Raw genomic sequence first — 282,863 nt, forward strand, 5'->3', positions numbered from 1 at the left:
GTATTGATACAATATACCAACAAAGGCAGAACACTGGATTTGATATTGATCTCAGCCATTACAGAAATTCCTTTGTTTCTGTGCCTCAACAAGAATAGCTGTGTATGTCATTTGAAGAATATCTATTTTATTTATTTCCCATCTCCTCGTCCCCATTCTCCATTTTTATAGATCTATTGGCATAGAAGTTGGATGCTTCAGCAAATGAGGTTAACCTCTGACCATAAATTACTGCTCCCTCAGGAGGAAGTGGTAATAAAAAAGGAAACTGCCACAACTACAGCGGAGGACAGCAAAAGCAGACAGACCAAGGGTTGTACAAATTACAAAACCACCAGCCCCTGAAACCCATACCAGGACTATCCATGCAAATAATAAAGTGTGACATAAACACACACAAAGCTGGACTCAGTTTGGCCAGAACAATCACTCCTATGCCAAGAAAAATAAGCAGCTTCCCCATTTTCCCTGGAGTTTCCTTTATAATGGCTCTCAGGGCCTCTGTCATCTCAGATACAACACGTGGCAATAGACCGCGGGCAGCTGAAAAGAGAAATGATCTAAGCATCTGTAGCATTGCTTTTAACTATCATGTCATGCAAGAATAGAGGACAAGATAGCCCTTGGTGGCAGTGGTGTGTCCGGGATAAATCAGAGTGAATGCATAGTTGAGTGCACTATCAGATGCCCGTCGTGATTTCTGTATCAAGGTTGTGGGCTCATCCCCGTCTGCGGCTGGGATTTACCAGTGTGAATTTACACGCTCATCTTGAGACTTTTTGAAAGAATGAGACAGAGATAAACATCATCTTTATGATTAACTCTCCTCTAAGGCACCTCAGGCTGAGCTTCTGAGCATGGAGGGACCTAAAGCCACTGTCATTTGTGGGAAAGTTACACAGGTCAGTTGTAAGAAGGGAAAGGAAAGAGAAAATTAAATTCTGCAGGGCAGTGGCTAGGGAAGATGGTGTTTCTGAATGAGGGGTTTATGGTCTTCATTTGCGGGTGTTGTGCATGGGTGGCTTCTTAAAGCATTCTGGTAAGAACCCAGAACAAAGTGTGAGCGTGGGTGAAAACAAAACCTGAACTAAGCACAGAAATAAACAGACTCAGACACTTGGGAAATTTGTCTCAGAAAGGCTCCCTATATTTCCCAAATAGTTTCTAGAGTGCTTTCTGCTTTGCTTCTCTTTTTTTCTTGGCTGATGGGAAACTCTCTACAATTCCCCTAGAATATATTATGGGTTTATGGGGGCCAAAAGCTTCCCCACCTCAACTGACTCCTATTTCTGCAGAATTCACCTGCTCCATCACTTCTTGGGGCTACTTGTTCCGTAGGTGCAGAGGAAGTTATTGCTTCTTCTATTAGCATCAAGATAGAGACAGATCTCCATTGAAAAAGTTAAAAAAAAATAAGGTGATATGGAACAGCTTCAATGCCAGGACTGGCTAAGAAAACTAGGAGTTTCCAGTCTGGAAAACAGGTAACTGAGGGAGGGAGGGAACGAATGATCTAGGTCTATAAAATCATGGGAGTGGCATGGGGGAGGTGAAGAGGCAACAAGGTCTGCACTGAGAAATTTGGGGAGCAGTAAATGAAACTAGTAGGTGGCACGCTGAAAAAAAGCCAAAGGAGATGTTTCTGTGTGCACCTTGCAGGCAGGCTTTGGATAACCTTGCTGTGGATATTAAAAGCATACATGGCCTCAAAAAGAGAGTGGTTAAGGTCATAGCAGACAAAGACACCAGGAGTAATTAAGCAAGAAGACACCACCTCTCGGTCAGCATGTGCCCAGATGGTTGCAGGCTGAGAAACTAACCCTGGAAAAATCTATTTCCTTGCTGCCTTGTTAAATGCCTCCAATTTGAGCCACTGTCAGACAGGATGATGGAGTAGATGAATCTTTGATATGATATACTATGCATGGTCTTATGTTCTTTAATGTTTTTGTGCTAAATGGAGAACATTACAAGAAGTTGCTTCTCCCCAACCTATTCTTTTGTGCTGTTCCAAACTGAGTCTTATTTCTTACCAGCATCCTTAGATATGCACTGCCTCTCTGTAAGCATCCCACAGGTCTTAAACCTGCCTCTCATCCTCCTCCTCTCCCAAAAGCAGAAGGAATACACAGAAAAGATTTGCTGCCTTTGTGCTCAGAGCAGCATCGTCTTTGCAGCCATGGCAGCAGCCCCACGCTGTGGTGTGCAGGCCGGCTGCTGGAGGCACACGGGGAGCTGGCTGCTCCCGTGCTGTTGGCTCTCCTCCTGATTTCCAGCTGCTAAATTGCATTAAAAGAAGGTAGGACTGTAACTGAATAATATGACTTTTCAGTGTAAGCAACTACTATAGTTGCCAGAGGGATGTGGCCCATGGAAAGGAGGAAGTCGAGAGAGTCACCCAGGGGAAGGGAAGTGTTCAGTGGACACTCACTATTAAAATGAGATCCATGCTTTCTCTCCTCTTCTAGACCATCCCCATCTTGCTTTTTGTTTGGAGGGGGTGGGGTGACATCAACATTGCTATGAGATGGAAGCAGTAAATAATTCTTTATCACCATAACATCGCAAACTATTGCAAAATCTCTATTGCTGTCCGGGCCAACACATGTAATAAGCTACTGCCAAACAGGATGGCGAAAAGCAAGTATTAGCAGCTGACCCTGGAACATTTTCCTTGTCATTCAGGGGCACTGCTTTCTTGACTGAAGGAAGAGGACAAAGAACAGTCAAATCACACAGAATTGAGTTAATATCAGAGCTGTAAAAATGTCATGACATTACTTCAGCTCGGGTTTCCGGGGCTAGGAGAAGGGATTTGAAGGATGCTATTATTCAGCCATCAAGCTGTAGCATTATTTTGATGTTCATGGGACTAAAAGAAAAACTCTTCTAGAAGAATGTTATACGCTTTAACATAGGCTAAACACTTCAGTCTACAATTCGTGACTGCACTCCAATGATCTATGGCAGACTACTCATTTGCTACTCAATTATATGGCACAGAACGACAGACCGTGTCTAGCACCATAGCTCTAATTTTTTGCCAATATACACTAACAGAAGATGCAGCTTATATATTTTTAAACAATTCCTATAAAACAGTGTTAGATTTCTACAGAACTTTGGTGGTTTCATGCCTATTAAATTTTAATACAATGCATAAAATTGGCAGAAAGTACCTTCTAAAACGCTCTTTGTTACATCTCTCTATCAGTTTCCATCTGCCCGATTCTGCTACCTTCCTGCATTTTGAATAGTCTCTTACTCCTGAAATAGTCCCACTGAAAGTGATGGGTTTTCTGAGACCACTGCAATGTACCTCGAATGGAGTAACAAAAAAAAAAAAAAAAAACCAACGCTGAAATGGGGTAATAAAGCCAACATAGCTAGGGAATAGAAAGATGTGCTGAATCCTACCCCCACAGGTACACCTCCAATACGATTATGTGTCTCCTTGGAAAGGAGACACGTTGCAATTTTCAAATCCTGCACCTTGCTTCTTTCCACACGAACTATCATCACTACTTCATCAAGGAAAGTGAGAAAGATATTATTAAGAGGCACGTTCTCTCCAGTTTGCCCTGGGTCAAACCTGGTACACCCTGGAGCAGGGTATTGCAGAACATGTCAAACACAGAATAACACAATGGCTTTAGCTTGTTTGGGATGAAACCCAAGGAGCACAGAGCAATAGTGGCACTGTGCGGGGACACACAGTGTCAGGGACACATGTTGTCAGGAGCAACACAGTAGCTAGGCATAATTGAATTGTTCAAACAAACAAGGAGGGTGAAAGTACAGCATTACCAGCAACACCATGAGAAAGGCTGACAGGGTAGGCCAGGCTGGAGCAGGAAAGCAGCAGAGAAGCTGTTGGGGTGGGGTGTGCACAGGCTGGTGACAAAGGGGGAGCAGAAGGGTCACTGTGAGAGGCCAGCGTGGCTCAAAAAGAGCTGGGAGGACATGAAGGGCTTCATCAGGCAAAAGTGGATGAAGGAAGACAAAATGAGATGGCTGAATGAGCTGCGGGAGAGGGGAGGAGAAGATCTGCAAACATGTGATGGGGAGCTGTGGGAGAAATGAGAATTAGAAAGTCTTTTTGCCTTTGCCTGACGTGAAGGCAACACTCAAATCTTTCTAAAGAGGCTCTGCTGTCAGCGTCGGTGTTCAAGCCAGTTGGCTCCAGCACGCAGCATTCGGCAGGTGGAAATAGGAAGCTTGGTTACGAATCCTGAAGGAAAGACTGAAAGGACAACTGCTTTCCTTAGTGCTCTGGGATAATGCTGGGAAGGAAGAGGCAGCTCTCGGCCTTGCAACACCCCCTTCAACCCATTGGTGCTGGCAGCATACCTCAATGGCTCATTTCCCAAGGCTTCCTCTTCCTTCAAAAGAAGCTGCTAGTTTAATCCTTCTGCAGGCTAAAGATGTCACCAGTAAAAGCCCCATTTCACCTGCACAGTGTCAGTTTATGGACTGTGAGTAAGTCAGTGAAGTTCGCTCCTTTAAAAGTAATTTATGATCCCGTAGGAATGTTCTATGAGTGCACAACGGCATGGAGTAAGGGTGACACACTGTGTGGACAGAGAGAAGTGCAATTCCTCCCCTCCTTCCCGACTTTCTTTTTGAGAGATTTGGTCCTTTTTCTTGAAGTCTGGGTTTGGACCGAGGCGAACCCAAAGCAGTCCCAGTTCAGCAATCATTTGGTCCTTTCCTGCACAATGGCTGAAGCCTCCCAGGTGAGCCCTTCCACGCAGTATCGCTGCTGCTGCAGCAGCACAACCTGCCTTCACGCCAAGCCCTCCCACCTTGGATTAAGCCAGTAGCAAGGGATGATAAATCTGAGGATGTCCCTGGACTCTGGAGAAGAAGAGGAAGTTTTCTGTGACCTACTAACTATTGCCACAAACCTAGGAGTGACAAGAGACACACGGCACATGTGCAGTTAGCTGCAGATGGCAATTTCTCCAGCAGTCAGTGTGGACTCCGCGCTGAGTGGAGAAATGGAGCAAATCTGGTTCAAGGAGCTTAAAGCTAAGAGAAAAAAAGATTAAGCAGCAGTTTCATGTTTTGGTTGCATTTTGAAAGCAGACTGTGAGTTTAACCCTCATCTGAAGAAAGTGCTACCTTATACACAACTAAAAAGGTTGCTGTGATTAGAGATCTTGATCCTAACTGCCAAACACACCAGCCAAGAGACTAAAAGACAAATACTTGTACAGAGAAATGACAGAAGAAGCAGAGATGAGAAAAGCACAAGTCAGTCTTCAGGGCCCACCTTGCTGATTTTTAAATCCTTGTTTTTCCTGTTGAAAGCCCTTGCTATTCCCACCTCTGTTATTTAGTGTATGAAATCCCTGCAGTATTTTTCATTCTTCCTGATGCCCAGAAGAACCTCTGCACGAAAGAGCCTTGTGGCATTGCTAGGGATATTAAGGCTTTTTAAAAATAACTGCTTTGTTCTTTTAATGTTGCTAAGCAGGATGTCAGATGGCAGGTGCGTGGCCTCCAGAAAATGCAAAGATTTGGGGTTTTTTTAAAAATGAGGAGCAGCATTTTTTTTTTTTTTTTCTCTCATGAGCTTCACTTGTTACTGAACATTATGGGCAGAAACAAGCAGAACTCGCGGGCCATGGGATACAGACTTCACTGTGCCGCAGTTTCTATTCAGCTTGCCAGGACCAGTCTCATCCCCGTGCCACGGCACCACGGGAGGCTGTAGTGACATCCTTCTCCTATTTAACCCCGAAGCACATTTTCACCTTGCTAGCAGATCTAGTATCTTGCCAGGCTGAGACTCCTTGTTCAGGATAACGATGGTAACTCGATAGCTGGTGTTACCACAGAGAGTGGAGCACAGCTTTTATGAGGCCCCTGTATCTCTGGGATATATGCTTAACCCAGCTTTACAGATGAGGAACAGGAGGACAGAGAGATCAAGTGACTTCTCCAGGTGGGCTTTGGTGGAGCAGCAGTTTGAATCATGCTATTGAACTGGAGGCTAACGCCCTGACAACTAGATCATTCCTCTCATCTAATGTCTGACATCCCACTGAGTTTAAGAGACAGCTAATGGAGAAACTTGGAGAAGGAAGAGCACCAAGCAGGAAGAACATATCTGACTTCATTTACAGGCTAAATAGCAAAGTGCGGTCGCTGAGAACAGCAAGGTCTTGCTAGCTTTTTTTTTTTTTTTTTTTTTTTTACAGGAAACAGCATCCAAGAAGTGTATACTTTAGCTCTGAAATTCATGGCACAGACTGTGCTGAAACAAGGGCCTGAGCAGGGCTCCCTGGCCGGGGCGGTGACTCCCGGGAGACAAAGGGGAGCCTGTTGTCTCCAGCTCCACACAGCCGCTCAGACGTGCTGGTCCTGAGCGCTATTCCTGGCCTTGTGCTGACTCACTCAGTGACCTTGCTGAGAAAGACTCTTAGATCCAAGTCTGCCTGCCTGTAAAAGCCATCATGGTCTCCTAAGATTGGATTCTATTTGGAGCATAGACGATGAACAAATATGAAATACTTCTTCTGCTTTCCTTTTAACACCCACCCCTGGGGTGAGCAGGAACTGCACAGATAGATGAAACCCTCCTGCTGTCCTCCTATAAAGTCTCTCTGCAACTCCTTCCTTAATTTTACAATTAACTCTGACAATGAGTCTTGTTTTTGCAGCGCCCCAGGGTGACACCAAGTCCTTCTGTCTTAAGAAGGACACACCATAGCCTTCAGGCAGGTGCTTACTCTCCTGAAACGCTTTCTGTTTATATTCTTGGCTGTTCATAGTTGCCCTCTGTCCTCTTCAGCGTGACACCTCGTCCTTCCCAGGTCGTGGTGGTTGGCCTTGGTGAGAGGACGCCAAAGCTGGCAGCATGCTGGCTGGGGGAAGAGAGGCTCTCTGCTAGGGGAGCCAGGACAGGTTTGGGTTTTCTGCTTTGAGATTCCAGCCTGACGGCTGCTGCTGCTGACCTATGCAAGGGCAACACGTGAAGCTTGGATTTGTTATTCAATGTGGGACGTGGCCACCTTTTGAAAAAAACTGCATTGTAAACAGTTTCCCTTTGTCCTTTTACTAATACCGCTCTGTTCTGTTAAAGGTGAAAGGATTTTTAGAATCTAGTTTGTTCATTCGTAGTTACGTTTCTTCATCTAGGTTCAGAGCCAAAACTCATTAAAGGCAGTGGGAATCTTCCCATTCACTTCTATTCACTTCTGTTGGCTTTAGCTCAAGCTTTTATTCAGTCCCTCTTGGCTTGGACAATGAAGATCAGTGATGGCAGTTTCACTATCAGTGCCTTTGTGCCACCATGTCTCGTTTCTAAAATCTTCAGCACAATGTCCATTTGTCTTTAGCAACTGCTTCCTTTCAGATTTCAAAAATAAATAAGTCCATGGAAGAAACATTTCTTTTGGCTCTGCATTGGCTGAAAGCTCATTTGCAGACATTTTAATTCTGGTAGACAGTGACTCTTTGATTCTCTCCATCAACTCAGCACACCAGCCTGCTATTTTTGCCTCACAGGCTTGGCTGCACTGAGTCATGTAGCTCTCTCTGGTTTACTTTGGAGCTAGTGTAATAGTGGAGTGCTAGCGATAATCTCAATGCTCGTGCTATGGAGTCAAGAAGCATTTACTTGTGAAATCTAACACAAAGATGGCAGCTCAATGAAAGGAGCGCTGAGTATAGTCTTCTAACATATGCAACAGGACGAAAAAATGGTCATAATTAATGACCTCCACATCACTGCAAGATTATCACACGCTCTCCAGCTGATGGCTGGATTGCTGGGTGGCCTCCCTGGTGAGTGGGACATCTGGGGCTGTCCTGGCCTCTCCACACTGGCCTTCCAGGTCAGTGCTGGAGGGAACATCTCACAGTACTCCAGATGCTGCTCTACGGCTACTGCAATCACTAGAGGTAGCAAACGGGGTGAGAAAATAGGCCAGTACAGGCTGATCCAAAACTCCCACTGCAGTGTGCAGTAGGCAGCGTGAGGAGGGGAAGGCTGGAGTGCGGTGTAGCATTTATAACACAGCCTTTAAAAATCTTTGGACTAAGCATCAGTACGTGTTAGGACTTAACTGATAAACTGGGGCACAGTGCCTCTCCGGTACCAAGTCAAAAAGCTCAGAGGATAGCGCTCCAGTCTTGTACCATCAGTTGAATTAACCCTAACACTTTCGTGATCGATGTGGCTACTGTCTTGATTAATGTGAGTGCTCTGGAATCACTAGTGTTTTTCTGTCTTGCCACTGTCAAGGCATCTCTGTGCTTTTCTTCCTCTAAGGCTTCTCTCCCTCCTCTCCAGTTACTTGAATCAGACAGTTCTAATTGGTGATCGTGTTCTGAAGACGTGAGCAGAAACCTTTGTTGTAAAGGGAATGTCTGCAGACTACCATGGACGTGAACCATATTTCTCATTCTCAGTCTTAGTGGTAAGAAAATCCTGCTTTATCCCCAAAGAGAGAGAAAGAGTAAGAGGGAATTAGAATCCAAAGAAAAATAAATAAAATGAGCATTCTTGGTCGCTCACTCTGAGATGTACAGCTGGATGAAACCCATTTTTCTCACACTTTGAAGTTCATATTCTGGCGAAGGAAAACCTTTCACATGAAATCTGGCCTCTGACTGAGGAAGGTCACTGCAGAGAGAAGATCTGGATGAAGGTACCTCAAAGGGATGGAATATTTTTCTTACCTCAGATGTTGTATATGGATGAAACCTGGCTCATGAATTTCTTCCTCACTAGGTAGATGCCTTTGTCTTTCTGCCACAGACTCTAGCAGAACAAAAATCAAACCCTGTGCCTGTCTCCTTTTGTTGCTGGGTATTTATTTTCCTTAACATTTCTCTTGTTTTGTACTCTTGGCTCAGAAGTCTGTCTACTGCTCCAAACCAGTTAATTCTTCCTAAGAGCCGTATGGGCCCAAGGCCTAGATTATATTTATATGCTGTAAGGATCTCCCCAGGCAGACTCAGTTATAAAGGATTCAAGTCAAACAGCTACAAGGAGATGCTCAAAAACAACCCCAGAGAGAAAACACAAAGAGATGGAACATCACACATTTCCTCCATGTTAAAGTTTAAAAAAACAGACTGCAGTTCAAAGCGCTGTATAATGGGAGGTAAGTAATCTTTATCCTTTAGGCTCCCATGTTTCCAGCAAAAGGACGAAATATTCTGCTTTCGTCTGGTGTGTGAATACATGTGTGTAAGAAGTTTTCCAGGCAGGTCCCCATGTCTTTGCATCAGACCAAGTGCAGGAAAGATTGCGTGGGGGAAGAGCAGCCGGGCAGGCTGGGGCTGGGCCTCGGATGGCAGTGGATGCAAGCAGCAACAAGCCTCAACTGGACAGTGAGAGAAGAGCCTGCCAGGATGCTAGGCAAGGATGGATAAGAAGTCACACCAGAGGAAAACTCCCCATTTTTCATAGTTTTTAAACAAAAATAATATTGCTCCCAGTGTATTACTTTACTTTTGCTTTGTTATTGTTAAAAGTGATTGACAGGCCTCTTCCAGCTTTGCTTTGTGGCTTTGGATGATTCATTAAACCCTTCTTTGCCTTGTTTTCCCTTCTTGTATAAAGCAGAAAGTTCCACAGAAACTCCGTTAATGGCTGTGTGTGCTTCCTGCCCTTCCCTCTGAAGCTGCCATCCCACAGAGGAGCAGCAAGTCAACAGAAACGTGCCCATGGCTCTGCTGGCCCCACATCTCTTGCTATGAGGCTTCCAATCGCCTCTGTATTACTGTGTGTTTGAACAAGGCTGTGCAGGAAATGTTTTTTCCCAGCTAGAGAAACATTTTGTTCCCATTCTGTGTTTGAGCCAAATGGGGTTTTCTTGAGGCCTTTTTGCTGGCTTTTTCAAAACAAAGGAATAAGTAAGCAAACATGTCTGCAAGAAGCTGAGCGAAACAGCCAAAGGACAGCCAGTGGACTTGTTGAACAGAGGACTCCTGCAAGACATGACAGTGCAGTTTTCTGACCTAATTCAGGCTAGCATCTTAAAACCAGACCTTGCACACACAGGAGATGACCAAGTTGCAGGCAAGGCTGGGATGGTGCTCTCTGTCCCTAGAAACTGCATCCCTAGCAGAAGTTATTCCAAACTGAGACATCTCACAGCAGGTTTCTGTTTTGATAACATGCCATCCTGCAGTAAAAAAATATTTTCATCACAAAGTACCCCGCCCTGTTTTCTCACAGACTGCCAGCGTTAACTTGTCTTTAGATTCCCAAGGTACTGGAGGATGTGTGTCCCTAAAATACAGCCTGACCAGATTGTGGAGGGAAGCACACCCAGTGATGGCTTTGCAGCTCTCCTCAGGATTAAGCCAATGCTACCATCTGTGTGAGGGGATGTGGGACTGGGGATGGACTACGTACTCCAGGAAGTGATGGTTTTAATTCTTTTTACTGGCTTAGGGACCCACATGTAGCCAGCACCTTGACTGTCTTGGAGGTCAGCATATGCCTCCAAGGCACCCTGTACATCAAATAATAGCTGAATTCATGGGATGTGCACTGTTTTATCCCAGAATAATGCAGTAAACTGCAAGGCACATTTGCAATGTCCTGCCTGTTTCCATCACCTCTTCTGAGAGCTTGGACTTGCAGGACGTGGAAAGCTGTCCATCCAAAAAGTGCTCTAGGTCCTCTCAGGAAAATGATAAAGAACTCCTTGATACAGCACACTGCAATGAAAATCTATTGGCCTGCCAACTCACTGTCCTTAAATGTAGTCACTACCCTTCCCCTATCCTACCAAAGATCACTAACACAGAAAAGCATCTTTCAATCCATTGTCATGTTCTGCTTGCTTCTCTTTCTGCAGGCAAAGCTCAGCTCTGGAAGTCCAAGCCAGCGCTCACCAGCATAGCACACAGCTGTGAACACCAGCTCTCTCCAACTGAAAGGGCAAGAGCTGCTCTGGAGAACATCTCCATTTTGCAGAACATGCCTCTGCTCAGGACCCTTTCCCTCAAGCAATAGGAAAAGCTGTCTTTGTGTCGAAGTGCCTCCACCTGAAGACACAGGGCAGAATTAGCCATCTCAGATTTAGGCTTACAGGCTAAACTTGTCTCTTCCCTCTGCTTTTGTTGAGGGAGGCAAACTGGCACCTGCCTGTGAAGGTTTGTAAAACAGAGGTTCGCACGGAGGGGATGAGTCAGAAGAGCCTATCTCTGCAGTCACTAAGCAGGGCAGCCTAGATAACTAGCCCAGATCAGACACCTACCGTTCGCCCAGCTGTGTTTAGGTTAGACACCTTTTACCTTTGGCTAAGGCTAAACCCAGCACGCAGTGGAGGACGCAATTCCAGGCCCCCGCTCTGCTCAACAGCCATTCCCTCTGCTGCGCTTCCTAGGTATGTGCTTACTTCTAACGGGCACCAACAGAGGAGCAAGACAAAGTGAAGGAGCACCCAGTTCTGGTATCGACCCCCTCCATGTTGATAAAAGGGAATAATTCATGTAATCCTCTAAGTCAGGCCGATGCCGTAAAGGATGGGAGATACTCCAAGGGACAGCCGGGAAAGTCCCTAGGTCAGTCTCTGGTTAATGCAGGTCTCACAGACTGCACTGCCTTGGTCCTATAAAACACACAGTGCTTCACGGTGCACGAGGCCATAGCTCTGGTATGCTGGTCAGCTTCTTACAGGTTATTGCTTTCCATCCCAGTTGTCTAGTATTTCCACCAGACACATCTTCACTTCCTTATTATTATTTTATTTAGTTATGGTCATACTGATACAACTGCCAGGAGCCTTTGCAAAGCTAAAAGCATTTTGTTAGGAAGTGAAATTACCTTTTCTAGCCCTACTTCAATTCCCATGAATATTGTGAGGCTAAGATATTTGGAAGTATTAATAGGGTGCTTTGAGTTCCTCGGATGGAATAACTGTGACGGCAAAACAAGTTGCACTATTACAAAGAGGTTCTAGTCCAGTTAGCAAATCCCTTTTCCCATCTGTCCGAACAGAACATGCAGTTGTCTTAGGGAAGTCTGCTATGTGTTGGAAAAGCTCTAACAGGTTTCTACAGGCATATGAAGATGCTGAGGAACAAAATGTGACATTCTCACAACCGTATTTTTGATTTTTAATATTCTGAGGATAAAATATATATAAAAATAAAGAACTAAAAATAGTTCCCAAGACCATTTGGCCAGGTTCTCACACTGAATTCCTTGTGAAACTACATAATATAGGCATTTAATCTCTATTGAAAGATCAATTAAGTTTATCAACCAATAAAATATTATCTGGGTCATTACACAAATACAACATGATTGGCTAGTAGCTGGTCAGTAACCTCCAATGAATTGTCAAACACTTCCCTGTAAATGAAAAATAAACTACAGTTTTATTATTAAGTTAGATTTTTCATTCTTCAGTTAATCTTCCTATAAGAATGGTCTTTACTATTATCCAAAACTATTTAGAAGTCCACTACTACAACACTGATCTAGAGGAAGGTGTATGTTGTAAAAATTAATTTTAGGCACAGAAAATGCATCTGTCATCTTAAGAATGATCTGGGCATTTATATGAAAATTTAAAAAGCAGTAACTGGTGACATCATGTGATGCTGAGAAGAGTGTTCCTGATTTGACAGTGCATGAGAAATGATGCTTCTTGTTCATAAAACTGGAAATATCTGGGGCTATTCTGTGTTCAATTTATTGTTTGAATTTGGGACATTTCTATGCCAGGCATCAATTCTGATCTTTTGATGTGCCCATTTTCCTTGCAGGGTACCATATGGATTTGTAACTCACAGAACCGTACTTATGTCTCACTTTGCTCCAGGGCATTTTAACATAGCTTACATAGTTGTTTCATGCATTAAGAATTTAGAAGTATTCTAAAAAGAGGCGTGAAAAACTTCATAATACCCTGACCACAGTTCAGCTGCACTAAACCCCTCGATATACATACAGTGTAAGGACTAATGCACCTGCTATCTTTCTCCTTTTGAAAACAAACTGAGCAAGAGTAACAAAAAAATGCAAACAAACCCCATCGTTTGGCCATGGGGACTGACAGTGCTGTACTGTAAGGCAGTAAGAGGTCATTTAACCCCAGTGTCTCATTTGTGGCAGTATTGGGAATGACAATCTGTGCAGGCGGCTGTAGAGCTTCCCCTCCACTCTCTCATTATCAGTATAGTGCAATGGTTTGTGTATGTTAAAAGCCATACAACTGCTGTGTGCATTGCAATAGCACAGAATATCCCCCTCCCTCTCACCTGAGTGCCGGCTTCATTTCCAGAAGTGCCCCTTACATGCACCGGGACATTTCCCAGGACACCTGGCACTAGCTAAGCACAGTTTCTAACGCTCACAGCTGAGGCTGCACTGGCCCAGGAGCCACCTGTGGCTGAAGGAGCAGCACTGAACCAGGAGAAGACTGTGCTCTTCCAGGGAGGAAGCAAAAGGGGAAGCTATCTGCACGTCCCCTGCCAAAACCACGCTGTCCCCCACCCTCTCAGGACTCCTCACCCCTGCTGAAATCCTGCCTGGCACGGCAAGAGCAAGGGCGTGCGGACAGGCTGGAAGCCTCAATGCGTGGGTGCATCTGTCTACACCCAAGAGCCTGGAGATAATGCTCAGGTGACACAGAAGCAGCTGCTATGAGAAACCCACGAGAGATCAGGGAGGCAGCTGTGCTGTATAAATAATACCACCATTAGGGTTGACTGAAATATCCTATTCAAACAAGAAACTTTCTCCGTGCACCAAGAACAAGGGATGCATAGCAGTGGCTGCTGCAAGAAGGGAGGCAGCAGGGCAGGGAGGATGGAGATGGCATTCCAGCAGGATACGCTGAGCAGCATAAAGAGAAACCCAAACTGCTAAATAAGGAAGGAAAAGGGGGTAAAGACAGTGCTCCTGCAAGAGAGCCTGTTTCTCAGACTGTATCCCTCTGTGCTCCCCTTCCCTGTGCCCCGGAGCCGGGAGGGAGATGCCCACACTCTTGCCACCCTTCTGCCTTTGGGGGAAGCGGGGACAGGACTGGGGGAAGTTGTTGCCACCTGATGATGCTCATGCAGCTCCGGCTTTGCAGGGACAAGCGATGCTGGGAGGCAGCGGGGGACAACTCATCTCATTTCTTTGCCCCATCTCAGGCAGCAGCAGCAGCAACAGGAAATCCAGGAGCTCTGTGAAATGACAGGGAGGGAGAGAGAGAGAGTGAAGTCCCTTGCCTCGGCTAGTGACGTCTCTCCTTCCTCCTTTTTTTTTTTTTCCCTGTCCCTATAAAGAATCTCGGGCTTGAATCAAACTTCCCAGTGAAAGCAAACCAAACTGAGGGGTGGGGGAAAAGGGAGAGAGAAACACCCAAGGCGGGATCTGGCCATGCCCAAGCCCAGCTGCCTGCCGGCTGCTCACGCCGGGTGCTGTGGGGTGCCCCCCGGCAGGTAGCCAGGCGGGGGGACCTGCAAGCTCCCTCTCCTCCTGCCTCCCAAAACTCGCTGAAGTTGAGAGATTTGTTCTTCCTCCTGATCTCTGCAGCACCTGCACCTCTCTGGATAAATACATCTAAGAGGAGGCTTTTCGGTTCATCCACCTTATCCCAAACTCCAGGCAAAGGACTGCTCGGAGCAGCGACTGACTGACTGGAGGAAACTTTTTGCCAAACTTTTCTGGTGCTTTGCTCTGCTCTTTTAACCCCTTGAGTTACTTTGCATCACACAGGAGGGCTGGGGAGCCTTCTCTTGGGCAGAGTAACGCTCCCTTCCAGGCACCGCCTGAATCGGAAAAGCAGGAGGGAAAGAGGAATAAAGTTATTGTGAAAAGGAGGAGGGGGGGGAAATCCCCAAAAGCTTGCACCTCAAGAAGAAAGGAAGGACAACAAAACCTGCAGCCCAAGGATGAAGCAGTGAATGGAAAGAACACTTTAACTGGGATCAACAAGTGGGAATTTCTGCACGCCACGCTCGTCCCCTCCCCTCCCGCTCCAGCCCGGCGGGCTGTCAGAAACTTGTGGCTGGCAAGAAAACTTGTCCCCGTTGGCGGAACCTCTCCTCCCGCGCCTCTCAAGGGATATAGCAGTGACCGCACCGGCGATGGTCCCCAGGCCGAGCGCCGCCCTGGCTCTCTACGCCCTTCAGGGGCTGCTCCTGATGCACGGTAAGACCCGCTCACACCTGGGTTTGCTCCTTCTCCTCCCCCGGGGCTCAGTAACGGGAGGGCGGCGGGACCCGCCGTTCTCCCACCTGCGCCACCCCCGCGAGCCGCGCTGCCGGTCCCGCCGTGCCTCGGGTGGGTCCCGCCGGGTCCCTGTGGGCCGGTCCCGGTCCCTTGAGGCCGGTCCGGCCGGGTCCTTTTGGGCCGGTCCCGGTCCTCTCAGGCCGGTCCCGCCGGGTCCCTGTGGGCCGGTCCCGGTCCCCTCAGGCCGGTCCCGGTCCCCTCAGGCCGGTCCGGCCGGGTCCCTGTGGGCCGGTCCCGGTCCTCTCAGGCCGGTCCCGCCGGGTCCCTGTGGGCCGGTCCCGGTCCCCTCAGGCCGGTCCGGCCGGGTCCCTGTGGGCCGGTCCCGGTCCCCTCAGGCCGGTCCGGCCGGGTCCCTGTGGGCCGGTCCCGGTCCTCTCAGGCCGGTCCCGCCGGGTCCCTGTGGGCCGGTCCCGGTCCCCTCAGGCCGGTCCGGCCGGGTCCCTGTGGGCCGGTCCCGGTCCCCTCAGGCCGGTCCGGCCGGGTCCCTGTGGGCCGGTCCCGGTCCCCTCAGGCCGGTCCGGCCGGGTCCCTGTGGGCCGGTCCCGGTCCCCTCAGGCCGGTCCCGCCGGGTCCCCTCAGGCCGGTCCCGCCGGGTCCCTTTGGGCCGGTCCCGGTCCCCTCAGGCCGGTCCCGCCGCGGTACCTCAGGCGAGGGCGCGCGGCGGGCGCTAGGTGGCGCCAGGCGCGGGGAGCGCGGCCGCCCCAACCCCCCCCCCCCCCCCCCCCCCCTCAGCTCTCGGGGTGCGGCGCGGGGTCCCCCCGGGGGTTCGACCCGCCTCTGCCCCGGGCACCCAGCGGGAAGGTGCCGCTTTTTTTTTTTTTTTTTTTTTTGGCTGCAAACTCGCCGACGTTTCGAGGCAGCTCTGGTTTTACACCTCCAAGGGGGCAGGGCTTCATGAAAAGAGGCTGGGAAATAAAGGAGGGGTTGTGTTGCGCTTAAAGGACGTGGAGCACCTCCCCTGTCCTGAGAGTTGGGGTGCTCAGGGGAGCCCTTCGAGCGGCCTCCCAGGGCTTAAAGGGGGGACAGGAAAGGTGGGGAGGGACTCTGGGTCAGGGGATGGGGATGGGATGAGGGGTGATGGGTGTTTAAACTGAAAGAGGATAGATTTAGATTAAATATAAGGCAGAAATTGTTCCCTGTGCGGGGGGTGAGGCGCTGGCCCAGGGTGCCCAGAGCAGCTGTGGCTGCCCCCTCCCTGGAAGGGTTCAAGGCCAGGTTGGACGGGGCTGGGAGCCCCCTGGGCTGGGGGAAGGGGGCCCTGCCCGGGGCAGGGGGGGGCACTGGGGGGGCTTTAGGGTCCCTTCCCACCCAAACCCTTCTATGATGACATTATTTTTTTAGCCCCTTGAGGCTTCAGCACTTGGTTAAAAATATCAGGCCCTTGCGTCATTTGGCCGCTCTGTCCCCAACACGGGAGTGTTTCGACCCTCCTTTGATCGTTTGAAGCGGACCTGAGGGAAAAAAAACGCTTCAAAACCAGGAGCTGTGGCATGTCAGGGAGTGCGGGGCACGATCTCACTTTCCTCGGGAGGGAACAGCGCTCATCTCAGAGCTCTGTGGGTACAGACATTGCGGGCAAACTCCTACCTTCTCTTGGATATTTCACTTCTTACTCATGTGATGTTTCTCCACTGTGTTCCCCCTCTCAGCCCAGATGCTAAGTTCAGTTCCCCATTTTCCAGCACTCATTTTACTCTGCTGCAAACGCACTCTCCTCCCTGGAGTTACTCCTGATTTTCACCAATATCAGAAAAGCCAAGAGGCAGGTTAATGAGATTTAGAAGAGCATTTCCATCTGCTGTATGACTTTTCATTATCTCATTAAGGATAAGGATTTGACTGGATTACCATGCTATTCATTCATGACACTGCAAATTGTTCAAGGGAGATGGTCTGTTATTTACTGGGGAATTCCTTCTGACAGTAATGAAGATTTTTTTTTGTGTGATAGTGAATGTATTTCATAGCACAGGACCATTGCTTCTTTAGCATAATCTTTTCCTAGTTTAATATCAAGAGGATAGCTTCTGGAATTGCTATGGCGCGTCACTGTCCTTGATTTTCTTGGATTCATTCAGGGATTTAATGTATTCCTTCTGCAGAAAGGAATTGATTGGCGAACACTAGCCCCAGTGAATCTCACATATCCCTTACAGCACCTTCCCCACAGTTACCTACAGAATAAACAGCTAAACCTGACATTCTATTCCAAAGGGCTTGTCCAACTTTCCCAAAAAAAACCTGAAGCAGCAAACCTTGTGGGTGAAAAGGAGCCCTTCCACCACAGAAACCCTAGCGATGGGCGGTAGCGGCGCCCAAGTTAACCCTGGGGAAGGCAGTCCCGCAGCACGCCGGCCCCGGCACCCACCCCCTGAGCTGCACCTGGAGCGGTGGAGGAAGCTCCTGCAGCCCTCGGAGAATTCCCGTAACGTGCTCCATCTGGCCGACACGTGCACGAGCAGCCAGCTGCACGCTACGTTAGCTTTAACGTCTGAATAATCTGGAAAAGCTGCCCGTAGAAGGGGAAGAAACCCAGTGTGAATTTCCCAAAGGCATAAATCACCACAGGCTTTCATGGATCAGAGGGAGTATTAGTGAGAAGGGAGAAAACGTGTCTTGCCACAAGTGTTCCTGAGGCTCCAGGATGAAGAGGAGCGTAGTGCAATTGTTACTGAGCAGGTGGGTGAACAGTCCAGTTAGAGATGCTACCCAGATTTCAGGGCTGACTTGAGTCTTTACTTATGAGGTTACTTTCCTAAGAATTTTGGTCCTAATGACTTTGGAATTTGGTCCAGATTCACTTTCCCATCAGTGCCAGGCAGAGAGAACGCAATGTCCGCATCCCGTGACAAAGGCAGGCAGGCACATTGCTAACAGTCCCTGTGGGCAAAGGCTGATGATGGAGCAGCATTATGGATGTCAGACCTTTGTCCATCATTAGGAAAAGATAATATGTTAGCACAGTCTCTGTGTGCCCTAATTAGGCTGGAAGCCAAACTGAAACAGGGCCAGGAGGTTGGAGGATTCTGGATAGCACTGATGTTATTGAGGTATTAGCTTCTCAGCCACCTTTCCCGTCAAGTTCATCTCCAGCAATGAATTCAGTGAAACTTTGGTTGATCTCCCAAGGCACAAGAGGCACAGATCTATTCCGGCGGCTGTAGGTTAAACCTTCTCTGTGATCAAAATTAGGCAGAGCTGCCCTGAAGAGGCTGACTCCGATTCAAATCCAAACAATTTCATCTGCAATGCAGATAGAAGATGTTACAACTGTGAAAGACATTCAGCACCTGAGGTGCTGAGTGAGGGCAGCGCAGGTGCCCAGCCGAGCGATACCTCCCGGCTCAGGACTTCCCAGGTGCCCCAGTGAAGAGAAGGTCTCTCGGCTCACACCGACCCTTAAAGAGGACTCTGAGCATCCTCTCCTTCTCTGCAACCGCCGTGTCATTGCCTCCTGCATGCTGCTCAGCAGCTGGCCAAGGCTGCCTAGGTGTGCCGTGGGCGCAAAAGGACAGAAAACTGTTAAATTCATCCAGATCAAAGGATGGTCTCCTTTCGAGAACTCTTAATTTATTTGGCGTTTTCAGTCCTTGTCGGTGCTTAGCAGGGGAAGAGGCCATGCAAACATCATCCCAATGAATTCCTGACTTATTATAAGCTTCAAAATATTTTTACATGTCTTTAAACTTCCTAAGACAGTTCTATAAGTATCATTAAATTTACACTTTCTTTTTGCTTATTACACAGCTTATGTTCAACTCCTTAGAGTACTAGTTAAGGTCTTCCTGCTCAGAACTTTTGATGTAGTAATTATTGTGGAAATGCCAACAGCTGGCACATGTTTTGGGTAACGAGTGGGTTGGTTAAAAAACAGACCTTTAAAAAACAATCTGCAAAGAATTTTTTACACTAGCAACACCTTATAACTTGCATGAAATTTTAGTATCTTTTACCTTCTGACATTATCATCAAAGTTTTTAGTATATGAGCTATCCAAATAACTTTTCATGTTTTGGAATAAACTCAGTAATTTAATACTGGAAAGCTAACAAGATTCAAGAATACAAATTAGGTCCTGCCTGATCACTTTGAAATTAAAGCAAGTTTGAAACAGAATTTTTTTTTTTTTGTCTCATTTTCCAACCTCTTCTACAAATAGAATATACTAGGATGGGCAATTTAGCTTGCCAACATATACATTTCAGTTATACCACGTAGCAGTAGCTAAGTCAAAAGCTTCAGGAGCTCAGACTCCTCCTGGTTTGCTGCCTAGGATGCTCCCGGCATAGGGCTGGGAAGACTGGGCTCAGTGGTGCACTGCTGCAAAGTCAGCGGCGTTAAGGATATGCTTTTGCCTTTCTCTGAGGCAGTGAGTGCTGGAAAGCTGAGGATTGGATAGCTGGCAATATGGGCTGTTGATCAATTCTAGTAAACCAAAAATGTGTCTCTTAATTGGTGTTATTCCTAACCATTTGCTTTACTGTGGGAAAATGTTATAAAAAGCAGAGAAGACTTTTTTAAGATTGTGATATATGAGCCTCCTGCCTGAAGCTGCCACATTCAAAACGAACTGGAAATCTCTTTACACTAATTCATCCATTTAAGGCAAGGAAAAAAATGTAAAGTATTTCTGAATACTCCCTGAACTTCTGAAAAACAGCATCATACCCAAAAGAGTACTGAGAATACAAACCAGATTGTTTGTTCAAGGTTTCTGTTACAAGAACTTACAATATTTTATTTAAAAATTTTAAAAAAATATTTATCTGTGCACATTTCCCCATTGGTCCACTAATACATATCAATCTAAATAAGAACAACGAGGTACATCGGAGTTATCTCTCGTTTCATACATTCTCTGAATTGTTCATTTTATGATGAAGTATTTATACAAAGCAATAGCTCAATCTACTTCAGTTTGAAGTAATATAAAAAGTTGGGCTGAATTTATAATGTTTATATTGCTAGTAGGTTTGTGCACAAGGGCAAAAGATTTCCAACCACAAGAGGAGATTTCTTAGGTAGGTGATCTGTGTTTTTCATAAGTTTGTCTTCCAAACTGCCAGGCACAGTTTGAAGGAGGGTGGAAATCTGCCCTATGCTGAGTACATTCAGAGATGAAACACATCTTTTGCTTCCAAAGACATTTGCAAAGTATATGCAGGAAGGGTCACTTGATCATCAGCAAAGGACAGGATGAACAAAGAAGCTGCTTTCAGTTTACATTGCAAAACAGTTTTGGGGGCAGCAACAGCAACCTGCATTTTTTAAAACTACACAGGAAATTTCCAGGAGGCAGCGTTTGACTTTCAAAGTGAGTATGAGGACACTGAAGCTTAGCCCTACCGAGGTTCGCATGCTTAGTCTGATATTTCCTCTGATCAGCCTTGCTCCACCTTTCCTTTTTTTCTCTAAACCAGCCTGATGTCACTCGAATGGGAATCACAAGTGGAAGTAATTAAAAGGTGTTTGGAATAGCTAAACAACAGCTAGGAACAAAATAGATCTGTCCCTAGTGTTTTCCTTCAGAAACCGGCTCAGATGACTGACAGGACGCGAAGGCGTCTGAGTGCCGATCAAGACACTTCTGTTCCTCCAGTCCTCACCTTTGGGCAGAGCATCTAGCTGTACTCAGTCACCACGACCAAGGGAAAATTGGCTACCTAAGTAAGCTGGCATAAAATGCATGTAATAGAGAACTAATCTCCTCACCAACTTAGGCACTTCTTTAATTTTTCTTTTTAAGGCCACAGAGAAAGTAGTAGAAGCTGCCAAAATCAACCAGCCAAGGCTATTATCTGGAAATGGCATTTAATATAAGTGCAAGCCTGAAGCTTGCCCCAGGGAGCAAATCTTTAGCAGCAGAGAGCTTGCAGTCATCAGAAGCAAGGCAAGATTAAAACAAATCATGTGAAGCAAGGTTTTCTGTCTGAGAGATGTGACCTTAGAGACTTGTCCATGAGCCCCTTCCTCAAGTGGGGAAGGAGGAAGGTTCCGAGAAGGTAGGGAGTCTGATCTCATGAGGCTGTGATGAGCAAAACTGACGGCTGCCCATTTTGTGCAAATTGCTTGCTGCCCGAGTCCTGAACACACTTGTGTGGGGAAGCCCAGCTTACCTGAAACCAGGTATTAACATAAATTCAGAACTGAACACGGAAAATCTTGTGACTGCTTTTACAAGCCGATCATGTCTCCTGCATTTGCCAATAATTAGAATACAAAACAGGAAAGAATCTCTTGGATCAAGCCCAGTCCCCACTTCACAGAGCTGAAGGTGGTGTGATGGTGCTTTTCTTTGCCATAGCTGAGACAGGGCTCCCAGCACATCCAGCCATCGCTGGCATTAATCTGTACATACCCAAGTGACTGTCTCAGCTCTGTGCTTTCAAAGGCTTTGGAAATGTAAGCAGTGAATTCACAGATACTGCTCTATGCAAATGTTGTTAACTTTTGTATTAGGCTGTTACTAGCAGTGTAATACAGCTTTGCGCTCTGATGGATAGTGAGTAAGTCTGTGGACTGCTTTTGAGGCAGTCCAATACCCTCGTCTCCAAGGCCTTGGATTAGTCTGTCTTTACAGCACATACTTTTTGTCCTCCTTACATCCTACATCCCTCTCCTGCTCTCCCCCTCTTTCCTGGATGTCTCCTAAGCTCCCCTCAGGGCTCAGGATTCCTTGAATTTTTACATTAGAAAAAGCCAAGAGGAATTTCTCAGCCTTTCCATAACAGGAGTCTGCACAGCCTCTCTTCCCCGTATCAAAATGAATTTTGCCTTTCAAATTGTGCCTGGTGCAGAGATTTTAGCAAACCAGAGTGGGATTGCCTGAGACCTGCAGCTGAATCTCTTGCTTTCTGCAAGGAGACGCACTGAGTCTTCCTGCTGTAGCAAATTTTACAAGAAACAATTTTTGCAAGCCTTCCCCCCTAATATCTTGGAATGCAGGAGTCACAGCTGGCGTGTGGTGTGTGTGTAACCAGTGTTCAGGGCTTTTGTTGCAGCTTGAAGCAGTAAAGCTTTTAGCACTGAGGAGTCCTTGACATTACTGAGCAAGAAGAAACCAACCTCACCTAACCCTTTGAATGATGAAAGGAAGAACAAGCCAGTTTTCCTTTGTGCCCTGTAGGGAATGGCAAAAGCATATGGTCCCCGATTTCAAAATTCAGCCAAAAACTAAACTCAGACCCAGAATGTAAAGGAAATATAGGGACCAGCCTTCTATTTTCAGATCACTTGCCTTTGTCTTCTGCATTTCCACATAGGTTTCCTTAGATCTTCCTGTGTTTTTCTGAACTGTGGGAACATGATTGCCAAGGAAGTAGAGAGGGGAGTTTTCAGCCCTGCTGGGATTGTTCTTGATTTGAGGGTCAAGGAAGCTTGACCTAGTCATTACCTGTTCCATTTTTTACAAAATCGCCGTGAATCTAAAACACCTCAGCCAAAAATGTTTGCTTCCTTAGAGCCCGCAGCTCAGAAGTTGCACACCTCAAATTCTTCCGTACAGATCCATTAAGGTCAGTTTGCAGGAAAAGCACCAACCACCATGGGGCTATTTTGCCTATTCCTCTATAGCTGTGAGTAAAATGGGACTGCTCATAAGGATACTCCACACATAGTCTGTAAGGCATTCATCCTGTTTACCACTAGCTCATATCTCGTTAACTGAAATCAGTGCTGAATACAATAATTTAGGAGTTAGAGCAATTTCCTCCCTGTCCCCCAGAAACCTGCAGTGGGTGATGTGAGCACGGGGCCTCCCAGAATCCCAGTCCTGACCCTCGATTCCCTCACAGCTACTGAGAAGGGCTCGCTTTGGCCCTTTGTAGCCATAGGGATCCTCCCTGAAAGCTGATCCTGAGCCTGGACTTCCCCAGCTTTCGGGTTGGGTTGCGCAGGGGTTGGTGTTTCAGACCTTCAATGTGCAGATGCCTACTACAGTGCGTCCTCCAGGAGTTATAAAATGTGTTTTTCCCCTCTGCTTCTTCACTTGTTCTTACAGCTGCCTGAAGCCGGCTCCCTGTGGGGCCATAACACATACCCACACAGTAGCATTTGGAAACCCTTCTTGTGGGCAATTCTAATTACAATACGCCTTCATACAGGAAATAGCTGTTGGAAGAGACTGCCCAGAAACCTTAACAGGAAGACGCACGCGACTCTGAAAGGAGGGAAGTAAAGCACTGTGGATTATCAGTTGCAAACCTCAAGGTCTCTGTCTTTCCTTGCAGAAAAAGAAATCCCACAGGTGCCGTGTTGTCCAGCACTGGGTCACTAGGTACATCCCCCCGCCTTCACGTAGGGAAGTGCCATTCACTCCTGAATTAACAGTACCATTGCTAATTTGAAAAGATAAGGGAAAGGACTTCACGAGCATCCACTACTCAAAAGCACAGGTATTACTTTGCTCCTTAACCCATAAGGAATATCAGAAGAAATAATAATGCAGCGCCCAGGTGTGGGAAGAAATGCTTTTCCCAGATCTCTTTCTGGATGTATATGAGGCAAGGAAGTTGTATCAGCTCTTGGTGCATGACACAGCAGGACAGAGCTAAACAGCAAATTTAGCTGGTTAAAAGGGTTTTGTACTCTTACAATTAAAGGATGATTCAAGTCAATCTAAACAATGATGTCACCCTGAGAACCTTTTAAACACAACTTAAGCTGTTACATGGTGTGAAGCAGAGAGAACCGGCTAACCTTTTGGTCTGCCACATTTTTTTCTCTACAAATGGATGATGTCTGGATTATTCTCATTTCAGGTTCATGAACTTGGGACAAGCTTTGCTCTCAGTTACACAGGTTTAAAGCTGTAGCTTGGCTGAAGACAATAGTCTGTCTTTGAACTTGCCTTTGTGTGACTGAGAACATTTATTTTATTATGGTTGTATATACATTTTGTGGTAGAATCTGAGTGAGAAAAGAACTGACCAAAAGCTCCTCTCTCACTGCATGCTTTATAAAGGTAGAGATTTTATTGATCTTGATGGAAAATCCTGATTTGTTTTGGAAGTGAAAATTCCCTGTGAGAAAGCTAAATAACCTGCTTACTTTCCTATGATGAAGGAAAGCCAGTGTGTGGCCTCTGCATCAAGACTGCAACAGCATCCAGTTGTGTGAGGCAGCACAACAACCCCTCCTGCTACTCATGAACGCTCCAGTGTACGCTCTCACTTCACATTTATTTTGGCTTTAAAGATCCCATTCTGCTAAGCCTCTTGGAGGCTCTCAGGCTTAAAACAACTTTCCTTCAGTCTTGGCAAATTTTCTGTTGAGTAAGGATGGAGCAACAGCTAAGGCAAGAGAACAGGGTTTGGCCCAGCAGGAATTACCAGAGAGAGTAATTAATCCCCAGAATCCTCTGTCAGCATGAACGGAGTGGAGCATGCAACGGGGAGGGATTCCCCGGGGCAGAGCCTCCTCTGGCCCTGATCTCAATGCAGTTGGCCCATCGCACTTCGAAAGAGCTGTGTGTTTCTCACAGCTCATCATCCCACTCAGTGATGACTTTTCCAAATATAATGATACTGTGGGTCTCTGGGAAAGTAAGGCCCAGTTGTTACCACGAAGCCGCTAATGATCCCGTTAACAGTTTTATTACTTAATCCACTAATACATCAGGTTCTGACTTTATCCAGAAAGGAGATAAACCACGTCTTCAGTGTGATGTATTTATAGGTTTGGAATTGCTCGGGGGTTTCTAGGCTGTGCTCGCATTTGGACTGTTTTCTCATAGCTTTCTCACCAAGTCAAATAAACATGGATAGCTTCATTCCCTGGGTCAGTTTGGGCAATATCACCCTGCCCTAATGAAAGAGAAGGGCGGGTCAAAACAAAAGACCCAGTATGGCACGCCTCCTGGGATGAAGGAACAGTCTGGGCAAGGTGAATTCAGGAAGGCAGCAGGCTGCTGAGCAGGGTGTGCCAAAGGTTCCCCCACCCGGCTCCAGACAGTGCTGTACACGGCAATCCCCATCAGGAAATTTTGTCATTACATTTGAAAGAGGATGTATACAAGGCTGATTTCTTCTTCTTAGTATTATGGGGACATGAGATTATTCTGATCTATAGACTTTTCAAACAGAAAGACCCGTAGGGTTGGTTGCTTATATGCTATGGTTTATATCAGAAGAGCACTGTTAGACTAGAAAGAGGAGCTGGACAGACCCCTAAAAGAAATTTGGGGTTTCACAATATAGCAATTGGACTGTGATCTTTATATCAAGGAAAAAAATATTTGGTATAATTTAGTCATGTACTTTGCCTTTTTTATTGTTGTCTACTTTGCATTTGAAATGTAATGTTCAAACCTACATGGTGAAATGCTATTATTAATTTAATTTAATAAATCATTAAATAGTGTGACTTCTGGATACTAAAGTTGATCTCTATTGAATTTTGTGCATAAATATGGTTGTTAGTTATTAAAAATAAATTACTAACCTTCTTTTCCTAATGTACTATCCAGCATGTCAGAGCTGGTGTACAATATCGTATAGGGCAGGCAGCCACAAACAGGCACTACAACATCCCACAAGTCTACAAGCACAGACTAATGCTCCCAAGAGAAAGGCTCTCCTTTTCCCATCCCAAGAAAATGTGCACAATTTGTTTTAACATTCTTCATGACAATATCTTCAGCTTTCTGGAGAGTTTCTGGCAGAAAGACAAAAGAAGAGGAAAGGAGGCAGTTTTGTCTGGGTATAAATCTCAGTTTTCATTTGCCAAACCTGTCCTGCACTTTTGAGAGAATCAGGGCAGTAAAACTGAAAATTCTCTGCTCAAAGTGGGATTAGTGGAAAAGCTGAAACTGAGCTAGTTTTGATTTCCATGGAGCAGAGTTTGCATAGCTGCCGCTCAAGACCATTTGCCCTTCCACTGCACAATATCACAGTATCACTGTACTTTAAAACATTAACGTAGACTTTTAAATACTACATGGATTTGTGTCTGGCATTGAGCAATGCAACTCTGACATTCTGCCTTTCTGTCTACCTATGCCTGGGACATCCTTTGGTCCAAGCACTTGACCTAAAAATGTTGGTCTCAACATCTTCCTGATTTAGCTGAAATTTTTATATAGAAATCTTGTTTTCAAGATAGTTTACATTAAAAAGATGTCTTTCAGAAACAGGCAGTTATTGCTTGGGAAGACAGGAATAACCACTGTAAGATACATGATTGGGTAGAATTGGTTTGGCCAGAACTACGAGACACAAAGCTGACAGCATGAATCTCTTCCCAGCACAAATCAGATCCATTTGTGAACACAACTGGTTGGTCCAGGGCCTGCAAGTGCCCTGGGTAGCTCACATCACCTGCCCAGTGCTGCAGGATGTCTTTAGGAACAAGTTTGTTGCATTAAAAAAGCCACTGAGGATTTTCTCCTTGTGCAGAGAGGGGATAGAGGGGCGTGTGTTCAAATAGCACCGGTGCTGTCACTACCCCTTCTCCTCAGGTGGCTGCTGCTTCTTTCCTGGGTCACACCTAGTGCGACTTTAAGTGTATTTTATGTAGTTTTAATGAACAAGCCCTTCTCCTGAACAAAAGGCCAAGTGTAATCTCTGTTCCAGGGTCCAATGCTTGACAATCTGTATGAGGGAAATACTGAAGGCTTTCTGCTACAACTCTGGGATTGCTGTTACAGGTTCTGGACATTTCTGATACAGTGGTTGAACGCTTTCTGTGCATTTCTTTTGCACCCTGGGAGCAGCAATGATAGTTAATATTGACACCATTAAAGCCATCACCATTATGGTTCAGGAGAAACACTTCACCTTGATGAATCGGGTAGCTAACGCTTTGCAGAGCCATTGTTTTTGGCTGCTGATTCTTTAATTCCCAGACTAAACCAATATACCTGGTCTTGTCTGGTATCATCATACAGAGTCTCCTTAAATTTAGAGCTAGGCTAAGCAGACTTCAAAAGAGACAGTAGAAGTGGTTAAAGAGCATCATTAGGAGAGCGCAGAACAGCCTAATTCCTTTAGTCATCTTTCCTGTTTTAAAATCTTCCTGCTTATCTTGGTTCTGGTCTTGACATCTGCTAGTAGTGAAAGCTAAGCAGTGACTCTTGGGCGTGGTGGGATGTAAGGAGGATATCTCATACACTGATCTTCTTGCAATGTATATAAAGAAATTGAGAGGAATTCTCAGCATACGTAGGGCAAAGGTCCCTCTCTTGTGCTCTTTCATTTAACGGTTGAAGTGATGTCCTTTAGTGTGTATTGTACTGCCAGCCTTTGAAAGGCTGCCTTTTTGTTTTCATTCTATATTGTTCTAAGTTAAATAGTAGGAAAAGAGAAATATATGCCACCATAACATTCTCTTATAGGTCTATTCATTATAGATCCCCAGAGGAAACTGAGAGTTCCCCTGGACAATGGCCTGATATACAAACGAGCATACATTAACTTTCTGTGGTTGTATAGTTCATTTTGGCTGCATTTCCTTTACATTCTTAGGAACATGAATTCAGGCATAATTTGGTTTGATGTCTTCCTCTGCCTTGAACTGCTGTCTTGTTAGACATACTGCGCGTCAAGTGGCTTCTCTGCAGCAGGGGCCTGAAGTGCCTCAAGCAGATGTGGAGGTGCACTGGGGGGTGTTTTTGGAGAGAGCGGGAGGGCCAGGAGCAGAGGAGACCGGGCCAGGTCTGCGGGGTTTCAGTTCGGCTGGATGGGGGATGCTGGGGTGGCTGTTGGCCAGATGCAAAGCTCCAAACCAACAAGGATGCCAGGTGGGTTGGACGTAAGCCATGATGTTTAAGTAACTCTCCTTCGGTCCCTTGTCCTGTAACAAACACCTCGAGGGAGCTCACTTGGGGCACATCTGCAATGGCTTTGGCAGCAGTAACTCCAGAACAGGGGCTGCAGCAGGGGGTGATACAGAAACACCCAGAATCTCTGGATAGGAAATGGGTGATGCAATTATAGCTGTGTTCACTGCACTAATTAGCATGGGCCCTTTGCTCAGGACCACAGCTCAGTTGCTGCATGGACTGTACTCTTCAGTTTGTAGATACCACTCAGACCTCTAGTGCTTTGGGCACTTTGGCATTGCAGTCCTCTCTGCAGCACAGGGATGTTTTCTGGTTTTGTGCCTCTGCTCTTCTGTAAATCAGGGAGATTAGCACTTCCCTTCCTCCCTGGAGGGATGGGGCGATAAATGCTTTGAAGAGAAAAAGCAGCTTGGGAACGGCAGTCGATTTACTTCATCTTTCACTTCCATCACCAGAGAAAAAGCCATCTGAAGCTACAAAGATATTGAGGCATTTAAGGTTGTAAGGATTAGGACTGGGATTCCATGATAGGCTTGGCCTGAGCTGTCAGAAATGAATCTCTCTCCTGTTCCCCAGACAGACTCCTATAGAACTTGGGTTTGGCTGTTGCTCTTTTGCACTGACATGTCGTGTTCTCACTTTGCTTGGGAACAGAGCCAAGCAGATGAAAATGATTAAAGACTAGATCAGTCATTGTTACCCTGCCTTCTGTAAACAGCTTTGCACAGTCTGAAGAGTGTGAAGCCTGCTCCTGAAATGCTGCCTGTCCCACCCAAAAAGGTGTGTTTAACACCCCACTCCCCGCCAATTCTGGTTTGCAGAGCCTTCATACACGTCCTGGGTACCACCAGGTGCATGGCAGTGATGCACAGGGTTTGCAAGGTGACAGTTTCTTGAATTTCTTTTAATACAGGACCTCCCTCAGCATCTTGGCTCACACATATGCAGTGGGTTGCTGGTTTCCTCAGAGCAATAATGAAGTGTGTGCACACACACACACATATGCATAGGTGGAAACAGCTGCAGTGTCACTCAAATTGCAACTATCTCCCAAAAACCCTCTTCGTTTTCATTCTGACTGTGTCTTCTGGCACAGAGAAATTTGCAAAGCTAATTTTCAGCTCCCGTCTAATGGATCCCCCCCCTCCTGAGTGTCTGTTACAGTTAAAGGATTCCAGATTGAGAGTTTGTTCTAGTCTCCCCTGTGCCCATCTATGTTGGAGGTACTTCTCAGAGAGCTGGTTAATGAGCCTGGAGTGCAACTGAGTGTTTGTGTTGACGTTCAGCAGGAGTTTCCCCTCCTCCTCCTCGGAAGGTAGCCCTCACACCTGCGTGGCTCATTTTTCTTACTGCTTTCACCCCAGTAGAAATAAGGTGATTATAGGTATCAGGCTGCGCAAGGGAATGTTGGATTTATCAAAGCTGAGAAGCAAAAGGAGAAATCCCCCTCTCTAAGAGCTCACTTGTTCTGGAACTTGCGCGCTTTTGGGGAGGAGGAAAGAGCTGCAGTTGAGCAGCGTGGGTTCAAAATATTTGCACTCTATTTCCTCCTTGCCCCGTGCGCTTGCCCCACCGGCCGCCCTCAGAGGAGAGGGCACTGCCGTCCACACCAGATATTCGCTAGTGGCAGCTCCTGCCAGCTCCGGTGGAAACCAAAGAGAGCCTTTCCCTGGGTGATCCTGCAGCTCAGCACAGGACTGGGAGTCAATTTACTTGAGCTCTAATTCCTGCCCGCTGCAGGCTTCCTGTATGACCTTAGGTAAAATACTTATCTGTCTTCAGTTTCCAGCAGTACATAACAGCAATTACCTACCAGCCTCACAAACATGTTGCAAGGTTAAATCCCTTTGTAAGCCATCTCACAACTAATCTTAGAAATGCAGACTGTTACGATTATTATTATTGCCACTGTGTTTTCTCAGCCAGGGATGTTTGGCTATGACATCTGCACCTACCCAAACCTACAGCTAAGGCTTAAGTATTAGTTTCCACAAAAGATTCTCTCATTTTTGGGCACAGTATATTGGATCTTCACCCCCAAAAGAAAATAAAAGATGAATGGGGCGCACACATACAAATAAGACATCTCATTTCACGCATCTTCTCTTCTCATACCTGGATACCAAACCCCTAATGCTTATTTTAATATTTGTTAAGATTTTGTCTTGAGGAAGGGTGGGAAGAAGGACAAAAATAGACATTGCTCCTCTTTGGAAAGCGTTTTGTTTTTCCCAAGCAGCCGACTGGACAGACCTTTAAGTATTTATTTTAAGTATACGTTTCTGTCTCCAGCAGGTACAAAGACATCTCTGCTGGGGCATCTTGGTAGGACAGAAACCAACGGGACAAAAGGAGCCCAAGTGGGGTCAGTGTTGGATCTGGGCACTGTGCAGGGTTAGGATTAGGGTCAGGGTTAGGATTGGGGCTCGGAGAGAGAAGGACACTGCCTGAGTGGAAGTGGGGTTACGCAGGGGATGCCGAAGGAACAAGGGGGCTGCAAGTTTCTGGCGATGAAGTGAGCAGGAGGCAGCAGAGACAGAAGCCTACAGTGCAGAAAGATGCCCCAGGAACCAAAACATACCGCTGAAGCTCTGTGTGATGGTTTCTGGAGCGTGAGGGAGGTATCAAGGCGTGCTGGCCATGCCTAGCTGGTGAAGAAGTTGGCCTCCCAGAATCATGGTCACTGACAGCTCTCAGTGCCGAAAGGCCAGGGACCAGCTGGGTTTATGGATGATGCTTGTCATGAATCCTCACTTACAAAGTACGCTTGTGAAGCCAGCCCGGAAAGGCTACTAAACACTTAGCACTCCCTCAGCCACTGCTTTGGATGTACCCGACCAATAATCTGTTTCTTTTTCACGTGTAGTTAAGCTATCTAAAAAAGATCAAATTATTGAAGAGGTAGTGAGTTGATCTTTACCTCCAGGCTAAGCTAGAATTACAATTACTAAATCTTTTACCAGGCAGTTTCTCTCACTTAAAAAGGAACAGCATAAATAAGTTTTCACTGGAATATGTTATCCTGGCATTTTAATTAAGACGAAAATATATAGGTGAAACAAAATACCTGGGCATTATCAGTTCTCATGGCTATTATTCTATTTGTCAGCCTGGGCAATCCATTTGCTGTGTGAGCTGCAGTGCTCAGGGTATGGTATCTTTGTGCTCGAGAGCAATGTATTCCCAAGCATGTTGTCTTTGGCATGTCCAATATTTTATCTGCCAGAGCCAATGTTAATGAAAAATTCCTGAAAAATTCCACATTTCAACACAGCAACACTCAGATGGGAATAACAATCTCTTTTGACCTCGTTCAAAAGCAGATATCGGGCAGGATACAAAACAGGGAGGTGTTCCTGAACCCCCCTACCCAGGACTTGGGTACTTTGTGCTGTTTGTGATGTTTGCCTGACTTTATAAGCGATATCAACACTGTCAAGTTGTGTACTCCCCATAGTACCTGCATCCAAAATCAGCATTTCTCAGAACAGACATGCATGCAGTCAGGAACACTGGGTTGGTAAAAATATGAACCGCCTTCTAGTTTTGTTGCACAACAGTCTAATTTCTTTGAAACAGTGATGCAGCAAGTTTATAATGAGAACATGTCTATATAGAAGCGGGTTTTGCCTTCTGGGACAATGTTGGTGAAGTCATGAGTCTTTTTGACATGGGAGGTAGGAATATTTGTGATCCATTACAGTCAACATTACCCTAGATGATTTGTAATATATGGGATCATCTGCACATTGCATCGGACAGTCTGGAAAACTAAGGTCAAACAAATAAAGCTGTGAAATAAAAGCCCAGTCATGATTAAGGTGGCCTTAAATCACTGTCACTGACTGCAAAGTGACAGTGCAGGGAAATGGAAGGGACTAGTACTTTGATTTGCATTAATTGAATTCACACACCTAGCCATTTCCCTTGGGAGTTCAGAGCATCATGTACTGTTGTAAGCGGGATAGTACTAGAGGTTAAGTGGCATATGGGCTGTGCCACAATGAAATCACTGACTTGAACAAGAGAAGAGCCGCCCTGAATTTCTCCTTCAGTCCCTTCGCTTGAGCCTTGCACAGCCAGACCATCCTTCCTGCTCTGAAAAGGCTTCTTGCCAAGGCAGTGCCTATGATGTGGGCAGGACAGGCAAGCTGGAGCTGTGGGAGTTGTGGGAGATCCCAACATAGGAAAGAGAGGTTCTTCTCAGGAGACCTTGCAACGAAGTTGAGAGAGACCTGCTGGATTTATTCACGTAGTGTAGGCCACTCAGTAAGTGGAGAAATAAGTGAGCTTGTCAAGCAAGGAAAAGTCCATGCATACAGCCTGTCCACACACTGACCTACAACCAAAACCTTTGTGTTATATGCACATGTTGTGGACCAGAGCACAGAAAGCAAAGGAAAATCAAGACTTATAGCCAACAGGCATCCAAAGTCAGCTTATTACACAGACATCCACAGTCAGCTTATTACAGAGACATCCACACCTGGTGAAAGGCAGGGCAAGCAATGTCATTTATTCCTCACCTGTTGTCAAGAGTTCATGATAGTGTCTACTATCAACAGCTGTCTGTCACGCCCTAGAGACAGGAGCAAGCCTGACAGTGCACAGATAAGAGCAGGTGCTAATTCGATGCTGTGGTCCAGCACATAGACACAATGCTGTGTAAATGCTCTGCTTTCAGCCCCAGGAAGGTCCTCTCTTGCCAAATTCTCCCCTCCTTTGGAGTCTTTCTAAATGGCAGTTGCTCAGCTGGCGGTGAGAGCACACCGCGTTCCTCCTGTGTAGACAAGATCTTTGATGCGCTCACGCACTGAGCTGCTACCTTTATTTCAGTTTTAAAGGGGATGCAAAGGGAGGGACAGGTTCTTGTCACTCACAGACTTGCCTAAATATTTATCTCTGCTAAAAACAGTTTAGGTTCTGGATTTATCCCAGGGCTGATTCTGATGAGAGACATCAAACACAATATACATGAATCAGGGACAGCACATCTGGCATTGCCTGTGTGCTGTAGGAATATAAATAAAAGAGCCAGTAAACTCCAGCTGGTGAGTTATTTGTACTGCAACAAGGCTGTCAGCTTTCTAATATCACCACCCAGTGAGAAGAGGGTGCCATGAATCACTCGGGGCTGCTCGGTGGTCCCCCGTTGGCACGTGTCATTCTTTTTGCATGAGAGGACTTAAAAGCAAAGGATCATAAACACTTTTTTGAAAATGATTTGCAAGAGTGCCGAAAAGAGTGGCGGGCCAAGCCAGCAGTGCTGCCAATATTTAGAACACGATGATATTTTATTTTTGGAAGTATCTGATACAAATGTTCTTTTCCTGGAAAGATTCCCTCTCCTGCCTGCCTCCCCCGCCTCCCTCAGGTTTCTGGTGCCAATATTCCTCTTGCAACTTCCTTGCTCCCAGCCCTTTCCTACTATAGATTTCCCTCTCCTCTCTCCTGGAGCTGATGGTCCAGGTTGCACCCTGCATTGTTCTGCTGGGCTGGAAGGAGGCAAATGTCAGCACCCGACTCAGCTGCCTACGCAGAGGCACCCAGCGCTGCCGGGGACGTCGGCGGGTAACCCTGCAGGCTTCTGGCTCGTACTGTGGAAGGGGACAAGCATCACAGAGATGCCCTGTAGCTTCCAGCCCTGGGAGGATGTCTCAGCCTTGATATTCTTGGTTATAGTGGGAGCAGAACACATTCCAGCGCTGCAAGGGCCGGTGGGCGCAGGGAACAGCCAGAGCTCTGGTCCCACGTGCATGGGGGGCGCTTAAGAACATGCTGTGTCTCACTCCCTTCCATCCTCTCACCCAAGGGAAGCACTGCCCTCAGAATTGGTCGTGTCCATCAGTGCCTTTTACTCCGTTGCAAACTGATAAGTATGACCTTTAGTTGGGCAAAATTTGGCATGGAGACATAAACAGAAGCCTTGGAGCTGGGGGTTAAAAAAGTTGCCCAAAGAGTCATTTTGATCACTCTAAACAAAATCATCATGAAGAGCAGCCATGGAGAGAGACTTATCACATTACTTCCCTGATTAGCCCAGGACACCAATTTTAGTTACTGTAAAAACAGTGGAGGTCAAATTTACTATGGAGGGCAAAGACCAGTGATTCATTTTTCCTTATTCTTCATAGTCACTTTTCACCTTGAAGAACAAAAGGGCCTAAAGTCAGAGAATGTTTGTTCTTGAGTCTTGCCAAAGCCTTTTTTTTTTTTTTTTTTTTTTTTAATAAACCATCATTAAAATCTGGGCCCATTGCCTTGACAAAAGAAAAGAATATATTTGTGTATACTTAAGAGACGGGAAAGAGACTGTGAGCCAGGCCTAGTCACAGATAAAGGAATTCCGGACATTATTCCTTGTGCTCCTAGGGGTTGTGACATGGGATTTCCTTTCAAAGTGGTAAATAGCCCCACAGTTGTTGTACGACAGGGTGGGGTGATCACTGGTTTCTTTAAAACAGGGAGAGATGAAAGCATGGTATGAGGCGAAAGACAGGCTGGATAGATGTGCACAGTGAACCCCTGTGAAGGGGGTGAGGGGTGCAAATTCACCCCCCCCCCCCCCCCCCAAAGCACCAGCTCAACGCTTTGCCCTCAGAAGCTTCCCATGGTTTAGAGGCATCACCAGCTGATCTCTGCTTTGGGAAGAGTAGCTCATGTCACAGCAAAATAGATTTAACTCTTCAAAGGGAGGGAAAATCTCAGGGCTTGTCATGTGTTCCTCCTAGATCTGCGGGAGATAGATGGAACTTGTGGGGAAACAGGTTTATCTTGGGGTGACTCCTGATGTTTCTTGCCTTCTCTGAAAGCCAGACAGCCTCTCACTGCGGGACACTGACCTCCTGGCCCGGGTGAGGTGCCATGGCTGTGAGCTTCAGGAGGAGCCTCACCATGTTTTGGAACAAGAATCATACAGTTTAGGTCTTCTATAACTGAAAGCACCTTTCTCTCTTTTGCTGAACCCTGCGCAGGATTGGGGTGAGCAGTCTTCTCTTTTAAGAAAACAGAAGAGCTAACGCTGCACATTTTATCCTGTTTGCATTTTAAATAGAAAGACAGTCAACTTTGTACTTGGATTAATTTTCTATTGGACTTTGAAGCAAGGACTCACCAAAGTGCACTGATTTTGCTGTGTCGGGGGAAATCAGAAGCGGGGAGGAACGTGAATTGCTTGATGAGGGAGAAAAGAACATCAAGCTGATTTTATATTTGGATCTGAATACAAAACAATTTCCTTTCCTCCTTCTTCCTGTGGCTGTTCTGGAGGGTCAGCAAAGACTGCAGATCCTAAACCTCACAGTTAAAGCAGGGCTTAATGAGAAGGGAAAAATTTGCACGTTACTATACTCCAAATCCTCAGTATTCAGGTCTCCAGTAATAAATGTTCTTTTAAGGAATCATCAGTGGAACAGAGAAGTTAGCATATTAAAGAGGTTTGCAAATGGAAGGTTCCTACATGAGCTTTCTTACTGTCTTCTATTTTATAGCTAGATATCTGAATTACAGCTCTCTAATCCTTCTGTGTAACAACATGTAACAACACACCTGCATATTTATTTTCCCTTAAAACTACAATGAGATCTCATGTCAGTATAGGGAGGCACATAATAAAATTGTAAAAAACAGCTTGCAAACTTCATGCAAAGTGAGAAATGTCGAAGAGGTTGAACTGCTGCTTCCAGTGCAAGAGTCAGTTTGAACCTGCTGCAAAGGATCTTGTTCCACTAGTGAAGAAGGTGCCCAGGTAGGGCTAGAGAGATTGAAGCCATAGCTGCATTCGGTCCCTACTGCAGCTCATCAGCTCAAGAGATTGCGTCAAGAGGGTCTAAGTCCATACAGGACACATGGAGGATTCTAACCAAGTTCAGAATGGGAGGCTTCAAAGGAAAAATGACAAATTTTCCTTCTTTCTCTTTGACCCTTTCCTAACATCCCACATTATTCTGAATACCGGGGAAAAGAGAAAGTTCCCGTGTTCACTGCAACAATAAAATAACACGTCTTCTAAAATAACTGGCTCGTCTAAGGAACAACAAAGACAGCTAAATGAATCATACAATCACTCATACACAGGCACTTTCAAACAGCAAACAGGTCATGCTTAGCATTGTTAACTCACGAGCATGCCAGGCTGTACAGCCCACACTGCTGCTCGTGTGTATTGTGGAGATCAGGAGAAAATCAGCTGGTGCACAGCGATAACGCTGATCTGAACCAGGCCCTGGGAGTGCACGCAAACATCAGCACTTCTGCTGTGTGGATACGTGGGGCTGGATGGCAGTCACACGCCAGGAGAGTGCTGTTACACTTGTATGAATTGGATCTCGTTTTCTGAGCCCCGCAACAGACTACTGAATCATGCTTTCTTGATATCCTGGTACAATCACATTAAATCTCTTAAGATTAATTATATTTTCATGGTGAAAAGCCAAACAAACAAAACTCTCTGAAATGTAAACAGAGAGAACTCTTTTAGAAGGATTTTTAAAAAACTAAACAGATCTAATACTTGGTTTAGGGACTTGTCATTTCAAAAATAGCTCTAATAAATCAAGAATCCCAAAACTGATCTGCTGTCCTTCTTCCCAGTGGTGATGTGAGCACATGAGAGTTTCTGTTTCCTTGCAGTGGAAACTGCTCAGTGTCACGATCTCTTTATCTTAGACTGCAAGGTGGAGTCAACCTGGGCTCAGAGGACTATTCCCACTGGACAAATGTTCGTATCAACCCAACAGCTCTTGTGAATAAAGTTTGCAGGATTGCTGCTTGACATACAGTTCTTCTTACTCTCAAACAATATTTACTTTTCTCCCAAAGCTGCTTACATCCTATGACCTTGCACTAGAGCCCAAATGAAATGCCTCACAATTTTCCTAAATTCTGTCTTTATTCTTATGGCTCCTGTATGAACCGCTGCTATGCAGTTAATGCTGTGCAGTTGTTTCTAGCCTAAGACCCTTTAGCCAAGGGTTTACAATTTGGCATCTGAGGTCTCAGCCTGAAAATTCATCTTTGTTTTTGTACTCTCCCCAAGAGTCTGTTTTAAATTGGTATAAATATTTCAATAGCTTAAGAGTGCAACAAAATGGTCAGCCTCCCTTTCCAGCTGGAAAACAAGCAAGTTTCTTTGAGTCAAAGTATTGCATGTCGTTGGCTAGACTAGCGGCTGGTCTCATCTTGGCTTGGTCATGCAGATCCAGGCATCTGTGTAACCTTATGGCACATCCAGAAAAAAAAAATTACTTGACCGTGCAATACTTGCTTTTTCAATGTATCTGTTTCTCTGTAGTGGGTGTTGCTTCCTCCTCTTCCCCTGATATATATCATGCACAAACACCACCACACTCCACCATACTCAGCAAGAGACACTAGGAACCTGCTGATTTTCTTCAGCATGTGGAGAAATCCCTCAGTAACGTAGTTCACATCTGCCAGACCAAAATTCCTATGCCGTACTAAAGACTGTACTGACTAATCAAGACAAAACGAACAGACCTCTGAAAGAAGGAAGTAAGGACCCCAGCAAATTCTTGCTCTACCTTGATAAGCTGTTCACTTTCTGCAGTGTCTCAGATCTGGATTTCATTATTGGGATTAGTTCTCTGAAATCGTAGTGCAGCAAATCAAGGCTGTATGTGTGGATTCAGGATGGAAAGGAACCTTACTAATTGCCTGCATGCATTTACATTATTCTTTCATCTCCCACCTTGGTACTTTTCCCCTCCTGAATCCAAATGATGATATTTTTCTTTCTTGGTGACATAAAGTTTTCACTTTGCTTTCATTCAGTGCTCACTTAACTTTCATGATTCCCTTTTCTCTTACTCATTTTCATATAGCTCTGTATTTCTTACCAGGGCTTCTGAAACTCTGCAAGAGGTAGTCAGGAGAGAGCTCCAAAAACAGGAGCTGCTTTCCTCATTTTACTTTTAGAATCATATTTGTTGATTTTGTAAACTCTCTAGCACAAGAACTAATTTTATTGTTCAAAGGGCAACTGCGCATTTTGTCTGTCTATGGGAACTGCAATACACTCTTGGGTGGAAGAGGTGAGATATTTAGGAAAAGAAAACCGTGGTGTGCTCGTTTCTGCTCTGTTTGAAATCAATAGTAGAAATAAAACCAGTTAGGGTTTTTATAACAAAATGGCTTTTCATTAGAAAATTACACCGTGGCAAAATTCTGTGTAGGATCTCCAGCCAGGATGGTGTTTCTGGTCACAACCCAGCGATGCCATGACCTTGTCATTGAGTTGCATGCTTAGGATGCTGGAGACACCACGTTCCTTGGTGGAATCAAGCCTCTGAATCTGTGTCTCCCACTACCGGGGGCTGCCCTAAATAACTGGCTATTTTTAGAGGAATCTTTTTCTGTTGCTGCTTTTCATAATAAGAAAGACCTTTGAAGGATTTGTGTTTTATCCCTCTGCACAACAGGAATTAAAATAAATAAACAGATCTTAAATATTTAGACATGAAGAGAGAAGAATTTCCTGCCCAGCTTTTCCTAAGAGGCGTAGGTGGCTTTAATGCAAACTGGGTCTGATTCCGGGTACCTGGCAAGGTTTTCTTTTCTTGGAAGTGACTGTGGTAAAACACCTTTAAAAGCAGGATCCCACAAAGCAAATCTGCTGTTTCAAAGGTCACTGTGCAATCATCTCCCCCGTGCCATAGTTATTCCAAATAATGAAACGATCTGCTGCAACCTAACCAACCTGTTAGAGAAGGGATTGCTCTGGCTAAGGGGCTGCAGCGGCACGGAGGATATAGCCAGCACCAGGGCAGCAAGGCGAAGGAGTCCTGTAAGCGTCTGACCCCCCCCACAAAGCCCCTCAAAGTCAACCCAAAAGTCAGGAGCTGGCACTAAAGAAGCAGGCTTAGCTCTGAGCATCATCCCTGGTGGATCACCCAGCCGCTGCCCCTCCCGTGGGCTTGCGGGAGCCTGTGCCCAGACACCAGCAATCGCTCTTCCTCTGAACCTTCGCAGGTCGAGTGAGCTAATCTGGAAACCTGCGCGGGATAGAAGAAGGGACTTTTGTCAACAGGCAGCCATACTATGTAGACTTGATAAATATGTGCAGTGCTAATTCGAAGCAGATTCCTGCTTTGCCACAAGCAGAATTCCTCCAAACCCTGCCATCAAAAACATTATGTCACAGCTGCGGAGAAGCCTAACAAACAGGGGAGAAGTTGGGGTCATGTCAGGGTAACAGTGCGGTGGAGGCTGTAAGGAAGCGATTGAAGCCCTGTTCCACGGGCCTGATGGAGTTTGTCATTAAGAAGGATTTCACAAATGATTTGCAGCCAATTCCCTGGGTCTGATTGGTACTTTCCAGCTTAATGCAAACCAGTGAGGAAACCAGCTTCCAGTCCTAGTTAGGCCAAGCTACCCAGGGAGGTTGCAGGCAAGAGATAACATAACATCGCCTAGGGCCACGGAAATGTAACTGAAACTGGGATCGGTTTTTAAGGAGATGGTTAGATTCTCTCTCCCCATCTCAAGAAAACAGCTTTTATCTTGTCTCCCAAAATAGCAACCTCCCATCCTTCAAAACAAATCAAAAAAAAAAAAAAAAAAAAGAAAAAAAGGAAAATCTCTTGAGACAAAGCCGACAGAAGTGGAACACAGAGCTGATCGAAAACAGATTCCAGCGTCAAGTCCAAAGTTGGTTTCAGCCCATTTCTTCTTAATGGGCAAAGTTAAGAAACTGAGAAAACAAAGTAATTACCCATCAAGCAGATTTCACTGACACTAAGCAGTTACACATTTCTGACACATATGATCCCTGCGGTTTGATCAAATCCATCTCTGTTTAGTGTGGTGTATCAATTGAGCTGATCTCGGGAGGCTGCGGCTCATTTGCTTCTGGATTTATAGCTCGAGGAAAAATGATACAACAATGCTAACTGGGGTGGGCTTTTGTTCTGCTTCACTCTGACCATCCACTTTCCCCATTCTGATTTCAACTCCATCCCTCTCGTGGCCTTCCCTTGGCCTGCTCCTGCAGGTCAGTGATTCATCACACAGGAGGACGCAGATGTTCTTTACAAAGAAGTGTTTCTATGCAAGCTGATATTTTTCCTAGAAAAGAGGGCTGGAGATGAGGAATGAGATGGGAAGGAGGAATTTGCCAATGTGTATTGCCCAGTTTCTACCAGAGTTTGTATGATGCTGCCTGTGAGACCCACCGGCACCCCGAGGGAGCAGGGCTGACTGCCGGATTCACGCCGGCAAGGATCCAAGTAGGAAACCTTGGGGCATGTGGCCTGAGAAAAGAGGTGGTCTCTGTGAGCAGCTAATCCATATGTACTTGGTGGTCAGTGGACAGTCATCTTGCTTGATGGCTCTACTAGGATCTAGCTATGGAGCGTGGTCAGAGGTTGTTTTGCAAGCCACCTGCTTGTCATTCAGCAGAACGTCACCCCCCATTCCTCTCTCAGCTCTTGCATTTCTTAGGAAACAGCCATAGTCCTCTTTCGAGGCCGGGTTTGTGGACACATTTGAGTCCAAAGCTGAGAACGCCCACTCTGCCTTTGAATCTCAGCAGTGCTGAGGTAGCACCAAAGAAGTTTGGAAAGGGAAGAGACCCATACCCCAGGTCAGGCCCTGGTAGGCCATCTCAGCAGAACATCATGGCCCTAATACTGCCTAAATGTGGCAGCTGAAGCTCTTAGAGATTACTTCATGTAGGTCAGCAGCAAATGTTTTCTGAAGGACATCTCCTAGCACTTTCTCTCATCTAATTTTAAATATTCCTAAAGATAGGGCTGGCATCATTGCTTCCTTTGGGAGATGAATTACACAGGCTGATATAACTCAACCTTGGGAAGATTTTCTTTTCTCTCCCCAGACTCTTACCAGTTGCAACAGAAAAAGCAGATAAATATCTGCCCTTGGTATCAGATCTCCCATGATTCCAACCACTCCTGTTAAGCACTCTGATTTACAAAAATTTTATTATTGTAGCATCTAAAAGCCCCATCACAGTGTGCTTTGCAAGTATCAAATCTATCAAAAGGGCTCTCGGTCTTCAGGTTAAATAATGTGGCAAATAACCAGATTAGCAGGAAAAGGGGTGTGGGTTTAAACCATGCCGACATTTTGCTTGAGAAATGGAAAACTGGCAGAACGCTCACGTGATATTAAGTCAAAATTGTCTGTATAAACATCCTTGACACCTGAGATGTCAGAGTCAAGGTACAAAACTGAGATCTGGTTGCATGTATATCGTATCTTAACTGTTCCCTTCCTTAGAGTTGAGCTACTGATTGTTGACTGCATATCAAAGAACACAGAGGAAATGATACTCTAAAATAATAACTTGCATCATTCAAGTAAACTCATGCTTTCTTTTAAAAGCAAACATCTCTGTGGTACTGAATAGTTCTGTCTTCAGTGGAGTTGAGACACCAGCTAAGATGTAGGGACAAGTTTCCTTATTCTTCCTTACGAGAAAGAACAGTATGTTCTTACGAGGCCAGGCTGAGAGAGTTGGGGGGGTTCAGCCTGGAGAAGAGAAGGCTCCGGGGAGCCCTTCGAGCGGCCTCCCAGGGCTTAAAGGGGGGGCAGGAGAGGGGGGGAGGGACTCTGGGTCAGGGGGTGGGGGTAGGATGAGGGGTGATGGTTTTAAACTGGCAGAGGGGAGATTTAGGTGAGATGTAAGGCAGAAATTGTTCCCTGTGCGGGGGGTAAGGCGCTGGCCCAGGGTGCCCAGAGCAGCTGTGGCTGCCCCCTCCCTGGAAGGGTTCAAGGCCAGGTTGGACGGGGCTGGGAGCCCCCTGGGCTGGGGGAAGGGGGCCCTGCCCGGGGCAGGGGGTGGCACTGGGGGGGATTTAGGGTCCCTTCCCACCCAAACCCTTCTATGATTCTATGATTCTTTGGCTTGCAAGCTACTAAACAGGTTTCCTTACTGAACTCCGCATGCATTGAAGACCCATGCTAGTATGTTTAGGAATGTGTCGGTCTCATCTAGACAGTTTGCACCAAACCAAAACAAGTGAAGGGCTGTGTTAGTCTTCCTCTTAAGCCTCATTGTCTCTACTGACTCAAATCACTGCGAAGAAATAATTGCCGTGTACAAAGATTTCCGGAAGGAAAGACAGGACTCAGAGCGGATCCACATGGCATATCCTGATAATTCCCATCAGCTGGGCTTAAAACAGCTTTTCATCAGATCTTATAAAGGTCATTCTGTACTGTACAGTGCTTAAGGATATGGTACAGCTAGTTTGGAGGTTTTCCCAACAGTCTCATGCACAAGTGGCTGATGAAACAAGAAGAGAGACTTGGGAGTCACTGATGTAGTCTGCAGATGGTAGATGAGGGACATGAATGAGCATCCTTCTCTCTTTTGATACGTACAGGCAGAGGCTGAATGCTGGCAGAAAACATACAACGCTTTCAAAGAAACATGCTTTTTGCTAAACCAGAATTTCGGGGATTTTGTAACTTCTCTCTCTTCTTCTCTGGCCATTTTAATGTCTCTCTAGGGTAGCCATCTTATACTTTTCCAAAGTCTTTTACTTAGGATGAATTATCATCATAGTTTATTGTCACAGAGTAAGCTGACATACAGTACAATAGTTTAATTGACTCAGTAGTTTGAAATACCATGTCGCTTGTTAATATTACCTTATGTTACATGCAAAATTTCTCTGTTAATGCATGTTCTGGCTAAGAACTTAAATAGCCAGGCTAGGTGAATTTCAAAGTTATCATCCCTCAACAGCTATGTAAATATATGCATATATGGCAAGTGGGGTTTTATTTTGGGTTAATAATACTGGCCAGTGCTTTCATTTGTGTGGTGTGGCCAAGTGAAACTTAACTTACCAACCTCTTTAACTTGAGGAACTTTCATTTTCATCTGTTGCCTTTCAATTTATGTGAGTGTTATTTTCCAAGCCCCCATGGTACCAAAGCTGTCATTCAGAAACAAGTCTGACAGCTCTAAATTATGACTGAAAGTTGTTTCATGATTATACTTTAAAGATGTTGCAGACTAGATTAGGTCTATGGCTCTAGCAGTACGCTCTGGGTGCCTGTACAGCCAGATATCAGAACAGATTTTTAACACGTATGAAACCAGCACTGGTTTACTTAATTCTGGCAAAAATTTCATTTCGCCAGTGATGGTCGCTCCTGATAGCAATTTGTGGAAACCGAAGGGAAATCCCTCCTGAATATTTTATGTTCCCAGTTTAAAGTCTGACCTCTACTGGCAGTCGAGATGAATTATAAACTGATGCATTTACGGGTTATTGCATTGCCTCCCAAACACTGAACTAAAGCACCTTCTTGCCTTCAGAAAAATAAACTCCACTTCATTCTACCTGTCTCCTGCCTTGGGAACAGACTGACCTGCTCATGGTTTAACACTGCCTTCGTGCACCATTTTCCCCCCACAGGAAGTGCCACCATAGTATCAGAATTACTATATGCATATAGAAGTGTAAAAAAAAAAAAAATAAAAATTACCATATCTTATTCACACAGAAAAGAAAATCATTGGGGTTTTTTGGTTGTTTTTGTTTTTTAATCTGATGGCTATTTTCAGTTCAATAGAAACAGATGAGATAAGTATAAAACTGTATAGAATAGAAGACCTATTGAAAACTTTTCTATTACTGGTCTAATGTGAAAAAACTCCATTCTCTTTAACAAGAAGCCTGAGAGCTTTATTCTTATCCTGAGCATAGGCAACCCCTTTATTCCAGGTTAAAAGTCCAGTATAAATGTTAAAACTGGGTAGGAACAAGAGAGAAATCACTGCTTGCATCAATAGAGACCTACTACTTGTTTTTTCATGAGAGGTCCTGGCTTGTATCAGGATAGATTTCAATAGTGACTGATTCCTTCTGCGCACATGAACAGGTTGGGGAATAGTTTTTGGAATAGAGTCAGCACAACAATTGCTTTCATTATTTGCAGCTGTACAAAACAAATAAGTTTGAAAGAAATACAGAGAGGTGCCAAATTCAATCCCATTGATGTGTGAGTGAACACAGCGTTTAGTGCTGTGCAGTGACACACATGAAGTCCATGAATTACTGCTGTTGACTTTTCAGCCTCACACGTCACCTTTGATAAATGAGCTAATCTGCTGATAGCTACTCAAAATAATAAAGTAATTTGGTTAAAAGACTTTTAAAACATTCCTTCCTTAGAATCTGAAAGTTTCTAGGTAACTACTCGCTGCGTACAAATGACCCTGAGCAATTCTGATTAGATTAAAAGGAACTGAATGTAGGGTTTTGACAAGCTGGAATCATAACTTGATCCATGGTTTACTGTCTGCAGCTATGAGGAACTCTTGGGCTGACATGCAGTAAAAGTATCCAGCTATCTATCCACCAATTCACAGATAAGCTCCCAGGAGTTCACTTGTGGTGACAATTCTGAGTTGACACAGGGGCACAGGGAAGGTTCGAGAGGACCCAGTGGAGGCAGGTCTAGATGGCCTTCTACCTTCCCATTTTCCTACCCAGTGCTCTGGAAGAAGAGGAGAAATCTTGGCTAGATTCACTTCCAGATAAATGCTATATTAGATCTCATGACTGAGTAGCAGTAGGTCCTCATCTGTCGAGCCCTCTGGGAGGAGGTGAAGGGCAGGCAGAACACGTGCTGTGGTGGGGAGCACCGAGAGTGGAGGGTGGACCTGGGGCCAAAGCCACCAGCAGAGAGGTATGGCAGGCTCTGGCAGCGGCTGCTCCCCATGGTGGTTCAGCCTGGAGACCACTGGGTGCCCTTGTTCCTCCTCTCACCCACAGCCCTGTCTGAAGAACATGCCCTCTTCCTCAGGATGGTCAAGTCAAGGAGGAATGAAAGCTATGTCTGGAGCGCCTATGAAGTAATCCTGTCTGGGAATCATTGGAAACACTTGCATCTGCAACCCTAAAGCTTTTCTCAGGAGACCACGTTGGGGGAGAGGCAAAGACTGTTTCATACCTCACATTTTTTGATTTTTTTTCCCCCCCCTAAAGTCCTTAGCACATAGCCCGGTCTCTTTTTTTTGTATGTCTTGTTCCCACTGGGTCTGCATATTTGCTAATCATGGACATGTGCCAGGTCTTCTCTTTCCCAGAGGAATTGCCGTAATTTGGATCAAGAAATAACAACATTCCCAGCCTTTTTTCCATTGACATGAGATTACTGCATTTCCTAAATACTTTAAACTGTGCTTGAGTGCATGGCAGATGATCGCAGATGTTGCCACCTCCTTTCCCAGATTTCATGTTTATTTTATGGCTGTAGATCTGAGTTCTCAACTTGTCATCCAGTTACAAAGAAAGGACATGCCCCCTCACTACATAACTCAACATAAGCACATGGTGGTGATATCTCTGTCATTCTTTAGGACTCTACACTCTGCAGTGTCAGAGGGAAAACAATGGCTCTGATTAATGAGCTGCTGCCACCAAAGACCAAACAATTTTGACCTAGAGTTGCTTCCTGTGACCTCTTTCCATAAATCTGCAACTGATACAGCGATCCATATCATGGACAGCCAAAAAAGCACATGGCATTGTATGGTCAAGGGAGTTGCCTCTGGGCAGGTGTAGTCGAACTCCAAAGGTTATGTTTTGATTGCAGAAAAACAGAGAAAAGTTCCTGTTAATTGCCACAGGGGTTTTTAAGCGTCAGCACACAAAGCAATAAGGTGGCCTTGCTGAGGAGTTTCTGCTGATTACAGAAGGAAACCAGAGTGACCCTGTACCACTTCATCAGGAAATGCTGATGCATCTGTGGGTGAGGAAAAGCCTTGTAGGAGCAAATCCCAAGAGCAGGGCCAGTGTCTTATCTTATCGTTAAACACTTGCTCTGCTTAGCAGTTGTTTTTACTGTGCTGTTGTTGATGTCTCCTCCGCTTGAGACTAATGGTTTAATTTTTTGTTGTTATCACTAGGAACATTTACACCCAAACTACTGTCTCTGGCTGAGCTACACAAAATTTCTACTTGTAGTGGGCAGAGAAGGAGAATGGGTGTGAACTACTCCCCTTTCTCATGAGTCAGTTTAACAAATACTAGCTTCTCTGGCTTGGAAAATCAGGGAAAACATGAAGCCTGTTGCTTTGCCAGCAGAAACTCTTGGGTTAACACTAGCACTTGAAGATCCTGAAAGAATCTTAGCCATCTCTCCTGATGAATTTATGATTGCTAATTTAATTTTGGATGAACTTCTCCGGCTTCTGTAGGAATGGAAGCTCTGGCTCTGGCCTACAAGTTGCTAGTTCTGTGCCCACAAACAGCATTTCTGTTGCAGGACCACTCTGGGGGATTCCTGGTTATTTCTAGGTGGAAAACAATAGGAAGATAGACTTCTTTTAACCATTCCCCTTAAACAAACAAAGAAAACAGAGAATCTTTGAAAGTTGCTGAACCATCTTCCTTAAAAATAATTCTACTTGAATAGCAGCAGTGCAGGCAAGGGAAAAAATTTTGGCAAAAGATAGTGAAGGGTATTCAAGGGAACCTTGGGCCCACTTTGCTTTTCTCACCTGGATGATGTGTTGAACAGAACCCTGTGCTCTGCTCGTGCCCCTGTCACCGAGCCTGGGGGTTGGGGCAGTGGGGGCACTTGCAGCATTCAGCAGTCCCCTGGGTGGGTTTCCCAGCGGGCAGGAAAGAGGGTAAAAGTACTTTCCTGGTGGATCTGCAGCCTATTTCCCATGCACTTTCCAGGGACAGGCTTTTTGGGGAGATTATTTTTTCCCATTATAGTCAAGCCTGCTTCTTGCATCCATTAATCATCTGCTTTCTTTGTGTTTCACCCTCCAATTGCGAGATTTGTCACACGTCTATGGTTTGGATTCCTCAGCAAAGGTGGTGGAGCTCTCTTCTTTTAATTTGCCCACTGCTTTGGGGTAAGCTTTCTTGATTTTACAATTATCTTGGAAGTATCATGCAACAGAGATATCCAGGCTGGCCATGCAGAGAACAGCTTGGCTTCCAGCCTCCAGCACACGGAGCCCTTGTTAAAGTGGCATTCCTACCTCGTGAGAGACTAGGGCCGAGACAGGGTCCAAACCCCGACTCATCTCCTCCTCTAGGAAAAGTAGTTGAGCAGGGAATAAACCAGTAACCCACAGGGGTTTGGCCTGTGTCAGCACCTGATGAAGAAGTCACAGTCCCCCCACCTCTTTAAGTGCTGTAGAGATGCGTAGGAAAAGATGACGGGTTTAATTCTTTATGGACAAGTTCAATTATTATCCTTGACATACACATGGAGAGTTGAGGCTTAGAGAAAATAACGTGATCAAAACCAACTCCCTGAGCAAATCAGGAGAGAAATGAAATGGGGGAGAGGCAATCAAACCCCATTAGGTCTAGAGGGTAAGTTACCCTCAAACAACCCTTCCTGACCTACACATTCCCCCTCTGCAGCCCATCACAGGGGCCTTTGGCCTCTGTATTGACTTGGTACTCATCAGGTGGCCTGACATAGAACTCACTAGCTGGCAGAAAAGAAGTAAATTGAGGGGTTTGTTCCTGACTTACAGCCCAGATCTTCACCACAAGAGTGTCCCTTCTTCTTTGCTGGGAAAGTCAATGCTAGCATTAATATTTAATTTAGAAAATTTTGCATTTTTAATAGACAGCATAAGACATTTTATTAATGTCAATGCATGAGGCTAGCAGATCAAAAATTGTATGTCCTTCTCCCACACAAATTCACAATAAAAAGGGGGGAGGTGGGTCTTTTAGTTATTTGCTACTGTCATTTTAAGTCTTTAAAGAAACAAAAAATTACTCTAACAAGTGAAAGCTGATTCCAGGAGCTGAATACTTAACAAACACACCAAATATTGCAAGGCTTGTGACACAATAATACTGGCAGTACTGTCATGTCTTCTCTTTTCAAAGGCGGTAAGCTTGAAATAAATCCTGAAATGATTACAGGCCATTGGTTTAAACACACACAGATTTTCAATGAAACCTTGAGCTTTCTAAATCCAGTGAAAACAGGATTTATTTGGGGGTATAGTCATGAAAATACCCTTTAAAATGGGTACCTATTCGTTTTTCAGATGTCTTCACACTGTGTGCTTGTGATGCGGTACCCTGGCATCTCAGAGGAAAGCACGTTGTCTCTCCTTTGTGTCATTTACTGCTGCAGACACAAAGTCGCTCGGAGAGGCTGAGCTTCACCAGTTTTTTCATGTCAGTCAGCATAGGTAACAGCTCTTCATCTGCACGATCCATATTATTGGGGAGCACCTTGTTACTGGTGACCAGGGCCAAGCACGCTGCTCATACAGCCCCCCTTGATTCCAGAGTGTTTGCAGAGCACAGATTATGCTCCCAACCCAGGCTCTGACTCAGAAATGCTTTAAAGTAAGCATGGCTCACAAAAATATCCCCAATCTATTGCCAGCAATGAATAAACCAGTTTTAAAACGTTGTGTATATGCCTCTCCCCCATCCCTCACTAAAATCAGCTCTAAAACTCTGACTTCCAGTCCCTTCTAATGGGACCTGATGTGTCCTAGAGCCCAGATCTATGCACAAGAGTGACTTTACACACATGAATAGTCCCTGGAGTTCAACCATGTGCAAAAAGCTATTTGTGTGCCCAGGTCCTTGTGGAATCCAGGCCTTAGTCTAACCTGCTTCATTTAGCTGTCAACACAGTAGTCTCCGGTTTGCCTAGCAATTATTTCTTTGTCATCTGATGAGAGGTTAGGTGCTCTTTGATACTGTTGGTTCAGCTTTCCCTTCCTTTATGTGCTGCAGTGCCCAAAAGGGATATGTGGATCTCTTAATCAGATATCACATTGATGTTAGCTGTCACTATGTACAATACCTAGATACGTTCAACCTTACAAGCATTTGTGAGTGCTCCTTTGGGGACAGTTACGGGGTAGTTACAGTGCCTAGAGGATGCTTGAAGGAAGGCTGTTAGTGAGAAACAGGGATTAAGAATAGTTTTTATCCATGCTCACCGATGGTCCTAGCACAAACAATCAGGCATTCGCTTAGTGTGGGAGGGATCTCCCTCAGCCAAGTGAGATGGAGTTAGAAACCATCTGACAGAGGTGAGGGAGGTCACACATTACCCTCTGCCTGGGGATCCTCCCGTGTTTAATGTTGGCTGTGCTGCAAAATCAGATTATCCCAGAAAAAACAGTTTTCATTATACTGTTCTTCCCTGGATAATGTATCAGTCAACATTTCACATTTCATCCCCAAGGATTTGTGTGCTTGTGCTATGTTCGGGGTTTTCACCGTCAAGAGCAGAATGTTAAAGTCTAAACTGAAGGTAGGAATAAACCCTCAGAATTAGAAATGCTGCACTGAGGCTCTGGACAGAAGGTCTGTCCTGACTCAGGGCTCTTTCTAGTGACTCTCTATAGCTTGGTGACGCTAGGCTCTTGAGTCTTGCTGTAGTCAACTTGCGTTGGAACAGGTAATTGAGGGCAGGAACCTAACATCAGATGCAACACGTCACTTCCCAGGAGGAGCCTGTCTTTCTCCCTAGGTTTAGAGAGGGGATGTTGTGCTAAGACCTATTTGTAGCTCTGCAGGAGGCAACAGGCACTCGGCTATTTCTGGGGTATTATCACTGTAGCATCTTATCCCAAACCATGGCAGAGGATCTAAGGAAGGATGCTGCACCAGGTTCCTCACCTCAACCAGGCAGCAGTGTTAACTTCACAAAGAAAATGGCAGGGACAGCCACGGTACCGGCGGTTTCCTGGGTCTTTATACCTCATTCTGCAGAACAGAGCCTGCCAAGCTGGTTGTTCATCTGGAGAGCTTTGCTATGGGAAGGACATGGTTGGCACAAGTACTTGTTTTTAATTGTATGACCCTTGTAGACCTAGAGCAGGACCAAAGTTATTTAGCAAAGAAGAGGGGAATGTTATTATAGGCCTGGACACTGTAATTTGAGCTGTGCAATCAGAGCACATTAGCTTCAGCAGGACTTGGTCCATCACCATGGGTCTCCCACCCCACCCTGGACAGGTTGTAGGCTCTGTTTTTATAGTGTACCACAGAGTACTACCTCAGAGGGATGCTCTTCAAGTCTGAGAGTTTTTATATAAGGTGCAGAGTAGCTGCGAAAAACTTTTTTTGAGAAGTGTGAGACATTTATTGATTCAAGTCATAAAACTGAAATGAAATACATTCAAATGGTGAGCATTCACATTCATTCTAAGGAGAGAAAAGCACTGCAACTAAGCTACATGGCATATTTAAATAATATTTTTCTATGGGATGCCAACATCAGGTTAACTTTGCCCTTCCCAGAACCAGACCCCACCTGCCTGCGTTTCACAACTCCTTCAGTCGAAAGCCTACCAGCAAATAAGAGACCTGCACACAACACCCCAGAAGACTCAGTCTTTGTACAAGCTAACCAGTATCTACCTCCACCCCAGTTCCCTTGGCTCCACTGACCGGGCTGAATGGGAACCCGAAGCTAAGCAAACGTGAGGGTGCAGGGCTGTGAGCAGCGAGGTGTGCGGTGCCGAGCGTGGTGCAGCCTACGTGCCCGCAGCATCCTAACGCCTTCTCAAAGCCACCAGTCTCTGCAAATATATAAAGCAAATATGAAAGTGGAGTAGGTCCCTTTCTTCTCATCCAGCACACCCAGGGGCTGTCCCCAGCTTTGCCTCCGAAAAATGAAGTCTAGCTCTAAAGGGACCACGGGAGGTTAAAAATTTGTGAGGCATCATCCTGCCAGTTATGGCATTTAGGCGTCCTGACGTAGCACAGCCTAACCTTCTCCCCCACTACTCTCAGTATTGCCCTCAAACTTCTTTTTTCTAGTCCACTTAGCTTTGGCTCTGGTGTGCCACAAAGGGCACACGCTGTGTTTATATAAACCCTCTGTCACCTGGCAGCAGTGATCAAATATGTGTGTGGCAGAGGAATTTCTCCTCCTGTCCTCCATGGGGTAGAAAAGCACTGAAATTACACTTTGCTTATTCTTTTCTTCAGCTCCTGAAGCCAAAATAAACTTTAGGAATGAAGTAGCTCAGAAGTATAAACAGAATAATTGAAAAATACTTGTCTTTCTTTTAGCAAAAACAGTCTCAAATATTATAAAAGCCCAAGGGCTGCATTGCTGTCTGGTCACAACAGCAGCTGGGGTCTAATGCCAGCTGCCTGGCACTGCATTCCAGACCCCTCTGACAGTGTCACACTTGCTCAAGAGAGGTAAAATTCAGGCCTATTCAAAAAGCCAGCTCGAGACATCAGCTAAGCCCCACTAAGCCCTAAGGACAACTGAAGGCACAAGAGGAAAGAAATAAAGGATTATTTCAAACCCCAGGATTTTCTAAGTCAAAGCAGCCCCTGGCTGGAGTCACAGCATAAACAGCCCAGAGCAGATGACGGTGGTAGCTGTGTCCTGGGAGAGCTACACAGGACCCAGGCAACCCTCAGCTAGCAAATTAAATGACACTTGACAAACATATTCAAAGCTGTCGGCCGTTTTTTGGATTGTTTTTGCAAAGCTCAGCACGCGGTCTTTGAAGACTGCAATACCTCAGCACCATGAAATAACACGTGCCAAAGCTCGGCCCATGCTCAGTGTGAACTGATTGTTTCTAGAAACCGGAGGGAACTGGGAGTCAAGTGCAAGGGTGTGCTCGCCTGGTAGTGTCTCCTCTTGCAGACTTTGAGGCTTTTCTGTTCATTCTTTGCTAAATGTGATGCTGCACCCGGCACGTGTCATCCCGAATGTGTATAGGAATAATGGTCCTTCTTGAAAGAAACAGAGGAACTGCAGGGCTGGAACCCACTGGCTCTTTTGCTTCTGCAGCATCACGTGTAATAGAAGTTTTTAGGTAAGGCCATGCTAATAATGTCACACCGATGCACTGGACGGAGTTTGTGCTGGCCAGACTCCAATTTCTTATTCTGCAAAGGACTTTGGAGATAGAACTCTAGTGTCAACAGTTATGCAAAACTGGGGAGGGGGCGGATATCTTTGATGCTGAAGCAATGGCCAGGACTAGGTTAAAGTCCCAGCTAGAGGTCTGTAGGAAGGGTCAGTATGACTTCGAAGGGAGCCCAGAACATGCTGTCTGGGCAGGATCCCCTCGGGGAAGGATTCTGTGGTGCCGTGACATTAGCTGGCCTCTGCTGAGTTACAGATGGGAATTCACATGGCTCATGGAAGAAGCCAGACCCTCCAAAGCGGGAGTGATTCACTCTCCACACTAAGAGCATATGCCAGGCTAAGAGCGTTTTACTCAAATCCAGCAAAAAATAGATGAGAGCTGGGAGGTGGGAGGCAAGAAAATCACTGTTTCATCCAGTTGAAAAGTTAAACCCTAATGTTTTTCTTTTTGCTAGATATGTTGTCTTCACTATTCTGCTGAGAATAATGCTTCTCTTATAAGCCCAGCTAAAGATTTCTGGCTTATCAAGTTCAAGGCAAAGGAGAAGATAGAGATTTGAAGAGCAGGAGGGAAAAGAAAACATGCGGCTTTAATGTCAGAGCTTTGGAAGTTGAGATGCTTATCTAAGTCTGTTTTCTTCTTTCCTTGATTATGTTACTTTGAATTTGGACAAGGAAACCAGCCTGGCCAACCTCACTTCTGTTTCTTCTCAGTTTCACTTTTTGAAAACTCTATTGTCATAGATGTACACTCAGATATGCATCTCACTGAGGACAGTTTCATATTCACAAGACATTTCCTGAGCCAGGAGATGATGATGAGAGAGACCTTTATCGCTACTATCATTAAAGACCGTTGTCACCAGAGACCTGACAAATCTTGTCACACTAGCACTGATGATGGTGTGCCAGGCACCACTGCAAATTTGCCGTGAAGCCTTTACACCAGCACTCAGCCACGATGCCCACAAAGCAAGCAGCTCGCTATTTACTTCAACTGCATTTTTTGTGAATGGTGCTTTGGAAAATAGCAGGCTTTTGATTTGATTTTAATATAGCAGATGCTTCACAGTTGTGAATCAAGGAGTCGCTCCCTAGAATTATCGTTTTCTCCCATTGATTAAAATGTAACATATGAGTTCACACGTCAAATTATTTCCCAAAGACCTGACTCTTTCCATTTTTATAGGTGTGCAAAATCCTTTTGAAACAAATCTATTCTCCTAAATCTGCAATAATTCAGTAATAAAGCTAGCTCTAAATAAAAGGAAAGAAAGACTCTTAGCAGAAATGCAGGTGCTCGATGTTAGAAAAGAAAGAGATGAATAAAGGAAACTACAAACAAACTAAGGGGATCTCACTACCAACTCCACGCTCAACTGAATTGCATCAGTTTAAATGTAAGCACTGTGTGGGCTCCTAAATTAGGAACTATTTACAAAACAAAAAGCTTGCCTCTACTGTATTGTGCCTGTTCTAACCATATTGAATAGCCTGCCTAATGATGATTTCTTCTTTATTTGGGTCAGGTCTTGCTGAGGAAGAATTTTTTGAGAAACCAACGCTAAGCACTGACAAAGAGGACATTGTCATCTTACCGGGAGAGACCCTAAAAATAAAATGCAGGTAAGGATTGCTCCAGCAGTGCTGGATTGCCTTGGTTGTATTGATTACCTTGGCACAGCACAGCTCCTGGGTAGGATAGAGCAAAGCCTGCTGCCCAGCCAGCTGGGAAGCAGTGCTGTTCATCCTCACATGCATTTCTGCTTGAGGAGAATTTAACGGGCTGTAATAGAGCAGGGAGGAAAGTCTCAGGTCAGCATTCAGCTTGGCCAGATTTTTTACGTTGTGAAGGGGCCCAAGGAAAATCCTGAGTCAGCACATGGGAAAGTTTATGGGAGGGGGGATGTACCATGCTTAAGGACATGGCTGGAAAATCTTCATCTGAAAATAAGTTCAGATTCAGCTCCTCTGCAGCTAAAATCACACATTTGCTCCCTGCCCATAAGTAAACAACAGATAAGATCACCAGGGCATGTCATTAGCTCTTTACTTTATATATATACATATTATATATATATATATAAGCTTAACTTCATAAGCTCCAATACCATCTAGCCTGTAAGGTGACAGTTAAATAAACAGCAGTTAGTATGTGTACATTAAAAGACCTGACCTGTTTAAATATAAATATATCATATTCTTTAAATCAGAGATAACCAGGTCTCATAAAAACCCCAAGCTGCTGATACTGTAAATTATGGCAGCTCTTCAGTTCTTGGCACAATTTGTGAAAACTAGCCATGCACGAAACAAGCAAAAATCTTGGTGGGTTTACATGGAGATGAGCCTCTGGAAACGGGGGGATAGAGCGCTTGGTCACAGCCGACTGGCACGCAACTCAGTAGCAAATACAAAGAGTCAGAGCGCTTTCTGCTGTGTCAGAACATATATGGGCTTGTTCAGTCACACAAAAGGCCTCAGACTGAGATGTACGTGGGTGTTGCTTGTTCTGAGTGTGATTCATACACCAAGTTACTGTGAGAGGTTGTTTTTTAATTTTTTCTGAGAGCGTTGTAGGAGAGAAGGCTTAAGGTAACACAGACCATCACAGTTTCTCTCTCTCACACACACATTATTTTTACACCTTCTTGCAAATTCTCCTTGACTGTAGCCACTGCATGGATGGTTTCTTGCAACAGAAGTTACTGGAAACAGTAAGAAAAAGCAGTGGGAAGGTGAATCTAAGTTGTAGTTTATGGTGACACATGTCCCTTCTGACTTTTGTCCTAGTCTATTTAATTAATTGTTACAGTGAAAGGTAAATTGGCTCATACTGTGTAAATTTGTGGTGTCTTCTGGAGTGTAAGGCAGGTTTTTTTTCCAAATACCTCCAGCAAGCTGTGTGGCTTATGAGGTCAAAGCAACCTTAGAGTGGTATTTTTAGCTTGGCGAGCAGCAAGCACGATGGCAATAAAGTTTAAATAGCCCTTTAAAATCTAGATGCAGTGCTTCATAAAACACGTCATGCGGACATGAGCTCGGTGTAGTCCTCCAGGCCAATCAAATCAATACTTTTCAACAGTTCTCCATCCACTGCCTCTTTAATCTGCAGGAACATCTTATTTTTCTCGTATCACCAGGTGAATAAATAGATGAAGAAATTATCAGCACTTCAGTCGCAAATTATTTTATGGATGCAGAGCAATAAATCCACACAATAGGTCTGAGAAATAGAAAAGTATGGTAGCTAGCTGCCATGCTAGCATGGGAACAGAGGCCCGGAGCACTTCAGCTCCTTGACTCAGGTCACGCAAGAGCTGGAAATAGAAGCTGGAAGTGTGATTTCTGCACTTCGAGTGTGAGATTCCCTGTATCGGGTCCTCTGAGCGTGTCTGTCATCCTGACTCTGACACACCAGCATCTGCACACTCACAAATTAGCTCTGGACTGGCCCAAAGAGAGCTCTGAAGTCCTTCGTACTTCCTGAGGAAGCACAGCACGAGGCAGCAGACTGAGCAGGTAGCTGCTGAACACGGCGGTAACTCTGTGTGAACATCACTTTTCCCTTAAACTCCACTCATCTGAGGTTCTTGGCCAGGATTTCCTGATTTTTGGCAGCCTGCCCAAAGCTACTGCTGCAACTCCCCTTTGCCAGATGTGTGAAAATCCCTCCAAAATTGCCAAAATCTTCATCTTCCACCAGGATAAAATATGCAGGAGGAAAAAGTGGGTACATGTAAGGAAGCAGAAGCATGTGAAATCACTGACCGGCTCTGCAGGGCCACTGTTGCAGATTTCCAGCCCTGACGGACACCAGACTGGGTGATGGTATAAGGGCAGGGACATAATGACATGCTGGGAGCTGAGTGTCTGAATGTGATGTGGCATTTTCCATATTCCGGGCCAGGAGTCCCACTTCTTGTCAGAGGTGGTCATTACGTCATCAATGACGTTAATAAGGTAGAGAAAGAGCACTGGGTAGGGACCTCTGTGTCAAAAAATAAGTCAGAGCTCTGAAGTACAGGAAGATGAGGTGGGGTTGTCCAAGTCAAGAGTGCTTCCAAAAATGGGGGTGAGGCTGTTCACCAGAGAGGATATTCACACTTTTCCCAGTGCTCTCATTCAGCAATGTGCTGGGAATAACCTCAGGATTTCAGCTCCATGTCTGCATCATCTTCAGGAAGGCGACAAAAGGACGGGCAGAAACGGGGGCCAAGAGGATGTTTGTTTAAGTGTCACTGGATTTGCTGGCAAACGCGCTCCCTTATTGTACCTACTGCACCACGACAGAGCCACTGGCACAGAAAGAGTACCTAGAGCTATTAGCTAACTGGGAACTTCACACAGCTTGCCTGTTAGATACGTTTGGTATTAGCATCTCTATACTGAGCCGACGTGTCTAGACCGGATTTCTCCCTGGCAACACTCAGTTGGGGAAATCCAGAGGTTCTTACTCCTTCCTCAGCTCAGCAAATGCCATTGGGTCAATGAGAATTCACTGAGTGAGGACTGAGTCAACCTCCTGTTCTTTTGAAGAGTGGCTTCTCTCTGCAAACACCGACAGATCTGCCTCCCTCTAATACTAACTTCTCCCCCAGAAGAATCTAGACGACTACCCCTATACCCCACCAGGTTCCACACCGATCATCAAAAACCAGTCTGCTACAGAAAGACCATAATATTCACCTCATAAGCATATATCATGTGTACTAATACATCACCAGAGCCCTCAAAGCTCAGCCCAAGCAGAAGAGAGCTCCAAGAGCTCCTGCTGCCATGGTGTGGCCTGATGTTTCCACCACAACAGGAGCACTATGACCAGCGCCTGTTACTGAGCTAACTTAGACCAGTTGAAAACTCTCCAAATCCTGCAACAGGTTATAAAAAAGACCTTGCTTTTTGTCAGTGAGCTATGCAGAATTGCATTTGGCATTAGCTGTGAGCATAGATGAGACAACGAACAGGTCAGGTGGGTGAAATGGTCTATCATCTGTTCTGACTGCCATGACAAGGTGAACTGAAAAAAAAAAAAAAATGTGTCTTGAGCAGATATTCTAAGATTTTTAATCTGATTAGTTCCAGATCCTTCACAAAAATCAACGTCGAGTCACTGCTGGTTAAGCAAGAAAGGTGATGCAAAGTTACATAAATGTTCTCATCTCTTCATACAGCCTTAGTATAAGAAAATATAAGTTAATTTAGCTGTTAAAATATGCAAAGTCCTCAGCTTGGAAGAAACATATAATTTTATCTGGTACCTTCTCATGTTTGAAGTGGCTAAAATACAGTGTTATAAAAACAAAGTCACGTTCAGGAGGTCTGTTAAGATAAAAATTAAACTTTCCTCCAGGACTTAGCTTGCTACAGTTCCCACAGACTATTTCAGGAATCTCCCCTGCTCTGGGGAAGAGTGTGGGGCGATCCACCCTAACTCCTTGTGGGTGGAAGCACAAGCACCCAGCAACCTTTATCATTAATTTCCAAATGACAAGAGTAAGAACATTGGGAACATTGATAGCAGTTGCCAGAAGGAAGCCCAAATTTTGTCTGAAGTCACGACTCTATCTTTACTTTTGGTGTGTTGTGTTGACAGGGGAGCACCTTCTGTAAGCTGGCTTCTGAGGGGAGACCAGAAGGATGACCCCCGGGTGCACGTCACCAACTGTCGCAATAACACAAGGCAAAGCTGCAGCATGCTTGTCATCAGGAAAGTCATCGCTAATGACACCGGTTACTACACCTGCATTCATGATAACTCCCCATCTAAAGAGGACCTCATGGCAAAGATTTATGTGTTTGTTAAAGGTAAGAATTTCACTTCTGTTGTTATGGGGGTTTGGTAATGTAAGTTTTTTTCAGCTGTGGGATCTGTGCTAGGGAGAGCAAGCAATCCCACCTCCCCACTGGGCCAGCGCTGGAACAAGCACCAGCTTTGACATCTTGGAAGGGCTGGACATATTTGGATTTTCATGCCAGCTGAATTCATGGGGACACAGATGTGAAAACCAGAATTTGCCTATCTTGTTCAGTTCCAGGACTTGAAAACTAGATTGTCCCATCTAGTTTTGTGTTCCAAATAACCGATACACTGATTTCTTTAAACCTCTTTTCTTTTTCTTTTAAGACTAAATTCTTCAATCCTAAAGGGTTTTGCTATCACAGTGTTTTTTCTAAGATTCCTCCTGAATACCCAAGTCCTCTCTCTTCCCCTTCCCTCCCCAGGCATGAAACTCCCTGACAGCATTCTTTGTAATTCCTCTCTCTCCTACACATTTTCGTACTGCTTTGTCCTTCACATCTGTGAGACATACTCAGCAAAGCTGGATGACTGTATTATACATATTTTATTGTAAAAAATGGCCCATTGCTCATTTTTGTCCTCTTTGAGCTGCCTCTCCCCCATGTGTCAGAATCATTGAGTTCAGATCCAATAATAAATGGAAGCAGAAACTTTAGAGGAGTGTGATCCTCTGTGATTAAGTGAATATAACATACTGAACTACCAACTTTTGCTAGAAGAGCAATCCCAAAAAATGCTGATATTTTTTTTTCAATTCTACTTGATAAATACATTAATAAACCACTGAATCATTCTGGATCTTCCAAGCTGAGATTGTGAGTAGTCAGAAGCTGACTTTTAGTGGCTTCAGTATGGGATGACATGAACTTCACTGGTGGTGAATAGTCTTACTATTCAGTCTCCCACAAGTACTCATGAAAATTAATTAATATAATTTTTCAAGTAAATGCTAAGATGTGACTCTTTGAATCCTCTTACTAAAACAAATGCTAGAAAGGCAATGAGTTTGATATTATTTGAATAGTTCAGCAAACTTATACTTACAGAAAACACAAGTACTTGCTGGACAGCTCTGGCAGCCTCACGGTATCGCTAATGATGGTGAAACCGTCACGAGGCGTGACTTCCAGCCCAGGGGGATTGTGATATGCCCACACAGCTTAATTCAACTTTTGCTCTACTAGGTGAACACACCTGTTTGCTTCATGTGGATGACATTTTCCTGTCTCTTTATGTCTGTTGAAAATAGTCCCTTTCTAGCCTTATCCTGCTTTCCCAGCAAGTCTTCCTCTTATAGCAAAGTAGCTCTTTGGTGTTACTTGTTAGTTCCTGCAGTCATTTTTTTTCTCCCTTTCTATTTCCTTTTTTTAATTTTTCCATGTTACTCTAAGCCCTGGTTGCTTTATCCACCCTAGTTCTTGTGCTGAGCTGTTTCCTTCTCTCATTACACATTGCTCAGATGCCCCTCACCTAATGTTGTTAACCCAGCCCAATGCCTACGCTTCAGGAAATAGTGCAATGAAAACTCAATTCTCTATCCTGATTCAGTGTCCTGGCTGGCTACCCAAGCCTTCGTTACTCTATGGCAGGAGCACGTGCAGGAAATGTTATGGATCTTTTGGGACTGCTTGAGCATTTTCCTTAAGAAAATATCTCAAGTTAAGAAATGCTTGCCAGCAATGCACTTGGAACAGTGCTAATCTAAAAAAATTGCAGGATGTCCTTTTGGTTGCCTGAGACTGCTGTGCCAAGGTTCCCCTGAAAAACAGCGCTGGATGGCTGTTTTATCTAAATCACCCTCCAAGATTGTCCTCTCTCAGTTTAATTGTGCCATACGCCCTCCCTGCTCTAAAAGCTCTTACTCAGACTCCTGTGCTTTAAAAGTTATTGAAAGAAAAGTGGGTAGAAAATGAACCAGCTTGTCCTATGTGCTCCGTGGGTGAAGTAGTGAGAAAGGCAAGTCAGTGGGGATCCCTCTGGTCCATGTCCTAGCGAGCCAGTGGCTCCTCCAGCCCAAAGCAGAGCTCTGTTCAGTCTATAAGCTTGCAAATGCCTGCTGGGATCTGGCCTGTCGGTCTGAGGAAGCTGCTTGGCCCCAGTGAAATGAAGCTATTTATACCTCAGCATGGATGCTGTCCTCGGGGCATGCTCTTCCTCCCATTCAATTCCTGTGTATATTTGTTGAAAGCCAGCAGGCTGTTCTGGGGACAAGAAAGCTGTTCTTCAGTGAGGGCTCTACAAATTGTGGAGTTAAGGAAGGCATTCAGAGTGTCCCTATGATTTTCTTCAATATTTAAACGTGTCTTTTTAAGGAAATTGGTCCGACAGTGCCTGGGCATCACTGAGAAGCCCATCAGTTGTCTCCAAGTGAAAAAACTCAGTTCCCTGTGAGTGCCAGACAGGGGTGAGGTCCAAAAGACACCTCTCCAGACATTTTGTGGAGGGAGCAAGTGCTCAGCAGGGTGTTTATGAGACTGAGCCAGGTGGAGTGAGAAAACGTTGAGCCAGGCCCTGAAGGCTAGAGATTCCTCTGAGGTTACAGGCCATTATTGCCAAATAAGGAAGGGGAATGGTATTTTTTCCCTTCATTCCTGGCCTGCTGCTTGACACCGAAATGAGAACATCATTGTATCGGAAGCCCTGCTTATTGGCTATTATTTCCTGTGCTTGCTTCTGTTTTTACAGCCTCCCTGGTGGAGTTTCTAAGCTCTGTCAGAATCTGGCATTCAGCAGCTCTCCCCCCCCCGGTGCAATTGAGCTGTGACCCTTGCACATCAGTCAGATCATAAGGGACCCGAAGGCGGCAAGGTCAGCCGCCATGCCTCAGCTGCACACTGACAGTCTGGAGGGAGGGAGGAATCGGGATCTTAATCCCAAATAATTGTTCCCGAGGCCTTTTCTGCTTCCCGCTGCAGCTGCAAGTCCCAAGGATCGTAATTATAAAGCAAGACAACTCCCTTCTCCTGTTGCCCATCTCCTTGTTGAAAATACATCGTAGCTCAGGGCTGGAACAGAAATATTTGGGCGGTTTTTAATGGTGGTGTTTAACTTCCTTGCAACTCTGAGGCATAATCTCAGTGGTGAAATGCAGCGCCTGGCTGACCACGGCGCTGCGGTGCTGCATGGGAAGAGCAGCCGAGCAAGCTTCTCGCGGCTGCTGGCAGAGAGCAGGGCGGATGGGGGAAGCCCACCCTCAGCCCCCAGAACAGGCCGTCTCCGCTGAGCCACCTCTCGAGAGCAGGAGCAGTAAAGACGAGTCTTCACTGCCAACGAGCTGCCCACGTAGGAGCCCACGTCAGAAAGTCGCACGTGGGTGGCATTTCCACTGCAAATGCTGCCAAAGCCAGCTAGCCAACGTCATTTGCTTCTATCTCCCCCAATTACCCTTCCCAACCAAACGGATACTTCCCTGTGAGGAACATATGCATTTATTTCATCCTTTGGGATCCCTGGGCCAAAGGGAAGGGCAGGCTGTCTATTTTGTGTTAAAATACAGAAAGCCCCCTCCACAGTGTTTCCTAGGGCACCGATAAAATTTAACATGGCTTAGAGAAGGAGGAAAACCAGACAAATCAAGTAAAGATTAGTTCCACCTTCCCAAAGGGCTATCGCAGGCCCTAGCCTAGACAGAAGTCAGGACTTGCAGCTCTCAGCTATTTGAAATACTGTCACTGTCAGCAAAGCAACTGTCTCAAAGTAAGTTAGTCCTCAGGGCATCAGCTGGAAGAGCTCTCTGTCTCATCTGAAACGCTGCCTCAGCTTTTGCAGTGATTTCTCCTTGCAGCTCTCAGCTCTATGTAGCAGTAAGGGATTTGCTACACCTTTTTGTACCACTCAGTCAATGCATCAGTAGGAAGGAGCAGGAACTCAACTCTGTTTTGCTTCCCTCCATCAGTGACTCGTCTGACATTATTACTGTGGTAGCTGGAACTGGTCACATCTTGCCAAACAGTGTCTAGGAAAGTTCATCCAAGTTTCCAAGCTGTGCTTTGATTCCTGTCCACACACACCAGTTGCACTGCTTTGCTGGAACTGTAGGGCTAAAGGAGGCAATCTCCCCATCGCAGACACAGGGCGAGCGGGCCAGCGACAGACATCCGCTATTATCTTTTATGCAAAGCAGGGCTGTTATTCTGTTTCTTGAAATAATTATGGCCATGATAGGGCTGGTTCTCAAGTAACTACTTCAGAAAGACATGAGTCCCAGCTCCTTTGACCAAGATACTGTAATTGGCACAGAATGATGTGTGTGAGCCCAATACATCAGTGTTGGCTGTTGCACAAGGGTCCAAGTACACGGGGGTAGAATCACCAATTCCTGTTTGGGCCTAGTGTGGTTCACTCTTTGAACACACAGATCGGTGGACATTTTAACAGTGTCTTCCCACCCAGAGCTATTCAGCTGCTGGTGTTTCACCACCTCAGTGTTACCATGAGTTAGGAACATGGCAGGATTGAAGGAGTAATTTGTTTCCATACATTTGGGTTTCAGCACTGATGTTCGCAGGAACACAGTGTCACTAGAAGATACCCCCTGCAGACAATTTGAGTTCTGCCTCCTTTTAAAATTTATATGGACACCATGAAGCACTAGCACTGCAGGCTTGAGCCTTCCAGGAGTGCAGAGAACAAGAATTGGAAATCAAATTTGAAGCAAGACAGACTTTTATATGGGAGCACGAGTCTTGTTAAGGCCATGATGAAGAAAAGAGAAGGATGCATCCAAGCAGCTTGTCCTGTCAGAGCATGCATCTCACTGCTTGTCAGCTCCAGCAGCCAGGCATCCCCAAGGAAGGGTATGAGCTCTCCCTTGCTATTGCAAAGAATGAAGAGGAGAGGTGGTACAAGTCCTGCATCAGGGTAGAGTGTCACATCAACCACAACCTCTTCTTTATCAAACAGTACAGTCCAGAGATGTGAAGTCCCATCTTCTTGATCCCTTCCCCACCAAGAGAAATCTAAAGAGGATGGAAGTGCATGAAAGCACTCCTCACATGAGATCATATTTTGGTTCTGATGTTCTTTGAAGCTGATTTCTGCCTCCTTAAATTCTCTTGACACTTCACAGAGATAATCCAAATGTGAGAAGCAGAAATGCAGGGCCAGGGTGACAGCCCTGACTTGGGCTTTGGCTTGCTTTCCAGAAGATATTACCAGTGAGAACAGAGTTGGAGCTACATTTCTTCTCTCCTTCACACTGGAGACACCGAGACAGCTACACTTGCTGCCAGACACTCGGCAAGCTGAGATAGGCAAATGCTGTCCTGTCTGCTCAGCGTGGAGCCCAGCAGATAAGCTGGCTGTCTCGCACAGACTGGTGGAAGAGTTTGGCACCATATCCTCGTTAACAGTGCTTAAGGCCCCATGATGTGGGAATATAGGCTGTGTCACTGTGCAGGACCCTCTCTGTTGTTCCTCAAGTATTACTGGATCCAAGGGAAAAGTAAGATGCTCTCCATTCTGAATTAAGACCTTCTAGGTCTTCAAATCATATCCTAAAGTGTCACTTTAACTTGGAGGAGCCTCGTAAGATATGATGGTGATCAAGCAGCATAAATTCCTGGCACTAAGTCAGTGTCAGCACTTGACATCCCAGCAGGACGAGGTAACGATCCCCTCCTCCTCACTGATAAAGAATTTCTAAATGAAGGCCTGACAGACAAAATCACACACACTTTTCACCCACTTCTTCCTTCCCATTTCTTACCTTCTCAGTAATTGCTCATTGCTGAACTTTACCTCAGGTCTGTGGCTGGCAGCAGCTAACATAGGAGACCTGTTCTTAATGATGGGACTTCAGGTAAAGCTGGAATACAGAGTCTATGCCTGCCTAAAATCTAGTGTTATGTGAGTTAGAATTTATAAATTCTTCCGATGCCTGAAACATAATTTCAGCCAAAGTATGGAGCCTTGTTTTTTAAAAAACATAAAGCTTTCCATGTTGGCTTTTATTTGTTTGGCAATGAGAAGCATTTTGCTTCCACAATTTTTGAAGTAACACTTTTTAAAGTAATATTTCCCTCTACAAATATTCCTGTGTTTGTATCAGTAATCTCCAGGGGAAGAATGTATTTCATTTGACCAAAACAGAATGCTTCATGTTGACTCAGAATGTCTTCTGGGGGTTTTGCAGTCCCTTTTGTTTTGCCTAAAGATAAAATATTCTGTTTTCTGTTTAATCTAAACATTCCACCACCAATTCTTTTCATTGGCCTGCCAACCTAAGAAGTCCTTTATTTTCAAAGATCCAGTTTCAAAACAAGTGACTTTATAGAAGTTACTCCTGTACCTAGAAGAAGCTTTGATGGGTTACCAGGAGGAATACAGCAGACCAGGCAATTGCCTTGTACAGCCTTCCAAAATACTCCGACCAAAGTGTCACTTAACTGCTAATGATCCTATTAACATAAAGAACAGATTATAAACCTCCTCTCAGTGTTTTTGACCTTGATGAAGACAAACTTCATAGAGATTATGTCAAAACATGAATTTAAAGAACCTGTGAAACTCTGCCCAGGCTTTCCAGCCAAAGTATGACAGAATGAAGAAAATAAATAGTGAGGGTGAGAGGATTATCTTTACAAGGAACAAAGTGAGAAGCAAAATGAGAATGTTCAGGAATTTCACAGCCGTGGATGACTGTCCTCAAAGGCCTTTAGTGCTTAGCATCTCTGTGTGCTGATGGATAGTATCTGAAGGGAGAGGTGATGTTATCTCCACAGCTTTAGATATGATACAAATGTCGTGAGACAAATTGCCAGCACGGTGTGTGAAGCATGAACAGAAATCAAAAGCACCCAAAATCCTGTACCAAATCCTCCCTGTGTGTCTCAGGAGGATGTTTCTAACACACAGGCAGCTGATGCAATGCTGAAAAGTAAAGAGCTGTAGGAGACAGCCAGAGTCTACAACATGCTGAGCTCCTGGGGTGCAAGGCTTAGGGCTTTTAAGTCTCTTGGCTTCATCAGCTGGCAGAACAGGGCTCCTGAGCGACTCTGGGGAGCGGGAGTCAAATGGCAAGTGAGCATGACATAATTACAGACCTCCACCACTTCCTGGTAGATAGTCACCTACACTACAGATAACACTAAACAAAAGAACAGATGTCACCACGAGGCGAAGGAGTCCCATATCTGTGTTCGCATGCTGTCACTGCAGAGGCTTGAAGAGAGAACTGCACATTCCCCAGGCGATTGCCGTTACGCTGCTGGGTTAAAAGGGACCCTCCCTAAACTCATCTCAGGCAGCAATTAATCTCTACCTAGACAGAACCAGAATTTAAACATGAAGGGCTTCACTGCCTCAAGGTAAACAATGTTCTTGTAGGCACTTGACCTTTGAGTTGCTTTTGTGTGTGGCAGGCTTGATTCTTCTGCCTGGCTCTGTCCCCGTGCCTGGGCTGCCGGCCCCTTCCCCTCCACTGTCCCGCTGCCTCTGCTTCCTTCACTTTGCTGTTTTTGTTCCCTCTTGAGCCGTGCTGGGTAAACAGTAACACCCTGGCCTGGCTGCAGTTTCCTGCAAACTTCCACTGACCTGGAGAGCTAGACAGCCAGTCTGAGACCAAAGGGAAGGGGCCTTTCCCTCGCCTAGGGGCTGGTGCTGCAGCTGATAAGTCCCTAACGTGCTTCAGCTCTTGTCTTTCTTCACATATAATGAGCTTTGCAGCCCACGGTAAATTATTCTTTTTAATTATCCTGTGGGAATTGATGGGTATTTCTTTATGGGTAAGATTCACAGGGCATATTACCTTCCCAACTCAGGAAGAACAGATGTGCCAAGCTACAGGGAAATACCCAATTTCCATAAAGTGTTTCTTTGCTGAGAATTCTTTCCCTCACAGTTCAGTGCTGGTAAGTGCAGCGGGGACGACACCTGCATTTCCCATGCCACAGCTCTCCAAATTGAAACAGTTGAGTGCAATTGATTTACACCATCTGGAATTAGAGATCTTCCTGGAGGCTAAGGTTATCAATTTTAAAGAAAAGTGACCCTGTCCCTTTTGTTTCAAGAAGTTGTGTCTCTGAGAGACTTTTTTACAAGGAGTTAACTGATTGCTGATTGACTTAAGGTGGTGAGCACGTTTGTAAAGCTGGCAGTGACACTCCCAATGTTCTAGCAGATCATTTTTCCACGCCACAGTCAGTCTGAACTACTTAGGAGTTTCATGAAGGATTCAGTTTTTTGTCTGCACAAACCATAACAAAGGTATCAGCTGGCAGTTGATTAGTTCCCTATTCAGTATTTATTCTTTGTCATTTTGTTAAGATCCAAAGCTGAGCCACTTTATATTTGCTTATCTGTTAAGTGAACAGTCCAGCTGCCCGGAAAGTGCTCTTGCTCAGAGCATCTCCCTCCCCATGCAAGTGGGGTCGGCTTGCTCCTGCTTCTGTGGGGTTTAAGAGCAGCTGGAGAGAAGCACAAGCAGGCTGCAAGACGCACGGAGGTTTGCTTTGTTGCTCTGTGTGCTGGTATTCTTTAGCACTAGATGATAATGGGTTTTCTTTTGCAGAGAGTTCCACAGTTAGAGAGAAAAAAAAAGCCTCCCTGGCCTCGCTGACATACCCAGGGTTATTTAGTGATTGCTTGACCTTCACCTGCAACTGCCTTTTCCTTTCATTCCAGTCACTCTCCACTGATGGCCAAAGTGTAGCCCTAACCTCATGTTTAAGCTCTCATGTCAAAGCTGTAGTGGTTTAGCTCTGCAAGTAGCTGCCACATTTGCATCTTCACTTTAGGAGCTGCTCCACGAACTCACACAGGTATCCCACCCTGTTTAGGAGCTCCGATACTGCAGGCTGAAACAGGGAGGAAAAGAGGCCTTTGGTAGACAGAGAACTCTCTTTAGACTACGGCTATAAACTGGATAAAGCACTGAGATAACACAAATTATAGCCATCTGCTTATTGCACAGGGCTCTAGGAAACCTCACTTACTGTAGGAAAGAGAATGACTCATAAAATATAAATCCTTTTTTTTTTTCAAAACAGAGTGAGAATAATGCCCACAAGACCTGACATACACTAGAGATTAACAATCAATTGCAGCTCAAGCCATCCTCTCCTTTCCCAACCCAATCTTTACAACCCAGAAACTGCATTTTGCTGTTGTTAATCGTGCACTGATTTCAAAACGCTATCTACATTTCAAATACTGATGGTAGAAGGCTAGATTTATATATTTTGGCTTCCAGTTCAGATTGTAGCTTATGATCTGGGATAGTGTAATTCTAGCTACTGGTTAGACATATGGCAATTCAGGTGCAGGCTGCTATTAAAAATCAGTTAGGAATGAAGTAGAGCTTCTGTTATATACACTGTAAATTCATGCTTCCTGCTTAGGTGTTCTTCTGTAGTTTAGTACCACCATGATGAGTATCTGTGCTTATTTACAGCTGCAAAAAGATTATTTTTAGGTCTGTTGTGAATCTGAAAATTTGGTAGAGGTTGGTCTCGGAGGTAGGGAGAGATGATGGAGGAGGATGGGGTTAAATAATTATTTTTTTTTCCTGAACAGGAAATATTTTTGAGAAATTTTATTCTGTTTTGACTAAGATATTTCAGTCATTGCATAATTCAATATTTTCTGGCATTTTAGGATTATTTAACTTTTGCTTAACTGCCTTCTTTTGATTTATGTTACTTTTTAAATAAACAGTGTTATTCTGAAATTCCCTCTAAAAATACTGGCACAAATATTTTTAAATTCAGTCTTCCCATCTTTTCAGTCAAAACAGTCAAAATTTGATCCAGACTTGTGAATAGTTTGGTATCAAGAAGCTCCTTTTTTTCACAGCAAGTTTCCTCTTGCCCTATATTCTTATCCTATTCCCCTGTCATGTGGCACATCAGTTGTTCTCTCTTTTTATCCATAGGACTAGAAAGGGATATGAATATAATTCCCCTGACACTTTTTTGCACTCCCAGTGTTTGTTGCAAATACACAAAAACCTACTTTCTCTGCTTTTTCCTATAACAAATAATCTAGGGATCCTCTAATAATCCAGGGTCTTCTTTTAAGTAGAAGGGCTTTCACCATTTGCACAAACTTTAAAATTGGCTATAAAAAGATCATCACATTTGATACCTTCAAATCTGGTTTAGCTGGAGAGCAAGACTGCAGAGGTATTAAGCAGCACTAATGCTCAGGGACAAACACTAAATACATTTTCCTAATGTGACTTAGTAGAATAATTTAGCAGACCTGTTCGAAAAAGGCACTGGATTTGGCATAAGTATTTCCCATTAGTTTTAGGGATTGGAACAAACTACAGAGTTGTGGTCCAGAGATCAGGTTTCTCAGCTAAAGTCTTGATTAGAACCAGTGCCTACCTAAGCAGAAAGTTCAGATGTGTATCTGAAACTTCCTACATGTGGGGAGATTACAGGTCTAATTTTTTAATTAATCTCTCTCACATAATGTTTCTTGCAATGCCCTTACTCCAAAGTACATGCTCTTTTGTAGACCAACCCAGCCAGAATAAATCAGTGGCACAGAATAAAAGCTGGCATGAGAAGGCTACTAGAAATCATAGACATCATCCAGATTCCTGGTTTTTATCTTCTGTTCTGCTGCCTCACGTTCAGTGCTACCGATCAGCTCCTCATCACAGCTCCACACATTAAGCACACATCTCCTGTACCTGCACAGTGACCCAAGTGCCTTTCATAAAACATCATCATGACACGTGTCCCCTTTCTGATACGCACAACGAGCTCCAACCAACATTTGTTCTCGTTGTGATGAAGCACACAGTACATTTTGTCTGCTAAGAATCCCATTTTCAGTTCTCAGGGATAAAATTAAGCTATCAAAAATACAAAAGGCAACGGTCCCACTTTCCTGTCTCAGTCTCTGCCTTTCACCCTTCATATTTTTGTGAGTGAAACTGGTTTGGGTTGCGGAGCAAAGGAACTCCTGCTCTGCACTGAGCTAATTTTTTGAAGAGTAATTCCAAGTGGCAGCACTTATGTATTTCCATTACATTCCTTAAGCAGGCAGTTGTCATTAGCCAGAAAAGGAGCACTGATAGCCTGAGATGAATGACCTGTTCTCAGATGAGTTACCAGTCATGGGGAAATAAAGACAGTGAGTGAGATAAACCAACTCCGTGTTTTCCTTTGTCAGTGGAGCTGTGGAATAGCAAATCCAAATCTCATGCTTCATGTTCAAACTATTGTTCAGGTCACCAATAAGCATAGTTACATCACTTACATGTAGAACACTTGTTACCCAGAAAAATTCAACATAAATAAGCACTTCAGCTACTGTCTAATTACAGATCCTCCAGCATGGAATACACAACTCCCTGCTAGGGTCCCAAGGCTGAACATTTATTTTAAACTGAAAAATGGATTCCCACTGATTCGAATCAAAAGACTGTTTGCCAGGGATTATGTAGTGGGAAAGGAGAAATTCTGGAGGGTTTCACAGTTTTAGACTCTTTGTTAAGAGTAGGCAAAATGGCCAACAGCCAGAAAGGGATACTTTGTATTTCTAAAACCATGTACAGGATTTTTTTCCGCACTAACTAAAAAAGTTAGAGAAATATTTTACCATCTTTTCATGAAGATTTTAGAACATTCCCAATTTTTTCCAGAGATGAAGGAGGGAGAGCAGCCTGATACAGTAATGCAAGGATTAATGGGATGAATAGATAGTGTTATTCCAACACACTTCAACTGGAGCTTTCTTCAGTCACAGAGCAGCTGACACAACAGCCTTAGATGTAAAATGAGAGCGTAGGTGAAGGGATCGGGGCCAGCTGGCCTGACACATTGATGCTAAACCAAGATGATCACACCCTTCAGGCTCTTAAACACAGCCTGTGGCTTTGAGGCATCTGATCACAGATGAGGGTATACGCAGCCTTTACTGGAGATACTCACCCTGTGCTGCAGAGTCAGACCAACACATGCTAAACAGAGGGGCTGTAAGACAGGAAAGGTGCTGGCTGCTGCCGTGGCAGCTTTTACCCTGGCAGAGGTGCAGATCACAGAATCATGGAATCATTTGGGTTGGAAGGGACTTTAAAGATCATCTACCTGCCCCGGGCAGGGCCCCCTTCCCCCAGCCCAGGGGGCTCCCAGCCCCGTCCAACTTGGCCTTGAACCCTTCCAGGGAGGGGGCAGCCACAGCTGCTCTGGGCACCCTGGGCCAGCGCCTCACCCCCCGCACAGGGAACAATTTCTGCCTTACATCTCACCTAAATCTCCCCTCTGTCAGTTTAAAACCATCACCCCTCGTCCCATCCCCACCCCCTGATCCAGAGTCCCTCCCCACCTCTCCTGTCCCCCCTTTAGCCCTGGGAGGCCGCTCGAAGGGCTCCCCGGAGCCTTCTCTTCTCCAGGCTGAACCCCCCCAACTCTCTCAGCCCGGCCCCCCAGGGGAGCTGCTCCAGCCCCCCCAGCATCTCCGTGGCCTCCTCTGGCCCCGCTCGAGCAGCTCCGTGTCCTGCTGTTGGGGGCCCCCGAGCTGGCCCCAGCACTGCAGGGGGGGCTCCCCAGAGCAGAGGGGGAGAATCCCCTCCCTGGCCCTGCTGCCCCCCTGCTCTGGCTGCAGCCCAGGGCACGGGTGGGTTCTGGGCTGCGGGCGCACGGGGCTGGCTCACGGTCATTTTCCCCCCACCAACCCCCCCAGCCCCTCTCCTTGGGGCTGCTCTCCAGCCGCTCCTCGAGGGCCCAGCCTGGGTTTGTGCTGGGGTTTGCCCCGACCCACGGGCAGGACCTTGCCCTTGGCCTTGCTGAACCCCAGGAGGTTTGCCCGGCCCCCCCTCTCCAGCCTGCCCAGGTCCCTCGGGATGCCATCCCCGCCCTCAGCGTGTCCCCCACCACACAGCTCGGGGTCCTGGGTGAATTTGCTGAGGGTGTGCTCAGTCCCACTGTCCGTGTCACCGGCACAGACGACCAAGAGCGCTGGGGGCAGTACGGGACGGGGGGGGGCGCGGCCCCGCCGGGGAACTGTCCAGCACAGCGCGGCTGAACGGCGGCGGCTCGCAGGCCACCCCCGGCTCGGCTCGGCCCGCCCAGCTCTGCTGCTGGCCTCTGGGCTGCGGAGAGCAGGAGGGCTCCCCAAGAGCTAGAAGTAGCCTTGCTGTCTTGATTTGGTAGGGTGTGGAGTTTTTCATGTATTTTCACAGAGATGTGCCGTTCTGGGCAATTTCTGAAGGAACAGTGGGGTTAGATCCACCAAGCAAGAAGTAATTGATTTTCTTCTCTATAAAAAATTTACATCAGAAATTAGAAAGGAAACATGACATGAGGATAGAAGGCTAGTTCAGGAAGTACTGTAATGATCTTCATCAAGAAGGACACTTTTTCTCATTATACAAAATCAGAGAACTGGTTGCCTACACTATAGGTGTTTCCCTTTTCCAAAGCCATAAAGTGTTTGGCCATTGTTGAAGGCCTCCTACTGATCCATAGTGATGGATATGTCAGCCCCAGCTGAATGCATTCGTTACTAATTTAACCCATTTTGGAATAGTCAGCATTCTTTTGAAAACTCATTTTTATGTCCTCATACTACATCGTTTTTAAAAATATCATCGGAATACTGTAGAGCACAATTTTGCAAGCTACATTGTTCGCAAACCTTTCCTGTCAGCTATTTCCCATGCTTTAGGTGAAGCCATTTCCAAAATATAGTTAAGTGTGTGGAGGCAGATCCCATGCCAAGGATAAGCAGGTTGAGGTTATGCACATCCTTTCCTGTCAACAGTATAATCCAAACCAAACGTGGTTTACTGCCTACACTGTGTGGTGTAGTTGGTATTGCATTAGCTGAATGGTATTTGAAACTTTATACCATAAGAATATGAAGTCAAAGAATACTTTTCAGAAAAATCTTGAAAGTTTTAGGACTTCACAAATGTTATTTTAATCTTCTGATGGCCATCACTGTATTCATACAAAGAAAAATCACTGAATGAGACTCAGAAGCTTTATTGACTTAAACTACCTCAAATTTTTAGTTTATTTCTCTTGTATATGTATATCCAGTCTGATTTATTGTGGCAGATGTATAGAAAATCCCACAGTTCCCCAAAAGTGTGACCAATTTACTTCACTTTCAGGTTAAACAGACTATTCATGCCTGGCTTTGAATATCGTGGGTCTACATTCCCTTTTTCATGTTTTCTGCACTGTTCTAGAGAATCTCATTTACAGAAAGAAGCTTTTTTCTTTCAGTAGATTTACCTTAACTGCTGTAAACCTTTTGTAACACTTAACTGCTGTGGAATTCAGGAGTGCTGAGGTGTAGTATCACCCTTGAAAGAAATTCAGAGCACTGGGGAAAGAACTAACTCCAGTGCCATGGAGACCTGTGGAGCTGATTTAACTTCATTTTCACAGATGGAGAATAGATAAGAAAAGGAGTTTTAACAAGATTACTCTTCAAACTGGTAAAATAGGGTTAGAAATGGGGTATTCTGATTCTTGGTCATGGCTATAATCCCTAGATGACACCGGCATTTGCAAACAAGCAAGATGTGACTGGATGTCTTGTCACACGCTACAGTGAACCTTCTATGGGCAGTTAGCTGCTCAGATTACAGTGCCCTTCTGGTCACTGATCAGTAAAGAAGCAGTTTTGCAAATCAATGTTATTTTCCCTGCAGACTACAGAAATCCATTTGTGGAGATTCACCCGGAACATCCCGAAATAATCTACATTTTAGATGCTAACAGAACGGTTGTTATCCCTTGCCGAGTTACCTTGCCAGATATCAAACCTAAGCTTACCCAGGTAAGTGACTGTTTCAGAGAAACTCAATTAATTCATAGGTCTGGGCTGCCAACAGAATGAGGAAAAATACAAAGTAAAATGTCCAAAGCTAGGTAAGTTTCAGGAAAAAAATAGCAAAGATACTGAATATCCAGAAGCACAGTCCTCCTCTGGCAGTGTATTACTATTGAACTGTGTACCAGGGTGTTTTGGGGATTAGGCTGAGTTTATCACGTATTTTTCTCATCTTGTGGCTTGATGTTCCTCCATAAATTGGCAAATATAGATGACAAGGCCTATTTTTCTTCAAAATTCTTTGTATAACACCTGGCTATTAGCTATCTTCTTGAAAGCTTATCACTTTTATACCTTGAACCTCCTCAGAACAGTTGCCCATTTTTCCTTGGTTTCATAAATTTAAAACAAGTTTCAGCCTTGGGAATAAATAGCCACAGCATCCATCCCTTTGGCAGCAGTTACATCTGAATGTCAAGGTTACAGGACCGCCTGTGGAGGCCAAGGCCATTTTGTATAATAAAAATGGAAATTTAAGGTCTGGGGTCTCCTCAGTCGATGGCGATCTAGTCACTCACATAAAGGGTTTTCGAATTGCTCTATAAAGAAGCTTATCACAGGGTGAGGAACAGAACACAGGTCTCCCAGATCCTATCCTGCCTTTTACCTAATAGGTTATGTGCCTTTCCACTCCCCTGCTAGGCTGCCTGCTTGAGCTGTCCTGATGGGGACAAGAGCTCATCCTCTGCCTCGGCCCCTTTTCCACAGCCTCTTCTGGAGGGGCTGTGAGAGATGAGGGTGTTCTGCTGGACCCAGTGTGATAGCAAAGCAGACGCAGATAGGCTGATGCTGTGCTGGGAGAGGGGTCTGAGGAGCTCTGCTCCTCTTAGCTGTTAGATGTCTCAGTTGTTAGATGCCTCCTCCTCCTGGGAGACAGGACATGAAATCACGGAGGCCTGAGACAGCGCCCCGGCTCCTGCTGAGACCAATGGCAAATTTCCAGTGGACGTGCAGAGGGACAGCACTGGCCTTATTGCTTTAGCAGATCTCTATTTTTAAGTTTTGTCAGCAGGGATTAAAAGCAGGGGAATAAGTCTCCTCTCCAGTCATAGCTTATCACTTTAGCCTGGATAAGTGTTATCGCCTTCTCCTCCTTGGCTATAAAAATGAAACATCGCATCTTATTTTAGCCTACTTCAACCAAATTCATTGCTGGAGTACTGCTGATGACTTCGGCACAGTCACATGAGCCTAAATGTGGCCTTGGAACCTCGACTGAGCAAAGCTCCACATTTATCCCCTTATTTATAGGCAGCCCTGCTCTCCCTGCTTGCCAGATAAATTTTCTCCCGGTAATTTCTTCAAACACAAACTGCAGTCCTTTGCCTTGCTGCAAGCTGCTGCTGGGATGCAGTCTCCGCTGAAATCTCCCTTGTGAATTGCAAAGAAAATTATCCCCCCCAAAAGATTTTTCCCCTTCAAGGGAGAGCAGCTGGACTGCGGGGCAGGGATGTAGACGTTGAGCGCGGCTCCCCAGAGGAACCCCTCTGAGGCCGGGAGCTGGAGAGATGTTGCTGCTCGAGGGGATGCGCTTTGGGAGGCGTGTGTTGGCTTCGGGAGCCACCAGCCCCGGGCTCCATCTACGGAAAGTCACCGCTTGTTTTGCCCTGTCTGGGAATTTGAGAGCGCCGTGCGGAGCCGAGGTGGCGGCTTCCCGTGCGAAGAGGAAGCGGGCGGGAGAGGGGTGGAGGTAAGGATGGGGGAGGAGAGGTGAATAAGGCGATCGGACAAATTTAGAACATCCTCTTCTTCCAAATTTAATCTCCAATAGACAACGAACTTCAAAGGGAGGAAAGCCACTGTGATTTCCTTCAAGCAGCATTGACGCTTTTGGTTTGATTGTTTAAATATATATTTTTGAATATTTTATGAAGATGTTTAATATGTGTGTGGTGTTGAAAAGGGCCTCCTGAGTAGGGTTATTTTTTCTTTCCCCTTCCCCTGGCCATCAGGGAGCAGAGCTGCCAAACCATGAAGTTCAGCTTTATCACATTTTATTATTCTTGTAGAAAATGTACTTTTTTCCACTGTAAATTAAGTTCCTTATGTTACCATTATACTTTAAAATCATTGCACTCTCTGGCCTTTAAATATGTATGGAGAAAGGTACCTCTTGCTAATACTAAACAGATCCCAGCTAACTCTACATATCATCTTTGTTATTAATAAACCCATGCTAAGACACACAATTCAAACTTCTAATTTTGCTTAATATGATTTTAATTCTGGGCAAAAAAAAAAACATTTTCAGTCATGTCACTGATGTGGTTCAGTGTGTGTTTGCCATTTTCAGCTTTGACCTTCATGGGTGCTGAAGCATGAAGCCTTTCAGGTCTCAGATCTCCTTCTGTAATTTTCCTGAATTTTCCTAATGGTTGTGAACAGAGATGCCACGGCTTGATTACTTCTAAAGTATCTACATGAAATCCATGTTTCCTACTACTGTCAGAAGAGAACTGCTGTTCCAAAAGAAAGCAACTGTCTTGCTATGCCTCCTTCCCCACAGTAACATCACCAGTCACTGCCCCACAGTCATAATTCCCTTGTCTTTGGTCTGTGCCGAAAAATGTAATAACAAGCGACCTAAACCGATGCCAACCTGATGAATTGTGTATTCGTATGAGAGGTGTGAGCATCAGCTCTCAAAGCCCGAAGCTGAAATTTCTTTGGAACAGGAGTATTATTTAAACTGAATCTTATTTGAACCACACTGCCATACAAGACTACTGTTTGTTTGGAGATAGAAAAATAAATTGCATGCTGCATAACAACAAGAATAAGAGCAAAACTATTGGGGAAGTTCCCACTTGCAGTCTCTAGTGTAGCTCTTCCCTTGGTTAGATCCAAAAGCTAAAACAGGATAGCTCTGAAAAGAAAAACATTAACTTGCCTCATCTTTGAGAAGCCAGTATCTGATAAGAAGGAGGGAGAAGCATTGTGGAAATAAAGTTAGTTATCATATGGCAACTGCAGGCACACTGAGGTTTCCCCAAACCCTTCATTTTTCAGCCAAAAGTGACCTCAAAACTCCTGCAGCACATCCTCTGTCCTAAAGAGCCTTCCTGTGTCTTGCTGGAAGAGTCAGACCTGCAGCCTGGGCCCCCATTCACCTGCCTGCAAACGGGCTGAAACGGGTGACTTTCAGGCATCTGCTCTTTTACAGACTCCTGAGCTATTTGTTTGCATTTAATTTCACGTCTTGCTTTTCTACATTATTATCCAGGATTTCCAAAATGATTGGAAAGTAAATTGCATTTTCTCTGGCAAATAGAGGATTTCCCTTTGTGATAACAATAATAATAATAAACTAATTATTCCCACCAACAAAAGCTAACCTGCTTGACATTGGTGCTGTCCAAGGGTATACAGAGGGTTCATTCTTATTAAATGAATTTTTGTTCTAGTTTATTTTTCACATTTGCCTTTCATATCCTCACTTTTTCCTCATAAACATGACTTATAGATACTGTTTCTTCAAGAATCTCAAAACATTACATTTATGAATTTAGGACAAAAAATGTCTATGTTACTGAGTCCCCTTATTTCTGCCATCCTATGATTTACTATCTTAAGTCATCCAAGATGCTTTCGTGCTTAGTGGAAATCAATAGTCTGCTTTGGAAGTGTCTCATCCCTTTCTGTAATATAGAGAGAATCTGATGTCTAGCCATAGACCATAGCTTATAGATGACTGCTATCAGGTGAGTTACTGACATGAATAATTCTGATTTTTTGGAGACTAACTTCATACATATTTTTAAAGTTCTGTGAAATCTCTGGAAAACATGTGGTAGCTACGTGTAGCATTAGGAGAAGCAAATTTTGCTCTTAAACACTTCCAACAAGATAACCCTACAAAATTCATATAAGACAGGCATAATTATTTCCAGTAAAGAGATGAGAGAAATAGGACCTACACTGGGTGGCATGATATCTTGCCTAAGATCTGAGAGGACTGGGGCTACTGCATCAAAAGCCCCAGTTATGATGTCCAAGTTTTGGATTTCAAAGACAGTCATTCCTTAGGGAGCGCTTTTCTATTTGCTTATGTTGATGTTGCTTAAGATATGTGTGGAATGAGACCACCAGTCACTCTGAAAGGTCAAATATCTACCCTGCCTCTAAAGCAGAACCGCCTTGGCTGGTTGCCTCTACGGTCTGAGGGGAAAGGGCCTATCTCACAAGCCTCCTTTCTGTCTGTTCTCTTTCAGTATCCTCAGTCTGTAGAGATGAACTTCGAGAGGATGGTGTGGGACCCAAGAAGAGGATTTATCATCCCCTGTCATGCTTTTGTTTACTCTGGAGTACTCACATGCACCGTAAATGTCAACGGGAGTGTGTTCACCTCCTATTACCTAACACAGAGATTGGGTGAGTGACTGCTGTGTGCCAAGGAATGACCACAATGTTTCTATTTCATAGCTAAGCCTCTGGGTATTATTTCTTGGTTAGCCTCAATTATATTTGATATATCTAATTGGTATGTATCTGTAGCAAGTCCAAGCTGGAACGCTAAAAGCAAATTCATTCTTCCCCTTTTTTCCTGTTGAATAGAACTTGGATTTGATCCACTCCTGATTTTGAAAAATTACCAAGTGTTGAGGTGGTACAAAATAGGAGTATTTTCTTCAAACTCCCCCAAGGCTTTGTTTGCTTGGATTGAGCTGTATTTACATTAAAACAACTGCTGGTTTAGGATAAACCAAACAGTAGCTTTCTTTTTGCTTCTGGTCATTAAACACACAAGATCTTGGTATACAAATCTCAATAAACCGCTAATTCAAATCTTTGCTTTTTTATATAGTTTCTCTTGGTGATTTACTATACTCTTTCCCTTGTATTTACAGTTGAGCTTCAGCTCAGAATTAAAATCTGAATTTGAAGCAACTAAACATTACATTTTTGAGTGCTGGGGATTTATATGAAGCCAATTAGATTTTATTTTTCCTTTGTTTTCAGTGTATGTTCTTTGTCTCCTCATATATTTTTGACAGAGGAGAGTTTATTGTGACTTCATTCCCATTAGATCATGGCATCCTTCTATACAATTAGCACTCAGCTTTAAACAACAGGGTTGTAAATTTGTATGGCAGCCAAATAAAAGTCCTGTAAATCTCTCTCTCTTTTTCTTCAATGTTGGTGTAATTATTTTTTACTGAATCATGAACGCGAGGCTGAAAAACCCATTAGGTCATCCCTCTCTGGCCCAAAAGACGAAGGCAATACCCTACTCTATGATGTGTTTCTGTACAGTGGTCAGATGTGTGTTTGGCATGGGGCACCATAAACGTGATGCAGGCTTCTTTCTGAGTTTTAAGGCATCAATAAATATATAAGACCAGGATTTGGGGATCCCATTCAGAAAAGAAAAGTAGCTGGTCATCAGAGGGCAGGAGAAACATGTTTCATGTTTTACAGAAACGAATCCTCTTGAAGATATGCAAATGTTGAGGCACACAAGAGGATGAGTCACTTTTGAAAAGTTTTTCTGAGAATGGCTGTGGAGCTGATGAGCGAGGGCTGGAGCCAAACACGTCAAATGCAAAAAAAGCAATTCATAAATTACTGTGTCGACATGCAATCAGTTAGATTGATCAGCTGATGTTTGGGCATTTATACAACTGACCTAATGTTTCCATTGTGTGGGAATTTCCAACAATTTCCATAGAAATGACAGAAGAAGGTGAGGCGTTTGTTTTGGAAAGGGTGAAAGAAGCGGATATTGGAGAGGTGGATTCCAGCCTAAATGTCACTGATGTAAAGAGTGCTGCGTGGTTATACCTTCGCTTTTTTTTCATTTCAGAGGTCAGAGCACAGAACCTGTCTCTGAAGGCAACTCCCAAAAAACTGCTGGTTGGAGAAACTCTCTATTTGGAATGCAGAGCAGAAACCTTCATCAACGGGCGCATTGAGCTCATATGGACATGCCCTAATGGGAGAGTGAGTTGATGCAAATTCAGTATTCTGCTTTCATGCAGCCTCCCCCTACCCAAAAGAAAGATCTGTTCACAGGACTGAGTAAACCCTAACTACAACTTACTCTGAAATACAGCCAACCATTTGTAAGCCTACGATTGATCATATTTTTAGTTTGGATGAACCTAAAACTTATCTGACCATCCTGAACCTGCAAATTAAACTGCAAATCTCAGGCTAAATGTATGTTTGTAAGAAAAGCCAGGACAGTATGTTTCTTGTTGGGAAGAATAGCTGTCTCATTTCTTCTGGCCTGGTTGCTGATCCTGGCTCACAGTGGCAAGTCTCAAAGGCAGCCATGAAGGTTGCAATTTGTCAACCTGCTCATCCAGCTTGGCATTTGTTAAGTAGGAAAAAGTGAAACAAAAGCCAATTGTATCTGCTGAAATCCCCACCAAAGAATAAAATTTAAATTCTGAGTGTAGGTTCTTGAGCTTTCTGTGGAATGTAATACAGAAATGCCAGATTTGAAGTAGAAACATGTAAGAGACTGAGCATTTTCTTTGATGTACAAAAACTTTTCAGTTCTCAGGAAAAACGGAGGGAAGAAGGGGTATTTTCCAAATCAGTTCATTTATTTGAGATACTACTCATGGTTCTATTTGATGCTCAGAATTAAAATGATTGCTTTTTTTTCTTTTTAATTCAGCAAAATATACATTTCAAAGAAGCATCTATGCCTCTTGGAAAAGTGTAAAATGTGATTCATAAAAATTGGTTATTTTTTACTTATTTTGATTCCTTAAAGAAAGAACATCTGATTTTGTTTTGGTGAAGAAACTACGGAAAATATAACACAGAATTTATAGAAGTGCAAGCAATATGGTGTTACAGAATTTTGTTTCTTGAACCCCATATGATGGAAGACAGCTGTTTTTCTATGAACCCTCCTTAGATTTCTAACATCATAAATGCAAAATGTCTTGGCCAAATCTCTGGAATCAAAAATCCTATCAGAAGCAATAATACTTTCTAAAACTCCTCAGGAATTTGCATTGGCACTTGGCTATCATAATATATTATATTTCTATGATAATATATTTCTTTTAGAAAGTAAGAGTTTTTCAAGACAGAAAAACATTGACTGTGACCAACAACAACAACAAAAAAAAAAACCAAACCAAAACCCAAAGCACAACTCTGATCCTACAGATGCCGACAGCAGTTTTGCACTGAGATCCCTGGGATTTGGTCCCTGAGAAGGGCTGATCTGTGATGCATCCCCTGATTTACCTGCCTGCCCAGATTTCAGTAGAGAAGCACCACAGTTCCACTCTGCTTCTCTCTCTTATTAGACTTGATAATGAAACCTCACACAAGAGCTTTTCCTGCTGATTTGTCTTTTATATTATTTATTTCAGTGACAGGGAGATATGATAATTTTGATATGAATCACTGCGTTTCTTTACTGGCAGACTTTGAAAGGATGAACAAAATAATCCAGTTTATGCTGCTTTTTGACCCCTTTTTTTTCTGATTTCCAGCACCCTTATCCTAAAAGAACAATAGACCAGAGTGACACGGTGTATAAAGTTGGCAGTAGCCTGAAAATTGAAAATGTCACCATGCAGGACGGAGGCCTGTATGTATGCAAAACATTCAACGTAACAAGGCTGGAGGCCAATGTCACAGTTACAGTGTATGGTGAGTTCTGTAGCTAAACCAGAATACCCAATAAACAAGATTGTTAAGCTTAAAGGATAATGCCACATTATTACATCTGTTGATATGCAGATGGCATTAGGAAGAATGTCAAGTAGTTAAAACAACCATTAATCATCTACGACCTCTAATCAATCTATGAGAGAGTCAGCACCCAGCACTATGTTTTCAAAGAAACTTTAGAGAGTTCGAGGCTAAGACATGTCGGAGGACATGGATCAACTGGGAGCTGAACTGTTTTGAAAAAGCTGGCGCTAAGTGTTGCTGTTAGCCTGGAAAATCTGGCATTCACATGGACGAGAGATACCCCAGGCATTTTCACACACTGCTCCAGGGGCAACGCAGATGCATATCCTCTGCTTTCAATATAAAGTCCTTCATTTGGAGATAGACCTTCCTGGCGGTGGCTGAGCTTTGCAGGGCAACTGTGGGAACAGCTTGTCATTCCATTTGGTTGTCTGCAGCTTCTGCAGATCGATATTGTAGAAAATCCAGGGCAAACACAATGCAATTCAAAGATGTGGGCACCGTACTGTGGCAGATCTGCCATTACTTATCTTCCTGTTCATTTCTCTTTCCAGACAAACCTTTCATTAAGGTTTCGCATAAGAAAGGGTCTTACTATGAGATTATATCAGGACACAAGTCACTGAAACTAGCTGCGAAGGTGGACGCCTTTCCTCGTCCAAGCGTCACTTGGTGAGTACCATCACCTTGAGCAAAATCAGGCATATGTGCCCTTCTTTTGGGCTCCTGCCTAGAATAGGTTTTCACCATTCCTTACCACACAGATAAAAAAAAAAAGATGGGAGCTGGGAATGCTCAGAGCTCTGCTCTCACAGTTCAGCTAAGGAGATGTGAATCCTTTCTGTGCTGACATGCGCTCCGTGAAGCTGGGCAAGCCATACATCTTTCCCATGCTATTTTTCTCTCCTAGTCATGCAGAAAAGGTCCTGCAGGAAAAAATGGGGGTTCCATTTACCCTGGACACAGAACGGTTTGGAATATTTAAGTAGAAAGCTATTGGGGAAGACTTGCCAGTTTACTACCGTTAGTGGTGGTCAGTCTGCAAGGAGGAAGTGCAAAATAGAAGTCTGCAGGACACATTCTCGACATGAGAAATTGTTTCTCTTCATAACTTTTCAATAATTTTCTCCAATGATGTACCACCAGCAACAGATCCTTATAGATAAAGCAGTGAATCCTCCCAAGCAAACTAAAAGCTCCACTGGAGCTGTAATGGATCAGCTTACTAGAAGGAGCAACATGTCAGCAACTCCTGGAGATGTCCACTTCTCTCTTTACTCTTTCATCGCTTGTCCTCTCTCTTGCTATTTTTTCTATGCTACATTCTACAGGGGGTTTTTAACAACCCCATCCAACACTTTATACATCCTTAACTCTATGAAATCCTGTGCAACAGCAGCCGTGGGTTTGCCTGTCCTGGCAGAGAAGGTGGCTTGGGTGAGCTGGCACCTGCACAATGCGCTTTTCCTTGGCCAGCTGAGTGCCACGCAGGGGGGGCTGGCAGTCAGCGAAAGGTGTTGGTCAGGAACGGGCTTGCTGCATTTTCTCCACAGTGAAATAACATGAAATGGTCTAATATTCGGTCAAATCAGTGAAATCAGTGCTGCCAAGAGGTATTTTTAATTGTTGCTGTTATTTAGGAGATGGAAATGTTTTTGTGAGTTGAAGTGGGGACCGTCCCCCTTTTCTCTGCCAAGGCTTTGTTCTCGGGGCTCAGTGTGGAGCTGCTTGGTAGCTGCCTGGGACCACCAGAGCTGCAGCCCTGCCTGTTCGAAGCTACAGCTGTTGATGTTGGAGGTCTCTCAGTACAGTTGTTTAAACGACTGTAAAGGAGGTTTCCAGCATTCTCAGGCAGTAGGACGCATGACCCAGCTTCTCCTTCCACCTAGCCTAAAGCTCTGTGTGTGGTGAAGTCTGGCCTATTTCATAATCATAACCCAAATCTGCATATTGGAGTAGCAGTGAGGAGGAGGCTGCTCATGCAGACTCTGCTATCCTACTCTCAGCTAGTGAGGATTCCAGACTGTGAATTCTTCACTGACCTTCCTATTGACTGCAAATTCCCCAGGTCACAGACTTTAGCTTTTTCAGAAAGAGTACAGGGTCATATATAAGTACTGAAAGACAATTGTGTTTAATTAATATCTTGTTTTAAAACTGATGACATAAATTTTGACTAACCCACGACTTCTTGCACTTAGTATTGTGCACATCCAGCATAATCTGGGGGCATCTAGATGTACATTTCTGATTGGAGTTGAGCATGCGAGAGGCACTGTTCATTCAGATTCATTAAAATGTATTTTTCCTGTTTGTTGACATCTCAAGCACTGCAGATGCTACTCAGTTTTAGTGTGGAAGGATGAAAGGAATAGATGTCCAATTCAAGCAGTGATTATAGATCTGTGTTTCCCTTGCTGTTTCCGAAGGATGAGTCTTTACCCACCCTAATTTGGGTAACAGTTTGGTTTTCTGAGAGCTAACATGCATGCATGCACATGATAAGCTTTGATGGTACTTTCAAAACAGGTACAAAGACGGCAAACTGATCAAGGATAACCACACCTGCTATGACCCGGATCCAATGAAGTACAGACTGGGCATAAGAGATGTGAGACCAAAGCATGCTGGAAACTATACCATCGTCTTGAGCAATGCAGAATATGGCCTGTACAAGAACCTCACCATGCAGCTGGTAGTGAGAGGTAAGGACTTGATGTTTCTAATGACTTCTACTGGGCTCTTTCTCATTCTTTGTGTGACCCCACTTTACGAGTCAGGACGAATGGGTGACATTTCCCCATGTTTAGCTGATATGAGCTGATACAGCGCTGTGCATAGATTACCACCTTACTTAGGAACCACTGAAGGTTCACCTCATTTCACCACATGTTAAATTGAAGCAACAGATGGAGAGCTGGTATGAGGACTTAGTCTGAAACTAGGTCATCTAAAGTCCCTTCTCACTGAGATGTTGCATCTCAGAAACAGTCTGCAGCGCCTTTGTGTTGAGACAGTGTCTCCGCAGAGGGAAGCAGAAATGGCTTGAAAGTGAACAAACTTAACGTGATGTAAATTTTAATAGCAGTTTGGGAGCACATCTAGTAGTGAGGTCTTAGAGCTAGGGGCACAGTTTCCCAAGAGAAGTGATGGAAGTTTTATCCCTTGAGATTAAAACCTAGCTGGGGCAAAGCACTGGAGAACATCTGTGGGACAGGAAAAGTCCCAATAGGGCTGACGGAAGGAACTAGATAAGCTACCCTGTCTTTTGTGTCTCTCCATCATCCTGCTACAAAAGACTTTCTCAGTCTGTATTTTATGTATTGTCATTTATCTGCTGGGAGCACTTGAGAGACAGGTTCATTTTCAGGGGAATCTGGAGAAAACTGAAGTAAATGGTGGTGTGCACTGGAGCAGGTTCACTTGACATAGAGGGAAAATAGATATTGGAATCACATTTATTAATCTCCCTTGGTGGGATAATGGAAGACAGAGCCACGTTGTCTCTTTGCACATCCACTGCCTCTTTTAATCCATTGAATTTGGCAACAGCAATTGAATCATGACGCCGAGTAGGAGTTCAGCAAAACTTAGTTCTGCTTCCCTTTGTATTTCCCAAGGTTCACTCAGGCAGTGAGATAAAGTTATTGAGATAGGTTTGCTTTCTTTTCTGTGGTGAATTCTTTTCCCCTTACCCTCTTTACACCTGAAAATATTCTGTTGTCCTGTTTTGTATGCTTATGTACTGTTGCGCCATGTAACTTCCAGCATTTGTGTTTTTCTCATTTCACCTTTCACCTTTCAGAAAGGAATAATGGCTAGCAAACAGAGAACTTGTCACTTAGGCACATTTGGCCTATTAAAAATGCTAAATAAGCTACTGTAGCTTAAACTGCCTTAAATGATACATAAACTAATGTGTGATTTAGGAGTGGAGAGAGCTAAGAACGTGCTTATGGTCAGGTACTGCAGCTCAGCTGATGAGAAGGAATGTGTTAAGCTGCAGTAATTTGTTCACTCTAGATTGTTTATCCATACAATGGTTGTGCCGTCTTGTTAAGAGAACAGAAACATTCAAAGGAAGAGAAAATTAAGAATGATAATAAACTATCTTGTCAAGGTAAATATCGGTGTTTGCATGCAAAAGAGAATGTTTACTTGAAGAGCAGCCATTCCCCAAATAGGCATATAAAAAACAAACAGACCTTGTTTGTATCAGCAAGATGCTATTTCAGGATTAAACCATCCCATGCTCTTAACTGCAGTAGAAGCCTTTCATCTTTACTGTATGTACAAGTATGTGGTATTCCGTCTCTCACACAGTGCATGCCTAGCATGGTGCTCATTGTTAGCCTTTCTGAGAGATTGGCCCAACAAAGACTTCAATCACAAATAATTATTTAATTGCAAACCCAACATTTCTCAAGAGTCTGCAAAGTCCAGCAGCTGCAGGAATGTTACTGACTGGAGAAGGTGTAGCATGGTGAAGCACAGGAAAAATGAACAGCAAGCGTGCGTTTTCTGGAAAAAGAAAGTCATGCCAGAAACGAGAGCAGGCAAAGGAAAATATCTGCCAGAGCCTGCCACTGGCTTTAAGCTAAAGGCTGCAAACAATGAAGATATTTGCCTTGACTGTGGACAGGACTTGCACAAAGCACCTAGGAAATCTCAGCTTTGCCAGGCTCTTCTCTGCACCACTAACTTGACATGCAGTATGTGAAGCACTCAGCCCAGGGAGAGGGTCATCATGATGATGTATGTGGGTAGAGACTAAAAAAGGCAAATTTTGCTCTTGAAATTTATCCAACAGCATCAAACTGCCTTTTTTCTTGTGCTTTCAGTTAGAGTAAAGGGACTGCATTTTCAGATCTGGGCATCATTTGCTTTACTTCCCCAAAAAATTCCGAAGCTCCAAACTGAAGCAGATTGGAATCATTCCCTTAATTCCCCAACAAATAACTTGACACTTTATCTCCAGTCATCACGACTGATACCCTGGTATCGCACCTGAATAGATTAAATTGCTTGGAGTTTCAGTAGACACTTACACACGGAGAAAGAAAGCAAAACACACTTTCTAGCCATTTTATGAAGGGATTACCTTGCCCACCACTGAAACACAACCACCTCTGAGCTGGAAGGGGTGATTAATGTCTCTGCTTAGAACCATAGGCAATCTGCAATTACTGAAGCTGGAATTTGAACACAGGAATTAGCAGACTTGATGGAAAAATCCTCTTGGGCTTGCAAGCGAACACAGTGGTAGGAGCATCAGATTTGTATCATGTCTAAGATGTGGACCCTGCAGCAATTCAGCACCCGATAAGCCTCATGCTGAGTACATAACCATGCACCAGCTCCCTATTACAGAGCAGTAACATTTCTTTCTGAGTAACAGCATTGCTCCCCAAAAGCCAGGGCCAGTCTTCTAAATTTCAGAGCCCCATCTGTGAAAGTGAGTGAGTTCTGATCTATACTATTAAATAGAAGATGGAAAATTATTTAAATAGACTTTTGAATGAGAAGACAAATGTGATTTGAATATGTTTACTTTTGCTGCAAGGGGACACTGCATTGAAGAAATAAGTAAGCATACAGCCCCCTCTCCTGTGAGTGTCTTCAAAATAATACATTGCTAATGTTCCTGAGCATCACAGATAGTAAAACTGGCAGTCAGCATGCTGTGACAAACCCCTCAACTGTGAATTTGAACTAGGTGTGGAGGAATTTTAAAGTTAACGGTGTTGTGAATTGTTGTTCACAAAGGAAGTATAAATGGCAGCAGGACTCATTCATCAAATTACACTATATTAATTTTTGCAGTTTATTGTATTCAGTAATAATGGCTGCTGAATAGAACTCTTTAAGCAGGATGAGAACAGGATAAGAACCCATCTGCTTGAGCCCTGCAGGGCAGGAGCTTATATGCAGTGCATTGCCTGACCTGCTGGAAGACCTGCTGCAGGCTTTCCTTGGGGTCACCTCCCCCGTACTGAATTGGTAGCAATCACAGTAGTTCTGACATAAAGTGTACACTGCATGTGGAAGGTATTTCACTCCATGGTAATTAGTAAAATATTAAGAGCTATTTTCTCCGAAAGCTTGATATGGCCGTAAAACTGATGAGTATCTGTGGAGTGCAGAGATATCAATAGTCTCGGCTCCACAGAAGTAAGAAGGAGAGAAACGGGCAAATAGTTGCAGAGCAGCAGGGTGGGAACTGATAGCAATGCCGGCCCGAGGCGAGGACCCAGTTGACAATATGCAGGAAGGAGCATGCTGCCTGGTCTGGAGGAGAATCATGCTGCTATTCAAAAAATGTCTCTTTAAGAAGTGGCTTAGCTCTGCCTCTGGTCACCCGTGCTCCCACTGCAGCTGGAATTTAATCTTGCAGGAGCACATATCTCCCTTGTGGAGTCACCTTGGCTCATTGTAGGACTCAAGTCCCCAGGAGGGAGCTGACTGCATTTTCAAAACACTCCTTCTTTACATATTTACACATCAAACACTGTCCAAAAAGCGGCGGGTTGCTGTGTTTTTGTTTTGTTTGATTAAATTCTTATTGAGAAAAGCTTCAAGAAAATAATGTCCTGAAGAATTTGGAGGGGAGGGAGCAAGGAGAAGGAACAATCCTAGCAAACAGCTGGTGGCTGCACATCTGAGCCAGCCAAGAAGGAGAAATGTGGGAGAAACGAGTTATTCCAGGCTGGAGTACAAAGCAGTTTCAGAACAAAACATAAACAAACCCCCTCAAATCTATTTATGGGCAAGCAGGCTGCATTTCATTCTCACCCTTGTACAAGTCATGTATCAGGGTTCTTGCTGAGCCCTTATGGAGCAGTCAGCACGCTCTGACCACCATGTTGTGAGTGAAGATTGTACTGAAGCATAAGTTAATTCAAAAATGGGCTGAATAATCACCTTCACCACTTTGCTTTTCTTCTTTATCCCAAAGTTTCTCTCCTGTGCTCCCTCAAGGCTCTTCCAACAAATATTGCTTTGGGTTCCAGCTGCTCTAGTCAATTGAAATTACACTCCCTCGTAGAGTCCTTGATCCCCCAAGCTCTTGTGTTGTATCTATAAGAAATGCAGGATTAAGTGCTAGAAATAGCCTGTACCATAAGCAGTAGTAATTCACAGGCTCCTCATGAATTCCCTCTCTCCTGGACAAGGACTGGAATAAAACGGGTGCCCGGAGAACTCACGTGTACATTGCCATGTGCTCCTTGTTATGTCAGCGAGGTGACTGGCTATACCTCGATTTGTTATTAGGGAGAATTAGCTCCAGAGCACTTAACGATGCATATGTTGCCCTACTCTGTAGTCAGGCCAGCTCTTCATATTTGGTTTAAAATCAAAGGCAAAAGGAGTTCTGTGCCTGACCTGCTTTGGCTCGCAGGGGATGAGTTGACATCAAAGGAGTCCCCAGTGATCTCTATAAAAGTTAATAAATACGCGGTGATCCATGTGAACAATACCCCGTCACCTCAACCAGACCCAGAAAGAGTCTGAAGAGGGAAATGAGCCTTTAGGATGAGGTTCATAGATTTGGGCTATGCTAGTTCAGAGAAAAAGAGCTCAATTAAAGCCACCTGAAGACAGAGCGGAGACTCCCACGGTCTGCTGTGCATGGAAGGGCCACTGAAATCTCTAAGTTGGACACCGTTGCACTGTGAGAAACATTGATTTCTTTGGATTATTACTGCAACCTAACTGATGTTTAGGTCAAAGGACTGAGCCAGATGCTAGAAACGAGAAACGGGGCTGCATAAAATGATCTCCCTTCACCCTGCCTGCGTGCTTCGGTATCCTGCCAGGACTGGTTTTCCTTTGTGTATCATCTCCATCTCCCGTGCAGCCCCTTGAAGGATGAGCCATTCAGGAAAAGTCAAAATTGCAAATCTAATTTTCCACCTCCTGGGCCAGCCGAGCAAACTAGAACCCCCCAAATCAAGCACAGCCTGTCTCCATCCAACTGCTGTTCCAAGGTGTTCCTCCCCAAGGCCATCGCTTTGCTTTCCTCCCAGGTACCGGCAGTGATGGCTGGGGCAGTGCTTTGGGTGGGCAGGACGCTCAGCTGAGAAGAGCAAGGGCAAAGAGATACAATGCTCCAGTCTATCTTTCAAGTCTCATTTATCAGACACGGGCAGGAGAGAAACAATGGACTTTTTCTGGGAGATATGTGAAAGAAAAGAAAAAATGTAGTAGCACAAACAGACTGCAGTGGGCCTTCCCGGCACTAATTATTAGCAAATTATGAAGAATTTTCTCACTGACAGCAAACCCTGCACACTTGCAGCTCTGCAGTCCAGCCTCCACTCAGCCTCTGTGTGCTCCCAGGAGAGCCCCTAATGAAAAAGTCAGATGAGCTATTTTCATTTTGTTGGAAGTAGCCAAAGCAATTTTAGGAAGACGAAGGTGGGGGCCCGTTGGAGTTTGCCAGAAAAAATCTGAAGAATTCAACTCACGTCTTTGCAGCAGCAATCTCTCTCTGACAGCCCCTAAAAACCAGCGTGGTGGGGGGAAGTCGAAAAGTGGCAGCATGTGGTTTCCATGCCGTCTTTCAGCCAAGCCTACAGGTATTTTAACGGTTGTTTTTCTCTTTTGAAAAGCAGGCAAAGGGGGCAGAGACAAAGATCCTAGAAAACTGCCTGCTCCGCTAAAAATGAAGCAGTTCATCACCACACATTTGCTTTTGAACTCTGTTTAGCCACAAAAGATAAAATGGGAAGAGACAGACAAGGGGAGACCTTTTTTGTCCCCTCCAAAGCTTGGCTACATTGGGGTTGAATGACAGATCTGGGAAAGGTGGTACAGGACTGGAAAAGACAGCTTTCTTCCCGCTAGAAGAAGATAGATACATTCAAAAGTGACCATGCAAGGTCAGAAAAAAAACAAAACCAAGCTGCACTGTCATTTTAACAACAAAATTCCCTGTAGGGTAGGTCAAGTGCCCTGTCATTTTTCTTAATATCTGTTCATACAGTACCCAACTGCATGGTTTCTCTTCCATTTGCTTCCACCCTGCTGGTATTCCCAGCCCATAACAGTGAGTTACAGTGGAGCAGCAGGGAGTATGTGCTGGAGATTAGGCAGGCGACCGATAATCGGTGACCCTAATTCTATTCCTGGCCGTGGTATTGATTCACAGAGAGATTTTGGCCACTTGTTTCATCTTGGCATCTGCTTCCTCAGAAGTACCGTGGGGACAATGCTGTGCACCCATTTCACTGCAGCCTTGTGTGTAGTGCTGCGGAAAATAAAACAAAAAAGCAAACAGAACGAAACAAAGAAACCCACCCAGACAAAATCAGCTGGGGTCAAACAATGTTCTGTTCAGCCTGAAACAAAAGTTTTGTTTTCAGGTCATTTAGCTCATTTTTTTCTTTCTTTCCTTTTAACAAAAAAAGAAAAGAGAAAAAAAAAAAAAAAAAAACAAAACTAAAACAAACAAACAAAACCAAACCACTGAGATCACTTGTAAGTTGAAAACAAAGTGTTTTTACACTGGGGGAAACTTCATCCTCTTTTCCCCATACTGTCTGACCAGTCCAAACTTGCATTACTGAGTTTTCTACCTACTTTACAGAATATTCACCTAGCTCGACTTGCAGAGCTTATATTTCCACTAAGTACTATACAAACATCAGATGGAAGACTCTAAAGTGCAAATTATTTTTGCATTTGGGAAACAGAAGTGACAAATAGAAAACAAGTTGCCACTCTATCAGTATTTTTAATGAAGCCTCATGTCTGGTAAAGTACATGAGGTTGAGACTAAATGCTTCACTGGACCACTGTATGTTTGATGATGTACTTAATGTGAAAAGATTTTCTGAAACCCAGTTGAAAGGGTAGTGGGGAAGGTACGCAAACAGCAGTTCAGTCAGAGGGCACTGAAAGTAAAGGCAATGATTCTCTAAAAAAGGCAGGGAAACTTTCTATGTGCTGTCCTCTATATTTGGATGCTCCTTTGGGTGACAAGTGCACAACCCTATAATAACATCTGCAATGAATTTAGAGGTAGAAGAGTCCCTTGTAGAAGGGGTAATTCCAGCAGGTTAATGTCCTAATCCTTGTACATATTATTTGCTCCTAATGCCACAAACGAAAGAGAACGCTTGAAAATAAGGTGAGATTTACATAATGCTGATTGCATTTCACAGTGCAGCAGCAGCAAAGTCTTTAGTTATTCAGGTCAGCTCTCACACCAGCAACTGCACCTCTGCAAAGCAAGTTGGGGATACAATCACACTATAAGCCAGAGAGGATGAAAACCCATTTATTTTGATACATTTAAAGCTCTCCCAACATTGTGCATTCCAAATGCAGCCAGAGACGAGAAAGCTTTTAAGGTTTGTTTGGCTTCTGCTTGAGAAAACTCAGCCTGGGGAGGGCAATGACCAAGGGATGGGAGGCAGAGGCTGAAAGTAAGCAGGGAGCAAGTGAAGTAAGTAAAGGGAGTGGGAAGCAAGAAGTGGGATAGCGAGGGATACTTCAGGTCAGGAATGAAGTGTATTGAAAGATCTCCTCTTGCAGTTCAGCACTGCTGTAGCCGGCGGGACTGCTGGCAGGGAGCAAGGCTCTACAGGAAGGTGGTCAGTGAGCCCAAGGTTAGGATAGCAGTGGGTGCTGTGGGTCAGGCGCTCGGCACAGCTGGAGAGCTTCGGGGAGAAAGGAGTACTCTGCTCTGCACTTGCTGGAGGAGGCAGGGTGCACTGCAGGGTCTGTGCAGAGGCAGCTTGCTCGTTTACTCAACTTTTGTGCTGCCATTGGTCCAATGCCTGCTTAAGCTCTCCATTCCTAACAGCTTTTTTTTTTTTTTTTTTGCATACTTAAAAACCAGAAATACTCATGCAAATGTACGTGTGTTGATGAAAGCCACACTTTAGATGCATAATTTAAGGTGCAATCAGAAATATACTTCGATTTTGGCAGTGCTTACAAATGGATTCGTACCCTAAGCTTTACCTCACACTGAAAATGGGCGAAGAGAAATAAGAGTTTGTGCATAATCCACCATGCTGCTTAGTAAGCAAACAGGAAAGACAACGCAAAACACTGTTTGGGGAAAGGAGAGAGTTATCTGAGAAATACACTATTAGGTGTACCTTAGATAATTACTGGTGTTAGACTAAAAACTCCTCTTCACACTGATGCAGAGAGCCTTTTCACAGGTGAGACTGCCAGCCCACCGAGCCAACTATCTAGATAGAGTCAGAGCAAATCTGAAAAGCCAGTACCCACCACAGAAGCCAGTTGTTTCCATCCCTGATGATGAGGGAGCAACTTCTGTAAATAGTATTTGACCCAGTAGCCAGTGAAGTGAATGGAGAAGCTTCAGTTGCCTTCAGAGGACACAGTAAGGGGTAAAACAGCCATGACGGCGTGCAGACGTTCAGAAAGTTTTTGGCCCAAGAAATATCCCCCATATGAGTACCTCAAATTCCACACCACAAGCTGCAGTGTGCTGGGCCACCCTCACAAGCACAACGGCAGAGTGTTCGAAATGGTGGAAGGGCCTTGCCCGCACTGCGGGAGTGCTGCAGTTCAGAGTCATGTGCAGAATGACACCTACCATCATTACAACCTTTGCAGGGGAAAAAAAAGAGAGACACTTATTAAAATTGCTTCCATTTCTGAGTGTCGTGCCCATAATTAGCTACAACTCCACACTGACTATGCTATAAGGCACTGTGAAAGAAATTATGGGAAGGCAGTTTTTAGTCAGCCCCTCGAGTTTTAAGAAAATAATTGCTTAAGGTTCATAAATAATAATTATTTCAATTGATGAATCATTTTGACTCATTTTAGGTTTCAAGTAATATTTAATAATGCCATGCAGTAAAGTAATTGTGGAATTAAGAATCCATTCATCAGTCATGTATGTTCTTATTTGAATTAGATCAAGTTAAAATTACCATTTCTTTTTTAGAAGGAGAATTTAAATGACAGTCGATGTGTTCATTTCACCAAGAGTATAGAAAAATCTAATGTTAAAAGACTGTAATCAAACCTTGTCCCCCTATATTCTTTCACACACACAAACCCACACAAACATACTGTCTCCCTCTCCAAGTGTGTAAAACTTTGTTCTTACAGCCCAGAAAACATTACACTTGAGTAACCTTTCACATAACATTTGAGTAACCTTTCACACTGAACTGAGAGTCTCTTTCTCCAAGTGAAAATCATGCTTTTGAGGTCAGTCCAGGCATGTCAAACACAGGATTTGAGACTGAAAAGAAAAATGTCCAAGATAATGAAAAATGTGCTTCTCTCTCCCGGGAGTTTTACAAAATTATTTTTATGATCAGAAATAATTTACTGATGGGAAATGAGATGCCAGTTACAAGGAAATTCAACATTAGTCCCAACAGTTTGTCCTGTGAATTGCTCACAAATCTCAAAGCACTTGATCAGTGATACATTCCATAACCCAGGGTGATGTGGTGCAGGAAACCCTGCGTCCACGTTACAGATGAGGATGTGAGTTTGAGAGACCCTAACCACAGTCTGAAGTGCTCTCTCATCTGTTCCTTTCTTCATCTTCTTCGCGAGAAGACAATCCCTCTCCCTGTCAGAAGGGACAAAGGAGTGTGGAGTGGATTTTTGGAGCCTGATAGAACATCATCTGCAGGCAGATGGGGAAACAAGACTCAACCAAGGGGGGATCAGAAAAGCAAAAGGGAATACTAGAGCAAAAGCTGTCATTTGGGTTTTTCAAGTGAAATGTTAATCAGGACCTAGTGAAGGTTCTTTAAAGCAGCTAATGTCTCACCATGGCATGGGAGCCAGGATAGGGCTGAACCAACCACAGTCAATACTCCTTTCATGGGGTGGAGAAGGAAGTGCTGATGTATTTTCAGGCAGTGATGAGGTCAGAAGATCTTTCAGAGTCTGACCTGGCAGCCATGAGAAATGGAAAGTGAGGATCCCACCAAGGCACGGGATCAGCCTGGTCAGTCCTCTTGTAAGAGTAGAGGGCTAGAAGAGAAAAAAAGCTACTTAAAAAAAAAGAAGGAAAGGGCTCAAGATTGATGAGGTGGGCAGTAGCTCATATTTACATATCTGGGGCCTCCTTGACAGCAGAAAAAATAAGTTAACCCAAAAAATAGAAATCTAATCTACATTCACTTCCCAACTTGTCAAAAGCCCTCAGTGTAAAGCAGCCACACTTGGCTGCACAGAGGTGTTCCACAGAGGGACCCCGACCAATAAATCTGTTTGATTTCCTGTTATGAGAAGCAGACAAAGAGATATGGCTAGGGATGGGCAGAGCTGTCTGCATAAGGGAAGAGCCTGTGCTTTCACCCCAAACTCAAACCTACTCTCTCCGAGGTTAGGAAAAGTTCAGTTCACTTTGGGGATTTTTTAGCATTATTTCTCATTTTCACATCTTCCCGTGGGAGCTGGAAGTAGATGGGACAAAGCATTTCTTTCCTGCTGGCAACAAGCAGCCCTGAAAGTGTCACACAGAAGTTTGTTCTTGAGATTTCCAGTCCAAGGGTGTGATCTTGCAACCCCTCCAGATGTGAATAACGCAGCGGCATTTTTAATGGTTTTGCTGTTGGTGAGAATTTCTTGGCATTACTCTGCAAGTGTTTTCTCCCCACCACTTCTTCCTTGCTTTCTTCGCCCCTTCATCCAGTGCATGTTACACATAAACAGAAAAGGAAAACAAAGTTTTCAGATCGAAAAGACTTTTTTTTTTTTTTCCCAAAACCCTGGGGAGAACCTGCACAATGGTAACAATATTGCAGAGCAGCAGCTGTTTGATAAGGTTCCTCTCAGGAGGTGACATCAGACGTCAAATGCTATTTTGCCCACAGTACATAGACTAACAGCCCGATCCTGCAGTCCCTGACCAATAGACGTTTCATGGCATAAAGTTCCCAGAAAGTATAGCAGGCCCACGACAACATTTGAAAGCAATTAGGATGAACATGGTAGCAGTTCAATGTATTTTCTGAAACACCATAACTAATACCCAGTGTTTCTGCAAATGTATGCTTTCAGTGCTGCTGGTAATTTCCTTACCACTTCAGTAGCCTCACTAAATCATCACTTAGCGATCACAGCGAAAAGTTTCAAAACCTTTGGCAGAAACAGCACCATGACCATTTGCTCATTTGCATTTATTTTGTTGTTTTTCTTTCTTCAGAGAGACCCAAAATCTATGAAAAGGAAACTGATTTTGATAAGATCGTGCGGGTGGAATTAAGAAGCAAACACAAAATTCAGTGCACTGCAAGCGGGAATCCTGACCCGAAGATTGAGTGGAAGTGGCAGCCCTGCAGCCCCACAGGCACACTGTAAGTGGACATTCCTACAGATGAATATGCTGTTAAATAGTTTGGTAGTTTCAAGTCAGTTTTTCTTTCCAGTACATCTTATTTATCCTGGTTAAGAATCACAAGCAGTGATTCCCCACCTAAAGATCTCAAGGGTTATGAACCCAGAAGACATCTAGTTGTGTATGATCTTTTTGGAGTTACAAGCAAAATTGTGTCAAGTAAGTTTAAAGCGACTAAACATCAGGCTTGAATTTTCTTTAACTTGACCAGCAATGTCCCTCTGACTTACCAAGGTCTTTTCTTACACCTCTTGGGTGCAGCCTACATAGTTGACAAAGAAAAAACAGGTAGTTGCTTTCTGTGTAGAGGTAACACACTTTTTTTTTCCCTGTAAGAGCTATTGTCAGGGAAACCTGCTAAAGGCTTGGCTTCATTTAGTTGCCATATGGAATTTATGCCACTTCCTAAGGGCTGTCTTCTCTAGTGCACACTGAGCCTGGGCTCCTGTGGCAGCATCTGTGTTCCAGAAGCTGGAAAAGGTAGCCAAGCCTCCATGCCTTACTGAGGGCCCTTCTTTGCTAAAGTCTGGAGGCAGCCTCAGGTGTGAAGACACAGAAGCAAGTCACTGGGTCAGAACTGTCAGGAAGGAACGAAGCAACTTAAAACATAAGATGCCTTTTGAGATTCACCTTATACAAGTAGACAATTTCTTTGCTCCTGCCATTATATGAGCACAGTGATCTAGAGAAAGAGGTCTTGGCTGAGGTCTGAATACTTCCCCTGGTAGCCCCAGGGGAGATACGGGAGCCATGTATAACATTTCTGACTGCTGAAGGCAGGTTTTCCATCCATAGAAAAATTAAGGCATGCCTAGGAAGCAAGAGAGAAAATTACTGGACAGTTCATTATTTCCTCACCATTCCAATGTTTTTCCAAATATGCATGGCAAGCCATGAAACAGGGAAAAATCACAGAGAGAAGCTCCTTTCCCAGGTTCTCCGATGCAGCAGTTGCAGTGCTGTTGGATAATCTAGTCTCAGGATGGGTCTAAAAAGTGACCTTGTGTCCCTCCACAAGGGAAGTAGCCCATTGCCTCATTTAGGTAGTTACACTGCTCCTGCAGGAATAAAACGGCTGAGATTTGTAGGCTTAGGTAGGGCTGTTGGCATAGCGGGTCAGCAGAAGGCACCTAAGACGCTGTTCAACAAGAGCAGAATGGAAACTCCATAAGGAAACAGGTTATGCATTCTGTAGGAAAGCCACAGAGATGACCTGAAATCTTTTCCAGACCTTTCTGTCTAGGGAGAGAGACTGGGTCATGAACGCCGAATTAAGCCAGATTCGAACCAGTGACCTGGTGGCAAAAGACCTCGTATAACCCTTGTTCCAGCTCTCTGACTCTCTGATCTTATCAAATTAAATACAATTGCAGAGTGGCGTCTACCTCTTCTGGCCTCCGGGGCAGCCTTATCTTTTTCCAGCAGAAGCTGTAGGAGGATTCCTGTGGGAAATGACACAGACCCCATTTCCTTCTGTTGTCTCACTTCCTCTCTCTCTCTCTTTCTCTCCCCCCTCCTCACTAGTGCACTTTGAATCCCAAAACACTATCATTGTTCCTTATAGCTGTGATGTGATTTGCTTCCTTTGATTTTTTTCCCTTCATCCTCAAGACAGAATTGTGCCTTGCAGGAAGACACTCAAGACATCTTCTAATTAGGCTCTTTTGAGAGCTATAAACCCTCCCTTGACCCAGGGTGTTACCTATGCATCTTGTGAGGGTTTGGCAAGGGCACGGCTGGTTTATGGATTAGTTTTCTGCAGCATTGACACTTAGTCACCACCTATAGAAGTCCGTATTCATTTTACCTCCTATAATCCTAATCTGCTACGGTGGGCTCAGGGGCTGCTGGGATGGGCCATGGGAAGCACGGTGCTGAGGCAGAGGAGGCAACACGGACGCTTTCCTGTGCCCTCAGCCAGGATGCCTGGAGCTCCAGTCTTGCTAAAGCCTTTGCATTCCTAAGCATGAGACAGCCCGGGTCTCCGCTCATTTATTCCAAGGACTGTAGTTAAAGAAGATAAAAAAGCCTTTTGCCTTGGATGGTGCAGATACAACTTTCTGCGTTATGTGCTACACACGCTGCTCTTTGCCCGTAATTCAAAAATGAAGATCGATAACCAACAGATATGGTTATCTTCTGGGGAATATGCCATATTAAAGGAGCCTTCTGCTACTGTTATCCCAGTATTTATCCATTCTACTCCCTCAGCCCACACTTCATGTTGGAAAGCTGAGCGGACAGACAGACACATGCACCTCCCCACAGTTTTGAACGACTAACATTTTGAATTTTGAAATCCACTGCAAGTGCTAAAGGAGCACTTACAAAGCCACAACTGCATTGAGTTGGAGTATAACTCATATTAGTCAGATTAAACTCACATGATTTAATTAGTTGTCCGGTATTTTATGTTTTCAATCTTCAGAAAGTTTGGGGGGTTTCCTTGCCAGTCATACACTGATCTTTGTCTACCTCTGTCAAGGTGCTTCCTAAATAATTTTGAAACATTGTGGTGAAGAAATACCATAGTTTCAGAAAAAGGTAACAATGTCCAGCAGCAATAGTTTTTAGGAGCTTTTAAGACCTAAGACTATTGTCTAAGAATGACATTCTCTCTCTTTAATAATGCCTCCCTGGGTTATCTGCAGAGTCAGGTTCTTGAACACCACCTTTGCTTTTCTACCTCCAGATGCAACCCTGATGGGGAAAAAATCGTGGTTCAGGAGAACACGTTCATAGGCAACAAGATCCGAAGCATTGAAAACATAACCATGAAGCATGGGGATAAAAAAAAGGTATGTGTCCGACGAAAATCTGAGCAATGATGTCATGGAATAGCAGTGGGTTTTACGGAGGGGACGCTGCGCTCACACGGAGCTCTCTCCTCGCGGTTCCCAAGCTGCCGCGGGTTGTTAGCATGCTTTAAATTCCACAGCTCTGGGATCATTTTCAGATCTCTGCTGTTTATAAATGCTGGGATTCTGGCAATGATGTCACATACCCTGTTTAAAACTCTCCAAAGACTTTTGGGTCAAAAACCTGTCTGTCTCCCTCAGTCTTGAGAAAATGTAAGACTGGTTCAGTGCGAGAGGGGTCCTGTGAAGCGCACACAACTGATAAGGACTCTAAGTTCATTAAAGTGCTTAGCACTTAGAGAGCACTTTGTACTGCCCAACCCTGCCTACTCTCCCAGTAGCAGGAGTTAAACAGCTGTGTCATTTAAAAGGCCTACGGTGGCCAGAGATAGCTGGCCTGATTTTCAGTGTGTAAGTGCCTGCAGTCCCTGCCTGTTTTGGCTGGAGTTTTCAACATCTCTTTACCCATTTGGGCTGCCAATCGTGTTACTGAGCCAATGAAGGTGGGAAGACCTCCTTCCTTCTACACTTCCCTGCTTGCTTCCCCTTCCAAGCAGCACCGGGAGCACACTTCCTGCGTGAACTGCAAAGGTCCCAGCCGTGAATTATCTGTTTGATGCCTCCCGGGTACCTGTGATGATACTGAGCGATGCTGTTTACACACATCCGTGCTAATCCTTGGGAAATTGCTGCAGCTGCTCTGCTGTAGATTCACAGACTTCTGGCAATGCCTTGCAGAAGATGCTGTGCTTTGGCTCAGACAGTTGTTTTACCCCTATTGGACTCATAAAGGTTTGGGGCTTTAGGAGTGGTTTTGCAGCTACAGGTTTTGAGGTGGATGGTCCAGATAGTTTAGTGCCTAATCCTGCAAGGTGCTGAATGCTGCAGTTCGTATCCTGGTACACCTTTAAGCATATGATAATTCTTGGGCTACTCCCATGCTTAAAGTTAAGCACAGAGCTAAAGTGCTCTTCTGGATTGGGTCCAGACTAAATCAGCATCTGGCAGGATCAGTGCCGTCGCCATCTGCTCTTTCTCATGGAGACTTTCCAGCTCTAAACATAATCTAAAACAGAGCTCTGAAAACATGGAGGTTGGTCTGGAAAGGAGAAAATCAGTGTTCACATTTCATTCCTGAGTTTTCCCCTTGCTGGAAGATATTTATAAATTGGATTTATTTAGGTGACCCTTTAAGCTCTTTTAATGTATTCTCTAAGAATTTTAGATCTTAGGTAAAAGCAACTTCCTACAAAGTGCTAACTACTTGTAAAAAATGGAGGTTGGTGACATGTACCTACAAAGTTTCTTCCTTTTCTCAGACTTTCTAGTTGCTGCATGGTCTGACGAGAGTTTTGCAGCTCTCTTGGCTACTGGTTCTCTCCATATATACAGTCTGTCTAAATATATGATCTGGTGTCCAAGAGCCTAGTTTACATCTGACGATCGGTCTTAAAGTTATGTTAGTCCCCATATTAAAGTGAAGGGTTTCACAACTGCTGTAACTCAAAAAATATCTGTTGGTTGCTGAATTGTCCCTCGTGCTGGGATAGTGAGACACCTCAGCAACACAAAATTAGAAATTTTTTTTGTTTGTTTTATGTATATGTACACCACTCCCATTTCTTCTTTTACTAACTTTGCTGAGGCAAATATGCAGCTGGGTGAAATTTTAGTCTGCTAGTGCACTTAAGATGGGATTTAGCTGCAGCCTCTGAGTGAGGTGGTTTAGGAGTGCCACAGAGCTCCTGGATCCAGCGGGGCACTGCAAACACATCCTCAGTCTATGTTGGTGCATGATGAGGGACCTCTCAGCTTTCCCCTATCCCCTAGTTTCCCCAGAAAGAAAAGGTGCAGTGATTTCCAGGTACAGCAATCAGAGGAGAAACAGTGCTCCGTGCCCACAGAGGACATCAGAACACCCACCCACAGTCAGTCTTGAAAGCACCATGTGCCTGAGTTTCCTGCCTGTAGAACATGGTGGACACCGTTGTGCTAGAAGGGAGGCACACCTGGGGAGATGCTTTGTGGAAATGAGGACCCTAAGGGAACCTCAGTCCAAGGACCCCACCCAGTCCTCAGGACTCCTCTTGTTCCCGAAGAGCTTTGCTGCTGCTCACACCTTGAGTACCACAAAGAGCCCCAAGGCTGCTCCTCGCTCTGCCCTGCGCAGCCGCCTCTGCTCTCTCTATAGACTCCAGGCATCCTGAAGCATTTGTTGTTTACACATGTTCAAAAGCTCAGCCCACAACCCTCTGACTTAAGATTTTACATATTTCATTATTGAAGTTTCATAAAGATACTTCTTTACAAGTTACATAATTTTACAATTTATAGTATATTCATTATTTTCATCTCCTGCTGATACACTGGTTGAAAACACATTCTGAGGTGTTTGCTAGTAATTTTTATGTCCTGATTAAGATTTATTCAAATTAATGAAACTAGTTTTTATGAATCTCAGGTTTCAGCACTTTGTCTCCCTTCTTACATTAGCAGACAATTCCTCTCCCTCCCCCTTTCTGAAGTCCAAGGCTATCTGTGTTAAGTGGAGTCTTTAGATAATAGAATATAATTCAAAAAAAGACACTGATGAAAACTCATAGCCTTCAGAATTTTCATTGGTTTTTATCAGTCATTATTCCCACCAGAAATGGAATAGACAGGAAACAGCCCAATCCATTCCCACCATGTCCTAGCAAGTAATTCATCTGCATTGACTAGCCAGATGAAATAATAAAGATGTTGGAGTCTGACTGAGCGTGGCTTTTATTACCTGTGTTATGAAGCTGGGATTAGCTGAGATTGGTTATTTTTCCTGTGTGATTTGAGCCTGTCCAATGATAGCTGGAGTCTCAGAGCAGAAGGTGGAATTTACCTAGTCTCTAAGATTTCTCAACATCCCTAGAGTTTACCCTGGAAGAACCATAGCAATACATGCTGGTTCCACGACACATGAAAAACTGCATTAACTTTTAAAAGCTGCTAAGAATGTGAGAACAAAACCCTAGAAATTACCAGATCCAGAATCTTGCTCAAAAGCTAGCTAGCTTGCAGGGCAGCAAGCAAGGGTTTTGCAGCAGACCTCTGATGCTTGATGTGATCTTTGATTACATTAAGATCTTTAGACATCTATTTGACAAAAGTGGCGTGTAAAACTGAGGTCTCTTGTCATCTTTGTCGTAATGATTAGTCCATTATTTTTCCACAGATAGAAGAGTGAATTTCACCCCCTCCTGTATTCTAAAGGTTGAGTCTCATTCCTAAAAAAAACACGTGGTTATCGTTAACATGATGTACTTCAGTGAAGTTTTGGTCAAATAGTGGTTGCGGCAATTGCATCATGCTAGTTTAATTTTCCCAGTGGTTTTGAATCTGTATTGAACTTTTCACTTTGTGATTTAAACTACTTTGTAGCTGCCTCTGAAGACTGCTTTTTAACACGAGGTGAAACACCCATGATTGCATGAATTGCCTGAATTTCCTCTCGAAGTTGCAAGGAGCTAGGTTGCTATTTTATTTTCTTTCCTGTTAGCAAACTGAACATACTGGTATGAGCTTGGGACAACAGGACATAGCAGAAAAGAATAGCAAGTTCCATACATAATTCAGTCCTCATTGGGGGTTTATTTTCACCTCTTTTCTCCCTTTCATGTGTATGTAAGAGAGTGGCCTGGCCACATGGATGTTTCTGCAATGAAACTTGTACATCCCTTTTGCTGGTGAAATTCATAACCACTCAAGAAAACTGACCCCCAAATGCCAGGTTTAAACCTCTTGCAAGAACAAAAAGACTACATTAGTAGGAGGATGCGTTTGGACAAAAGCATGTGAGCAACTCAGTAGAGCTGTTTAAATCTGTCACCCTGTGTGGGTGCCCGTTTCAGTGGGCTCCCACAAGCCTCGTCACCTTAGCCTCTGGCAGGAGAAGGTGAACAGCCAAGCGGCTGGGTTTTTGAACAAAGCATCCACTCTCTGGGAGACAAGCCCCGATGTTTCAGGCACTACCCAAGCACAGGAGCTCGTGGAACACTACACTGTCCTTGGCAGGTCTTCTTGAGAGAGCCTGGCTAGCAGCAGGGACATAAGAAATCACTCTCTGTCTTCCCTGCCCTTTTAATTTCATTAGCTGAAATCACTGGGTGCGAGGAAGAAGCATGAGGGTGGTAATTGCTCGTGACTAGCCAGCACCTGCCCTAGGGCCAGCGAGTGATCGGTCCATACATACTAGAAATGTATACTAGTTCCTCCAGAGGTGCCTCAAACCTCTGGCTTTCCCCAGTTTCCTGCCCTGTCCAGCACCTTTGCTGATCCCAGGGTGCTACCATCAGCTCTGCCACACTCTGTGAGGAAGGAATGATTGTTCTCATTTCACAGGGAGAGGAACGCCCACTGCCAGAGATGAGAGCAAACCCTAGAAGTTCTCAGTTAACTCAGAGACTTTTATCACTTGTCCTCAGTCCATCCTTTAACATGTTTTGAATGAATGAACGAAAATCATGGATTAGAATGGTTAGGCTATAAAAATAAGTGTGATTCTGTGCCATTCAGGTAGATGGATTGGGAGCTAGCTGAATATTTTCTTGCGGGGTCTCTGGTGAAGTTCCTATAATTTCATCTCCCTCTAGCCACCTCCACCCCAGCTCTGCCAGATTTAGACAGCTGAGAAGTTTTCCACCCACTTTTTCTACTCCTCATCCTCGCCCACATAGAGCTAACGAAGTGAAAGAGAGAAGAATTGTTAACTAAAGCTGTTGGAGGGAAGGATTAGACAAAGGAAAGAGAAAGCAAGGAATAACAAGATATATTAATTCATGCTGGCTCCAGCTTAAAAAAAGGTCTTGCTGCTCTGTCCTTACTACAAGATGTCTCAAAACACTCATAGTATATGGCTATGGAATGTTATTTGGCTGCTTCTAAAATAGCTTGGTTTTATCAGTTCAGGAACATTACAGTGCAAGACATACGGACTTGATTGAACTATTCCATTATGAGTTTTCCCAGCAGTAATGTCTATTTACTTGTCATAGCTGTTCTTCAGAGATCAGTCATCTCATTTCTTTTCTTATTGAGTTTTAAACTTAGTTTATTCTTTTATAGTAATTATTTATTAGCTAATAATCCCTTCTTTGGGCTCGCAGTAGTGGGTGGCCTTTAGGTTAAGCAATAGGAAATGGAGCCCCTTACTTCCAAATTCAACACAGGCAATCAAAGCTGGTCCAAAGGATGTTTGGTGTTTGGTATGCAGTGAACTCACAGGATCTCAGTCCAGCTCCCACTAGGAAGATGTCTAGACATTAAATGCCAATAATTTGTTATTAATTACCATTGGTTCCAGAAGAGTCTGCACAGAAGCTAAGGACTGAACAGCCACATAGCTTGTGCTCCCACTTGTAGCTGGAGTACATTGTCAAGGGTTAACGTGTCATTTAGTCTGAACTGCTCTTGATTAGGACATCCAGTGGAAGGCAAACTAAAAAGTGCAAACTTCCAGGCTGTAAAGAGTTCATGAATAGTAATTTTGTTGAAGAGAGACAATGTTTCGAGGCAACTGCAGATTTCACATCAGCATCACTATTTAGGCTTCACAGAAAGTGCTGTGCTCTGTCCGGGAGCAGAGTTTTCTGAGCAAAAGGCATGAGAAACAGCTTTGATGTGAGCCCTGCTTTGAGTAAGAGGTTGCATAGGAGATCACCAGTGGTCCCACACAGCTACAGTCATGAGTCTAGATGCAGCAAATGCCAACATGTCTCAGACTTTTCTACCCTGGCTCTGATTCCAGGAATGGAAAATACTTTGCCAGGTGCACGAACGAAGCACACAAAGTAGATTATCCCCTCAGAATTTTTTCCACTCTATACTAAAGGTCCCCAAATGTTGGGAGTGTGCCACTCCACTGACAGAGAGAGAAGTCTGCTAACAGCTTTCACTGTTAATGGTGGGTAAAGATTCCTATGTTTGGTTGATCAAGTTCAAACCACTTTCCATTCAACGATTTTTTTTTTGCAGACTTTCATTGAAATAGTTGCATTGAAAAGTATAGGGCTGGCATTCAGAAGAACAAAATCCTTATCCCTACCTGCCACTATGACCAAGTACAGACAAATTTCAAATTTTCAAGTTTGTTCAACTTGGGTTGCCTACAGTAACAGGTGATAAACAACTGCCAACACATGAACGCTATGGGGCTTCACATCTGGGTTGATAGGAATTACTTTTCAATGGAAGCTCCTTGATTGATTTCAAGGAAACATCCTTGATCTACAGATACTTCAAAAAGCAGATACCACTGCTGACTTCCTAAATGTTTCTTTCAGGTTTCTTTTGGTAAAAGACAAACCTATGTGGTCATATAAAGGGAAGGAGGATTTGGATGCTTGGATGCCCTTTGGTATAGCATGTTGGTGTTCCAAAGCATCATTCTGTTGAGGACTAAACCAATATTAGGTTGCTTTGGCAACTGAGATCTTTATTTAAGATGCTGGACAGATAATTGGACTCCCAATCTCAGGGATTTACCTGGGAGCATACACCTAGACTGAAAAGCTGGTGCATAATGATTTCAAGGGATTCATCTTATGACAAGAAAATTACTCAAAATCCTTCATTTCCAGCTCTGAAATCACATATATTTCTCTGCTGGATGCTGCTGCTTTAAAAGTCACATGTTGGAGGACTTTGGAGGTGCTAGTTCTAAGATAAGACAGTAAAGTGCGCTCTCTCTTGTGCTCAGGTGTGTAGCAAACTGGTTTCCAAGTTCATAACAGTGATTTTGAGCATTCAAACAAAAAAATTACTTTCTCTCTTTTCCTCAGTAAATTTTTCCCAAGAATTTGTCCCCAGATTGTTTCCCACCACCATTTTAACACCTTTTTCACCTTCACATCTAGACACAATTGAGATTAGCTAAAATGAGGTCGCGATATAGGTACTTGCTCCTTTTTTTTTTTCCCCACTACCATGTCAGATTTTTCTTGAGTTATGCAGTTAGAGACGCTAGCATCTGTGTGTGTTCATGTAGAGCATGCATGTGCATTTACCTCTGGGCCACCAAATGCAGCTTGAGGCATTGCTTCAGTTTTTAGAAGAGTCACAGTGTCCCCCCTAACACTCCGGACATACTCCAGAAGGGGTAAGTACATTCCCCTTTACGATTTTAACTGATTCTACAGTATTATCCTTGACTTCCCATCTAGAGCTGTCACTTAGCAAGACTAATAGCTCTTAAATAGCCGTCCAAATTTATCCCCTTCTGTCCTCAGCATGTGCATTTATATTGGCTTTTTCTATTCCCAAATATAAAATACTAAGATTCAGTAATCATGAGATGACAGATCTTGGTCCTGATTCAGCAGTAATTCAAAAGGCAATGTCTGCTGCTTAAAGTCAGGGGTAGTGCTCAGAACGTGTGCTTGTTAATAACCGGTGGCATCGGGCCATTGCTTCAGGAATAGGAAAAGGAGGAGGAGCAGACTGCTTCTCCGGGTGATTTTATATCCAAGTTAGAGCTATTTTCACATCATAAATAAGTCAGAACTGCACAGCTCTTTCTTTGGTGGACACCAGAGGGAGCTGGGTTTGTTGGTCTCCTGTTTTCACCCCTGAATTCGGTTTGTCCCTCTTCTTGGGTAATTTCTGTGTTTGGTGCCCATGAAAAGTAGATACTTTTCCACTTACCTGTTATTTTGTTGAAAATGTTCCCCATTAGAATGTAAAATGCACATGGGATCAAAACCTTTGAAACTCATTTCCCTACAGGATTTAAAGTGCCAAAGCTCAGAAAATCTTAAATAACTCTCTGGAAATACATCCCACACAGCTATAGACACATTCATGGTGCAGCTTTATGAGGAGTAAAGGAATGTCTTGCGTGAGTTTAGTTTAGGATATTAAAAAGAAAGTCCAGAGATGCTTTTGTACACTTCAAAGCACTCTCTGGAGATAAGGACAAAGGGCCAGAGGGTGTTATAAGTTTTGATTCTCAAAGTCCTTAGAGAGGACGGCAAAGAAAGTGATATTTGTTCCAAATGTGAGGGCTCAGAGTTCCTCAGGTGAATGGCTGCAGGGGAAGCAAAGTAATCTTGCAAGGACAGCTCCATCTTGGTGGGTTAGACCCTGCTTGCTTGCTAGCAGCCCAAGGGAAGCACTAGAAATAATTAAAGCCATGACCTGCGGATAGCCCTCCATGAGCTTGTGATGTTGCATCCTGACCGGGGCAGGGGCGTGCCGTATGGCTGGCTCCTCATTAAGGAGGCCCTATGCAGAAGCAGGGGCTTAGGATGGTTAAGGAAACAAGTTCTTAAGGATGTGTTTGTGTTCAGCCCCATGAGTAACCTTTTTCTACGTGGTGAAGCTCAGAGAAGTGTTCCTTCCTTCTCTTTCATTATCCTCCCTTTCTTTCTGCGTTTGCCAAGTGTCTCAGCACAGGCAGCTTCTCCAGAGTTTCCTTACACAAGTTCTGGTAAGGCTCTGAGGAAGGGCTAAGGAATCAAGGGGCTTCCAAGCACAATTTATAAGCGTGAGCCAGGGCCCAAAGGGGCCACACCCCTCCCTCCCTTCTCTGGGGTTATAGCAAAGCAAAGCAAAATCTTGCATTGTTCTTTATACCACATCCATATGAATGACCTGCTTCCCATGCAAATGTAGGTGTCCTGTTACCCACAGAAACCATAACTGAAAAGCAGAAAAGAAAATAGGTGGATGTGGAGCTTCATTTCCAGTATCTTAGATGAACCTTCCAGGTTCTTCACTTTTGCTTTTTGCTGATGTTGTCACACGAAGACCTTGGCAGTGTGTCAGAAGGGAACCCTGTTTTTCACAGGGGCGACAGGAAGAAAGGAAGGGGAAGGTTTAGGTATGAGGAGGGAAGAGAATTAACTGGGCTGAGGTGATGTGAGATGAGAGACCAAAAACCTAATAGGAAGCACTTGTCTGCTTGTGAGCTTCACTCATTACTAGAAGCTCCTTTGTTAACTGTTTTTCTACCATAAAACATATACTTACCTGCTACCCTCAAGCCTCTCTGATAAGCCTACAGTACACCCAAAGCCTTTACTTTTTCTCTCTTTGCTTGGCAGATTGTGAGCACACTAACTATGGAAAACAGCAGTGCATCTGGCATCTATTACTGTGTGGCTTCAAACAAGATCGGCGAAGAAGAGAGGAGCATTGAATTCTACGTTTCAGGTAAACAACACGAGAGACACTACACAAAAACTAGATGCTGATGATCTGATTTACCTTAAAGTTTTATATGGCTGGTGGGTGCTTGTTAAAACTTCTGGGAATCCCTGCATGTTATGTTTTCAGTCCCAGGCTCTTTACCACATGCAAGGTTGGGTCCTGCATCAGTGCCCAGCTGAGTTTGACATGTCCAGCATCAGACCTGCTTCCCCTTTTGACCTTTTCAAGCTGCAGATACAGGCCCTGAGTCTAGCTGCCTGTGTCTAAAAGCAACACTCATGATATTTGAGCGCTGGCCTCATGAAACCTCTAGCAAAAGTGAAGTCCTTTGTAGGCTTCCAAAGGCTTGAAGCTTCTCCCTGACTCAGAAGAATTGTTGGTGCCCAATTAAGTCGGCAGACGTAGCAAAGGTGAGCAAGGCCAATATTCAGACCTAATCCAGGGCTGATATCACTGGGAGTTGTTGTGACACTGGATCCCTGCCTGAGCAATTAGCCTTTCCAGTGCCCTTTAAGGAGGAAAGAGGTGGACATGCTATTTCTCCAAAGAACACAAATCCAAACAAATATCTGCTTAACCTTTCAACACAAAAATTCTTTAGTAGTGAGATCAAGACCTACATAATGCTTTTAGGAAAGATGGGAGTTTAAAAAAGGAGAAGAGTCCAGGGACAGCCTTGTTCAAGTGCTTAACTAGAACAAACTGAATCTTTTCTGTGCTCACTTTCTGGATGAGTGGATGTTGGCTGGTAGAATTTGCATCAAAATAACAATTTTTAGAACAAGGAGTGCAGAAGTGTCCTGGAAGGTAAATATCAGATTCTCACTACTCAGTTTCTTCCCCATGAAGCAAGTTCTGAGGGCAAGTGCTCTGCACTCCTCTGCCTCTCTTGTGTCCTGTGTTGTTTGACTCCATGGCTCTAAAGTAATACAGCACATTTCAAACCGGGCTAACCAAGAAAGGGCTCACTAAACATTGTTACCATTCTTATTGCACAGAAGTGCTAAGACGAAAAATGTCATCCAACGATAATGAAGCTGTTGCCAAAAAGGGGAAAGGTTTCAACTCCATTTACAGCTTCTTTGTACTAACCCAGTGCCTTATGGAGACTGAAGAGGGTTTAAGCCACCAAAAGATATTTTCCAAAGCCCTAACTCTTATTTACTTAGGAAAAAGCCCTTCAAGGTGCACTTTTGGGAGATACAGCTCAGACATCAGAGGTCCCCAAGATGTCCAAGGCAGGCTGAAGACCAGCCATTAATTTTACACTTCACCACTTTCAAGTGTTGAGTCTTCATGTGGGTTTGTTTCTGCTCTGAATTCTGCCAGCTGTTATGTTTGGATGGGTTACTCAAAGCCTTATGTTCCCAAGCTATTCACAATACTTTGTAATATTTGGTGACTAACACCAATATTGCAGCAACTAATTAAGCAACTGGCTTAAGGTCAGATTCAAAGGGTTAGGTCCATCCACACACCTTTCACAACTATGTTTTATTTTAAAAATAAAGTTATGTAGGTTTTTTTTCCCCCATAGTGAGCTAGCCTCTCAGATTTTTTATTTTACAATCAATCTAGCAATGTTTTGAGATACAAATGTTTTAATCATGCAATTTTAATTATGAAGGAAATGAATCACTAGGTAAAATTACTGACAGCTGTTATGGTGGAAATGTTTCCACCGAAACAGACCAGGAGGTGAATAGGTCTTGGCAAGACAGATATATTCTTTCCTGTGAAGAAAAGATTGTGAGTCTGTGCCATTCTGGGGAAGAGGCAGATACTGAACGAGCATGACTGACTTTTATAAGTGCTGTGTTTAAAAATAGTGATGTTTATGGATTAGAAAGAAATAAAAACTTTCTAAATGTGGCCATCCTGATCCTAAAGTAGGTCATGTTGCAGTGGCAAAATAGCAGCAGTGACCTGCTGCTGGGTTCCTTTACATGATGGTCCTCTGCTGAGTAATGCATATTGCTCCAACAAGCAGCCAGGCTGCTGTGAGAGCTGCTGCTGAAGGTCTGCCCCACAGATGGAAAAAAAAGCACTGGCTGCTACTGGTACACTTGGAGGAGGCAAAGAAGCTGCCGGGTTACTCTCACCAGGAGTTGCCTCTAGTCTCAGCGTTGGAGGGACCTTTAGGGACAGCTGGTGAGGTACCAAACAGGGGAATTCCAAAAGTAGACCACTTTACAATTGTTAGGCTGATGAATTTTATGCAGGTTGAACCTAAAAGCTGAGATAAAGGCTGGATTAGAGTCCGAGCGCTCAAGCAATGTGTGGGCCTTTAGAACAACGCCTAGCAAATGTTCATAGCACTTGACAGTGCTCTGTTCTCTGCAAAACAGCTGCTAGTTGTGGGGCTCCACAATCAATTCAGCAATTTGTTGATTTTAAAGACCAGCTCTCCCATTAGCTCCTACCAACAAACAAGCTGGTGGGTCCTGAGCTGCTTCAAACATTTTGGTTGAATTGAGTTTAATTAACTTCCCCCTGGTAAGAAATCTGAAGATGATACAGAGGCTAAACTCTCTTCTTCCCTCAAAAACCTGTTCCACTAGGTCAGGGTTGAAATGTTTTGTCAGGACAGAGTGTTACAGGGAAGCTTCATCAGGTGTTGTCTGGGCTGCACCTGCTTTCTGGGGACATGCCTTACTTCAGTCTGCTCTTTTCATCACCACCTTATTCATTTCAGAAAAATGCATTTATCCCAATGGAATAATGTCAACAGCCATTCTGTTCTTCCACTGCACAGCCCCCACAAAAACTCCCACGGACACTAGAAATAGCACTGGTATCTATTTTTAAATAATTTCTTTGCCAGCAGAATTCATTTCAGTGAAGGGTCAACAGAGTTTGGAGGTCATGCTGAAACCAAACCATATAAGGGGTCCAACGTGATGAGAAGTTTTAGCATTCAGTGACAGCCCCAAAGCCTCTCTGAGCTCTTTCTGCAGATATCCTGACTGCCCGTGTCCCGCTGAAGCTCTCCTAAAGCTGCTCATGGCAGCAGAAACTCCCACAGCAATGCAGTAGCATTTTTACTTATCATGTCCTGGCCTAACTCTTATTCCAGTATTTTTATTTGTGTAAATCCTTTTTACTGCATCTTGCGGAAACATTTAGGGCAGATGACTATTTTGTCATGGGCAGAGGCAACGTGGGCGAGCCATCAGATGCTCAGGTCATTGCCCACCACTGGTTACACACCAAAAGGACACTCAAGGCAGACTCCAACCTTCCTAGTGCAGTGAAATGCTGACCTGATGTCTCCTGGAGGTAGTCTCTGCCATGAACAAGTATTAGTTACGTTCTAATCTTTGGCCTGCTCCTTGGGAAGGGCAACTATGTATTATCGTAGGTCCACAGTAAATCAAATTCTAGCCTTTGTATTTTTGTACTGCATACAACAAAATGGGATCCCACCCATATGAAACCTCTAAATGTACTTGGAATATAAATTAATTATTATAAGAATAACAAATAATAACAAAAGCCATTTTTCAAGGGTTTATCTGATTGCAAAAACTCTGAAAAATTGAGTTAAAGATTTCTACCAGAAATAAAATATTATATTTCAAACATGAGATAAAAATCTGCTATCAGATACTAGAACAATGTATGAACTGGGCTGTTCTACAACTGCTTGCCACTCTCAATTTGCTTATTCCTGACATGTTTACAGGATTTATGAAAAGCTCTGTGCTGTTTCAGATGGTAGGGCTCACCCTTTCTTTTTCACACTCTCCCTACATGCATATGCCTGATGGCAACCCCCCCACCTTGACAGGCACAAGGATGGAATTTGGGAAAGAGCAGAAGTTTTGAATTACACAGATTATTGTGCAAAGCTCAGGAAATTAAAACCAATTAATTCCTTGTAAATACAAATGGAGCCAGACTTTCTTTTGATTTATGCTGACTTTTTACCTTCCCCCAATGGCTCATTTCCCTATTTTGCCATGAAATCCTGCACAGTCGAGAGTGAAATTCGCAGCTACTACACTGTAATACAATATGAAAGACAAATGTTTGGTGACTGCTGATAAAAGAGAAAAGGCCCCATGGTGCATTCTTTTAGCCAACTTATTAGGAGTCTTATAAAACACTGTATCTGTTCAGCGAGAGGAAGTTAATGACTGCTCAGGTTCAAGATTGTGTAAGCAAAGTAGTCTAAGAGATGAACTGACTTATAATGTGCTCTCAAAGCTGCGGCAACTCCCCAGATAGCCCAGGTAGGAGGAGAAAAAAGAGAGAGGAGAGCAAGAGAGGCTTTTTTTCCCCACTCTCCTTCCACTGTAATGAAAATCAATGAATATTCTATTGGAGCTGAAAGAGCTTCTTGAAAGGCTAAGAAGATGGAAGAGAATAGCACAGGTTCCAGCTAAAAATATTCAAAATCCTAAATAAAAAATGTCAGTAGAAGAAATTATAAGAAAAACAAGCCAGCCGTCTGCTCCCAGAATGTTAAGTTGGTAGAAAAAACCCTGCACTGGTGAAGTCCAGCAACAAGGCAAAACTATCAAGCATCCTTCACAATTCAGGGCTTGGAAGTTAACACATCCAATTCACTGGGAATTTGCACCAAAATGTCAGAGATCTCTGGGTGCTCCAGCCCATACTCTCACTGCCACACACAAGCCAGTGCCTTGCCCCAGGAGCTGCAGCATTTCCCCTGGGGTGGGATTTCTCCCACCGCTGTTCAGGGAACCTCACCCTGCAAAACAAACCGGGCTGCAAGTTGTAAGAAGAAATTCTCCTGGAGAAAAAGGCTTCCTGAGAGGCAGAAACAAGGGCAAGTGGGGCCACCAGACTAACTGCTTAAGACCAAGATTTAGCTTGCCCTGCAGATTTGCAGGGGATCACTGTGTTTTACCCCGGGCAATGTGACCAAACTCCTACCTCATCACTTTACCTGGCATCCCTTTACAGTTTCGCTGAGAGCCAGCACTTGGGATCAAAGGATAGCTCAGGGTGGAGGGGATCTCAAGAGGTCTCCCAGACCACTGAGCTTTCTAAAGAATTGAGTTTAACCAAAGATCCATCTACCTTAGTGCTATAACTCTTGCTGGAGCAAACAGCAAATACTTAGAGAAGAGAAACTAAGAAAAAGGCAAGTTAAGAGGGCACTTTTCCCTATTTTGGTTTAACAGATTCAGGAGAGATGCTGAGATGCCATCGTGCCACATCCCAGTGTTTTCACTGGACCTCAATTCTTCTTGTTTAGAAAAGTTCTGCTGGCCTCAGTCTTCCCCCCCTTTTTGATGGGCATCAGCTTGTCATGCGGGAATCACAGGACATCAGATGTGAAGAATGGATGTGTTACACAAGTCAGTTTGAGCATACAGCTAGCACTATGCAAGAAAGAGATCAACTGAGCCTAACGAAACACTGCATAAAGTAAACTGAAGTTTTATGAAAACGAAAGAAAATAAAAATAAAAATTTCCACAGCTATGGCCTTAGGGGTCTTTTCTCTTTTTGCATCTTCTGTAAAACATTTTGGTACCAGTCTTGAAAAACCATGAAGAGAAGCTTATTGGTTCTATTCCAGATGATTTGTGAAGAAGAGAGACTTTTAATGGTATCTGAAAGCTCTTTCAGGGCTCTGTATTTTATATAATATATGGTTTATTACAAGGCAGATTGGTTATTTCAACAGCCTCTCTATTTATGCCTAGCTCTAGCTTCGACAGAACTTTTTGCAAGAGTTTGCAGTGTAGCCCCTGGCCAAATTCCAGCTCCCATGTGGAATTTGTCAGACTGCAAGTGCAATGCAAACTTGCTCCCCTTTAACTTCTGTCCTTCTCAAAGTACCATCCATTTCATCCTATCTTGAGAAAGCATCTTACTAACAGCTTGGTACTGAAGCAACTATCCATCAGATTTATTGCAAGCACTGTGCATGTTCATAAGGCAATCCAGAGCAAGTCCTCCCGAAGTGACCCATCCCCATACTATGCCTGGTAAAATTTAGAAGGGGATCCTTATAACGCTCAGCTGCTTGACAATCCTGACCTAACAGACAGAAGAATAATTCCAGGTCGCTGTGGTTATCAACATACCGTCTGCTGGGTGGATAGATCACTAAAACTAACAGAATAAAAAGGGAAAATACTTTCAGAAACAATTTAATTGTGGCAGCTAATGCAGTAATAGGAGTGTGTCTGTAGGCCAGACTCCAGCATTCTACTCAGAAACATTTTTTCTTGATTTCAGATGGATTCAGTTCAACAGTTCAGGAAAATTGATTTTTTTTCTGGAGTGAAAAGTTACTAAAAATGTAGCAAGAAACAGCTTATGCTTTTATGGATAGATTGGACTGATGCCTCAAAGTATTTCTCTGCTAAATATAAAGGCCTCAAGGACTTATACATCATTAGATCAGTTAATCCGTGATCAAGTAAATATCCACCAAGGCACATGTGATGAAAATAAATATTGGCATAGCTGAAATAAGAGAGAATTAGGAAGACTGTTCGGTTGTGAAGAAAGAGAGTGTTTCTTCTGAGAAATGGAAATAGGTTTCTTTATTCCTATGCAATTATGCTTTCAGGCATTGATTGCAGGTAGAAAGAGAAGAGCTCATGAACACATTTGTCTACCTGAATAGAAATCTCTCTTGATTAAACTCTCTTAGTCCATTAACTACTTCTATTAATAAACTTTCAGTTCATTACTTGAAAATGTAATTATTAGAATACTGAGGGCCAGACTACCACAGGTCAGCACTGGGACATGAGAAGTACATTCACTTACTTAATTCACAAGCACCAGTGCCCGTTTGCACATGCAAATGTGGGTTTCATTAAAACTAGATCATGCCATCATGGCTGGTCTTTGAAATTGGACCATCAAGTTGCAAACGGGCAGCCGAAGATCTTCTCCGTTGTGACTTAATTGCAAACATGTTTTCTCTTCCTCCTAGATGTGCCGTTTGGGTTGCAAACAGACGCACAAGTCACAGCTATCGTGGGGAACGACGTCCGGCTGACCTGCCGGGCCTCCAAGTACATCTACAGTCACTTGGCCTGGTATGACCCTTCCTCAGAGGCGGCTCTCAGTGACTCAGTGATCAAGAAAACTGACAACTATTCCATTTCGTTGACACTGGTCATTACTAACGTCACGAAGGAACAGAGTGGCCTCTACAAGTGCAGAGCCCAGAACCAGCACAACAGCACCGACACGCTAGAACAGCACACTCAGCTCCTGGTCAGAGGTAGGTCCTGCCACCAGGAAAGGGCAGTGGGACGTGCCGGCCTTCTGCTGCTCCCTTTGGAGCCTTTCAACGCAGAAGGTGCCCAGAATTTCTTAGGGACTGTCCTAAGGTAGACTCTGTGCTCTGGTTTGGCTTCTTTTTCACATTACTGTGTGCAGGTTTACACCTAGCTGTACATCTTACTCATCCAGCCACTGCTGTTTTTTTAGAAAACATTTGCCTTACACATAAAGGTGATTTTAAGTTCCTAACTCCTCGCTGGGTGCAGATATAGTGTTGAATGAAGAGAAAAGGCATTACCCACCATGTTAGTAACAGCACAACTCTATCATTTGGGACTGTCACCCCAGATCTCCATGATTTTGGTAGAAGACTCCACCCACTTACAGCTGCCAGGATGATACAGATACCTAAATAGATTTGGACGCAGCAGATGTAATCACAAGTGTGATTAAGTGCATAATGTGGTCAAGTGTATAATCAAGTGACATGTGGCATTTATTCTGGGTAAGGGGGATGCACTTCATTAAAATAACAGTATTTTCCTACTTATACCCAAACCCCGAACTCTTATTTTCATAAAAATAGTAACACTACAGATCCTGAAGCCCGGCTTCTTTGGCTATGCAAATATAAAAGGCAGAACACTTCTTCCAGTAGAAACTCACTGAAAATTAGTGAAGTTTCTTCTGCTTCATAGTGAAGAAAGTGAGTAATTAGCTCTAAGCCTTCTCAGAAGAAAAAGTGCTGCTGGAACGGGAGAATTTATTAGCTATCTTCCAACGGTGAAGGAGAACCCAGAGCACAGGAACAAAACAGAATTGAAATAAAGAGGAGCCAGTTAGGGTGCAGAAGAGAGAAGCTTCCTTCAGAAGCCGAATTAAACAGTGAATTTCAGATTGGCTTCTCCACTCACATTAATTGCTAATGAGACACCGAAGGGACAGCTACACTGCCAGAAGCACTTGTCACTTATGTAAAAACCAGGCCATGGAGTGCTGGCCTTGTCCTTGTTTCAGTGAACGAGCACATTTCCCATGCTGTCTCCTACCCCGGGCAGCCAACGACACTCTCACAGGCCCTTCCCCCTCCGTGCAGGCACACACGTGGGAGAAAATGCTCACCCACGCCACAGCTGCGGCTAGCACGGCTCCGATACCTGAGTGGGAGGTGATTTATTTTAAGAAATGGCATGAGCACCTGCCTCTTCCTGAAGTGCGGAGGAAGGGAAAGAATCTCACCCTGGTGTTACAGAGTGCGAGTGGTTTGGCTTGTCCCCACAGCCGGTACCAGAGCCACCTGGCAGCAGCATCTGACATGGAGGCACTGGGCTTTCTCGGCACTCTGAGTACGGGCAAGGCACTTTTCTCTCCCCTGGCAGATATTTTTACTCATTTAGTCAAATTTCCACCTACACAGACACCTACACATGATGGCTATGGGAAAAACACAGCTAAACTGGGAATACATCCATGGGAGAACTGGAACCTCGATCACATTCTTCTGAGAATTACCAGGGTCTGTTATTTGGCTGGCATGGGTCAGAGAGGCAATTCTGATGGAGAACACACGTGGAAATGCCCCTTCAAACCAGCCCTCCTTCCCCTATACAAACAATGTACTAACACCCACCAGCTACAGTCCTTACGGTGGGTTTTATGTATTTTTTATGCTGTGCTTGTGATTATATTCATTGCTTTCCTGTACCTTTTATAAATTAACATAAAGTGGAGTTTAACATGCTTTGTAGTAAGTAGAAAACTGCACTCATGATGGAGGATACAAAATCCTTAGAACTGTTCCTCTTTGCTTCCTCCTTTTTTTTTGTGTGTGTGTGTTCACTCTGCATTTGCTCTACCCACTCACTGTCCTCTGTTTTCTTCAGAGGATGAGAAACTCAGGGAGGTCCGAGCTGAAGCCGAATCTAAGCTTAGACAGTTTGAAAACAAGCTAAAAAACCTCACCCATAATCTTTTGTCTTCTGGGGGATTTTTGCTACCACTCATCAACCAAATCTTTGCCACTTCCAGCCCAGAGAGTCCATGCAGGTGGCCAAAGGAGAGAAGATGGCAGAGCTGAGGGAGGGACCTTCTGAAATCTTACTGTGTACTGTTTTCCTTTGTGACTGTAGCAAAGGCAGCACCGTACGTGATACAAAACCTCACGGATCTGGAGGTTAACATCAGCGGCAAGATCATTCTGGAGTGCAAAGTCAGTGGAACGCCAGAACCTCAGATTACGTGGAGGAAGAACGGCTACCCCATTTCAGCAGCATCGGGTGAGTGCACCCGCTTCCCGAGCGTGCTGCCGTGTTGTACGTAACGCAGGATGATGCACTTGCAGGTTTGCCACAGACTTAGGACCTACAACTCCGCAGCTACTGCAAGCGTGGCTAAGTGTACGCAACCTCGGGAAACACACACACAAATCCAGATACCTCAGACCGCTGCAGTAGCCTCCGATTTGGACTTGGAAGTCCAAGCTGCCAACCGGTTGCAACGCAACGCCTTATGCAGCTTGCCTTCTGCATGTGTTTGTGTCTGCAGAGGCAGGCAGATAGTCTGCAGGCATTAGCATAGCATTAGTAAATCAAGGAGTACAGCGTGCTGCTGTTCAGTCTGCTTGTGTGAGACAACAGTTTGTGTACAAAACTGAGACAGAGAGCGTACCTGCTTGTCAGGTGGGTCTGAAAACACACGCCTGAACTGCCAGATATCCTTGGGGCCTGATCAGAATATATTGCAGCAGATTGTGGGCAGCAACCTAACAGTCAGGTCCAGGGCATGCCGTGGCATATTACACAGCCTTCCTTTATCTCCCACAACACAGAAATGAGAATGTGCTCTCAGCTCAACTGGTACAGGTATGGTGCTACCATGGGCAGGGAGCACGGGCTCCCTTACCTGAGCCTGGAATTCCTTCTCAGCTCTCTGTCCTGAGATCTCCTATAAATCATGGAGAATCCCACGTCAGAAGCTAGTCCTGTGACTTTAATTTTGCATCTTGGACTAGGTGGGAAATCTAGAATCATCCATAATTCAGATCAGACTGTTCTGAGAGAAACTCTTTATAGCTACTGAAAATTTATAAATAATTCTAGAGGGACAAGCATGTAACTCATCCAACCAATGGAAACATAAATAAACTATTTGGAAAAAACACCTCAGGGTAAATATTTCAGCACAGGGCATGGCAAATTATGTGCAGTACTCTTGTTAACAACAGGATTCATAGGCAGAACACCCAGAAACTCAAAATGTCCTTCCCTTTTCGATTCAAAGCCTGATCTGTTTCCTTGTTTCTGCCCCAAACATATCCTTAGTGAAACAGATGAGCTTTTGGGTTTGTGCCACAAATCAGGAAAAATTGAATGTGGAAATTTAATCAGGAAAATTAAATGTAGAGAAGTCTCACATAAGTCATACCTAGACAGCCTCCCTCTTCCCACTCCACCTCTAGCCCCCAGCTGCCTGTGAATCCAGGACTGCTCCATGCAGTGATTTTTCCAGGGACGTGCATAACCTTTTTTCCATGTTCCACATTAGAACTCCCATCACTTCCCACAGCCTCCAAGATGTTTGCTTACTCCAATGATTTCACCAAGTTCCCTTCTTTTCCAGTCTATCTTACTGCTATCAGAAAACATAATTTCCCATAATTTCACAAACTTCCATAGAAGTTTTCTCAGGCTCTGTCTGCCCATAATAAATTAACAGCCACATCTGCTGTTGGTTAAATAATCCCCAAGCAATTTACACAGGTATTGAGGAGAAAAAAAATATCAGAGAAAGGTTGTTGCTAGACCACAATGAGAAACATGGTATTAAAATGCTTCCTAAACAACAGTGTGTACCAGGCCTGCACGGATGCTAACTTTCAGTTCTCTGTCTCCTAAAATCACTTGTAGGCAGGTAGGTTACTGTGCTAAAATTAACCGAAATCCTTTACAACAGGAATTTCCATGGAAAATAATACCCTGGTCATTGAGAGAGTGAAAAAGGATGATGAAGGGCTCTATGAATGCAAGGCATCCAATGACATGGGCCAAGACAGCACATCAGCCTTCATCAAAATACAAGGTGAGGTCCAAGCCAAGGTGAAATCCGTATATTGTGTTGGACTGAGGAGAACTTTGTTCGGTCATAGACTTTGGCTACATTTAAAATTGGGTTGTACATTTAACCTACAGGTTCTGAGGAGAAATCCAACATTGAAGTTATCATTTTGGTCTGCACTGGGCTAGCTGCCACGCTCTTCTGGCTTCTTCTGACCCTATTCATTCGGAAACTGAGAAAAGTAAGAGACCTTCAGCATTGCTCAGAGGATCTGGGATTGGACCCAGTTTATGTGTAGCATCAGAGTTTAGGGCCGGATGTTTGGGACAGATGGTAGAAAAACTGTGCAAAATCTTCCTATAAAAATTCAGTCCAAGATTTCTGCTGATAGTCCTTTGACTTCTCGAGAGATCACTTGCACTTCTGAGATTTCTACCCACTTCCATGGTATCATAAAATCAGGCTCCTCCCTCTTTATGATTCAAACTGGCTTGCAAGATTAGGAAACTGAAAAAAATCCTAAATCCCCTAAAATGAGGTCTTGATTTCAGCACTTGTCCAAGAAGATTTCTCTGAAACACGGGTATTAATGGGGACCCAATTTTAAGAAGAATCCTAGGATGTTTGCTCTAGAAATGAGCTCAAACCACATAGCTTATTTTGTCTCCAGCTCTGGCTATCCTTTCATCTCCCTTTTGTGACTCAATAAAGTAAAATCTCAGTAAAGTTCCAAGGAATGTAGGTCTGTTTTTCCTAAAACAAACAGTAAATAAAAAGGCAACCACATTTGTTAAACTGAGGTCAAGGAGGAAAACAAGAGAGTTGTGGACAACAGTGAATTTCCTGTTACACTTTACATCCATTCAAGTCTGCTCTCAGAACCCAGCAAATCACAGTTTCTCCCTGAGTGCACCAGGAAGTGCAACTCATGGAGTTTCCGTAGAAAAGCACTGATTTCCTTTAAGAGATAAAAGTAGAAGTGATAGATTTTTGTGTCCTCAGAGTGTTTACCAACATTAATCAGTGACTCTACCCAACACCCATGAGTGGCAGGCATACATAAACATTTCTTTCTCAGATATAAAAAAGAGAGAGGCAGGAAGCTGAAGTGATGCATGCATGGTTCTGAATAAATTTAAGAGCTAAGTTGGGAATTCAGGGAACTCCCCAGCCAGTACTCAGTCTTGTAGACAACAGCTCTCTCCCATTAGAATTGCAGGGTAAATACTGTGAATAATTTCTCCATACCCTGTTTTTTAGCCTGATGCCACAGATATTAAAACAGGATACCTGTCAATTATAATGGATCCAGAGGAAATGCCTCTTGACGAGCAGTGTGACCGTCTTCCCTATGACAGCAGTAAATGGGAGTTCCCCAGAGACAGGCTGCGGCTGGGTGAGTGATTTGGGTATTATTGCTGTAAAGATTGATGATTTCTAACGCTCTTCAATTTCAGTGGATCTGTTGTATAACCCAAGAACCAGCCTATTATTTAGTGCCAGTGTACTACCATCCTCGGAGAGAATTGGCAGCGAGTCACAGAATTCAGAATCATCCTTAATGAAGGGTGAAACAAGGGATTTGGTAAGAAAATCAAAGATGATGTCCCTCTCAAAATAGCTACCACCTCTTTTTCTTTCTTGGAGAAATGAAGCCAAACTCCTGACAGGGAAGAAAGGTACCTCCAGGTCCTGTCCCTGCCAAAAGTATCGTTTCACACCCATAGAGGAAAAGGGAAAGAGACATGAATCTGAAAGGTGACAGTCTGTCACTGAATTTTATTTTGAAAAAGTCTATCAAATAATCAATTCCTTGACAATCATTTGAACTTGGCTTTGAGTTGTAAAGAGCTATCATGAAAAAAAGTAACCAAATTTCACTCAACATCTCAGTTCACTGGATGATGGAGCAAGAAAATGTAAAAAGCAGGTTGTGTTTGCATAGAGAAACCATAACAACTGTGTGCAATGATGACTGTAGGGAATATATCTGTATTTGTGTATGCTCTTGGTGCTCTGGCTGGAAAACACAGAAGAAGGAGGAAGACAGACAAAAATAACAAAAAATGAGATGATGGTGGGACATAGGGTCAAACTAGCAGAACCAGAAAGCCAGACCATGATGCCCAGTGTACTCTGCTGCATTGTGGGTCAGAGCCCTCAGAGTACACTAGGTAATACAGGCATGAAAACTCAAAAGGCATGAAAGGGAAAATAAAGACATATTATAATCTTAAATTCTATTTGGTATAGCTTTTAAATCAAATAAATGTCAATAACCAAAGGGTTAAAGAGTTCTGACTGCCCTTAGCTGGCTATCTCCATGACTGTGGTTCATGAGAGATCAGGGTTCCACAATTCTATGTTTAACTCAAACTCTGACTTTTCTGGGCTTCAGGACAACTATATGTAATGTTTTTACTCTTAAGCCATATATATGTATTCAGGCTTGCCTTCAGCTGAATGCAGATGTATTTATTCTACTCTGTTCTATCACATACTGTATTGCATTAAAGTCATATGGATATAAATCATACTGTTTATATCCATATACTGCAAATATGTGATACAGGCTTCTATTGACTATCGGTCTACGTCTACGTTGTGCCTGGGCACTGGAGTCTTGTATTTCTTGCACAGCTGAGAATGCATGTTTCCCTCTTATCTGATGCAGACTGTCGTAAGTCCCCTTTGGCTCATTCTTGACTCTTGCTTCTCTAGGTAAAACACTGGGTCATGGTGCTTTTGGGAAGGTGGTGGAGGCGTCTGCTTTTGGCATTGATAAATCTTCAACCTGCAAAACAGTTGCCGTAAAAATGCTTAAAGGTACATATCCCTCCGAGATTCTCACAAGACTCCTCAGGGAACCTGTGGGCAATGAGGTTTCCAGTTCTCAGCCCCAAACCAGTCTCAAGTTCATTGTGTTCAGAAGGGAGTGGGTTTGTCATATGGGAGCAATTAGTCATTATACAGTGGATGTTAACGTGTAGGAAATGACAAGCGGGCTCCATGCTGCGCTGCTGATTAAGTCTTGTATTCCTAGAGGAGGGAAACAGCAGCTTCCAGGTCTGTGGGGTTAGGAGGGAAACAGATTACAGAATGTAATTACATTAGATATTCTGAAATTGGATCTAAGCCTTCGATCACAGCCCTTCCAGATGCAGAATGGTTCAAGGGGTTGAAAAAAAAGCAATGCCAAGGGAGTGAATTAGAGACAACTTGCTTGCAATTACTGAAATTAAGGAAAGCTTTTACCAGTCAGTGGTGGGGAAGGGGGGAACTTGGAGACTATTCTTTCATATTATATTTACATACAAAGCCTCTGCAGGCAGCTCATGAATAAATGCATCAGCCAGTACATTGACTACTTGGGCTGGAGATTTTTAACTGTTCATTTAGGGTTTTCTCAAAGGTACAATCAGTGCTCACTGGATGGCTTTTCATAGCCCACATTGCTCTGCATTGCTGCTGCATGACAGTATTAACCCCTGCGATGCCATGGTTCAGGAACTTCTATCACGGTATTTGGCTTCTGTTGCTAGCTGCCTCTCCTGGTGCTCTGCTACTTCCCATCTCTCTGAGACTTCAAAACCATCAGTTTATCACCTGTCTGGACCTCCTCCAAGTCTGGTCTCCTCTGCATTAGTCAGTAGTTCTTCAGATCATCTTCTCTCCTGCTGTCGTTTCTTCTGTTCCATGCCCATCTCCAGATCCCTGAAATATCCTAGAAGCCCCTGATCCAGACACACTTCCTTCTCCATCCAAAACTTACTGCCCTGGATAGCTCTGGGTTTTCATTCACTTCCACGCTGTGCTTCCCAACTGATCCTCATGTCAATTCTACCCTGCCTGCACATATTCAGCAAACTATTTGACAGTTCCTCCATCATTTTACACCTTCCTCCCCCAGTGGAGGCAGCAGCCTCCTACCCTAACCCATCCCTCCCCAACTAACATGCCCATAATTCATCACTTTCCTGAATAAAGCAGATTCTCTAGTGTGAGTCAATCCATTCAGGAAAAACAAAAAAAAAAAAAAAAAAAAGGCTCTGCAGATGTCTGCATGCAGATGTCTGCATTTCTGTAATTCTAGCATTATCTGTCATTTCCACAAAGTAGGCTGGCATCAGTTCTGGGTTGAAGGCTAAAATTCAATACACAAGATTATTTCAAACACTTCTGAGGCTGTTCTGGTTACATTTTGCCAGACGTGTTCCAGCTCATGCCAGGGTAAATCAGGAGTAAAATCACCCATGTACACACCCATCCACAAACACTGGAGAGGACTGAAGAGATCTTGGGCTTGGAATAGCTCCTTTATGACACAATTTGCTGAAAGATTTGTTTATGGGGAATTCCACAAACATATAAAGAGGTTACATTTGTCACACCAAATGATCTGTTATATAACTATTTCTTCATATTTAAATCTTACATTATGCAAAAGCAAAACCAGAGGAAACGGGACACAGCCCCTTTTGTTAAAATACATCATGAAAGTTTTGGAAAGAAGGCAGAGGAAACAAGCCAGTATCTGAAAAACATTCTGATCTGAGAGTGCCTTCCTTAGCTTTGGCAGCAAAAGAGAATGAAGCTACAGTATAACTGACTAGCCAGTACTTCATCAGGTGTCAGGTTCACGGTTCACACACAAATATGGCCCCCTCTGCTTTGCTGGAAAGTGCATTTCTTAGGTTGATGAGATCTCACAGGGCTGAGATTTAGTAATGCTGATACATTCTCCAGTAAATTTTGGGACCCAGCTTACAAATGTGTTGGATCCCTCCATCACCTGCAGTGAAGAGTTGCTCAGTACTGTGGAAAAATATATTCTGAGGTATTGTAAAGTATTACTAAAGTGCACGTCACCATTATAGATGGAGGAACACATTCTGTGTGCTATTGTTGCTTGGAGAGGTTGTTTGTTCCTTTGCTAAGCTTGTAAAATTCAGTCCTTGCAAAGGCTCTCTGGTATCTGATTTGGGGGGAGGGTTCTCCTACGGGGCAGTTACCTTCCATAACCCATGCTAGAAAAAGGAAGAATCACCCGAAAGATAAAGTGTTATGCCACTTCATAAAGGTCAACAGACAATGAAAGGGATGAATTATTATCTGTTTAAGAGTCTGAAAAGCAAAGATCCTGCAAGTAACCTGGGTGGGTTTCGTTTCCAACTATAAACAGGATCTTGCTGTGTCCTGTTAAAAATATCCTGTTGTGTAAAGATGATTTTTTTCCTGTTTATCTTAAGCAGAATGTGCAACTACTAATGAATGTAAGGCTTTAATGTCTGAACTGAAGATCCTCATCCATATAGGACATCATCTAAACGTAGTCAACCTGCTGGGAGCCTGCACCAAAGCTGGAGGTGAGAAGTCCTCAGTAAATAAGGAACAAAGAAGAAATGCTTTCCAGATACGATCGTGTCTGGATGTATCTGTGGTGGAGTCTGAGTCTCATGCACATGCAGTTAATGCAAGCACAAGCATTTCTACCTCTCTGTTCGTAGGAGAGCTTCTGCTACTGCAGAATATGGCTACGTCTCATCAATGGTTTCTGAACATCTTCTTCCAGCCCGTGGTGTCACTTGGCTATTTTCTTTTTCTCTGTCCTTTGTAAGTGTGTTTACAAAAGGGAATATGGACTGAAGGGAGGTGGGATCTTTCACTGAAATTAGGTGTCTAATTTCTCCACGTAGGCACTACTGATCATTTCAAAGGTTCTTCTCCCTCTTCTTCCCTGCCTTATCAGGAGGATGCACCAGGCTGAGCACTTAGCTACTTGAGGTCTCCTCCTTTCCGAGGCATTTCACCCTTGCCTGGCAAATTCAGGCATTTTTTGCGTAGTATACAGGAAGTCTGCAGCAATCCAAAGCTGAATAGAGCAACATCATGGACTTCCAAGGGGTTGAGCTGGCACAACAGTCTGTACATCATACAAAGAATCTGTTGCAAAGTGCAGAGTTAAACAAAGTGCTCCATAAATCTTAGACCTTTGTCACTAAAATGTCCCTTCCCATACACGATACAAAGCAACACTGTCTGTTACTATACTGTGCTTTAACTTCAGGGTAACAGCTCTCAGAGATGCCTCTTTACTGCTTACAATGAACCTTTAAACAATCCCCAAAGGACATATTTAGGAGAGATGAGAACAAAGAAAAATGAATAAAATAAATGAAGGGGAAAGAGCGAGAGAGATGGTACACACATCTGTTGTCATCTGAGACTCCAAAGCTATCATTTTCCCAAAGAGCATGTAGTTGTCCAGTCACAGGGGAAAAAAAGAAAACTTCAGTGAGGTAGATTTGGTAGGTTGCCAGGAAAGAAATCTTCCCTCCAGGAGAATACTTCCAGTTCCTCAAGGTGCAGTCAGCAACCAGCAACCACAGATTCTGCTGTAATCTGGGAGCCACAAACGGGGAACTTGCAGGAATTGTTCCAGCACTGCAGACCCCAAAAGCTTGTATGGGAGGATGGCCAGCTTTAGCTGGAGGGGTTTAATATTCAGTAGTCTTTGCTTGGGACTGTGAGTAGAGGGGAAGTACCATTCTGAATGCTGATGATTCTTCTCTACTCTCAAGTCAATGAAGTGGCTTAATACAAACAGGTGCCTAAAACACGGCAGCTTTACTAAGAGGTCAGTAGTTTTTCACCAAAGCACTAATTCAGCCCCAGAGTTCTAGCTGCATAGGGAGTCACATCTCAGTAACTGATCAAATATCGTGATTGTCCAATCTCTGAGGAACTTTTTCTCCTGGGAGTCCCTCAGTTTCCCATTCTCCAGCCTGCTCCACCCTGGTTCCCCTCCTGGGTGAAGAGGTAACCCCCACTCTTCCCTGCTAGCTGCCTGGGGAAACCACGGATTACTCTGGGGAGCAGTGGATGGAGCAGAGCGGTGCAGCACGGCCTTGCAGGGCACTGAGGTGCTGGTTTGCTTACCTTTGAGCAATGCAGCTGCAGACTAAAGAAAAATAGCCTTGAGCTCTCAAGACAGACACTGGGATAAGAGTTACTATTAAAATGCCATGGCAAAATACAGTGGTTTCTCCTTTCTTGTTAGGTTTTATGTAACCATGTAACAGTATTCCTGAAGAAGACTGATATTAAGTATGCACACATATTATTTCAACAGTATAACAAATAACAAATTCTAACACCATGGCTGAGTGTCTGATATTATGCAGTTCAAACTAGTATATTCTTTACAATGAGGAAATAAAATATGGAGAGGCCACGTCTAGGAAATGTTTCAAACACATGAATAAGTCACTAACTGGAGCTTTAAAGCTGTACTGGAATCTGCATTTCCTCAAGGCATCCATGAGGGACACTCGACTTTAGGTTCTTCAGAACAAGTTCCTCAGAGATCTCTTGTGCTCTGCCAGATCCCGGCACCGTGGCGATTCAGCCCAAGCGAGCAGTGCTGTGTGGTCAGCAGCAGAACTGCTGGCACCTCTGATTTTGGGGCAGTTGTGTTTTTGCAATCGCTGGTACATTGTGCTCGGGTGCTGAACATGTTAGAGCTGTAGTCAATAGGAACTGGAAGTGCTGAACAGCCCAAAGTTGTGTATCCAGTGTAGCAGTGCTATAGGACTTGTATAGATAAAGAGCCTGGCAGAAATATGCAAAGTTATTACCAACAAGCTATTGGTTATTGTTGCTAGAATTCACCATCTCCCTTTTAATGGGACAGCCTGCTTCCAAGCAGTGCTTGTCACCCGGTCTCAGCCAGGATGCAGCCACCAGAATCTCTGAGGTTCACTCTTCCCTCCTCGACCCCTCCGCTCCCCCCGACAGCCCTGCTCTCAGCCTTTTCAGTCGACATTGTACGGGTTGGACTGACCAAGGGGCAGACTGCAGTACAAGTCTGTGTGTGTATTTCTGATAGAGCCAGAGAGAAGATGCCTCATGCCTGGATGGCCAAGCACAGCTCTCAGCACTTCTCCTTTGAAGTTCAGACTCCTAAGTCTGAACTACAGACCTTCTATACAGAAAAAGGTTTCTGGACATAAAAGTCTGGTTGCTTAGAATTGATAATAATACATGTTTATATGCATTCTAGTCCCACGATTTCACTTTATCTTACAGTTGATGATTACAAAAAGCGGTGATTACGCTAAAGGTAGAAAGTGTAGCTTTTCCCTTTCCTACTAGTTCATACAGAAACATAAAAGCATTTTCAAGCAGATCTTAAAAACATGCATAATTGTATAAAAGCAGCAACTGCACTGAACTGTTCAGTAGTTTGCACAGAAATAAGAAAGGAAGAAATTGATAAGACGCTCCAGGCTTTCAAAAACTTCAGACTAAATATTTTTGCAACTTTTGATTTAGATCTGTCTATGATCCTGCATACTTTTATTGCCTCTAGTAGCATCAGCTCCACCAAAAAAAAAAATTGTGAAGCCAGCAGAGAAAAATTAAGACTGCTCCATGCTATGGATCTATGTATAGCGTAAAAAAAAATTTACTATCATGTGGGATTGTATATTCTTATTTATCATTCTGAGTTTTCCTTTGTTTATAAATAGGCAATAAATATTACCTGTTGCCATCTAATGGGGAAAACTAAGACTCAGTACTGTATTCCCTTCTCTCCATATCCACTCCTGATTGGATGCGTCTGAAGTGTCACTTCTCTGTTTCCAGTATTTATGTATTTTGAAGAGGATTTGTGAGGATAAGTTAGCATTAAGTGCTTTGCAGTGCTTCAAAACTCATTTGACTTTCACTCTCTTTTTAGGTCCTTTAATGGTCATAGTAGAATACTGCAAATATGGAAATCTGTCCAACTATCTAAGAGGAAAACGAGGAGATTTCATTGCCTACAAGGTAAAAAAATGACAGGCTTCTCATAGTCAACAAGCAGAGAATTAACAACCGCTGACCGCAAGTTGGACCTTTTTCTGCATTGGCACTGAGACAGTTTGGTATTTGTGTAGGCATTTTATTTTCTCACCACATTTCAATTTGTATGAGCAAGAACTCTTCTTTTCCAGCACCTACTAAAGATTTAGTTGCAAATACCCAAGCACGCTACTGCATTTGAGAGGGAGAGGGATTTACTTGCAAGATACTACCCAGCACAAGGGGAGGGGCAAGCAAGTAGTAGTGAAAAACTGGTATTAACTGAACTAGAAGGTGAACCCTCCCAAAATACAAGTCCAGTTTGGGTATTTTTGTTTCTAGGCCCACTCCCATCCCAGCTATGGAAAGCAGCTCACCCTTCCATCATCTGCTCATTCCCATCTTCGGTGTTCTCCCTTCCCCTGTGCCAACCTAAAACTCTGTGCTGCAGGCAGCAAACTGGATCACAAACACGGTCTGCGTTAAAACTAACCAAATGATTTTGCTTTCCAAATGGTTGTCTGCATCCACACAAACATTTGTGCTAGCACAAATTGGGCTAGGATATGGGGGAAACACAGGAGGCCAGAAGTCAGTGATGGGGAGAGGATGGGACTCCCTCCTCATTGTGAAAATACAGCATCAAAAGGGCTCTGATCTAAGCCCTTAAGAAACTGGAGCCTCCCCAGGATTATTTTCCTGGACAATTCTACTATTATTGTTGTTATTATTATCATTATTATAGCTATTGTTTACAGGCACAAAAGTACATAAGGTATTTTGTGTAAGAGAAAGAGATTTTCCTGGTACAGTCACTCAAAATTTCTTTCCTCACCATTGTTTTAATAAATTGCAGGGCCTGGCTATGTCTCACTCCTCAGGACAGTGCGAGACAGATGCATTTCAGTGCACACCATGCACATACTTTGAACTTAGATTTTTAGCATGGTTTCCTAAGAAAGCAGGAGGTACAGAATCACAAAATCTCTCTACTCATCTACCAGTCTCACCTACCCGGCTTCCAGCTAACTTTATGGTGGACTATTGCTAAAATGGGAGGTTCTGTATTAATAAACAGGAATCCAGGCTTCATTAGTTTTGCTGTTCAGGGAACGTCACGCCCAAATGTGTTTTGAGCTCACCTTCGGAGGGCACTTTCTCCATGTGCCATACTGTTACATATTTTGAATCCCCAGGCATTGCATCATCCAAAGCTAAAAATCAGTTTTATACCATTTCTAGTCCCAGGAAAACTCTGACCAAGCAGAGAAAAGTCTGGATGAGTCCAACAGTGATTTGACTGAACTGATCAAGAGGCGCCTTGAGAGTGTAGCCAGCACAGGAAGCTCTGCCAGCTCTGGATTTATTGAAGATAAGAGTTACAGCGATTCAGAAGATGATGAAGAAGGTAAAAGAAACCTACCTCATCCCGGATCTTTTATTGTAAGGATTTCTGTCACTTGGCTAGTGTCACACACACTGTCATACACTTTACAAGCCCTTACACATCTTGACTCGTTCCTGAAATCGCAAATTCCTTCTCTTGCCTGTGCCCCACTCCAGCTTCCTCACAAAAAGAGATATGTAGGCATATAAAAGCTGCTCCTGTTGTATAAGGGGAGTAATAGCAGTATTTTACCAGAAGATTTGTGGGGCCAGTCTGTCCTCAGATTCATCACTCGCTCGCTATAGTTTCCCTCACTTTTATCCCCAGATGTTTATCCCTAAATGACATAATATTGGAGGGAACTTTTTTAATCATCTGATCTTCTGCCTCTGTGTCAGTGGTTCCTAAACCAGCTCTTTAATCCTACTAGAAAACTCATGTAACAATATTCAGATGGCATCATCAGCATGCAAGTGGCACCAGTGCCAAAAAGGTTTGGAGCTGTTGCTCTAGTGTTTTGCCATGTCTGCGATCTCTCCTAGATGCTGAGGATCTGTACAAGCGGCCCCTGACTCTGGAGGATCTGATTTGCTACAGCTTCCAAGTGGCAAAAGGCATGGAGTTTCTCGCCTCCCGAAAAGTGAGCTCATTAAAACGTTGGGGCTGAACTTTTTTCACAGAATCATGAGTACCTAATATGAAGAAATCCAAATATGCTTTTAAGCCTGAGTAATCTGCTTTTTGCTCTTATATTAAAGTGTTGGAGATCACATTAGCTCTGGTGGTTAAGCAATAAGTAGCACTGAAGTAGCTGTGAAGGAATATCCATCATGTTCTTGGCTACAAGGACTGGCGTCCGTAACATAAGAGTCTTGATAGAAGGAGTGAATACAGATTGTAAGACAATTCATGGAACTGTCTCATAAATAAATGCAGAAAAGGCTTCTCATAGGGAAAGATCCTTCTAGTATGGTCAACAAAAGTACTACCGAAAAATGACGAGGGAGTATCCAGCTATTTATTTAGTTTGTCAGCAATGTTGGAGACTATCAGCAAAGTTAGCATCTCTTTTGGATACGAAAAAAAAAAAAGTATGTTTGTAGCCTGTGGAATGATTGCTTTTCAAGTAAATTTAAATAACGTGCATGCCAAAGTATGCAGAAAACTGAGAGCTTGCACTTACCACACAACTACCAGGGCAGCACACAGAGAAATCATGAGCACAGTTACCCGAGTGCCACACACACTCATGACACTGCATTTGCAAATGTAGCTGCAGCTGCTTTTTGACCCGTCTCAAATTTCCCACAGAACAATTAACTGGAAAGTGGCACTCCCTTCATCTCATCATAACTGAGAAAGTTATTTCACATTGAAAAATCATGAAACTAACTGTAATACTTGGCTTGTTCCCCAAGTTATTTTCTCTTTTGCAGTATATTTGTGGCAGATTCCCACACACATTTTCCTTCTCTAACCTGCTCTCAGAAAAAGTTCATTTATCTTTCAATTTCCATAAAAGGTCTCACACTTTCAACTCTAGCAGGGGCTTGTTGTCCAGGCAGACCCTCTGATCTTGCTTATCCTCATTCCTTCACAGTGCATTCATCGAGATTTGGCAGCAAGGAACATCCTTCTTTCAGAGAACAACGTGGTTAAGATCTGTGACTTTGGTCTAGCCCGGGATATTTATAAAGATCCTGACTATGTACGGAAAGGAGATGTAAGTGGAAGAAACTTGAAATGCTAATCTCAAGATTTTATTCCCCTAGGGCCTGGACAGATCAGTAACAACTGTTCTGGCAACATGTTGTGTCTTTTGCATTCTTAGGCAAGACTTCCACTCAAATGGATGGCTCCAGAAGCTATTTTTGACAAAATTTACACAACACAGAGTGACGTATGGTCTTTTGGAGTGCTGCTGTGGGAAATATTTTCTCTAGGTAAGAATGGTTTAAAACCCTTTTTTCTCCTGATTTATGGCTCTGTTGCTAAGAAAAGCTTTTAACAAAAGGTGGTAACGTGGTACCATGTTTCTATTTCAGTGAGTACAAGTGCACAGTGCAGATCAGGTGTAAAATAAAATCACAGGACTGAAGTCAATGAGAACTCCATCTGGCAAAGTACATGAGAACAGTGAATACTGGGGAGAGGGAAACAAAACAAAATCCCAAACCCTGGACCTAACGTTTGTAATAACTAAAACCAACAGAGCACAGAGACAATACAAGCCTCTGCTGCTCGGGAGTGAAATATTTCTTTGAGAGCAATGAAGAAGTTTCCCTGTCAAACCATATTTTCCTCTAAGCAGCCTGCGTCGGGACACTACGCAGCTCAAAGGTTGTAGAGGATTCCGCTGCTGTTGACAGAGTGGTCTGATGTTGCTAGTGGCAGCCCCTGGAACACAAGGGAGTTCGCCCACATGACATTTTATCCCAGCTTGATTATCTTCCCCACAAAATCTAAGTAAGATTTTCTAAGTAAGAAAAATGTATTGGCAGCAACTTCCATCAGGTTAATATGAGAACCAGTGCTAGGGTCTGTGTAAGTCATTTTAGCAGTGAGCAGGTAGAATGCGTACTCTTCTGGCCATATCATTTGCAAGCCACAACATTTTTGAAAGAATAGTAATGGTGTTCTTTATGTACTATGGATTTCATCTTATGGTGCTGTTAGAGATCTCAGCCTCACTGAGATCTGGTTACTGTCCAGCAGATAAAGCTCTGAAATTTAGACGAGCAGTCTTACAGACAGTTGGACTTTGCCATGCTCAAATTCTCCTTGCAGAGTGGCAAGTTTTGTTTTCCTGAGAGAATTTAGGAATGTCAGCTCTGGCTTTTTAATCAGCATTTGCAGACGAAAGGAAACAAGAAGCATTGTCAACTTAAGCTGCTGAATTTTAAAGTAAACTGCGTAATCTCCCACTATCTTTGGTTCATGGATCAGTTGAAATTAATGATTGGGCTTAAGATGCTAAGTCCAGATCTGGATGCAAAGTCTGGAGCTGTTTCTATCCCAATCTTTATGTAGGGATGGCTGCAAAGATAACAGCCTGATTTCAGTCCAAGTCTTTGATTTGGACTTTTCTCTTGTACATATCAGCATGCAAAACAAAATTCACACTCAAATGGTTAAAACAAGCAGCAGTTATAGCTTTCTCCCGAGTTCAGTCCTATTTATTTAAAGTTTTGTTATTTTGGTGTAACAGCTCCATGGCTCTGTAACAGCATCACCTGCTGTATGTATTTTGAAACACCACAAAAAGACAAAGCTCCAGAAGCACCAGCAATGCCCCAGTTCTAGAAGATTATTCAAGAAGACGTATTAGCATTAGCATGCAGAGAGACACTCAGAGGGGACAGTCTCTCCATTGGGCATCTCCAAGGAATGAAATGAACTGTACACTGATGAACGGCAAGGACCACTGCAGAAGGCAAACTGTTTATACCATTCCCAAAGGTCCTGACAGAGTTTAACAGATGTGAACATCGGGTCATTTGGCTTTCAATACTGAGGACTAATAAAAATTAAAAAATAGTCACTGAAATTCTATTTTTAACTATTTTAAAAAATAATTTATCTGGTTTCTTTTAATTTTAGATAGTCTCTTTTCTTAATGAAGGTGCTTACTTGGAACAATAGACCGTCCTCTTCTGAATTCAGAGGAATCTACTAAATTACTCCAAGGGCTGCTATCCGTAGAGCAGCCTCTGCCCTCACTATGACGTAGATCACAAACTACTTTCTTCAATCCGTGGCACAGATTCAAAAGCAGTCATTTTCTCTAAGAGGGTTTTTCATACAGATCATCCAGGCATGTCTGTGGTTTGGCACTACTCACATCTGCAGCTCACACGATAAATATTTAATTAAGGATTTGTGTCACTGATTGAACTCTCTTACATAAAAGTTTTACAGATCATTGAGAGCCAGGGGATGGAAGTTATTTGTCGTTGCTACAGGGTGTGCTTTGGCACCCACTTACAACTGCTGCTTTCTACTGGGTCCCGCAGACTTAGCACCCTCTAAAAAAGGAAAATATACTGATTAGCAAAATGCACGGTTTAGTTTGGACATGGGTCCTTGCAGAGTCAGAAGCTGAATGAAGCACAACAGGCTTCCTGCAGAAAGGCTGGCAGATTGGAACCATTTTGGTGATAAACAGGGAAATCAGAACTTGAGAGACTGATAATTTTCATTTGTGGCTGAGTCTTCATTGAGCTTTGCATTATTTAAATGGGGTCAGCACACCTCATGTCAGGTAACGCCAGCAGTGTTTAATACATCTTGGAATCACTTACATGGCGCATTACAGAATGTCGGTGTCTCCTGGAATTTAAATGTGCACTGTTCTAAAAGCAATCAAACATAATTATGTAAACAAGCAGTGCTTGGTAGTATAACATCAGCATCTTATTATCTTGCTGAAATAAAACTAAGATCAAAAGAGTGCTACCATATCCAATGCATGCCACATCTCTGAGTGTTTTGAAAGAGATTTCCCCTTAGGAAAATGTCATATGAAGACCTTACACCATATGTTTCAGCCTACATTTCTCCCAGGCTGTCACAGCATTCTAAATCAAAGTTATTAGGCTTATCACATAGTCCAGATGAGGTACAATGGTGAGTGGAGGTGGAAGAGGGAGAGTTCCTTGTTTTTATGACCTGAGCTGCCTCCAGCTGCTAGGAGGCCAGAACCAGACAAAATATAAACTACCAAAAGATCTCTCAATCAAAAATTATTCTTGCCTTCCCTGTACTTGCTCTCATCAGCATACTGCAGTTGATCTGATCAGTGATGTAATCAAATCAAGAGAACTCAGATTGTGAGATCAAGGGGAATTCTCCACCCCTCCTCACCCAATTCTACCATTCATACCTTAAGGTCTCAGTCTCAATCAATGTATTTGCAAGACTAATTCTTATCAATAACCCCCCCTGTGCTCATGAGACAGATCCACCCAGTCATACTCAGCAAACTGAGGGGCTTCTTTTGCACATCAGGATAGCCAATGTAAAACAGCCATTCACCAATGGTGTGACTCCATTCAGCTCCTAACGGAAATCGGTTGGCCACGATGGCACAACAGTCACATAACGCAGTCAGAAGTGAAAGCAAAAGGCCGTGCAGCCCCTCTCTTCTCTAATGAGGGGGATTGTTTTCAGTGTTGCCCCTGTACATTGACAATCTAGGGCTAACTAGATTAAGTGAGGTTTATGCTCACTTCTTGAGAGGCTGTGCCACTGTTAAATAGATACAGAATCAACTGGGCGAGTCGCAGGTATATTCAGAAAGCCTCAGTACTTCGTAAGGGTTTGTGAAGAAAAACCTGTACAGATGAAAAGACTAGCTAGTGAGAGTCCAGGAGATGTATACAGACAGCACTTTAGTAGCTACAACAACAGTCAGTGCCCCCAGAGCCTGCTCCTATCCTTACCCTTCTGTCACAGTGTAACTGTGGGAAAGTGACACTATAGTTTCTACCCATCTGTTTATTCAGAGAGATCTCGTGAGCTGATAGAAGCCTGTTTTGAGATCTTCGGCTAATGGCTGATGCCACGTGAGCTGAACATTTAATTACCAGGTTATTATGACCATAATAACCACAGGCCAAAGACAAAATTAGGAAGGAAAATCAAGATATAAAACAGAAATTATGCTCCTGACTATTTCTGATCTACATAACTCCAGAAAACACTCTTAACGCTGTGATCTGATACTTGCACATCAAGGGAATTCAGACGTGCTGTGGCTAAGCATCTCTGAGCTTTGAATGGCATCAGAGCCCGTTTGCTGTGTTGAGATGCCCTCTTAGGAAGTTGCCAGGATCTTTGCTCCCCAGTGCATAGTTTTGCAGATTGAGCAGTCAGATTCACAGAACAGCCACATTTTGGCACCCTCTTCACTGTTTATATCCAAAAGATTTCTACTGTGCTGCTTGTGCCCCCAAGTGCACAGCGCATGATGGTGTTTCCAAATGGGGAAAAAAAAAATGCAGGAAATAGGCAAGAATGTTATAGGCAGTAAATCATATACAGATTCCTCGAGGGCTGGATACAAATCCAGATTCCATTTAGTCCCCTATGTTAAGACTTGATGAAACTTTTTCCAAATTCACCATCCAGCCTCTAGGATGCCAAAATGTGAAAGACAAGGGTTGTACTGCATGTGAAGCCTTAGCTGAGGAGGAGGGGAGGAAAGCTTACGGATCTTTTAGGTCTATCCACAATGGGGTCAGTAACCTTTCAAATTTCACTCTAGACATCTCTTGAATCTTACCTATGAAGTCTGTATTATTCAGATGCCAGAGCACTTTCTCAAATTATATATTTGTTCCCCTTATTTATGGTGCATCGTAAAGTGCAGATGTCATCCCAACCTCTGAAAAGCCCCCATTTGATGATTGGTTGAAGAGCGCATTCAATGCATCCACACATTTATACTAGTCATCCCTCTGAAGATAACCCTTTACACAAGAAAGTGAAATAAGTCTCACTCCTGCATTTTGATGACTAGGCCAACTTTTGTGCAAGTTAATATAATACTACCAGTCCCTTTACAGAAGTCTACCTCTCAAAAGCAATTACAGTTGCCACAAATGGTCCTCCCGGGTTTCACACTAGCAATTGAGTGGCCCTGAAATAAGCAGCATTGAACGCACAGAAAAGAAAACAAAGCTAAACATTTGGAAGGTCATTTTTCAAGGAAATTTTACCTCTAGAACAATACATATACAACACTAAATTGGAGACAAGGACTACAACTCCACACCTGAGATTGAGCTGCAAGGTTCTCCCAGCCTTCTGCAGGTGCCAGGTGCCTACAGCTTCCTCTGCACTTACTGACAGAGGCCAGAGATTTTAAGGCAATGAATGATAAGCAGGACTGACTTACTTCATGGGTATTCACTTAGTGCAGGATATTGGCAGACTAACAGTTTAGAAAAGAGTATGTAACCAATTGACTGAGCTGGAACTTTTCTACCACTGACCAAGAGGTCGTTTAAAGTCTCAGACTAATAAATTTTATTTCTTTTCTGCCATATTTTACCTTGGAGTGGTCCTGGTTATATCACGAATGCAGAGGAGACAGAATAACTGAAATCTCTAGAGACAGAGTGAGTCTGTCACAGCTTTCCATATAAAACTTGTAGATAGGAAGTGACTGCAACCCCTTCTTTGCTCTAGCTTCTTTTACTGTCAGACTCTAGGTAATCTCGAATGCTCAGCAGAAATCACTGGTATGTGTTTAATTCACTGGACCGGGAAATAGGAATTGTGCCATTCTGGAGCCTCCTCCTTATTTCTCCCATCAGGTGCCTCACCATACCCTGGAGTGCAGATAGACGAGGACTTTTGCCGACGGCTCAAAGAAGGAACCCGCATGAGATCTCCAGAGTACTCTACTCCAGAAGTGTAAGAACTCCTGGTTCTGTATTGCGAGCTGATACCTGTCATTTAAGTATTACCAAAGAGATTGTATTTAAGTGCGGAGGAGGAAGAAGACCTCATCAGATGATAGCTATGTATTTTGTTTTCAGTAAAGGTTGTAGTGGTGCATATCTTGGGTGTCCTGATACCACAGACCAAGTCAGCTTGACCTTTGCCAGCAGGAAGATTAACAGATCTCCCCCTGTCAGTTAGAGTTCACGAATCTCAGTTCAGGAGACTACCCCCTGATTTCCAATTCTGTGACAGAAACTAGGCATCCATAACTATGACTTATTTCAGTAATATCAGTGGTGCCTATCAGTCAAATGTTAAATTAGGTAAAAATAAGAAGCTTACAGGCTCAGTTGAGGCAAGAATATAGAAGGAAAAAGCATCCCACGTGGAAACTAGAATAGAATTTCAGCACATAGAGCTTTGAATCTGTCTTAATCCAAAACTATCCAAACAATGACCAAAACAAGCAGGAGCTGAAAGAAGCAATTTGGAAGCAAAGCTCCTAGCCTTTTCCTTTCTTAATACCTGTGGTTTTTATCTAGCTACCAGACAATGCTGGATTGCTGGCACGGAGTCCCCACAGAGAGGCCTACTTTCACTGAGCTTGTGGAGCGCTTAGGAGATCTTCTTCAAGCCAATGTACAGCAGGTACAGCAATGCAAACATTTCTTCAACAAACCTATAGATAAAGATGTATATGTATGTGGGTAAGTGTATGCGTGTGCCCAGGTACAGACTATGTTGAGCACTAATATTCAGTTTGACTTCATAACAGAGGCCACAAGGAAAATGGCTGCTGGGATGAGTAAAGAAAATGTTAACTATTCAGAGGGGATTAGATTTTAAAACTAGATGTTTATCCATCCATAATAAGCAGAAACTCACATTAATTAAAAAAATACTCAGTTGCCCCTTAGAGGAACAATAGTGCTTTATCTCACAAACAATTTTAATTAGATTCCAACATAGTAAACTGCCAGTAGTTGGTCTAAACTTTCTCTCTCATTTTCAGAGCTTATGTTCATCAGTGCTCTTAGGAGCTTTAAAATGATGCAGTTTAAAGCTCAGAAAGTCAATTACATAATTATTAATTTCATAATAGTTAAATCAGTTGTTTTCTTCTTCAGAAAAACAACCAGACCAGTTATGTAACTGTCAATTTAATTTAAGAAGAAATCAAACACTCTCCTCCAGCTCCTTCCTGTTTGTAAACAAGTTTAGTGAAGCTAAGTTGAAGAGGGCCCAGTTTGCAATATGAAGAGCTTGAGAGTTTTATCCTATAACCAAGGTAAATTAAGGAGACAAAAAACATGATAAGGGAATAGGGCACTTAACTGCTTCTCAGAATTAAAAAAAAAAAATAATTCAAGCAGAGGGAAATTTGGACAAATAATTTTAGGGCTTCAAGGAAGAGTCATTTCTGAAGATTATTGCAGGGGTGTAATGACAATGCAGAACTTATTAAGATGTGTACTGAATTCCATTAAACTTGCAGCATCAATTTCTTGTAAGGACAAGAAAAAAAATCCTTTCAGGCTACCATCCTAAACTGCATCTCCTGAAGTTGGACATAATCAAAAAGTCTGTACACAGGCAATATTCTTTTACCAATTTCAAAACCTGTTAAAGTCATATCGGCCATAGGCGTTTTTTGGCCTCATGCCACTCCCTCCCTTCTCCCAAACACATGGTTTAAACTTGGATTTAGGTGTCCCTGAGACTGGTCCCTTGGAATTCCCAAAGAGGCCAATGCAATGACAATATAGAGGACTGCTTTCCTGAAGTGAAGATTGGTGAAATTCTGTTCACCTTCACTGAGGCAGAACAGCCACACACCTGGAATGTTATAATGATCCCAGAGAAATTGCTGCAAACTCATCAAAGATGCTGCTGTGAAAGTCAGCAAAGCCAGCTACTTTTAAACAGGATGCACATATACTGACACCCTCAATTCAACTGTTGCATTGCTGTGCCGTGTGTGAGGGACATTTAGAAGTCTTATAACCAGAGAAGCAATATCTTGAGCTGAGATGCCCGGAGGAGGAAAACATGCTAACTGCAGATGAGTACTGGAACATTAGAGACCATTTTCAGCCATCCTACATCGTAGGTTTCCCAAAGTGTACCATTTTCCTTGTACAAAGCCTCCTACACAGTAAATGTCGGATAGAACTATACATTCTAACTTCCACATGTTGTGAAGAATATCATAATTACTTTGAAGAAACATCATAAAGTAAAGTTAAAATAAAATCTAGTCCTTTCTCAGTGTAAAGCTCTGTAGAACACGATAACCTTTTACATCTGAGATGCAGTACAAAATTAACTTTATCAGCTTCGCGTTCTTTTATGTCATTAATTATATAGGATGGTAAAGACTATATTCCACTGAACATCACCTTGTGTCCTGATGGAGAATCTAACACCAAAACTTGCCCTGTGGAAGAAAACTTGAACAACTGTGTTAATCGCTGGAGTGCGGTAGAAACTGGGTAAGAAAAATATATATGGGGGCAGGAGGGGGAGAAAGATTTGATATATCCAGGCGCTGTCTGTTATCCTCTCTCAATACAGCTGTTTTAAAAGAATTGGACAGACAAATTTGTCAGGGCATTGTTTATTAGTTACAAGAGATGAAAAAAGAAAACTGGTCCAGGAAACTGAGCGGTGTCAGGGATGTTAATTGAGCTACCAAGTGGCGCAGCATCTGCCTGGGTTTTATGCTGACCCCTCAACTTTCTTGCTTTCAGTAACAACAGCAAGAAGCGACCACTGAGTGTGAAGACATTTGATGAGGTGCCAGTAGAAAAGGAGAAAGTGATGCATGAGGTAAGTGAGGTGACTGAGTCCTTCTCCACCGGGTTCACAGATCACTTGTCACCAGCACCAGCAACACTTAGAGCTTTGGAAATCTGTTTGGTAAGAAAAAATTTTAAATCAAGCAGAAGATTTGGCCCTAGCATCTCACATATATCTGTGTGACAACAAAGAAGGACCTGCATTTAGCTTAACAAATAATTTAAAGAGAAGCTCGTGTATGGTTATGCTGTCTTTGATCAGGCCAGGGGGCTTTATATTATATATTTCAAAATGGTTTTTCCACCAAAAGAAAATGGCAGTTCATTGAAATGGAGCCCTTTCGAAGGAAATGTGTCCAGAACACATTCTGGCTGGCTGAGACAGCCAGTAACTTGGTGGTGGTGACAGTGGTCAGTTCTGGATAGGCAAGACCAAGATTCAAGTTCCTGTTCTACTTGATTCACACAAAGGACTTTAACCCTGGATTTTCCACACCCTAAGTGAACATATTTATTGCTAGTTTAATGGCACTGCAGGGAGAAAGAGTGTTGAGAGGTTTAATTTTCACTCCAGTGGAAAACAAAATTTTGGTTTGTTACAGAATGATGGTTCTGCTTGTTGTCTTCCTCTGAAATTACAGATTTCAAAGGTGGAGGGGTTTCTTGAACCTCTGTGGTTCAGGTACTCAGTGGCTGCAGTGCCGTATGCAGCCCACACCACTTCCCTCAATGACAGATTCTGTGCCACTAAGGAGGGATCTTTGTAACACAGGCATATATGAAGGAGATTGAAGTTTAGGGAAGAAGCATGAAGACCTCAGGAAACTGGAAACGTTTTAACAGAGGAAGAGGTCAAGCATCAGATGGCTAGGAGCAGCAAAAGAAAAGAAAGATGTGCACAGTCTTATAGAAAAAAGTCAGTTTGTCTACTCTGCTAGTCAGGGAACCATCCCCCATGCTCCAGCGAAGAGTCCCTCTTGGACAGAGCCATTCCTCAGACTAACTCTCCTGGGAAGGGTCAAGTCTCTCGCTACAACTTGTCCTGGACACGTTTCATGTCCTCGACAAATACAGGGTATTTCTCATCTGTTCTCTTGTTAGCGCAAACTGATGCCCATTATTCCTTAGTATTTTGCAAGATGTAATTTCTGTGCCTTTATCAGTACATCTTAGGGATTAGAAGGCTTAGAATTTTCTCTGGCTCCTGCATCTTTCCTCTTGCAGGATAAAAATCTGTTCCTCTGAATCACACAAAGACATTTATTAGATAGATCTGCTATCGGTAAGAGATTACTGCTGCCAGCATGAGCATTACTTTCCTAAATGCTCCCTGTTCATGGCATTTTAAAGTAAGTCCCTACATGAAGGGGGAAAAGTTTCCAAAAAATGGTAATAATAAATTAACAGATCCGAAATAAATGTGATATTTCAGTGAGGATCTTTTAAAGCAAAATTATGGTGTGATCTACTTTTGGACAAAGTAAGTGCACTTGGGTTACTAAAATTATCTTAAATATCAACAAATTAATTCTGATTGGGTCATTATTTCAAATAGTTGTCCAGAAACTCTTTAAGTGCTCAACCACGCCTTCCTGCAATTGTACTACTTATCTGTAGTCTCTGTTGATACTCTTTTAATAATCTTTCTGTAAGCAAAATGCAAAGCAGCACTCAGATAAATTGTTTCTAGACCAGACATTTTAAGGGAAAATAATCAAGATAAAAATCAGAGAGAAAAGCTGGGTTATACAGAGGTTTTTACAGATGTAATTAATTTAGGATTTTACTTTATAAATTGAAAACTAGTTTCTAGACTGATCTTATTAATAACTGATAAATTACCAAAGCGCTTCTAAAAAGGCTTTTGCTATTTATTTATTGTTTGCTGGGATTGTTTTTTCTGTTTCAATCAGTTTGACTGGTAAAATAAGACTAACTAGAGTTTCACTTCCCACGTTGAAGTCTTTTGCTTTCTTGGTTTTGACAAACAGACAGACATGCAACTTTCCAGCAGCACAAAATACCTCAAATGCAAAGAAACTCCCTAGAACATTTAATATTTTTAAAATTACTTAAAACACGGACTGCACGTCTGTGACCTTGTGTAGCACTTGGCACAGTAACAGCTTGATCTTAATTGCAACCTTGAGACTCAACTTGAAGTGCAGCAGAATCTTTGAAACTAATCAAGACAGTTTTGTTGGACAGCTCATCTAAAAATCCATAACCAAAGTCTGACAAGCCTTTCAGGCTATATATCTTTGCAAAGCACTTGGATTTGCCAAAATTATACTGAATTTCCACTTCCTTGAAATTTCAGTGTTTCTAATAGTGTATTTCTAGTAGGCATTTAGGGTACTTTTTCTCTGAGGAACCTAGCCAGTATTATTCGATACAGTCTTTATGAATTTCTGTCTATTCAGATCTCAGCTATCCTATCTAGATGGTATCCAATATATCATGCTTAATATCAATTTCAAATTTGAAAATGTCAAATTATTTTTTGATATGTTCTTTTTAAGGGTGCTCTTTCAAAACACAGACCAAAAATTTTATCATCACAAGAAAAAGGCAAATCCTCTTAGGCTAAATAGCAGCATTATCAGGAACATTTGGATAAAAACTGAAAATATAGGCCCTGATAACAGAATATTCTGAAGAATGGGCTTCATGTTATATACCAGCTGGACATATCTATGTCTTATGTTCTCTATGTTGCATTCTCCTGCCCTTGCTTTGTCTGCTCTGTAGCTGAAGACAGTTTTAGACGGTGAAATTCTATTAACGTGCCTAAAAGCAGTATCATCACAAAATAAGATAGCTGGAATTTGGTATTCTAACTAGCTCCTTGGCTTTCCTTCTCTACTGACTTTAACAGTGGTTTAGTCTGACTCTTCTCCACACTCGTCCCATGGAAGCCATTTCTAAGCTCCATGCTGTCACGATCATTTGGCACTCTGCTGATATTCTCTTCCTTTTGCTACTCAGGAGTCGGACAGTGGGATGGTGTTGACGTCAGATGAGATAAAAAGCCCGAAGAGGCTGGAAATCCGTTCTTGGCCTTATGGGATCATGGCTCTAGCGTGAGTACTTTTTGGTATTTCTTTTTAAGACCTTGTCCCATTCAGAAAAATGCTTCTGAAATGTGCATTTTGTTTCTGATTCCAAAAGGAAAACTGTTAGATGATCTAAACAAGCTAGAAGGAGAAACAACTCTGGATTTCAGTCCTATAGCTTAAAAAACAGGAATAATGTATTTTAAGATCAAGAAAGTTATAATGTAAACTTTTCTTCCAGAAAGAATTTCAACATAAAACCAAGCTGCAAGTCTCTGAAAGGAATGCTGCACTGTTGCATTTAAGCTACAGGAAAATTAATTAACATGAAAAGTGTTGATTCACATGATAAAAATGAAAACTCATTTCATCAGCTTTGAGCACATAATGTCTCGTCAATCAATTTAACTCTTCTTCCAAAATGCCAAGTTGCCTTGTGATTCTGAATCACATTCAAAAAACCCAAAAGAGTGCTCCCTTGTGAAGCTGGTGTCTCCTGGTCATGATCTATCTCCTGGGGCAGAATATTCTGCACATAGCAAATGACAGGAGCAAAATTGCTGAGAATATACATATCTACTTTAGCTGTTTCTTGACAGCCTCTTCAGTGTTCTCCTTTACTGATGGAACAAAATTTGAAGATCTTGATTTATCCAGAAAATAACATTTATAATTATACTAGTGTCTAACAAAGCTATGTCTAACTTTATGCATACAGAAAGACTGGCACCTTTGCAATTCACGGGACATGAGAAAAGTCAAAAAGGCATGTATAGTAAAGAATAGTGTAAGCACTGCAAAGCAAGTACATTTACCAGAACCGTGATTTCTACATTTGCTTTATCATAGCTATGAACTCAGGCCTACAGAGAAGTCCCTTAGTCCTACCACTTTCATGACCCTATGAATTACATTGTTCATATTAGGTTTACAAATAGAGGCTGTGACAGTGTTTGCTATATGTTTGTCCATTGGTAGTACAGACAATCACAGAATAAAAGCAGGTATTTAGCTTTTAGCTAACAGTTAGCTCACAGTTCTGTATGCTTCTGTAATGATCAGGCACGGGGAGAGAGTTGACCTAGTAGTGAAATAGGACTTCACCTTCCTAGAGATGTATAACAACAGTGACCCAATTTACTGATTTAATGTCAAGTTGTAGAATTTCGAAGAGTAGCTACCCAAAATATTAAAAAAGAAACAATTCTGTAGCAAGGAATTTCACGTCTATTCAGTTAATTAAGCTAATTAGACTTTTACTGAATTGCCTAGAGTTTTCTCTGAAATCTATTGATGACATTTCTATTAGTTTCCTCTGTTAAGCTCAATTACCTTTCCCACCAGAGCAATTGCCTGTTCTACATCAAGTCACCATTTTTCTACATTAAAGAGAAATGATACATGAGAAAAAAACAGGGCATTTTCTGCATAGTATGGCTCCACATTCACACAAGAGTGCATAGTCAGAACGTAACAGTATTTCAGAGGGTCTAACTCCCTCACTCGGAGAAAAAAGTGAGATGGAAGGAGCTTGCCTTGTCTTTTCAGGCCTTAAACCCACAAGTTCCTAGATGTTTGAAGGCAGGAGAGAAGGAGAAAGAGGAAAAGGGAAAAGGTTACATAAGGAAGGCTAGAGAGCCTTGCAGCACTAACAGGGAGCATTCAAACGCTACAGATTCTGCTGGGTAGGGGTGTGACTTCAGGAATAATGTTGTTCAGCAGTATTTCCCCTGTGGTACCATCCCAGCGTTGTCCCTGTTGGGGGATAAGCAGAGATCTAGATATGGTTCCATGTTTTTATCCTATGAGCATGCCGAGAGGATTTCTGCACAGCACAGTGCATTGCTATGGAGACCAAATGGCACCAGCTCTAAAAAAAGGAGCTCACATGTCAGAAACTGCATTACTGTGATGCTTTACCTGAGCTGATTTACCTCTCTTTTTCTGCATGATGTCATGTTGACAACAAATCTAACACATACCCACACACAAACAGCCTCCCTGATAGGGTTTATCCTTCTAAAGATTTCTGTCAGTCACCTCTGACTGCTGTTTCCCCTACTGCATTTCTCCCATTTGGATAAATAGTTGGCAGAGGAAGGTTTTCTCTCTCCCCCCTTCCAGGCTTTCTGCTGAAAATCAGAAAAATCAACATCCAGCCAGATGTAGAAACACAAAAATTCCCTAACAGCCTGTTCTTTCGAGATTTCCAGGAAAACCTTCTGAACTGCTATCAGGCCTCCCGGGAGTGAACATGAAGTAACACGGCTCTGCTGGGTTCAGTGAATCTCTGCCTGACCCACACCAGCTGGGGCTCTCCCCATTTACAGTAACGCTTCCATAGGGATTCCATTCATCGCAAGATACCTGATACTTTCTGACTTTCTGTGCCAGCCAGACCACGAAAGACCATCTTAACGGAGGTCTGCTATGAAAGCAAACCCTGCAGCAAGCTGTGTTTGTTGTCTCCTTATTCCCAGGACCCTAGCTACCATTGAATGGACAGAGGTGTGTTTTTTCTTGGCCACATTCTTCACTGGGTGTTTGAAGTCCAGCTGAGAAAGCTATTTTGTCAGCTTCTTTTTCTTTTTTTTTTTTTTTTTAATCTTGCAGACTATATCGGCACAAATAACATTTTTATCATAGTCGCAGAGCATCCTGATGCCCTCTCATTTGAGGACATGACACCCCTTGGCGTTCTTGCATTGCTAACTTGAAAAACAAGCCTCAAAAGCATATAGAATAGTCTAGTAGAGGTCAGAAGAGAGTGCTGGTTTAATAGGGGAGATAAAGTCACCCTTGTTAATTGTGTATCTCTTTCTATCAGAAACATTTACTCTGGATCCCTTTCAAACAGTCTTTCTTTTCTAAAACAAAACTGTTCAAAGGCTTAGCATGTTTTCTAAACCAGGGTGGTTGCGTTTATTATTTTTGCCAAAATCTTGCTGTTTATTTATCTTGTATTCATTTCTCTGTCGAGTTTAAAATTTGGCAACACTACACACCATGAAGTGTCACAGTGTCAAGAGTTTATTGAAGATGAATCTGATACTCTGGGCCTGGGACCACTGTTAGACTGGACCAACCATTTCGGAGCTCTAAGCATTTTATACTGCTGAAATACAAAATCACAACAGTAGCTGTAGTGAGAGACAGAAAGATTGACCAGGATAATGACACTGGAGTTAGCATTCAAGGAAGCACATTCAACATAGAGGGGATTTAATAATGGGATGACTCTGGTGTCAAGTTTCATCTCGTAACATTAACAGGCTGCTGCCAAGCACTGCTTTAAAATTCTCCCAGAGACTGTATAATCGAGTTATTGTTTAAAATTATAATAGGTTCGATATCCGCTCAGTTGTCCTCCCTTCATCCTCTTCCTTTCTCTCCCCAACCCAATAAACCGCAGTTGCTCTGAAATTACTTATCTGGTTCTGGCCAAGTCCCATGACACCAGCTGACTGAGGCTCTGCTGATACGCTCTGGGCTCGAGATGCTGCATCCAGATCACATCACTGTGGGCTCTGCCTTTGTCAGAGCCAAACTACGCCTAAGGCGAGTCAATAATACTGAAATAAATTCATTTTGCTCAGGAGCATCAGGCACTCATGTCCAAATGCAAGGTGCCGAACAAAAATGCAACCCAGCTGACTGGGCTAGAATCCTTCTACACCATCTCTGAAAAAAAGAAGCAAGGAAATATGTTTGCTCCACAGTAGAACTTAGCTTCAGAAGATTTTTCTTTTATGATGAGCACACTGAGATAGCAAATGTACTTACTGTTGTGTCACGGAGCATCTAGCACTATGACCTGACCGGAGCTCTCCGAAAAATAAGTAATTTTGAATGAGTAGCTACTCGGGAGTTATGTAAGCCACTCTTTTCTAGGATTATACTATATACTTACGGTGGCAAGGACTAAAAGGAGAACTGTGAAAGGCTGTGGTCCCCCACATGGTTTTGACTGCAGTGCTTTTCATCTCACTGCATTTTGAGTGCTGGAGCTAGTGTCAGGGATGCTGACCAAGTTGCCACACGTGCAAGGGAACACATACTTAATGAGTGGGTGGCTTTGGCCTGTTAAAACTTTATGTTAGCTGTACTTTGTATTTAGAAGTGTTCCAAAAAAATTAATTCTTCATTCTAACCCCTTGAGTTTTCTGTGCCAGATTACTGATGCACTGATACAGCCAGAGGGGAGCCCAGGATTAAATTCTTACTGCACAGCACCCCATCTAAAACGTATTAAAGCAAACTGTGAATCAGTCACACCTATCAAAAGGAAAAATAACCCTTTTATTCCATTCATTTCAGAAAAATTAAAAAAAATTAATCACTCTTACTCTGTGCCTCATTAAACACCTATGAAAGCTGTTACAAAGCCCTGCAGCTCCTACATGTTATTATGAGATGTGGTCATGAGACAAACGGCTCTACTTGGCAACGCTCTCAGCCCAATTCCTCATCCTTCCCTAAACACAGCTTCTGAACAAGGACAGGATTTCTACATGGACACCATAGTCTATTAGTTTTTCCTATTAAGGGCATGATAGTCAGGCATCTCATTGCAAAGCAGTAAGAGCTGCTCCACAGCACTGGGAATAAGTGCTGTACTTGGTACTGTAGTTCCTCACTGGATAGGGTGATTTTCCTACGGTTATCTCTCTTTCTCCGTGCTCCTCTTCAAGTCACTGACTCTGAGATTTAGGCTAATAGAAACTGGCTCCCTCTCACATAAAATAAACAGCTCCAGTAATGATTTCCCAGCTCGTTGATGATTTCAGTATTTTTCTACCTCTAACCAAAATCTCTGGTTCATACAGTAGGATGAAAAAGTCTCATTAGGTCGTTTAGGCCTTCTAGCTCTTACAGGATTATCCTCTGGGGTATCTTCTAAACAACTCTGACACTTATACAGAAAACTTAAAAGAGATTGTGCAAGATTGCTCAATATTCAGGTTAACTTTTCCTTCCTCTAGTTTAATTCCCAGACTTTTCAGCTTCATCTGTACCAGGAAATCTGACAGCAACTGCTAATGGCTGTCACTACCCACAGGACCACACTTGTCCAAGCTTGCGTCTGGGTCATGAGATCTACTGACTATATTGTGGCCCCACACGGACACACTGCATGTGCATGCGGTAGCACAGAGCCCAAGCTCTGTGATAATCAGACTGCTTGACACAACCCTCTTTACAGACCCGGCAGGCTTTCAGTTGTCAACACTGGGTCCACACCAGTAGGTTCCTCCACCTCATTTGGTTTTACATCTAACAGACTCAACCCTGGCAGCAGGCTCAGGGACTCTATAGAAATACAGCCTGAAGTGGAGCAGGATTTGCTGGTAATTACAAATGTCATTCCTAGTTGATTTGGTGCTACCGATTTGCATTCTTCTAATCATCTAGCATTGGTTCCTCCAGCGCATTCATCACTTCTATACTTCCCCCCCATAATCCTCCCTAGCTTGTAGTTATCTTTCTGAAAGAGAGAAGTCCAGTGCTGTGACTTGGCCAGCTCTAGTCTCAGCCTATGAAACAAAGCTGAAGCCAGCTCACCACATCCTGCGAAACATGTTTCGCCAACCAGCACCCCACAGAAACGTGCACATTATGAAAAAGGGTCCTTTAGGTTACAAAATCTGTTTGAGGTCAGGAAATGGCAGTGTTCAGATTCTCATCCTTCCCCTTATCCTGCCTCAAAAGGTACACAGTCTTGCAAGGACAAACGAGTATTCAGGTTGATGATTATGTAAAATGTACCAGCTCAGGCCAGGAGCAAAAGTGTTTCAGTTGAATGTCATGGTATTCACACAACTAATCTTCAGGATTGTGCTGTGGTGAGAATACTAACGGTCAGGTGGGACTGGGCTGAGACATTCACAGTTATGAGCAAATTTATCAAAACTGAACATCTCTTTTATCGCCTCCTGCAGCTGCAGCACTCAGAAGTCAGGCAGAGGCAAAATCAGTAAGGAAATACCTTTTGGGGCAGTGAAATGCCAACCCAGGAGAAACACTGAGCCAAGTAATGGCTAGCTTTTAATGAAATTATTTAATTACATAACCATTATTAACTTCTGTAGCTGCATAATTGTGTGATCAATCAAATCTAATGCCTTCAGTCAGAAAATGTTTATCAGTGTGGCTCAGGGAGAATTTTTCTATCTTGTACAGGGTAGTACAATTGGCTCAGAGCAGAAAGGGGTTTTTGCTTTCCCCTGAAAGTACTGACCACTGCCGGAGGCAAGAGTGATGTCTGATGCAGCGTGGCAGTTTCTACGTAGCAAATGAGATTTCAAGGACATACAGAAAAGGCATGCTGCAGTCTTGTTTTCCAATATTCAGTCCAAGCATATGTACATTTCTCTGTTGCTGAGCACGAACAGACTAGAATGAAATGTCAGTAATATAGAGCATTAAGGGGAAAAATGCAAAGACCCTTGGATAGCTTTAATTTAGTAAGTGCATTTAGATGAAAGGAATAGTTTTGAAAGTTAATTGCATTTCGATCTGCCATAAGACATCTAGCGACAAAACTTGCTTCTGACCTAACTTATCAGCTTTCTGTCTTTGGAGCAAGTATTAGATGTCAGCATTTAAGACTGCTTCTTCAAACACCAGCACGGTTTAAGTGATAGATAGAGTCATTCCCAGATACCCAGGCTCCTGACCTACAGGGGCAGAAACCTAACAAGAACACTTGCTGGGAGTCTACATGGGTCTGAAGATTTCCCATTGTGTGACCAAATGAAACCCTAATAACATTTCTTTTTCTCCAGCATTCTGAGATATGCAGGCAGGGGGCAAAGTTAAACAGATACTTTCAAGTTTCCCTCTGTCTCCACTGATGACTAATTCCTGACAAATTAGAAGCCAGAGCATCCATGGAATTGTCTGACATGAGTCAATAAAACTGAACAACAAAAAGGAAAATACATAAATAAACAGTGCTCATGCCAGGGAAGAATTTATCTACAGAGAAAGTGTGTGTGTATCGAAAGGGATAGCTGGCAAATGTATAGTATACCAACTAAATTTCCACTCATGTTTTACTCTAGACAAAGAGGAAAAAGTTAGATTGTGAAACACATTTTTGTTGAAGTTCTCAGGGTTATACTATTTATTTTAGAATTTCTGCTTTGCCACTCAACAGGTTTGGTTTCAATGCCTTGTGCAGGTCTAAAAGCACCGTTACATTAGCTTTAATCTATAATCTCTGCCTTTGCACTTTAGTAGTCACAGAACCCAGGTTTATTCTAGACATGCAAGACATGGTGTGCTGGGTTTTACAACTCAGGGGCTCCGGGTTCATTTCCTAGAGACAAAAGTGGAGATGCAAACATGCTGTTGAGAAGCCACCACAGCACACTAAAACCAGCCTGACTGAGAAGCAGGCAATCTCCCTTTGCAGCTGATTAGAGTTGTAGCTGTTTCTTGTGTCTGAATTTGTCTATGATATGCAGTTATCACCTACTCCACACAGTCCTCCAAGAAAAGAACTACAGAGATAGATAATTCACAGATAGACCCCACAGACTGTTCAGTGTGGTTGTGCACAGATCATAAACCAGTGTTCTGCCCTAGCCAGAGCACTGCACACTCATGACCTTTCCCGAATTAACAAAAATTTTAAGTGACACTAGTTCTGTCAGCCAGACTGACAATATCTGCAGGTTGTGGGAAAAGGGAAGCTTTTGACAGGTTCCAGATTCAGAGGCAATATAACACAACTTCTAAAGTCATAGTAGCGTAACCCAGCAGGACATATTTACCCTTTCATAGTTGAAAGGAGCTGGGCCTACTGGATATTACAGTTCTATCATGCCAAGCATCAACCTGCTCTTAAGCCTGCCGTGGTTCCCTCTGCTGCAGCATCACAAAAACATGACAGCACACACAGCTGGTGTCTTGGGTCTGCTACTTTTCCTAGTCATGATTTTTGTTTCCCTTCCTTCAATTACTGAACCTGTCTCTTAGCTATCGCTTTGTTTCCTGGAGCAGGAGCTGGCTTTGCTTTCTTTCTAAAGCACCCCACTCTGAATCCATGATCAACTGCTGGGGACTGTAAACACTGCAGCAGTACAAATCCAATAAGTGTAATGAATTATACAATTATTTGATGAACTATTGATTATTCAGATTTGGTTTACAGTCATTAGAATGTAGCTTTATGCTATTTTAAACACATGAAGTACACGCACAAAGTGCTTGAGCACTGTCTGATTTCAAGTTCTCCCAAGCACATTCAGAAGCCACTCCGAATTGAGACATGAGCAATGCCATAATCAGTCTGAGTGAGGCTTATCCCAAAGAGATGCACGTTAAAGGGGCCCTAGGCAAAGTAGAGAAGCTCAAAACCCATTCTCACATTGCGATACTTTTGAGAACCAACTCTGAATTATCAGATCTCTTCCGGTGAATTCCTCAGATAAAAGAAACCAAGCTTAACAGAACATTATTTTTAAGGCAGTCTATGACAGAAAGTACCTTTTTTTTCTCCACAACACTTGCTGTTCCTCAAGGTCACCTTGTGATACAAATCGTCTCCAGGGTTCTCCTACTTTTAACATTGAGGTTGCTCCATGCGATGCACATTGCTTCTCTCCCACCACCTTCATCACGTATAATAAGGGAAGACAACAGAAAATGAAAGCTGGCTCTCTCTAATAGCATCAGTTACAGACCAGCAGTTGTAATGTTGAAAAGCACTGCCCTTCACTAGCATACTGCTCAGTAATTATAAAGGACTAGAGAATATAAGAGAGATTTTGCCCTACGCTGTAAGAGTGTGTTGAACACACACTCTTGCGTGCAGCATCATTTTAAATTAGAGTCTGTCAGAGATTATTCATTATTTCATCCTTTATTACATTTAAAGAAAAGTCATAGCCTTCAGTTCTGCTTTCAAAAAAGTCAGATTTTTACTGGCCTGTGTCAGAACAGTGAGAGAGAATATTACTACATGTATAGGACAGGTATGTGGTAAGCTAAAAAGACAGGGCAACAGGACTCCTGGATTTACTCCTAAATCTACTTTAAAAACACTGAGTTATTTGAAATACCTAATTCAGTTCCCTTACACAATTTGTTAAATGTCACTGTCTTACAGGATGCTGCAAAGGTAATAGAAATGCTTTATATCTAGACTTATTTTTTTGAATAATTTTGACCATTAATTACACATAGAGACAAAACCTTGTGGAGACAGGGTCAATATATTCTGCTCTCTGTTCTCAACAGGCGGAGAGCTGTTAGCAAGAGCAAAGAATCCATATTATCTGATCATGAGCGTGAGTCTGTCAAATACCAGCCGGCAGTACAGGTAGAAGAAGACACCATGGACTTCACACTGGAAGACTCTGTTCTCCTTCCTATGGATCCAAACCTGGAATGCCACAGCCCACCTCCGGATTACAACTCCGTCATTCACTACTCAGCCCCTCCGGTGTAATCAGCCCAACCCGACACAGCATCTCGCACCTCTCAACCATGCCTGATCCTTACACACCTCCATGCCCGGATAAGGAGGCTGGGTAAAAACAGAAGGGAAATCTGACAGGACAGTGGTTCATATGTTTCTTCTGGCACATCTCTGATGTGAACAGAAACATTTTAAGGGCATTTTCTTTCTACCTTTAAAGGCCTATTACAACATATGCAGTAAATTAAAATTCTGTTTATCAGAATCATAAGTGGGAGCTGTAACCCAGAACTGCTTGCACTTCTTCCTCCCCTAGCTGGGTGTGTTTATTGACATTTGCAGATTTACAAGTTCCTTCATTCACATTTTATTCCATAAGAGTCATCAAGAGTCTTGTCAAGCTAGTTGTGAAAACAAGTTTCCTTCTACTGGTCCTGCACACATCCTGCAGGGATTGTTTAGTACGATGCTGTAAGGGATCAGTTGAAAACAACAGCCATACACACTAACGCTTTGGTTTTAGAGAAAATCCAAAATTGAAACATCATTCTTAACTTGGGACCTCATCTTCCATAAATATTTCTGAAATATTTTTAAATCCAAAATATTTTTGTTAAAATTGGTGATTTAATAATTTCTACTGCCTATAGAATACACTCCTAAAAATGATATGGCCCAGGGAAAGCAGATGGTATTCATGTATCAAGAGGCAGACTAGCCTTTTGGGCCATCAGGGCATACGACGTGGTTAAATCTGTTTCCTTGTGTTTTCTCCTTGTTCAAACAGCAATTTATTTAGCATAGGTGCAATAGGAAACCTTGATGGAGATGCATCTGTAACGAGCGCAAGGCAAAAGCACTGCCTTAAATAAGAACCTTCTTAAGCTTAAACAAACAGAATTTCCCAGCACACATGCACATATTTGTGTGAATCTGCATAAAATACTCATTAACAACATGAGAGTTACACATAAATGCACATACACCCTTGAGGCACCAGCAGGGTAGCAGCATTTTTATGTTTCCTTTCTGCACACAGGCTATTTACTAAAAAGCAGAAAAAAAAAAAAAAGAAAAAGGAAAAAAAAAATTTCCTTTGGATTCTGTGGCAAATGCCCAACAGATTGATCCTGGGAATTCTAGCCCATGCTAAACTGTAAGCAAATGTGACACACATTTGTCTCTGACTGTCTTGCCAAGGTAAATATTGGTAGGATATGCAATGACCTCTAGCAGGACTGAATCGACCAAATTCTCACATTTGAGAAATCTGTAGTGTGTTTTCCCCCCGCTCAAAAGCTGTGCATGGCAGGGACTTTTGGTCTGCAAGTATGTATAGCCAGGTTCCACACATACCCACAACGAATTCAGAAATAAGAAAATAATTCTTGTCATTTAATGTGCTATGTAACTATCAGAGCTGACTTCAGAAATCTAGGAAGGGAAAAAGTACCTAGGGTTGCAAGCAGAAAAAGCAAGGATGAGAAATATATTCATTGACAGTCAAGACTATATCGTCCTCAGTTATAAACCTCGATCTATAAATGACTGTCTGTGCAGGTTCCTCCAAGGTCTGCATAACCCTTTCCTTTTCTTAGACTTGACACTGATTTGACTTCTTCAGAGAAAAATAATTTTTCTTCATGATTACAAACTAAAAGGAAAAAAAAAAAAAAATCCAGCACTTGCAAAACAATTATATTACCTTGGTGAAGACAGCCTAGACACGCTGGCAGCAGTGAAGAAAACATTTCTGGTTGGTTACATTGAAGTAAACACAAACAAGCCTCAGGAATTATTAAAGGGAGAAACAAATCTCCAAACCCCACACCATGTTTACTGTGAATGCTAAAGCATCTGAAGCATGGGCTCTCGGGAACTGCACTTACTCTCCTTAAGATTCAATGTACTAAGGAAATCACCTGCAGTAACTCACGAGCCCCTTGTTCGTAGTGGACCTGCTAGATAGCTGTGGTCTGTAGTTGCTCTATAGTCATTTTTGCACTTCTTTATGTTTTAGTACCTATGTATTAAGTAGAGCTGGCTATATAACAGAAGAAACTACTGGGAAAGAATTCATCTGATGAGCACCAGGAAGCTCACTGGATCAGTTTGTCATCAAACACTAAATTAACTATCTATAGCTCTGATCAAATAATCAATCACTTCTTTTGGAAATAATTTATTCACATGGCAAAAAGGAAAAAAAAAAAAAAAGAAAGAAAAGGTGCAGAAAGTTTCTTGACTTTACTCTTAATGGCATCAGTGTGAGATGGTTTGTTATTGCACCTTGTTCTGTAGGCTAAGAAAACAACAATGTTTAAAAACCTTTGCTTATAAACTTTAAAATAAGTACATATAGGGAAAAAAACCTGCAAGTATGCTCTCTATTTTGAAAAAGAATAGGAAACACTGCTGGGTGAGCTGTCTGCTTCTAAAAGAGCCGAGAAGATCATCTTTCCACTTTATGAAGGCTGAACAGTAGAGGCTTCTCGGCGACCAGAGGGACATGGAGCATGTTTCCCGAGCGGGACCCAAGCGGATGCTGACGGGGCGCCGGTAGCCAGGCCCCTCGCTGGCTCTCCGCATCGGTCAGCCTCTCTGCACCGCGCGACGGGATTCGAAAGCAGAGCACAGGCTCGAGTGCTCGAGATGCATTTTAAAACACTGGTGGCATTGCCAGCCCCCTGAAAAGTGAGGGCTCCTCGGCAGTGGCAAAACCAACAGCCGTCTCCAGCAGTACGGTTGGCCATTTCTTCAGAGAGCAAAGATACCCTCCGAACCCGCGGTAGTGGCCTTCGACTGTTCTGGAAATGGCAAGTGACTGATGTTTGGGCAGCTGTGTTTCCAATGTTTATTTTGAGTGGAAGATTTTCTTCTCTTTATAGTAAATGTAACAAGCAAAAGTATCACCTGAAAAGTATTATTGAACATGTCTTCTATTTTATTTACTAATATTTTGTTTGTCATTTTCTCTCCTCCCTTAATTTAATTATTGTTCTTTTCTTACAACGATGTATATAGTTTACCCAGTAGAAACAAATATAGTGATTCATTTATATGGTAAAATTTGTAACATTTTAGTCAAAAGAGAAAGAGATACCCAGACATAACAGAGTTAAGTATTGTTACTAAACATTTCACTAATGCTTGCAGGCCAGGCTCCAGTTTACAGTACCCTACTAGTGCCATTTCATAACAGTTCTCTTGGCTGTGAGTATCTCTGGCTCTCATTTATTCTCCACATTATTTAGTTTCAGTTAGAAAACAGGGATCTGGAGGAATCTGGCAGTTTATCTCATTCCTGGAAGTGTCACCATGCAGCTCATGGTAAAGGCGAGAAATTTCCACTGTCTCTGTTTTAATTGAAGGCCGGTGTATTGGCTAGAGGATCAGAAGGGGCCAAATTGATTAAATGATGTGATGTTTATTATTTTTTCAGACTTCTCAGGGATTCTTACTCGACTCCTGTCAGCCACCTGCTTTAGCTAACCTGACTGAGCTCAGTGGTATCTGGTATTAACACGTACCTTAGTTTTCTGTAATGGTGCTTGCTCCTCCTGGTTTTGTCCTTTTGTAAGCCCAGAGAACTAGGGCAGAGGAACTCAGAGCTCACCACAGAAATGTGTTGCCTTCTCTCCAACAATCACCTGCCACATAGGTGTCCAAGGATAAGTGCCTTCACCTGCATGTTATTGTTCAGGCTGGTGTTTTTAACAGTCTGGTTTCCTATCTCCTCTTTTCTCTACTTTTCATCAATTTCTTGATATTTGTTCTTCACAGTCCCTGTGGATTGCTTTTCTCCGCCTTTCAAATCAGATCAGGTATAGGACTCATTTCACTCTGCTATTTCATGTATATTCTGCACTTGCAGAGGCTGAACTAGATAATGTAAAGCAAGCTTTTTTCACATTAAAAATTTTCCAATAGAGGCAAGGGAAACTAGTTTATATTGGTTTGTCTGGAAGCCTCTCTGTATCCTTCCCTGAATGAGAAAAGCTTTTTAATCTATTGATTTTTCAATATTGCTATCTGAAGCATAGCAAATACTGGTGACTATCTATGTGAATCTCATTTTTCTCCTAGTTCTTTCTCAAACAATGAGGTTTCTCTTAGGTTCTTCCAAGTTATACTCACAAGAAGGGGGTCCTAACAGGATGCTGGGCCCACAGCATCTACTCAGGATATCAAGGAAGTTCGGATAAAATCCTAAAGCCTGAATAATAGTCTCAAACAAAACCACTGAAATTTGAACCCATTGAATTTAGATCTATGCATTTAGGGCTACCTGCAGGCATATACTGCTCTGCTTAAGATATCCCACTAATACAAACACTACTCCAGTTAGCCTGCTTGGCAAACGCCGTGGGTAACCTAAAGTGTCCAGGCACTTCTCTCTTTGGTTTTATGCTCTTGTGTACTGTAGGATTCTTAGTCGCCATGTAAGCCTGTAATTGGCCACTCAACAGTTGATGACTTATCTTCTCAATGATCCTTCACGTGGAGTGTTGGCACTGCCTCATCATATCTTCTCTTGCTTTACAGATTTGATCTGGCCCTATTCCAGCTGTAAGGCTGTGGTCTTGGCTCAATGGTCTCTAGATCCCACCAGTACAAACTGGACAACACCAGGAAATTTGCAGGGAAAAATCACTAGCAAATAGCTACATAACAAGATAAAGCATTGTTGGGTTTTCCTGAACACAGGAGTTACCCAGGATCAATACCATACTCAAAGATAAGCTTTTTTTTTTTTTTTTTCTTATCATAAAGGGAATGGAAAATACAAAAGGTAGCAATAATTCTTTTGTCCCTCCCTGCAAACAGTAATGGCCAAACCCTGGGATCCATTTTCCTGTTTTTATACTAAAGTCACAAATCAACCAGAAAGAATTTTGCCAAAGTAATGACACCAGTACCATTTTATGCAAGTAAAATTCAGGGAGGACTTCTGGATTTGACCTTGTCAAGAGTCAATCACTGTATAGGATGTAGGTGTTGAGCCCAAGCACTGGCTTGTTTGTTTGACACATGTTGTTTCCATATTACATTAACACAGAAAACTTGTTGGACTGGGTCATTTGGGACCTCAGGCAAATATGATGCCATAAGGGCCGTGGTTACAGGAAGACTATTGTGGTATGCACCGAGCAGTGTCCCCTTGTCCTGCCTAAGAAGCCCCTTCCACAAGAGCCAGCACATCCTTATTACTCAATTCATTTTTCCTTAGACCTTGAGTTGTCAAAGCAGCTAATGAAAACTGGGAAAAACCCAGTAACTTGGGACTTAAAGAAAATAAACTAAGTGCCATGTAACACTCAAAACACTAAGGAATGTTTGTCTGCCATGTTCCTGTTTGTCTGAAGAATGTATGCACTGAAAACAACGCTTTCTTATGTAGTCACAAATTGTACTGTATCTATTAACCAAAAAAATAAAAAGATTCTATATTTATACAGCCCAGGGCTCCTCTGTGTCATCTCTTGGCTTGAAAAGTATTGTCCTTGAAGCAGAATATAAATAAATAATGCAACAGTTCTGAAAGATTTTTACAAGGCACAGATCTCATATTAATTTCTGCAGGGGGTTCAAAACTTAGGACATAAGCCTGCCACTGTCATCGCTCAGAGGTATCTAACCACTGCATTTGCTTAAAAGAGTCACAGATGAAAATGCTGGCCCAATTTGCTGGAGAAATACACAAATCTAGCTGCCGCCAAGAGCAGTCCATGAAACACAAAGACTGCTGTCTTGTTAAATTTTAAATAAATAAATAAATTGGGCTGAGATAAAAGATAGAATCAGAATTCTGCATTCTAAATAAGACCCATGTTCACCAAACCATGTCAGTACCTAAGTCGGTGAAGATAGTTTGCAGAACATGGTAGCATCTGGGGGTTGTTCAGATTTAAATTTCCAGAAACTGTATTTCATTTCGCTTACCATAATACTCTAAAAAGAACACAATTAAATAAATATTTCCCAATATACAGCCACAATGATGTTATTGAATTCTCACTCAAATAAACTCTGCACTGTCGAAATATAGAATATTCCATGCTCTTATTATGTAGTTAAGGTTTAACATTTAGAAGACTGAGGAAGAAAAATCTCCCAACAAGAGTCAAGTGCAGCAGGCATGTCATTTTCCTTATCAGCTGGCTAATCTTTCTGAAATACTATTTCCCATTCTTCTTTCCAATTTGGTGGCACAGCAGGTAACTACTGGCAGAAAAAATATGAGATCTTTACAGATTTTTAACAGACTGACAAATACTAGTTTCTACTTATGTCTTAAAATAAATACTGTTATTAGAAAAGAAGTGTGTTAGAGTTTCAGAGTCATTCTTCCATTAGCACAGTCTTAAAAGTTATTGGTCTGTGTATTTCGCTAGTCACATTAAAAACTATGAAGCACTCAAGTCACTTCAAACATTTTAGTTTCTCTTCATTCCCTGTTCCAAACAGTCCTAGACATAAATGTCTAAATTATACATGTCATTTGAAATGTAGCAATCTCCTTTCATCCACATAATGAACAAGAACATTCTTCTCTGTAAACTATGAAATGTTTTAGTTACTTATATAACATATGAGTCATTGCATGCTAAGAAATACAGAGTCTCCTTTCTGGGGAAACTAATGTATTAAATGGTGGAAGGGAAATATACAAAATTAACTCTGATTTGCTTTTCACACAGAATGTGAATTATTAATCACATACAGCTTGAGTTACACTTGTGGAAGGTACTCTGTTATGGCATGCCTTGGAAAAGAATTTGGGGAAAAAAGTACAACACTAGGAATCAAGAAATGTAAGTTTTAGTTCTTGGCCAGTGTACATAACTTCTCTGTCCCCTACTTTCAGCATATATGGTATAAAAGAAATTTGTTTTTACAGCAACAGCATGTAGAGATGCAAGATCAGAGAATGTCAATCTGAAGTACTGAAACTTGGTGGATAGGGACTAGCAAGAGAAAAATTTGGGAGTAAGATAAACAGATTTTGGGGTGGTCACATTAGAAAGCTGAGAAGAAAATCCAGCTGAGTTCCAGTCAGGTCCTTTGCTTTCTTCCCATAATGAGACTTAACTTATGAGGGTTTGTAAAGTGCAAAGGCTTTGAAAGAGTGGCAAATACTGTTTAATTTTATATGCTTTGTACACAGTGAGGCCCATAAGCAGTAGATGATAATTTTGTCTCACCACCTGTGAAGTAGCCCACGACTTTCATAGGATCTCAGAAGGCATTTTATTGCTGGCTGTTGCCTGTTTGAAGTGACACACTGAATGTCCACTGCTGCCTGTCCTGTAATGAACTTGCTCTGCATAAAGAGTAGATGAAGCCCTACCAGAGCCATAAATATAACTATTATTTTTAACAGTACTGAAGTCAGTTATGGTCAGTCACAATTGTTATTATAGCCTGATGAGTTAAGTATTCATTAGAATCGAGAGAGGAGAAACTGTTCTGTTTAAACTACGTCCTTCTACAGGAACTTAGAGAACTCATAGTTCTGGCAGTTCACTTCATCTTTCCTCATCCACACTGATGCCCAAAGTGAGACCTGTCTCTTCCTTTCCTCACTGCAGAGTCAGTGAATACTTACTCCATATCTGCTAAAACCACAAGGGCAGAGTAACACAGCTTCTAAATATTCTTATTCCATAGTTCTTTCAGTGGCCTTTAAGATAAGGCTGTTGCTCCAAGGAAGTAATAGGGCTGAAGAGCATTTCAAAATACAAGCTGTCATAATATCAAATGCCAAATGTCAAGATAATGAAATTAATGAAAGTACTCCTTATAGTAAGTGGTTGGGTTAGTGATCCACCTTGAACCTCAGCAGAGCTCTGGGAATCATATGTAAAGTGGCATCTGCCAATAGTTAATGACTTTTTTGTCTGCATCAAAACGAAAGATGTGGCGACACTGATCTCTCATACAGAAGTGAAACAAATGTCACACTTACTTTTACACAAGAAGAATAAGTTTGCTACTCTAAGAAAACTTACAGACAATCTTATCTTACAGCTTCATATATACACTTCTGCTTTTTGTTTTTTCACAATGCTGCTCTACTTCACTTGTCAGATAACAAATAGCACTCAGTGTTCTCTCTCATACCGTCATTTATCCATTTATCACACCTAAATAGTGCTACTAGTCATTAGCTAATCACATCCACTATATTAATTGTGAACTATTCCCCTGAACTTCTTTCAGGATCACATTCTTACCATAATCCTCTGGGAGGGCAAATCTCCAAAATCAAATCAAATTTCTAAAATCATGATAGAAAGTTTTTAAAAACCTAAGAAGGTTTGCAAATGAAGCAGGAATTTTATTTCCTCCAGGTCATGTGAGGGAAAGATGACCATGCATCTGTCAATAATACATTGTTCCTTGACTGATTCAGATATGAAAAGAGCGTTTCTCCTTTTTCAACAATTTTTTCTTCTCATAGTTGTTACTGTGCAAACTTCGGAATTTATAGCTTTTCTCTTCTGTCTGTCTTTCTTCCACTGTAACATTGTTATGGAAAAACTCAAACTTGACAGCAGGTAAGATCAAAGAGATCAATAGCATAATGAAGTCCTTGTTTTCCAGCTGAACTAAAAAAATTTAGCCCAGCAACTCTCATCTGTAGGCCTGTGCCTTCTGCCCTTCCAGACTGCTGTGGATGAGCGATAATAGCATGACTTTTTAAAGCCAGGACTACAGACTTCGTGATCCTCAGGGCCAACAGAATAAACCTGGGCACCTCTGGACACTCTACTTAGAGTCACAGTTGTTTATTTTTAAGCTGGACTGTTGTCACAGTGAATTCCTCAAAAACTCAAAGGTTAATTTGTTTTTCATAACTATGCATTAAAAAAAAAAACTAAAACCACAAGAACTTTACTCCTTCCTGGGAGTGTTTTGACCTTTTATTCCTGTATATTTTTCAAATCCTGTCTTCCACTGTTTATGCCCCAAGCTAGAATGTCACAAGCCATCTTAGCACTGAGCAGAACTACAAAGACAAGCAGGGGTAAGGCAAGGAGAGCAGGTGGAAGGGGGTGAGAATCATCAATGTGGTGGATCAAGGTAATGGGCCTCCTTAATCATGTCTATTAAAATATCTGAGGTGTACAGAATTACTTCCTTCTCTTTCCCCACAGCTTCTGAAACAAGCAACAAACCACCCTCATGATACAATGTCAAGATGGAAGGGTAACATGACTTTACAGCCCCATGAAAGGATAGGATGGTGAAACTAAACATTACCTCCCCAAGCACTAAAATAGCTAGATCAAAATCTGAACAGCTCAAAAGACTTCTTGTCTATCTGATGGACTGTTTCCGAACTCCTAGCTGCACTGGAGGTTACATCAATAATTCCTCTTCATAATAATAATTCCTAATAATAATTAATAATCATTATTGTTATTAATTTCTAATATTGACATGATGACTCATAAATGGATCAGATCATTGCACTGACACTTATCCACTCAGCATTCTTCCACTGCTGAACGATACTTTTTCTGGGCTGATGCAACACTGTTTTGCCTTGATGCTAATATTTGAATCTGTGAGATCCCAAATGCCCTCAGGGATTTGTAATAAATGGGACATGCCAACAGATTATTAAAAAAAAAAATCTGAAGTCATTTTAATCTTCATTCCTTCCATTTGTACCATATGTGCTGCTCTTCAAATGATGCTAAGGACAGTTCTGGAGCTGGCCATGATACCTTGCTTCTCTCTGTTTTGTAAGTACCTGCTTTCTACTGGTGCCAGGTCCAGCACTGCTGCATCAAACTTCCTTAAGGGAACTTCCACTCAAACACAGAGCAGCACTGATTTTGCAGTTCTCTACTCAGTGTCTCTGATAACCTACATATAGTCCAGTCAGGAGAAAAAAAGAATATCCCCAGTTAGTAAAGACAGAAAATTAGATTCCAGATGTACCCAAGAACAAATTTTACTTATTCAAAATACAGCCAGAAATTTTCTCTGGACTTGAGCAAACCACAGCTTTTTAAGCAAAAAAATGTGATGTAATACTGCCCTAAATCATGCTAAGTAGTTCCCTCCTCCTAACATTATCTCAAGAGTGGTACAATTAAAACTAATCTGTTTCCTAAGACTTCAGTTAGTAGTTAAGTGTCAGGGAGTTTTTTCATTTAAGCAAGACTAACACCCATCTTTTTTTCCGTTTTAACTTCATTCAGTAAAGAGCAGTATTTTGTAATAGTCTTAAACACTAACTACTGAGTAGTCTGTAAGTAAAAAGAGAAATGGAACAGGGTATGCAAACCCTGTTCATACTGCCCTATTCCAATCTGATATAATGGGAAAAGACCTGAAAAGGGAAAGTAAGTGCTCACGGTAGCTTGAAAATCTATGCAAAGGCAGAAGAATCTTGGTACTGCGACACTAATAAATTTTGCTTGCATCAAGGATTTAGTTAAGTCCTCCTGACACCTAACAGACTGGGCTGCACTGATATCTGGATTAGTGTAGTCAGGGCACTTGATTCTCTCAGATAGAGTCCCCAGTTTGTCCTTCAGAAAATTCACTCCTTTTCTGTTTCTATGCAAAGAGCTCAGCGACAGCGCTACAGAAGAAGGGATGTCATCTAAAGAGAAAACCAGAAACATTTCCCGACTATTTTCTCAGCTCAGTATTCCCTTCCATTTTGGTCTGCCTTTTCCGATAGCAGGGCCTTCAACTTAAACTGATGGCAGAAGTTTCTCAGTGTTTGCCAAGGATAGTGAAAAGTACTTAAAGAGTGGTTCAGAAGAGAGTGCACATAAACAGAACCAGAGCAATGTTCCTGTTGGACTGTGGGAAAGTAAGAGACCAGCAACTAAACTACAGAAATAAATAAACAACAAAAAAACCCAAACCAAAGAACACATTTGTGCAAACATATTTATGAGCAAGGGGTTTTTAGTCTGTGGGGATCTGTATGGAAAATTCAGTAGCAGACTTGTGCATGTATGTCAATGTATAGCACAATAGAGGTTTAAGGAACATTGTACAAAAGCAGAACAGTATAGGGTATTCAATATCAAGACATTAACAAGACTAGAATGTTTAGTCTGTCCTACATCAGAAAACAAGCAAAAAAGTCCATTAGCTCAACGGGCCTTGTCATTTTCCCTAGAGACCCTGTTTCAGTCTCAGTCCAAGTCGGATGGTTGGTGAAATCCTTACTAAGGGGTACTTACTGGTGTGTCATTAGCTGTTGCAGTTTGTCATGGACTGTATCAAGTTTCCATAGGATTTTGTTGTTCATTTGTTTAAACAACATCTAAGCACTTGACAGTGTTCCCAGAAATGTGCCAATTCAGATTGAGTGCAAGAAGAGACACACAGGAAGATTATACAGTCCTTTACAAAGCAATTACTGTTTTTTCTATTTTCCAACATATAACATGTAAGTATTCTTGTCTTGATAATGAATAAGTTTTGTTTTGTTCTATAGAATATTGTTCTCTCAAAAACTGAGTTACACCACCACAGCACGCCACTATTAAGTCAAAACAACAGAGACAGGTTTAAGTGAGATTTATAAAGGTCTGATAAGGATGGGCCCTATTATCCCCAAAGTAACTAATATCCCATTTATGTAGCATAGCACTTAATTACAAAGAAGCTTAAACTCCATCTATGCCTGTCTGTATTGTGTAACTTCAAATAATGGAAGACCAACTACCTGATGGCAAGTATCCAATCAGTACTTATCGAGTAGATCCCAACCTCCAAAAAGCGAATACAAAACTATCTCTGCACTCATTTTTGTCCTTGAAATCACCAGCATAAACATGGAAAATGCAAGCTGAAACCAGTGTGTAAATCAGTTCCTAGAGCTTCTTGCTGGTGTTGTTACTGGTTCTGGGGAGGTTACCACTTTCTCTAACATATGTGGCAAAGATTACAACGGGAGGAAGACTGAAGTCATCAGAACAAAGCAGACCATTGCACCATTCTATTACTCCAGTTCCCTGACATGTATTTGGGGGGGGTTAGGAGATTCAAACCCAATTACTATGTAGGGAGCATACTTGATTTGCTTTAAAGGCAGACAAAGGCTGTGAATCATTTTGTAAGCACTGCACAAGTTACATCAAAATATGTGAAAAATGTCCAGCCAAGGACAGCGTAAATCCCAAGACTGTTTCAAGATTCTCCCTTTGTTTTTTAAGGCTCTTCAACGGGAGCCTGAAATCTGGGAAGAAATACTGTATAGGCTGAATTTCATGGGAGCGTATTTGTTGGTGTTTATATTCCCACACTTCAGATATCATCTCACCATTCCCAGTTACTCCATTTGGGTTGGGTTAGGTCTCAGTGGTTGCTCTGGAGGGATCAGGCCTATTTTTGGTCATTACTAATGGCTAAAACATTCTCTCTTGATCTGTGCTGATATTTCGAACAAGTAAACTATGTATAATACATAATCTGTACTCACACACACACACAAATAAAACAGGCACAGAAAAGTTTAGGAGGTTAGGGAAGACCTACACCAAGGACAGTCCATCCATGGCACAGGTGGCCTTTGGAACAGGTATAAACCAAGCTTTCAAAGCACTGTCACTTCTGACGGGCAAGGAAGTTAAAATGCCTTAGGGCTATCACAAAAGCAATGAACCACCAAAAAACCTTTTAGTTTAAAAGAGCCCCAAGTTGAAGAGACAGAAGGTGAAATCACACTTGAGCAGTGCTGTTGTTCCAAAGCAAGACAATCAGGACAAAGAGCCACCCAGGTCCCCATCTGCCTCCATTTTTTTTTCGGAGGCCTTCAGCAGCTTCTAGCAAAGTCTCAGGCATTTTTGCAGCTGGTTAATTCTTTCCACCATCAACAAAATGTCATTATAAAGTAATACCAGAATGGAATTATTAAAATTATATTGCAAGAAGACTATTGGAATCAGGTTGGCAAAACCAAGTTTTATATTTAGAAAGTAAAAGCTCTGAAGTAGAATTTTTGGCGCCGAATGACAAAGCCATAAAGGAAAGTGTTCTTTTTGCAGCATGATTATATACTTATGAAGAAGTGAGCATAAGATATATTCCAGATAAAGAAGAACTCTGATAAAAGGAAGAACTTCTTAGTATTGTACTTTTATTTTAAAATCTAAATGCCAAAAAGTGACATAAAGCATCACATTAAATATTCCTAATATGAAATTGAAAGACAAACATTTCCCAGACAACTAAAAGAAGTTTGTCACATATGCCTGCAAAGAATGCTTGTTAGGACTGTATTTTAATGAGGGATGAAAGGGATTGCAAAGGTAGTCAATGAAATTTTAACACAGCCTCGATATTTACATTTACATAATATCCTCACAGAAAGCTTGAAAATGTAATAATGACACTTTGTATTTCAATATTTTTGTTTGCCACACAGATGAAAACGTGTATACATTTGAAAAATCATTTCAATCTATTGTCACTCATCCATGTGTCTTACAGAGCTGAGAAAATGTGTAGAAACTATGAAAATTAGTAAAACATCAATTTTGATCAATTCAGAGTAGACCACTACTTGTAAAGAAGAGACACTCATCTTCACAAGACAGAAAAGTGACCACAGTTCTTTACTAGAAAAGTGGCTGTGGATTTATGAAATTGCTAAGAATTCTGTACATTTTTTTTAGACAAAGGGGTCTGTGGATGGGATAGTTTGATTTTAGTTGTATTAGTTGATGTCTGTAAGAGAAAAAGTCTTTTAAAAAAGACTTGCAGAAGTCAAACAAATATGTACTGAATTTTCTGAGAAAAAGATGTTAAAATCTTGAAGTGTTTAGGATTGGAACCCCATAAAGAAAATTGAATAACTGACACTTTTTTGTTTTTTGGGGGAGGGAGGGGAATGGATACGCATAAGGTTTCATCTCAACCATTTCAATACACATCTAACGGGAAATAAAGTCCCTTTGTATATACTTCAGTTGAAATATCTGCTTTCTGACAAGATAGTCTCAAAAATCTGCCACACAATAGCTCGGACCACTACATTTAAAGCAGCTGAGATAATTTCTATTACTAATCAAGATGTAAATTATGAGAAATGCTGAAATACAATTCCCTTTCTGTTAGATTCATTTGGGTGTCGATGTAAATACTTTAAGGCATTACAGAACCCTGTGATCTTGTGTTAATCTTCTCCACAGCTTCTGCCACCACTGTTTACAATTACTCCCCAGATTTACAGTTGGAATTCAAGAATTCAATTCAGACTGTGGTAAATCCACTCAACTTTATATATAATGTTATTGATCCAGGACATGTCACCATTCTGGAAGTTCCTCCCTTAAAACAGATTTTCCTCAGGTCTATTGTCTTGCTTTTTAGTATTTTAACAGATTTTTGGTCTTTTATACACACTTATTGCTGACTGATCTTCTTTGCAACAACGCCATGGCAAAGATGAATCCAAGAGCCAACCAAAGTCTAAAAGAATATTTCAAAACTCCACTAAACCATCACCATAATATCCTGATTACAATTATTCTGTGTTAGTTATAGTAAAGAACTGTGTCACTGTAGCTTTAGACATCTGACTAATAATACTTGTTCTGATAATGAAGTACCATGGGACATTCATCCCATATAACTTTTACTTCTTCTAGAAATGCTGAATACTTATATAACTACAAAGCAAAATAAAACTGACCTTCACTGCAAAACATTACAAATTTATTCCCAAACAAATACATCTTTCTAGTTCCTACACACAGGGAACGACAGATTTTGCACAGGATTTCATTCACTTCCCTACGTGTGACATGTAAAACAAACCCTGCTAACATGAGAGTACGGCAGAGTGTAGCTCAGCAGCTGAGCGGCGCAGGCTGTGTTGACAAACAGGGAAATCTGGCATTAGGTTGGGTTCTCACTGTAAATTTGTCCACCTCCAAGAATTTCCTGACAGCATGAGCAGGATGTGCTGAATAGGTATTTTGAGAAATAGCTGTGATTTCAACAGTTGTTTTGACTGAACCAGGCCTAAACACCTTTTGTGGCCTGAATCTATTGCTGCTACTTCACTAGTCAAATGGAAAATCGAACAGAAATATGAGACACTCCTGTGAAGAGGAAGCATGTTTACTGGCACGGCACTGTCACTCCCAGCTGACCCCATGGCAAGGGTTTTTATTCAGATATCCCACATCAGCATGTTTTATTTTGGTGCACTTATGTAAGCTGTTGCACCTACAGGGATATTTGCTCAGGCTGATTCTCAATGTCTTATTGGGAAAAAAATACAACAAACAAAGAAACAAACCCAACCCAAAAAAAAAAAAAAAAAAAAACACAAAGAAAACCACACACTTGAGGAATAAAAGGAAACACAATATCATTGTTATCATTGTTCTCATTGTCACTGTCTTAAGTAAAAGGAGAGATGGAATATCATAAATATCCATAAGTAAACATGCCAAAATTCATCCCCTATCTACAACATGCAAAAGTCAAGGAAGAAATTTACCCTCCAATAAATAATTATTCCTAGTTTCCACACTATGAAAAGAATTCTGGAAGTTTGACCAGTGTTGCACCGTATCCCTGTTGTACAAATACAGGTAATATGGCTCAGAAATACATACCCCACTGTAAAAATTTAGGGCTTTTATTTAAGGAGCTTCCAGTAATCTCTGACATATCAAAAGTAAGAATGTACTTTTAGATCTTGCACCATGAACACGTGAGCGACACAGACTACAAAGAAGGAGCTGATCCAAAGCTTTCAGGGTGATTTATTTAAAGGGTGATAAATACTGTTTCAGATTGCAGGGCAGCACAGTGGACACTGCAGCCTAGAAAGTGCAACCTCAGCCTCAAATTGTGGGACTGCATAGATCAAGGATCTTGGCAGATACCGCAGGTTCAGTCATTCACTGACAGCTCTTAATTCCCTGGTGTCAGATGTGAAAGTATTGGCAGGAACAACTAAGAAGCAGCATATCATTGATTCTGCATTAAGATGCAGCAATATCCTCCAGGATGCAACCCAGGCAATGCTAAGGTTCATTTCAGTCTCCCTCCAAGAGGCCCCGAAACTTGATGTCTGTGCATCTAGCACATCTGCCAAGGAAACCCAGAAGTGATACAGCCAGCTGCGGGCACACACCGACATTGTGCCAAAAGTCGATACAGAAGTGATTTTTTGAAAGATTCAGTGATTTATGAGGTGGAAAAGGGTGACCAGATTGCAAAAAAGAGAAATAAGAAATTTTTCTATTTCCTACTTCACGTACTGTAGAAAACAACACATGACACCAGGTTGATATATATGTCTGAAGTACTGTGCCCTGGAATGGAACAATGCAAATGAGACCAGACAGATAACCAGTGACTGTGAAGACAAACAACAGTCACTATCAACTCAGACACAGCTTACACACAAGGGTGGACACGAGAATCAGACAGAAATTAGGGGATAGCATGTAGGTTTGGGGGGTTCCTCAGCTTATTGGGGGGGGGTGGTATACAAAGAATTATTTTTTTTCCCCAGCCAACATTAGAGAAAGCACCATTTGACTGTGCTTTATTTCTATGGCAGAGGTTAATACAAATAGTTTAACCGCATCTATATCCTTTCCATAAAAGAATCTGCACATCTCAACTCCCCAATGTCTATGAAGAAAGTACTCTCTGAACTTCTTACACTGATGCTGAAGAAATTAGTGATGACATCAGCACATGGTACATGCTGATTTTTCCACCAGCCACTGACAAAGTAAATTCTTTTACCAATCAACTGTAACAACAAAATGTTTTATGCAAAACGCAAACTCTGTTATCAAAGCATTAAGTAATCAGCTTGGCTAGCTGGTCTGACTACTCTAGAAAGCCAAGAGGGATGTGTTTGAAGAAACCGGAGGTAAGAATGTACTAGGGTAACAGAGTGAACAAAACCCTAATTAGTTTGTAGATGGGACAATATATCTTCTAAAAGTACAAAGTACCTTAAAACTATTAGCTTCTTGTAATCATTTGGAAATAGGAGGAACTTGAGTGAAAACTTGCAGTATTTTAAGTTAATTTTGTTAAGTTAATTATGTCATCATTTCTGGTCTTCTGTTGAAATGCATAGTCCTCTGCCAGGTGTCTTAGGATACCACCCACAGCACATAAATATTTTTATTACATATTCAGTTGTGTGTTCTCTGAAACACTTTGACAAAAAGCACTCATCAGTTCAAGACTGCAGTTAGAATGGGGAAAGGGATGGCAAAAATAGCTGTAATCCACCTTTGCATTGTACAGCACTTCAGACAAAACCATGATTTCTGATTTCCGTGGGAGCCAGCAGCCTTAAGGCTGTTGCAACTTCACTCTGAACACAGAGGCCAGCAGTAGATAATCCCCAAGAACGGCTAGCACGAAGCATGCAATGCATTCTGGCCTTTCTCAGTACATCCAAAATGACAGTAGATGTTGAGATGAGTCAGTGCCGGGGGATTACTGGTTCTTATAAGGGTCTTTGTGAGAAAACACCTTTTATTCATAAACTCAGAAGGCTGATATACACTGAGCAAGAATGAGTGTAAGGGAATTCCATTATTTTTCTTCACTTCCACAGTACAGAGACTCAAAAGCACAGTGTCCTTGCTTGCAATCTTATTGCTGGCAATGCTTTTGTTAGGGTGCCTAGAGGCTTTTGTGCAGGCAACAGCACTGTGCCATTTTAGTATCAACTCCTGCCCTTGGAAATTATTAAAATCCAGCACATCCTTTGTGTGAGAAATGAAATGTGTTCTCCAGCAAATACTAAAACTGCTTGTTGCTAGCAGCGATGTTAAAACAAGGGTGTTCAAATAAAATTCCTATTAAAAAAAAAAATTAAATTGAACTTTTCAATAGAATTAGATTTTCCTGAAATTTTGTTAGCTGGCAGGTTCATAAACTACAACAGAAACAAAGGAGGAAAACCAAATCATTCTTTATGAGCTATAAAAAGGTAGCAGAGGGGACTGAAAAAAGCGCTTTTTTGAAATGTTAAGTCTACAAATGATAATTTTATCTCTTTCTGACAGTAAAGGGCTCCTACAGATTTGTTAAGGTTATAAACTCATAAAATGCACAGTAAAATGAGCTCTCTACTCACTTTCAAACAACACTCCCAGCTACCTTCCCATCACGGTGCAGAAGGGGATTAAAAAACCCCACCAAACCATCAATACCCAGGTGGCATTTGCTTTTACCAAGACTCAGAGCGACTACAGAGAACAGCAGCGTGCTCTCAGCAAACGCCACTGTCGCTGCCTGGCACTAGGAAGGAAAGACGGGCATTCAGCTTCACACAGCAAATCTTCTGTTGAGGAACGACGGTGGCAGGACCTGCCTTGGGCCACTGCTTTGCACACTCCTTACCTAAATACTGTCTCATCTTGGGTCCTGGCCATTTCTTGTCTGTAACCCAGCTTGTCCCATTAACTCCACATGGCAATTCACTGCACCTGCATCTTCTAGGGTCTGTAATACACCAACTCAGTCTTGATCTGATGGTCCCTCCTGGCCTTGTAGATATATAAATGAGCAAGTAGGCCTCGAGCGACTTTAAAGAACTTCCGTTTGCCCCTTGCAGGATTAAGACATAAGGGATTATTTTGCCTTCCCTCCTCCTGCATTTCTAGTTAAAACCATTTTCTTCACCTGCTCCCCTCAAACAACTGCCATGTAGTAATTCAAACCACATTGCAATCTAGAAGAGGCTGCATTCCAGAGCAGAGCAAATTACCCATTTTTCTGTAAGGAATTTTGTAGAGAAGAGTGCTTCAGTCTGAAAAGCACTGGAAAAATACATTGTTTTCAAAGACTTAGTTGAAACTACTTTTGAAGGGTAACACCTGATTCACCATCACCTGCATGCCACATACTTTGAATACCTACAGGATTACAGGTTAGAAACACTTTCAACTGCTGCTCAGCAAGTGAATCTATTTAACTGAAACCTTATAGCAATATACGAAATAGATACAGCTACCGGTGTATCGGCTTGGTTATGTGTCTCCTAGAACTACTCAGCAAAATAATACAAACAATGGCCTTGCCTTTGGGAATTGGTTGTCATAAACAAAAGAAAGAGAAATTAAACAGTCTGAGGTCAGTCAGTCCTTTGACCAGGACAGAGGATCCAAACCTGCCCCAAAAAACTCCGTGTCCCTAAATAATCAAGAGCATCTTAATCAGTGTTTTAAATATTTCAAAATTAAGTGAGAAGCTTCTTGTAGAAACTATGAATTATGGAAGAGTGTAACTGGTCATTCAGCAAGGTTTACATCCTCTATCTATCACCCTGTATGATACAGATAATATTATAAGCTTCTTACTGTCCCATCACTAATAACATCATTAATGCTAATACAGATTAATACTTTTACTACGCACCTGAGCAGAACAGTCTTCCAGAACAATCTGATCATGTTTGAAGAGTAATTTCGAACCAGCCCCTCCTTTTCAAAGATCCTGGGAGAGGTAATGATGCATTAGCTACACCTGCAGCCCTCCAGGAGCTCCTCTGGGAAAGGAAAACTGTCAGGGCAATTAGAGACACAGCTGCGTCACTTGTTGCTGTTGATACTGAGCAAGCCCGTTCTGCGGATTGCACTTCCATGGCTCCAAAAGTAAACCCACTGCCTTGTCAAACCGTTTTTGAAAGGTAAATAAGTTTATCATTTCCAATAATGACAAAACTACAGGGGACACCCAACAGAAAGTGTTTCTTTGAAGTAATCTCTTAAAAGAGTGAATGGAATATTGTGCTGGAAGCTAAGGGTCAGACTGTCCTAACTACCAACATTTGTGGATATTCAGCAGTGACTCATGAAATTATGAGCCAGAGCTGGTGACCTGCTGGAATTCAGCGTGAGCCAAAAGAGAACTGAACATTTGTGTGGATAATCAGAACATCCACATTTAGAAGGGGTCAAAGAAATACAATGTTAGAGCAGAAATAGAAACTCCTTGGGATTCAAAGTCAGAACACATGAGAGAAACTTTCCCCAAAGTTGCTTATTACAGTTTCATCCTCTCTGCAACATTTTGCACCTTTCTCTGAAACCTCTGGTACTACAAAATGCTGGATACTAAATGTAGCAGCAACTGAGTATGAGATGGCACCATGTGTTCTCCTGTAACAAACGATTTAAAAAACGTTAATTGTGAAATGAGAACTAAGAGTTCCTCATCTATACATACAGATTATATACATACAGAAGGCTCCAGGGAGATGTTATAGTGGTGGCCTTCCAGTACTTAAGGGAGGGTACAGGAAAGGTGGGGAGGGACTCTTGATCAGGGGGTGGGGATAGGATGAGGGGTGATGGTTTTAAACTGACAGAGGGAAGACTTAGATTAGATGTAAGGCAGAAATTGTTCCCTGTGCGGGTGGTGAGGCGCTGGCCCAGGGTGCCCAGAGCAGCTGTGGCTGCCCCCTCCCTGGAAGGGTTCAAGGCCAGGTTGGACGGGGCTGGGAGCCCCCTGGGCTGGGGGAAGGGGGCCCTGCCCGGGGCAGGGGGGGGCACTGGGGGGGCTTTAAGGTCCCTCTCAACCCGAACCTGATTGTGAAGAAATAACTTTCTCAGGCACAACTATGAGTACTCCACTCTGTAGGGTATCTGGGCAGTATCTGTAATCAGGTAATAATTCAGATACATTCCCAGTCCCACTGATCTGTAACACTGAAAACACATTTTTGGAAGTCCAGCATTATGCGCTCCATTTTCCCTGCTATGACACAGAGATACACACAATTTCTTAAGCATACTGCCTCAAAGTCATTTCACTGACAGTTCTTAAAACTGGAGGCCACCTTTTTGATCATGGAAGAAGTAGAGCACAGGGTATGACGATATGCATCCTTGATGATATGTATCCCACCTCTAATGACAGTATGTTTCTGTGATTCACTTCTTTCTTCCCTTGTGTTGAAATCAGGCTTACAAATGGAAGAGCTACACTGTGACAAGAAAATCTCATCTACATAGTAAAAGACTCAGCTTCACAAAGCCATTTTAATATCATTTACTCTGTGGCATTTCTAGGGCTTGGTTCCAAATCAGGAATATTTCTCTAGTGTACAGTTCAGATTTTCTTTCAAAATAGAGGTAGGCAGCCCAGACAGACAGTCCTGCTCTTTCAATATTTGCATGCCTCTCCTAGAAACTGGGACTTCCTCATGAAGGATTTGCCTATTAAAAGTTGTTTTCTGCATCCAAAGAAGGCAGTATCCTGAGATTTGACTACAGTAGCCATTTTGTTAGTTCTTCTGAGAAGCTGAGTATTAATTCTGGCAGCTATCCAGGCACACTTGATGCAGTAACTACCATAACTGTGCATGATATAACTGCAATGTACTGATGCTCAGGAACTGCACTACAAATCATCATCTTGATGGGTTTCATTTTATTTTTTTTTTTTTTCCAGGGGACAAGAAGCCGTTAAGACAAGTGCTATATCTATAATGTCTTGCACACATCATTTTGCAAAGGGGGTCAATAAATGTCATTCAGCAAATCCCACAAATAGGACTGCAGGTGCTTTTCAGGTAGCGGTCTGTTAACATCACACACATAGTATGGTAATTCAGTCTCCGAAATTCTCATTCTGCCTTCATTAAAGAGTGATTCCCTGTTTGGTTTGTTTGTTTTGTTTTGTTTTGTTTTTTTTTTTCTATTTCTAAAACTGATTTAAAATACCATTAAATAGAACAAATTTACTGAGCTAAAATAGTTTTAATGGACTGCCTTAAGTTTGCAAAAAGTGTAGACCTGATTTCTTCTTACATCACTGTAAATCACAGCGTAACTCAGCTTGATAGTATGCTCACACAGGCAAAAAGGGATCAGACCTACATTTTGGGTTCTCCTGGCCATTTGTCCAATGTGAACACTTTTTGCAAGGCCAACAATATATTATCTGTTTTCAGGCATTTTAATTGACTATGGTTTTGGGTTTTTTTCTGCTAATTTATTCAGCAGCCATAGAGTCTTCCTGGGGTTCATTAGAGAACTCACTCAAGCTTGTCTAAAGATTTTATAAATATGAACATGTTATCTCTTATTGTATCTCCTTTTATTGCCTATTCATCTCACAACAATTAAACTGAATGCTTCATTTAAAAAAAAAAATAAAAATAAAGGCTACTATAAAAATCTATTCTAAAAATCAACAATTATTCCCAAATTAATTCTTAAGGAAACAATAACACTAAATGTTACAAAACCAATCAACAAGTGGTAGAAAGAGCATGCCGTTGAAAAAAAGGTGCTCATTTTATACCAGTATAAACCCCACCGGAAGGTGTGGATGTTACACCAGTAATCCCATCTTGAATGAGTTACTTGACAATCACACTATACTGAGGATTTCCTTTAACTTTGCTCGTGGTATACCCAAGGCTTAGGTAAGCGGAACAGATCCTGGAAAAAAACAGAAGTAATGTATGGCTTTTTGTTGATATGAATTTGATTCTCCAATAATTCAACTCTACTGAGGAAAAGTTCAAAGAGCTCTCACACCTCAAAACAGCATAAAATTCTGAAGGGAATTTTTGGTTAGGCAAAAATCTCTGCTTACCCCGCACTGTCACTGAGACCTTTTTCAAAGACACCTGACTAAGGAAATGTTCTAAAAAACAAATTAATACCTGATGGACCAAATCAATCCTTGTTAAAGCTCAACCCGGGTGTAGGGATGGTACCATACATCTGCTATGACCCAGCACATTACACTGCTGGTAGGAACTGAAATACTTCTGAAACAGCATGCTCCAAAAATCAGCACAGGAAATTCTGAAGGATAGTTCTTTACCAGCACATTTTGTTAAAGCACACTGCATGGTTTAGGGAGATTTGAGATAGGAACAGGGTAGGAAGAATGTAAATGAACTAGTATCAATATTTACTTGCTCTTCTACAATTCAGTAGAGCAGCACAAAGTAAACGTAACTCTGAGAAAAGGTAATAACTTCATACAGAAGTCTGCAGAACTCAATGTCTCTCAACAATATTGAGGGCCAAAATTTCCTAGGAATCAAGAACTACTGTATTAGTAAGGATAAAGATACAGGATAACTAACTATTCAATCTCTAGAACATAGTCACAGATGGTGGTTGATTTGATAAAACAACCACCCTGGTCAGCTACAGCTTTGTGGTTCAGAGGATTTCTTGTGTGGTTTTCTGAGGCATTTAGTTCTGATCTGCCAGAGACACTTTAATGGAAGTGAGACCCAGAGGTCTCATACAGCATGACAATCCCTATGTCCCACCTAGTCTGCAATGTCCCAGCACCATATAACAGAGCCCTGAGTGTATAATCTTTCAGATTAGGCCTAAAATAGTGTTCTGATCAACTGCATTTTAAAAAATTCCATAGACGAGTCAAATGTATTAAAGAGAAATGACACTGAAAATTGCTACTTGCATAATTATACATTGCTTTTGTAAAATCTCCCTTGTGATTTTACATGAAGACAGAATCTTTCATCACTTCCTCATCTAAACTGCTGAATAGTGTTATTGTGAGATTTTTTTCAAACACTACCGTGCTCCACTTCATCATCATAATGCACAATTCTTGCATAACCCTGTCCATCCATACAAGACTTCACCTCGCTGGTAAAGTTATACTTCTAGGTAAAATCAGCACATTTAGAACAGGGCTTTATGCAAATGCATCAAAAAAGAGAAAACACACTTCTCTTTTTTATTTTGGTGCTGTATTTTATTTGTCTGATTAGTATAAAACATGCAGTTGGCTGGCAACTTGGTCAAGATTATTTTTCCCCGGTGCATAATGAAGATTTCTACAACACAAATAGTCCTGTTACTTTCCAAAAGCTCTGCTATATTAGATTGAAAGTCTTGGAAAAGAAAATGAGCTTTAGACACAATCTTGACAGCAAAATAACAATGCCTAAGTTTATGTCAGCTATTCATAGCCCACAAAATAAACACAAACCTAATAATCTCGTTAAGAACTAATTCCATGAGGTGGCCATTCTGGTGATGACTTCACCGATAAACAATTCCAAGTATTTATAGCCTACTTGGACTGTAAATTAGAAATACTAGATGAAAAAGGAAAAGAATAGGTTCGAATTACAGTGACATAAGTTTAAATGCTACCGCAGTAATCCCACTTCTCTGCTATTTTTATAATCACAAGAGCATTCTATTTCATTTTTCCCAAGGTAAATGGCACAAAGGCATATGGAATAAACTGAATTTCCCTTCTTTAGAACTATTTTATCATATAATTTTAACAGATAAATAATAGCAAATCTCTTGTGCACAGTAAATCTTTCTACCCTTTATTCTACGTTACTGTGTATATAGCCATATATCTTGTCTTATACACACAAATTTAAACAGTGAGAACAATATTTGAAAAAGCAAAGAGAAAAAAAATGAAGTGGGTTATACAAAAATAGTCCTGATTACAAAGGCAAACAGCAACACTGTCATAATGACAACGTTCACTCAGAATATGCATTTATGTTAACTGATTTTAATAGCTATTTCCTCCCATTTTCTTTCATTTAAAAAGTTGAATTTTAATTTGTTCTCTGCGTTTGCTCATAGAATAAAAAATTGCCAAAATTGTCACTCACTCTGTTAGCCCACTAGAAAATCATTATTGAAATAAATGCTGACCTGTAACCAATGGCTTGTTATTAATATGTATACCACTACACAGCTGATAGATCAGTATAGAAACAAATGCAGACAGATTAATAACATGCATATAAACAGTTAAGCCAGGTTTGTTTCAGTGAGAAGACAGCGAATTAAATTCAGGGATGTGAAGCTGTATTCCAAAATCTGCCACTGGACTAACAGTAATTATCTCATAGGACTCTGTTAGGGCTTAAGTAATTTGGACAAGCCACAGTCTCAACAGTGAGAGGTAAATGTTCATGTGACTACATGTTTAAAGAGAATAGCTCAGTTTTTCAAAAGACTTTTGTATGCACAGTCACCCAAAATGGCATCCAGCAACCTTCAACTAGCAAAGAGCAAGAATAACCAGAGGCCTCGTCCCCCAACAACACAGCGATGTGCCCCCACAGACACGAGGCATGGAAGAAGCAGCTCTGCATTAGCTCCCATCTCTAGATAACAAAGCAAATCTCTTCAAAATATAATCTGTAATCCTGCCCAGAACCTCTTTTTTTTTTTTTTTTCCCCCCTCCTTTTCTCCTCCCTGATAAGCAAGTTCTGCTTCTTCCTGCACTCAGTGCAATCACTATATGCAGTAAATTTAATCCAGGCATACCCAAAAGGTGGTTGGATACTATTTTAAAAATAACCACACTTAGCACTTCTTATGTTCAGGGCATGAAGTTGACAAACACGCATTAGCATTAAGCAAAGAAGCATTTATTAAACAGAGAACCAAATGCTATACACCTAGGGTAAAATCTTGGTAATATTTGGGACTGGCAAACAAGTCTGCTGTTTTCCTGAACTCCCCCCTCTGCTTCCCACCTGCCCAGCAGGGAAAGAAATCAGCAATCCTCTTCGGCTTGGCCACCTCTCCAAAGGCCCCCCCGACCTCCCAGCAGCTCTCCAGAGCCGCCAGCGCGGCACTGGGCGCAGGGATGAGGCAGCGCTGCCCGCACCACCAAGGCAGGACCGGCTGGAGTAACAACGGTCGGTCAGAGACATCTAACGGTGAAATTCGTGAAGTGGAAGAATTTCCGCGTGCCTGGCAGAGCTCTCGCTTGAAGACAAAAAGAGGGGAGTTTCCGAGCACGGATCTTTAGATGCAGGACTCGCTTTGCTATTTTGAGATGGCAGAGTGCTGCAAACCGGTACAGTTAATGGGAGCATTGCACGGGCCAAAAAGAGCAAAATAAAAAGCACAGATGCATTTTTGATAATAGACTTCCAGGTGCTTTGCTCAGCCTGAACAAACACCCAGGAATGTCCTGTACCACCAGAATGACTACTGTCCAAATGTTGGGGCTAGATTTGCAACACCCCGTGTATTCTTCTTAACAACTGGTGCTTCAGCACCCTTTCAAAGATGTATTCCTATCCCACTAGGTCACTGCTCAGTCGAGTGATTCAAAGGTGATAATTCTATCTCTCTTCATGAGTCAGTGTGATCCAGACTTGAGATTAGTGTCTGGCAGTTCAAAAGAAAGAGCTGACAGATGATAACCCTTCTTGATAGACAGAAATGTTTTAAATAAGCAAAGAAAAAAGTTGAGAAATTGGAGCAAGATCAGAAGCCTAGCAGGTTATCCATTCTAGTTCCCTTACTAGTATTAACCTACTCAAGATACTAATTTCTAAATGGAAAATGTAAAAACAGAATTAAAACAAAAAATAAAATAAGAAAGGTAGAATTCATAATTTTACCCTGATATGAAGCAGCCCAAGGCAGAGCCCTGTTCCTTCCTATTCCTTAACCCCCATTCAAACCAGTTTCACCCACCTGGCACAGAAGCTTTATCGTCTGCTCCTCCCACAGTTCTGCACAGCCCAGGCAAACTGATGCCAGAGATTTAATTGCTGAAGGAGCTTTGCGCTAGTTTCTTTTAAAACTTTTGTGAAAACAAGTAGGAATGAAATTATGATTTAGAAATACCTTCTTTGCTATTTTTTTTTGCTGAATCAGTTAGAAAATCCAGCTCCCTTCCTTTGTGAGCATGCTCCAATAAGATGGCTTAAAGAGGAGGAAAAGCCAATAACCTGGTTTTCTGCGGGTCAGAGGCTTTGCTTTGCCTTTCTTCTACAGAATAGTGCTCCGAATGTAACAAAATGTTGTATTACCCAGGTAATAATTCCTTAATAATTCCTTTCTATCTATGATTAAATGTCCTTCTTCAAGGTTGCAGGTTCTTATGTTAGTATGGGCAAAAAATTTTAAAAGGCAACCTCATCCCTGAACTTTTGTTAACCTCAAGGACTTCCCTGTGGAGGGGTAGAGAGGAAGAAAAGGTTTGAGCTTGTAGGAAATAATTTTTTAATTCAGAAGATCTTTATGTTTGGGAGTCTGTTTTTTGTCATAAAGTAATATAAAATGCCTAACTCTTGAAACAGTGATTATATTTTATGAAAACCAGTTCACTGTCATCTGGGACTTACTTCAATATCTAGTAATTGAGGAAATAATTTTTACTAGTTAATTGTAAAACATTAGCTCAAAATAAAAGAAATCTGCAGCTTCAAAGAGAAATAATAGGTTGGTGAGATAGCTGTTAGAGTTGTATCACCACTGTAAATTGTGAGGTCCAAAATGGACTGAATGTAAAAACTACCTGAAATAACAAACAAATTCTTTTTGAGGCCCTGAATTCACAGGGGACTTAAGTTTGCTGAGCTTGGGGGGTTTCTTGGTGTTGTTTGGTTTTGGGGTTGGGTTTTTTTTCAAAATTGCCTTCTGCATCTCGGAGAACTAATGTATAAGGTTATATTTTCATGTTCTGGGATGGGATCTAAAAGTGCACTCTAAACTTAAACTAACTAATGCAGTTTAATACAAGCATAGTCAAAGTAATGAAAATTACATCCTAACACCTGCTAAACTGGCTGAAGTTCAGGTGGAAAATGCAGCTTTCTACAGTTTACAATGGGCTTCTTTATTTAAATTTCTAAATTACTCTGTCCCGGACTTTGAAGTTGTTCTCATGGAAGTTCATTGGGTCTAATCTCTGTGAAACTCCAGAGAGAAATTTTCCTCAAAGATCAAATGACTTAAAATAGAGTTTGTGCAAAGCAGAGAAGCTGAAGTTGACTGAGATAAATACAGGCCATCTGGAATTTTGAGCTATAATGAGCCTCAGAGGCTGGAAATTAACTTCCTCCCTCTAGAGAGGACAATGTGTATTGTAGCCTCATCCATTCCTGACTTAGAGTGTTAAATCTATCTGCTGGACTGACTCTTTACTGAAGTCACAGAAATGTCTTTTAGTCTCTGGGACAAGCCAATGCAGTGTAAAATGTGTTAAATTACTTCTGCAAACAATCCATATTTTCCATTCTTTTCTGGTACAGTTAATTACATGAAGCTCCATTGAATACATGAAAGCTGATGCTATCTGATTTCCTCTGGGTTTAGATTTGAACACTTTAGTTTTTAGCTTGTGCTCCCTCAGACATGCCTGCCTGCTGATTGAGCACAGTTTTTACTTTGGCGTAGAACTGAACACTGTAATTTCCATCCAGAGCTTGTATTGCATACACCTGCACCATCCAGATGGCAGGTGCTATTTTAGTATTGAGTGTACTACTTCCATAGTAGATCCCAGATTTGATGCTGTTCAGAGATAAGATTTATATGAAATACCCCAAGCCAGTAGAAAAAGAGTTTTGAAAGCTGTTGAAGAGCATGGATTTAGCGTTAAGGGCACATATCTTAAGTCATGGGAAATGGACAGGTGCCGTCTCAACCCCCTTTCCTTCCCCCCTCTTCGAGTTCAAAAATACTTTAATCTTTTTAGGTCGAAATATTCCTGGCTTTGTCATTTAGCTTTCTTGAGCACAAACTAGAGAATGCTTGTCAAGTTATCCCTAATCTACTTAGAAAAGCTGCCATGATCACCTTAGAGTAACTTTTATATTAGTGTGATGTTACATCTGAGCCAAGTTCTTAGAGGTAAAAGAACAGTTGGGTTCATTGTATTATCTAGACTGTTAAATAAATCACTGGTTAGCCTTTCATCTCTAAGTATGCAATTATATTACACATCATGGGTCCCTAAGGGAGAAGTCAAAGGGTTTAAGTACGCACAGAGGCAGTACAGCATGTGTGGCACCAGTGCTTTAGCACTTTGATGCTGACACGCTCCTGACAGATTTGAGTCAAGTGATCTCCACGTGGCTTAGGCACGTGAATAAACAGACCAAAAGACACTTATGCTTCTGCAGACCTTGTGTCAGGTACTAAACCTGGAAAAGCTCTGGTATATACAATTTAAATGGTCACTACTTGATCACTTGTCAGTACTTGCTTATTTATTCTTTTAAAATAATCTGGATCCTTTATTAAAGTACCCTTACTGGCAAAATTTTGCCTTCCAGCCATGTTTCAACTCATTCCCTAACTGGGATGTCATGTTTGTCACTACTTCGTGTTGTGCCCTCCCAGGACTTGTTATAATCTCACTCCAAATAGATAAGATAAACAAGGATTTCTGTGAACTTTGCTATATACAAAACACTGATTCTGATCTTTTTTGGTAAAGAGCAGAAATGCATTTACAAATGCATACAAAGAAGCCCGCAAAGCATTTTTTCTACCTTGGTAGTTCATGAAAAAATGCAACTTGGCTGTGAGAATTCAAATTTTATTCAATGGCTAGAAAAAAAATGAAAAAATAACATCATCCACTGTATCTTTCAGTACTGAGTAACTTTTAAAATATTTTTAAGTTTTTTCATTGGTTTGTTTTTTCTCTACAATTTGTAATTGGTTTTAGAATAAGTACATTCTTTCAACAAAGTAGGGATGAAAATAAGAAGGAATCACTTCTTTCATCAAAATACCTCAGGCTATATCAGTGCCTTTTGGTGAAAGTGGAGGATGATTGCTCATGCTCATACTCTCTGAATAAATTAGTTTCATGAAAGCTCTGAGATGTTGAAGATTTTCTGTCTGAAATTGGGCTCCTGTCATTTAACACTTGACAAAATTAGGAAGAGTAGCTTAAATTTTGTTGCTTGAGTAGGAAGGCAAGGTGTCCTATATAGGAATTGAGTTGTATTTTGAGGACCTATGGATTACAGTTCAAATAACAAGATGGCATACCTCTTACAGGTGAATATTCCAGACATGGCTGTAGAATTGGCTAGGCATTGGTGTTTTCTCTTTCAAGTGATTAATGCTGTCTTTGTACTTTGGAACCACTGCTGTACTTCAACGTGTCTGACTTCCTCATTTAAATGCAAATGCTGCTGTTGAAAAAGAAGTTCCACTGGTGTGCAATAAGTTCAGCAGTAGTTCCAGCTGCTCCCATTGTGATGTCTGTTAATCAGGACAACTTCTGTACAAAGGTGACTGACTAGGCGGCTACTTCATCCTCTGGTGAAATCAAAATAGGTTACTCATGGAATTCCCCAGTGTTTCCAGGCACTGAGTTCAACAAGGTCTTTGTAAATGATATAATTCATCCAATTTGACAGCTTCCTTATTTCAAGACAAGTGTATTACTGAGAAATGATGTTTTACCTGGAGGTTTTTTACTATTACTCCCTTTAATGATCTGAATTACTTCCCAGTTAAAAAGATGTACATTTTAAGTGACCTGGCAGATTTAACATCCTACAGGTCCTTCCTTTGGATCATTTTTACTTCAGATTCAGCAAGGTACAAAAGCAGTTATTATACACTGGGTACGGGTACTGTTCTCTTCTTGGTTATGTGCACAAAGAAAGAATGGTCTTATAACAGGGAGAAAAACTTAAATTTGGAGTATCAATTCCTACCTATGATCCCAGAATGCTTAAGTTACTTGACTTGATTAGCATCATTTAGCTGTACTGTTAATTTTGTGTCCCCTTCTGTCCACATCTCATTTTATTTATAGCACTTCAGAGTACTGACTGTCCTTTGTAAGTGCAAAGGGGTCCTGACCCCACCATATAGTTCAAAATTAAATAAATGCTGCCATATAAAGTAAAATTTAATAAGAATAAAAAAGGTCCTCTTCTCCACTGAATATGCTTAAGGTCCCCATCAGAAGATGCAGTGCCAGATAACATATCAGATTCCTTCTTGGAGGCAGCAAGTGACAGTGGTGATTTCATCTGCTTACACAATTACTAGGTTTAAGTCCTAAATGCCTTCTCAAAAGGCCTCAGACTTCATATACAGACAATCAGTGTATCTCGGCTTTGTTCCCTCTGTACTACTGGCCTAAGCAGGTATGGTACTCTCAATGCTGGAGAGAAAGGGGCCTGATTCATGACAGGTATCATTTATCTGAGACTGAAGAATGTCAATAGGAGAGAATAAATCAGAAGTCTAATGTTAACGCTGTAATTTTAAAAGGTAACTTAACTTTGATTTGCCAATGCCAGCTCATGGCACAAAAAGTGAATATCTGGATGTTTATGCTTGGCCAGTACAATCACATGTAGTATCTTCGGTGCAAAGAGGCACATCATTGCTCGTAGTATTTCTAACTACAGAGTGGCCTTGTTGCCTTTTGGCTTATTATTTCAGACTCAGTAAGAGTGAATTGTTTCTGGATAACACATTTAAATTCCTTTTACATTAGCTACTTGTGTTCATGAAACATTTATTCAAAGCGATCAAGAGAGGCTACTTCCTTATCCCTTCAAGCACCACAAATACAGAGTTAAATCTTTAAGAAACAAGCTGTTGCTGTCACTGAATTGTTCCCTAGCTACTGGTATTCAAGCCTTCCCTGAGGCAAACTAAACCAATTCTGGAATGCTCCCAGACACTATCAGATTCTGAAATGATCCTCCTCCTAAGATATAGTTTGTTTTCCATGGGTTAGCTTGAGGCTCTGATGTAGTAGAGACTTTAGCAATGCACTGAGTCATGCTGGGCTATGAAAATATCTTTGGGGTGCTTGCTTTGTGCCTCATGTTGCTAACCTGATAAACAAGGATGGTTATCAAGTCTCTGAATTGCACTCTATGAGTTTTGGATTCAAGCCTCAAAGAGAGATGGAAGGACAAAAACAATCTTCTCAAGGGCAGACACCCAGAAATAACCTAGGAGAAACTAAAGCAGTGGACACGGGTAATTTCGACCAAAAGAGAGATTTAAATCACTCTAGTTTGGTCCCACTGATTACTCCAACACAAAGTTTATTTTGAAACATAGGATGAAGGGATGCCTCATGAAAATAAGAGGCTTTACAAATAATACTGATCAAAGGAACATGACAATGCTTCTTGAATGTTAACTTGATTCACAAATGCTTTTTGAGGCTTGGAAATATATTTCTGTTCTGTATTGGGACATTAAGAGACTCTGTGACTATAACTGTGCTTACCTTCCTGCTGCTCCAACTCCAGTCTCCCAAAACAGATGACCCTCCCTCAAGTAAGGGAAAATGTGGTTTTGAGTATTTATCCATGGAATGAAATGCATCAGTTTATACTTAAGACACCTGCTAACTCCTTACAATCCTGCTTATTAACAAGACAACTTTAACACCTAAATCCTCTGTCTTTGACCACAACGTAGGATGTAAAAACTAAACTGATTTTAAAGGAGACTCTGACATTCTTATTTTCATAGTCTTTCACTTTCTGACACTCCCAGGAGAGTACTACATTGTATGATGTGGCAAGATTGGCAAAAGTTCTTTAAAGTTTTTATCATCAAAAAAAAAAAGGTAAATTGTTTTATGATCTTCTAAAACTATTTTGGATCTTAAATTACCATAAATCACCACTTCTTTGACAATTCTAAGCCAGGCCTTGCCCTTCCCATTAAAACCATAGGGGAGAATCTGTTCATCTGAATGATGAAACTTTAGGGAGTAAAAAAAAATTTTAAAAATGTATGAAATTGACAGCCTCTGAGACCAAAATCACATTTACTATCAAACCAGTTCAATGGAAACAATAAACTCTTCACAGTGTGTCAACACAGACCTGTATGTACCTACCCCTTCAGGCATGTCTCCCTTCTCTCTTCAGCTCTAACAGTTCTGCCTTTCCCCACCCACCCATCTTCCCTGCCCCCACAAACTAGAAGGGAGGAAAATGAGAAGACATAGAGAAGAATTTCTTGGGGTTAAGCAGACTCAGTGTTTCACATTTCCCTTGCAGGGCCAGGTTTGAAATAGTTGAAGCTTCACTTCTCTTACCATTCAGCAACTGCACAGCGCTGTGCAAATTAAAGGTCATCCGGGGCTAAGACTGCTGAGATATTTCCAAATGGCACCTAAAAACCCCTCAGAATTAGTGGGTTTTGTCCTTGCATCATCCCAACACTGAAGGCATAACAGGAAAAGGGAAAGTTATTTAAAGGTTCTCTCTAGCAAAGGTTGCAGTAATTTCCTCCTGCCCCAGCATCCTGCTGGCTCACCTGCCCGGAGCGCGGGCGGTGGGAGATGATGGGCTCTGCAGCAGGCTCCTCTGGCTGGCCTGCCAGGAAGGGAACGGCTCCACTCACCACTGCGCTGCTGCCTTTTGCTAGCAGCAACCTCCAAAAACCTCAGGTGGCCAAAATTAGACACAGCAATTTAGATAACCCTGGGAGATATTACAATCTTTTCCTTTGTTCACGCAGCAGCACTACTACAGCAGGCCAGCTCCTGAAGCACTATATTTAGTTCAAGTTATCATCGTTTGGTCACACATGTGGATGCATTTTACCCTACATGGTGTGTTTGAGCGTCAGATAAGGTTTGCCTCCACACCCTTCATTTTGTATTTGTAAACACTTCTCCCAGTTCAGCTTCATTCCTCATTCAGCTACAGAGGAAAGATAGAGGATTTCAAGCTGAAGAGTGAAACAAGAGTTTAAAAAATGCCTGCAGCCCCTTATTTCTTCCTCCCTTGCCTAGGAGTCCTACCTGTCTTCGGCAGCTGTTTGGCCGGCAACTTGTTTCATTGGGGCAGAGCAGACTCAACCCAGTAGCGACGAAGTCAAAAGTGCAGATGGCTGTTTGGCCTCTGTGAAATCAGCTAGTGGTTCTGAGGGTAGGTCTTCACATCATAGAAATACAGTTGCCTGGACCTCTGTCCCAGGAAAGGCTGACTTTAAGTCCTTTAACCTCAGCACTTCACCTCTCACTTAAACACAGAAAAAGGTAAATAATTGATCCTCATTACGAACAGCCTTTTCTCTTGAAATGTCTTGTAAGGTCTGTGCCTTGCTGCAGCGCCAGCTGTGGGTAATCACTTGTTTCCTACAGTCTGATTAAGAGTTGTCCTAGCATCTCTCAATCAGAAGAGCCTGCTGGCTCTTGGGTTGTCTGATTAGTCTCAGCCAGGAGGCAGCTGATAAAACAGAGGCGAGGCAGGGCCTGTGCCTGCTGAAACAGGCAGGCCACCTTATAAAACTACCCAGGATTGTACATTCTTCTGTCAAAGCAAAAGAAAAATAGTAATCAAATGAATGTACTAGTAAACAAGCAGTAGCCAGGTACCGGGCTGTAAATTGCTCTAATGGTTTCTTTTTTTAATATGGAAAAACAATGTTGGCATTCTGTAACAATTAAAAGGGAAGCGGAGGCAGACAAGGGAGAGCGTTAGATCAATGGACACAAATCTGATTGTGGGAATGTCATTAAAGGAAATGTAAGAATTGAGGATGGAAGAAAGGAAGAAATGTCAGAATTTAACAGAATTTACTCAGGACTACCCTCAGGAAGAAGAGGAAGTCATGCAAATATTCAGTCCTTTCATCTCTAAAACAATCCAGTGTACTGCCTAGTGGGCTTGTTACTTGTCTGCTGAGAGGAGTAAGTGCTGTTCTGCACCTCTGCAAACCCCGCTCTGCTAAGGCCATTTGCTGGCTGGGCCAATGGATTAGGATTTTGTGCTTTGGGAATTGTGCTCTCTGTTGTATGCCTGTTCCTGCTACGTAGTTCCTAAATGAAGGTCATTAATTAAGTTCTTAGTCTGGAGAAGTACCTAAATTATTTTCCCTAAAAACGGTAGCAAACACTCTAAATAACTCCACCTACAACATATCTGGCAGTTACTATTGTCAACCTTAACAAACGTTTCTCCAAAAGACATTATGTATTTCTCATCATGCATAGAGATGCATAAATCAGTGACCAAAATTAGCTTCAAAATGCTCAAGTTGCTGATAGACAAAAATATTTCTTGCAGACAAGGTCAGCGTTTGCCTAAGCCTAGTTCAAAATACGCTTAAGCAACTTACTTTACTAGGAATAAGTAAACACTGGAAAATAAACTAGCTCAGAGCTTTTGTTGTGTTGCACAGATACATCTAGAGATATTTTTGCCCTGTACTTCCCACGATAAATCTGCTGTTTCTCATACAATTATTATGTCCGTCTGCCAGCTGCAGTCAGCTCAGGGAAGCAGGCAGATACAGACTTGACTGAAGAATACTACCTGTCAGCCACCATAAGAAAAACTTCTCCAGATCTAAGTTGTCTGTTTCAGTCTTGTAATGAAGATGTACCTGGTGTTACATGCGGCACAGGTTTTGCAGTGCGGATGCTTTTCAGCTAAAAATAGAGATGAAGTTTTGGGTCTGCTTTAAAAATGTATGGAACATGCTGAAATAAAACACCTTTCTTTTTGTCTCAGATTTCAGTTGTGACTTTTAGAGTTGCAGTTGTCTTTAGTGAGACCGCCTCAGAATTGTGTGTTTATGGATGGTTCAGGCTGTAAATGAGGCCTGAACTCTGTAATGCCAAAACAATTTAGTAACTGGAATTACCACACTAAGACTCTGAAGAGCAGAAGGGAAATAGAGTTTTACCAAAGGACTTGAATGCATGGGCTTCTGCACTATCACCAGGGCTCCTCATGTACTAAAGCCAAACACAGAACAGAAGCAAGTAGGTGGCTGTCTATAAAGAGCAGCTCTATCTTTTGAATGGTCAAGAAAAACTATAGAACACAGAATATGAAAAAGAGCTTCACTGAGAGGAACACAATGTCTCAAGTATAATATGCTGACTTGCACAGCTACAGATTGGAAGAAGTGCAAAGGCTTGTTGGCCAAGATGGCTTAGAGCTAGCAAACTACGTGGAAGTAGAAGTCTTTAGAAGGAATATGGCTCAGGAGTTCTGCAAAGAAAAGCATGAAAGGAAGATTATGTGGGGAAGATGGGTTTGAACAATCGGAATAGAGGGGAACACCACAGCAGTCTGCACTGTAACTGTCAGCTGACGTGCACTTACACAGGATAAAAAATGAACTGAAAAATTAGTAGAAATATCAGAAGTCTCCACTGTAATTTAATTACTGCACTGTTCAATGATAGGGGTTCAAAACAAAATACTAGAAAGTCAGTGATACTTCTTAAATGCTTCTCTCAGGCTGTCCATGTGCTTCAGAGGACAAAATCTGCCTAATGTCACTGTTGTATGATTTTAATTTGCTGTCTCCCTCCATAAATACGTGCCAACAAAATGAAGCAAGCCATATGCTGGATAATGCAAAATAATGTAATTTTGAAAATCTGTAACTTATTTTCTCCCGGCTGCTTAATATCTAGCTAAAATAGAGAAAGTTGGCTCAAAATGTGCTCTGATGTACTTTCATGTTCCCAGAAGTTAGTTGGTACTCTGTGTGTGGGTTTTGTGGTTTGTTGTTTTTTGGTTGGTTGTTTTTTTTTTTTTTACCAAGGAAGGAGTAAAGACGTTTCTTTCACAGAGCTATCAGAATTCCTCACAAACATAAAGCCCTTCTCCTGTCACAGAACTCAGTCAGCATTCCTAACCCATAGTAATGTCACATAGATCCACTGTGAATATAAGTAAATGCTTAATGAAGGTACCTCTATGTACCTCTGCTGAAAACAAGATTTTGATGGTCAGACTTCTCTACTCTGCTGATAGTTACTCAGCCATCTGTAAGTGGTATCAGTAGAGTGTCACCTGATTTTAAATACAGGTATTCTGTTTGCTTCTCCTAATTTTGATCTTTAATTTAAATGTCAAGTGGAGGAGGAGCTGTGAGTCAAGTGGGTTTTTAACAGTTTTAGCATTTGCATATTGCTTTGAAAATATGAGGCAATACAGCATGCCAGTCCTGGAAAGGCTCTGGCACTTGTGTAGTGCTGTAAAGTATGCGCACTCAACAGCAATCCTTGTTGGAGGACTTTGCCTTTGTTTCCTAAATGCCCTCATTTCCTTTCAAATGTATCAAAATTAGCTAAATATCACTGTCTGAACTAAACTTTTCCATCAAGCAGTCTACTGAGACAGATGATCACTGAGTTTGTGGCTTATACATCTGTATCCTGGAGGTATACCTGCACCTGGAAGATGACATCTACTGTAAGTCACAGATGCACCAAGAGAGGCTTTCTTATGTTCCCAGTTGCAGTGGTTCTATATACCATTGTAGTAGTGGGGAACAACCAGGTATGAAAAGTTCTAACGTGCTGTTCTGTGTGGGATGTGCCATCAGCATGTCTCCTGCACTCTGAAGATATCAGTCTGACATACACCCACTGTGATGTTCCTCAAGGCACAGTATTCCTCTCGGGAGCCTTTCAGCAGCTGTGCTGCCACATTAGGTCAGCTCCACCGCCAGAAAGTAGCTGCAGCACAGCCAGAATTCCCCCGTTCACTCCTCTCAAAACATCTTCTGAGACTTGTAATGAAACACGTTGCGAATGTGGCAAGTGGCTGTGGGAAGTTGGGTCCTCACTTTCAATACTACACAATGGAGGAGAAAGGCAACTCGCTGGGAAAACCCCCCAAAAAGGGAATCCAGGTCTTGTCAAACTGTGTAAGGATACAAACTGTGAATTCTTCAGGCACAATGCTCTTGGCAAATCCCATTTCCTCTTTCCCAGTGCCTCTTTAAGTGCTGTTATACTGATATGACATCTGACTTTGAAGCAACAGAGTCATGAATGACATAGGTCTTTACAGCCCCTGACATGGACATCATCATTATGTAATCTGTGTGTCATCACAAGTTTATTTTTACAAATATTTTTGTGCCCTCTGTAAGCACTTGGCAATTACTGGTGACACATGCTCCATGATTTGGGGACACAGGATTGAAAAGGACATCATTGGTTCACTGAGTGCAGTCCCCTGTATATAATCCTATTAATAAGTTAATCAAGCTTTAATTTAAGACTAGGTACAGTGTTTGCCTCTGCTGCTCCTACTGCATGCCTGTTCTGGAGCCTCATTCCTGAGTTCAACACAAGGTGTATCTCCATGTTCACCCCTGTGAACAGATGAATAGTGAGGCTGTTCTACAGAGGAAACAAGACCTATGAGCAATGCAGGGGAATGGTATTGCCTCTGAAGAAAACACTTGCCTAAAGGGAAAAAACCCTGCAGGTCTTGCTTCCTGATCCTCTTTATTCCCATCCCCATCATTTCAGCTGAACAGATCTCTACACTGAATAGTCAAACCTATCTGTACTCTGAGCAGATATCACGCAGCTATACCACACCCTTTGCTGTTCTCTCTGCAGAGCCTTGCAGGCTTTCTAGGAGGAGATGGTTTGGGGGAATGACATCAGATCTTTGGTGGGTAATGGTGCCAAAAGGTAACAAACATGAAGCAGCCACTTCACAACTTTTCTTTTTGTCCTGAAGACTTGGAATTGATCAGAACAATTTTGCATGAAAAAAAATATTACTTTATATCAATTTAATCAATATTTAAAGATTTTAAAACATGAGTTTTGGATTACTTCAAGTCTGAAAATTTTGAGGGTTTTTTAATGTTATGATTATTTTTGCATTATTTTTTATATCGACAGTACTGGTGTTAAGAATAACAGATGCAAAGTGGGAGGGTGTTTCTGTATGCAGGAAGAAACCATCTTGCTCTAGAGAAAAAGAAGATATTCATCAGAATAAGTAGTGGACTTTGCTTAACCACTGTTTTTTTTTTTTTTGTTACAGATCATCTCAACTATAATGTTATCCAAAAAAAAAAAAAGGTAAAATTAAAAATTACCTACCCAGATTTTCAGTTTTAGTTCTATGTTTATAAAATCTCCAAATAAACTTACTTTGTACTTGAAATCTATGTTCAAGTACAGTCCTTTCTACAGTTTGAGTTCTCTTCACCTGAACTCCAAGACAGCCTGATGCAGGCAAGCATCAGTCTAAAGACTATTTTCAGATTCAGTGATTCTTCCTAATTACAGCACTATGGGATCAGTGATTACTTACATTCACCAAGTTCAAATCACGTGAAGAACATATCAGACTGTGCAAAAGACGGTACAAAACAGAAGATTCCTTGTATTGAGACCAGAATTTTTCTAGAAACTGAAAATGTTCCATGACCACATCTATTCTGCTAGAAAGAAGATGACTGTAATCTGCTCCCATACTATCTGGGAATAAAACATAATATTCCTCATGTTAATGAACAACCATCTCATCACATAAAAACTTAGAGGCCTCAGTGGGGCTATTATCTATGCTCCTGGTGAAGAAAAAACCCTTTTAACCCAAAGATGGGTTAGATATAAGCCTTTATAGGAGTTGTACCAGTATTTTACAAGGTTTATGGCACAGGTAGGAGGCCACATAAAACTGCTCACGGCACTCAGTAAGCATTTGGAAATAACTTTCCCTCTTGAGTCTGAATATAGGTAACTAAAAACCTATGTTATCTACTCTTGAGTTTAGGCCAGGACTTGAAATTTCAACATAATAAGCTCCACTCGTAGAAAACAATACCACAGTGTCATAACTGACCACAAGAGGTCAGAAACTCAGCAGTCCATCTTATTCCAAAGGGAGGCTGGTTAGATTTGATTTTTTATTGAAGAGACTGAGTATCCTTAACCTTAAACAAATGATTGGGTTTCCTTTTATTTTCTTTGGAGATATGAGAGGATTTAATGTGAAAGCTCTGAAGGCCTGACTTCTGCCCTGGGCTGGCACATTCTCTGTATACCCTCAAGCTGGTGATGTCCTTCCCACCCAACCCTTAGGTGATGCTTCTTTTCTAGCTCTACATCTATCCTTATAAGTGATACTCAGTAAATAATGTTCTCTCTTTTTTTTTGTTTCCTCCCACTTTTTGGCTGCATTATCTATTAGACTGTAAGCTCTTTGGCAAAAGGAATGAAAGTTACCATCTGCCTGTGCAGTGAGCAGCATTCTAAGATACAGAAAAGAAATGCTTATGATGGCTATATCAAAGGCAAAAGATCAATTAATGTTAAGGCAGAAAACACTGAAGTCAGGAATTCCCAAACTTGTCCCAGCTTTTAATTCCACTTCTATCAGACAAATACTATAAACCCCCCTCTGAATTACTGGGGACCCTATTTGAAACTTCCAATTGTTTCAGCTGCAAGTGCAAATTTGTTGACCTCACCACAATGGCTAAGCACTCTGAGAGAAGCTGGTTCCTCTGTGGAAAAGACATGGGAAACAAACACAAAGGTAGAGCTGAGAAACATCACTTGAATCACTGTAGCCAAGTACCTCCATAATTACATAATAAATGTTTAGCAGAACTTCTATTCCATACAATAAAAGCTACAAACACTTCTTGGCAATCTGCAGCAAGTTTAAGCCATATAATTTGTAACTCCAAAGCCACAAACCACAAATGTAAAAGTTCCAGTTACACAAGAGCACTGGATAAAATATTAAAAGCTATAATATATAATACAAACTGTGTCTTCTGCTGTCTGTCAGTGTAACGGTGTTACTAAGCATTTCTGCACACCATTAGTACAGAATAAGACATTTTACTACCAAGGAATTGCTGCAGAGTTTCAGATGGTAGGCAATCAGCTTCATTCTTTTTTGCATGTCCCAAACTAACAAGGCATTGGAACAGAAGATGATTATAATAATATAAATTAACTATACTGTAAAAGCTCAGTCCAGGGGTTGGGAGCAGGGGATACTGGTCACAACATGATTTGTACATTATTCCTTAACAATCTGCAATTAGAAAGTCAAAAATGTTTTTGGAATAATGATGGCAATTACTCAAAGATAGATCTCTAAGTTTTGATAAAATAGCAATCCCCTTCAGCTAAAACACATACCGTCCATATAGGTGAAAGGAGAGAGGGAAGGAACAGCAACATTTTAAAACTTTCCTTTCAAAGAAGCCTGAGCTAGAATTAGCACTGTTCCCATCTAGCTGCGTAACCAAGCAATGAAACCTTGTGGACTCAGAGCAGGCCTGCAAGACTGCAGTTTCTGAATTCTGAAAGAGGCAATTAGCTTTTCTGTGCCTAAATTTCTACTACTTGAAAAACGGGAATAAAACCTAACTGATAAGGAACACATGAAGATCAGAAAAGGTGACTTGCTGTAAGGAATGGCAAAAACTCCTCCATACGTAAAAAGTTGGCCAGGTTACTGTATTTGCTCTATAAACAAGTGTCCAGAAACTACTCTTGCAAGTCAAATGATCACACCACAATCACAAGTTCTCCTTTAAAATGAACACACTCCCACCCAGTCTATTCAGTTATGGAGACACAGTTGGTAAACAGGAACAAAACAGAGTGATACAGTCCCAAATCTACCAGGAGAAACTGCTGCATTCACTTACCCATCAGAACAACTTCAAGTATCTTTATTTCCTAGCAGATCTAGTAGGACGGGGATTAAAATGACATGGTGTTATCCAAGCATAAAACTTCCAGATATTAGATAAGCACCACTGCCACTTCTGTCTCTCTGATGATCAGCAGGATCCCTGCTGGCTACTCTTGACACCTAGTGACAAGAATGGGAGACCATGCCTCCACACAAGGGGAGCAATGAGTCCCAGGAAACTGCCCAGGACTGTCAGTTCCTCCTGGGCAGTACCAGAGGTGACACCACAAAGGGACCTGATGTCACAGCAATGCCCGGTGGCCTGGAGCACTTTTATTTTCCACTAAATGCTATTGTGGAATTCTGTTCTGTTGTGTGCCAGCACGAGGCCCTCTGTTCTTGCATTGCGGCTTGCCTTCTCACGCACACTTCAGTGGGTGAAGCTTGGTACCTGCTGAGCCCAGGGGAGGGAACCCCATTCCTCAGAGATACTACGTAGTGGGATATAACATGAAAGAAGTCTCTATGCCTTCCTCCCCCTCATTTGTGAAAAGATGGCTGCAAAGATAATGAACATACAGAAACTTGCAGCAGGTGGTATAGTGCCTGGCTAATTCAAGCAACCACCATCTGCCCTCTAGTTGCAGCAAAAGGAGGGGGTGGATGTGGAGGTGACTCAGCTGAGAAAAGCAAGTAGCTCAGCTGAAGTTGAAATCCTACTGAGCTCAGAACAGTCTGATTACGCTTTTTTAAAGGATCATTCCCATGATGTGAAAATTAGCAAGTGAAACTTGCTTTGGCAAGTATTTGTTACCACTAACACCAGCCCTCAACCCCATTTCTTGGGCTTTTCTGGCTACTCCGTTAAATTGAGCTTTTCCCAACCCCTGCCCTGAACTCCAGCCCTCATTATTGACTTGGAAGATGTTGTGCCTCAAACCAGATAACAAGCCTTCCTCTGACCTGGAAAGGCACCTGATCTCCTTGCACGCATTTCTTACCGCCCGCCCTGTTACTGCAAAGCAATAATGTGAAATCAGCTCGCACTCTCCCACCCCGTAGTGCCACATATCAGGGCCTGATCTCAACAGCAGTCCAATGGAAGCTGCAACAAGAATCTCCGATACTTAGACTTACACTTAACATTTTTCTGAACTACCTAATTGTCAGGAGAGTGACACCTCAAAAAACCACCCACAAACATAACATGACTTGAAATACAACAGCAAATTATTTTTTTGACAGTACAGCAGAACTATTTTGAACACTGGTTTAGATTATACCAAAAAATTAACTCTCTTATAAACTGCATTTCCAGTAGGCTACTGGTATCTTGGTGTAGACAATAGTGATCTTGAAAAACCTTTAAGGATTACTAAACTCTGAGCTAGAAGATGTACTTTCTATATACTGTGTTGCAATATGAGACCTGCAAGAGCCACTCTGCTTCTGTTAGTTTCTTTACAGCATCACCAGAAGGGAGCAAAAATAGCTTCCATCTCCTCTACGATATAGCAAATGTGCAAGGAAAGCAATTCTGTTCTCTCTTCATCGTACTGTTGAGCTCCTCTAATCACACAGAATGGAAGGGGTTTTTTTCCAAAAGGGCATTAGAGTTTGCTTAAGATGTTGGTAATTAATGTCAAATGAAGATCAGTTCAAAATAATGTGCCTTTTTTTCTTTGCTAATATTTACACCATCCCTGCAAGAAAAAAATAAAAAAGGAAAGGGGGGAAAAAAAGGAAAACAAAAACAACCACCAAACAAACAAGCAGTCTGTGAAGGTTTAATTTTCTCTCTCATATACCCTAAGCAGTATCTGTATTAACTGAAGGAACAGCTTGAAATAATTCTTTTTCCCTCCAGTCTGTTTCTGAGCAGTTGCACTGTGCGAGCGAGTTTGGGCTAGAGATACTGCAGAGAGGACATTTGCACCCCTTTGAAAAGCTCTCCTTGTCACAGACTTGCTTACTTACAACAGCATTTCTGTTGATATTGTAAAATTTGTGATGTACAGGCTGAAAATAATCAAGTTATTATATTAAATCAGTCAAGCTTTTCTATATTTTAATTTCAGTTTGACTACAGAGAAGCACAAGGGAGCCATTTCCTGAGTTGTGCACTCAGGTTGTGTTTCAGAGCTATAAAATATCTTCATTTGACATGAATACCACCCAGTAACTGCTTGTGCAGAATATTCAGCTCACCACATTTATACACAACATTATTTTATGATTTCAGCATACAAAGTCATGGCCAAAGAAGCATATGAAGAAGCTCACATTGATTATTCTAGAATAAAGATGCACCATTTCTAAAATTCTGTTACAAGCTCAGAGACCCTATCACAAAACAGTGTTTGCTTAGACCTTCAAATGATGGAACTGGAAATAACGGGAAGAAATACTTTAGTTCTATTGACACTAACAAAACTACAATACATTCTAAACCTCCTCATTTAAAGACATCATGGCTCAATATACATGCTGTTTTTATAATTCTCTTCAAAGCATTCAGTGTTAATCAGAGATTCAAAGAGTGCACTGGACTCAAGGACTCCTTGAACTCATAGTATTCTCTGGCCTAATGCCTACAAATGGAGGCAAAGAGAGCATCTCCTTTATCTCTTCCTATTGCATATGGACATTTTACAGAATAATTTATAAATAAAAGCCTCTCCCTTTGATGTTTCACTAGACCTTTGTACAGACCTGCAGGTCTTTGGGTGCAAGTTTCTCTTCCCTGATCCATGAGGCATGCAGGATTTGCAAAACTTCAGGGATCCTCTCCCATTTGTAATCTTCTCATTTTAAAGGCAAGCCTTAATTTACTCTTAATCTTTGTAAATAAACATCACAAATAAATCTAGTTCTTTCTATTTCTGGTGACATCCCAATAGAAGAAATATTGTATTAACAAGTCTTCAGCAGGTCCTGTAAATACTCAAACTCACTTAGACGGCATCACCTGGCAAGAACAAACCTTCTATATTGGGTTTGGATCAAACCACGCCACTGCAGCTAGCTGAGATTCCCTGTTGTCTCATAGCAACAGGATCATTTGCTGAAAAAGCAGCATTGATCACCAGCTGGAGCTTTTTTTGTTGTTGTTGCTTATTCATTAGGCAAAATCAGACGCGTTCGGCAGAGCTGGAATATCACTTTGACATGCCTTAAACCAAAGTACATCTCCTATAGTTGATGTGTTCATAAATCAGTTAGCAGTTGCAAACAGAAGATGCAACTCTTTCCTTGTTTGCAAGTAGTAATATTAGTAATATAATTAGTAATATTCATTACCCTGATCCAGAGGTAGAAGCTGCAGTTCTTCATTAGTCTCTCTCAGGACTACCTAAACTTACCAAAGCATCTTTACTGTTTTCTTCCCAACAATTTCTGGAGCAAGGAACACCTCACCATACTGGACTTGTGTTGTATTCTGTCCAGCAAACAAAACTGGTGAGTTTTTTCCTGAAATCTACTTTAAGAACTACATATATCTAAAATTAACAAAAAGACAAACAAACAAAAAAAGGATAATCACAAGTACAGTCAGGCTTGCAGAGATATTTCTATACCAGTCCCGGTTTGTTTGGGTTTGTGGGTTGGGGTTTTTTTAATTAGTGGATCAGCCAGCAGAGGCAAGATCTAAGCCCAGATTTTATAAAATGAAACTTTTTAGATGAGATAGGAGAAAATCCTAGTTGTAGTAAACTTTTAAAAAAATTTACATGCAAGATTTGTTCACAAGATGAGGTTTGGGATTACAAATGATGACCCAAATGGAAGCACTCTGATAAGTAGCAATATCCTCATCATAAATTCCTGAGAAACAAGGCTGCTGATAAAGACTATCATTACTGCAAGGCAAGAAAACACCTAAATGAGTGCAACTGATGACATATCAAGATTCATGTAGCTGTACTGAGATATATTTCTGTGCAGACTATGAGAGAATCACTTTTCCAACTCAGTCTGCAGGTATGGCCTAAGCGTAATGAATCCATGCTAATGAAAAAGTAACTAACTGTTGTCAAATGTCATCCTTTGCCTCTGATTTGATTTGCTGAGACTGGTAACATTTGACAGTGGAGGAATTTCTAAAAACTCATATAAGACTTTGAAAATATATCCCTGTAATGCCACATCTAGTATTCTGTCATAGAAGGACTCCTACCAATTATGTATAATCAAACAAGGGCTTAACCTAAGGCTGATCTTTTCAATTGCTTTAAATGTTAAAATTGTTGCTGTATTATGAAAAGTGATTTTATTAAAATGTCATTAAATGAAATCAGTATTAACATTTGGGCACCACCACTACCACAAACTTTCTCTGAGAAATCTACAGAGCAATAGGATGTTTTGCATGGGAGCTGGCCAGATACATAATCTTGACAGAGTTTCTCACAGGTATGACTGAAGACAAAATTTGACTGTGTAACAGGATGGTTAACAGTTTCATTAGTAAAGAATACAGATTGTTCAAGAGCTGCTTCTCAGGCTCTATGAATCTAAAAGGAATTTAAAAAAGAAAAGGTTTGTCACTAAAATGAGAAGATATCACTTTGAACACATTTAAGGAATAGCTCTTCTGAGGAAGAGGCTGCTATTTTTGCCTGTTGATTTACAGAGCAGAACTGTATTTCAGCAGATGGCTCGTTAAATTTTTACACCATGACTGTAGTTGGAGAAGAAGAAAAAAAAAAAAAACAAAACAACAACAACAAAAAAAAAAAACACACCACAAACATAGGAATAAGATGCACCGGCTGCTTGCTGTATTTTAAAAACTTCTTTTAGTGTTTATTCAGGTACTGATCAGCAGACTTAATACCTAACTCTAGTTTACAAAAGAATTCTCCTCGTTTACATGCTAGTCTCTATTTAAAGTGGCATTGTTTGCAGATAAGATTTATCTTTAGACAAAAGACTAAAAGCAGATTCCATCTACCATTTCCTGCTAGGATTTCTTTTCCTTAAAAACCTTCAGAAGGGAAGGTTCATGTTTTTGTTCTGTACACCTTCTGCTAAAATTTGTCATCCAAGTTTGGAAATCTCAGCAACAATCTTTATTGCCATCCATTCCATGGCCTGCCCTTCCTGTTTTCCAAAAACAAAATGCTGTATTTATTTTGAAAATGGGATATCCTGTTGGAAGGCTTTGAGAAAAAAAGAAGGAACATACTGAGCCTGGGACTTCAAGTACTTCTTCCTGTACCTGAAGAGAAATAATGAAATAGTTCTAGTCAAAAAAGGACATATGGCAGGAAAAAACACTTGGACGTTACAGTCAGCAATACTTGAGGAATAAATAGTACAGAAATAATTGTAATTGTATAAATGGTTATTTCTTCATGGAAGTTCCTTCATACTGTGTATAAAGCCCTCTTCAATATTGTAAACTCCGAGTAAAACGCTTTGACAGGAACACGTATGAGCCCCATTCATGGACTACACTCTACTGCATTGTTCTTTAGCAGGAATAAACAAACAGAGGGTCCTTTCACAAAATCAGTAAGAAAATTTTTGAATCTTCATTAAATAAAAGTGGGCTTGCTTAAGACAGTCATCTGTATAGTCATCTCCTGCACAGGGTCCTTAATTTTTACTTCAGTAGTATTTTTCCATGCTTTTAACAGTCAAAGCAACTTCTGCATTAGCCTTATACAGCAAGACAATGGATGAAATAATGACAATAAAAATGAAATTGTGAGGTTTTTCTCATCTTTCTGAGACTCAGCTGCCTGAACATGGGCCTCTGCTGCCCTCTCAGACATGCAGGGCACCCCCTTCAGCCTCCAGCTACCTTTCTGGAGGAATGTAGGTCTTCTGCAGATTGTCTGTCATATCTGCCAGTCCCGTAGAGATCTTTTGGATAGACTTAATGGTACATCTACAGCATTAGATATTTACTTTAGTTCCCTGCTTCACCCTGCGTTTCTGTACCCTGATTATACACCACATTCTACAGATGTTTATCGCAAGCTCCTTCGGAGTGAGTCAATCTGGTCACTCTGATATGCAGCCTAATGCAGCTCTAAGGAGAGTTTATTCTAGTATCTTCTTTCTGTGGGCAGTAGGGATGAGCCCAGGTCAAGCCCAGCTGCCTCCACGCTGCCCGAGTCTGCCACCACCACCCCAGCAGGCGTTGAGCCTTCAGACCGCCCCACGTGCACTCGTGACACATACAGAGCGTGGAGCACACGCTCTCAGCTTTAGGACACAAAATCTCACTCTGGCCAACCACAGCACACTCCGTACATTGTTTCAGACACTTTGAACTGAAAAGGAAAGACAATAAACCCGCTGCTCCCTTATGCCCTTTGAGAGGGGTTGGTTGGTTTGGTCCCTTTTCAATACACCCACAGGCCCACTCAGCTAAGGCAGAAATCTCCTTCAGTGCGATAGAGCAGGTAGTTAGAAGGCAGCTACAGCTCTATCTTATCTGCCAGAGCTGGGCTCATCAGAACTCAACAATCAGAATTTAGCTCAATTTCTCACAATAAAAATTACATTACAACAGTTTCCCAAGTTCCTGCTCAGACTTAGAAGTCCATAAATGCTAACTGAACCCATATAAAATAGGGGGTAATCTCTACTCCCAAAGTTTGAAATCAAAAAGGGGACATGACATGACACTCAGAAAGGGATATGCATATAGAAAAGATAGAGACAGAAGATAAGAATTATTGTCACTGAAACAATCAACACTATTATAGAATTCTATGAATTGGAGTTTCAATATTATATTTAATTGATGCATTATAATTGCTAAGATTGCACCTTAATATCTCACTCTGTTTAAAAAGCTGCCAGAGTCATATTAGGTTTGCAGCTTAAAAATGCAAGAATGCCCAGGATATCAGAATATGGGAATTGAGACTGTAAAACAGAACCCTTGAAGTTAATGAAAGAACTTTTTTAATTTAGCCAATTAAAAAAAAAAAAAAAAAATTGAAATCAGAGACCTGCTGAGTTTTAGCACAAGGCTGGGATAATCATTATCCATTCATCCTAATATTCTTCCCAGCAATCACTATGTGCAAGGCCTTATGCGGGACTAGAAGAAAATCTCATCCCCACAGGAAAAAAAAAAATCATCACAATTTTTCAACAATCAGAATCCCACCCCTTACCCACCCCCCCCCCCCAATCTTTACAGTAACTTAAAACATGGATTGCTTGCAAAGGATGAGAACACAAGAACACTAAAACTGCTATGCTTTATTACCTATACCCTGAGATATAAAGAAGATCAAAAACTCCATGGTTATTTATAATGTGAAAGGAAAAAGAATTTTGTAAGCATGACCTGTGCTGCAGGGTCAATCTACCCAGGCTATTTAAGTCATAAACATGCACTAAGTAGCTCCCTAGTCCAGTCTGACTAGCTGTGAAAATTCAGAGGGCTGCTACAAGAATGAGACTGACATCTTGACATACTGTATACAACTAAAACTATTCTAGCTACAATACATTAGTTTTCTGAAAAATGCAAAACAAGCCTACTGGGTGATATTCACAGCTGGGTCCTGAGAAACTCTAAAGAGATGAACAACTAGGACATGACTCAGAGGGAGATGGGTGAACATTTGAGAATTGTGTAAATCTGAAAAACTGCAGAAAGCAAACAGTATAGGACAAAATATAGTCAAACAGTCTACAGATCAGAGTCAAAACTCCTGGGAAAACTCTTGGTTCTGTTCCAAAGTCACAGTGTGACCACTGGCAAATCTGAGCACCCTATTTTTCTATATGAAAAATTAAGATAACACTTATGCCATATTAGACTTATGATGCTTATTCCAAAGCTCTTTGGAAGCTCTTGGATTCAAAGCAGTGTGTATTTAACACTTTGGAGACAAATATCACCCTGTATGTATCTATAAAGGGGTCAGAGATACTTGGACTTACAGCACTGCTTGAGCAGTTCTCCAGATTGGTTAATAGAATTATTACCTGTGTGGGTAAGGGGTTTTTAATCTCCAAAGATAGCACACATTCTTTGGCAGGCAGACTACTGATGCCTTATACTACAAAAATATGGGAAAGGATCTATGTATTTGCATAGCAACCATACAGCAATTACCTGCATGCATTTTCCTCTTTTTGTCATTGTCACCAGAAGCTAGGAACAATAAGAACCAGAGTGGAAAATAAATCAATGGGATACTCAGAGGTCTTCATTGTGACCTCTAAGCTTGTTTTTGGAAAAGCTTTGCTAGTGTAGTGATAATCACCTTTAAACATCACCTTGATTTTAAACCTACCGTAGCCCCCCTCTCCAACCCCAACAGGATTTTTCATTCCATCCCATTATGGATCACTGCTCAGAGGACTCAGTTACAGACAACCAGAGAACTAAGACAGCCAAGCACTTCCAATAACTTTTGCAGTCCTAAAGCCTGTGTAAAACTAGTGGTGCTTGTACAATAATCCTGTTTACTCTGTATTTGTGAGATTTCCTCCATATGACTGATGGCTACTGAGAAATGTCTGCCATAGCAACATCAGGCACTGTTTAGTCACACAGTACCTTTTGATCTCCTGCCACATTGGCAACAGCCCTGTTGTGCTGGTTTCAAAACTGAAAGGTATCTCTGCCTTACTCGGCACAGGACCTTGCTTGGCTGGAGTTGTAATGTTTCATTTTAAAGCCTTCTGAGGCAGGGAAGTATTACTTCAGATACACACACTAGTAGGTTCTTTCTTTTCTACAAAGTTATTTTCTGCTGTCTCATTAATACACAAACAGCATCTTCCAAAACTCAGGTGTCAGTCAACAGCTACTGAGATTGAAATAAGAGAATAAGATGATAAAATTTTCACCTTCGTTTACCATTTCTACTTATAAATTATGCCAGCTGAGACTCTCATCAACTTTCAAGTTCAGTCCAGTGAGCTGAACAGAATACTGCCTTCCTCTCCACAGCTCTGCATTTAAGTATTGAAAAACCTGACCAGGCCCGAAGGAAGATTTATACTGCCTTAGATTTGCTTCTAATTTTACTGCCTGTATCTTTTGGAGACTCATCAAATGTGCAATCCAAGGAGTAATTGAAAAAAAAAAATATCTAAAGGGTACTCTTTAGTTCTTTTTCCAGAATCCATGTACTAGGACTGTGTGTATGTATCTTCAAAAGGACTACTTGTAAAATGAAGTCGGGATACAATGGAAGAGTTCTGACATAATTTTTTTTTTTTTTCCTGGTTCTGACATTGCCACTGATTTCATAATCAGAGTTGCACTGCTTCAACACATCATACACATCAGAGTATGCTTAGTGATAATTTAACAAGTGTAAAGGAGGAGAAGAAATGGCACAGTAGGTAAGACATTGGGTTGTGCTTTAAGAGATATATTCCAGTTGTACTCAAAGTTCTTGCTGTATTGTTGACTTCTTCCCAGATAAATTCTCTCTGCTTCATTTCTGAAACTGTGGAAAGTGAATACTACTTTGGTATCTACAAATAGTATTACAAGGCTAACCTAGTTAATGGTTGTGAGATGATCCTATGTACCACTAGTAGTAGCTACGTAAATAACTATATATTCAGGAAAAGCATATGTAGGATATTAAGGCTCAGCAAATGTGCAAATAAACAGTTAGGCATGACTCTCTATTCTCAAAAGGTCCATACTCCATATAATTATGCCAAGTGATTTATAAATAGTTCATAGAAGTATCTATGCAGATAAGCATCTACCCCCAAACTATCTCATGCTCAGTTTACCAGCCATAGAAGTCGCAGTGTAAAAGAACAGATTTGAGCACAAATACTTATCTGGCTTCCAGAAGTATAAAGATAGAAAATACCTGTAAAATACTTTGATCTTCATGAATGTAAGGCTCTTTAAAATGTATGAAATACTATTCTACAGCTGTAATAGTGGAAACAAGGATTGTTACGCAAAACGAATGCAATGATATATTTATTCAAGTATACTGTCCTTCAAATAATCAGAACTTAAACTCAGATACTTCAGAGAAAACTTCAGTAAACCACACAGTACACAATTCTGGAAAATTACCAGTGACAATTTGTACCTTGAAGCACAAGGATTGAGATTCTTTAAACACTGTACTTCCTATGACTCATGTAATTATCACATCTTTATCCAAATCCTTCTAAGCTCTTTGTTCTGAATAATATCTTGCAGCAGTAAATTTTACATGCCATTTGTCCTTGTATAAAAACTAGAGCCACTCCCACTTAGCACCTTTTGAAGAAAAGCAGAGAGGAGCATCTATGCATTTTCCCTTTTAGAAAACATTTGCCACTATGTCTCTTTGCTTGCACAACTCCCCTCAAGTTCTGAGGTGCAGATCTGAGTAACAGCCTCCCAGCTACACATCCTTTAGCACGTTAAGGCTACAATCAAAAAGGTCACTTGCTGGGCAGTGAGAGGTATGGTAGCTTCCCAAATAAACAGATTCAGTGCCCACACATTTCTATTTTTAAACCCATCTTTTGCTTCAACGTTGCAGATGCTGTGCACTTTAAGCAACAGCTGTATGGTTACAAACCTCCCACATAAGACACTTCAGAGCTTCTTTCAGGGTGACATTGGAACTTTTGCTTTTAACACCAAACTCATATGTTTCCAACTCATGAGTTTATACTGAGATTTGCAGAAATACATTCAGCTAACCAGTACAAGTGAACCCAAACTATTTGATTTATTTTTAATAATCTCATCTGGTTCATAATGAATTTTGAATGATGCTAATTTCAAGCCTACTACTTAGAGTAGCTTCCCAGAAAAGGGCACAGTCAACATAAATAGCTTGAAGACTCTGAGTTTACTGAATAATTTTGAACCCTATAAACCACTCAGATGACCATGTGCAAGCTTAATACTCAAAAACATAAATGTCCCAGCTGCTGAGAACATACTTGTGTCCTCAACAAGAGCGACTGGAAGAGGTGCAATTCAGTTCAGTTCTCTCAGTGACCTGAGCTCATCTGTTTATAACTCGTGGTGAAGAACAGGATTTCATCATTGTACCCCTGAACAATTCAAGATCCACTGTACTGCCATCAATAAATAGATCAAATAATGTGCCAACAGCAAAACTGAATTTGGTGATTTGAGCTGAAAACTGAATCTAGGTTTCTTCAGCTGTTGTACAATATCTTTAACATTTCTGCTCTCTAACAGCTGTACACCCAAAAATTTAGGATAGTAAGCGTGATCCGTAGCAGTGAGTATTATATTTATTGGTAGTAGACTGATGTGTGATGTCAGTCAACACAACCCTGTTATGGGCATGTACGTTTAAAGCCTTTTCAATGCCTCTCTCCATTCTCCAGTAGCTTTCAGTGTGGGCATTGAACATCTTGTCACTTTACTGAGGATCTTCTTGCTCTTAGGTCCTGCCTATATTCCGTCCTGTATAGATTACAACTCGCTCACCTCAAGACAAACAGAGCAAGAATTCCTGGGTTTCCTTCAATTTTTTTCTTGAAGCTCCTGGGAAGTTCCAACAGCACTGGAAACTACAAGAGCTGGAGAACAAAACTTTAGTGTAACTAAATTCCACACTGGGTGATTTTTTGGTCACCTGATGCATATATAGAAAGGGTATTAGGTAGACCCATTTTTGTAAATTGCTCCAAAATCAGAAATGAAACGTTAGGAAAGTTCAAACAACTGTTCTCTAAATATAAACACTAGCACTACTCAGGTCCTTAAGCAGTTTTCCCCTTGCAACTCCCATTTTTCTCCAAGTAATATTTTTCTTTACCCTTTACTTCCACTATCACTTCTGTCCCTGCTTATTGACTTGTTTTATTTGTGCATCCTCCAACCTCCTGCACCACTCTGAGTAGAGCCCTGAATAGCAATGGGAATGGGTAGAAAGAAGCATGGAGCAGAGCAATGATGCTTGATGCCCGCCCATGTTTATCAGCAGTGGGGAAATACAACAGTACTTCATTTTGGTTGTATCTGGCAACTTAAAATAAAACTCATTTTATTAAACAACACAATTACATTTGATTTTCAGGGAGAAAAAAGAAGAGTTGGGTTGTTGCAGGGGCAAGGGGGCAGGGATTGGTGGGGCAGTAGAGAAGGCTGGATGCAGGGACTTGGAGATGAGATATTTTCTGAACCGTTTCTCTTATACACTGAATCGAGGGTGGGATTTAATCAATGTTAGTATTAAAAGGAGCTGTGAAACTTGCTGCAGGCAGCACTATGTTGATCCTTTTTTAGCTTGGTCAATTACTAACTACAAATTTGAATAGCAGTTAATGGGGTATTTAATCAGCCATGTAGGCTTTGTCTATGCTATGTATTGAAAGTGCCACCTAGTGGAAAATAGCAGTTTAATGACAGGCTATTTCTGTGGCTGTTTTTAATTTATGAGTGACTATATAGCTATATGAAATGTAGCTGTAGATCACTCAGTCACCTATACTGAGACACTGTCATATTCAGGGATATGTTCCCTACTAAAGGAGGAGGGGGAAAAGAAAAAAACCAAACCAAACGAACCCCACACGCTAGTTTCAGCAGCAACACCCAAAAATATTAAAATTCCTTGATGCTAGTTAAGCATTAGATTAAAATAATCCACATATGGTCTGTGGCCAACAGCTACCTGCCTAATAGTACCTATGGTGCAAAGAACAGAACGTGCTCCTAGAGACCTGTGCTCATAGAGCTCTCGGTATGTGAAATAAAAAAATTTTCACCAAGCAGGATTTAGCAGCCCTAATTTAGTTTTGCCATATATTTAAAAATTTCTTTTCAATTTCAAAGAGCTGCAGACATGCGAGTTTCCAGCAGCAGGAGAGTGTGAAGCATATATACCCAAACACACAAAAACCAGAGTACTGGAATGCCAGATTACATTTTACTTAACTCAGCTGGCCACTCAGTTCCTAGCAAGCGTTCATCTCACAGTTTGTGGGGGTTTTGGCAAGGACTGCAAACCTTCTGTTACATGTCAGGACTGCTGCTGTGTCAGGTCGGCCCTGACCAAGTGGGCTTCTTGTCTATTGGACAAGTTTTCCCTCCTGTTCCTGTGGGCAGCCAAATGATGAGCTGAGGTGCTGCAGCAATGGCAATGTGTGAGCAGACTGAGGCAGTGAACAGGGACTTCGGCCGTACTTTGTTCTGGAAAATTTATTGAGCAGACAGCCCCCTTTGGTTTCTTCTTACGTTTGGTAGTGAACTATCGGGTTAAGCCGCAAGAATTTCACCATTTTCAATTGCATTGTGTAAATGGCATGACTCATGCAGCCCAGGGAGATCCAGCGCATTGTAAGGTGTCAAAAATTGGAAGCACTGAGCATCCTGAAAATAACAGTTAGGAAAAGAGATATTCTTTTTCAGAACTAGCAAAATTGTCAGTGTTCTCATGAGACAGCCATTTACTTTAGTCACCTTAAAGGCTAAACCTACATGAATGCATGTTAGCCAATTCATTTCACAAGTGATGAAAGAAATAGTTCATGTTTTGCACTCCTCATACAGGATGTCTTTTGTGGCATTTATTAAATCCTGTCATATCACATAAGTGTTACTTCTATTAACCACACTATCTGGTTAGCACAAGGTAACTGAACAAACCAGTGGCATTAAGAATCGTCTATCTCGGTGTTCATTCCACCTCACTTCTACATCTTACTATCTACTCAGATATGTCAGTTCTCTCTTTACACAGCAGCGCTAACCAGTGCCATTCTGGAAGTTGGTATCATTCTTTTAAGAGCATATATACCGATTAACAACGAAAATACATTAGAAACACAGCTATTCCTTAAAGAACACAAGATTAAAATGCTACAGTCCTGCTCTTTGTTCTTCACTGTCATCGCCTCATAATACATTTCTAGAGGTGTGAAGCAGGTGTGAAACACCAGCATGGTGACTAGATGCCATATTCGATTACATGAGAGGCAAAGTATCAGTGTGACAGAGACCAGCCCTGTAGCCTCACACACTGAGCTGTATGCAGCAGCTCAATACTCCAACTCTATATTGCAGCACATTTTAGACCTTTGAGCACTCTCTTAAGAAGAAAATTACTTGTAAAAGTTAACTTTAATAAGCCTGGAATATTCCATAATAATATTACTTCAGGTTTCAAACGAGAAATGCTAATTAATTAAAAAGCACAGCAACAATCCCTGCCAGATAACCAAAATTCTAAGCCAGGACTCCTCACTAGCTTTGCTGCTTCCTCAATCTGGACTTGCGACAGATACGGTTCCCATCACTGAAGGCACTCCTATTCTGTACAGAGCAGAACAGAGCGAATAAATCTGAATTAGGTCATACTTATGGAAAAATTTATTTGAAACCTCTCCTTGCCATTGAGCCAGCTGACCACTAGCTGTCCCCATTGCTTCACAGGAGTACAGGATCAGTGTTGGAACTGGAACGAAACACGCCTCCAGAAATGAGCGCTGCTACTCTTGGGGGAAAGGAAGAATGAAAGCTCAGAAAAATTAAAACGAGCTACTGCACTTCCGTAGGTCTGTAGATAAGAAAATGGATGTGTGCGAGAAGGTGTACATCCCAGGACAGGGATGTGGTTACAATCTGAGACAGATCGGCGTGGAAAGCTTTGTATGCAATGGCTTTACGACCTGCCAAAGGAAAGGCCTGGAGACCCCTCCATGGAGCAGAACAGGAATAATCAAAGCGGACTGGAGCATTCCAGTGTGCCTGCCTAGCTTCTGACCACAACCATCACATCATCATCTGCACTATCTGACAAAACCACCTTAAGAAATGTTTTCCCAACCAGTATATACGGTGGACGCTGCTTCCTAACCTCAGAATATCCAAATTATTCAAATTTAGAACTGGAAAAATGTATCTCAGAGAGGCCATAGGGTGAATGTGTTTTAGGCTCATCTCAAAACCAGAAAGTTCTTTCCCCTCTTGAGAATTCAGGACAATTTCTCATTTCCATTCATCTTTTGGCTTCTCAGCGTGAGCCCAGAACACAGAATTGCCACTGTATTCTTAGAGCTACAAGATTTTGGATTTGGTCTCTTCACAAATCAACTTGGAGAAATCTCATTTCATATTGATAATGGTTGGGATTTATTATCACATAATAGAAGCTATTAAGAAGGCAGAATAATATTTTATAAGGCAATTAATTCCACCTTAATTACTTTTTTAGCCTTAATGCTGCTACTTGCAAAAGAATGATGAGAGACTAGAATATGCTTAATAAAAATTATGTTATGAATTTGGATGCTATTTATTGCTTTTTGTTCAGCCTTTGTAAATCAGACCCATTATCTGCTCTATAATATTTGCTCATAAAAAACAAAGACAAGGCATTTTTAATGTGCCAGGCTACCAGTACACCCCTTTAGCCAGTGAACCTGTCATGCACAGGCAGTTGTCACACAAGGCAGCTTTTTAGATCAGAATCTCCCCTTCTTTGCTAGAGTACAGACAAGCAAAGATGAGAAGGGAAGTAACGGTTGAGATTACCATATCCTTCAAAATATAGTTAAAGGGAAAACATACTCAGGAAAGAGAGACAGATTCCTGCTTTGTTACTCAAAGCTTCTGCTCTGGAGGGACCTCTCCTACTCATCCACTACGATTCCTGCACGTCAAAGCATAATGCACTAAACCAAAATGTTTGCAAAGAGCTTCATTCAGAAGAGCAAAATCAAATTCAAAATTGTCAGTGCAGGATTAGCAGCAGAATAAAATCGAAAGTAAAATGCAAGTTCTAAATTTCATCAAGTTGGAGAGGAAGAGTTCAGAATTCAAAATATATTGGCAATTTTCTTTAAAATCAGTTAAAATCCTGAACCAAAACTCCTCCGATTTGAAATCTACAATTTAGTTCCAAATTCTGAACTTTGCTCTATGAAGTATCAATGCACACAAAAATGTTGGGCATCTGATGTGCCACCAGCTACCTACCGAATGCCTGTGTGAAGTGAACTGTGATCTTTTTCACACATGAATGCATTGTATTAGTGCATTGTAACAGACTTTAAGCTTTATTCACCAAAATAAGCAGCTCCAAATACTGCACACACATAGGCCTGTGTACAAACACTTTACAGATGTAACACCTGACCCAAGAAGCTTCTGATTTTTTTTTTCTAGAAGAAGCTTTGACTGAAGAATGGCATGTTTATAAAGGCTTGGGTATACATATAACTGATCTCCCCAAGATGACAGCTGTTACTAATACATATTCTTGCTAGAATGTATTAAAACCAACTCAAATCCAAATCCCTTTATATGTTTGAGAACCTATGAAAACATTTAGTTTTAAATTAACTATATCTGCATGTGATTATTCACATATCCTCAGCAGTTAAAAAATATCTAAGCCTAAAAACTGTGGTTCAACTAATAGGTTAGATTCAAATGATATAAATTTAAAAAACTTGGACAAACCAAAACCAGAATACAGCTTGCTGAAATCAGACCAACTTAGGGTACTTGGGAATCCAAAGGAAGCAGTTTCCTGCTTAGTGGTCACAGCATGTGGCAGAGGAGTAAAGTATTGACAGTTTAACAATCATATATTCTGAAGTGTTTTCTTTGAGCAGCATGGAACAAGGAAAACAGTCTCCTTCCATGTCAACATATACACATATTAGTTGAAAGCATCAAAAGGTATTTTCACATCATAATGACTAATTTTTTCTTATAAAAATGAGTAAACACCATTTTACTACTTTCAGTAGTTTCATGAAACATTATGAAAAAATTGCGCAAAAAGTTTCTCATCTAATGACATTGCAGTAGGATTGAGAATGAATGCATGACTGTGGCATGGTGTACCCAACATTCCTGAATACTGAAGAAGAGCAGATCAAGATCCAAACTATGCAGCGAGACCCAGCCCTTCCGCAGTGCTTTGTGCTGCTGGTATATTAGGTAGCTGAGGCCTGAAGGAAAAGTTTTGTCAAATGAAAAAAACCAGAACATTTTCCAGGCAGCTGGAGGGCTACAACTAATGCAACTGTAAATGAGCAAATGCTGCTTCTTCCTCTGGCTGATTTATTGGTACACCTGCACTGAGGAGGTATAGAAATGCTTAAAAGGGTGAGCCTTCAACAGTTTTGAAGAAGAAGAAAGGAAACTGACATCAAGTTACAACAAAAAGCTGCAAAGAATCTTTCTCTGTAACTATTTCAGTACAGTCTGAACTTGAGAGCTACCAAGTGACCACACTGCTCTAAATGATTGAGAAAGGGAGTGAAACAACTGTATTAAAAAAAAAAAAAAAGTATATATAAATCATGCAACATTTAAATACCATTGCATTGGTAACTACAGACACAGGCTGTCCAGGGACACCTAATTTATAATTAGATGAATATGATTTATTCTGCTGGTATAGAAGAATTAAGCTGTTCAGATACATGATGTACTGATTATTGCCTTCCCTCGATTTGAGGAGTCTATAGCAGCAGCTATACTTGGTCATTTGGAATGGCCAGCTGTCACAGATGTGGAAATTGCAACTCAGTAAGCTCACACATGCAAGCAGAAGAAACAGTTTCTGCCAACTTCCCCCCCACCTAATGATTTTTAAAATACCTTTCAACAATTATGCCAGCAAAATATCATTCTTAAAAAACTGACAGGAAGAAGGAAGTAAAAGAGCACAAGTTTTATCCAAGTGCACAGTAAGAAAATCTTAACAAGTCCTCAGAGAAGGTTGTTTGTGCCTCTCCACACTGCCCTGAAATTAACAGTCAAAAAAGGTTTTTTCCACAGCTACAGCCACAGCCCTTCTTGTGAATGCAGCCTAAGGACACAAAGGAACAACCGTGTTGTCAGGTGTGTGAAGTGACTCTTTCCTCCTGAGAACCAGAATGAGGAACCTGTAAGTTTAAATGGTGTTAAAGTGAAAAAGACTCTCAAGGAAAAAATACACTTCCAAACAAAGAAAAAACTCATTATACTTTGCACCTGTTTAAGAAAAAAAATCCTTTTAGCAAGTCGGTTCATTAATAAAGGTGCAATTAAGTATCACATCATTAAAGGAACAAGAATGAAAACAGAGTAAATTCTCATTAAGAGACAATGCTAAGGTATCTATCTCATTAAAAAAAAAAAAAAAAAGAAATCAACACTTTCTCTCTTCACTCCTGGCTATAGATAATCTCATAGGAATTTGTTACTTACAAACATAGAATTGCTCCTGAAAGTTAACAAACTGCTTTTTTGAGCTAAAAAGCTAGAATTTGTTGTCGTAATTCTAAGAAAAAGTTGTTACTTATTGTGAACAAGCACAGCAATGAGAACAGAAAAACCTTTAGGGAAAACTACCGCTCATTTCAATATCACAAACAAGACATAAGCATAGGGAAAGTGACAAATTTTGCATTCTCTCAATAACAGATTCTCTTTCTGTTAACATTGTAAGTTAGAACAGAGAAACTTCAATCACTGTGGCAAGCAGCCAGCTCATGAATAGGCTTGCTAACATCAACAAGACTATTCGTATGAACAAATGCTCAAAATGACTATGAGACTTCTTGTATACCCTTTGTAATGTTAAAATCAGTAGGATTACTGTGGTTTCTGAGTGCTCTCCCACATGGACTAAGAGCTGAAGTCAAGAAGAGTGCTCATGTGAGAAACTATGTAAGAGCTGCAGTTAAAGACTGAGCTAGTCCTTTGTTTTTGGTTTTAAAAAAATAATATAGCACATTCGAACAAAAGAACTACCGGACCAACAGATACCAGGCTTTAACTAACTATAACCTAGTATCTGAAGTTAGATTCTGACAAGAATATCGCTCAAGAAAAATACTACTTCTACTGTCCAAGCAGTTATTTGTTAACTATGTATGAAACTGCTTGAAGACCACGAGATTTCAAACTACATTCAAAAAGTATAGAAGTGGGATGGAAATACATAATGGATCTGTGAGAAAGGAAGCACTAGAACTAGCAGCAAGGTGGGGTTGCCTGCATGGTCAGCCCTTCATTTGAATGCAAATGTAATTTTGGGGCAGGCAGTTATCTGTGACATCAGGCAGGACCTTAGTAAACTGTTACCACCAGCACCTGGTAAAACCATTGTTAATCATGTGTAGTAAAGGGACATCAGGGCTAGCATGAGTCATTTATAGAGCCAGTCGGGGCTAGAAAAGAGAGAGAAAGAAAGAGGAGGGGAAGAGAGATCAAACAAACACTGTGAGGAGCAGGATGTCCCAGCAAGACAAAGCCAGGCTGTGAGCATCATGTATGTGAGTTATCTTTTGGATAAAGAAACCAGCATGTATCCAGGATCTGCAAGGTGTAGCAGCAACAACCTGCCAGTGCAAAACTTTGTGTCTACTCCACCCTATTCAGATTACATGGGATATCATCCTGTGCCAACTCTGGACACCCATGGACAGCCTGCGGGAACCTGGGGATCTCCCTATGGCCCACAGAGGGAGGACTGGAACGCTTACGGCCCAGGACCTTCCAGCACGGTTGCTGCTGCACAGCTCAATGGCTCGTCTCCTGGACAGGTCTCCTACAGTTCTGCTGATTACAGCTCCCTCCATCCTGCTGGATCTGGGGGGTTACCTCCTGTAGATACAATTAATACACAGCAAATCTCTCCCAACAGCCAACGGCACAGCTCTTACGAATGGATGAGGAAAACGGTGCAATCCACTTCTACAGGTATGAGGGCACTGAGGTTTTATGCTGAGAAGAGATTTTACTTTATTTGCATTGTCGGGGTGGGGAGGGTGGGGGGGGGGGGGGGTTGCCAAGTTCCCTGTTTAGAGGGAAGCATAAAGTTTAAGAAAGAAAGATCCTAATTGCTGTGAAGGATTCTCTTGCTCGCAGTTAAATATTGGTTCGATTATTGGATGCTGGGTTTGATCAACTGACTTTTTATTTTTCTTTCTTGGCCTTTAATGGTGAGGCAACTTAAAAGCAATGTCTTTTGACAGTGAGGTATTTTCACTTCAGACATGTCAAAAAAATTGGTGATATCAAATAATCGCTTTTAATAGGAGTCCTATAGATTGGAATGAAACAGCATGTCTGCAGAAAGAAATAATGATGAAAGTATTGTGTTCCACCACCACCTATACTTTGCTTATTTTCCTCATATTTTAGAGCACGTATGAAAAGTTCAAGTAAAACATACACTGTAGGGGGGTTGGAAATAAGGCCTTATATTAGAAACAACCTCTGTAAACCTCAGAACACTGAAATTAAATGAGATTTGCAAGATCAAACAATGAGTCAATGCTTTAAAAACAGGAATGATAAGGAAAGGCTTGCTCCACTTTGTAGTAGTAGCTCTCAGAATATGCAGGAATACAAAGATCCGTGGTAACACAATCAATTAATACAGTGACAGATCAGTCTGAGGTATAATAGTTGAGGAGTACAAAACAATTCTTCAATTGTATTTAACCCATAAAAATAAGTGATGAAGCATGAGGAAAAGATGCTGTTTGATTGTGATGAGGAACAATAGAAAAAAATATATTGATATATTGAGCATTCTTAAAACAAAAATCTGTCCCTTGTATGGGAAAAAAAAAAAAAGAAAAAGAAACAATAAATTGGAGAAGAAAAAGAAAAAGAGGGAAAACTACCTGAAAAGAATGGAGGCACAATCCACTATGCAAAAGTATTTGATCCTCCAAGGTGCTGAGCAGCTTTGGCATGCACCAACATCAGTAGAAATTAAGGATGCTCAATACTTCCCCTGAAGAGACACTCACAGTATTTCTATGTTACATCCCAGGAAGGTTCCAATCCTTTCAGCCCTTCCTCCCACCCCAGCTCTCTTCCACACATGCCTGTAAATAACAGTTTTCACAGCAAGTCCTGAATCAATCACTGATGGAAAAGTAATTACTTAAAACATACTTTAGAAAAATGAAAGCAACTCTATAGAAAAATTATCTGTATTAAAATAATACATCTAATTAATATGGACAGACCAAGTCATCCTCACTCCTGCTGAACACAGCTTTATTTCATAGAGACTCCATAGAAGTCAATAGGACAAACAGAGTAGGTTGCTACTCTAGGTGAATATGAATTTTGGCAAAAAAAAAAAAAAAAGTTTGTATTTTTAAAATCATATTTATTCTTCACTGAATACTATTCAAGAAAAAAAAAAAAGGCCAGTCTTGAAAAAACTTGCAGCTTACTTTTTAGTAGTCCTTACAAGGGCTCGCAAACTATAGGATTTAAAGATAACAGCATACATGCTCAAAACCACACTACTTCTCATGCCTTCCTTACCTACCTGCCTTTTGCTCCTGTGAACCTAAATTGCAGCCTCTCTGAGAGAAAGACCTGCGTTGATCTGTCCCTGATGTCCCTTTTATAGTGGGGACACTGTGAGATAGATAGATAGATAGATAGATAGATAGATAGATAGATAGATAGATAGATAGATAGATAGATAGATAGATAGATAGATAGATAGATAGATAGATAGATAGATAGATAGATAGATAGATAGATAGATAGATAGATAGATAGATAGATAGATAGAATGGACAATACCACGTTCTAACTGCCTGCTTAAGAAGCATGCTTAGGGCTTTCTAACTTTCCAAATTTCAAGCCTGCAAGGGTCAGAACATTCACAGGAGGTATCAGGAGTCTCCCCATTCTGGAATGGTCCAAGGAAACATTGAGCACCTTCATCTCAAGAAGAATTTAAGAAATCAGCATGTCATAGGAATATATCCTCCCAAATGCCCATGGGCCAAATAACGCCCTCTGAAGTTAGTGGAAGCCTATACATTAATTTAATAGGTACTGGGTTGTGCTTTAGGGAAAAATCCAGATACTGCTTCTACCCCTCTCATTTTTTTTGCTAGGCCAGGAGTACACAGCACCAATAGATCTGCTTCATTGGAGTGGGTTCCTTTTTCTTCATTCACTCCTTTTCCTCTGTTTAAAAGCAAGAGCACTTTTGTTTTTCCCCGTTTTCCCAAAAATAAAATAATTTTTTAAAATTTGCCCTAACAGCAATGTCAGATCTAGCAATGCACTTAAGTGAGTTTGGCTCTGAGCATTCAAGTGTTGCAAGTGACTTCAAATGCATGACTAGGCTAACTGCAAGTACCAATGTTGTTTTGCTGGATCATGATCAAAATCCTCAGCGTTTTCTTACATGTAATCCATTGCTTTTTACATCTGTAAAGCTGTATGCATACATTGAGCATTACCCTCGGTCTCTTTGCAAAACATTCAGAAATTTCAGTAGAGCTTTCGTATAGGCACGAGTGAAGAAACCACACCTATTATTTGTTAGTTTTCCTTATTCCCTGTGAAATAGATATGAGTCACTATTCTTACACATGGAAAAACTGAGGTTCAGACTTACCTGAATTGATCAGAATAGAAAATAATACAATACAAATAAACAACAAAATAATTTTATTCTTTGTTCATTACTTGTTGCAAAATACTAGTAATCAGCAATAATATTATTTCACTACAGAAACAATAATTATTAAGGCAAGTGGTTTTTGCAAGATATACTTGAAAGTGTGCAAGACGTGTTCCTGTAAACTTATCCCTTTAAGATCAGGAGAAATTCTTTCCAAAGGTTTACTTACATTGAGTAGTCTGATTTGTAACAGCTACAGAAACAAGGCCCAGAATCGATGACATCTCCATCTCCAGAGATTTCATGGTTAGCTTCTCTTATAGGTGCTTTGTGGCCTCATGACCTGACAGATGACAAACAAAACACTTTATTGAATTTTCTACCACTGCCTCAAGCCCTGCAGGTCTTCTGATACTCTGTTATCTATGCAACTGACCTGGGACAAAAGAATAAATTATTTCAAGTCTTACTCTGGAAGTTTAAAACCAATATCCAAAATAAAACCATGTCTTCAACTGGTGTTAAATTTATGAGGTTATGCTACTTGAAACCACTGAAAGATCTCGGTATTTAATCTGAGAATATCATCCTGGTTTAGTGTTACTGCATTTCCAGCAGAAAACACCTACTAAGGCTTTCATCCCTCATTCTCTCCCTGTTTGAGGGATGTCTGAATATCTCCCTGCAGCTCTGGAACTAGAGAGACTGGGACTTGATCCTAAATGTAGTGCACACAGGATCCAAAGCCTAGTCACTGCATTCTGCAGGGTGTTCAGGATACAGAAGAAAGCAAATGTGTTTTGACTCAGAACACTTGAAAGAGGAAACACTGACTACTTAGTATTTTCAACCAAGAGCACTGATTCAAAGACCCTTCTCTAACCCTTACACTGCTCTGGTCTCCTCTCCTAAACCCCCACTTCAAAAGGGTGAGCAAAGTCAAGACAACTAGCAATTGCAACAGAGAACAGAACAAAGCCATGACAACTAGAGATCTGAGGTGGCAATTCCACACACACAGAAAGCATTATTACAGGCAAATTCTTTGATGGAAAGTAGAATAAAACCACCTGAGAACAAGTAACAAATCCCCTCCTGTTGATTTCAATATTTTCATGGAGGTATGCAGTCACTCACACAGGAGTAGACTTGACTTTCTGCCTTCGTGAGAAAACAACATACATCTGTGTAAAACTGCCCCAAACAATAAGTTTGAACAGTTAACTGGCAGTTCCAGCAGCAATGAGAATTTACTCACAAAGCTGGAAGTACTTCTTAAGATCTGCACTTACATTACCATAAAACAGGGAGGGAACAGGTCTTGAAACACAGGTAAGCTAATTATGAGCAGACTTTCCTGTAGATGACAACCTTCCTATCATTCTTGTTCAATAACAATTTACTCTAAAGACATAAAGACAGTTTTTCTGATGATGACAACAGGTGCTGATAGCATCATTACCAAATGCAATGTAAATGAATAGCATCTATACATCGTCCATCTTTGAAGGAAGAAGTTACATTCCCTCAAATCTAAGGAAGAGAAACAAGCCTCTTTAAAAGCCCTCCCTGCAAAATGCTGAATGTCTAAAGAACATATAACACCTGGAAAAAATTTCAGTTAATCACTTGCTTTTCAGTCTACACAGTCATTGGCAATGGGATTTCCCCTGATCCTGCCACTTAGAAATCCACCTACATTTTCTGCAGGATGGGTCCTTCTGCCAAACAAAATCCATACAGGGCAGTCTGTCCAATCATTGTTTAAAGGTGATGAAAAGGACTCTGCTTTGGATTTAGTTACTTCTGTATGATGAAGATGAATAGAAAAGTTTACACTAGCAAAGTGAAGGGCAGAATTTGGCCAATGAGCTTTATTTCAGAATAGCAGAACATATTCAAAATTGAAAATATTACCATTTTAAATATAGGTCAACAGAACAGAAGGGAATATTCTTCAAGTCTGTTGAAATGTTGCAATTCTATGATCCTATTCTGTTCTTTTCATCATGAGTCATCTGAACATGTATAACAAGAACAAATGATCAAGACCTAGCAGAAAATACAAACATGGAATTTCACCATGTTTCACAAACCTTTATGCATCCAACTTTGCATTAACAAATAGTCCTACTCATCACACCAAGACTTCTGGCAGGAATATTATTACTCATATTATAGAGCATTGCAACCACGTAACATTTTCTGATACAATGGCAGTGTGTGTTTTGGGGGTTTTTTTTTGGTTTGTTTGTTTTTTTTTTAATTTAACTTTACAGAACATCATGTGCAGCACAATGCCCATCTTCAATACTTATTTAAAATTGCTTTTGCTTCACAACTTCAATTAAATCAGTGAAATTACACTAGGGAGACTTTGTCCCTTTCTTTTCCTACACTGTTAAAGTGCGTAAATATTTAGAGCTAGTCCCAAAACAAAACTCTGGGGCCTGATCACCGGCAGTCCATATCTCTAGAAACTCAAAAACTAACTCTAATCTCTCTCTTAATACTAAACTAACATAAAGATGCAGATTTGAACTGAGCATATCTTCAGGTAAGCTGGTTTAAACTAATTTCCAATCATCAAGTACAGACCTTAACTTCCTCTGAAACAATGTCAGACTATGGAATCCAGATTGCAATGTGTTGTAAGTAATCCAACACTATTCTATACTATGACATATTCTGTCTAAATTAGGTAGCTTCTGGATTTTATGAATTATGCCAATTTCAGTAGATTAAGAATATTCCTGAAAAGTTAAGAGAGGAGGCACCGAAAAAGGGGCCAGGGCTAGTTCTAATGCTAATTTATTTTGCTTTGTAAACTAGTTGTGAGGTCTGATGGTGTGGGTTGTTTTTTTTGGTTTTTTGTTTTTGGGTTTTTTTTTCTTTCCTGGGCTACATTGTCTGAGGTTTTGAGGCCTATCTGTCATATTGAGGCAACAGACCCTTTTAACACTTCACTTTGCTTTGATATGCAGTCTTGTCTCTTCCTTCTCCCTCTTTTCTTCAGGAGTTATATTGCCGGAAAGGGTGATGATTTTCACAGCAAATAAAGAGGCCTTCTCCTAGCTTTATTGTCTTCAGAAGAAATACTCTGTGAATTTTATGACCAATGGGAAAGCTGTTCCCTTCCCCCCAACTCAAAACTTGGCCAGTCACAAAAATTGCTAGAGTGGGTGTGATAGAACAGGATTGTTAAACTGTATCTCAAGAAAAGTTTTCTAAATCATGATAAGCTTTCTAAAAACATCTTATTTCTTGTTACTCTAGAGGTATTCTTCAGTAGTCACTATCTGTAAAGCAGGTTTTTGTCAAAACTTGCTGTTCTTAAACAGCTCATTAAAACCAGGAAATCCACTCCCCCATCAGAGGCAGTCTTACTGCAAAGGTAGTTGCTTCAAAGCTCTTTTGTTTCATTTTTCTTCCACCCAGCTACTCATAACCTCTCCAACCACTTGCAATTCCATAGTGTAACTGTCCATGACAGAACACATTTCAATAAAACTGACACTATATTACTGATTAAAATTATTAAACTGTCACTAACAAAAGATTAATTAAGATTGTAATAAGTTAAATGTTGGTAATTTCATTCACATAAGTGAGTAAAATATGCAGGATTTGACTAAAGAATTGGATTAAAATATTAACTTTTATCACTGCATCATTAAATTCTGCCATTATCTCCTAAAGAAGTCTGAGAAGTGAAGAACATCCTTCTGCTGTCTCTGGGGTGAATCCATTAGTCCTACCTCAAATTTTACTCAGGTAATACTTCTTGAAATAAAATGCATCACTGTAAATAAAACCAGTAGAAGGTCTGCAAGATTTGGCTCAGAATGAAGCAAAGTGGATCTTTTCCATCTAAGAGATGGAATTCAGAGGCTAAGGTCCCAAACTATTTAGCCATAGGCTTTGTTGCTGCTGTTTGTTAACTTTGGCAAATAAAAGTGTACTTTGCCTTTGAAAGGAAATGCCATATGCAGACTAATTCCAACCCAGCATCCAACAAAGGCAATAGGAAGACTCTCACTGACATCAATGAGTTTGGGTAAAGGACTAACAGACTAAAACATGACGGCGCCAGAGCTAAAAGTATCCTCTCTGAAGACCCTGGCAGATCTCAGCTCCCACTGTCTGTTGTCTCTCACAGACGGTATTACTCTACACAAAAAATCAAATTATTAAAGACAAGATTTATGTGACAAATCATAGAGAATTTTTCTCAGATTGCTACTGACTTTTAGGAAGGAAATGTTCTCCTTTTGCTTTTCTACTTTTTAAATTATTCTCTTAACTTACTTTAAAGAAACAAGATGTGAAAGCTCGCAATCTTCCTTCAGAAAGAAACCAGATATTATCATTCCTACTAAAAATGAACTGAAAGCTGCTTATATTAAAATAAAAGATCTTATGAGAGAAGCGCTATTTTCCACATACATTTAATTTCTTCTTCAGTTTAAAAAGCAAAAATACCAACCCTTTCCTACTCAGATAATGAGGGTATAAGCAATTAAAAACAGAAACAGGAAGGTTTATCTTGAAGTTTACCACCTTGTTTTCGCAATAGAAGAACATTTGATATTTGTCTATGACTTCTGAATGAGAACAGAGTTCAAGATAAGATCACCTTGTTGCTCTTTTGTGTACTCCATCTTAACAACACAAAGGAGAAGAAGGAAACATTTTAAATGTTTTGTCCCGTAGAATGACCCCAAATTCTCATTTAAAGAGGAAAAAAACTTAACCAAACCACTGGCTAGAGAGATCAAAAGTTTAAAAATATCAAGTGAGGCATTAAAGCACCACAGGTGACCATATGTTAAACAAACAATTTACACTTCGAATGAATGAAAACAAATGTCCTAGTATTTATGTGGACTGAACTGAATAACTGCTGTTCTTTAGAGGCTCTAAAATTCTTACCATAATGTAAAATTAACAGCACTTTTCACTTGATTATCAGTGTAAACATAATTGGGCTAATTCTGCTTTCACTACAGTTTTGCAATGATAGAAATGCTACTGAAATAAGAATGTCCTGTACATCTGTCCCAGCCAAGCACAGCACAGCACAACCTTCACAGGGAAGTTAACAGATTTATATTAAAATGGTTTTGGCTGCATGGATTGAGCAGAAACCCCAGTGTAAGGAACAAAAACACACACACACACACCTATCTTCCCTAGTGAAATATTCCAAGTAAACAGGCTGATGGTCTCAAGACAGTTGGAAAATGCCCATAGCATTGTAAACTTGCTGTTAATGCATAACACTCTCCCCGGGTTGAACACCATGGAGCATGCAAGCTGAAGGATCAAATTCTGATGAAGTCCTTGTTCTACAAGCCTGGGAAGAGTCCTAGAGAAACCCTGTCATGTAGGGCAAAGCAGTTATTATCCACAACCAGAGGTGTAACAATATTTGCTTACAGCATTGTACTGACCAGGATTTCCAGTGCCAAAACAACTCTGTATCTTGGATTTATACAAACAGTGCTAAAAGGATCAGAGCCTGAAGAACCTTCAAATGCAAACAGTACTTTGGTAAGCCAAAAATTCTTACAGGGAGCAAAGTATCGACTGTCAAATGGTAGAAGATAAAAAAGTGATACAGCTCTCCAGCCATTACCATACAGTGTATAGAGCAAGTGGAAGGCAGTATGAACTTTAAATATGTACAGCTATTAAAACAAAGAGACATCATGTCTCCCTCCACAGATAGGGGAAAAAACATTAACCCGTGAAACCAAATAATGAATTAAGGGATATTCTGCTATAGTTCTGTACTCTGAATTATGATCTTTAGGTGCTACTTAAACTTCAAAGGCAAGGGGAGTTGGAAGGAGGGGCTGGGGAGAAATCAAGGCTTTGACACCACTGATACACAAAACCTCCAGCTATTCTCTCCTGCAGGGGCAAAGCTGGTTGCTGTGTGGCAGTTGGCTGTGGTGATCTACTGAGAGGCTGATATTTTACCAACTCAGTGCCTGAAAATCTACTCCAGTCCTCTCCATTCAAAATTAATTGCTCTTATTAGGGGTGCAATTATTATGAGTTTGAGGAACCTGGTTTTTGAAGAGTTCTGTAAGGAAACAGGAGCAACTGTATGAAGCTAAGCTACATCTGCAGCAATAGCAGACTGTTACAGGCAGCAAGCCACAATATGCCTCAATGTTTTATGCATCATCTGAGAGAATCTGAATTTAAGGGGGGTGTTCTACTATAGTGACCACTAAGGACCCAAAGATTCACAACCCACAGTACCACAGTGGAACACACTGCAAAAAAATACCAACTAAAAATACATTCGCTGTCCCAGAGAATTTACAGGCTAAATATATACCACTGAAGAATATAAATATGGATGGACAACAAAGCACAAAAAAAAAATTGTAAGACTGCAGTTAGCGAACATGGTAACACTGGTTTTAACACGACTGATCCAATCTTTCAAAAACATAGGAAGACCTTAGGCTAGGGCTCAGGGGCCTTGATTTTGAGCAGGTGTTGATCTCCAATATATTGATTGCCTAATGTGAACATTAACAACGCAGGAAAGGTGGGTGAGAAAAGGAAGCGTCAGGAGCCTTTCCCATTCTCAATTCTCTTTACTACTGCCAACACATTCTGTCCTCAGAAATTATCCTGTATAGAATCCATAAAATTTCAGCTCCTTGCATCTGTGTTCACTGGCTTATGTCATTTGCCATTACCTTTTAACGACTCGGATACTGCTGAGCCATGTCTGCCTCAGTCAGCTGAACCCACAGCTGAAAGGATGCAGCAGTGCTGCTTACAAAAGAACAGATGCTGTAGTTCTATCATTGTTGAATATCCTTTGTAAAGTATTATTGCTTTCTTTTTCTCTTTTTTTATTAACAGTCACCTGAAAATCTGTGTTACTATTCCCTGTGCTATTTATCAAGTCGTGGATAGACTGTGCCAGACTTGAAGGAAAAACACAACCTTTATGTTGAAGTAACAATTAGAACACTGTATTATTTTTTCTAGCAACAAGAAGTGAGGAACCTTGGAAGCTCTCAGTATTTACTGTGCAGTAAAATATCCTTTACAAGTTCCCTCTGAAGCAGGTAGCAGTGTATCAGCTTTAGAGACAGAGAAACAAGAGCAATTCACCACCCAGCAGGAAGCTCACTTCAGAGTTGGGAACAGAATCCAGGTTTCCTGGCTCCTTGGTCTTAACAAGAAAACCTTCCCTTTCCCAAATGATAACACGAGGGTGATAAAGGATATGAGAAGCAGTTTATCATCTATTTACTAAGGAGCAAACCCCAAATCTGCTGGTATGAACCTCTTGTGTTTTAAATCAAGGCCGAGTCAAGGGAGTTACTCTGGGTAAGTGTGTAGAGAATCAGGCCTAAAATACCCACAAACATATTTTCAAATGTAAAGCCAGGTATTTTGTGTTACTGAAGTTAAAAACTTCTAGCTTGAAGCAATGTGTTCTTCTTTCAAAACAGGTAAAACAAGAACAAGAGAGAAGTACCGAGTGGTTTACACAGATCATCAGAGATTAGAATTAGAGAAGGAATTTCATTACAACAGATACATTACAATCAGGAGGAAGTCTGAACTTGCTGCAAACCTAAGACTTTCCGAGAGACAGGTAGAGTATGGATCACCCATTCAGGATTTCCTTTGAATTTATTTTTGCTGATGAGGAGATAACCGTACTGGTTAAGAACAGGAAAATGCTAATGCCTCTAATAACCAAACAATTCGACTGGGTTCCCTTTGCAGTGTAGGAACTCAAACTACCCAGCTGAATGTCCTGACAGCCTTGTTTGCACTCATTTCTAAATATCCCATCAGCACTACTTCAGCTCTCTTCAGGGAGCTGTGCAACCACTCAGAAAAAGCAAACACCTGTCTTACATACAGTCACAGTCTTGTTCTGAGAAACAAGAATTTAAAAATATCAACAAAATTCTGCCCAGATTTCTCTCTGTTTCACTGGGGTAGTGAAAGCAGGGAGAAATTTTTGCTGAAATTTCTAAAGCAGAAGTCCCAGTTCTGCTGAAGTCAATGGGAATTCTATAACCAATTTCAACAAGGTCAGTTATAGCAGAGGATGGAGTGATGAGCTCAAGTATGTTCAGGACATTTGAAGGTATTTGTTTCTTTGGATGCCTTTTATATTTTGTTAAAGATTTCCTACATAACTGTTACTCCTTTCTCCTGTCCCTATTTCCTCCTACCCACTCCAAATTCCATTTCTATTCCCACTACATAAATCAAACCACAACCCTTTCTGGTTAAAGGATATATACAATTTGCTCTGGAACTACTCTATGCCATGTTTTTCAATTGCACAGTTGCAAAACCTGTGCCACCCCCTCCCAGAGCAGAGCAGGTACATGGCCTCTGGCTCTCAAGCACTTCAGCCGAGATAAGCGGGGCTGGATCTCCCACAGAGACACGCAGCACCGGCTGGGTGTATGTTCCGTCCCATTTGACTTGGGAGTTTCTTGATGCAGTGCACTGAAATAAGCACCGAGACAGAAAATGAAAAGCTTTACTGGAGGATCTCTCCAAATAGATTTCAGGACATAATATGTTCGTTCACTGCCTTTTCTACTCGCAAACCACCACAGCACTGTTTTCTCAGTTATTATTCAGTATCATTCATTGAAGATTATGACTGATTCACCATTGTTTTACGGACTCCACTGAGCAGGGATAGTACAAAATCCACCTAGTTGTAGCACTGTTCATCAAAATTGAACTTGTCTGACATAGCACATGCTGAAAGAGCTTACAGAAATAAAGAATGAATACCCATTTTGCAAATATTTCTTAATCTTCTGCTGAATGCGAGTATTTAATTATTGAAAATTATTTCAACCAGGTATAAAAAATACACTATGTGTCCTTTTGCTGGATGTTAAAACCTTAATAACTTGACTTCATTACGCTGAATTTTAAAATCATGACCCTGCTTCTGTAAGCGACCAGAAATACTTACTTGAAGCTTCCTAGTTCAGTGATAATTTCTGATAAACCTTTTTGTTAGTATATTTGAAATGGTGATACAAAAAAGATGTGATACGTTTCTTTGACATATATTGGGGAAATATCATTTGCATTATTTGTTCTTCTTCATCATCAGTATGTCATGAACTAAATTAATTCCAGTGCATCAAGCCCACATCCCTGAAGTCACTTTTGAAAGAAATACCTTATCTATACTCCCACTACTACCCTTCCATACAAATTAAACAACCCTATCGTATGAATATGACTGAACACACACTGTCCTAACCCAAGATCCTCTGCACTCAGCCTAAAACCTGAAATGATTTTCTGGAAAAGCTTTTTTCCTGACTATGCAAAAATCCCATGCAGGAACCTGGAAGTAATATCTCAAGACAAAAGGACAAAGAATAGTTGTTTAAACAAGGAAGGAAGGATGTAATATCTAATGAAGAAAAAAAAAATAGGCAAAACTAAACATTGCTAATATTTGAAGGATACAGAAATAAAGGAGATAACAAGGACAAGAAAGAAGAAAGAAAATTAGATTTCAGGGGAAGAGTTACTCACACAACAACTGAATAGTGGGGAAAAAAAAATACTGAAAGGAAGGAGGGTAACGGGTGAAAAACAAGTCAGACAGATGCACGTGACCATGCCAGCGTTTAGTCTAACATTACAGATCTGTATTTACTTGTAGTTATTTGATAATTGGCATAGAAGCTTGAAGTGCCTACTAAAGCTCTCTCTGGATCACTGCTGCAGATCTGCATCTCTAGTTTAATAACCAGAACAAAAATCTAAATTCAAAGGCAGGCACGAACACTGCAGCCAGAGGATAATTCTAAAACAGGTGTTAGTTTGGTTTTTAGACATGGCAAATGCATGGGTGAAACTAGATTACCTCAGCACAATCAGAATCCAAGAGATCTGAGAGTATTTGAGACTGGTTTAATAGAACATAATTTGATACTGAAATGATATTCCAAAAACTAAGACAACAAAACGAACTGCTAAATGTCTCAGATGATAGCCTGGGACTTAAGAGACCTAGTTCAAATTTTCAACAAGTTTTGCATGTACCTGAACTCTTCAACTGTAAAATGGGAATAATAAAGCCTCAGGGATAAGTACACCAAGTCTGTGACAGAGGTTCCTTAAGACGTTTTGTGGGACTTCACCAGTGGTTTTCTTTTAAAATACAACCCAGTAGCCACAGATGTTATCACCTCTTACTGTTTTACCTCCTTTCTGTTCATCATTCTCACTCTATTTCTAGATGCTAGCAAAGGATAACTAAACAGTATTTCTCAGCAAACCACTGATTTTTATTTGGGTTATAGCAAATGGTGACAAAAGTGTTTCCTTTGCTATCTGAACACCAACAAGAAAACACAACATGTCTGAATGAGGTAGCTTGACTTATTATACTGACTAGAGCCACTTCCAAGGATAAATAGCTGGTGTGCACTGCTTTAAATCCAACATTGGGGTTTTACATCCAAAGACATTTCAGTTGCCATAGAACATTCACCCTGAGCAAGTTCTGCTGTATTTTCAGTTGACCATTACCCATCAACTTCACCTCACGTCCTCACTTGTTCTGTCCTAATCAAAAAATATATATTCTTCAATAGTTGCTTCATTTCTTCCCAAAGATGACTGCATTTTTGTGACAGATCAATGACTCTGGTGAAAAGCAGCGGACTGTGCAGGAAGCAGCAGCAGATTCTGGCTCCATCTACAAACGCAGTAAAAGGCACTCAGCTATTCAGGCACCGCTTATAGAATATTCTGAAGTAACGCTGTGTACCAAGAGTAGCACACTGGTAAAATTCTGCTCAGAAGTGTACTTCCATTGGCTTACACATTGGAGCTGGTCACTTAATGTGCAGCATCCACATAGGAAAGCTTTTGTGCCTCATTTTATAGGCCAGTAACACGTTTTGACTTGATCTGACTGGGACATATAATTTTCAGTGTAACGATACTCTCAGATTCTTTTAGCCATCACTATGACAGATGAGATTCTGTTCTGTTAGATTTTGTACCAAAAATAAAATTAAAAAAAAAAAAAAAAAAATCAAAGCTCATCCCATAAAGAAACATCTTCTAAAAATAAAACTAGCACTGAAAAATTCTTTTTATCAAGCTATTAATAAATATTTTATTACCAGACAGGAAAAATTACCTGTAAGAAAAACAAGCAAACAGCTCTGTTGTCTCAGTTTACCACTGCCTTTCTCACTGGTCCTCACACAATTGATTTTACCTGTGAACCTTGACTATATACATAAGGGACCACATTGCACTCTATTAGCAACTGAAAAATATTTCCTCTGCTCCTCTGCAGGTGAAAATCTGGTTCCAGAATCGCAGAGCCAAGGAAAGAAAATTAATGAAGAAGAAAATGACTCATTTTGACGGCAGCAATCTTGGCTCTATGCAGAGTGACTCTGGCTCAGTGAGCCCGATGCCAGTTCCTGACCAACAGACTCATTCGGAAATGCCCAGTTCTTTATTCCCACCTCCACCCCCTCCACCTCCGCTTCCCATGAATGGTTTGCAGCACAACGGGAACCTGCAGCAGGTAGTGGCCTCTCAGTAAGGCTGCCTGAAAAGCTGCTGCATAAGGAACACTATAAACTACCAGTACATGGAGCACTATAGTACAAAAGAGAGAGGACAGCTGTAGCTGTTTTGCAGGAGGCCCCAGCTTGACAGTTTTGTGCACATAAGCTTCAAGTACAGTAAACCAAGAGCCACTTGCCAGGTCTGCAGGACAGCGCAGGTTCCCAAGGGCAATGGAACTGCTGTGTGCCAGGAGTCCTAGTTGCAGGGAGCTTCTGCAAGAGGATGCCATGGCGAGTGTGTGCCACAAGGCAAACATCCCTCCGGCCACGCAGCAGGCGGGTAGGCACTGAGAGGGAGGAGAGCTGAGGACCAGATACAGCTGCTTGTTACAGTACACTGCAGACAGGAAAAAAAAAAAAAAAAAAAAAAAAAGCACAAAATGGGCCGCAGGCAATATGACATTGCTGAGGCAGTAACTGCAGTTGTACGCGAGGGCTCTGTCCGTCCCTCGCCCCTGTGTAAAGAGCGTATTGCTTCTCCTTTGATCTCCACACAGGGTCCATGTACTGATCTCATTTTCATGGACTTTACACATGGATCTTGATAAATGGAAACCTGGCTTCTATGTTTTGACTCACTTGATGGAAAGCCTGGGTCGTGGTGGTTGCACTCACTACATGTTAAGGGCAAAGGTCAGGGATGAACTTTTTGGAATTTTTTGGTTTTGACAGGTATGATTTCCAATGCTCCATACACTGGTATAAACAGGCACTCTTCAATCTTATCATAAATATTTCTAAGGCACCCTGAAATTGTGAATCTTGGCCCAATTTAATTTTTGGTAGAAGAAAAATCATGTCAGACTCAATTGGTATCCTAAAAGAAAGAGCAAAGAGGGGGAAATCCATTTAAAAAGTGTAGGTATTTTTAAAGGTGACTACATTTCATGTAACAGCAAAACCCATGGATAAAGATGCAATAATTGCATTCAACTAATTTGAAACTTGGTCCAGTTTTCAGAGCTGTTATGACACTAAAAAAATCTGAGAAGCCAAATTATTGGAAGACAAAGCAAACAAATATTTCACTAATATTATAAGCTCTCAGCATTTTTAAAGTGGGTCTCAGTTCCTGAAGTGCTGATCCCTCCCATACTAAGCAGAATTTGGTAGGTAATCCAGATACTTCCTAAAATGACTAACAATTGCATGTACATAACTTGTCTGCAAAGGGAAAATTTTTAAAGCATTCAAGTGATTTGGGAATTTATACCCTCATTGTCAAAAACAATTTAAAAATTTAGGATGTCTATTCTCACCATTTTGCGTCAAGGTCTCCTCCTAAATATCTCTGTCAATGTTGCAAATAAAACTTAGGGGCATTAAGTCATTTAGGCACTACATTCTTGGTTTATTTCCTTAATTATAACACATAGTACTATCAGGTCATCAAAATGTTGGTAATGTAAAATTACTTTGTATATAAAGAACATTAAAATAAATGACTTTTTTCATAATCATTTTCCAATGTGGTATCAGCTATTGTAGCAAGTAAACATGCAGATTTTCATGATTAGTCTTTTACGGAATTGTAATATCAAATTTAAAAGCAGGGTGATGGTAAAAAAGCTTACAAAATGTAGAGGAGAATGGCAAAACCAGGATGGTTCAGGGAGCTGGCAGTTTTCACTACTTCTTAATTTTATTTATCAATTTATGGTTGTGAGTGAGAAGAACTTTTACTAAATAAGAGTAAAATTACAACTTTATTAGACATATCTACATTGTAAAATTCCCACTCTTTCCTTTCACAATGCTGCTGCGTTTGCTGGCAACAGCAGTTTGAAGCTTTGCGTAGCAAATACAAATGAGGTGAAGAAACTGCAACTTGAAGTTCAGCAACAGAAAGGCTCCTACTGATTTCCACATATTATGAAAAGCGGAACATGGCAAACAGCACATGGGAACAAAAGTGATTTACCATTCATACTGATGAGCATGGCAACCAAACCAAAACACTGATCTGCCAAAAAAGATATCCATTGGATATGAGAAAAAGAGGAATCCATTGGAAATACACAGAACAGTTACTCTGTCTACAGAGGGAAATGCTAGAGATATTTTACCTACAGTTAACACACACACACACACACACACACACACACACACACACACACATATATGTAACTTAATAAAGACTGAAAAAGTTTCAAGGAGAAAAGCATCCTCACATTGGCCAATTAAACAGAATTATGCCTGCATACTAGAGAAAAAAAAAAAAACAATAAAAAATTCCAGATTTATAATTTCAAAATATAAGAATACAGAAGGAAACTGTCTTTTGTACTGATATACAATAATTTAGGACCTATTTCTATGTAAGTGCACAGAACACTGTCCCCAGTGATTTGCAGGATCAAGTTCATATCTCCTTCTTTTAATCACATTTCCATGATATAGTTTAACTTTGTATTAAAATTTCTGAAAGGAAAAAGAAAAATGTCCTTCAAGAAAGAACTTTAAGAAAAGAAATAACTGAACCAACTTCTTTCTCTTTAAAATTAAACATCATTCAAAGAGAGAGGGATCTGGCAAAACGACCTGGTTTATCTTGTTTACATGTAGAAGAGTTATTGAGGAAGATAAGTGACCACTTTGAAGATCTGCCTCATTTCTGTTCCAGTTTGCTGAAAGCATGCTTGCTATAGGTTGCTATGTGTTTCCAATCAGAAGTTGTTAAGTACACAAAATGAGGCTGGATTTTATTTGCAGAAGCACATGTACAAAGGTTAAAATTTATTGCTCCAAAAGCAGTATCTATAAACCAGGGCAATACCTTAGAGATTATTAACCTTCTAGTTATGCCAGTGATTGTTTTAAGTTGTACAATTTTTTTGTAAACCTTACCAGCAATCTATTCAACTAAACATTTTCAATGTGCTTTAATTCTTTAAACAGTTGCTCACCAAAACCAAAAGAAAGCTATTTTTCTCTAAGAAGCTTCTGTAGTGCTGTTGCTTAGATGCTGTATTGTATATAATTAAAAATGAGAGGCATAAAATTGGAGCCAAATCAACTGAAAGTACTATGGTCCAACATTGTGAGTCATGAAAAAGTGGTGCCATTCTTCAGAATAATACTTACTTTTGTCTTGACTTTGGGTATATCATATAACCTATCACTTTTAGCACATCTGAAAACTAGGGACACTAAAGTAGAGTTGCTGTGAAGATTGATTGGTTGTTAGCAAAGTGTCTTGAAGAAGAAAAGCATACCTTAGCTCACATCACAAGAATATCTAAGCCCTTAATCCTAATTGTGATTAAAAGAATGATCAAGGTATATCCAATTTTCAGAGGAATTCACTAACCTTTAAACCCTGTTACCCAGCAAGAATTGTGATCTATATGGTACAAAAAGTTCAAGAAGAACATAGGCAAACAAAAAGTTCATGCATCTAAGCAAGATATACAACTCAAAATGGCATTTCTAAAAAAACTTCAATTATGCAGTATCTGCAATTGCATAGGGATTATGCAATCATTACTGTACATATGAGAGAGCATCAAGTATGTGCTACCTTCTACCCAAAGAACATATTCAAAAATATATTCATTGTGGATCTTACCATAAAAATTATAAAGCATACTCCTACTTTAGCACAGTTTGCTGATGCAGTACGGGCTTACTCCAACCCAAGCCTTCACACCCAGAGTGTATGCTGAAATTATGTGTCCCTGCAAACGACCTGCACAGCCAGTCACATTTTGGAACGGCACTGGATGTTACCAGTTGGACACAATATTGTGCAAAACTCACTATGTAAAGAATAGGCACAGGTTTTATGATTAAAATGTTTGCTGGCTGTTTTCATACTCAAAGAGCACAAATACTTTCTTGTACATTTTGTAAAAAACTCTGTTCTAAGAGGTATCACAATAAATGAAAAGGCTTAATTAAGATACACCCTGCATGTTCTTGGTCTTCTAAGCCACAGTAAAATACAGTTGCTCTAAGGCAGGACAGGCTTTATACAAACTTTATATCTCTCTTACCTGGGAGTATGAAAGAAGAGTTAAATTTGTGCAACAGAAACGCCAGTCTGCCAGGAGTATAAACCATGCATATGGCAAGAATGGCAAACAGTACAGGCAATCAATTTGTTACCTCATGAAAGACAGACCACACCAAAGAACATCTCAAGGACACAATAGTGAGCACCCAGTAATCCCACCTAGCTATACTCTGGTCAGCATGAATTAGTTACAGTAAGTGGGAGCCCTACGCTACATGGCTCCAGAAGAAAACCAAATAAATACCAGTAGAGGATTTGCTGTTCATTTTCATGGTTCTGCTAAAAGGAATCGATTTAACCTGGAGTTCACTTGCAGGCTCTGTAACTCCTGCCATACAAAGTCTCCTTGTTGAGCAGTAAGACATATTCTTATTACTGTCCATATTGGGTTTGTAGCAGATATTAAATTATTTATATTTCAGAATAGTAAGACCCTCATTTAGCTCTAGACCATTCTTCCCTGGCAAATGCAACACTGATGTAGACCATACATTAAATACATTGTCACTACTTTTAATAAAATGCAAAAGTTAACATTAGGAAATGAAAGGTAAGTCATTGTTTGTAGCAGTCAGAACAAGAGTAGTGGAATAGTTAAAGGGGTAAATACAATCACCATGCATCTAATAAGTCATTTTTCATCATTTTTCAGAGAGATTTGTTAACAACCAAAATTTCAGAGCATGGAATTAAAAATGAAAACACTGAGGAAGGTTTCACAGATAACTGAGATTTTTACTTCTACTGTTGTTCCCTTACAAAAATGAAATACACATTAGAGATAAGACACACACAGAGTACAAAACTGAAACTTGTGATACATCCCTTTTTTTTTCCCCAGAAGAACTTAGTACAGCAAGAGAATATAGTTCAGCTAGCATTGCTCATCCAGATCTCCAGGCCGTGCCACATGTGTCAATAGGGAGATACAATTTGCTATGTGCTTGCATTTCATGCCCTGAAAATGAGACCTAACTAGGGTGTTGCATATTAAATCAAACCAATTAAAAAGGGTAAATAAAGTTTTCAGAAGCTTTGTGTTTGTAGAAACTTCAGTGAAAGCAAGAACAGTCTCTTTGACTGTATGTTTTAAAATTTTTAAATCATCTCCTTTCCTTCATGACCAGTCAGATTTTTTTCCAACAGAACTGACCTCAGTTGACATCATGCCATGTACTGACTGACCTTTCCTCAAGATTTATACAGCTAACTGAAAATTTTAGGGGGAATGGGTGTGCATGCAAAGCCCGGCTTGAATAAAGGGCCAATAACACCCCCAAAATACTGCATTCAAACTACCAGCAATACATAGTTCACTAACAACATCCTTAGCAAGCCATTCAATTGAAATTCCAAGCATGCAGTTATAAAGGTATGGGCAAGAAGTATTCCTAAGCCTGATGTTACTGCTGTGTTATTAGAGTGGTCATCTGGAGGCAAGAAAAAAAAAAACAGCTATTCCTACCACCTTAGCCAGAACCGGACACGCTAATCTCACCTGCTTTTTTCGCCCCAGAAACAAAACCCCAGATAGATTTCATATCATTTTCAAGCTTCAAAGATGGACAGATTTGTTTCTTCTTCTCTCCATATAAAAGAAAGAGTAACTTTATGAGTAAGAGTGCCTAATAAAAACTATCACAGGTATAAACACCTTTAATATAAGTTATTGTTGTACAGGCCAGTTTTAATCTACCAGTAGTGCCTGAAATGGCGGTTATAATAGCTTTCATTAAAACATCTAATTTCATGGTTGTGGTTATATTATTATATCCCAGCTTGGAAATGCTCTTTAGAACAGCACATGTACCGTAGTATACCATCTACATTGCCTGTAGAAACAAAACTTTAATAGTTTCAACAGTTATCACCATGCTTGTGTTACTGCTAGGTTTTCATCAACCACGTGTTAGAAAACTAGAAAATTTTCTTCCCCAGAGATCTCAAAGTACATTTAATTTTACGCACATACAACTTCACTTCAACAAACACTGAGGTAACTCCTGTGGACACTGGCTAAGTACATAATTTACACATAGCATTTTAACCAGTGGAGAAAAAAAATTGGAAAATTATAACCTTGGAGTTCATTTATTGTGGCAATCCATCTCACTGAGGTACGCCAAAGAACAAGGCGCTCTTGCTGCCATTACCACACAGATCTTCCCTGTTCTATCTTTATCATCCACTGCAGAAAATGGTACCAATACAAGCCTCCACATGGATGAGATTTCTGGATGTCTGGCCCACCACCTCAGAACTGCTTTCTCTCTCCCACCACCCCAGAAAGTCAGGAGAGAGCCCACAGCAACACAACAGTCCCATAAGCACTTTACACGGACAGAGGCAGCACAACAGCCCTTACTCTACCACCAGCATCTCAGTGCCATCCCCTCACAGTGCAAACATGGACCGGGCAAGGGCAGTTCATTTTTTTTTTTGTTCTTCCCCTTTTTTCTTTTCTTTTCTTTTTTTTTTTTTTTTTTTTTTCCTGACAGCAATGCCCACTAAAAGTGTTCCTGGAACTACAGTGTAAGTTCCTGCCTTACGCTGAAGATGTAACGGTTCTGTGGCTCTGAAGCCACTGACATGCTGGATCTGAGCAGGAAGGACGCATGCATGGCCAAGACATGACTCTTGGAAAGGCAGACTCAGCAGCTAACAGTCAATTAGCTTTCAAGAAACATCAATCCTAAAATTTTGGTAGCCTCCAACTATTAGACTACATGCAAAGGTATGGCTCCTTTTTAATGCATCCACATAGTTCTGTTACACAAAATGAGAGGCATAAGAGTCAGGGTGCAGAAGATCATCTGAATGTTGCCATTTTAGTTATCTTATTCTCACTTTGGTGTTAAAAATCTGCAGTCCCACCCAGCAATCTTATCCTGCTATGTAAATCTTTTTAAACAAAATGCCTTATTCAAAGATTACTATTGTTAGCCGATATCAAATCAGTGTAGCAGTTCGCCATCGGCGTATCTTGATCTAATTATGTTCTGGAAAGAATCGAAACAGATCTAAAGAAAATTCAGATAATAGAACAGGCAAAACAAGAAAGGGAAAGGAGGAGCATAAACAAAAGATAAAAGAAGAACAGAGAATAAAGGGTAAAGCTTTGAGATACAAAAAATAGGATTAGGTGATACTGAAATTGTGGGGGGTATGCGCAGAGACATCCCATAAAGAAGAGGAAGACCAGGGATTAAAAATGTTACCATCATCTAACGTATTCTATGAAATTAGATGTCATTCTCTGAGATGTGAAAATGGTATGCTTTGGAGTAGAAGTCAAACATGTCTGACCTGAAATCTGTAAGCAACCAGTGTCCACTTGTACTCTCTCAACGGATTTCAGATACAGTCAATGGGGGCAAAACTTCACCCTCCCATGGATCTGCCTACGACCCGCAGATCTGTGTAACATTTAGCAACACATCGGAATTTAACCACTGCCATAACGCTCACAAATAGACCAAAAAATTCCAAGGATACTTCCAGGATGTGAAACATATCTTGTTTAATTTGGATGATTCTCTGTGGAGTTCTTTGTTATTTTTAGTACACAGCAGTATTAAAAAGCCTGCAGGCTCTCAGAAATTGTATTACAATTCCTTTTTTTTTCAAGATGAAGGGAATAAGAGTCTCTTCAGATTTTTTTTATTGTTTTTTTTTATAAAGTTACACCGATTACAGACCTTACTTTTTCCATGTCCTATCCCATGATGCAACTTTCCTCAATGTTCTCAGGATCCCAAGAATTAATAAAGAATTCTGTAAATATAGCAAAATGAATTATAAAGATTTTGCTACACTTCTCAGTAAAAATTCTTTCCTCGGGGGAAAAAAAAAAAAATCCAGAAGAGGAATATTTTTCCTGTCTTTAAGTACACACTTAGAATCCTTTAGTGCTGGAATTAGAAGGGATGTGTGAATACTAGTAGTGTCAAAATACAAAGGATACTGCATGAAAAACCACACCTTTGTAAAGGGAAACAACTCATTGTAATTTGCACCTCTTTTGCAAGCATACCCCTTGACAAATAGATCATGGCAAAGAAACTCATCCAAGATAAAAAATATATCAAATTCACCCTACAAATTGTAGGTAGACAACCATATAGATGCAATTCTCAAGTCATAAGGCATGGTTTAGTTCTCCCACATTAATATCAAGCTCTTAATAATGACACATAAAAGCACCTTCAGAATAATTTTTCTCAGTGGGAACCCTTACATTGACCTATAGAACACCCGTGTGTCAGGCGCTTTAAAAAGCATCAAGGCAATTCTGATCCACTGACTTGATAACCCAGATGTTTCTCCCTGTGGATTTCACTTATGTAAGCTGCCACCACTGAAAACAGACAACTACACTGGGATTTCAGAGGAAGGAACCCAGCCTTTCAGGCAGATAAAGGTTGGTTTCAGTTTGAGACAGAAGCCAACAATATTATGGGGCCTAATCAAAGATTTTTTTCACTACTTTTTACAGTCATTTTCTCTGTACTTCTGGCACCATCTTTTTTAGGAAGACCAATTGTCTCATTTTTAAAATGTATCCATTTGCGATGGCCACCAGATGAAGGGATCTCTTTAAATCACTCTGCCTGGGGAGAATGTGAACATGTGCATTACAGTTAGAGCCTTAATTTCTCCCATGCTGAAAAACCACTTACAAACATCAATGAGGGGAAAAATTTTGAGACAGTTATATTCAAGACATGCTGTTTACAAAGTGCTCTGTATTCTGAAGTTACTGACTTACAATTATTCAAAAAATTAATTTTTTTTTTGAGTATCTGAGAAATTAAGAATAACAGACTTACTTGTTGATTGATAACCTCTCAGAAAATAAAGGTTTCAGACAAGAATCACCTGAACACCAAACACCACTATTATAGTTACCAATGTCTTTTCTTAAAAAAAAAAAAAAAAAAAAAAAAAAAAAAGGGTCATTTACTAGGTTACAAATACAAGCAACTGTTGCATCATCTTACAGTACTGGAATTGCTGCTAAGTATCAGGGAATGGTAATAGGTTAGATAAAGGTTCTCTAAAAGAGAAAGCACCAGAACCAGCAGAAAGGTGGGGCTGGTCAGCCCTTCATTTGAATGTAAATGTAATTATGAGGCAGGCAGTTAGGCTGACGTCAGACAAGATCTTGGTAAACCATTACCGCCAGCACCTGGTAACACAGTTGATAATAAAAGAGGATGAAGTAGAAGAATCCAAGCAGAGTGGCATTATTAGAGAAAATCAAACACAATTATTTTTAAGCAGCAAAAGAAAATACAGAAGAACAAGATGTTGTGACAGCGTATTTACAACCTGTGACAATCATGTACGTGAGCTCTCTCTTGGATAAAGAGAACAGCATGTATCCAGGATCTGCAAGGGGGAACAACAACCTGCCAGTGCAGAACTTTGTGTCTACTCCACCCTATTCAGATTACATGGGATATCATCCTGTGCCAACTCTGGACACCCATGGACAGCCTGCGGGAACCTGGGGATCTCCCTATGGCCCACAGAGGGAGGACTGGAACGCTTACGGCCCAGGACCTTCCAGCACGGTTGCTGCTGCACAGCTCAATGGCTCGTCTCCTGGACAGGTCTCCTACAGTTCTGCTGATTACAGCTCCCTCCATCCTGCTGGATCTGGGGGGTTACCTCCTGTAGATACAATTAATACACAGCAAATCTCTCCCAACAGCCAACGGCACAGCTCTTACGAATGGATGAGGAAAACGGTGCAAGCTAACACTACTGGTAAGCGTATATTCAACTTTCAACCTGAGAAAGCATCTTCTGCTATCACTGATCTTATAAATAATTAACTTTACTTAAAGCACATAGGTTGGTGGGGCATTTATGACATTTATTTAACCTACTGCTGTTTAATGCAGTTTTAACTAAACTTGCAGTAGTTTCACTTTCGTCCCATAAAGGCTTTATAGGGTTACTATAGTGGAATGACTGTTGTGTTTAGATATGGCTACATCTCACTCAAGTCCAGGAATCTTTGTTGTAAAGCATTTTGGATGAAAAACATGATACTCTTGATAATGCTATGGCACAATGAATGCAGCAAAATTTAACAGATATAGACAAAAACACTAGATAATGATTTTGATAAAAGGTAAATACCAATATAAAATCAGGTTGCTCTTTTTAAATCTTTACAGACTTTTCAATACTTTTAAAGAAAATTATTTGCTCTGATCCAACTGTAGTGATTATGCAATCTTTTGCTGTTGTTTCTGTGTCTTTTATTTTTTTTCTATCTAGATTTATTAGGTGAGAAGACATTCTTCCTAGAGAAGTAATCTGACTTAAATGATCAGCTCAGACTATTTAGTTTGCAGACCACATATCTCAGTCCTTTGCATTTAGTTTCAGATTGGTTTTACATATTTCTCTCACGTATCAGAATTTTCCAGCTTGCCATAAGTACACAATTAAAAATCACTTTCTTGCAAATGTCAGACATTGATGTGCCTGTTTTTGTTACAAGCTGCATATGCCAGATGAACCTTTCGGTGTATATTCCCAAGGTGTAAATTGGGTGTAGCAAGGTTTGCTAGATCTATTGTTAAGGTTAAAAGTAGTAAGTGTGTGTTAGAGAGCATCAAAGAAAATGCTCTGAAGAAAGAAGAGCAATTACAATTGAAGCAATCTTAGAAGACACAGAAAATCAGCACTGCTGCTTGAGACACAATCCTCCTTCAAATGGTTATTACTCAAGAGAAAAAATAGTCTGGTAATTGTTTCTTAGTTATAAAGCAGATACACACTGTTTTCCCACTGTTACTAAATAAAAACTACCTAGTGAACATTAAGATATCAAAATGCCATCCTTCCACTTGGAGCCTCGACAAAGGCCTTCAAAGCCAGGCAGATTTATAGTCTGTTTTTCCCCCCCTTATGTATACTCATGTAAATCAGCAGCAACTTCATTAACATCATTGGAGATTTCCAGGTGTAGAAGTGATGCAAGACTTAAGTGTAGACCAAATTCAATTGAGGCTACTGAATGTCAATGAGGCAACCCCTCTCTCTGTCACGTTATCACTGAATTTTAAACATTACCATTCTTAAAGAATAAAACAGACTTAAAAATCTAAATCCCAGTTTTACACTTACTGCACAGACATGGAAGACCCTGAAAGATTTCTCACATGCTTGCTCAGCTTCATAAAATATATGTGCGATTCAGAAAAGCAGATATGCGCTCAAATTCATCTCTAGTCTGAAAAGCACTTACGCAGAATTCACACACATGTCAAAATACTTTATGAACAATACTGGACAGGTGAAACGGGGTCTGTCAATAGACACATGTCCTGAGGCTGTGAATTCCTAGAGCCCAGTCCTTTGAAGTGTTAAAAACAGCTCAGGACTTCACAGAATTGGGCTTGAGACATCAACCCAGCTTAAGAAAAGGCTTTGGGAGAGTAAAGCACAAATGTGGTATTTTGCAAAACAAGAAAAGTACTGAATAGATTTGGCTTTTCATTGGTGTTTTAGAAATAACGTTAACTGTAAAAGCTGGAAGATTTTAATACTGACACATAAAAAGTTGTGAAAATTAAAATTCAAACAAATAACGACAAGGGTAGAATTATCCGTATAATAGCTACATATTAAATTAGCAATGCTTTCTCTGGAAGATAATGTAAGAAAATTTACTTGATGCCATTATAACCACTTTTTGTATCAGTCTTGCTCTCTGTTTTCCTTATTGCCATAATATTATTCATGCTATCAAAGTAGCTACTGGCTCCTCCCCTTCAATATTATCACTGCTTAAATACAGTTCATTGCTCCAAAATTTCTGAATTACAGCCCTAAACTTTACAAATATATTTACATACAAAAACATGTGTACGTCCTTAACTTCACTAGTGGTGTGTACTCACAACAGTGTAAGTGAGCAGCATGGAATAACAGAAGTCAAAACACATCTGATTAAATGAGGGAGACTACCGAAATACTGTCCTAAAGACAATGGGCATTATTTTGGGGGAGGGGATATTAATGGTGCTTTTTCCCCCCTCTATTTAGATTCTATTAAATACACTACATTCTGATTCAATACTCATATTTAGCATTTCATACAAAAAATTAAATTGCAGGAAAAGTGAAACGAAATTTTACCTGTCCGAGTCAATTCTCAGGATAAAATAACATCACAAAGACTGAAGTACTATGTCCTTTCAACAGATAAAATTTTACTTGAAATTATATATCCTCTTACTAAAAGACCATAAGTTTATATTCAAAACCAAAACTTTTTTTATTTCAAATACACAGACATTGCAAACATATGAGGCAATAAGAAATTTTAAAAAAACAAACACTGAAAGTGGGCTTGGTAAAGATATCTTCCCAAACAGGCTGAGCAAAAGAACATGAGTTAAAGAACATCTACTATATTCCTTACAGTCTGATCCTGTTTTTACTAAAAATCAATGACAAAATGCCCTATCAGCTTCAGCCTTGTAAGAGCAGAACTTCAGAGCAGTTAATTTCTAAAAACTGTGTAATCAACAGTGTAAAATGTGTGTTTAATGAGAGTGAGCCTTCAAAGCATGAAACTTACTGAAAAGAAGGTATCTAAACAAGAGCCCAGAAAGGAGATTTTACATCTTTTAAAACTTCATATGAAACTTCATCTGGCAGTGACTCTTCTCAGAAAGAGAATGAACTATAAGGGGACTAAACAAAAGGACAACATTATTTTTATATTTTGAAAGACCAGACTCATCTTTTTTAAAAAACCCAAACTATAGTCAACACATTTTATGTCTTTGTTTAAATAAGCAGTGATGTACAAGAAAATCACATTACATCACAGCAGAAACACAGCCAGAAAGCAAAACAGAAAAGCAGGAAAAAAGGCCAGGCCTCTGCTCTGATGCTAATTTATTTTTCTTTGTAAACTAGTTGTGACATCTATTTTCCACTGGCCTACATTGTCTGAGGTTTTGAGGCCTATCTGTCATATTGAGGCAACAGACCCTTTTAACACTTCACTTTGCTTTGATATGCAGCCTTGTCTCTTCCTTCTCCCTCTTTTCTTCAGGAGTTATATTGCCGGAAAGGGTGATGATTTTCACAGCAAATAAAGAGGCCTTCTCCTAGCTTTATTGTCTTCAGAAGAAATGCTCTGTGAATTTTATGACCAAGGGGAATGGGGAAAACTACTCCTTTTCTCCACCCCTTCAAATCATGGTTATATTTGCTGATTATAGTGAAGCCGGAATAACCCTGTTGAATTTTAACTTTTTTCAAAGATTACCTTCTAAGTCTTCAGTTTACAAGGAACCCGAATATCTGTACTATTGTTAACATTATAACTATCACTTAAAGCAAATATTTCAAAGCCAACAATTTGTACCTTGAAAAAAAGTAAACTTAGTTTGATGATTGTTTTAGTCCTGCAAATTTAGGCAGGAAAACCTTGTATGCTAGAAGTCAGTGACATAGGATTTGGGAAAACATCTTTAATTATGGGTATCTCAAAATGTCTTAAGCTATGTCTACCTCTAGCTTTCAGATAAAAAAATCATAATCTATCCTCAGTGTTGGTCAAAATTAAAGAGAACTGAGGAAAAAATATTCCTTCATCTATTTCTGCCCTTTTTTCCTCTGCTAAGATGAAAGAGTCTGACATTTGTTTAGGGCTTGTAAATTCCAAACCAATTGGCTTGTGTTTCTGAATGTGAAAGGGGTTCTTGATAAGATCTCCTTGTTGCTCCTTTGTGTGGCGTGTGCTCCATCTTAACACCTCAATGGATTTTAGGGAACCACTTTAAAGGAGTCTTTGTCCTACAGTTTGTCCCAGAAAACTCACATCAAAAAAACCTGGGAAGATCAGAAGAAAAAGGAAAACTATCTAGTTGTCTGCTGAAAGTGCAAAGGAGAACAAATAAGTTGAAAAGTATTCTCTGTATTATTATTACATGGAGTTGTTTAAAAAAGTCTATGAAATGAGAAATATCTTCTAAACATCTCATAATGCTTCTCTTAACAGTATTTATCCAATATATCTAAGACTATTTCTTTTATACATTAGAGAGAGGATGATACTGAAATCCTTTTACAAGTATTTTATTGCCTCATCTTACAAATTGCTAACTGCCTTCAGCTGGAAAGGGAAGCTCAGCACACAGAGTACCCCCAGTAATATCTCTACAGGCACTCAGCATCTTGCAAGAGTGGACCTTTTTGAAAAAATAAATTAAAATTATTATTGAACCTATAAGCATGTCCTATGGCCACACAGGAAAGCAAAAGCATTTCTAGTAGGACATTTCTTTGTGTTAGAGAGGTGATCTTTAAAAACTCAAATAAAGAATCAGGACACGGTACCACTAAACAAATTGTGACTGAACTTCAGTCTTAAAATCCTGTGTATTCATGCCTCTGCATACACAGAAGTCACTTCAGTGAGCACTGAATTGAACCCCCCTTTGAGATCAAATGTAGCCAGCACCAATTATGTACAGTTATGGATTACTGAAGTAGCTTCAGGGCATTTTTCACATAAGAGCTTTACATTTAAATGTATGTTTACAGAGAGAGGGAGATAAAGAGGGAAAGACACTTATGATAACCAATACTCACTTATTCACCCTGCACCTCATATTCCTTCTCTATAACACAGAAACAATCTCATGCAAATACTCTGTAGTTTAATTAATGTCTGTAAAATGTTTGAGATGTTTGAAAGAAAGATTCTATAGAAAATAAGATTCAACATATTAATAATATTTCTTTCTTAAACAGGTAAAACAAGAACAAAAGAAAAGTACCGAGTTGTTTACACAGATCATCAGAGACTAGAATTAGAGAAGGAATTTCACTGCAACAGATACATTACAATAAGGAGAAAGTCAGAACTTGCAGCAAACCTGGGACTATCTGAAAGACAGGTACACAGAGACTATCCACCCTTCGTACGCAGACACTGCTACTGCCAGGGGACGCGAGCAGCGTTCACGTCCTGGATCTAAAAGTAGTGTGAAGGCACCCATGATATAGTTTCTGAATACATTTGACACACAGAGAATACACTACACAAATGCAAATTAATAAATAGGCTACTTTGACAGAAACTTCCAATTGTAGGTCACTAAACTCAATTACAGTAGAAAAAGTACTTATTTTTTTATGCATAACAGATTGCTAGACAGCTAGAATTTAAACAATTCATCTTAACATTATCTTAGCTATGTTCTCAATAGTTATGACATTCACCATTCTATTTCTTCTGCAATCACACAAAAATGGTGGCCAGAAAAAATCCAAAGCATTGGATACGTTTCAGCGGTAAGCCAGGAAAATGAAAACTCAGAATTTAAGGAGCAAACGAGATACCTATATTTTTTTGTTACTAGCTTATTGCCGCTATTTCCACAATCCACGTTCTTCCTCAGTTAGATTTCAGCACATTTTAAGGAGTATTTACAGCCTCTGATTTCCAAGACAGGATTTCTTTTTGCTATTATGTTCACAGGTACTACACCTATAGTAGTATTTCATGCACACTATATGCATGACGCTTAAAGGTATAAAACTTGGTGACAAATTTTTATGCCTATTATCCATATATATGTAGCCAAGACTCCCCATTCTGGAAATTTTCAAGTGCATACTTAGATCCATTGCTTCTTTGGAAAGCTCTGCATTCATTCATATCAAGTATATATTTAAGTTCTGTCCTGAATAAAGATAGTGTCTTGAGCAGAGGCCTAGATATCTTACATGTGTTCATACAAAGACTAGAGGAATACAGGATAAAGAATTTCCTAAAATCACTGTGTTGGAGAGCACTCTTACAAAGCACAGCTCTGCAGTCTGCAAATATAGTAACTGCTGAATCCAACCCTCCTTATACAACAGAATTGCAATGGTTCTGCTACAACTGGGAGAACGAGGGAAGATTTTGCAATACTGAATAAAGCATCTCATAACTTAGAAACAAGATTTATTGCCCCCAGGTAAATTTAAACAAGAGATCTTTCCTTTTAGAATTTTACAAAATTTTGTTCATTCTGAATGTACATGTTCAATTCTTTAAAATATTCTCCTCTTCTAGTGGCCTCCTCTGCTTCTGCATTAAGGCTATGAAAGAACATGGAATAGGGAGGGACCAAGTGAGGCTGGAAGTGTAAGGATGCATAGATAACCAATGGTATTTTAGGATCAGGCACTGGATTTTTATAAATATATTGAAGTGCAGTGATGTTCAGTCCCAGACCCAAACAGTACACAGATTGCAGCCCTCAGACTGTAAGTGGTCCCAGAAAGTAACAACAAAAACCACATCTACCATTCATAGAATCATGGAGCGGTTTGGGTTGGGGGGGACCTTAAAGCCCCCCCAGTGCCACCCCCTGCCCCGGGCAGGGACCCCTTCCCCCAGCCCAGGGGGCTCCCAGCCCCGTCCAACCTGGCCTTGAACCCTTCCAGGGAGGGGGCAGCCACAGCTGCTCTGGGCACCCTGGGCCAGCGCCTCACCCCCCGCACAGGGAACAATTTCTGCCTTACATCTCATCTAAGTCTGCCCTCGGTCAGTTTAAAACCATCACCCCTCCTCCTATCCCCACCCCCTGACCCAGAGTCCCTCCCCACCTCTCCTGTCCCCCCTTTAAGCCCTGGGAGGCCGCTCGAAGGGCTCCCCGGAGCCTTCTCTTCTCCAGGCTGAACCTCCCCAACTCTCTCAGCCCGGCCCCCCAGGGGAGCTGCTCCAGCCCCCCCAGCATCTCCGTGGCCTCCTCTGGCCCCGCTCGAGCAGCTCCGTGTCCTTCTGCTGTTGGGGGCCCCCGAGCTGGCCCCAGCACTGCAGGGGGGTCTCCCCAGAGCAGAGCAGAGGGGGAGAATCCCCTCCCTGGCCCTGCTGCCCCCCCTGCTCTGGCTGCAGCCCAGGGCACGGGTGGGTTCTGGGCTCACGGTCATTTTCCCCCCACCAACCCCCCCAGCCCCTCTCCTTGGGGCTGCTCTCCAGCCGCTCCTCGAGGGCCCAGCCTGGGTTTGTGCTGGGGATTGCCCCGACCCACGGGCAGGACCTTGCCCTTGGCCTTGCTGAACCCCAGGAGGTTTGCCCGGCCCCCCCTCTCCAGCCTGCCCAGGTCCCTCGGGATACCATCCCTGCCCTCAGCGTGTCACCCACCACACAGCTCGGGGTCGTGGGTGAATTTGCTGAGGGTGCCCTCAATCCCACTGTCCATGTTGCTGACAAAGACATTAAACGGATCCGGCCCCAACCCTGACCCCTGAGGAACAGCACTTGTCACTGCTCTCCACTGGGACATCGAGCCATTGACCACAACGCTCTGAGTGTGACCATCCAGCCAATTCCTTATCCACCCGTGTTCCATCCACCAAACTCACATCTCTCCAATTTAGAGACACTGTTGTGCAGGACAGTGTCAGATGCTTTGCATAAGTCCAGGTAGATGACATCAGTTGCTCTTGTTATCCACCAGCACCACATCTATTGATGGACTGAAGTTTGTTATACAGTAGGATACAGCTGCATTGGAAAATTTTCAGAAAACTGCAATTACAAAAGATTCAAAACTTCTACCTCAATGTTGTGCAAGCTGCCTAATTTAGAACACAGACATGCCTGAAGTGACCAATGATTCTGCATAAAATCAGCAGCTTCCTTTCACATAGCTGTTGCTCTTAAAGCCATCCAATTTTTGACTGGTAAATTCCCTTCAAATATGTAGACAGAATCTGCATTTCTACAGGACTCATGACAAAGCTAAATGCTTCTTACTGTCATTATCAGTAAGATAATAAAAAAATAACTAGAAAATAATAATGAGATTTTTAATACAAAGGAATGGTACAACTTTCTATATCATATTGTATCAAATACACCTTAAAGGATATAAGAAAAACTGTAAAGTAAAAACTTAAAATTAATGATAAGGAAGTCTGTGTTTTCTACTCATTCACACTTTGACATTAGGAAAGAAAATACAGATACTTAAACTAAAAGTAGATTTCAAACAGATAGGAGTCTTTACATATGCACAATTATCCTGGGAAAGTCACTGTCATTAAGTAATGCTGATACTTTTATTTATAGACGCGACATAGTAAATATTTATCTGTAAAATACATATATAAATATATAATCTAGTAACAAAAAAAAATCAAGACTTTTAAAATACAGACTATACATACACATAAAAATCACTCACAATATAAATTAAGAAAAATAACACTCACTAATTGAGTTTGAATTAATCTGTAACATAGACGATAAAGAAATTTTCAAAATTATTCCATAATTACATCATCTTAAAGTATGACACACCCCATTGTCAAGGCTTAGATGATGAACCTGGTGGACCCTGAGTCTAAATGAATAACTTGATTGCTGTGTTCCTAAATATAACAGAGCAAGTTCACTTTACAGCAGGTCTAAGAAAATAATTTAATTTTCTATTGATTATGATGCAGAAGATGAATATACAGTAGCTAAAAAATTTTTCACTGCACAAATGCAATGTTTTGTTTTGTGTTTTTTTGGGTTTGGGGTTTAAGTTTATTTTGTTGTTGTTGTTTGGTGTTTAATTTTTTTTTGTGGGTTTTTTTGTTTGGCTTTTTTTTTAATGTTTTTTTATAATTTTTAAAAATATATCTATATTTTCAATGCTATTATTACTGGAAAAAGTTGACCACTACTTTGAATTAATCAGATATCATTCATAACATCACAGGTGAAAATCTGGTTCCAGAATCGACGAGCAAAAGAAAGAAAAATGATCAAGAAGAAAATATCTCAGTTTGATGGCAGCGGGGGCTCAGCTCAGAGTGACTCTGGCTCACTCAGTCCAAATGAAATATCTAGTTCTCTGTTCCCACCGCCACATGGAATAAATGGATTACAGCCTAATGACATTCATCAAGTCATAGTTTCAGAATGAACAGAGGGGAAAAAAAAAAAAGGAAAAAAAAAAAAAAAAAAGCAAGAATGGATTTCACCACCATCGCCCCCAGCCCTTGAAAACTCCACTGTGCAAAGGACCATTCTCATTTACCTGTCTCCAGAGTGCTGATTTCTAAGTACAGGATCTGGGACTATTATAAAAATATTTTAATTATTACAGAAATCTCAGGGAACTTGCACTGCTAAGATTCATCACTCAAAATCTTTAAGTAGGAGCTAATTTGCTTCAGACACTGACACAAAGAATGATACAATTGAAGATTCAGGTAAATGTAGTTCTAGTCTGATCATATATATACACAGAAAACTAAGTGAACTGATTATAAAATAGAGTATTATTGCATAAAATATAAGATGCTGGGTGTATTTGGTTTGTTACATTTTATATAATTAGAGTAAACCGTAGATGTTAATAAATATTCACACTTAAGTGTACTGAAAAGAATGGTACTTTTTGAACAAGAAAAACATTGAAAACAATTTTAAACACGCAAGAAACATAACAATGTTGCTATTCCAACATATTGCATTTAATTAAATAAACCAAATCTTTGCCCTATGTAACTGTATTCAAGCATGCCAATCTGCTAAGTGATAGTTAGAGATATAATATCATACCAAGCCTGTCAAGATTTGTTCAATTTTAAGAAACACGGCAATTTGTCATGCACATTAGTAAATGCCAAATAGTTTGGAAGATGTAAGTATTACTTCAATCTTCAACAAATGCACATATTATTGCTCAAAAATGTGAGCACCAATGTAATGGAAACAGAACTGTTACTTCCAGCAAACCACCAAAAAGCAAATAAAGAATTTGTTTAATATCTCTAAACCTTTTAAGTGAATTAGTAGCAGTCTTGAGCCACTGGTTTTATATGTGACGCTCATTTTGGGCTAAAGGTAAAAAATATCTCAAAGTAGCTGTATTTCGAAGCTGTTAGCAAGCAGCTTAGCATTCATGAAGTCACAGCAAGTGTGTAACAAAATAAGTGTGCACTCCTGCACGAGCACAAATTAAGGATAAACATGCTCACGGTGTGGTTAGCTTTAATTATTAGTCCGTGTTGGCAGATGAGAAGGTAGCAGTGGTATGTAAAAGACAACTGATGAGTCTGGAAAAAGTAGAAAGAAAACCCAAAGCACTAAAAAAAAATCTCCAAACCCTTCAGTAGCACTACTCATTGGAATTTCATGCTATGAGCTTTCTGATAGCATACAAGTAAGTGCCCTATTGGAAAAAAAAATAATATTTCTGAAAAGGTCATCAGGAACAAAGGTAATAAAGAGGGAAAATAGAAGAAAACAGAAAACACCATTAGCCAGCATATGAAAGGCCATGCATAGCTTATTTCAGCAGCATCAGACTCCTGGTCTCAGAAACAGCAGATCAAATTCTGCTTTTCTTAGTGTCAACAAGCATTGATAGTGCACTGAATAACATGGACAGAACTTGTCAAAGCACTCATTAGCTGCATTCAATAAATTACATACATTTGAAGATGTGCCTCACTTTCCCAATTATTTAAAAATAACTCTGTTAGAGTAACTCCATGAAATTAATTCCATTAGGAGTTACAAGTTTAGCACTCTTCAAAAAAAAAAAAGTATTATATAATTGTAGGCATAAATGTCTCAAGTTAAACTAGGAACAAAATCTGTAACACAGGGTAAGATCTTACTGACTGTTAGTATTTTGTGTGTGGTTCTCTAATATATTTCTAATAATCTCCATATGGTTAAAGTAAAAGGGCATATCTTAATGCAAACAACTGTAAACAGAAAATCTTGTGTATATACATATTTACAAAACTCAACCCTATGAGAAATTGAGACATCTGCGTGGCTTTAATTCAACATCTTCTAAAACTGCTCAGTGATTGTAATGTTACGTGACCACATGGACATTTTAGAAGACAGAGCAGCATGTTACAGAACATGCACACAAACAGATCTACTGTTTAAATCACTAGCACTATACATATTAGCAGACAGCAAGACACATACATACTGCTCTGCTCTGCTTTTCATTCAAAGAGATTCATACGTTTGCTCAGATTTGGGTGAGAAAATAGATTTGGGTGAGAAGATTTTCCCAGTTCCACCAGTCCCTTTACCTGTGTTGTCCTTTTATACATGAACAATGTAGAAGAAAAAATAATATCTGAAGAAACTCATAAAGAAAGAAGCCATAATACTTCAGACATACAAGAAAAAAGGGCAGAGGACCTTCACCTTGCTACCCAAATCTCAAAGCATCAGAAAGCCCACCGCTATGAAAAAGCACGCAACTGCTTTTGTGAAGGTTACCAGTGACACAGAAATGGAGAGAGGAAACTTTTTTCTAGTTTCCAGATTTCTTTTTCTGTGACTGCTTTTCAATTCAACATGGAAGAATGGTGAGAGGTATAAGATACAACACATCATTTATTATATTTGTATACTAGAAGTGCATGGCTTAATTTCTCTTCTAATTTATGTCAGAATTTAAATAAAAAACGTACATGGTTATTTACCATTCAACACATTCAAAATTATCATCTTGCAGTTTCTAAATAAGCTCCAATCTACCTTTTTGAATTGGCAGCCAGCCAGGAAACACCACACTGTTCAGGGGCAGAAGAGCCACTGAAGCCATTGCTTGTACTTCAGAACAACCACTGCTCATAAAGGAAACATTTTACATTTTAAACAAGAGTGTTTTAGATGTCAAATGGGAGTTTGAATGGGATACAAAGCACCTCCAATGACATGTTTAAAATCAGTCTTGTCAATAAAAAGTGTATTCCTTTTTCATAATCTTCACCCTGAATTTTTTTCATCAGGTCTATTTTAAATGTATTCCAAGCATACAGTAATAAATGTTTGGGGGAGACACTCTCTTTCATGCACTAGATAATGATCTCTATGCCCAAAAACTGTATCAGATGGTCTTCTCTGACTACAGCTAAATCAGGTAAGAAGTTATACCCCCCTATCTTGTACCATGCATAACAACCCCCAGCTAGATCATAATGCTCCTTTAAATCCAAGTGTAGTGGCACAGCTGTTTCTCAAAATAATCTAAGGGAAAAGAACCCACTATTAAATTTTTCTAGATAAATTGGTATCATTTTTAGTAAACTTGATTACAGAACAATTCAATATGCAGTCATATTACCAGATCAAGAGGATGGTAAGCAATAAAGAGGGGGAAAAGCAGCTGAAAGAAGAAAATTCTTACTCTGTCTCTGACAGCATTTGGACATTGTATCTGACTGTAGCCTACACCATTTTTTTGGCCAGAAAATTGTATTTTGCTTTGGGATGATGTTCAGAACTACATGCTGGCACATTTTAATGGCCTATTAAAGACTACATGACAGCCTAACAGGGGTCCATCCTATATTCATGTTCTGCCAAGATCAACATGGGAACACAAGGATCAGGATATGCAGTTGGGTGGAGGCAACACAGCCATTACAAAGTCCCTTCATCGTTATTATTTTCTGGGCAGCTGTGTTTGACCCTTCTACATTGCTTATGTAAAGGAAAAGCTTCAGAAGATGTGATCCAGCCCTTGTATTTAATTTTTGTATTTATGTGGGTGAGAAGAAACACTAAAGGCTATAAGTAACAGCTTCCAATATTTATCTTTCCTCTTTTGAAGACTTCTCCAGGGACTTTAATTAAAGTCTCCCTTAGCACCATTAGGCAATTAAAATAATAATAAATCAAACACGATCCTTCTCACCCAGTGGGTATCTTCCACAAGCTTTCTCAGTTTCCTGCCTTGTTCACTTTATGTAAATAGAAAACCATCACACTGTTTAAATTCAGCTGTTTGATTGGTATTTCGAGTTTGCAAAGTAGTGAGCCACTTTAACACCATGCTGATATCAAAAGAAAATTCTGCATCACACAACTGTCTAATTCCAGCAGCCAGCAAATCCCTCCTGACATTTATTTGAATCATCTTTATTCTCATGAGAATACTGTAGAGGTGCCAAAGCTCTGGGAACAATTGCCCTTCTCAGTTCCACTATCTCTAAATACTTAATCAAGAAGGAACACTTTACAACTAACTGCTCATGCTGAGTCTCAGTGTAGCAGCACACTGATTTGGCTTCATTAACTAACTTCTAAACGTTGAACTGTGGGAGAAAAGAAAAAAATTACAAATTTCTCTGTAGTTAGAGTAATGACAGATAGTTTAGACTAGAAATTGGAAAGGACTTTATTATAGGATGTTTTTAAAAAAATCATAACTTACAGAGAAGAGAGCATAACTTAAACCCCTAACTGGCTGCTTGTAGTAGTAATACAGGTCAAATAAAAACCTAGATTGGACTTGACAACCTCTTGAAACTAAAATTACTTTTGAAAACTAATCTACTTCTACATTAGGCAGAGCTGTACACCCCTGCACAAAGCCAAAAAACTTCTAGACATTGAAAAATACATGTATCACAAAAATAGTTTCATTAAACCTCTCACATCACTCTTGACTTGCCTTACTTCAACACATGAACACATCCAAACTTGCCTAATGAGTTCCACATTTCTATTTCTAAACAAAGGACTGTGAACTTGCAATGAGATGCTGGGCGCACCTGGAAAAGGAAAAAGAATTCTGCTAAATGCAATAATCAAACTCACAGAAATTACCAGGGTCTTTTTCTCATAATAAATTCCACAATATTAAAGAGGATCACCTATACATTGGATATAGTTTCCAGTCAAACGTTACGCTTTTATTTCCCAAAAAGGAAACGAGAAGGTAAGGCTAGCATTTGGGGTTTTGTTTCAAAAAAGCCTCAGGTACTTATTAAACAATCTTAAAATGTGTGGTTAATATTATTTTTAAAATAAAATATTATTTACAAAGGAACAATTTTTATTATTCCATGGATGTGTTAAACATAAATGATCCTACTGAAATTATCTGCAGCACGTGGTAGCATGCCGTTTGGCTAAAGGTTTCATAATTTGAGAATGAAAAACACTATCACAGACGAACAGCTCAATAGAGGGCTGAATGCTAGATAGCCAAGTTGTAATCATGGATCTGAAACCCATTATTAGCTGCTGCTTCTCATGCGTAACAGGCTAAAAATGTTTGAAATCCCTACTAACTCTTATCAGCTTAATACTTTGATCCATTACCTGAAACTCCCTAAAGCCTGATATTCTTCCTATCACCCCAGATATCAAAAGTAGAGCAAATAAAATATGAAACATTAAAATTAGTGAAAACTTAGAACACTGCCTATAGATACCTCAAAAAGAGACAGGACATAGAACAGCGGGCCAGTAAAAATCTCAACATTTCACATGGTGGTTTTCTACAGGTTGCAGGATGCTTCTGCGAAACCCCTTATCAGTACCAGTTCTCAGGCAGCCAGTGCAACTTTCACTGAATGAGGCTCAGTTCTGCCTCAAGACATTGGCAAGAACACGCACGATTTCAGCCGCACGCATCTGGCACGCTGCCACCTGACTGCTGTAGCTCTGAGAGCCAAACACCGCAGCATCTCACAAGGCTGGCTACTGCATCCGGCGCAGCAGCAAACACATCTTCCCCACCTCGCTGTAAGAGGCAACAAGAACACAGTGAGGATGAGAAGGATGAAAACAAACTGACATATACCTCACAAGAGTATTGATTTTCAGTGCTTGACACAATTCCAACCTGAGTGATGCAGCCAGGCAGGCCTCCCAAATTTCATTATGCATCAGATGCTATTAGAGGGAACAGTCCAGCTTCTTAAAGTTTCTCCCCACTAAACCCTTATCACAGAGTAACTTCAATCAGATTAATTTCTCGACTTGGGAAACAAGCTTGGATTAATGGGAAAACTTCAGCAGTATTTTTGAATTCCAAAATGGCTAAAAACATTTTCACTGGGATCTGGGTAGAGCTTTCCAGTACCACAGAGCTGGTTCATCAACATGAGTATTACTTTACCAGTTCAGAAGCATAGGTCTTCCAATTGCATTAATGAAAATCACCGTATCATATCCCTCCTGCAGCAAGGCTCAGAATAGAAATAAGTTCAACCTCTGATTTGAGCTATCATGTTGTTTAAAAATGTTACTGGAAAAATGTTATGACATTTTCAATGATAAAGATCATAAAAACATACCTGCACTCACTTCCCATCCCTCAAAATTCAGCATATAACTAGAACGAGCCAAACCTGTTATTGGCAAACTTATTTTCCGTGTTAAAAAACTCAGCAGTTAGGCTTGCATCACTATGTTCAGGAATAAACCTGCCCTAGGTCTGAAATAAAAGGGCAACCTAGCAAAACTGTGGTTTGTAGTAAGGCTTATACACAGTGCACTGGCAGAGTTAGCAGCAGTTGGATACGAAAGAGGACATTTTTAAAACTGGGTATGCAAGGAAAAACTGAAACATAGAAGAAACCAATTCATAACTCAGCTTAAAATTACCTAGACAGAGCAATACACAACTGCCACATGGCAGGTAGCGATTCTTCGTACTTAAGAGCAAGACCCTGCACTCACAGGGCAGCTGTCAGCCTGAAGGCTCTAAGGGGCAGAAGGCTGCTGGACAGCGTGACACTGCCATACAGTATTCTGTTTGGCTTCTAAGGGCACTCAGCCGCTAGCAAAACAAAATGGACTCTGGCTTTTCAGCATAAACCTATACATAGTGGCAGACCTCAGTCTTCTTGACATCTAAGTTCGTCATCCACATCCAACACAAAGCACAACTTCCCACTCAGACACGTGTAAAAATCCTGTCCAGCCCCTCATACCACAGGGGGAAGGCTGGAGCACTGCTAGACTGCCGGATTTATATTTCAGACACTTGCCGACCATTTTCAAGCTTTGTCTTCACGCAGTTCTGTACATGCTCTGCTACAGAGTTACTGCCTACTGCCACGGCAAATTATTCAAACATGATGCAAGTTCTGTGCCCAGATAGGACCATTTACTGCATCTTCCTCTCTTAGAAGAAGAGAAAGTGCAAAAATCGATTTGGAAAGCAATATAAGTCACCAGCAGCCTAGCACATGCAGGGCAGCCAAGAAAATAGAAAGCTTAACTGGAACAGGTTTGAAAGCAGCACTGAAAGAAAGCGGTGGTTCGCCAAAACACTATGAAGCATAAACACAGATGTTCTGAAGTTACTGCAGCTTAACTTGCTCCTATGTCAAGTCAAGATTCCAACAGAGGTAAGTTTTCCAAAGCCGCTCATCTGTCACATAGGTGGAAACAGTACTTACAAAAACTGCTCTTTTTACATCAATGGAAACAATTCGGACCAAGAGACACCTCATTATTAACCGCCACATCCTATCAGTTGATTTCTTCTATGAGTTTATTTCAGTCTTTCCAGAATTTTTCACACTACGAACTAAAAAAACAAGCTAACCAGGCAAAAAAGCCCAACAAACAAGGCACTAAAGCCTCCCCAACACTCCCCACCATCAAAAAAACTCTCAAGGGCTTATATTCTGAACTCATTCTCTCTCTTCCTCTCACAAAGGAATCAGTAATCTCAGTTTGGGTAAACTGACTCAGGAAGGGGGCTGACTGACAGATGAGGTCCAATACTGTTTATTCTGTTCACTCTCTTTGAAAAAATTAATACTTCTGTGGTATCAAAACTGAGGCGTTCATCTCTCCTGTGGGGCCCTGAAATTCTGAATCCCCTCCACTTCGTGAGTCGATGTTGATCAAGAAACATGATGGTTCATTTGTTCACCACCCTTAAAATACAGTCTCCAACATCCAAGAGTATACTCTTATTATCCAACAACCTCTTCCTTTGTTGAAACACACAAGTGTCTGAAATGAGTAAATTATGACAGCCAATATGGCATCTCTTGTTGCATATTCATCCTTCTGAATAACGACTGTGCGGTGGAGATTTATGTGGAACAAAGGAGGAAAAAAATCCATTGGAAGAAGACTCAGTATCTCTTAGAACCATGTTAGCATTCATTTTCCATGTTCTCTCAATAGCACTTTTATTTAATACTAGCCTTTCTTTTGACTCCTAGCTTTCCTGCACTCTCTTTTTGTGTTTCGTGATCTAAATAACAACATTTTTTATTCCAAGAAAGGAAGTGATTTGGGCAGATAAACATTGCCAGAGACCATAATCTCTCCAGAAATCATTCAGTTTTTATGACATAATTTGTTTCATCTAATAAACAGCTTCCTAAAAAAAGTATTGACAGCATTAAAATACTTCTTCCTGTGAAGCCATAAATTTTGATAAATCATACTAAAAAAATTCCCTACAGTATTTACATCTGAAACACAATACTAGGCAGGCATTATTCAAACACAGATAGGGGTTACAAAAGGCGTTGTGCTAAAATGGTCTATTTTTACCCAGTTAGTCATCATTCCTGATAGGAGAGAAGAGAACCCACAAAAAAAAAGAGTCTACTTCAGCTGAACTTTGACTTCAAGTTATTAATTAAAAAGCATAAGACATTAAATACGAAGCTAGTATAGCAAACTATCTTTTTCAGTTAGAGACTTCCTTTCTTAATTTGCTGATACCTCAGACACTCATTATAAAGAGGACACACAGCATATTATGCCCAAACTCTACACTTCCTTATTTCACACTTCAGCAAATTGTTTTACCACCAGTTTCAGCACCTTACAGAACTCATGTCTTAATTCAACTAAATGCTGACTTCTGTCCATTTAAGCATCTGTAGCATTAGCTTATTTATTAAATTAGAACATCAGTTGCATTAAACTGTAGGCTTTTTAATTAAACATGCATGATACCACTGCCGGATCTCACTGACACACCTTTCACTACCACTTGCATCTCATCATTGTCATATCTAATGTTAAAGTCATCAATCCTTGCAGACAAATACACAGCTTCTTTATTTCACTTTATAGTACACATACTGCTTGTCTCTCATTTTATTTCATCTGTCTGAAATTTTCAAGTTTTTTATTTGAACAAAACTGAACACGTGCAAGGGAACAGGAAGTGGGCTTGGCTTTATAGCATTCAAGGCGGGTCCTGAGCGCTTTAAAATTCTGGCACAAATCTTATTAAAGGGCTTGATACACATCCCAAGCCAGCAAAAGCTGGATCATGTCAGTACGGCAGTGTCATGACCATGTGAAATCCCAGACTACAACTCTCCCAGGTTGCCTCTTTTGCTCTCATTTATTCACATAAGCAGGCTGTGGACTGCTCCTTAGCCACCTGTAATGGCCTGTTCCCATGGTTTACCTTTTTCCCTTATGTATGTAAGTGCTATGCAAAGAAATATGCATAAATTGTCAGACAAGGTTAAAACAGGGTTAACTCCCTCACCTTTCCAGCTCTGTGCAGCACAGAGCCAGTTTTGCCAAAAGACAGTGAGACATCTCAGTGACAAAGTTGGTCACCCTCTTATTCCAACTAATTTATAGTTATGGGGAACAGCACTTGTGGCTGTTGGACTTCGTTAGTAATCTTTTCCTGTTATGAAGACACTGTTTATCACTGTATTTTGGTTTTTGTCATTCAATTGGTCATTAAGCTATCAGACATCCCTCACTCAGAGCCGCTTAGTTTCAGCGGTGAGACATTTTTGTAGAAAAGTATTTTGAAATCGAAATACTTTATATCAATGCAATTTCCACAAGAGTCATTTTAGTTTTATAAAAATACACATACACTCAAAATCATACATACTTTAGCAGGTAGGGACAGGATCTCTCAACTCACAGGGTTACAGAGATGCAGTTACAAGTGGACAAGAAATCTTTGCTACTGACATTCTGACAATTCCATTAATGGGAGTATTGCAAGGCCACAGTTCAGGTAAAGTAACAATGTTAATCGAGAAGTACAGAAACTTACAGTTAAACACAGAAAATGATAGCAAGTATCTTCACAAACATGCCTTATTCTAATTATTTAAAACAAGACATTTCATATCTTGGTAAGAGTTAGAAACCCTACCTGGGGCCCTCTATTCAATTTACTTCTTTGAGTAGGGAAGCACCTGTAAAAATTCTTCACTTGTCAGCTTAACATATTCTAAGAAATAGAAGCATAAGGCTTATAAAACCCTTATTCTAAGAAGCAGGGTTTATAAAAAACAGTCATCATACAAAGCTTTAAGAAAACGAGAAGCATTGTAGCAGAGTGAAGAACATAAAGCAATTAAGTTTCCACTATTTTATTCTGCATTCTGTGGTGACAGTGTTGGCAAAAGCTTCCATGTTGCACGAACTTGTTCCATGGATGCTCTGAAAGAGCCCCAGAGCTGTCTGACTTCTGCTCAGCAACAGCCCACAGCCTTGAACCCCAGAGCTTGTGTTGAGCTCACTCATAGGAAATGCTGGCCAGAAAGACAGCAGGTTACATCCCCTGCAGTTATATTTTAAATATAATTAATTTTCTCATGGTCTGTTCACCAAAGCCGTTAAAAACTAAGATAATCTCAACTAAATATTAAAGTCTGTAATGTCAGTGCACAGCATCAGACCCATAATTTCTTAAAGTGTTCTCAGGTCTGATTATAAGTTTTATCATTTTGACTTCCACGTCAGTTAAAACAGACACCTTGAATTTAACTGAGAGTAAAATAAAGGCTGGTACCTTATTAGTAACCCCATATAGAACTTTATTTCAGTGGTTTCAAGACTTTCTTTCCATGGGTTATGAATACCAATCATGTATATACAAATGAAGATGAATGGAAGAAATATTACATCCTCAGTTATAGAATTTTTTCCACTTTTTGAATGTTCCTAAATAGGTCATATTTTTAGTATTTGGTCAATGACAGTGAGATATGTTCTGTCTCAGACATAGTTTCCCTGCAATTTATCTACGATATTCATCACTAAACAATAAAAAATCATTTTGACAAAAATGGGAGAACATAAAACATATATTTTATTTTATAACAATATCTTGTCCCTTATTTAAGATTTTTTTCTTAAGTCATAATAGTGTGATTTACCTGCAACTCCACATAAGATGGATAATATGCTGAAGTAAGAGTACGTGGCACTGATAAAACTGTAGCTCATACAATTTTGCTTTCGGAAGTAGTAAAAATTCTCACAATCAAGGCCACTACATTTTGCTGCAGTCTAGAAAGTCCTGAAAAACAGCAAACACAATTTATGAGGGAAGTCTTTTCCAAAGAACAGCAGAGAGGGATGGAGACCCACTCTTTTAGGAAGAGGTGAGGTCCCTTCCTTACAGGAGCTGTGGGTCAGGAATTCAGATTTGACCACACCCCAGACCAAACACATCACTTTATAGTAGCTACACTAATAATAAAACAAACTAAAATTAAAACAGCAAATAAAAAGGCAAACAACATGCACATACACAAAAATCCTCTCAGATTTTTATTTCTAATTCCTCTAACGCCATTAAAAACACCAAATTTACAGTAGGTGATTAATATAGTGCTTAACATTACCTCAGTAATTATTACACTAAGTAGAGGAGCACTTCTCTGCTTTCAACTGTTCTGTTTTTCTTTCCCCAATTTGGGAACTCTTATGTGGATTTTCTTCCCTCACACCACCCCATTACCCTGCAGGACTCAACTCGATTTCCAATCCGACAAACCCCAGAAAATCATCTAAAGCCCCAGAAAAATTCAACAACCACTGGCCTCGTCATTAATATCACCCCCCTCTTCCTTCACCTCAGCCTCCGCGCATCTTCCTCCCCAGTGAGCGGCCCGAGTAAAACTTAAAGCAAGCGGGCAGCTAAAAACGAAAAGTGACAAGGGGAAGGTAGCCACCCGGCTGTTTTTATTTAAAACGCCGCAGCAATACACCTGGAAAAAGGGTGAAACGCAGCGAAGCACCACCTGCCGCGCCGGCAGGCGGGCGGGCCGCCCCCTCCTTCCCTCAGCGACTCCCGCCCCGGGCGCGCGGCGGGAAGGGGAAGGGGCGCGCGGCGGGAAGGGGAAGGGGCGCAGCCGGCTCCCCTCAGCCGCAACGCCCCCCCCGCCGGGCTCCACCTCCCGAGAGGCGGCAGCAGGGGGGATGCCCGCCTCCCCTCAGCGGGCGCTCCCTGCCGGGCACGGGGCGGGCAGGCGGGCGGGCAGTCCGGTGCCGGTTCCAGTCTCTCCGCCCCGTGGGGCTAAACTAAACTGAACTGCCCTGCCCTGCCCGCCCCCCCCCCCTCCCCAGCTTTTCCCGCCTCAATCCTTTCCCACACGCTCGCGCACACGCCCCCACAGGCGCCTCTGCGCTTGCGCTCCGCCCCCCCGCAGTGCGCAGGCGCGCGGCGCGAGGCGGTGCGGGGGGGGGGGGGGAGCGTGGGGGGGTGGGGTTGAGATGAGCGTACTACTCCCCAATATGGCGGACTTCGACACTATCTATGAGCTGGAGGAGGAGGAAGAGGAGGAGGAGGAGTCCGAGCCTGTGGTGCGGAGCCAGGAGCTGCCCCGGCCCCGCGATGCGCCGGATCCCGTAGCGGTACGGGGCGCCGGGCACATCACTGTGTAAGGAGCGGGGAGGGGGGGTGGCGGGCATGAGGCAGCGTGACAGGCCGGTGTGGTGTGGCGGGGCGGGGGCCGGGCGGGAGCTCGCACCGGGCTGCCGCGGCACCGAGCTGCCGGGACATGGGTGTCGGCTGGCAGGACGGGGAGGGTGTGAAGACGCGAGGGGGGACTCTGTCCTGTCCCTTTTTGCCCTCCCCCGCCCAGCCTCCCCTCACCCGAGGAGGCGAGATGCCCGCGTTACCCTGATCTGCAGCCCCCCCCCCCCCCCCCCCCCCCGCCTGTTTTGTGAGAGGAGTTTTCTTTTTAGCGTGTTTAAAACAGGAAGATCTGTATTTTCCAGTCGCTCGAGGCAACCCAAAGTCATGAACGAACACCTGAAGTTCAGTTGGCTGTTCAGAAGCAGCAGCTAATCAGCCCGGACAGGCCTGAGTGTACTTGTTTTCCCAAACAAATTTGTTCGATAAAAAGCAAACGCCACACGATGTGAGGATGTGCAGTCTGTTCCCTGTGACCCTTCCCTGTCTCAGCTGAGCCGTGGAGCCCCCACACTGCACTGCAGAGGAGGCACATGGCTGTGTTGTGGTTTATCTGCTCCAAACTTAGTTTCAAGTTTGGTGTAGGTTAAGCGTTTTTATCACTAGAACACGACATAAGCTAGAATGTTGGCTACTCATTTAAACAGTTGGAACAGAAGATGAGCAAATTTTGCGACCTTATGTGTAATGTTTACTTTTAGGGATTTTCTTAGTATTCCTGCAAGTAGAGGAATTAATATAACAAAGTACATCCATAACAAGTTGTTGGCTGTTACATTCATTTTTGTGGCAGGGAGGGAGGTATTGAAATTTTTGCATTGTAGAGATCCATCAAGCTTGTGTTGCTTTGAGTCTCTTTGGATTGCATAAAAGAACGCCCATTTCTCTCTGTAAATAGGTGCAGTGTGATCTAGCTATGCAGCAAAAACACTGGGTGGGGAAGGCTCTCTCTCATCCTAATGTTGGATTTGATACTGTGTCCGTCATGTAAGTCTAAATCAGGTTTGCATTGAGCTACTGCCAGTGGATACTTGCTCTGCTGCACCGCAGTGTACTTGCTTGTGTTGATGGAATTTCTTTCTGTCCTGACCCCAAATAACATGTGACCTGACCGAAGGAGGGATGTAACACAAGCCAGATGATTAGAATACCGCATACACATCTTAATAGTTACCTGGTTGTAAGCTCTAAACTGGAAAAAAAAGTTACACACTTATTTGCTTTGTCTGCTGTGATGTTTTTTTGTGTATTAGTGATGTTCCTTAAAGTTCCTTCTTGGCCCCAGCATCTTTTGGGGATGGGCAGGAGCATCTCCAAGAGCTCTGTCAACTAGTGATGTCTACATCAAAAGAAAGCAGTAGTTGTATGTGATGTGGGAATTATGAGCTAGCATATATGTCCTCATAACTGCCTGAACTGAATTCCCATCTACCTTTTCCCTTTCTTCCACTACCCCCAGCATTCTTCCCGTACCTACTTCAATGGTAGAAGGCGGCTTTTATCAGTTCATGATGCATTTTTAAGTCTCCTTACATTAATAAAAACAGCTAGTGGATGATATCGATAAAATGCAAATAAACCCTGGACACTATAGTATGTAATCCTAACCTCTTTATTAAGTGGGAAGTGTTTTGCTTCCTAAAGAGTTTCTGGTTAGTATGTATCAGCTCTGAAATTCTGTCGCTTTTTGATCACACAGATGCTGCTGCTTTTGAAATCAGTTGGCTTCAGAAGCGGCCTGCTCTAGTTACTGAAGTGAGATACATCATCAAGTAAAACTTGTGTTTGTTTTCTGAACCTGTCTGGAACACCGCTGATAAAAATTTATGTTCTGACAAGTTAGACACTCTATTAATAAAAAAAAAAAAAAAAAAAAAAAAAACCACAACACTTTTTGGTTTGTTTTTTTTTTAAAACACATTGTTTTCCTTGGATTTTTGTTTCATATGCCTTCTGTTCCTCATCTGATGCTGGCCTTATTGGATACTTTTGGTGTATAGAGAAGGGATAATTCTCTAATTCCAAGGTCATCTTCTGGTCCAGCTTTTCATGTACAGTCCTCTTATAAAACTCCCAAGTTAGTAGATTCTAACTACGTATTAGTTTCTTGCATGAAAGTTTTTATTCTTATGACCTTGGCAGTGAGATGCTGACCCTAACAGAGTTCTACTGCAATATCCAACAGTACTAAATATAAATTCCAAGAATCTTCTGAGGATTTTTAGCAGGATCTGGCTTTCTCTACTGACTGTTTTGCTAACCCTTTTACCCCTGTGCATGGTAAGAGTGATCATATAAAGTGTATTTGGTTTATTTTACTCACAGAGAGAGAATGTATGTGAAAGTGGTTAGCAAAATTTATGCTCATGTTGTTCGACGTTCTTTCACTCTAGAAGATTCATACTTTGAAAAAATTAACTATCAGTCATATATATTGTTTTCAGAAAGCTTTTGAATTTTAGCACAAAGAAATTACAAGGGCCTAGTAAATGCCTTTTCTTTGCTTCTGAAGTTTCATTTTAATGAGTTATAAACTCATTGTTCACTGTTTCTTGCATAGTCAGTGTGACTCTGGTTAGCGTATCCAAACATAAACATTTTTAACAAAGGCTGAGTCATATGCCTACCAAAGCAATGACAGTAATTTTCAAAAACAGAACACTAAACAAACTAACTTGGTATAATTTTTTATTTATCCGATATAATTTTTCTATATCGTTAAGTCCCTGTGGATGTATAGTAATGAGATAATGAAATAGCCATTAAGCATAGTTTTGCCTTTAGTATGCAGCTCGTGATTCTTGCTGAAGTCTGCAAACCTCCTAGTTTTGGATACAAGTTAACTTTTGTTATTCCATTATATTTTCTGCAGGAGTGCCCCAGGCATCCACAATCCAGGCACTAAGGAAAAGCATATTGTCATCAATTAGAGAAGGCAGGGAAGAGCCAGGTGCTCTCAGTTGTGATAAGATGACATTTGATTACTGTCTGATATTACTCCACCTTCTGCTTATTTAAAATATCAGATTCCACATATTTAAAATAGTAAATGACCTCAGCCTTCCACTAGTTATCAAAAACTTAGTTTTCCAAAACATCCATGGGTAAGGAGGATCTTCTTCAGGAGTTCTGTTGGCTTCATAGGAAAAGTCCCTAGGCTAGGAAGAGAAGTATTAAGTGTTCAGGGAGATTTCAGCTCAGGGCTCTTCAGTAATCTGGACAAAGCTTAGATGGTACCTCATAAAGAATAGTTTGTAGGATCTGAGTTTGTCTGTTCAAGATAGGTTAAACGTCACCTGGATGAGGCATGGGGAAAGGAGCCATGCTGAAAGGAGGTTGGAGAGCCTACTGTACAAGAGTTGACTGAACAGGTTTAGCTTGTGTTGTCTAGTAAGAGTGATTACTATCTATAAATACAGTAGTGGAATAAATGAGAATGAAGCACTATTTAAGTCCAGTGGAAAAAAAGGTAAAGTACCTGCAAATATGTCTGTTCTAGATAAGAGTGTTTTCCAATATTTTCCTGTTTCAGTTCTGGGGATAGGAAACCTTACTTCCTTATACTTTCTAAACTCATGGAAACAATTTTATAATGTGATACCTGTTGCATGTGGGGTTTGCAACTGATGATTCAGGGTGTTCATTTCAGCCTTTAATTTGAGGGATTTATGAATATATCTTATTGCAGCTCACTACGAGAGGTTGCATTCTCCCCGTTTTACAAATGGGGGGAAATGAGATGATGGGACTTGTCCGATGCCATACATCGAAACTGGGAAAGAGGGACAGAAGAACTAGAAAGTGAGGGCATCCTAGTTCTAGTCCAGTGGTGTTGCCAATATGAAACAGTGCCTTGCTTTTGGAGATACTGGTTATCCAGTGAGGAAATTGCAGCGGAAATATATGGGTGACTTATCTGAATTTCTAAATATTAGGCTTTGGGCAGCTTTCACTGAGGAGCCAGAAAACTAGGCCAGAAATAAGTTGCCACCAACTGATGTTTTAAATGATTTAAAGGACAGGTGCTTTAATTTATTTTACATATCTATTTTTAAATATACTGAATTTTGGAAGACTTCATAAGCCAAGTAATACTAGATCATTAGTCTGTTGTAGAAGGTCTAGTGAAGTTACTAACCTCTTAATCAAGACTTTAGGTCTTACCTTTGTTACATTAAATATTCTAATAATACTTCAGTACTTTTACAAAGTTGTTTGCAAAGCTGTAGAACTATATAACATTCTGCTTTAACATTTCTATAAAAAAATACGTATTTTTTTAATCTGGTCCTTGAGTTCCCTCTGCCCCATCTAATAGGAGTTTAATGTTTCTGAACTATATGGTAAATAATCACAAGTATAGTCTGTAAGACTTCTAGAGACACTTTAGTAAAACTCTGCTACAGGCCATCGGTAATGCTGACTAAACATAGTATTATAACATGGCATTATCCTGTTTTCAGTATAGTCAAAACCTTTTATATTCTTTTAGCCATTTGCAGGTGTCACTGTAAAAGAGAAGCATTTCTGTTACTGCGGTTTCTTGGATGTGTTATAACTGAATGGAATGTTTCGGCAACTGATAAAAGTTTTGGGTTTTAAATATGTTTCATGACATTATCAGCCTTCAAATTTGATGTAATATATTGTGGTCTTGTGTTCTTAACAGATTTAAATCGGAAAGCACTAATATATGTTATTCTTTATGGAAGTTGGTGGTACAGTGGGAATGTTAATAAGTGACCAATGAGATAAAAGACACTACCTATGGCTTAGAAAGGTTTTGAACTATGAATTGAAGGTCAGAAGAGTGTTCTGGGGAAATGCTAGTACATGTGTGCCTTTTCTTTTTCCTTTTGCTGTTTCCTAGACATCTGCTACTGGCCACTGTAAGAGTCAGTGTTCTGACCTAGGTGGACCTTTGGCATGATTTAGTGGAACTAGTCAGTTATGTGAGTAGAGTAAATAATTCTGCAGTATTACCTGAGCTTTCCAGTAGTTCATTTATTATGTTGTCTGATTGCTGCGACTTAATGATCGTTTCAGGTAGTTTCATTGCTGATATACAGAAAAGTCTGTATTCCTCAAAGCAAGCTTGCATATGTGCTTCCTATCGTTAGTCTTTTCTGGATTTTCTTTTTTAAAGTCTGAAAAGACTACCACATTGCTCTTCAGGCTTCCTTAAAAATAAATACATAGTATAATACAACTTGGAAGACTTCAGTTTAAAAATAAAAGCTACAAAATATGGAGACTGACTTGCCAGATTACATTCACAGAGAATGGAAATGTACTTATATTAGCAACCTTTATGCTTGCCTAAAATCTTGTTTTTACTGTTTGCTTTTGTAGCACTAATATCATGGCTTTCCAGTTCACTTGGATATGCAGTAGCCCATGCTATGCTGATGTTTAGTTTGCACGCATTCACCTCTAGAAACTTTTCAGTGAAAATATATTGAATGAAACAAACACAAGTAGGTGGCAATTGGTTATAGTGCTTAGAATAGTTTAAGAGACAAAGGTTGAGAAACTTGTGGGGTTTTTTTTAATGTTTTACACAACTAGTGCTCCAATGTGCTGCTCTTTACAAGAATCAAGGCTCTGACTGAAATTAGCTATTGAAAGAACTTGATTGGACTCCACCAGTATTGCTGATAAATATTTTAATTAGCTTACTGGCTTTCTAAAGACAGCACAAGTTCCTTTATTATGCTTCTCTCTTCTTTAATGTTCATTTTACGTTTTTGTATATTTCTAAACAAGATAGACTGCCAGGTTTGGATATCTGAATTTTTACACTGTGCATGTGGGTATGTCTGTATTATATAGTGATAGGGGACTGCTGTCATTTCAGCAATACTAGTATTTGTACAAGTGACTAGTAGGGAGTACTTCAGGTGTCAGTTCGACTCAAAGCAACTACTCTCTTTCCAGAAGGTTTGTTTCTACAATAAATATTACAATACCAACTGTATTTATGCTCCTTTTTGGCTGTCATCCTTCTGTTTGTTTTTTTTTTTTTCCTTTTTTTGAATAAAAATACTCAGGAGATAGTATAGCAGAGCTGACAGTGGGCTTGGTGTAGAGTATATTTAACTGTTACAAATTTAGCATTAAGCTCTGTTCAAACATAAAGGTTGTAGCTGAGAGGCCAGCTGCTGTTGTATTTTCTTAAATTAGTGAATTGTGAAGATTCAAGATTTCAATTCGGGTAGAAGGAGTGGGAGATGAGAGTTCTTGTTCTTCAGTAGCCAGCAGGTTTAGCATCAGAGCTTAGTTAACTTCTTGCCTACTTACGTGCTTTAACTAAAAAAGTCAAGTCAGCCTGCAGTGTTGATATCCTGCTGATCTACAGCACTAGCTTCTTGGAAATTTCAGTTGGTTCCAGTAGTTTTGGAGCTAATGGTAACATAGGTTTACAAGCAAAGTCTAGCTCCTTGTAGTTTTCACTTGTTAGGAAGACTGAACTCTTGCTGAAAACCAACAACAGTTTAATGAAGAATAGTCACAGTGATACCTAGGACTGAATTTTCTTGAAGTTCATAGTTGTTTTTAAACTGTTTTGTTTTTGTGTAGGCTCTTACATGTTTTGCATGAGATGGATTAACTCAGCCCAAAGCAATTTTTTAAAACTATATGGTTATAAAGCTGAGATGATGATGAATGGGTTCCTTATAACTAGCTTTATCTGTTGCATGTGAATAAATTGCATGAGTAAGAGAAATAGCAGTGAAAGGATTATTGAACCTAGTAAAACTGGAATTTAATAGCTGGAGGGTTTTTTTTTTGAAGGAAAGATTGAAACTTACTGCCATGCAATCATAGAAGAATTTTTGTGCTTCTAGTGACTTGAAGGTATTGAAGTAAGGCAACAAACTATATTTCTCTGTCTTGTAAATACACGAGACCTTATATAAACTTAGATTGAAAGCTCATGAAATAATGTAAATGTAAGGGCAAAAGAAATTAATAGTTTTTTGTTTTATTTTTTTTTAAGAACAAAATCTATTACATTTTTTTATTAAGGGAAACAAAGTAAGTTAGGTGGAATATATTTTGTTTGTCTCTTTTGTTTTCAAGGTTTGGCTTGAGCAACAAGTTTGATACAGAATTTCCTTCTGTTCTGACAGGGAAGGTAAGTGTGAGATTAAACTGTTCTTTTAAATGGAAAGATCCAGTGCATCCAGTGGTTTCTGTGTTGCGAATACTATCATTACTGACATTCTAAACACAGGAAAGCTCAACATGCCATCACACTGTTTTCATGCAGGCAACCTACATGAAAGCAAAACTCAATTAGCCTTGCTTTATAGATCTCTGGAGTTTGTGATACCTCCTGTGTGAATTAAATTATTTCAAATGCTAAACCTCTTTTTTTAATATGTCTGTCAAGCCTTGAGTTTCTATTTAGACAGATCTCTGGAAGAGAATCTGTTTTATCTGAAGCTTTAATGAGTAAAATATTGTAGTGCTAAATCTACAAATTAAGTAGGTTTCTAGTACATTTTCAGAAAGACAATAATTGTTTAGTTCCGAAAATGAGTGGTGACAAGTCTCTTGGTTTCTCTGGAGTCCTGTCATCTTACTAAATGCAAGTTTAATACATATTCATTTATAGCTATTAATTAATGAAATCTTGTAACAAAATTCATGGTTATGGTTTTAAATTCTTTTCATAATTGTATGGGGTTTTAGACTTCTAAATTTTGAATTCTTTTTCTCTTGGATTTGTTTCTTTCTGCTGTTTCACACTCTAGTGTTTTTCTTTTGCTTCATTTTATATCCTCCTTGTGTATCTCTTCCAGAATTTGTGAGGGAAAAGTTTATTTGGCTCTTAGTACTTTCTCTAATGTCATACCATACAGCTACACTGCCTCTGCAGCCTCTTGCAGTAGCTGTTGAGTCATATTAACAGTATACTGAAATGCAGCTGGACGGCATCTCCTGGATCTGCTAAATCCATCTGGGGTTTTTCTCCTTCAATTTCACCCCAGAGTATAATGAATAAAATATTTGTATTGAATTTGTCCAGCTTTTTTGACAGCAGTACAATTGAAAATCAGGTTGCTATTTGGAGTTTTTGGTTGTTAAAAGATAGCCTGGGAACTCTGGCCTTGCTTCAGAATCTCACTGAGCTGAAAAGGAAAAGTCTTACTGATTCCATAGTGTCTGATGTGAGGGCTGGTGATAATATCATGTACGTTTTACTACCTTGCATGTGTAAGGTTTATTCTTTTCTGCAAAGATCTTTCTGATCACTGAAAAGCCACAGAATACTTTCTGGAAATAACAATTTTTATGTTACTGTAGTCAAGTTTTAGTTTGTTGTAAACAAGCCTGCAGGAAATGTCAGAACAATTAGATAATATAGTTTAATCTCTTTCTGCCTCTCTGAAATATGTTTGTGCATATTAAGAAAAAAAAAAACAAAAACAAAACAAAACAAATCAAAACAAACCCAACTCCTCCAACCTGGACTTTTTAATGTCAGCATCAATGCCTGTCACACTTCCCACTTGACTGTCCTCCTCTTGTTAAATAGATAGTGAACAGGAGTTTAAATTAAAGTTCAGTTGACTGCTTGGATGTAATTTAGCAGAGAGTAAAGAGGAAATTCTTCCACTTGGCATTTACTCTTGTTCTATAGATCTCATCAGTGACAAATCGCATGAGCAGGAATTTGCTGTGTATAGGTACGCTTATTCTGTTGAGAATCTTGATATTCTGTTATCTTTTTCTCATATGTGGATTTGAGGGGCTTTCTGAGTAAGAAAACCTTGAAAATAAATTAGTTCCCTTTTGTGGGGGGAAAACACCAATCAAATAAGATAGTAAACACATTTTTCTTACTGCTTGCCACACACTGCCATGAAAGACATTAAAAACGAGTTGTGGTTTTTTTGGTTTTTAATACTTCCATGAATTGCAAGAAATAAATAATCTGCTTCTTCCTCTGATCGTGGCAGTCAATCACCTTTATCCCTATTGAAAATGAAAACTGTTTTTTCCAGTAAGAGGATTTTCTTCAAATACTCTGATAAATAATTCAGGATAGTAAGCATTGTAGTCGATTGATACACCACTTTGCGATCTTTTACTGTTCTTAAGATACAAATTTTTACTTTTTATGAAATCACAATTTATGAATAGCATAGTGACTGTTTATATTAGCAATTTGTGATTAAAATGTTTACTATGAACTTGCATTAGTAAACAGCTAGTATAAGGCAATGTTGTACTTTATTCAGAATGTTTGTGTAACATTAATAGCTTTGTTGTCCACTGTGAGTTGATATCAACAATATATCCCATCTGCTAATGGAGTGTAAAAGATGAAGTGAATGGGTGGTGTTGACAGATTTCTCCATGATATTGTTTTTCGTTTTAATAAGTACAGATGAAGATCTAGGTTTTTAAACAGAGGATTAAAAATCTAACACATGATAAAAATCAGAATAGATAAAACTATCTAGCTACAGCTTTCTCCCAGAAGCAGTCACTGTTTGGATTTATGCCACTGTGTGGTTTTAGGAATTTACTTTCTGACCCTCGGTTTGCCCATCTACATGATGATGGTAGTAAATCATCCGCTAATTTTATTTTTTTTTAAATCTGAAATACCCCTTCTTTACCCATCTCCCTTACCTCCTCATCTCCCATTTTCTACAAAGTCTGGGTAGTTATTGTAAATTAGCCTAGAGCTAAGATGTGTGTAATTACATCTTAAATATAGAATTGAAACATGTCTGTTGCTTTTCTTGGGAGAGATGAATGTGTATATCTGAGGATAAAACATAGGCAGTAAGACAATGAACGGACCGAAAATATCAGGTAGGTCAGATGTTGGGCCTAGCTAATTCCACCGGATTGACTTAAATACGTATTTTGCAGGATGAGATGCAAGCTTCAGCTGGTTTATAAATGAGCTAGGCTTTCAAACAGTGCATTATTTTCCATGGGATATTTTAAGAAAAGATTTGACTATATTAACACAGAGGCATTATTTAACTTTTAATGATGTGATTGGACTTTGGCCTAAATTTGAATTCTGGCTAAATTTAAATTGTGTGCTACAGTTTTATAGGATTAGTAATTCTTTTAAAAAAGTAATTTAACAGCTTTTAACAAAATACTTTTCATGATATATGGCACAATAGCATACACTGCTCCAGGTGACAAGAAAATGATGGAGGCAGTGAACCTTAAGGAGGAAAGTGGAGTTTCCTGCGCTGATCTTGAAACAATAAGGGTCCTATACGGAGATTACTGTGCAGTGCAGGGAAATGTAAGCCATAAAACGTGGTCTTGGTATTGTGATCCCATTGCAACATGTGATTGATAGGGTTTGTGATCGTGATTGAAGGAGAAAGATCAGACCTGCTGGGCTTTACTTGCTCTCTTCCTGTGTTTGTAGATTCTCTTGCATCCTGTTGTAAAATATTATGACACCCCCTCCTTTCCTTTTATGTTTTTTTTTTTTTTTTTCCTCCTGCCCTTAAAGACCTAAAAGGAACTAAAGTCTCTTTACAAGGTATACTGCACAGCCAGGAGCTATGTACTTATCTCATTCTGTTCAAGACCCAAACAGAAACTCTCCCAGAGACTTTCCAAAATTACTCAAAACTAGACTTTCTTAGGGAGCTTTCTTTGTGCAGGAGGGGCTGTTAATACTCCGTTTGTTTCAAATACATTAGTCATTTCATATTAACCTTTCAATATCTGTACCTGCAAGAAAGGCAAGACTTAAAAAACAGAAAATCAACAAAATTATTTGACTGTTTCATTTGGATACCATTTTATTATTAAATTAGAAGAGTTATGTACAGATTTGGTTCTTTGTGGCTGTGTAACAATGTTTAGCTGTTACTGAGCTGTAAACTGAGAGTAACAAAACTGTGTTTTGCTTCTATTTATCACAGAATGAAACTTATCTTGGTCACAGGTTCCTTTAGTTTCAAATGAAGATGTCATTGATTGACAGAAATATTTATTGTGATTACATTTCCTAAAGGGAGAAAAATATCCAGTAGTTTGGGTTAACCAAAACCATCTTAAGTAATTTCGTTTTATGTTGCAGCTGAGAGATTCACCTTTATGTGAAAATATTTGGTGCATTACCAGGTCATAGTGGTGCTTTCATAATACTATATCAAGGTAAACATCATACCAAAATTTCTGAAATGGAAATTTTCTCTGCTTCTTGGTGTCATCCAAAGTTGGTTTCTAGTTTAGCCATTGGCAGGGCTGTGCTCTACAGAAAGGGGAGGATTTCAAAATTGTCCTTGGAAAGTAGCATCAAACTGTTAACCTGATGTGGACAGTGACTCCCTTAAAAGTAGCACAGAAATAGGGAATCTCACCATCCCAGTGCTTTCTCATTAGGTCCCCAGTGTTTCTGCCAGCTGTGATGTAAGAATCTGGTTGACTTCTTTTCATGTTGAATGTTATCACTGATGATAAGGTTTCTTAAAGTTAAACTACATTCTAGACCGTGCGATTCCATTGTTTTATGGTCAGTTTGTACAGCTGTATTTTGGGATTGGGGTGTGGTGTTGTCGAGTAAACTTGGTGTCTAATAGCGAAGCAAACTCTCTTTTCTTAGTGAGATTCATTGCAGCAGTACTAATGGGGTCAAGAAAAAAACCTACTTATTTTTATCTTTCAAATAAATTGATAGAATGACACATGAATAAATTTTAAAAGATTTATCAAAGACAGTGCCTTTTGTATATATATAAATGTTAGGAAAATATAAACTTTCTTAAGAGCTGAGAATGCTAATTTGTTAATATATGTAATCTCAATATACTTTGAAGCATGTTTTGACTGCAGAAGCTTTACAGTGTTACTCATACTGCCTACAACCAACCCAGTTGTACTTTACTACAAAACATTCTCCCACACTGAAGATGAAATGGTCTTGCTCATGTGCATCTGGTATTTATTATATCCTGAATACAAGAGCCATCATTGGCAGAGAGATCTGTAAAACCTTCTGCTAGTTTTCCACATTACAATGTGATTCTTTTTTTTCTGTGTTCATTGAAAATGTCCCAATATTTCTGGTTTTCTGACATTTTCTTTCTTTCTTTAAAAAAAAAAAAAATTGCTGTCTATTGTAAAATATACTTAAATGTTGATGTTCCAGTCAGTCTAAAGGATTTTTTTTTTATTTGTTCCATTTGTATATGTAAAAAGAATTACAAGATTGTCTATTTAATAAGGGGTGGTGGGTTAGCCTATATAATTGCAATAGTATTACTTTCTGTGTGCTTATTAATTCCTGCTGTAAAATAATCACAACGTTAAATTATGTTCTTACATCACTAACTGTAGGACTGGCTCGTGTACAAACCCAGATGACCTCTGACTCTATACTGCATGGTGATCTGAATGGCCAGGAAACAGATGTTGTATTTATTTACTCTCTTTCCTGCAATGTTTTATTGAATTTAGCTCTTGTGAATAGGCGGAGGTAGCAGAATCAGGTCCTCTCCATTTCCTGCCCCATAGTTTTGCTCCTTTGGTGAAAGGAGTCTTTGTCATTAAATTAATGCTTTTGTTGTTGTTGCCCTTGTTTGCAGAATCAAATGAACACTTGGGCTTGCTTGGTTGGAAGGATTATGTAGTAGTTGCACAGCTTTGTATACAGACTAATTCTAGGGGTTTTTTTCTTCAACATGGCAAGTAGTTAGGAAATTTTTTTTTTTTGAGTTATTGTGCCTGACTCATCAAGTCTATCAAAGTTGGATCTGGTTATTCTGCTTTGTGCATTCAAATGCTGGGTTGTGTTACAATTAAGAGTGTCATCTTGGAGTTAATACTACAAATCTATATTTGGCTTGTCAGAAGTTATTTAGATTCTGTAGCAAGATGAGGGATTTGGGGTATGCAAATAGGTAAGTACTGTCATTCTTTTGTAAGAAACACACTGCTACCAGAGAAAGGAGCTTATTTCTGGTAGAGAATGTGGTTTTCCACTGTGACTCTACAGTGGCAATATATAGAAAATAATATTTTGAATAAGCTCTGCTTAATTTAAATAAGTTGGTTTTCAACAGCCAGGCTTTATTCATAACGCTGTACAAGATGCATTTCTTTGCCTTGAAGATAATATATGTCTTTCCAGGCTTCCTTATTTTAGGAAGCAGCCACAAGTGAAGTTGTGGCCTCATGTTGATACGGACGACTTCAGGAATTAATTTTTGGACAGAGGTCCATCTTCACCCAGGCACACCCTAGACTTGTACTGATAGGGGATTAATTTGGACAATATTATCCTTCTTTCTGTGACACACAAGTGTGTTTGCTATGAAGATGCCCCGCATTTCCTTGGAAACCAGGGTATTATGTTTCATTTGTATTTTAATCTGCGGAGGCAATTATTGAGAAGATGAACCTGTAATTTCTTTCCACTGAAGTTTCGCACTTCTATTGCAGGTTGCGCCAGAAGAATTCAAGACCAGCATCAGTCGTGTGAATGCCTGTTTAAGAAAGAACCTCCCTGTCAACGTAAAATGGCTGCTTTGTGGCTGTCTGTGCTGCTGCTGCACACTGGGCTGTAGCCTGTGGCCTGTAGTCTGTCTTAACAAAAGAGTAAGTACACATTTCATTCCTCTTATTTTGCAATTACTGATAACAATATATAAAGTTTAATAGTATCATGTCCATTTCAAATCCCTTTTTTTTGTCGCACATTCAAAAGGTTATTCCATTTTCCATTCCTTAGAAAATAAAAAAAATGTTTGTTACTGTAGTAAATGCTCCCAAATTGCCAACTGAATTAATAGTTTTAGGAATAGCTAATACCATCTCAGAACAGGCTGGACTATACGATAGACCTTTAGAAATCCTGGAAATTTAGGTTAAGAATTGAATTAAATGAGTGCAGAACTGGACATTGACCTTCAAAGACTGCCTGAACTGGAGTGAAAATTACTTCTCCTCTCCACACACACACTCACACATCAGAGTAAATATTTTTTTTTAATTAAAAATCACTTTTTCATATGTAGCAGTTACCATTAACATTTCTGAGCTGTGGTTTATTTGACATATTTTACTGTGCTGTTTCTATTAAGAACAAACACAGATTTGTTTTCTGTTCAGGAGTTTTAAAGACTTCCCTTTAACTTATTTATCTACAACAGTTGAGCATTATTGTAAACAGGTCCAAAGAAATAATTCTGAAAAACACTTTAGCAAGATCAGGTAAACATGATCTTAATTACCCCTATGGTTTACACTTAAAATTGATTTATCACAGCAGTAAATGTTTAGGAAATACATAGATACAGTGTAATGATATTCTTTACAGCTACATAGTTTGTAAGACCTGTAGCCGTAAAATCTTATCCATGAATGTAAATAGAACATAGGTGCACTAGGAAAAAAAAACTCTCACATTTGTCAATTTAACTATAGGAAAAGATCTTAAGTAAAAATCTGTTAAAAAGTAATACTTCTGGATTTTGAGAGTTTATGATCTTTAATAAAACAAACCGGACGCAAACCCAAGGAATAGGTATTGCCTTTCAGAGAAAATAGAAGTGTTTTGCCAAACTTTCCAACTTGCTCAAGAAAATAACAGTTGCATTGACTGACATTGAGGTTTTGGTTTAAAAAAAAAATAAATTCACTAAAGGCATTAATACATTAGCTTGTTTAACTGCTAATCTCTGAAGCATATATCACTAAGAAGTTGTAGGGCTTGTTTTAGCTCATTTTAACTGCCTTTAGAAATGTTCTCATTGCAGAGGAATATGCTTGAGATACACAGATGGTATATTTGCAGTTTTAAAACCATATTTAATATTCTTGTGCTGGTGAAAATCTAAATAAATGCCCATGTGATGTTGTAGCGTTAATGTAATTCTCAAGGGTACAAATAATACCTACCAAGTAGGAGTAGGGAAGATCATGTTACTTCTGTGGGTATGTATGTGTGTGTATATTAGAGCAATTTGATCACTAACAATCACAGGCATAAGATGGTTCTTAATTTTCTCTTGTGGTGGGTTGAACCAGGCCAGCAACTAAGCTTACTCGCTCCCTGTGCCTCCAAGCAGGATGGGGGAGAGGATCAGAAGAGCGAAAGTAAGAAAAACTCATGTGTTGAGATAAAGACAGTTTAATAAGTGAAGGAGAAAAAGGGAGGAAAACCCAAGTGGTGCAAAGGCAAATCACTCGCCACCTCCCACCAGACCAGTGCACAGCCTGTCTCTGGGCAATGGGCTACTTTGGAAATAACAGCCCCCCAGTTTTACTGCTGAGCGTGCTGTTACGTGGCGTGGGATATCCCTTTGGTCAGTGCTGTTCAGCAGTAGCTACAACGTTTAAGTGGTTTCAACACTATCTTAGTCTAAAACTAAAGTCTTACATCTATTTTAATCTATTCATAGATCAAAAACACAGCACCATACAAGCTGCTGTGAAGGAAATTAATACCAGCCCAGCCAGTCCCTGTACACTCATCTAGCAACAAAAGGCATTTTGAGATCCAGAGGCTGGAATAGGAAACTAAGTCAGTTGAAACAGGGAACAGCATGTACTTTTGATTTCCAAGGATAGCTTTGTCACTGGAAAAATTTACAAAGTGGTGGATTCTCCACCATTAAGTCTTTGACTCAGGATTGGATAGCTTTGTATCTTTTTTTTTTTTTTTTTTTAATGAGATGGTGTAGCACACCTACCATTATTAGCTTTAGCAAAGGAATTGGTGGATGGAATTTTGCGGCATACAGTGCAGGAACTAGAATAGGTCATCACAGTGATCTTTTTGTGACCTTAAGAAACACCGGAACTCTCAAGATCTTCTCTCCCACAACTGTGGAAAGAGCAAAACATGAAGATCATATGCACTTTGGTATCCAAGAGTTGCAAATACAGGCACTGTTTGTTGTGAACTGGAATTCCGTGGTGGTGAGACTTTTTTTCAGGATTCAGGTAACAGTTACATTAGCAAAATCTGGAAATTACATGTATGTAAATTATGGGTTGTCAGTAGACCACCTGTAGTGAGTGCATATTTGACCAAGAGAATGTAGGAGATTCTGGTTTTGGTGGCTTGGCTATTGCAGGTAGAAATGCTAAATTCAAAAGGATCTCTTAAGTAGATTAATTCTGGGAAAGTTGCGGTCCTAAATTAACAAAAAAACCTCATGGGTGTCTTGTTTTTTTCTGAAGATATGATGTTGAGGTGTGGGGAGTTGAAGTGGTAGGACTTCCATTTATGATTTCTCTTTTGCTTGGTTTTACTTTTATAAAGCTAACTTATTTTCAATTGATCTTAAGCCAGAAATACGATAGTAAGATTCTTCTGGATGAGGCAGGCTATTGAACCATTTATAATACAGTTTTGAATTACTTTTTAGACTAGAAGATCAATTCAGAAGTTATTAGAATGGGAAAATAACAGACTATATCATAAGGTAAGACAAGTTAGAGTGCTTGTTTTCTTCAGCTTTAAGAATAGTAAATTTTTCGTGCATAATTGGCATGTAGAAATTTGAGTCTTGTAATAATTTTCTACTTTATACTGATCTTAAACCTGTATCTGAAGTGTTCTAGATTCTAATAATTTGATATTATTAATGCTTGTTACGTTACTCATCGAAACAGTGCTGTGATGCATTAATCCTTTGATAATTATTTTCTTAGCTTGGTTTGCACTGGAAGCTGAGTAAAAGGAAATGCGAAACTAGCAATATGATGGAATATGTAAGTATTACTTCTGTTAATTAGTTTTCAACATAACTGGCTTTATAGAGAAAATCCTTAATTTATTAGACTGTCACCTATCTGAAAAGATTTCTCAGAAAAACATGCAGTTGTGCTTGACATGTGTCCATGAAGGCCACTCTTAACATGAGCAGTCATGGCATATATTAAGAAATTGTTACCACTAAAGATATTTTCTCTTCCTGGAGTATATACGTAGGGTTGTTATATACACTTGTTTTGGGCTGTAATTTGTAATGAGGGAGACCCCCTGGGACTTTGGTGCATTGGTGTGATTCCCACACCAGTCCACAGTTTTTTAATGCTTACCCACCTTTTCCAGTGGTATTCATAATTACTTTGATTCCAATTATTTGTGCAGAAACATTGTATTTTTACAGTAGTGGTTTTTGTCAGGATATTTTTTTCTTTTTTTTTCCCTTTCTTTTTTGGCCAGCTCTGAATTTCATAAAGTTTTAAGCAAGACAGACAGCTCATTTAGGAAAATAGAATTGAAAATATTGCAGTGGTTCTACTATTCCACCATCCACTTTCATGTATAGACGTCAAGATGATGTAGACTTGGAGAGGTAATCACCCCAAAAAAGTCAGGTGTCCAGATGCCCTGTATTTCAAAATGTCTGAAATCTCTCCTTTACTCTGAGAAACATTTACTCCTTACAAAATATCTCAGATATGTTTAGTCTCATGTACTAGCTAATGTTGCATGGAAATTGTGCCGAAGGTTTGAACTTTTTGGTTACTGTGTTCTGTTCTTGTCTTTTTCCCTTCTTCAACAGGTAATATTAATAGAATTCTTACCAAAATATCCCATATTTCGACCTGACTGAGGAACAGCATTTGGTCTTTCATGTTACCTGTCATTTTCTACCCTTAGTGCCTTGTAGATGATTTTGGAAAGAAGATGGTCTACTTTGCTGTGACTTTAAAATGTTCTTCAGTCGAATATCTTCCTCGCTATGTTACTTTCTTTTGTTAAGAAGAGAACAATTTGCACATTTTTTTATGTTAAATGAGGCTTCTATGTTGCACTCTGAATTTTTAACATTAACAATAACTGATATAGTTGCCACTAGGGATCTGACATCAGTGCTGCTTAAACTTGTTCTGAGCATGCTGCCTTATTAATTTCTATATTTGCTGTCCTCAAACATGCATCCTAATGCTGTGTCATGCTATATTTCATTCTAAATGTCGCAAACCTATAAACCCTCCGTAGAAATGTCCAGGTAAGCGTCTTGTAGTAATGATTTTAGTATAACTTGCTTGCATAGGACTTGCAATCAATAGCACTGGTTTTGTCCTGCACTTTGCAAAATCATCATTTACATTAGGGGGTTATTTTGCCCACTATGGATTTGTAAATATTGACTCTTTGCATAATGTAAAGTGTGGTATGCCAAGGTTTACAGAATGTAATATAGCTCTTATTCTATTGCCAACAGTCCAGCATCATTTTCTTCATGACATTTGCTAGTGTCCCTCTGATTGTATAGACCCATTCACATCCTGTTTTTATGGTAAAGCCATAATGAGTTTGTACATACTATCAGATGTATAGGGCTCAGTTGCACTTTGTTTAGTAAATGGATGAAAAATACATTTCTGTCTTTTTAAAAAACAAACAAACAAAAAATTTCAGATGGTGTTTGTAGCACCTGAAATAGGAAGCTTAAATACTGTTCACCTTTGAAAAAGTTGCATTTGAGGGGCAGGTGGTGGCTGCTATTAGCAAAATATCCTAAAGCCTCTTTTTAAGTTAAGAATATATGAATGTCAAGTTTTGTTTTTAAGTAAGGAAAAGTATGTTCCATAATTGGAGACCTTCATTACTAAGGAGAAAAATTTGGAAAGGCCAAATCAAAGCTGAAGTAACGCTTCTGTTCTTTCTGTATTGTGAGAGTACTTCAGCATTTTAACAGTTAAGTGACATGGCATCCTTTCCAGTGGAAATAAATTTTATCTAAACCAGAGTAGTGTTTCAAAATATGCTGATGGGAGGAAGTGGATCAGTTGAAAGGGTTCATGCATATGTTTTGGCATTTGGGCACAGTCTGAAGAGCCACAGATGCCTTGTGGAATTCAGGAGTATTTTTGGATTCTTCCCTGCTTGCCTGATTTCAGGAAGGGAAGTGATTGTAGAAAAGCTTCCTCTAATGGCTGGCCTAAGCAGGACCACTTGATAGTAGTGAGCAAATGAAAATGGATGCAGGTTCCCTCCCTTTCCTGACTAGAAATAAGAAATTGGAGAAAAAACAGCAGATGACCGAGTCTTTGCAAGTTGTGATGAGTATCATTGTGAGTGTCCAGGCATTTCTTTGCATCAACTTGACTCCTTGTGACATCATCCCGAGTCACTTTTCAGTTTCAGGGTGACTTGGGATTTCCTCTGAATGTATTTGCATCTTTTCAGTATGCAGTATTGTATTAAAATATAGTATTTGTAAAACCATTGCATTCTAATAACTGTAGTAGGTCAGATTTCTTGTACACAGTGTTTACAGAAGGCCAGTTTTATGCAAGTTGTTCCTTTGAATCAAATTCCATGCTACTCTTACTGTACAGCTGAGGAGTCAACCTCCAGCGCTTGCAGTAGTTTCCAATCACAGACTGATGCTTCAGACTCTGAAATCTGTATACTTAGTGCGGAGGTTTCCTTTGACTGATAGATTGGTGACAACTAACTGTGTAATTGCATATGTAATATAATGAATAAAAAGCTATTGTGTTGTTTGAATTTAACATTAGCTATACCTTGCAACTCAGATTTCTATTACAAAGCCAAGCAAAGTGTTCTTTACAATTTATTTTTTTAGGATGAGTGTTAACTGGAAGCAGAGAAAATACTTAATGGCAGAAAAATGCAGTGTAAACCAAAACTGAAATAACGCACACAATTCTATGTATTTCTCTTACAAATAAGTTTCTGGAGTGAATGAAGGGAGCTTAGCTTAATTAACAGAACAATGGAAGTCTCCTACTGTTACACCAGAACTTTGTTCGTAATTTTCTTTTTTTGTGTAAGAAACTCAAGAAATCTCAGCACGTTCTTATTTTCTTCTTTATGTGACTGTATTTTCAAAATGTTCTTTTCTGACTGAGAGAACAGGCAAGCTGAATGACAGTTCTAGTCACTGCCAGCAGTGAATGCTGAGCAGTCTTCAGTCTTGCTGGTAAAAGAAATCCTCCTCGGTCTGTGCTGACTTGATGGCATTCAGTTCAAAATTTCTCAACTTGATCTGTCTTGTTTCTGTGAAGTGCTGTGCCAAGCTGAGAGAATACCCGGAGCTAGAGGAGCCCCTGGGGCTGCTCCCTGGCCACCCTGTGCTGCGCTATGACCAGAGATCCAAGGCAGAACAAGGTCCCAGCTTTGCCTTCCCGCCTTCGTCCCCTTCCCGTGGGCCTGGCCACGTCCAGTGCCGCAGGCTGCTCTGCCCGCAGCCGCTTGTCTGCCCCTGGGTCTTTCCCAGGCACCACCAGGCACTTAAGCACAGAATATTAGTTTTTAAAGTTTACATTTTAAGTTTGTAAATTCTGTACATTTTACTTTGTCCTTAATTGTTAACTGTATAGTGTTCAAACCATGAAAGGGTCTCTCTGTGTGCTTTAACAGACATTTAAATATGTGGCCATGAAGCAGCTAGTAAAGAGAGCCAAAACTGCCATTTACAGGAAGCTCCGTGTTTTAATAAGTAGATAAATTTGCATTAAAATGCAAAACCAGAACACAGTATTATGTTTGCATCTGAAAGACACAGGTTCCATAGCTCATATAAAGATTAAGGCAGCTGTAAGTACTGCTGCGAGCTCGTGCACTCCTACCTACAGGTTCTTTTTGGCCTGGGCTGTCCTCTGCTTTAATATAAAAACATTCAGCAGGTAATTACGTCTCACAAGGCTGAAAATCTCATTTTTGACAATAAGAAGTCAGCATGAATTGGTAAACCAATTTATGGAGGATACTTCTTAATTAGAGAAATAATTTGTAGCAATGTAACGGAGAAATGTTAGCAAAGTGTAGTGGAAGTGGTGAAGAAAGTGCCTTGACTGGTTCCAACAAGAGAAAACATTGTGCAGAGAGTAAGGAGAAGAGGGCATTAGTAACTATCAGTAGCGTGAGTTTGCAGCAGATTTTAAAAAGCAGTTACTGCCTATCAAATCAGCGTTTAATTTTTCATATAAACATGTTGACACTAATTTTCTGTTCTAGTTTTTATCTAGGAGATATTTGGGTTTGTATCTAGTAAGTTTTGTATCTAATGAGTATTGAAGTATTAAAGAATGCTGGCAGAGCATCAAAGCTCTGAACTACCGGTTCCCCACCTGCATCTGTGAAGTTGTTTTACCATAGGAGGGGAAAAAAAAAGTGTTCCAAGACATGCACAGACAAGTCTAGGAAGTGTGGATTCTGTTGTAGATGTGTGACTTTAAAACAGAAAGCATTTTTGCTAAATCTGGTGTGGTCTTGATAAATAAAAAAAAAAAGTTCCTATGCTTTTCCTTGATAGGTACAAAACTCCATATGCAAAAACATAAGTATGTTCATTATTGTCCCACTATGACAGTTTACTTCATTTACTTGTCAACACACTACCATTGGAGCAATAAAAATGTCAAACTATTAATATTCAATGTAAATAATTTATCATTTTAGTAAGTAATGTTATGTGATTCTTCTGCCATTTGTTTTCTTTTTGTTTTCTGCTTTTGATGTTCTTATGGTGTTGTTACTTGTACTGTTTAAGAAAAGTGGTTTTGTTTAAGCTGTATGAAACTTTGTTCTTAACAGTTTTATTCTGTTTACAAGTGAACAGCCACTTTTTTTAACAGGACTTCACATCTTGAGAGTTTTGGGGGTTTTTTAAATTAAAATAAAATTCTAACTGAGCTTGCTTTCTACTATTTACTGCACTGGCTTGTGCCATTAAAAGAAGCTGCAAGTCAGACATGCTTAATCACTTTGAGACATTTTTCTTTAATTAAATTTAAAGATGAAAACATTTGAGTAGTGCAATGTGTTTGTGGGGGAAAAAAAAAAGCTTCTGTAGCAGCATGCTCATCAGCTGTCAAAGGAATGGCAGTAGTAGTGGTGGTGGTTTTTTTCTTTGAGACACATTTCTGATACAGCCAAATCAGGTGCTTGTATTGGGACTTTTAAGTATGATTTGTCTGGTTTAAACAAGACTTTGAAAGCTTAAGAAGGCTTTTCAAAAAAGAAATCTGCAGAATAAGCATCACATTTAGTCTCCAGATAATTTGGTTGATTGGCTTACTGACCCTCTGTTGTAAGGACTTTTTGTAGGAGTCTCTTGCTGCAGTGTTCCTCTCTGAAAAGCAAGAGGGTTTTCTCCTGTGCTGTTGTAGTTGCACCTCAGAGAGCACAACCTGAGCGTGGGTAGTGTGTGTTAGTGAAATAAATCATTGGCTTATATCAAGGCTTGTGAACGCAGAACAATGTGGCCTTTTGTGTGTGTGTTAACAGGCTGGCTTTGTAGCTGTGAAAGCAGGACTTAAAATTAAAGCCTGTGGCTCATCCCTGAGGAAGGAATATTGAATTCCTGAAACGGGCATGTGCAATGTTTTTGTTGAAAGTTGGTGTCCTCAGTTGTTTTGGACAAATACAGGAGCATCATCTAGGTTGACATGCTGTTTAAGCATGTAACTGTTGCTGAATATTGTTTGAGAAATTTAGAGAATGTTACTGTGGTATTAAGACAAATATAAGAACATTGGGCTGAGTCGTAAACGTAATGTTATGTTAGGGTATATGAGATGTAATTGCCTAGACTACTAGCAAAGGTCCATTTAAAGAATATTTGGCATCTGGCCCCAACTTCTACTATTGGAATGCAGTTTCAGAACTGTTCAGTAGTGAAGCTTACTATAATGTCTGTGCCAGTGCTTTTAAAATTCTACACATCTGTCATGTTAGTATTGGTCTTCAGAATAAATAGTTGAAGTGTTCCAGCTGAGTTTATTTTTCTAGTTAAGCTTATAGAGATTTAAATCCTCTTAGTCTTCATTTGCTAGACAATTAAATGTTAGTCTCCTCTCAAAAGCAAAGTTCTCTGTTTCTGATAATCCCAATTGGATTTGCTTCTATTTATTCCAGTCTGAATTAATTTTCCTTGAATAGGTGTGACCAGAAACGATCAGATATTTCAGATACTGGCTCATAGCTAAGGCACTGGGTATTTCAATGTAGATAGTTCCCTCTCTTATGTGAAAATAATGTGATCCGTTAAATTTAAAGGGTCACATTTGTCTTCTTAATGGCTGTATTGTATTTCTGTTTCACAGCCATTCTGTGATAAATTTGGGACTTTCTCTCTTCAGTCACTTCTCATTTATACGAGTGCCCGACAAACTCTCATTACTAGTCCCGTCAGTCCGGATTTATCATTTCACACTTTGTACTGTTGAATTGCTTGATACTTGTATTACAGTGGTCCTCCCAATCCTCCAATTCTTCTTGTGTATGTGCTCCCATTCCTCCTGTAAAAAAATCTTTTGTTGCTGACTGATTCCATCTGCACGGTTAACAAAACTGTTTTTACTGAAAAGATTAGTTCTAAGATTAATGTCTAGATTCTGCTTGTAATTTTCTAAAAGTCCTTTTACTTAGTCCCCTACCTGATTTAAATTTTTCTATTATTTCTCCATCTGACTGAACCAGTAATTTCCTTGTTGTAGTTTATCTGGTAGATCTAACTAACCTATTTAGACTTTGTTGATTTATACCTGTTTATTTTGTAACAATGTGAACAGGGCTGGTTTTAGTCTAGGCTAAACTACTGACTTTTCTGTAATAATTGGATCTGTTTAGAGGATTATCCTTTTAATATATTCACTTTTTATTTCATATTATTTAGATAAACCATATGATCCACAGTAGACTTTTTTTGAATAATAAATTAAAATTTCTGCAGGAAATAGATTTATATATCTTAAACTCACTGGTAACAAATATGACCTGAGATTTCTGCTAGAAAAAAAAATGTTTTAAAGAACGTTCAGAGCAACAAAATTCTAAGAAAATTGGGAGGAGGAGTTAAAGTAGCTCTCAGACTAAAAATAATTTTTAAATAAATTAAAAGGCATACATCATGTAAAAGGTAATGACCGATCTGTATTTAGTGTGAATTGTGATGTGCAAGGCTAAATGGGTAATTGAAAATTACTGGTTCTCCTGACAATATCTACAGGGACATTCTTGGACATTGATGACAAGGAAGTGTCTGAATAGGGCAACAAATATAAAAAGGGGTTCTCACATTAGCAGTATTGAAGGCAATGCACTAATATGCCTTGTGGTTGTGATGGGTGCTCAATTTGAGATGCTTTCAAGCCTTCTGATTTGAAGAATATGGTCTGCTAAGACTCTGCAAACAATAGCCCTAAGGCTGCGTGCATAAAATGGCTGGGAGTGCCCAAACAATAATGGGAATGGTTAGAAGAAACCACAGCAACATGGGACAGCTCAGCAGCACAGGGCAACTTAATTCCACACTAGTTTCCTACATGTTTGAACATCCTTCATCAAAGACAAACTTGTTTTGACCTTAGAATGACAGTCTTATGGATGGTGAAATCTGTAGCCACAGAGGGTCAGTCTGCATCTTAATCTGAGCTAGATTATGAAGTGCAAAATTGTAAATTGAAAACTAAGATGCCAGTGGTCCTTACTGCTGTTTCCATGAAAGTACAAATGAGTTCCTTTCAAATCTAATTTAATTTCTGTTGAGGTTTTGGTTTAGTTTTTTTAGATAATTTTCAAGTATTTGTAAGGTTCAAGTGCTGGTTTGGGACCATCTGGAAAAAAAACCAAACTATTGTAAAATCTGTTAGTACCTAACAAGAGTTGTTGGCCACTGCTGAGGCTCTTGATATGAGTGGCAATTTTCCACCTCTGTGAGCTAACCTTCAGCCATTGGTAGCATATGACCAGGGAATCAGAGGTCAACTCTCACTATACTTCGGGTGTCCAGTTGTCTAATTCCTATTCCAACTGCTACGGTGAGCATTCGTTCAGTATTTCTTTCCACCTGTAGCAGAAAACAGGAGACAACGAGGAGGAATGGATCCTAGCCACACTTGAACCACAAAGAGAAGAGACACATCCGAGGTAACTTTTTGATACTGTATTTTTTTTTGTCATCGTTGAGTGCATGGAAAAGGTAACTTACTTTAAGTTTCTTTATAATTTTTGGTAGCATCAAGTAGTGCTGAAAATCACATTGCTCCAAATTTCCATGTAGTACTGACGGAATTAAGAGCTTTGAAACTCAGAGAGGGTGATACCGACTGGTACAGCTGCTCTAAATTGGAAGCTACCCTATGGCTTTGAACTGCCGAATTGTAAGTATCAGGCATTACATCTTCAGCGTGTAAAATGTGAAATTCGCTTGTGAGCTGTAAAGTCAGAAATGGGTCACGCAAAACCTGCCCAAAAGGTACTGAACTCTTTCATAGTGTGACAGACGGTTTTGTGAATACTGCTATATTGGCAGAACAGGTGTTAGGACTGGTGAAATGAACACAAACAGCAGCAGCATTTGCCTCTGGTCACTTCCAAAAACTTTTTTTGAGAATTCTGCAGGACTCCTAGGGGGAAGCTCCTGGCTCCTGGTGTCAGGCACAGGAGCCACGCTAGGTGTTCATGCAGTAATGCTCGCCACGCTGAGCTGATTTCAGAGGCTGAAACTCTCCAGAGCCTTAATCTTACCAGACTCCGTGTGAAAGGTTGAAGAAAAACCATATTTT

At 41.1% G+C, this 282,863-nt stretch overlaps 4 protein-coding genes across 5 annotated transcripts; all 4 read left to right on the forward strand.

Moving 5' to 3' along the window:
- The first annotated feature begins 14,290 nt into the window (after positions 1 to 14,290).
- Positions 14,291 to 156,197, forward strand: LOC104367161 (vascular endothelial growth factor receptor kdr-like). The gene is made up of 30 exons (XM_032983403.2): positions 14,291 to 15,121; positions 53,366 to 53,462; positions 57,433 to 57,644; positions 72,257 to 72,384; positions 76,650 to 76,809; positions 78,242 to 78,378; positions 79,899 to 80,058; positions 80,658 to 80,775; positions 82,633 to 82,808; positions 94,268 to 94,418; positions 97,152 to 97,257; positions 106,392 to 106,500; positions 113,425 to 113,718; positions 115,850 to 115,996; positions 117,672 to 117,797; positions 117,908 to 118,014; positions 119,034 to 119,169; positions 120,495 to 120,599; positions 123,026 to 123,139; positions 126,517 to 126,605; positions 127,863 to 128,028; positions 128,550 to 128,647; positions 129,608 to 129,730; positions 129,839 to 129,950; positions 135,327 to 135,426; positions 135,999 to 136,104; positions 137,824 to 137,948; positions 138,207 to 138,285; positions 141,243 to 141,337; positions 150,557 to 156,197. Exons 1-30 carry the CDS (start codon positions 15,058 to 15,060, stop codon positions 150,765 to 150,767), a joined length of 3,951 nt encoding a protein of 1,316 aa, XP_032839294.1. The 5' UTR covers positions 14,291 to 15,057; the 3' UTR covers positions 150,768 to 156,197.
- Positions 156,198 to 210,960: 54,763 nt separating this feature from the next.
- LOC104367162 (homeobox protein CDX-1-like) lies at positions 210,961 to 225,844 on the forward strand. Its single transcript, XM_042807326.1, has 3 exons — positions 210,961 to 211,541; positions 221,724 to 221,869; positions 225,590 to 225,844. Exons 1-3 carry the CDS (start codon positions 211,109 to 211,111, stop codon positions 225,842 to 225,844), a joined length of 834 nt encoding a protein of 277 aa, XP_042663260.1. The 5' UTR covers positions 210,961 to 211,108.
- A 9,295-nt stretch (positions 225,845 to 235,139) lies between these two features.
- CDX4 (caudal type homeobox 4) lies at positions 235,140 to 244,868 on the forward strand. The gene is made up of 3 exons (XM_032983443.1): positions 235,140 to 235,656; positions 240,679 to 240,824; positions 244,632 to 244,868. The coding sequence occupies exons 1-3, from the start codon at positions 235,227 to 235,229 to the stop codon at positions 244,836 to 244,838; spliced, it is 783 nt and encodes a 260-aa protein (XP_032839334.1). The 5' UTR covers positions 235,140 to 235,226; the 3' UTR covers positions 244,839 to 244,868.
- Positions 244,869 to 257,135: 12,267 nt separating this feature from the next.
- CHIC1 (cysteine rich hydrophobic domain 1) lies at positions 257,136 to 279,098 on the forward strand. 2 transcript variants are annotated; one of them, XM_042807429.1, is made up of 6 exons: positions 257,138 to 257,322; positions 264,441 to 264,495; positions 270,801 to 270,956; positions 273,734 to 273,790; positions 274,020 to 274,079; positions 274,880 to 279,098. In XM_042807429.1, exons 1-6 carry the CDS (start codon positions 257,156 to 257,158, stop codon positions 274,928 to 274,930), a joined length of 546 nt encoding a protein of 181 aa, XP_042663363.1. In that variant the 5' UTR covers positions 257,138 to 257,155; the 3' UTR covers positions 274,931 to 279,098. The 2 variants fall into 2 exon arrangements, with proteins under 2 accessions (XP_042663364.1, XP_042663363.1); XM_042807430.1 differs by lacking the exon at positions 264,441 to 264,495 and having other exon boundaries at positions 257,136 to 257,296.
- Positions 279,099 to 282,863: the final 3,765 nt, after the last annotated feature.

The sequence above is a fragment of the Tyto alba genome, unplaced genomic scaffold, assembly GCF_018691265.1.
Source record: "Tyto alba isolate M040663 unplaced genomic scaffold, T.alba_DEE_v4.0 Super-Scaffold_5, whole genome shotgun sequence".
NCBI lineage: Eukaryota > Metazoa > Chordata > Aves > Strigiformes > Tytonidae > Tyto > Tyto alba.

What these genes read in the sequence shown, in the direction of transcription:
- LOC104367162 (XM_042807326.1), top strand. Translation starts at nt 211,109, where the DNA reads ATGTATGTGAGTTATCTTTTGGATAAAGAAACCAGCATGTATCCAGGA. An exon ending in GGTGCAATCCACTTCTACAG is followed by an intron (nt 211,542 to 221,723) that starts GTATGAGGGCAC and finishes CTTTCAAAACAG; the next exon opens with GTAAAACAAGAACAAGAGAG. An exon ending in TAAGACTTTCCGAGAGACAG is followed by an intron (nt 221,870 to 225,589) that starts GTAGAGTATGGA and finishes GCTCCTCTGCAG; the next exon opens with GTGAAAATCTGGTTCCAGAA.
- CHIC1 (XM_042807429.1), top strand. Translation starts at nt 257,156, where the DNA reads ATGAGCGTACTACTCCCCAATATGGCGGACTTCGACACTATCTATGAG. An exon ending in TAGTCTGTCTTAACAAAAGA is followed by an intron (nt 270,957 to 273,733) that starts GTAAGTACACAT and finishes ATTACTTTTTAG; the next exon opens with ACTAGAAGATCAATTCAGAA. An exon ending in CTAGCAATATGATGGAATAT is followed by an intron (nt 274,080 to 274,879) that starts GTAAGTATTACT and finishes CTTCTTCAACAG; the next exon opens with GTAATATTAATAGAATTCTT.
- LOC104367161 (XM_032983403.2), top strand. Translation starts at nt 15,058, where the DNA reads ATGGTCCCCAGGCCGAGCGCCGCCCTGGCTCTCTACGCCCTTCAGGGG. An exon ending in ACCCTAAAAATAAAATGCAG is followed by an intron (nt 53,463 to 57,432) that starts GTAAGGATTGCT and finishes TTGTGTTGACAG; the next exon opens with GGGAGCACCTTCTGTAAGCT. An exon ending in AGCCTTCATCAAAATACAAG is followed by an intron (nt 117,798 to 117,907) that starts GTGAGGTCCAAG and finishes TTTAACCTACAG; the next exon opens with GTTCTGAGGAGAAATCCAAC.
- CDX4 (XM_032983443.1), top strand. Translation starts at nt 235,227, where the DNA reads ATGTACGTGAGCTCTCTCTTGGATAAAGAGAACAGCATGTATCCAGGA. An exon ending in GGTGCAAGCTAACACTACTG is followed by an intron (nt 235,657 to 240,678) that starts GTAAGCGTATAT and finishes TTTCTTAAACAG; the next exon opens with GTAAAACAAGAACAAAAGAA. An exon ending in TGGGACTATCTGAAAGACAG is followed by an intron (nt 240,825 to 244,631) that starts GTACACAGAGAC and finishes ATAACATCACAG; the next exon opens with GTGAAAATCTGGTTCCAGAA.